This window comes from Platichthys flesus, chromosome 10 (genome assembly GCF_949316205.1).
Source record: "Platichthys flesus chromosome 10, fPlaFle2.1, whole genome shotgun sequence".
Classification (NCBI taxonomy): domain Eukaryota; kingdom Metazoa; phylum Chordata; class Actinopteri; order Pleuronectiformes; family Pleuronectidae; genus Platichthys; species Platichthys flesus.
The window spans coordinates 9,726,961-9,994,123 of NC_084954.1; the positions used below are offsets into that span (position 1 = coordinate 9,726,961).

The window sequence follows — 267,163 nt, forward strand, 5'->3', positions numbered from 1 at the left end:
TCTTTTCTTCTTTTTTTGATGATAAGGTTGTAACCACAGCCTGTAAATAAAGATGGATAGCACAAAACCACTGACTCTAATAATTATATAAGAATTAAGCTAAAATATCATGGATACAAGTGCCACCATCGTGTGCTCTGCGTCGGAGTGATCGTGGTGCGTAGCTTAATATCGAGGTCAAACTCAGCTGCCATTCATGCTGTTTAACCCTGTTATTATAGCATCAAACTAAACTGGGTTAAAACAACTTATTTGACAGAATTGACCAAAAGCTAAACTGGGTTTTACCGATACCACAAAGCTTCTATTTCATGTTTCTGTCCTAGAATCATTTGGTCTTTCCCCTTTTGGGCCCAAATCATGTTCCACTCTGAACAGTGACTTCTCCAGTCTTCTTCACCCATGTTATTATTCAGCATAAACTTGTGTCTCTTGACTGTTAGATGTGAACTCTCTTGCACTTCCTGTTGTGTTCATTTGAAAGTAGTTTGGTGTTTACTGTTGCTGTTTTCCTCCCTGACAGCTCCTGGAGATCATCATGTTCTCCCTGCTCCTTTACTTCTACAAACAGCGCAGCGCCAACTACGTCGTTGTTATCCTGCTGCTCGTCGCCTTACTGGGTGAGTCTGCTGCATTAAAGCCCGTCCATGTCAAGCCATTACCATATTTTACCGGAATACATTTGAGAATTTGAGGTTTGGGGAAACAAGTTCGAGTTGTTTGATCTGTATTTTTTTCCCAGGCTCCATCACGGTCATCACAGTGAAGGCGGTGTCGGGCATGTTGGTGCTCACGGCCGAGGGCACCATGCAGCTTGACAACCCGATCTTCAGTGTCATGTGTGTGTGCATGGTGGCTTCAGTGGTCTTCCAGGCCAGGTGAGAAACGAATTAAGAGGCCAGAGAGGGGTTAGAATGAATGTGTGGTGGCTGCAGTGTAGTCGTGTTCATAAAGAGTGAGAGCCTACTATATAATATTGGCTTAATATTCAAGTATAATTATTAAATTTGTTTTTATCAAGGTCTTTCACTAAGTTTTCTTTTTAATAGTCTTTTTTCTGTTGTTATCGTCCTCTTAGATTTCTCTCCCAGGCTTGTAGGCTGCACGACTCTTCTCTGATTGCCAGTGTCAACTACATCCTCTCAACTTCCTTTGCTATTACAGCAGGTGAGTTGTGCGGTTGTTTGTCCGGGTTTGTGTTTGCCCACAGTTCTGACTGTGTTGACAGTTTTCCATTGTAGCCTGAATGGCACTCGGGTGCGTTCGTACAAGGCTGAGCAATCCATGCGATTGTGAAGAAAGTGCCTGTTAATCTGCATCCAAAGACCCTTTTACTACTTAATGTGGCTCAGCAGGTTCTGAGTAGTAAAAGTAGTAATATATTAAAACTATGAAGGCTCCCTCGCAATACACAACACAGAAGTCACAAGTTGTTTTCCTCACTCCTGCTTTTAGGTGCTGTGTTCTACTTTGAATTTAAGAACGAAGACGTGCTGCACATCTGCATGTTTCTGTTGGGGTGAGTTGTTCACAGAAGATACTTTGACACGTCACTGTTGAAGAATGTTTGTGAAGAAATGCCCGACAGCTGAGTTCTGTTTGACTGCCTCTTTTTCAGGCTCCTGCTGTAACACATGCTGACTCAATGTCACGCTGTCATTGCTTCTTATAGGATGCACACATACCTTGAAATGTTATATTTAGACTAGGCGTGATGTCACTTTCTGACTTCTTCATGACTAATCATATGATGTCATTGACTCTCACCTGATTATATTTGGAGATATCCTTTTTTAAATCTTGTTGACCTTCAAGAGTTAATCATGTGGAGATAAGTGAAAACAATACCTTGCTTGAATAGCTATACTGCCGCACAGGGTGATTAACATAGTAAATGGACATTTGATGAGAATATGTAAATACATACTCCGACTTATTCAAAGCTGTCGAGCTTTGTCGTCGCTTCTTTTGCTTAAAAGCTGTAACTGATCATTTTGTTCTTTGTACAGAACGGTGTTTTGTTTCCTGGGGGTCTTCCTCATCACCAAAAATAGGAAAAGGCCCAAGACCTTTGAGCCGTACGTCACTATGGATATGACTAATGGTTTGTATTAACTTCTTATATACTAACGGTTGTACAGGGATCTGTTTAAATTTACAGCTACACAGCAAGATTTCTAATCGAGAAGAACCTTTGTCTTATTCATTCACATCACAAACTGGCTGCAAGACAACAATATTATTATATATATATGTATATGTTTGTGTGCATGTGTCTGACACCTTAAACAGGAAGCGATATTAACGACTTATCTAATATTTGAATGGGTTTCCTGTGACTAAACCTACCTAATATTAATGCACGTCTATTCTACAATGTTTGTTCTATAAAATAAAGTTCATTAATAAGATCAGGGCCTATTGGGAAACAAAGAAGCGGCTATTTCTGTGAAAGTCTTATATTGTTCGATATCATCAGCCAACCTATATATTAGTTGGATTATAATTGAGCAGTCGCTGAGAATATTACTTTTCTATCTTCAGGTGTCCCGACCATTCATGACAAAGGCCCCATTAATCAGCCCGAGTTCACTGGTTCTTTCACCTACGGGGCTCTGGTCAACAACGATGGCGTGCTTCCTTCGACTCTGCCGGTCGCCAACCTGGAGCAGCCGCCAGTCGACTTCGGATCCGCATCCATTTACCCGCCTGAACTGAAGAAAGACTAGGACCAATGTTTTCTTCTTTCCCTTCACTCCAAAACACCTTCAGGGACTTTGAAGACCACGCGGGTTACAGTCAGGTCTTTTCCCAAAAATCACGAGCCCAGCATCCATCCCAGTAGGAAGTGTCCACTGGGTGTTTTTAACGTCCCCTCACCACGGGGCACTCCTCTCCCCGATCTTTCCATTTTTAAATCATTAAACCAAAACGTGACCTTAAGAAGCCTTTCCTTTTTTTCCCAAGAAGAAGACGACTGTATTTATTCCAAAAATGAAGGGAAGAAACTCGACGCTCCTGGATGTTTTAGAAACATGATGGCAGAGAGAGGGTTTCACCTTGAAGTCTACTGCCTTTTATCGTGCATGACCATTGATATTTACTCAAAAGACTCACTTCCACAACTGTTTTCTTGCAGTTTTGTTCTCATGTACTTGTTAATGAGGACATACTGGGGACCATGCAGTAATCTGTTCTTCCATTGAGGACTGTGAGGTTCCTCCCTGATTTCCAGGCTCCTACTACCTTGTAATGTAGCTGCAGGCTTTCAGAATATTTGCCAATGAACATTTAGACTTTTAACGTCTGCCTCTGTCTGTCTGTCTTAACTGAGCGGTTTTCTCTCCTCACTTTTCCTCGTTTGAGGGATTTTAATTTTCTACTTTTCTTAATGTTACCAAACAACAGGTGCAATTCTTTTAACTTATTGTATTTATTATTTTTTTCTTTTAATGTGCCTTGAAAAGTAGCTTTACACTGGACATTACTGTAAGGTGGGTCTCAACATAAACCATGTAGGTGAGTGATTCTTCACTGTGGCTGATCAGTTATTCTAACGCAACTATAACCTGTCAGTGTCTGTCTGAATAAAAATAAACACCTGAAACCTTTTGAAAAAAACAGTGATGATGCTTTTGAGAACTGAAAAGAAAACAAATGTAAGAATATGAATAATGAAAATACTGATAGTGTACAAACAGTTAACTATGTTGGTATAATAAAGTAGTCTATCGACAATGAAACGTTTGAAATTGTTTTTTTGGAAGTTAAATATTGCTAATGACAAATTTATAAATAAAAGTAAGTTTCTAATGTTGCCAAGTTAATGTTTCTACCTGGTTTGCATTGTAAATGCAGTTTGTCGATTTCAGTGTAAGAAAAAAAACAACAAAGTATTAGTGTAATACGAAAACAACACAAAAAAATAAACTTATGCTCTATGATGAAAAATTACAACTGCCTGATTAATAGGAATAACACAACATAAATGCAGATGGCCCCCCTCCCTTTTTTATTTACTCCCTTTCACAAATTAATTATACATTAACAAGAAGCAAACATAACATAAATATTACTCAATCGATTCATACTGTTTCATAACTTTTTCTTAAATTGAATAATATTTGAGCAACATTGGAAATCATCTTGAGAAATCCAGTTTCACTCCATGAACAGAAACACATCTGTTTCAATGTACTCTTGTTTGTGTACTTTTGAACTTATACTTCCTGCTCTGATCCCTGTCTTTTGATATTAATGTAAATAGCTTTTGTTGGTTTTCACGTAGGAGCACATTTCTGGCTTTATACGTGACGCCAATAATAATTTTTTTATCTTAAAGTTTCAACGCATGTCACTTGATAAATAGTCTTTTTGTTATGTTTAAAACGGGGGAACTAAACGTTAAATTTAAACCATTGTACAAACCTGAAGGAGCATGTGTGAGTGTGTGTCCAACAGGTGGATGCAGGGAACCAAGCCATGTCTGCAGAGAGGAGATGTCTCCAACCGGTTGGGATGAGTCAGCTGGTTGATCCTCACACAAGCTGATCAAACGTCCACCATCACAATGTGTCAAACTCCGCTGCTGCTATATCGCCACCAAACTCCGAGCAGCAGCAGCATCCTCCCTCCTGCTGTTGCCTGATTGGTCGGTGGCGATCTCCGGCGGGTTGTTATTGGTCACAGCTGCCGGAGTAGGCTGCATCATCATCATCATCATCATCATCATCATCAGGACAACAGACACACTACACGCATCCCAACTGCTCCATCACAACTCGTCCAAAAACAAGTCCCCTGCAGGACACCCCGATTCCCACCCACGTGCAATGGGCTGCTCGTGCTGCGTTCACTGACACAAGTGAGGTGAGTGTTTTTACATATTTTCAATCTGAGGTGGCAGCAACTTCATCCCGAGCCGCGACTGTGTGGTAAAGTCCCCCCCCCCCCCCCCCTGTGAAAACATCTAGCGTCACGAACATCTGCTTTCACATCACCGATCTGTTGTTGTTGTTGTTGTTGTGGTTGATGGTGACACGCTCGTGCAGCTTTTGTTTTCTTTTGCACGAGCCTCAAACGTCACATCACGTGTTTTCCTCGGTGGCACATTTTGATGTCACGATCATCACCGGCCATTTATGTTGTGAACATGTGGTGTGATGCTGTCGTTGCCCTCCACAACCTCTGGCTCCCCGTCTCTTTCAAAGATGTATTTTTATCTATATTTAAAATCTAGAGTGAATTTCTTCTCTATATTTGAATTTCAGCTTATTTTTATTGGATGTTAGTGTTATTCAAATATTGAGGACGTGTCATTCGACCCTGTCTACCTCTAGATGGCGCTCTATCATCAGTACATGTTTCCCATATCAGGGTCAGACTTTGCTCCACCTGTCAATATTCTTTCATGTGAAATGATTTTATAGGATCTATGGGTTTTTCCAGTAAAGCTTATGAAATTATTTGAATTAAAATATTTATTTGGTTAACGAAAGTCGAAAATGAATCTTCTGTGATGGTAGAATTGGATTTTACCGATTGGCCAAACCAAGAAATTTAGATGTGTCACCATGGGCTCTAGGAAGTTTCTACATTTTAGACGATAAACAAGTAATCAAGCAATAAAAAGTAAGTAAATAAATCACGTTTAAAAATTCGTATTTTATGCAGTGAGTGTCGAGATTATACACACTTTACTTTGAGGCAGTATATTTACAGAGAGGCACCTGTGAACGCTGGTTGACTAAACATATAATAGAATCATAAAAAAAAGAAAAAGAGTTTATTTAGGGAAACTAAATTGAACTAAACTGAATTTTTTGCCTCTTTTTGCTCCTATTCAACTTTCTCTTGATCTTTAAAGTCTGAATCTCCATCCTACCATCCCTCCAGTTTAGTGTAAATATGTTCAGTAGTTCTTTCAATATCCGATGGTTGATTTGTTGCATTTCTGGGAACTCTGTTTATTCATTCAAATACCATAAAATATACATCTGGTAGCCTAAAGATGTGCTTTTATTTGATAGTGTCCTTATATATAATTATTATACCCATATAATATGTTATATGTATTTCTTTACTCTTCCTTCCACGCCTTGCTGGCACCTCATCCTAATGTAGCAGTGTTTCACGTCCTCCTCACTTGGCATCAAACATCCAGTCGTTCTATTCACTTCATCTCCAACCTCCAACCTTCTAATCTCACCATCTTCCAGTTCCCGTCTCCCTGATCCCTGCCCCCCCGTCAGCAGTCTTATTCAACAGGCTCCAACATGCTGCGAGAGAGCTCCAAGGCGTCGAGCAACGGCTCCGAGGCCTACAGCAGCGATCCCGAGGAAGACGAGGAGGAGGAAGAGGAGGAGGAGGACATGGTGGTCGGGGAGAACGATCAGGACGGCATGGCGGACGAGCTGATGGATCTGAGCGACCTGCCCACGTCGCTATTTGTCTGCAGTGTCCACGAGAGTGTGTTTGAGGACGACGTGCACAGGGTGAGACGGAGCAAACTCACTTTCTGGGTCATAGCCTAGCTGTGTGTGTGTGTGTGTGTGTGTGTGTGTGTGTGTGTGTGTCTGTCTGTGTGTATTTGCAGTGTGTTTTCATGTTTGACTCATCCAGCTGAATGTGTCAACGCATCAAAGATTCAAAGCCCAGCAGCACGTGCATGATGTCATCCGCTGCTTTTGCTCCAGTCCAGTCATGGTCTCAAGCTGCATTACTCAAGATCAACACACACACATGCACACACACAGACACACACACACACACACACACACACACACACACACACCTGATGCTGTAATTTATTTTCCAGGGAGCGTGAATGCAGGGCAGTGGATTACAATATGACAGAATCATGAGTCATACTCTGCCTTCATCCATGTGCCCATGCATATCATTGGATCATCATCGTACTCAGTGTGTTATTGTGCCCCAATGTAAAACAGAAGCACACAGACACACACATGTTAGTGATATGTCTGGGTAGTGCAGAGTCTCTCTGTTACAGTAGTTTCAATTTGTTTTCAGACATTTACTCCCAGAAAATGTCGGCAAAATCAGGAGCAGACATTTTCCAGAGATTGCTTTTTAAATATGCGTAACGCAGCAGGAGATTTCCAGGTCAAATGTGTTCACCGCAACAGGAATGTTCCCAGAACAGTCAGGAGAGAGGTGGCGTCTGGGTGGATCAGGCAGGAGGCAGGACATGATGTATCAATTCTGCTGTGGAAATCACATGTTTTTTATCAACAAAAGCTCTTGAATCCCGTTCTCTTCCCAAGTTGACGTCAGGGTCGTCTACGTGCGATGGCATCCGGAGACGTTTGTGTTCAGTTTTGCATCCATCACTTGTTAGAAACCTCAACAATCTGCTAAATCTTCGGACTAACCCAAATTTCCCAAAATGTCAAGAGCAACTTAGGAAAATGTGCAGACTTCAGTGCATGTCTGAAAGCAGCTTCAGACTCATTATAAGGCAGGGATACTCGGATCACAGCTCCAGTTTGCAGGAGGAGGATACAAAGAGAATACTTTTCCTCCATCCTTCCAGCTGGCATGCTCCACACCTCTCTCTCACTCTGTTAGTCGTTCATTCTCCAGCAAACCTAGCCATCCATTTCTCTCAACTGTACGTTTCTAAAATCTACCCTCCTCATCCTCTGCATTTCGTTTCCTCCCCTCTCTCTCTCTCTCTCTCTCTCTCTCTCTCTCTCTCTCTCTGATGAGTTTTAATATTCCCCTTCTGTCTCTCCCTCTCGCTCTGAAGCGTTCTTTATTTATCCTCTCCGTGTATGTAAATGCAAAGCGTTGAGGCTAAATCTGGCGCATGCACAAAATCCCTTTAAATGAATCACTCCTGCTTTGTGAGTTAGCTGTTTGTAAACCCATCGCTCCGAGTGCTGGAGTCCGCCCCCCTCCTCCCTTTCTTTCTTTTTTTTATTTTTTTTTACCTCCTCGCTTCATTATGATTCACATTCTGGCTTTTAAGTGGAAATGCCACCCACACACCCTTCAGTCACAGCGTGTCAATAGATTGTTCTCCATAGGGCTCAATTAAATGAGCACGGCTAAAAATACATATTTTTTTTTGTCATTTATTTAAACTTTGAAAACGAGGACACGAAGGGATGAGGTTTGAAATAAGAATAACAAATAATAAAGTTGTGATATTTTCAAAGCTTCAACAAGGACTTGATGAGGTTGTGATTGGCATGTAGCAGTGCCACAGAGTCTTCAAAGCTTTCGTGAGGGTACACACAAACACACACGCACAGTTGTGTCTCCATGACTTCAGAGTACATAAGTCTGACCTTAACTAGAGTTATTACTAGCCTCACTCTTACACTAACTTAGGCCTAAACTAAACTTAATTTAACTTAACTTAACTTAACTTAACTTAACTTAACTTATCCTAACCTATAACCTATGATTATCTCAACCTAACCTAACCTATGACCTATTATATCTTAAACCAACCTAACCTGGCCTAACTAATTATAGACTAGCCTAATTTATCCTAACCTAACATTATCTAATGTTAACCTTGGCTAAACCCTAACCCAAACTAAGCCAAACCTAAACTTTAACTGAGGTTTAAAACATGTCTTTACCCTAAAATGTAAAGATAATGTTATGGGGACCTAATGTATGTTCCCGTAAGGACATAAGTTCCCAAATTGTGACTTATTTAGGTCCCCACTACATGAGTATTACACACACACACACGCAAACACACACACAGACACACAAACTCATGCAGTGTGTAACTTGATTCTGAAATTGTAGAATTAAGGTTTCCCGCTGACGGCTATAAACCTGACATCTCCAAACTCTGTGTCTTCATTCCGGGTGAAGTACAGGGACATGGCAACCTACATTCTGTGTCTTTGGGCTCTTGGCTCCCTCCCAGCCCCGACATTACCTTCTGTTTCTGCTCTCAAAGAAAGGCCTGCATGCAGGAGTGCTGCTTAAAGGATGGGCTGTTTATGTAATCACCCTACGAGAGGGAGGGATGGAGGGAGACGTGTGCCCCCATGTTTTTAACAAGCTCTTAGCAGGCTATGAAAGCCTTTTCCTTTCTTCTACATTAGTCAATAGAGAGCAGAAAAAAAAAAAAACTGGTAGCAGACTCTTTTCTCTTTTCTCTGCAGTATTTTGTTTCCCTGAACAGCTTTTAGATTAACATGGAGAGACGCAGTAAAAAGTGCTCACTGTTCCCTCACAAAGTTGAGCTGAGGTCTGTTCAGATCGACACCTCTTTGTCCTGAAGTCATCTCATTTATGATTCATTCTGAAATTATAAGATTAAAAGGACTGCAGCACCACGCGTGACGATTTGAGTCAGTGATCTGAAATCATGAATATCTTTACTTTAATAATCATTTATCTCCGTTTATCATTCAGCATGTTTCATTATTGCAGAGAAATGCAGAATGCAAAGGTGAGGGTAGTGACACTTTACCAAACCTCAAATGTTTGGTGTTACCAAACATGTTTTTCCATTCGCAATTAATGCAAACCGGAACTTGCTTTAGATAAGGCTTTAGATGTGGTTAGAGAGGGTCGTCCACTGTTTGTATGAATGTGCTTGTGTGAAAGCTCTGTGTATAGAAATGTAGCATATGGATGAATAGGACCTGCACTAGACAAGTGGTAAACACAGTCAAGACGCAACATTGCATGAGAAAAGTCTTTCAAATGGAAAAGAAAAGCTCTACACTGAATAGACCTACATCTTTATATTTTACTGGTGGCAATTGCTTTTCTAAACTGGCCTGTTTTGAATGGGATCTTTGTTCGGCCTGTGGAAATGTTGGTCGCAGTTTTCTTTCTGACATAGAAAAAGTGACCTGCAGTGATTGAGCCGCGGAGCATGAGTGTCGACTGACTCCAGAACTCTGCAGAACCCTGAAGCTGTGTTTCACCGCTGCTGCACAAAGATCGGTTCACCTGTTTATTCAAAGTGCAGTGAAGCTCAGATCTGTACTCTGTTACTCTGAGCTGGAGAATCACTTGTTGTTGTTGTGATTGACAAGCTCACGAATGTGGCTGAGTCCCAGATCAGAGTTTATTAACATTGAATGTATCCTGGGTCCAAATCATTGCACACTGCACCTCAGCATCCTAACAACACGCCTGCAACATGTGAAGGCCATGGAATGATGGTTCTTGAATGATTGGATTTGTAGAAATGGTCCACTTTTCTAAACATCATGATTCTGGGCCCTGAAACTTTTGTATGGCCTTTTTAGTTTATTGACATTTTCCTTGTGTTTGGATTCGTGTTCTGTTTGGTTCTACACTAAGTTTTCCATTTCCTGTGATATTTGGAAATGTTACTCCTTACGTGCCTCTGGCTTTATTTCCTGCCTTTGTCTGCACATGTTCTTAATGTGTTTCAGCTGTGTTCAGTCATATGTCTCCTTGTGTAAAAAAACTTGTCTCGTTTCATTTCTCGAAAGTTTAGTTTTGTCTCTTTTCTTAAACTATCCTTCATCTACCAGCCTACCAAGCGGCAGTGCCTGCATTTGGCTTCTCTGTTGAAACTGTGACAGAAATAAGTCTATATTGATTCTTCTATTATTGCTGAAGTGGGATGTATTTTATGTATGGGTTTAAAATGTAAAGAATCGAATTAAAAAAACAATCACCCTCCGACTTGAGTCGCTGCCATCAACGAATGATCAGGAACAGTGTGGCCTCTGTATGATGTATTAGCTCCCTTAGAAATCACTCTGTACAAGGAGTGAAGGAGAAAGAGAGAGGTAAAGAGGTGTGTGCGTGTGTGCGTGCGTGTGTGTGTGTGTGTGTGTGTGTGTGTGTGTGTGTGTGTGTGTGTGTGTGTGTGTGTGAGCAGTCCAAGTAACGAGCAAGGTGGTTTATGTGCTTGTCAAGGGAAAGGTCAGAGAAGCCATTATAAACGGCCCCTCATAGTGGTGAGTGTATATCAGGTCTAATCAGCACAGAGAGAAGCTTTTATTGCTGCTGCTGCTGTCGGACTGAGAACATGAACCAAACATGCACCAGCTACAGGCTTAGCACTACCCCAGGTCCAATGTATGTATTGTTACAGGATTATACTAAATGACTTATGTCAGCCTCAGGTTAAAATAATCCTTATATTAAAAGTAGGTCAAATTATATATGATATAATTGTCAAATGTTAGTGGTTTGCTCACAGCGATGAGTCTGCAGGGAGTTATGAGAGGATTATGCAGCTCCGCTCAGCTTTAGTCTTTCAGTTTATTGTTTATTGTTCCACAACTTTGCTGTTTTACTATATTTGACGGGACCCAAACGTTCAAACTGATTTATCTCTTGATTTTTTGCAAACTAGCGATAAAGGATAACTCGCCGCCTACACCAATTGTCTTGTATTTGAACTTTCCGTACAGAATTTACATGTGTTCCTGCCCCTACAGCGGAGTCACGTGAAGTCTTTTCACGACGTTACACCTTGGAATCGGGTTGTAACATCTGTAATTATTTTGTTAGGTTTATCTTCCACCCTTTTCTGAAGAGAGAAAGATTTCCTCAGTCTGACGTGTCATGTTCATGCGTGAGGCCCATTGAGTCTAAAGTGGAAGGTGTCAGTTTGATGTGCTTTAGCTAATATGATGTGAAAATGACGATGTCAGCAGATCCTTCCCATGTCTATTTTTGGTGAGAACTGCTCGTGTCACATGTGAAACAAAAGTCCAGATGCTGAAACCTGTAAATATAACATGTTGAAACCAAGACGTTCAGTACAGTACATGCCACCCATTGTAGGCAGTGTGTCAGGTCTCAGTCCGGCTCCACTGTTTCTGTCTTCCTCTCACACACACTCCCTCAGTGGTGTCAGCACCATCCCCCTCTCCTCTGCTGTGCAGTAAATGAGCAGTCTTGTTGGCGGGCTACTATAACCAACCCTCTCGTTATTGACCCGCTCGCATGTGTCATACTACAGACTATTTTTGGGTGCGTGTCTCGGGGGGGTTGAACGTGAGGGAGCGGGTGCTTAGCGGGCTGAAGGTCAGACACGATGCAGTGCAGCCTGAGAAAAGCGCCGCCGGTCGGCCTCCTGCTCCTGCTGCAGCCCCGGTGTGTTTGTTTTGCAAGTTAAGAAAAGGAGACGGCAGCGGAAAAACACAGTTCGGATAAATCAAGCTGTTATTGCTCGATATTTTCTTCTGTGAAGACAGTTTTCCACTTTTGGTCTTTACAGACTCTTCTTGATTGACACATTTTACAATCTTCTGTTATTATTATTATCATTATTTTTTACTTTTGCATATTTATTTATTTGTATTGCAATATCCGCACTGACCGGAACAGAGACTATTAAATAACCGTTCCCAATGAGTAAAATCGTATTTCACAGTAGAGCAGTGCACAACAAAATTGCGCATCCTCTCTCTCTCTCTCTCTCTCTCTCTCTCTCTCTCTCTCTCTCTCTCGTTCACTTTATCTCTCTCTCACTCAAACACACACACACACACACACACATGGACTGGCTATAAACCAGAATGCATTTGGTCTTTAACAACAACATCTAAGTATGCATTTATATTTTCAGGAACGATTCAGTCATTACTTTCACTACATTTTGCAGCTGGAGTTTTCATGCAGGAGACTACTTGAGTATTTACAAGTCTAACAACTTTTGCAGCATCATCATCTAACTTTGGCTTTATAGAAAAGTATTGCTACACTTTCATATTAACAGACATGTTTATAAGACATGTTTCACTCTTTTTTTTAGTTTTGAGAACTCACACCAAATCCAGTTTCAAAAGTCAGTGATGTATTCCTGTATTTGTCACCTACACTAAAGTCAAACATCTTCTCGTTTTATTTCCGTCCCTTGTACCAAAGCTTCAGGGAAATAGATGTTTGTTCTCTGATCGGTGACGCTGATTGGTTCTGATTTGAATAAAACGACGGCTCCTCTTCTGCAGCCCCTCCCTCGCCCACCACTCAGGCCGATTATGAAACGACAAGAATTCAAACGTTGTGTAAGCTGGTGTGTTATTTGTTTATTTATTTAAGTCAAGATTATTTTCTGGTTAGGTCTAAAAAAAGAAGCTCTCTGTGGGCGTGCTTAAGAATAGCGGTTTACAAAACAACAAACGTATGAGCATGATGTGTCATTTAACCGATGCCAAGTCTAAACGGACTCCTTGAATCAATGCGTAGCTGCAATCACAAATTCCGTGAAATAGATGATGTTCTGCAGATGATCGCTTTCAGGCTTGGATGTGTGAAATTAAGGAGCTGAGATGAGTCCACAGGCGACAGAAAGTTAAGCTGATTGCAGGAAATAAATGAAACGGAGGCTATATTTATCTCTATTCTATTTAGACTTTGTTATTGAAAACAGGAAAAAGCTTGCACTCTGGACTTTGCTTCTTGTTTATCGCTGTTTCTCTCAGGAGTTCTTTTCTTCGTCTGCGTCTCCCTCTCTCTTCATCGTGTAGATCACTGGCGGTTTAAAGTTAACGAGACCGGCGGGTCCGTCTGTGTCTGCGTCTCGTACAGTTTGAGCACCTGTTGCTCTGGGGGATAATTCTATAGTGGAATCAATAGCATAACCCTTTTTAATGCCCGGCACCAGCGACAAACCACTGTTCTTGGGTTGTCCTTCTGTCTTGTGAACACAATATCTCAAGTGTGCTTTGGGGGAATTCATTCAAATTTGGTACAAACGTTCAGTTGGAATCGAAGATGAGCTGATTATATTTAGTAATCAGAGGTCAAGTCACCGTAATCAAGTGGTCTTGTGAACATGATATGTCAGGAAAACCGGTAAAGTATTTTATACGACTAGCACAAATAATCACTTTGGCTTAGGGTTAGGGTTATCTCAATTCAGGGGCTGCATCCGTCAGAAGCTGCATTTGAAGACTGATTGCATCACGACAGTACAAATAGGCTGTCTCATTTCGAAGGCTCCTTCAAATGTGGCCGACAGATGCTTCCTTTCATCCCCTAGAAAAAAAGGCTCCAACGGCTGGATCCCCCCCCAACCCCACGTATCCAAGGTTTCAACCTTACACACGTTAAAAAAGCCAAGAAGAATCAAAACTTCCTTTTGACAAGATGGTGACGCCGATCATGTAAATCCTCTGTAGAGCAGACTTCAATTACCTGACTAGAATTCAGAGGTCAAACGTCAAGGTCACAAAACCCTTTATAGCCTTGTTAATACATTAACTTAAGAATGCATTTGGAGAGCCCTCTTAGCACAAATGTTCACTTAGACTCAAAGATTAACAAATTCGATTTTAGAGGGGAAAGGTCAAAGTTCACAGAGATCTGATAGATATATATAGACTGAAACTGCATTGGTTTTGCTTTTGTGTGATTTGCTGATAGGTCGGCCACAAAGGTTTCTGTCTCAGCACCAGTTCACGGGCTGTGCTCATCAGTTGCTACAAGGATCCCATGTCTTTAGCTCAGACCTGATTAAAGTGAAAGAAAAGAAAGTTCTTCCTGTCCTCTGTCTTTGTTTACCTGCAGAAAGTGGCCCCCACTTCTCAGATCGCTGTTTTGTCTCCGCAGCTCTGAGAAACCATCGGCCTTCGCCTCCCTTTCTTAATTCCTTATTTGTTGTGTCTGGTTTTCTAGCCGCCGGGCTGAATGTGGGTCAGAGAGTCCACCTAAACCAACCAAAGATTTGACCTGATTTCAAGGCAAAGCAATCAGTGGAACCATCAGCACGTGTTGCTCTCTGTGCTTCCTCCTCCTTCTCTTCCTCCTCCTCCTCTTCACCCTCGGCCTCTGTCTCTGCTCACACACAGATATATGGCAGCTCAGCCTAAGCTGCTGCTGGACTGGGTTAAAATGCCGAACAGCTGCTGGTGGCCCACCAGATGTGGCCTGTGATGCAAAAACCTACTATTGCTGCTGTTTGGGCAGTTTGGACTGTTTGTAAAAGCTGTGCTCTGAACCCAGAGCAGCTTTTCTAATTTTATTTATTTAAGCATTTGTACATTCATATGATTAAAATGTTTTTCTCAAAGCATTGAAAAGCCATTACAACTAATCTCTGTTGTTGATCAATGTAAACTGCTGGACTGGATAGGTCTCCAAAAGTATTGAGATGAGGTTCATCCAAATTTCCTCAGATACCTTCACTCTACATATGCCTTTTTTTTTTTCTCGGAAAGATCTCTGCACTATTTCTGGAGAAATTCAGAAAATGTCATAAAAGTCCTCCCAACAAAGAAAGCGAAACAAATTCCTGGATCGGCCTCCTTTATCTAAATCCACTCCAAAAGATACCCCCACCCTTCCACCGAGTTTCAAGACGACCAGTTCAGTAGTTCTGGTGTAATCCTGCTGACAGACAGAAAAGCAGGAATGAAAACATCCTCCTAACTCTAAAATGATTCACCATCCATTTTGCAAGACACGATGGAGCAGCACTTGCTCTTCACAGCAAGACATTTCTATTGGCTCAAATCCCGATTCAGCCAAGGACTTTCTGAGTGGAATTTGCATTTTCTGCCCGTGTCTACATGGGTTTTTCTCTGGGTTCTTCCAACAGTCCAAAGACTTGGGGTCTGGAGACTTAAATTTTATTATGTTAAATATCAGACAAATTTTAGTTGGTTAGGAGAAAAAGAGATTCAGTCAGAAATGTCTTCTGGGAGTCGTGGGTCACTATTAATTAGAACGCCATTGCTAAAAGCATGTAAAACTATATCAGCATGTTTTTTACATCCAACAAGTAAAAACTGCAGCAGCCACTTTCCCTCCCTCACATTTCCTCCTGTTTATCTCGTCCGCAGAACTCAAACCACCGCGTGAAACATGTTTCAGCTTCGGTGTGGAGTGTTGATGGAGGTTGGTTGTGTTTGTCGTCACAGCAGATGGTGTGCGCTCAGGCTCAGGTATCCATGCCACTCTCTGCCCCTGACGTGACCTCTCACTCGCTCTCTGTCACTTGCTATTTTTAATCACTCGCTCCCTGCTTTTGTTACGTCGTCCGCGCGTGTTTCTCTCTCTCTCTCTCTCTCTCTCTCTCTCTCTCTCTCTCTCTCTCTCTCTCTCTCACCTACTCTCTGTGGGTCTGTCTCTCTGCCCTCTAGACACTCTTTCATCCTCCCATCTCTCTGTCTCCCCCTGGCTCCCTGCGCCTGTACTTGGCTGCTTGCTTTATAAATAGCTTGGCCTAGATTACAGCAGCTGCATTGGCTCGGGCACCACGGCTTGGTTTGGCTGCATGGGCCAAGTGAGGTAGCCTTGGTGTATGGAGAGGCTGGCATTGAAGTGATGTGTACGTGTTTGTGCGCTTGTGTAAAAAACTGACCACAGTACATCGGTGCCTCTCACAAAAACACAGAATCTTTGGCACGAAAAACGGATCAATATCCCAATGTGCACAGAAGAAAATGTGTTTTCTCTTTTACCATTGGGGTGCAGACCGACACACGGTACGTTTCTCACCTGTAATCTCCTGTTCCGAGGATTAACAGTTCACCTGTCACCTTCAAGCGATATCTCTCTCTCTCACAAGTGAAAAGCACGCTGACTGCTTCCATTGGAAATCACATTCGATTCAATGACCTGGTGGAGCTGAAAGGCCTCATCAGGAGAATGTGGTTTTAATGTGCTTCTGCCTCATGGATGCAGTGTGAGGTCCTGCTGAGGTTCAATAGGTTGTTGGAGACTAAGAATGAGAAAACACCAGAGAGTAACTGTGGCTGGAAGGAAGGGTGAAGGTTTGAGCATCACTAAGTCACCGCTCAGACCAGGTATCGACAGCCATCCTTAGTGATCCCAATCACAAGTGGTCGAGGCTACGATACACATCTGAATGCGCCTGAATGCATCTTGAGATCCCGTGGTACTGACTATGTTGTCAATGATACAACTTCTTACATGTGTAGGAGATGAGTCATTATTCAAGCAATCTGTGACAATTCCACCACTAACAACCAACGGCTTCTGTTTACACCTGCATGTGTAGTATAGAGCATGTTGGCTCTCTATCAGTTTTAATCCTCGTCCATAATAACGCTCACTCACGCCGGAATTCTTAGTTGACTTTGTAAAACAACGGTCGTCTGACTTTTATACTTTTATACCCTGACAACATGGTCATCTCTTTGTTGTATATGAACTCTCTGAAGTCCTGCATTTTAGAACATCAATTAAAAACATAAATGAGCATCATTTTTTTAATATATAGAATCAAATACCTCTCTCTCTCTCTCCCTCTAAGAACATACTTTCACATATTTCTACTTTTGTTTTATTTTGCTATTTCCGTTATGTATTCACTTCAAAGCTGAAATATATTTTTAATACAGTTGTATTTTTGTCGTGTACTGTACGGCTGCGTGTGGCACCGTTGTGCATTAACATTCAAGTGTGTGCGGTGAGCGTGTGTGTGTGTCTTCCCACCGTGATGATCCACTGCCCTGATTTCCTCCTTCTTGCTCCTCTGCAGAGCTCTTCTTCAGAATACAAATTCAGCTCGTCCGTGAGTCTGAGACATGCCAACCTTTTGAGCATCTCCGCTGCCGCTCGGCCTCCTCCCCTCCTCATCTCTTATAGAGCTCACCGTGCACCTGAGAGACCCTGGACTAACTATATTTCCACTATTCCATTAACCGTGTGCCTTTTCTGCTAATGCATATGCAGTATATGTATTTATTTTTGCAGGCACATGAAGAGGTGGCTTAGAAAAACATCAGACCAAAGATTTAGAAATAGATTTTAGGTTTTAACGAAATCTGATTTGCAAGTAATGATGCATTCACAGGTTTGACTGTCAAATCCCAAGGTGTTCTCAGACCCTAGGAACCTGTGGTATTTAATGTATAGAACTAATTTATACAATTTACTGCATTACATGTTCTAGGTGTATAAGTTTGATCTGGAAAATAGATATTCACCATTCGAATAGGAAATGGCATTATTATTATGGATGGATCTAGCTTTAGTTCGAAATGATCAGCCGCTCCTAGTCTCATTTCAAATGTATAAAAAAATGTGTTTGAGCTTCATATTTTCCTGCGAGGAGTTTGGTTCAAGGCGTGCCAACTGAGATCTGAGAGAAGGAATTGTGAATGGCGAGAAGAGAATTCAGAATGAAGAGGAGGAGGAGGAGGAACAGAGCTGCAGAATCAGGCCAGAGAGGAAGAAAAGTGCTTCATTATCCTCAGCCTTTCATCGTACTTCATCAGCAGTGACAAAATGGATCAGAGGAGCGCATCAGCACTGCTCCTTGAAATCCCGAAATACATTCAGACCACATGTAGGTCGTTTTGGTCAAGTTTACATTGAACTGCAATGGATTTATGCTATTTCAACCATGGATCCATAATTTTTTCCTCTATCAGTTGTTTATTCACATGAGAATACCATCAGTTTCACTTAGTTTATGTATGTGCAGCGGCCTATGTAGGGACGCTGGAATAAAAGTTGAATACTGCACCACTGGCATCAAACCCGATTTTCTTTGATCAAAAGCACAATGACTTTCTGCTGCCTCAGGTTAATGAGGCACCTGACCACACATCCTATTAAGACCAACAAACTAATGGACGCTCAGCTGGTAGCGAATGCTTTTGCTGTTGATTAATGGGGACGCTTGACAGGGAAATGACAACCGTGTCTGTCTGAAACTAGCAAAGACACGTTTTGTGCCAGGTGCAGCATAGGGCCATTGACCGTTTATAAAGATGGAAGAGGTGTCTGAAGGCTGGAGGTTAGTCCTGGCAATACATGCGTTTGACCAAATCACGAGTCAGTCTCAGCCGTTAATCATGATATGTCAGTTTATTGATCGGGCCTCAAAAGTGTGGTTGACTACAAATAGTGTGGCTTCAAGAAACCTGGTCCAAATCTCTGTATGTCAGTGAAGCATCTGTCAGCCTGAGCAAGACAGTGAGTCCCTGCATCGTCTGTTGATACAAGGCTTTGTAAATAGGGGCAAGTGGAAAGAGACAAGGCATAAATAAAAGATCACAACCTTTGGCAAGCTGAGATTACATTAGAGCTCGGAAAACAGAGCAGATTCAAAGAAAAAGTCAACACAGGCGCTCGGCTTCATCACTCCGCAGCTTGCGATTAATGAGCAGCGGGGCTGAGTTTGAAAATATATCAAAACCTGTCCAGTACCATCTTCTGCTCCTACTTCTGTGACTCGAAAGAATAAAGCGGATTCATTCCCGGCTGACAAGGCTGTTCAGGCTCAGACCAACATGTGACAGTGTCTGATTTGTGGCAGGGTTTTTTTTGGCATTTCGAGACAAATTGTTCCAGACTGGATGACTGACTGGGTACCGTCTGCTGGAAGAATGTCACAGTCATCCTCACACGTCTTTCTCATGTTCCCCGTCTGCACCTCGTGGACAATGCTTTACAAGCGGACATAAATAGCCCTCACCGCCTAGAGCCTTAATATTAATGGCTTATAGGGGACTTAGCTGTCTCGGCCGGCATGGCAATTATTATTATGAAACAGAGGGTGGAAGAGAAAGAGGGGGATGATCTCAGTGATGGAAAGAAGACTCTGTTTGGATACCATGCAATAGTTGATGTTGGTGGAGATTTAATTAAATGACTGAAGTACTTTGATAGTGTACGAGAAAAGGAGCAGTGGCAGCAGCAGTAGTTCCCAAACCGCAAAAGTTATTTTCAAGTTATGATATCCGACTCTTGCCGGTATCAGCGAGGCATCAGCCCCGAAGACTTTAATGTCCAAATGATAGTGTCTATTCATTCTCTGCCTCTGTTAACAGCAAGCAGGGAGTTGACGCATCAGTGTCATACTCTTAAGCCCACGACGCCACAGACCATCTCAAGCTAAGGCAGCGTTAACTCCAGAGCTTTCAGCTGACAAACTCGGTTATGCAATTATGACATGACAGGGAAAACAGTGTTGGAGTTGCTTTCAGTGAGCAGCGTAGTTTTGACGCACGGTGCAGTGATTCGAGTTCAAGCTCAACACAAAGCAGTATTTGATGGTATTTGGTCACAGCTCAGACATTTCGTAGCTCCTGTGATTTTATATCATTAGTAAACCAAAGCTCTTAACCTTACAGGCTGCTTGTGATGTTGGGGTTTAGACAGTATTCAGTCTAATTGTGTGTTAATATAAGGCATAATTTTACTGCCAAAGGAGATGATGCTTTTCATTATTTCAGGGGATAAAAGTCAAATTAAGACATGGCAAGAAATTAATCATAGAAAGATGTGTAATGATAATATAGATCACTGGCCTTGATGCAAACAAATGATGTTGCAGTTTCTGGTCGGTGTTGGATCTGTAGCCCACAGGCCTCTAACTGCAAAACAGAACAGTATTCACAGGAGCAAAAATCTAAGATTAAAGAAATATAGGACAGAAATTACTTTCCTTAGCAGTATTATAATGTGATTAATATCCCAGGAATCATCACTTGAACTGATTAGATTTAGGGGTCAAAGGTCAGGGTGGATATTTTGACCAGTGGTCACTTGAACTGATTAGATTTCAGTCCTCACAGGTTTCATTGCTCTCACATGAGAAAAAGGATTTATGTAGACTGAAAGTACGTTGGCAGAGTCATACAACCGCAGGGAGGCAGTTCTATGAAACTGTAACAAATGTTCATCAGGGTGTTTAAGATTCATTGTAATTGTTTCCACTTCATTCTATGTACCTTAAAATTGTCTCTGCATCACTGAAATCCAGCGCCCATTAAGAAAGACTATAAGCACATTTATTATAGAGCTTTTACATAGTATTTTAATTGAGCCCATATTATCTTAATACATTTACTTGTTATGATGTCCAACCCATGTTGTTGTGCTCAGTGTATAAGCACATCATCAGGCTCTCTGTTGGCACACAGGGGTTTCACTGAGGCAGATCTTACCTAGTGAACCGGGTTCATTTACGTCATTTGTCAAATTGCTTGTGCCACATCTTTAATTCCTGCCGCAGCAGCAGCAGCAGCAGCTCTGAGAAAAATAAAACATCACTACAATACAAGGGAAAGCGGAATAAACCGGACCGTGAATTCTGCAGTGCCCCCCCTGCATGGTTCGTCAACCGCTGTAGTGGCGTAAAAACCGACGAACGTGGGGATGGTGATGACGTCAATGTGGAGCCGGTGGAGGGAGGGAGGGAGAGGGAGGATGGGTGAGGGAGAGAGAGAGAGAGCGAGAGAGAGCGAGTTGGTGCTGCAGCATCACTGTGAGCAGCGCGTCAGTGCAGAGAGGAGTCCAGCAGCGAACTCTCACCGCTGAGTTTAACAACCACAGCTCAGCTCCGGACTTTACCTCCAGTTCCTTCAGCAAGAACAGAGACGCTCTCTCACTCTTTCTTTCTTTCCGAGGGAGAGAACGACTTTTTACTCGTTTTCCTCTCCTCCTTCAACCACGAAAGGGAATGCCATCGATAAATATGAAACTGGAGATGGTGACCATCATCGCCTGCGACGTGGACATCGAGGTGTTTACATCGGACAAAATGCAGGTACGGTTTTACGCACGTGGATTGTGCGCGCCCGTTGTGCAGCGGTTTTAGGCTCAGGACTCTCCGCATGCTGCCTTGTACATGTGCATATGTCCTGGTGACGTGAAATGCAGCTTTCTCTCTCTCTCTCTCTCTCTCTCTCTCTCTGGGGAGAGGATTTTTATCAATGGTAGCCGCGAATTGCACGTGAGTGCAGTGACAATGATTGACGTTGGATGCATTTTAGAAATGACTACACAATACGAGAATGGGGCACAAACACGCACACACACACACACACACACACACACACAGTCATATATACCCACGTGGAATGCGCTTAATGCACCAATTGTTGTATCACTATGTCAGTTGTTCTTTATATCGCGAGGTCTTGGAAATGACGCGCAGGTTGGATGGGGATGAGGGTGTGATGGGGTGAATTGTCCATTCAAGGCACATGCTGGGCAAAAGAGAAGCAGGGCAGTGTTTAGCCGCAGTGTTGGTCAGAGCCTCCCCTCCGTCCTCTGCTCTCCCCTCATCCTGTCCAAACCTTGAACATTAGATAAGATGAGAAGAAGAGACAAGGCAGGGCAAATTACTCAATCTAATTCATGCTCAGAAACAAACTAGGGCTCTGGGGTTTTGCTATGAAGCAGTGTGAGAGTAACTAACTATTGTGATTTTTAAAGGTTGCCATTACGCGAAAAAACACTTAGCCACACCCACTAGAGGGCAGAGCAGACTCCAAAGCTTCCGACAATAATAAACATGGCGACGTTGGACGAGGGAAGAAAGACACGCCAGAGTCGAGGCCTAGCCCACTGGCTTGAACTATTGGCTACACTGCCCCTCCAAGATTTCCTGTGGTACTGCTCGGTTTAGTCTGTTGAGTTCGTATCCGTAAGATTTCAGAAGACGTGCAAAGTTCTGTCCTTTTTTCCGTATCTAATGTCTTCGCCCTCTTTGATATTGACTTTTGGTACGTTTAGGTCATCACAAACTCCGCCTTAACTCTCCCTACGGTGATATTTTATCAATTTGTCCGGAGGACAGGTACGGGCACTTGATTTGCTGCCTATCAGTCACAGTGCAGGGAAGCAGCTGCACTTTGTATCCATTCAAAGTGAGCCGCGGGATCCCACCTTTGGCACCGGAACGTGCCAGTTTTGGGGCTTAAAAGGCCACACAGATGGTCTGCCAGCGCTCCGCTCCCCCTCTAAACCCTTTGGAAATTCCATGTCAGAATACGTTCCCTCACCTGCTGGCTGCTCGTCTGATTCGACTCATCACCAGAGAGACACTGGAGCTGCACTAAACTGGGCGAGAGTGCAGCTCAGGAGGCCGGAACAGTTTGTGCATTTGTATAAACGCACATCAGGTGCAGTCAGTGTACAGATGGCGGTACTCCTCTTCATCCGTGACACTTGATCTTCGGCATGGCTGTGCTCATGTGGAATGAAAGCTAATGTCCACATTCTGGATTCCAGGTTTCCTTTTCCAGTTTGACCAATCACATAGGAGCAAGCTCTGGTTGGCCGCAGGTAAACACGCCACGTGGAGAGCAAGAGAGGCGCAACACATCGACCGAAAATGCATATCTACTTTTGTATTCATATGCTGATTGCTGTTAAAAGAGATCAGCCAAAATATCATCCGGATCTAAAATGCCCACAAAAAGCATCACTCCACTTCTTGGGTCTGCCGTTGCTAGTGTGCGGGGAACGGAGGATGGAATCTTGGCCCCCTTATCCGCTGTTTGGATCAGAAGTATCAAAATATTGGCTGTGGCCCCCAGAGGCTTTGAGATTGGACAAAGGCTGAATTCTGCTTTCTCTTGAAAGCAAAAGAAGCAGTTGCAGGTTTTTCCCACCCAACCCTGTCCCCATCGTCCCCACGGCCACTTGGGTCAGCCTTACGTGATCATTTTTTTAGCAACTTCATGTTTGCACAAACCTTAGTCAAGCTGCCCGGGGGAATATGTGTGTGTGTGTGTGTGTGTGTGTATCTATCTTTTTTCCTGGATGGTGGGATTTAGCAATTCAAGAACTGCATTGTTACTGAAATATATCATCCACATGCGAACACACAATCAGTGTATTTAAGCCTCTGATCCACCCTGGGATGTGCCTACCTCCAGTGAGCCAGGCAGCTGCTCCTCTCAGTACAGTTTCTCGCCATTGCAGATCAGCCAAGGTGAAAGACGCTAATGTGTCACCCTGCAGTTGTCCTGTAATTATAGGATGGCGGTTTTCTAATTGAGTTGAGAGCCACGTTGATCATGCTGGGTTTCTGCAGAATAATTATCCTGATATTGACATGTTGTGACCGTCTTTTCATTGACCACCCGGGACATGTGCTAGTGCTTTCATGTTTTCTTAGATGTCATTGAATTCAAAGTGAACAACTTTTGTTAATGGAACCTGGCTGAGGCTGTTGGATTAGCTGCCCTCTCCAGACAGACTTGACAAAGCCACGGGCAGGACAGCCTGATCAGTCTTCACCTGAGCCTCCTGTCGAGGAGCTCTTATCTGTCCCCGGCTCCTACGCTCTCCCAAAGAAAAGGGGTTCCAAAATTAAAAGAAGCGACGGGGAAGGTGACTTTTGAATAGCACAAAGGAACACCAGTCATCCTGGTTTGTGGTTCCCTGAAAGCGACGGCGAGCACTGGGGGAGAAGAAGAAGAGAGGCAGATAAAAGCAAGGCATTGTGGGGGAGCAGCCTCTGGATTGAGCTCACCTCCCCGTCCACCTGCTTTTTTATTATCATTCATCAAGATCTGAGCTCGTCTGAGTCTCCTGTTTTTATTAATATCCCCAGATCTGAAGACGAGGAACAATAATCCCACTCCTGTTTTGCTGCAAAGCACTGAACTAATATGTGGATTGCTGCTATTAATAGACATTTCACAGAGAGATTGGGATGTGGCAGTGGTGTTTCGAATGGGCTGCATGAAGAAAATAGGCAAAAATGTGAGTTTCTTTTATTTAGAGGAGAGGCTTGGTGAAGTTTCGGAGGCATTGTTTTGACACGGTTGAGATGGCCGGCCCACGCCTTGGCTCAGTCCCCACTGGTTACATCATTAATGAGCCAAACACAGAGGCTGTGGACGGGGCAGATTGTTGTCGTAATAATGAAATTCTTTTTTTATTCCAAAGTGATCCAAAAACAAAAGCTACTTTTGTGGTCGTGAGGTTTGGCCGAAGCCCGAGATGTCGGTTGACGCTGTAGTACGTGCATATTCATCACAACACTGCCACTACCTGGAAAATCTACTGGCATCAGCAGATTACATCACAGGACACACGGTGAAGGTCACAGCACATTGGCAGGTGAACGTATTACCGAGCAGCGCTTGAGGCAAAGCATCACAGTTAACCTCACAGGCTGGAGTCCACGCCGGCATTTACATCTAATTTATATGTTCATTTGCATTATTTGCACCTTTAAATAGAGTAATGTATGAATAATTAATCATCATCCTGTTAACCTGCTCCTTCTCTTGATAAGTGCCTCCCTGGCTTCAGTCTGTCATTTTAACTACAGATGTTAGAATACCATTTTTCTCTTCCCACATATTTTAACAGCTCTATGCTACTAACCCTGAATGGAAGTGATCATTGGTATCATTGTTGTGTGGCCTTGCTCAGGTTTAACCCTACATACTGAGACCAAATGTCATAAATCTTCTTTTATTATCTTGCTTGACAGTCATGCCATGAAAGACATTTCAAATCAATAAATCAATAAATAAATAAAAGAAACACAACAGAGATACTTTCGCTGAATCTCTCCCAGTAAAGCAGGGGCACAGGGAAACCAACCGACCCAGGGACATGAGATGTTTCCTCTCCAATGATCCTAAAACTGCTGTTTTGGAACAACGAGGGAGGGATTTATGTGAAAAGAAAAAGTTCAGTTTTTACCAGGGTGAAACTACTATACATAAAGACGTTGCATCGTATCGGCATAAAAGATTTGTATACTCTCTGATGCCCGACCCGATATTGACAATACGTCAGTACTGGAGGCATTTCCGATGCTGGTCTCAGAATAAATAGGATTTTACAAAGCATCTACAGTGTTTCCCGCAGGATTTTTTTCAGCAGCGGTGGTGTGGTCCCCGAGCCCTCTAGGGGGGTCCGGGGGCATGAACATTTTTTGTACCCTTTACATTGGAATGCATGAATCTGATGCACTTTGAGAGGAGAATATGCACTTAAATCCTATTCAAACTGTCCTGTGTATTACTGTAGATGGGATTATTGGTGTTGTAACTTTGCCTTTTGTGTCTTCATTTACAGATTTTTATATTTTTGTATAGTAATATTTAAACAAAAAATGCCACAACGCAAATATAATCAGGTCCAAGAACTGGCTAAACAGCTGCCCTTCCTTATCAGTGTATCTGATAAAGACAGATGACAAAATCAATTCAAACGTGTCACCTTTTACATTTATTTAATTAAATAATTTGTACTTTTATCGAACAAACTTGCCTAACATGCAGATCAAGTTGACGATTTATGGCAACAGCAGAAGACAACAAAAGAGGACAACAGACGGAGAACTGTGTAGTTTTTGCTCATCCACAAAGGCTACATCCAGCCTGCGAGCATTTAATTCTCCTTGGCTTTTTAAAGAAGAGCTCCAGTGCTCTTCTGTAGGGGAATTTGGTGGTGGGTTAGGAAAATTGATTAAGCTTGTTATTGCTTAAAACACTTCTTCTTAGTCTTGGGCGTCAAAAAGTGATGAGAAAATTATAAAATAAATATAAGTTATACATAATAGAAACTATTCATGATCTTTTAAGAAGTCCTTAGGTTTTTTCCCTGCATTTATGCTAATGACCACATGCTTACAGGCGATTAGCATAAATCCCTAACTAAAATACGCGATGAAAACGTGTTTTATATGGCAATAAAGAACAACATCGGATCTAACAGTATGGATTCATTTTTCAAAGTTCCCGAAAATACCTAGGCTATAAATTCCTGACTGGATATAAGCTCCTGTAAAGGCTATGAGTGATCCCAAAAAGAGCGACAACACCCACACACACACACGGACGGAGCGGACGGACCCTTTTTGATTTATAGTTCTACGAGCCTTTTTGTTGTGAAAACAATTCACCGCCAGAACAGTAGATGGCGCAACTGAAGTCGAGCTTAGAGAAGCCTACCTCATGAGGTATATAGAAGAAGTCCACGCTGGTTTATTTACGTCCTCCCGGCTCCTCACACACAGTGAACGATGGCAGCTAACAGAAAAAGGATGTTGATGACGCGACAGTTTTTGCTGAATAAAGTGACACCCAGCGGGTCATAATGCTTATGTTATCGTGTCTTAACGCAGCGGTTCCCCGGTCTTGTTTCCGAACTGCGTTGCTAATTCAACAGCTGCAACAGCTTGAAGCTACACGGAGGCAGCTAGCTTCCCCCCAGCTTCCAAACACAGTCAGCAGGGACACCCGATACTAACTACTACCGTTAGTTAGTATCGATCTAAAGTGTTTGCTTCTAACCTGACGGTGTTTGAGAAACAGTGTCATGAGCCGTGGGATTAAAGTCAGCGGGTTTTTGCGCTGTTCCCACCGCAGTTAGCATGGTGGTTAGCCCGCTAGCCTCGTTATGAAAGTTCGTTATAACAGTATGTGACCGTACACACATGCCGTAAGTGCTCTAACCAGCCACCGTCAGCCGGACAACGCCGCTGGCTTAACACACTTGTCACATTAATCATAGTCGTAGTTGTGATTTTGGTTAATTGTGATGTAGGGAATGGAACAGGAAGTTTCCATTCCGAAATGCTGGCGTTAGCGGACCAATCACAGCCAAGGGCTATCCGTGGGCTCTCCGCCATTTCGACGTGTAGTTAGAAAAATGAGAGCCGCGGAGCCGCGGAGAGGCACGGAGAGGGCGTTCCACGTTGGAGAAGGCGGTCCTCTCTGTCCGTGTCCGTCAAAACGGAGAAGCATACATTGGCCTAACTTTGCATCCGTGTAGGGTAGCCTCTTCTTTGATGTTGGTTACGTGACGATGTGCTGCGTGCTGCGCAATTGACGTTACGCGCTGTATATTTTCTAAAAGGAGCTACGTAAAAAAAAAAAAAAATTAGGAGGAGGATTTTTATTGCAGCGGCGGAGAAAATTCAGCAGCGGCGGCGCGCCGCTGCTGTGTGAACGTGGGGGAAACACTGATCTACTTTGTGAAGATTTGGCGTGAAAACTTTGACATTAATATAAGGTCATTATGGATTTTTTACCACTTTCAAAATCAGAGGCATCATTACAAGCCATGAAGGACAGACTACAATCAGCTCAATCCTGCCCTCCCACACACAGACGAGCATAGTAACACACCGACACACACACACACACACAATAGTCGCACACTCCAACCCCAACAGTGAGTCAGCGGACCAATGAACACCTCAGTCAGCAAACACACAGACCGCTCCTCGCTGAGGGCGCCTGCAGAAGTTTCCATCCACCTGGGGTCTGTCCTCCTCTCTGCCTGCTTATCTCCCGCTCGTATCATGTGTCTGTTCTCAGGCTTTATCACAACAGAAACTACACATGTTTTGAGGAAGCAGCAGACCTTGATGAGTTATCTGCTATTTGTGGAGCTAATCTGGTCTGATTTGCTGACGTCGATGATGCTTTCATTCTTTCCCACAGTATTTTTTTTTGATATACGACCTTACATAACAAGTTGTCATTCCCTTTGTTTTGTGATGGTTATTTTGAGCATCTATTCTGCAAAGTGAGGTTTCGAAACAACTGTTCGTTGCTTCTCTTCTTTGGAGAAAGGACACAGCTTCATGCTCATCAAATTCAAAATCTGATCTTTACATTAATGTGAACCCAGACTTTTTTTAACGCTTCTGCACTGCACTCCGATCAGTTGTTGGTGTGAAGGCGAGAGGCAGAGGAGCAGAGGCCGGACAGACAGGATGGAGTGACTGTATCATGTTCTGTGCTGGTTGGAAACCAGATCTGCACCTTGGCAGGGTTGAGCGATCCTGGGCCGGAGCAGTGGGCTCAGGTGTGCCTGCTCCCCCAGCCCGGGCACTATAGGCAGGTGGAGATGGGCAGCTCACATTGGCCTGAAACCCTAGAGGAGGGCGGCGGCTCAGGTGTCAGCTAAAGGTTAACGCTGTGTCCGTTAGGGTGACGTAGAACAAAAGGACCGTCTCCTGGGCGCGGTGTCCGGTTACCATGTGGTGGACACGCCAAAAGTATGATGCGATAAGATTAGACGCAAAGAAAAAGGCCTCGGAGTGGAATGTAGAGGCCCACAATGAAAAAGACTGAGAAACTGTGTCACACAATGATTGACCTTTGTGGCTGTGATATTATTTTGAGGTCAGAATTTCCAATGGGATTTCCAGCCCAACACAAACGACTCTGGAAAGACAAGGTGCTCCTTAAAATAGCAACGTCTAACCTATTACCTAAAGATAGACAGTGTGTCTGCAGCTAAAGGTGAACTTTATTAATGTTTTGAACAAAGCCTTTCCTGAGAGCTGCTATAGTGCTCATACAATTATATGTACTGCCTATATATTATCTATGTAGGTCACATTTATATATTAATATTTCTCTATATACAGAAAATAAGCGACAATTTGATCGTTGAATAATCCATTTATCTTTGCCACTGGTTTCAACTAGATTTTCAGCTTTTACACATTTGTAAATCTCATGTGTCACAGATAGTAAAATTACTCTGTTACAAGTAGAAGAATTTGACTTAACCCACAAAAGTACTGATTTATAATGCAGGATGTCCAACTACAGAATAAAATGATATTGCTGTATAATTTGTTTTTGCATTAATGCAGTAATCAAGTATCCTCATCAATATGCAATTCTTTACTTTTGAGTATAGTAGGACTCGGTTGATAACTATTCACTATAGATGTCACATTCATATTTATTTTAAGTTTAAAGACAGATTTTTGCTCCTGGGAAAAGGTTGTGGTTTTTAACTCTTCTTTAGGGGCAGAGTATAACATTATATCAAGTTATATTGAACCTTTATTACATTGCTATTGAGACAATTTATATTACCATTATTATTGATATTGTTATATTCACCAATCCTACATTATAGTGCATGGTACTTTGATATACAGTGTAATTTTTTATCATCATCTGTTTGTTAAATATATTTAGTTTAATCTGAATATTTACTCTGAGTCTGAAAGGTAATGAAAGGTTTGAAATATATGTGGTGTAGTAGGATACATGCTAGAATGTTCTTTTCCAAAATGTAGAAGATAAGAAGTGCATAGTAATAGTATTACTCAAATATTTTACTTCAGAACTAAGTTAACGTACCCGGCTACTTTCTAACACAACCGTTCATGTTTCAATACTGAAGGACGACATGCGTCACATTTGCAAAGCTGTGCAGGCGTACTTTAGCATCTGCTCTACTTCATTATCATAATACCTGAGCTTTCTGCTGCATCATTACCAAGGTGAAGCAGCGAAGGAGGAGGCAGGATGATGGAGCGTAAAGAATAAGAGTTCATCTGTCCATATGCTGCAGTGGCATGAAGTGAGAGCTGCTTGTGTAGCATCTCTCAGCTGCCTTATGTAATGTGGACCTCTTTGGATTAGCAGCTTGTGTGGACATACTTGCTTGTCAGGAGTGTGTGTGTGTGTGGGTGTGTGTGTGTGTGTGTGTGTGTGTGTGTGTGTTTCTGTGTGTGAATCTGTGTGTGTGTGTGAGAGTGTGATAGTTCGAACCGGCCTTAAGTGCTGCTGACGAGGAAAAGCTTCTGCCTCAATAAAAAGCGTAATGACCACATTGGTGGTAATGGGATTAATGTGTCCTCACATACTGTAAACAGATTTCAGTCTCCCTTGCTGTGGACTCGCTGTCCCAGAGGCAGCGGCAGCGGTGCAGCCGGCCACCGTCAATACCGCTCCCCGCTCCAGGTATCGATCCCTCTGTAATAACACTACGCCCCATACACGTCCGTCCCCCGCCGGGGCCCATGCAGCCCGCACAGTGCAAACACAGCTATTTAATCATGAGTTGTTTTTGTTGTTTTGCAACACGGAGGATTTGCTGCTACGCTGACAGTAACTGCTGCTTCGACAGAGGCTGTGATTGCATATGTGTCAGTGTTGGGTCACCACACACACACACACACACACACACACACATACACACACACACACACAAACAGGCATACACACAACCTCAGAGTGTATCCAGTAATGTCTAGTCTCTGTTTTTCTTGTGGCCACACATCCCCTCATCCAAGGGAGCAAGTTAACTGCAGGTTGGAGTCTTTCCTGCTGCTGAACTTGCAGCCATAGTGTCAGGCCTGTGTGATTACACCCGTCCAAATGATTGTTGTATTAACTCATTGCCGATTAAGATACATTATAATACCAACTTGTGGCAATTTAAAACCTTGGGTGGTTCATTTGAGCTGAAATTCAAGATGGGAGATAGTTGTTGGGAACTTGTCACTAGTTGATGTTATAAAACGTGTATAATATGTTTATCTAATATATAAAACATTCCTGCTTCCTGTCCTGAATATCTTGCTAAGCAGATTATGTTTTCATCTCTGTTTTCTTTTGTTTTGGTTTTAAGCAGGATAACGTGTTCTTGGTCTGGTAGGACTAAGATAACAATGAAGGTCAATGCAAGGAACAACGATTCATGTCATTAGTTAGTTTCATTAGCTTGACCCTGTTGACTAGTGCCTTGTCTTAGCAGCAGCTGCTATTTTCTTGCATCTTTGTAATTCTTTACCATATGGTGCACCGGGGGCAAACGCTTCTTGCACGCTTTGAGTCTGGGACTTGTTTTGAGCACTCAACTGTTCTCTGGTGGCTCTCGTCCTTAGTCTCTCTCCATGCTATTTGGCATGTCTCCTGAATCGGTGGCAATAGAGGTCAGTTTGGGTTTGAGTCTGTTGTGGTGACCGATCTCCAGCTTATAATTATGAAGACAGTTTTCAGGTCCATGTCACTCAATCCTCAAGGTGCCTGCTCATTGTGTAGTTTCTTCTTGGCTGGTCGGAGTTCTTCTTCTGTTTGGAATGACCACGTCCCGCGTCACATTTCACTGTCCTCCGTAATTGTTTGTGTTGGCTTCAATGTTAGTTTCCTGCCTGCATCCATCACGTGGGGAAGAATGCAGAGTCCTGTCCCAAGGTACTGCTGTAAATAGTGGGAGGTATGGCACAACAAAATAAGGGCATGGTATTAAATGATACACGTTTTTCTTTTGGCCACATGGTATGTTTATTTGCTCATATTGCACAGCCCTAGTACCCGTCTAGGTCCAGTACTTTGCTCAGTCACAGCTCTGACTGAAACCTGAATATAACAATCTTAGTTAAAGTGCTATGAAGCTTCAGCAGCAGAGGCTATAACCACCGTGATGTGTGTTTGTGTAAAACGAGGCTGAAAACCTGAACGACGTAATGGAAACATCTTCATATTTGGAGATATTCTTGACTTCAGACATTGTTCTTGGTAACGTTTAGCAGCTTAAAAAAAGGTCTGCCGTGTTTTAAAGACATTACGTTTTTCATGTCACAAGTAATGTCCGTTACAGCTCAGGAAAGTTGGCTCTGGTTTATGGAGCAGTAATGGAAACAATATGGAATGTGATAAGCAAAAAGTGTGCTGGAACAGACAGTGCATGAAGGTATCTCTCACCCGGTTCTCATCTGTTATCGCCACAATCTGCCCGACGCGTTTCAACTCATTAGACTGCATCCAGTTTGACCCTTCAGGGAGGAACAGTAGTTACACACAATAAAATAAATGAATTTTCTTAATTATTCCAACAATGGTCTATTTTTAGTGTAAAACTGTCCCTGACTCACCCCGAGGCTCCGTGGCCCAGATTGTTGGTTTTCACCCAAATCCCATTCGAGCACGAGGGTTTGGATTAGACTGTGCTAAAGCCAAGCACGTGTCAAATAGACAGATGAGTGATTCAGCAGAGGAAAAAAAACTACAACAAAAAAAACACTGAATAACCTGTTTTAACATCCCAATTAGGTTCGGTTAATCTTTTCATTTTGTTCCTGAATACCAAATAGTGTCGTTCAACTTAGAACTGAACTAGATTGTGGATTACCAGCGTGGATTTTGTTGTCTGAAACAAACACGGTACAGGAATCAGAAACCAGATCAAAATAGAGAATTGTGGTTCCGTCAGTGAGTTGAAATGTTTCAGATGCAGTGTTTGTAGATATTTCATCAGAACTGAGACCAGTGGTGATTCTCATTAATCTCCTGGTCATTTTCTGGGTTAATCACTTAATCTTTCTTTACTTCACCAACAGATTTTCTGATGAAGTTTTAAAAATGTGTGTTTTGCACAAACGATGGCCAAAAAACCCAAAGATATTCAGTTTAATCTAAGAAAATAAGATCTACATATTTACCTACACGCCAAAACCTGTGAAATTTAGCTATTTTTTTCTTGAAATGAAAAAAAAGATATATATTATTAATTTGTTTATGAATTGTAAAACTTCTTGTTTCATCTCTATATAGAACTTTTTTTTATCTCTATGTGCAACTTTTTGACACATTTTGCAAATGCCTTTTATTCTATAATTAAAATTGGGTTTGTTGTTCTTTGCATTTTCCAGTCATGTGGACAATCAGAAGGAGGGAGCTTGTCAGCGAGTTCCACCAGTGACAGGGAGCAAACAGCTGAATATGTCCTGTGTGAGGCTGGGAGCCTAATTTAACTCCTCAAACTGCCCAACGAGCCGACAAAGACAACAATGAAAGTCGACAGCATGTAGGAGCTTATCGGGAACATCGCAGTTCGGACACGAGTTGCCGAGGATTTATTCAGAATCTGGTCCTCAAGGGAAAGCTTCAGCGCCCCTGAAGCTCGAGTCATGTTTATAAAGCTGCTCTCAGACATTCACTGAAGTTCGGACGTTCAGCTTGAAAAATGATCATGTTTTGGGGAAATTATCAAACAGGAGTCATATCTAAGAAAACAATGAAAATCTATAAACAACATATTGGCACACTGGTGTGGGATGTACGAGACAATGAGCTCCACCTCTCAATCGCTTCCTGTGATTGGCTGAACAGATGCCATTAGAAAATAGATGTGTAAAATACGTACGGTCCATATTCCTGTATATCAAGACACTGAACGGTGAAGATAAACCACATAATGGGAATTTTGTCATCATTTATTGTACATTGTACAGAGCGGGAAATTATTGTTCCTTTTGGCAACACGTGGCCTTGTGATCTCGCCTGAACCGGACAATCTCCTGCTGCGTTCCTCATATGGGAAAGGCATGGCGTCTGTAATATAGGACCGTGTGTACCGTCATTTGTCAGCAATGATCCCTGCACGCTGAAGAAACACAACCCAGCCTTTACATCAGGAAAAAAACGTCGAGTCACGGCCGTGTGTCACGCGGTTACACCTAATTCCGCCACTGGACTGATTCATTACCTGGAAGAGGCGTGAAGTAGACGCTCTGTATTTCCTCCCTCCTGTCCTGTGCCTCTGCAGCGCTCTGTCACTCACATGCTGTTTATTTGTCTGCCCCCTGACTTTGCTCCAGATGAGATCATGTCGACATCCCCCGCTAAAGCTCCCGCGCCTTCTCCCTAAGCCTGCTGATCTTTGGTCGGACGGCCGTGTCGTCTGGACCGCTCGCCGGCTCCGTGCACGCTGCCTCTCCGGGTCGCTCGATTGTGTCGTGCCCGCGGCCATGCCCCTGCTGTCTCTGTGATGACAGCCTTTCCATTACCGTCAGGAACATAACTGCCTCATTACCCAAGAGGCAATCTGCTAAAGGATAGCCCCGCAGCCACCAGTGGAGCGGCTGCGGCTCTACACATAGCAGTTTTTATTGTCTTTACTTTGTCTCTTGGTTTATTTCCACATGATCAGTATAGTTGTGCTCATATTATAATAAAGAGCATCGGTCTATTACTTTGATAATAAAAATACTATTTGCAGTTCAGCCACTGTAGTGTTCTCATGTACAGGCCCTGCGGCTCACTAGCAGCTGCTCATTAACGCGTTTTTTTCTGTCACATTTCCTTCTCAGATCCTGGCTACATCCACACTAGTATGTTTGAGTTTGAATCCAGCTCACTGATGCTGTGGTCAAAATTCCATCCAATCTACTCCGGAGTTTTTTAGCACCTGAAACGGAGAAGTTTAGAAACGCTGTCGGCCCCGTTTCAGGTTGAAAACTTCAGGGATCAATCAGGAAACAGGTCACCCGGATCCGCGACCTGATTGGGTGTTATCAGTCACATCTCTACCATCAGCGGGGGGATGATGCAAAACATTGCTAACACGTATAAGTAGCAGCTGCACCTCAGCACTGCTCATTTTAGTTTCCGCCACTGCTGTTTCTCGTTCATCTCATTTGCTGTAAGTATGTAACCAGCTGGCAGATAGACTAGCTGCATCCTGTTTACATCATCATGCACATGAACCTGGATGGTCAAGTGATGTCATGTTTTCAGGTGTGTTACATGGACGGGGATTATTAGTGATGTGGAGCTAAAAGGCTTGAGTGAAGAGACATTTTTATTAGTTTTAAAATTACATTTTGTTTTACTCCGGATGTAGACACTGTGACCATGGGTATTTTCTGAGCTACTGAAATTACTTTGTTTCCCGTTAAGTTTGGTGACTGCAGGAAAAGGTAAAAAGCTGAAAAAAAAATTGCTCCATTTAAAACTTGGTATTTTTGGGGTCAAAAGCTGTGGAAAACTGAAAACACAGCCTATTATTTCAGATATGTCAACCAGCTGTCACAAGTATTACAATTATTTGGATTTTTGGTCAACGAATGGACCATGTTGCCGATTTGGTTAAACAGGCCCCCAGCGAGCCGAGCTGTGCAACATCCGGACAGAGTAGAGCGACAGTCTGGGACGGCAGAGGAAGGGAATTCATCCTGTTGAGCTGCAGCCTGGACGTTACTTAAAGGTGAACCGGAGATACATGCAGTCAGCAATAATGACCGCACTCGCCGTTTCAATCAAGGCGAGTTGTCGGGCCACTTGAGAGCTGCGACTGAACACCTCCTCCTCTTCCCGGCCTCCGCCCTGAACACTTCAGATTTCTGTTGTTGAGAAAACAAAAGCTGTGAGTAAACTTTGACTTGCTGCGGGAACATGAGGGTTAATTTAGAGCTGTAGATTATTCGTCCCGCTTCTACAATAGATGTTGTCTGCCTTGTTGAGATTGAAAAACAAGGACATGCTGTTCCCCTCTCCTCTCTCCCCTGTTGTCCTACAGCCTCACTCACTCTGTGCTAAGGCAGGAGAAGCAGGTGCTGGATCAAGCTGTGTGCGTGTGTGTGTGTCTGTGCGTGCATCTGTGTTTGTGTCTGTGTGTGTGCGTGTGTGGTTGTGTAAGAGAGTGTGTGTGTGTGTGTGTGTGTGTGTGTGTGTGTTCCCAATAAACCCGTCTATATCTGCTGACAGTCAAACGGTCGTCCTTCAGCTGTGCTTGGATACTAATGGTGCTACCGGCCACATTATTTGTCCATGCACACACGCCCTCTGTGCATGTGTGTGTGTGTGTGAGAATGTGTTTGTGAACATGTCGTCCACATTGCACACATGCTCCCTCACAAGTTTCACAAACGCACAAAGAGAACAAAGGGAGTGGGTCACAGCAGGGACCGTCGCGAGAGCAGATGAGCAGGCCGCTTTTCAGCCGTGTGTAACTCAACCCCCCTCTCCTCTTCCTCGTCCCCCCCCTTCCTCCTCGTCCTCTCGTTCGTCCAGGATGTCCGCTCATAAAGACCACATCAATAAGTGATCAGCACGCTCACTTGTTACTCTCCGATCAGCTGCGGGTGTATCAGCGGCAGTGTGTGTGCGGGGGTTAAAACAAACAGCACATGCTATTATGGAACGTGATCCTGGCGCTTCCCCCACTTCTCTGCTCATGCTGAAACATCAATATAGGAGTGTGTGTGTGTGTGTGTGTGTGTGTGTGTGTGTGTGTGTGTGTGTGTGTGTCTGTGTGTGAGTGAAAGATTACCTAAACAGTTATCACACATGGAGTTTGATGACACATGAGTCACGGTACCGGACTCATGGAAAATTCCCGGATTGAGTGGGCTCTGCAGAAAGGCCAAACAAGTGCTTTGTTGTCGTACTCAAGCTAATCGCAATTATAGGGCCGATAAGAATTATCTTGTCGAAGACGCTGATTTGTCCATTCTGTGTGTGTCCCTACACACCCCCTGACTCGGTTAATGGGAAATTAACAAAGTAACGCATTATTCCCTTATTATATCATCATTCTTATAATACCATTATTGTTATCATCAACAGGGGGCGATGTTTCACTCCAGTTTCTTGGGGCACTTGTCCTGTGCACATGGACGCTGTACGTCATCATGCACACCCAATGCACAGCAACAATGCCCGACTGCTGAGAGCTGTTTGCTTGTTGCTTGTTGCAGCAACATAAGCTGCTTTCAGGCATGTCTGAACTCTGCAGTCCCTGTGTACTTTGCATGACTGGCCTCTTTATATAGAGTCCATAGAAATCCAGTAGAATACGATGTGAGAACACAGCTGGATTCACCCCGGGCGAAATGGGGGTGGGGTGGGTTGATGGCGCATCTACAAGCAACAGACGTAAAAAGAAAACAGAAACAAAAAAGAAAACAAATATCTCCCTGCAGTGAAAAAGCGAAGACACACACGTGAGAGACCCTGACGAGGATGTCTAGAGAGTGTCTGTGTGTTGTCAAGCAAAAATCACCTGAGGAGTTAATACGTCACTTCCTGTCTATGTCTGAATAATGTGGAGGAATCGTTGCTGTTGTGAAAGTGTCTTTGGCAGCGAACCTACTCTGTAGACACAGGGAAAGTGGGATCTATCTGAAGTGCAGGTCATAACTCCGCCTCCTCCATGTTAGTGGTTGGGACATGGGCCAAATTCAAAAGTCAAAAAGATGATTTCAGTGTTTGTATGTGGGAAATATAAGCTTCCTTTTCTGGATAGTGGGAGGAAGTGGAGACCTGTCAATGGGCCAATTGGCGACAGTGAGAGACAATGGGGGGTGTCTCGATCGTGCACGGGACAAGCAAAAGGGGAAATGAAGAGTGAGGGAAAGGGGGCAGGGAGAGTGAAAGATAGTAAATCGGGCGCATGCTAGTGAACTAAAAAATTACATGGAGAAGGAGGAGGCTAAAGCAGAACAAAACAGAGATTGAATATTGGCCTTAACATTACAACAGGAACACAACTTCAAATGACTGGTAGTGTTGCTCCGTGTCCAGGTCGAATCAGTTCACTGAAACATGTTGTTGTGCTCACCTGAAAGCCTCTTATCAACAGTTTTGACACAGGCTGTGTCCTGGTTTCTCTGGCGTTGACAGGGGCTCAAAAATATATCGAGACAAAAACAGGGCACTCACAAAAGAAGGATTAAAACATGGAACAGTGTCGCAGAGGACGACTCTTTGACCTGCTGAATAAAATATTTGACATGTTGGTCTTCCTACTGTTTATACCCAATTACAGGGAGGAATATATTTGGATAACTGCCGTTTTGCAGTCGGTTGTGCTTTCTGTGGGAATGACAGAATTAATTTTAAATGAGCACACTTAACACTTGGCTGTCCCTGTATTGTTGTGACTCGCACTCTTCCCTCTCCTCTGGTTTGGTGGAGGATTTTGTATTCTAATTGTTAAACCAGTCTTCTCCTGCATAAAAGGAGACAGTTACACATTCGTGCCTTGACCTCTCTCCCAAGCTTCTGCTGTAGAATGCACCTTGTATGGTGAACTACAAACGGACTTAAAATGGTCTGATGGAGCCCGAAGGTGATGTCAGCTCTGAATCGTAGCCAGCTACCTCGAGGCTTTTGGCGATGAAAGGCCAGATGTATTTCCATGAGGAGAATAACTGGAAATAAAGCATGGAGGGAACAAGATAGTGACATGAGTAAAGGTGTTTATCAGCAAATTCTTACATTGCAGTGTTTTTCCACAGCTTACAGAACAGGGCATCTGACCTGCGGTTCACAGCTTTCTGTCACAAATACTCAACTGTAGAGAAAAACACAGTATTACCTCGGCCAAGGAGGATATGTTTTGGTTTTTGAATATAATAATAAATATAATTTGATAATTCTTGGCTCTTGATTTAAAAGAAATGCATATTTAGGGAGCAGATATCTATGAGTGTGGGAATTTCTGTGCATTTTGATTGAATTTAATGAGACCGCATTACCTAGTGGAGGTATGAGTGCCATTCAAATTTATTACAGTTACTGTCAATGATTGTAAATCTTGTGTATAGCAGTGTTTTACAAATTATTTTACGAATAATGCTCAAGGCTTTTAAAAGATATTTTATATGACCGTCTGTTTGGATTTAATCTCCTAAACAGTGGAAAATTTGATTTGTTCAAATAAAAGTGATTTAGATCATTACACAGCTGTATTCTTCTACTTCTTTTTTTGTAAGGACATTTAGTGTATAGTTTAACATATCTCATGAGCACATCCACATTTTTTCCATAAAGTACAACACAAACCAAGTATTGAAGTGAACGCACAAATGTACTGTAGTGTTGAGACCCGATGTTAACATGTGGGAGTCATTGAGGGATTCATCAAAAGGACACAGGACTGACAGGACTCCCGCTGCAATGTGCTGAGTTTACAGTTTACCGGGTTTCTTCCATCACTTTGCTGTCACTAGTCTCACATCCGACGTGCTGCCTGTACCTTCAGGTATCAGGCAGCCTCCCTCTCCCGGCGAGAGGTGCTGTGTCAGCCGAACAAGGGACGTGTTGTGGGAGGATTTCACGTTTCTGTCTCCCGCTGCCTGTTCTAGAAATGAAAGTGTATTCAGAAATAGAAGGAGTCAGGCAGAAGTACAATGTGGGACTGATTTAAACATATTACATATTATGAAAATTCCACTTTTGTAGTGCTTCTACACGTTAATTTGGGTATCTGGCATGTCTACCATCCCAAAAACTCTGGAAAAGAACAAGTCCCGCGATTTGTTGTGGTTCCTCTATGTCAGAAACGATACGCTAGAGTTTGTCAAATGGGATTACGACCGAAATAAACGTCAAAGTCACACCATGCCCATGTAGGGCGTCTCGCTACATGGTCTTGGACGAGCAAGCTAACGCTATCCGGGCTCCACCGGCCCGGTTAGCTCGTAGCCTGGCTAGCGTTAGCTCGCTGCTGCTACCCATCAGTCATTTAAGTGGCAGCACTAACAAGGGACCCCCCGGATCACCTCTAAACCTTGACTCAAAATAGGTCAATCTGAGGAGGGCTGTTTTAGACAGGTTAAAAAGGGGCTGTTTTAAATTATCCTTGTGGTATTTTGACCAAAATATGTTACAGACATTTCATGAAGACCCCAAGGTACCATATCAACTGTGGTAAAATGGGTATAATATGTCCCCCTTAACATTGAGGAAACTGGCAGCATATACTTCTCTCAGGATATATGAATGACATAAACATATATATCGGGCGGTGTTGCCAAGGGGGTAGAGCAGGCGTTCTCCAACATGAAGGTTGCCGGTTCAAACCCCACTCTTCCCCATCTACATGCAGAAGTGTCCTTGGCAAGATACTGAACCACTAAGTGGCCCCTCATAAATGTTGAGTGTACTAAAAATGTAAGTCGCTTATGTATAATGTAATAATGTAATGTAATATATATATAATGATTATTGATCAAATGAAAAGAATGATATTTAGATAATAGGATGAGGGATTCTGTGTAAGTCTGGTAATGTTATAGTCGCTTGATGTTAACATTGATGCGTGGATCAATAACCGATGCATTATTTGACTGCACCCTTAGAAAGAACCTGTAAAACTTGCAGCAGTCAAATCAGGTCACGTCTTCCCTCTCTACTGCCACTTCCAGCCAATCATCCATCATGATTCTTGAAAGGCAGCTTCATACTCATGTGTTCCTGGCCGCGCTGGGAGATGGTCGGCAAGGAGACGAAGAATATAGCGCACCTGATTATTAAGAAAACATCTCTCCCGGCGGCCTGTTTCATTTTTCCATCCTCCCTCCTGCCGAGCCGCTTGATTGAGTTCACAGCTGAGGAGGCCAATTTGTTGCCCACAGAGAGGGCCGCCCGAAACACGTAGGAAACGTGGGGATGTGTCACACGGGTGCAGTTAAAAACAAAGTCTGATGCGTGCGGAGAAGAGAGGGCAGTGATCAGGGGCCGGGGAGAATTAGGTGAAGATTAAAAAAGAAGGAGGAGTGAGACGGACAGCATGAGAGGTGATTGCCAGGAAACGAGAGGAAGCTGTAAATCAAATTTCACCTCAATAGCTCTGTTGCAAAGGAATCGGTTGTTGAGCAGTTCGAGTCACGTCCGCTGCACAGACTTTAACTTTTGTTAGATGGTAAAATTGTTGTTCAATCAATCAATCAAATTTGATTTGTGTAACCCAAACTCACAAATCACAATTTGTCTCATAGGGTTTTAACAAGCTTTTGGATATTTAGAAAAATTGTACTTAGAAATTTAGAAAAAAGCAATTGAATGTTATGTTTATAAACAGTAACAAATCATTTAATAGAAGATTATTAACTAAGCTGCTCCAGTGGACATTTTACCAGAAGAAAGTTTCTTTTCCTTGGAGCTACTGTTGATCAGTTGATTATTTGATTAGGAGATTAATGTGAAGTAAATCCTCTTAAGTATTTATTAAGCAAAACTGCTATTGGCTTTTACTATTTTCTCACTGCATATTGAGCATGTTTGTGTTTTGAAAAGTTAGTCGGAGGTTGATTGGACACTCTTAGATTGACACTGGGTGTGAATGGTTGTCTCTGTCCCAATGTCACCGATTGGCTCCAGCTCCCCTTCGAGACCCTCAAAGTATTGATCGTGAATGGATAATTAATGGAAGCACGGCTGGGTTGCAAGAGGACATGTTTAGTCATAACACATAAGATATAAATAAAAAATGACATGTGTACATTTGTATGTCCTTGTCTCCTGCAGGAGAGGTTCGAGGCGTTGTTTAGGATCTACGACGAACAGACGACATTCCAGATGTTCAAAAGCTTCCGGAGAGTCCGGATCAACTTCGGCACCCCGGAGGTCGCCGCCCGCGCTCGCATTGAGCTGCACGAGACAGAATTCAACGGCCAGAAGCTGAAACTCTACTTTGCCCAAGTGAGTGTGAGCTAAGAGGTCTGGGAAAGGGCAGCCGGGGGGCCTGAGACTCGCACCACAAAGACACTTAAGGCCTTGTGCATCATTCTGCCCAGCATGCTCACACAGAACTAGGACAAAAACAGACGGCTTCCTTAATTCTCCTGTTACAAGCCATCACCCATAAGTGCTCACATGGATTCTTCATTAAAGGATGTTTCTATATACACTTCACAAACACCTACAAATAGCTCCTAAATAGAGGAGGCCTGGATTTTCTAACCTGTAGGTGAAAAGAGTCATTTTGGTTTAAATGAAAATATGAACTGGTTCCATATATCCAGTGATCCAACAGCATTTAAATGGCTGCAGTTTAATGCGTGAAGAAAAAAGAATTTGAAATAGTGTGACTGGAAATCACTTAAAAAAAGCTTATAACCAGGATGTGTTCTAACCCAATTGAACCTGGTGTTTGCCCAGACGGTAAATGTCAAATTGCCACGAGTCATCTATTAATTGATTCCACCTCTGTACTTTTTTCATATAAGAGGATTAAAGATTTTACAGCTCAGGCAGATAATTATGGCAATTGGCAGCTATCAAAAGCCCAAATCTCCTCAAAGGAAGGAGCGTACAATTGGAAACTAAAAGACAGAATCCATGACTACGAACCCAATGTGCTGTTCTGGCTCTAAGGTATCAGGATTACAGTTATAAAATAGATCCTCATCCAATCAGAGCCAATTTTCAAAGGTCTGCACTAGTGTTTTAAGAGCTGTTATCTTCTGGAACAGAGATCCAGGGTATTGTCCCTTTGCACAGGCATTATATCCATTATATTGAATGAGTGAAACTGACATTCAGAGGAAAGTTCAAATACAAGCAATATTCTTCCAGGTGAATTCATGGCTGCATTCACCCGATCACCAAATTATAGCACTTACAAACTGTCTGCTTCTCTCCAATAGGTCCAGAACGGCGACGAGAACATTGACAAGTCGTACCTGGCCCCCCCCCAGCCCGTCAAACAATTCCTGATCTCACCGCCTGCCTCGCCACCCGTGGGCTGGAGCCAGAGCGAGGACGCCACGCCCGGCATCAACTACGACCTGCTGTGTGCTGTGGCCAAGCTAGGACCCGGTCAGTGCTCGCTAATTTCAGCTCAATCAGCTCGTGCAGCATGTTCGCACATTTCATACGCAGCCGTGTGCACCAGCAGGTACAACGCTGAGGTAATGTGAGTGATTCATCTCAGGGCAGCGACCCAGATAGGAACAGGAAGTCCCTTCTCGCTCCTCAGCAGGGTGTTACAGGAAGACGATGCTTGTAGGAAGCAATTAGGACAAAGGAATTGGCGAGCGTCTTGTCCAATTGTCCCCCGATTCCTTCTTGACTTTTTTCAGCTTGTGAGTCAGCCTTGCTTCTAATTTACCTTTTTCTGCTACAGCACGCCTTTATCATTTAATCATGGGTATTTTGAAATCAATGTCTCTAAATGAAATGGGCTTTGATCATAGAATTGTCCTTCTCCGGTGTTACTGTGCATGAGATCCTGGTCAGACGAAAAGCAGCTTGAAGCCAAATAATTCCTCTCCACCGTGCTGGTCACCATACGTCAGTGTCCAGGGTGCCGAACCTGGCACCCTGTCTGACATCTGAAAGGAAATACGCATCGAAGCCACTTAGTGTGTCTGTGTAGGGGTCTGCAAAATAGAATTCACCATTCATTAAATCCCTCTGTTAAACAGCGGTTGATTAATCGTCAGCAAAATAGGTCATCGTTTTCTCGACACGCGAAAAATGTTTTGTAAGTTGTGAGTTTTTTTTTTTTATCCTTAATCCAGAACCACATGAGTCCAGTCCAGCTCATCCTAGGTTCAGAGTTTATGACTTTAACGGCATCGTCCTCGTCTTTCTTCATTTTGAGATGGTTTACACTCAGACAAAATTGTATATTTAAACTCAAAACAAAAAACAAGAGTTTAATCTTGTTATTGTTATACTTAAATATATAGATTTAGTACTGCTTTTGCCAGATAACTGCTTAAATATACTATTATTATTGTAAACAGTGAACAAGTAGGGGACTGCCATCTCTCCAAGAAACACGACACCACAAATAAATTCTTTCTCTGCACCACAGATGGATCTTTCAGCAGTTCATGCCCCGCTACAGTTTTAGCGAGTGTGTTAAATGTGTAGGCAGCTCGGCCCGACGCTGTTAGATTTGGAGAATTTCTACATCTTCCCCTTCTGCCTCGTTCTCCGGCAGCTTCTCCGCTCAGTAATGGCCGCCTTTTGTCCACGAGATTTTAGATTGCAGCAACCTTTATGAAATGTCACCCGGCCACACGTGGGAAAAGGAGTGTGTCCACATTGTCCTTCCCGTTCTGTGAATGAGGGCCAGCTCATGCTGATGAAATGGAAAACAGAACTGTTGAGTCTGTATTCACTTGGACACTATTAATCTGTTGTTGTTATCATCGAAAACACGATTTAACTCTCTGCACACACACACACACACACACACACACACTCACACACACAAACACAGTCTGGACCATGCTCCTTGGGGTTCTGTTGTCACCATGGCATCACAAGGCATCAGGAAATGGCTTTGTTGCTGGGCTCAAATGAAATCTGCAGCACGGCGCGCTGACTCCCTCTATCAACTCCCCGCGGTAACAGCAGGAGCCTGCTCACCGCCCGTCTCCCGGCTCGCCCGACCAGCTGTCTGATCTCAGCTCCATGGCAACTGAGATACAATCTCTCCATGGGTGTGTGTTTTCGGTCCAGGGCGGCCGAGTTTGGCGTCTGGACGAATGGCGGCAGTCTGCTGAGGAAGAGGCTGTTTTTTGTTTTCTCCTGGATCCGTGTCTTTCCACCCGAGACAGAAACGATACAGCAGATCAGTTTGACCTGTAGAAGTTCTCTGAATGAAATTCTCAGAAGTAAATACTAAAATGCATATTCATATGATTTCAAACACAGCAGGTGCAGCATGTTTTTTGAATACAATAGCAGGGTTTTTTTTTTTCACCTCAGCCAAGTAGGTCATGTTTTCGTCTGTTTGTTTGTTTGTTTGTTTGTTTGTTTGTTAGTCGGTCTCCCTGTTAGTTAGTAAGATTACTGGAACACCACACATTACCACCACACGTGGTGAGAGGATGCTGTATGGGTCAGAAAAAAAAATTGACATTACATTTTGGTGCAGATCAGAATTATGAATTTCCCTTTTACTTATATATTGGTGAGATTTTTCAAAATTTGTGTTGACATCTCAATGTCATGGATGTCAGTGGATCTTTTTCCCCTTAGTGTTTAGTGGACTGATATTTATGAGTTGGTGCATCCCAAATTTCAGTTGAGTGAATTTAAATGTGGTGTCACAAGGGGACAAAAACTTAACAAAGGTATTCAAACTACTGAGTGGTTACTCTCTAGTTACTGTATCTGTGTTAATTTAAAAATATTTCCTTGGTAACACTCGCTCTTCCTTTCACTCTTTCCATCCCTCCCCCCCCCCCCCCCCCCCCCCTCCCACACATAGGTGATAAGTATGAGCTTCACGCGGGGACCGAGTCCACCCCCAGCGTGGTCGTCCACGTGTGCGAGAGCGAGACAGAGGAGGACGAGGCGGCGCGGCCAAAGCAGCAGATCGTCCAGACCAGACGTCCGGACGGGCCGCCCAAGGTCTTCAACTAGAGAGGCCCCCCCCCCCCCATGACACCGGCGCGGCCCCCCTGACCGCACCCTTGAATTCCGCGACACACCTGCCCTCTCTCTCTTGTCTCTGCACTCACAGAGAGCGTCGATTGCCCCTCATTTCAGTTCAACTACAAGCAAAAACACAACCAACAAACATTGCTCAACAACGGTGTTTGTGGGGAGCGTGGCGATGGAATGAGGCGGCCTGAAGGGGATGGATGAGAACCACACACACACTCATCACATTCTGCGGACAGCGTGGGGAGTGGCGGGCACGCTTTGCCTCCACCCCACACAACCCTCCTCGTTTTCAGCATGAGGGGTCGGAATACCTGTCCCACTGTAGGCACCTGTCACTTATCACACCCACTCAGCTCTCATTGCTAGTCCTGCTCAGTAGCTTGCTGGTTAGTCAGCTGGCGAGCCGTACCTCTCCCTTAGTTTCACGGCCATTTTATTCGCTAACAAAGTTACTTTTCGATTTTTTTCCTCCTATTGTTTAAAAAAATTAATTGTGTCTTATATATATATGTGTTTGATATATATATAAAATGCATATATTCGGGTTTGTTATTTTTCTTTTTTATCCATTTTCATATCTGGTTTGTCTCTTCAGCTTACGTCTAGATTGAGTGTGTGATGTTCCCACTCGTCTGCATGTATATAATATATAAGAAAAAAATACGTACAGAAACTCAAGTACTACCAGATATATCGAGAAAAAGGAACCTATTTAACATCACACAGCACGAAGCGCCATCTGTGACTAACAAAGCTGTGGTGGTTGTTTGACTTTTTTTCTCTTGTCGCTCGTTTTTTCGCTTTTTGTCTTTTTTATTTTATTTGGAGAGGTGTTGTTCTTTGCTAAACTACTTGATGTGTATTCTTACTATGTATTTTATACCCCAACACTTTTTGCATGCTTACTAATTTCCGTAGATGAGGAGCTGAGGTGTTTTTTGTTTTTTTTTATCGCCGTTTGTGATGACAGGGAAATAAATGGTGTGACGCTTCTGACGCAAGTGCAAATCCCCACACAGAGTTTCCAAAGTGACGTCTATGGGGTGAAAAAAGCTTGGTGTGTTTTTGTAAGATTGACGGTTCAGTCTTTGGCATGGAGGCAAATTTGCATTTGTCGCTTTTTGGGGGGTTTGATGGATCAAAGACAGTTACCCCCCCCCCCCCCCCTCGTTTCCTTCAAGGGTTTTAGGGAGGTTGTTTGTTTGTTTTTCTCTCTGATTCCGTTTGTGGAATTTCATATCTTCAATGTTTTGGTTATGTCGTTCGATCAGACCCGCTCTCTATGTGTCAGGTTTTCTCTTCTGGAACCTACTGCTTTTTTTGCACTGAGTATCTCTCGATATCTCCAAAGCAATCGCGGGGCTCTCACGCGTCTACTGCTGCGGGCCTGATTACTACTGCGCTGCTTCTCTCTGTAAATAGCTGAGCGTGGTGTAGAGTTGTGGAAGTAGTCCTTTTTAGATTTTGTAGTTTTACCTGGAAGCATTTTGCTGAGAAAAGGGAATATTGGGGTAGCCTCATGAGATATCAACCAAAGCATTCACTCCCCTCTCATTGTCACCAGAAACATACGGTGATTCTTTTTCTTAAAGACACCCTAATGTATATTTGTTAATCTGAGAGAAATCACATTTTTTCCCCAACACATCTGCAATGACTTTATTGCATTGTTATTTTATATTTAAAAAAAACTCCTTGTCATCTTTTTATGTTTTTTGACACAAACTCCAACTAATTCCCCTAAAAAAAAAATCATAACTTTCTTACTTCCTTTCCTTCTTTTATCTCCCGTCAGTCCTTTATCAGATTAGCGTGCTTCAACTTCTCTTTTGATGAAAGCGTTCTGTGCTTTGGAAGCAGCAGGAACAGATGTTTCTAACAGGGATCTTTGGGTGTCAGCAGTGAGTCTAAACCTTGTTTGTCATTAGGGCAGCATGAAATCAAACTTTTTTGCTGTTTTATTTAGCAAAGGTCCATCTGCATGTGAGCACTTTATCGTCAGTGTTTCGTTTCCTCGACACATGACTTGTCTTTCTTGAGACAAGGTGGGAAGCACATTGAATTTCTTGTTTCTTTTGTGTTGTTTCTTTTTATCTCAAGCTGAACACCTGGTTAGCCTTTTCACCAGCATATTGCAGTGAGTGATACACTCCACTTCCTTTTTGCTCGCGTGAACCTTGGAGAATTTCAGGCCTTTTTGGATATATATATAAATATATATATATGAAAGTGTGCTACTGGAAAGCGTGCAGAGACGCACCACAGTAGGAGGCTGAAAAACGAGGCAGGATGACACTGCAGAACAAAATCAATGTCTTTGTTTTTTGTGTTTGTCCACAAGAAAAACATAATCTTATCTTCTGAGAGAGTTAAACAGTTCTTTGAGATTTGTCGTGTGGGCAGAGTGCAGTTTTATTGGCACTACAGTAAAGCTGTCGTGGTTATTGAAGCAGACGGCAGATCGGTGGAGCTGCTGAGGTGGATTATGAGGAAGAGGAAGCAGTGGGACACCTGTGGAGGTTTTTTTACTCTGGTCATGGTGTTTCAAACTGGGTGCATTTTGGTCACAGAGGAAATGAAAATGTATATTTGTGTACATATGCCAAGTTTTTTTTGTTGCTGCGGCCAGTCCCAGTGTGCGGTTTGTTACGGCTTCTCTTTGCAATGTTGTAACGGGAAAAAAATATGACATAAAAAAAGTGTAACAATAAGTCCTGCTCGATCAAAAGCAACTGTCATTGTGTTGTGTTCAACAGTTCGACATGGACTCAGTTTGAAGGTTTCTTTTACTTTTGGGGAACGTCTACTAAAAAGGTCAATAATACACTTCGTCACTGTTGTACTGTTTCTGTTGAAATATGAATATTGTATCTTGTATTGTAGAATTCCAGAAAACAAAGTAGCAAAACAAGCAATAATTTACAGTTCTATAATACCGGTATCTGTATTTTCATGGTCTGTACTTACTTCTCAGAGATGGTCTCTGTCTCTTACAGTATCTGCTTCTATTTGTGTAGTATAATAGTCCTTTGTTTCACATACAATATACATAAAGACTTATTCTTAAAAGCAATGTTTCGTGTTGTTTATTCTAGGGTTTCGAGAAGAAACACAATCTCGAGCAACAATGTCAACATTGGCTTTAAAAGAAGATTTATTCGCCTACAATTAATGTTCTGATTGCATAAAAATATATTTGCTAAGAAATGGATCTTTTTTTATATCAGAAGTTCTTTCAAACTCTTAAAGCTGTTTTGAAGCTTTTCCTTTTGTCATCTGAAGTAAAAAAAAAAAGAGTTTAAACTTGTTGCTGTCAACCTTTCCATCAGGTTGTATCTAAATCTGTTATGTATGTATGGTATTTTCCAATATTTAATATTTTCATACGACATAAAACCTTTTATACTTTGTATGTTGTTTTGTAAAAGCAGAGCTAATACTTCCAGCTGCCATCTTTGTTTGAGCTAGCAAATGAAGTCTCTTCGAAAAATGGGATAAGAAAAACAATGTGTATCATGGAACTGGAGGAGTTTTAATTTCAATCTCCCCGTTGATGGAAATTCAACCAAAACTGTAATCATTCAATCTTATGGGTTTAAAACTTTTAAATTCTATCTTCCTAAAAGGCAAATTCCTGTTTAGCTCTACTTAAATGTTGGCATGCTTGAGTAAAGTTTAACATCAGCCCGATCATAAAAATAACATGTGCTAAAGTAGGTAACCATCTCAGACACAGTGCATTTCCAGCCATTGATCATCCTCTTGTCCCTTCTAAAACAGGTGTTTGTATTCCTTAAAATTTGTTACTGATGTCCACACAATTGCTATAACAAATGTTAACCGCTGCAATGACATTAATTTGAGTATAGTTCTAAAATAGAGGAGTAGTACAGGCAACGGAAGCTGGCTCCTCATGTTAAGGTTAAAGTTCTGTCCGGTCGTGTTTCAATATTAAAGACAATAACATCAAGGTTATGTTAATGGTCTCTGTTAACCAGAGACGCTGCCCTTGTTACCAATTTCTGACTCGTTGAGTGAACCACACGCGACATCTATAACATGAAGACGTGGAGCCTGTGAGACAAAGCGACCCTCGCCTGCTTTTCAGCTGCCTTTTGAATTTCACGGCTGCAGTTCTGCTCGTGAATCCTGTAACAATAGATTTCTCTCATCCATTTCCCTCTGACAAGCTGCGTGTCATTACTGCGTGAGGAGGGAAAAACCAAAGGCGAAACAGTTGCACACTCTCGGCTCAGATTGCACAAAAAGATGTTTTGCAAGGCGCAGGTTTGCCCACAGAGGAAAAAGTTTCTATCTACGTGCTGACAGATATAAACAACCTTGGTTTCAACTTCAAGCATAACATAATGATTTTTGTCTGTGTCCAACATGATCCATGATCATACATGTTACCTGTGTCCCTGTTAAATGATCTACATAGGTCAAAACAATGGAGCACTGTCAGAGTACGTCAGGTACAGAGGACTGATTGATGGCTGTGAGATGAGGCCTGCTCTGGATCCCCCTGTGCCTTTTTCTCCTTGACACAAAAAGCCCTCTCTTCCTGGAGAGCAGATGGGGGAATTCCTCCTCACAATGCCCCTCGCTGTTGAACGTGATGATACTGTAGGTGTGCACCTCGGAGCAGCAGATCAGGTTCTCGTGGTCCTCCAAGGTGTTAATGGAGCCAGTGCCTCCAGATTCCTCTGAGACCGGTGCTCTCCAGGATCGCACAGCACCAACGTCTCTCTTGCAGGAATTTAAAGTGATGCATTAGTCTTGAGCGAACAATACAGCCAGGTCCTTAGTAAAGTGGACCCTTAAAAGCATACACATATAGTTAAGTTGAGTCAACATGTGCTGTACTTAGTTACAGGTTCTCACAGGTAATCTCAGAATCATTTGACCAGACAGGTAAAGAATAGAAGTTGTACATATAATTTGATTTGTGAAGACTCAAACTTGACACTTCATTGATTCAAAATACTAGAATATATGAATATTGACTCTTGTACTGTTGATTTCAAAATAAAACTTGACATGATCGTGAAACTGTTGGTAAAACGTACATAGGCAGATCAGACATAAGATCAGAAATGCTTTCTAAGGGAAACCTTTCACCCTTCACTGTGCAACCAGAGTTAAATTACCATGATTGCCAAAGAAAATTGATCTAGAAAATGACAGTAACTAATCGAAAAGCCAGACACTACTAGTGATAATAATAATAATGATAATAATTTGGCTTCGCTACAGCCCCCATGACCCTCAAAGGTTAAGCGGTATAGATACTGGATGGATTATATTATCGCTTTTAACAAAATGCTCAAAGACATTGAATATAAGTTAAAAAGCGATACACGAACACATGGAAAAAAAACTTCCTTAACCTCACATAACAAGAAAAGCCAATAAAAGTAAAAATACAGCACAAGTCATTAATCACACATTAAAAGCAGTCCTGAACAGGTGTTATGAGCCATGTTTTGAAGGCTACACCCACTGATTAATACAAAATGGTGTTTTCAGGGATAAATCAAGCTGATTTCATCCCCTCACATAAACTAGAAGGGCACTCAGAGTACATAGCTCCGCCAAGGACAAACAAATCCCTCATAAAACCACATGGGTTTTTATCTGGATCTGAACCAACAAACATAGAATAAATATCATAAATATCTTGTGACTGTCCTGCAAAGAGATTGTAAACAAAATTTGAATTGGTTCCCATACCCCATCCCTTCACCATGTTAAGTCTATAATCGATTCAGTACTTTTATAGATACAAATATAAGTAATCCTGTTGAATAACACAAACAGATAGACAAACAGACAAACCCAGATGCAAACATTAATTACTTGGTGGCTCACCCAAAAGGTAATTGGGTGAACCCCCTGTTGTTTAACCCTCCCTGGATATATTAGCACACGGGTTGTTTACTGAACCACATTCATAGTGGACTGAAACCAACACAATGCCAGGAGGCCATTATGAAAGATGTATTCTTCTTTATGAAACCTGACCCTTGGCATTCCGACTCAACCAATCATCTTCCACCGCAAGAAACCACAGGGACACGCATGGGGACACCTGTTCCTGTGCAAGTGCGAAGCCTTTCAGCCCACTGGGCCCAGCTGAGCACATGTGAAGTCTGGTTACACTTTCTCACAAAGCCACAACACTGACTTGCTTTGTGGTCGTGGGCACCACCCAGCCCCGGGAGGTAACATGAGGCCCGGTCCTGATGTCTTGTTCGCAGTGTGCAGGGAAAGACACCAAGTGTGTCACAGGAGCCTGGGTGCCACAGAAGAAGAGTGACACGGATACCAGGACAGTTGGAAAGATGAGCAAAAACAGTTGTGTTTATTCAGGAGAAAAACTTTCACACAAAAACGGTATCTTTTCTATAAACACACCCAGTGCGCTTTGAACGGGTGCATTGTAATTCACAGTTAATCATCGACCACAAGGATAAAAAACACAGTTTGAAATACCTGAAGGGATTTGTGATAACATTGAAACCACATGCTTTGTCCACAGAGCAACACAAAACAAGCACACACATTATTCATCTCCATCAAAAGGAGGTAATGATTGGATTGTTTTTCTATTTTAGTGACACACATGCACACACAAACCCAGAAGTGTAACATATCCACTGGATTATATTGTCTTTTGGAGTTAGTTCAGTCTCTTTTTGATTGAACGCACAGGGACACATCCTGAGAACTCCATGTGAGACATCCTATCAGATGCAGACGAGAGGATTTGGAGAGGCAGTAGTCATGGTGAGGGGCCGAGCGGCGCTGGCAGCTCTTTGATCGGCGGCGGTGTGCATGGCACGCCTCAGGGCCTGGTGGAAGGACCTGAAAAACCAGCTGCCTGAGATTATTACTCTCAGCGAGGAGCAGCGACTGAACGAGCGTGGAGCCTCCTCCTTTTCCTCCTCAACCTCCTCCTCCTCCTCCTCCTCCCCTTCACATGAACACTCTGATTCCCACAGACACCACACACACACACAGGTACAGAGGAATCCCTGCTTGTTTTTGGAACCCTTCTGTTTTTTTACCTGTGGGACTTTAGCAGCACCTGGGACTTTACATTCCTCCCCCGGAGCGGTTCACACACTCTCCTACCTGACCAGAACTGCTGTGATCTGTCGGGCCCTCCACCAGTGGACTATGCCCCCTTCTGTCAGCTGAGGGTGGGGGGGCGCCAAGCTGCTCAGGGTCCTGTCTGGAGAAGGCTTGGGCTGAAATCAAAGAGGAGACGGTTAGGTAAGTCACAAGGTTGATAACTCACACAGCCTATGTGAGTTTCCCTCCACACTTGAGTCACTTTTCAGTGGTGCCTATGAATGTGTGTCACTGCAATGTGGTTGTATCAGGGTGTGTGTGTTTATGTGAGAACGTATGCTCCTCCAGACAACATGGCAGGTGAGTTGCAGGTGAAAGGGAATAGTTCACATTCCAAAAAGCCCTCGGATTAATAAATCTCTTCTTACTGTGGGAACCATGTGGACCGACACCGATTTAAATCAATTCCAGATCGCCACAGTATCTGTGTGTGTGTGTGTGTGTGTGTGTGTGTGTGTGTGTGTGTGTCTCTTAATGATAACAGCCTATCTGATGGAGCGCTTGCTCTAATCACCCATGTCATCAGTAACCACGTAATAGGAAAATATGACTGCTGTTTGTACAATGTCACTGCTGTAATTCAAAGCTAAACAGTGTCAGGAGACAGAAAGATGATCGTTTTAGCCTTTTAACTGAGTTGAAGATGATTCCTGACAATTGGCAGATTTCTCTGTGTAAGAATAGAAAAATGACTTGTTCTTCTATGTGTTTTACTCATTAAATTAGGCTTCAGGGACTCACTGAGCTGCACAAACGCACCATCATTTGGTTAAAGATAAAGATTGGATCACTGTAAAATGTGTCAGTTTGAGTTAGATAAAGTAATAAGATGTTATTTAAATGCCTCTTTCATTTCATACCCCCTATGTGAAAGCTGGGGCCAGAGGCATTATGTTTTATGTCTTTCCCAGTATTGTGAGAATAACGTCTCAGGGACACTTTGAATGAACTTCTTGAAATTTGGCACAAACAAAAAAAAAAAAATTGTATATCGCTAAATCATATCATTATCTAAAGGCACTTTAAGGTTGAGACTTTAAAAATGATAGAGAAACCTTAAAGATTCCAGGATGAGCTGATTGGATTTCGGTCGTTTAAGAGTCACTCTGCCCTCACTGAATCCCCTCTTTGGCCATAACTCAAGAATTCATCAGCTAATTAGGATTAAAAAACTGTCATCACTACATATATTAAATGAGTCTGGAAAGACATGGTTGACAGGGACGTACAACCGCAAGGTGGTAATCCTAGTTTATCATCTAGTTATTAGCAGAGATGTATCAAGATGGACATGAGACAAAAGCTTTTTTTCAGACATGCACTTAAGTCCACACATTTTCCTTAAAATATTTGAGAACGAAAGTATCAGAGTCATTGCTCTGGAAATTTTCTTCTACTATTCCTGTCAACCCCATAGTCAAATTGATGTGCTGTAAAGAAACGTTACGTTCAACCTTGTGCATGCTCAACCCAGATGCCACCCCCTCACCTTGACATGTTCCCATTGTTGTAAATCTTGTGAATGTGTCTCAACCGGACAATCTCCTGCTCCGTTCTCAGACCTTAGGTAAGAGGCAAAGTCCAAGAAGGTCCGGACCCAATTTTCTGTGGTTCCTGTCTGAAAATGTCGAGATAGACAATTGTAAAAAAGCAGAAGAAAACCCTCCAAACGATAAAAACCTTAAACATTCTAAAAGAATACTGGTGGGGATAAGTTTAATAAACAAGCTGTTCCCTCTAGGCAGGTTTAATGATATGATAAGATCTCACTTTAATGAAAAAAGGATTCCCTTTAAAGATTTTGTAAGCCACCTTATACAGGGTTCATCAGAGCCCTACCCTGTCTGAGACGCCTGAATGAACTGCCCACTTTCGCATGAAAGAGAAAATAATCCTCCGTCTCTCTCAGTCGCTGGTAAACACGCAGCTTCTCATGTTATCGTTTTAACGCTGATAAGCATTGTTTGAAAATGTGAAAGCCTTGCAAAGCACATTGCACCATACATACCAGCATACCGACTGTTTCTTCTCTTGTAGAAACGCTTGTCACTCTGTTTTACACCCAACCAGTTACTGACATGAAGAATGGCACGTTTGTCCGTTCTCACCACAGCATTTTTATTTTCTTTTGTTTTCTATAAATATCCATTTGTCATCTGTAACCAGAGGAGGAACACGTATTTCCAACCTAAGCTGCTGTGCAAACACACTGTCTCGAAGCCTTAATGACAAAGTGGATTTCGTCAGTCCTTTTTCATTAAAAAAAATCAATTCTTTTAACTCCACCAGGGAAGGTATGTTTTTTTATCCAGGGGCAAATCCAGGGGTGGGACAAGGGGGCACTAGCTCCAGTTGAAATCTGATAGGCTGCTGAAGTACGCCTGTCCTGTCACTTTTGTCTCCAAATAAAAATCTAGTGAGTTCAAGTTGTGGATTCTTAAGGGTACTGTGAGGCCTGGGTTCGAGGTATGTGTCATTTTAGTTGGAATTGAGTTCGGTGCTTGATTATTGATGATAGTTGTGCATTAAAATCTTCATCGGGAGACTTGTAAATCTGTCAGGGGCAATGCAGGATTTACTTTTACGCTACATGTTGAGTTTAGTCCAAGAATCAACACTGCTCCTTCCAAAGGTCACTCTCACACGAGCTGAGACTCAGTTATGATGTATCACAGTTGTTCAGCAAATGCTTTATTAGTTAATCTCTGATGTCACTGCATCATTTTGGTCAAACCTTAGACTTACTTAGATGTCTCTCTAATGTGACATCTGGAAAACAAGTATTAGCGTATGGAATGTTTACATCTGACTTGATACAGACAACCTCTCTGCATGCGTGTTTATTCTAACAGGCAGAGCAAAAGTAATTGTCCCATCCGTGTCTTATTAACCCGTTTCAAATTGACTGCTCAAATATTGACTCCAAACGTCATTCGGCGAAGGTCACGCTTTGAACGTGTTTACGAACAGGAGACAGTGCTTTCTGATGTGTGGAGAGAAAAGGTGCGCGGTGGGGGGGAATAGTTGAGCCACTTAAAAGCTTTGTCTGGTGGTTCCTCATACAGAGAGGGGGGGAAAAGAGGAAACTAAATTGTTTCTGCTCTCTTGACTCTCTGAACAAACCAATAAATGATTTGTTTACTGAGGGTAGGAGAGAGGATATTGAATCTGCAATGCAGGTGAAGAGCTGCGTCTCGTAGAACAACAAACTGACGTTATTACAGTGAAGAAGAAACAGATATCAGAGAAACTGAATGAGGACACTTTGAGCTACAAATCCTTCGTTAAGCTAAATTAGACAATAATAATTTAATCAAATTATAACTAAACCAGAAGATCCAATAGAATATGTATAAATATGTATATTTATGTATAAATTTCAATATGTATATAATCTAAATAAACATACATGTGAACAAATGAATGATTCAAGAATTTTTAACAAATTAATTCGACTCTGCTGATTGATAGACACATAGCAACTACACATATATAAAATCTACAATATTCTTCATGTTTACAATACTGCCAATTAATAATCATTATGTCTGACGTCTTGGTCAGTGCACTTACATTACAACATCAATACTCTGCGTTTAAATCTGCATTTCCCATATCGATGTCGGCACTGGTTCTTTCTCACCTTTAGAACTTACTACCTGCCATTATCAACGAAGCCATCAGGCTTTAGTGTCATATTTCAATTTCCCTGGTACTTCTTTCTTCCCTCATTGTGACAACAAGGAACAGGATTCCACCGCTTCCTGTTCGTAAGTCAAATAAAGGTTAATGATGCTACGTTGCTTATTATGCAGATTAACGATTGAGTCTGTTGCCGCGCTACATTTTTAACAAACCACAGAGTGTGTCGTTCTTTTAGAGCAATTTGTGAAGACATTGATACACCGCCAGTCCCTCCATGGTGTGTTTTCTCAGAGGCTAGAGCTTCCTTGGAGAAGAGTGGTTGTTTCTTTTTGCTGGTTTAGACGTCAGACCTCATCTTGGACAGTCGTCTGTTACATGCTGAACTAGCTCTTTGTGTAGATTTGTGCAGGAAAGTATCGATGCCCACCTTTACTCACCAGCAGAAATATTTTGTTTGTAATAATGTAGTTTGCCAGCAAGGTGAGAAGATTCTCTGTATTTTAATCTGTGGCATTACAAAACACAAGTTGTGTTAAGTGTACTGGAGGTGGGGTAAGGTGACGGTTATCCGATCCTTAATTGACGTGTACCACACCAAAGCTACACAAGCCGTGGGAGTGGACACACCCACCCATCCCTAATATGACGTCTGCCTTTGCCAGGGCTACAGTTACATATGTCTCAAGCCTCTCTACCATTTTCCAACCAGAGCATTTCAGTCAAAGTATCTATTCAATATTTAATCTGACATTTTACCGCATGCCCCTGCAGCAGTTGGTTTTGTTTGAACCTGTGTAGGCTTTGAATCAAGTCCAGCTCCGATCATGCCCTCACCTGGCTGGCACACACACACATAATCCCCGTCCGATGACAGTGATTCAGAGGCATCAGTGCTGCATTGTTGTCATAGCACAATCTCAGTTTGTTGGATAGTTACAGTTTCCAGCTGACGTCATGTGATGTGTATTGAATCACAAAATGGTTCTTTCATCCATCTAGAGCGTACATAACCAAAAGGTTTTGCAGAAGGCTAATTCAAATATTAAAACATATTTTGAGTATTAAGATATCATCTTTGATCTGCCCCATCATTTTGAATACTGCCAAACACAGGTAGCCTACAGTACTGTCCACCATACATAATAGTAATATATATCTTGTGCACTTTAATGTTACAGCACAAAAGTGCAAAGTCCATCTCATCAGGTCTCTTTAATGTTGTTACTACACATTTCAACATGTGTATTTGTTTGGATTCAATCAATGTTCAAATTCTCCCCTTCTCCTGTTAAACCTCAAATCTCTACATAGTCATATTGACTGACTGTAACTTTGGTACGTTTAAGCTGATAACTGTATAGTCAATGAATACACATCACTTTCCACCGTATTGTGCACAGCCCTTTGAAGGTGCCATTGCCCAAGCACAGTAACCAAAGCAATGGTGATATCAACCTCGAACAGATCAGCTGGCCACTTATCAGGAGCTGTCACCTCTGCAAACAGCAAACCTGATATATGTCAGGGCTAATCTCTGTGCTTAATATTCTGTCAACACAGGGTGAGTTGGCTCTGCAATATTTGCTGTAGAGAAGGAAGCCGGATAAGATGTGCATGACACATGACGTGCAAGTACTGGCTTCGATTGTCCAGGTAAAATCCCTGGATGAGGTTGTAAAAAGGTCCGTTGACCACGAGAGTCTATAGGTGAAATGTACACATAACGCTCCGTTAATGGCCGAGTCCATTGCATGTTAAACACAATATCCTGGTTATCATTGAAAGAGGAGAGTCTAAAAAAAAAAAGGTAATCTGATAATATTCTAGTGGTGAGGATATTTAAAAGCATTTAACACAAAGGGAAGCATGATTTTAGAGGAATTATTCAACAGTCAAGCAGGTTAGCTAAGCTTAGCTTACATACTTGAAAAAGGGGAGAAACTGCTCAGTTTGAATGAAGCAAAGTCCACTTACTAGCAACAATTAAACTATAAGATGGCCGACATGTCTGCTCCCGCTGTGCATGAAAGAAGTCAAAATATCGCAAATATGGGGACTTCCATCTTGCGCTGTTAACGTTTGTTTGGAGCCAGAGTCAGAATCAGTGTATTATCTGAATAGGAGCACTTAAAAAATATATCAAAATTATTTGAAGTGTAGCCATATGCCAACATGGAGTTTTGGATTGGTGACATGTACTGAAACAAGCCACTAGATGTTCACTGTCCTGCATACATCTTAAAACTGAATGGATTACCATGAAAGTTAGTGGAAGGATGCCTTAGGGGTCAGGGAAGGGGACATTCAATCTTGGCACTGCAAGATCAGGTGTTTTCAATATTTTCACTGATTTCCCTTAACCATGCAGCTTGATTCATTTTAAGGGGACCGTTGGGCCTTGGCGGAGGAATACCCTATTCTATTTGTAATGTGTTTTAAAGCTTAATAACCAAATCAGATTGTCCACCATAAATGCAAAGCCTGTAATTTATCTGACAGCACCAAGTCTACACCCTGCATTATTCCAGGGTTAGTCACTGAAGCATTTAGATGAGTTACGAGCACGTAGAAGCAAAAAAATATCATTTCAGTAGCAGATTGTTATTATAAGCTGAGTAATCAGGTCATATAATTAAATATAATTATGTGTGCCTTCGTTTTAATTTGATGTTCCTAGTCTTTGTTTCACGTCATGCCGCGTGAAAAAAGAGGATGAGGACCTCTAATAAATACGCTCGTACAGTTCTGGCACATGAGAAATGTCCGGTGACCTTTCTAGACTCAATGGGAATCTAAACATAATCACATGTAGACATTGAACACAAAGTGACCGCCTGTGGATTCTTTTTATGGGAAGTTTGCATGACTTCCAGTCTATTTGCATGCAGAAGTACCAGTAGAGGGGAAGGGGAAGTATCAGTTACTGGGACAGCCCCTCCCCACAGCTCTGTACAGATCGTTTCCTGTTGAATATCAGGGATCCTCCATAACGTGACAGGATACCATCATTACTCATAACAATTGCAACACAGCAGATTAGATGTCTATCTTGTAGATTTGATGAGTCAACCATTAAACATGTTATCAGGCCTGTGACCTGCCCGAACCTGACGGGCTTACCCAGGCCTGGGGGGGGGGGGGGGGGGGGGGGAATCCTTCTCCAGGCTCACTCTGTCATGTTGAAAACAGCAGCCCACTTCTTCAAGCGGCTGTTAGAAGGAGCCATCATTGTGTTACCACCATGTTCTGGCGGACTCTCTGACACCGAGCGCTGACTAGAAATTTCCATCTGATCTACAAATACCACAAAAGCCACTTACTTCAAACTTTCTACATAATCAAAAGAGTTGAACTTCATGTGCAAGTAACACGAGCTGCATAATCTATCGCTTTCTACCTCAGACCACAAACCTATTAAAAACCCTACCCAGTGTACAGTATGAGCTGTGACGCCAGCTGCAGTTTGGCCTGCATCGACTTGATGGTGGTGATGTCAGTAATGATTATTGTTTCATACATGATCTACTGGTGAGGCTCCTCAGTCCTGTGGTTTCTATAGAACCTTAATGACCGGTGCCTCTCCCTCTGCTACGTGTCAGAGGGGTGTCGCACAGCTATGTTTGTCTTCAAATCAATTATTCTTGTTTCCTTATTACCTTCGCCAAGGAGGTTACGTTTTTGTCTGTGCTTGACTGATAATTGGCGGGATTACGCAAATACTACGATACAGACTGCCACGAAAACTTGGTGGAAAGTTGCACTATGGATCAGGGAAGAACCCTTCAAATCTTGGTTCAGATCTGTATCATATCTTTTCTTTCTTCTTTCTTACTTTGTTATTAAGAGATAGGACAAAAAAATCTGAAGGTTTTGTTTTCATTACTGTTTGCCTGTCTGTTAGCAGGATTATGAAAAAACGACTCAACCTAAACATTCAAAACATGATGGAAGGGTGGGGTTAACTTTGGAGCAGATATGATTTAGGGGGTGGACCAAGGATTTGTTTTTCACCTTCTTTAGGATTTATTTTGAGTTTTTCTATATTTTTGTGAATTTCTAATGTAACGATGCTGAAATCTTTATGGAAAAAAAAGACAATATCTAGAGGGCCGATATCCCTGAGTATTTACATTTTCCTACAGGTTGATTGAATCAAAGGGGACTGTTGGGCACTATTCTAGTGCTTGAGCCTCGTGTTTAACTTTCGTTGACTAAAGTGGCTTCTTTCTCTTTTGTCTTTGTAGGTTATTGCTGAAGATGCAAGCTTCAACTGTCTCGCCTGTGACCAACACTACTGCACTTCCAAACACCACCGTCACAAAGTCCCAAGAACAAATCCTCATCCAGAGTAAGGATACCCCACATTGCGTTCATGTTTGTGTTTTGTCTTCTTCAGTTTCATATTGATAAGACATCCATGTGAGGTGTTAGTTATATCAACCATCAGAGCTGCATCCTCTCCATGACCTTTAGTTTAAAAATTATTCTATGATAAGCCAAGCCTCTTAAATAACAACCTATTGCCTCATGCAGCCTTGCATGGGAGCGGCACTCGAGCATTAAATGAAACATTAAACATAATTTAATGTTCCGGTTGCCTGTGAGTAATCTCGTTGCTAAGCATTGCTTACTTCTTCAGGAGTGTACACAAAACAAGCTGCTTCACGTGGAGATTTTAGAAGAAAACTAAGGTTCAACTCTTAAATGACTCATTCCTCCTCCTTCTGTGTCTGTCAGGTTCTGGGGCTATGATCGCCATCATCGTCATAGGTATCATCATCATTCTCGCCATTCTTCTGATCATCCTGAAGACCTACAACAGGTAGAGCCGCATTCCTGCTTGACACCACAATTCCTGCCCTCTGAATGTCACAAGCAGTACAATTCCAGCCTGCTATTTTTATCGGAGGAACAATGAACAGCTTTTGTATTAATATCTTTTCATTAGGCTCCGTCCGTGAGATCCCAAAAAATGAAATAAACATCACCCATTTTGTTAAATCGGTATTAACTCTATTATGTTGATTCATACATGGTTTGATATGTAACCTTTTAAGAGTAAACAGTCCTCTTCACACCACTCACATGAAAACAGTACCGCCAAATAGGGCGGTTCCACCTTGAGACTGTTTAGTCTGAAAGTTCAGAGAAAAGTCATTGGCACATATGGGTCTTTATGTTTTGCTGTTTTTGAAATCATCCTCAAACCCCTCAGATTTATCTCATGACACCTTGGGTTGTATTATCCAGCAAGTCGGACACTTTGGACTCTACGGATCCTTGATGTGTCATCGCTCATGTCTCTGAATCTAAAGGCCAAATAAAGTCTGAGAGAAGAACATATGGCAGAAAAGTTTGGAAGCAGTAACATTCAATATAAAAAGATTTCCTGAGCAGATATGAGGGAATTGATTCTTAATTCAAATTAAAGTCCAATATTATACACAAAGTTTACTAACTCTATCAAATCAATAGGAGAATAAACCTTGTCAGTTCTTTTATGTCATGACTTTTATTTTTAATTCTAAATTCTTATTATTATTATGAAGCATCTTATTGTGCACTTCTCACAGTTTCAGCTGGTTATATCTACTTTCTATTATGTCTGTATGTGTGTAACTCAGTACAATTCCTCATATACGACAAGATCACAAGTGTGTTGTGTATAAAGTTTCAAAGTGAAAAGTAACTAGTAACTACAGCTGTCAATCATTATGTTCTGTAAAGTGGAAAAATGCTCGTAAAAAGTAACTCCTATCGTTTATTACCGTAGGTGTGACAAATGTAAGTAAATGTGCTCTGCAACTGTAAAGCTCAGGGTCGGGAACCCCCAAGGGATTGTATCACTAATCTTAGGGTTCACAAAATGATGAATGAGAATAGAACACAGTAACACATGTTAATTAAGATTCATATTAGGGCATCACATGCCAAAGTATATTAATATAGATGGATTATTTTATTCAGTTTTGATTTAACATTGTTTTATTTACTATTTTCATTTCATGTGTTCTTTTATAATTTTTCCACTGAAGTAAAAGGCCTACTAGCAACATCAGACTAGAAGTTACAAATATGTAAAAACCATGTCCCCGCTAGATATGAGCGATGTGAGATCTAGTCTAACATGGTCTCATGGTTTCCAGATGGACCCATGCATCCAGAGTCCTGGGAGGGAGCACCAAACCTCGTCCGAAGATGTCACAGTCCACGGTGCACAGCAGCATGCCGCTAAGCACCCTGGGAATCAGCTCCGTGTCGAGCAGCATCGCCAATTCCAACCCGGCCTCGGCGAACAGCTTCCATCTGCCCAGAGCGGAGCTGACCAGCGTGGAGGAGAACCACATAGAGCAGCTCAGCACCACCAGCAGCTCCACCGTGGTCACCATACATGAATCGCCGTCGCTGGGGAACACATAGCACCATGACTGCACTCTAGTCTCACAAGAGGCATTGACTGCTAGCCCCGTCCTCGTCCGTGACCATGCACGGCGCGTGTTGACTGAATCCTGTGGAAACTCAACCTGTGACGTCTGAGTTATCACTGTCAATCTTCACCAACTGAGCCACTGCTGGTCACTACTGGGATATACGTCATTTTGGTGTACACAAACACACAACATGAACAAAATGGTACCAGACACAAACGCAATGGATCATATGAAGGATGTTGCATGAAGAAAGCGTGTTTAGGGTATAGACACCATCAAGTTTCTTACTGTTTGTACTGTTTGTTGATACTTTGTCAGTACTAAAACCATGAAGAATATGTATAGTAAAGGCTGTAATGGCTCGACGATGCTGGTCATAAGTGTGTACATTTCTGCATAAAGAAGAAATCTATATGTTCATAAGTAAATGTAGAATTAGTATATAGAAAATAAAGACTGGATGATAATGGTTGCCAGCCTTTTTTCAGGTCATAACTTGATAGAGCAGATTTATATCTATAAACAATATTCTTTGATTTAACTGGTTCACCTGGCATCACACTGTCTTTGTCTTCTGCCCACAGATTCTCACAGATTAGTTTTACTATGTAGAATGAATCGACTACAGAGAAATCTGTTTTTCAAAGGTGGCACCAAAAGGACTTTGCACTTTATTTTCATTGTTGTCTGTGTTTGTATTGTTTGTGGCTCTTAAGTGAAAGAAAAGAGATGAAATAAAAAATGTCATGTTTCTAAATGTGGCTGCTTGTAATTTGTGCGGCAGAATGTGTGACGTAAAGCTGGGGGGGAGATTAAAAGGACGTAAGTAAGAACACCAGAGGAAAGGCAAGAAAAAAAGAGAGGAAAAGAAAAGAAAATTTGTAATTGAATAAGTTATTATAGTAATGGTTATTAGTATTATTGTTATTTTTGTATTATTATTATTATTATTATTATTATTATGTATTATCATTGTTTTTATAATTAAGGCCCGAGCACTGACAAGCACAGACAGATAGTGACCCCCCCCCCTTAATTATTTGTTTTTATTAGATTTACATAGTGTAAATTAATAGGTGGTTGAAGTCCTGCCAATTATAGGGGTCCAGTATCTTGCCATGGACATGCAGATGGGAAAGAGTGGGAATTGAACCCCCAACCTTCTGGTTGGAGAACGACCACTCTACCCCCTAGGCAAATCCTATATTAACATTAGGGATTGGATTACCTGTTTATTCACCTGAGAAACTAAAAACAGGAAGAAGATGGATAAATGATTGTGTGTGTGTGTGTGACTGTGTCATTCTATGCTGGTTTTGATGCACATTTCAGAGTGTATTTTCTACTTTAGTACATATATTTGACGGCCTTACTTAAAAGTAACTTTTTATTTTTAGACACTGGATGATTTGATTTATTCTCTATTGATAGAGAATAAATCAGTAGTTTCCAACCTTGGCTTCGGACGCCTTACAAGAATCACAGTGTGGAACACATTTAATTTAATATAATTCTGAAAATTCATGCAAAACCTTCTAGTTTATATTCGGTGATCAAATAAATAACATATTTAGTTAATATTGATTTTTCCTTGTACCTTCTCATCCTCGTACTTTGAAAAGTTGCGAGGCTGCATTCAAGACAACTGGACGTGTTGTAGAATGTTACATTTCTAGACGAATTCTTCAGTAAAACAATTTCTGTAGCTTAATTCAATTAAATGTATTATTTGTATAACGTCAGATATAATATAACATATATATTATATCATATGGATATAATTAAGGATGTTCGTTACTTTTACGAACGTTAAAGTTGACTCAGAAACACGGAGCGCTCCTGAACGCCACCTCACAGCGGCTGTTTACATCACGATGGTGACTATAGGTGAGTGGAGCTAACAAGCTAATTCATCCTCATATTCACTCTTATCTTTAAACCACGTGTGTGTTCTGGTTTACACCAGTTTCCTCTTCATTACCAGGCTTAGTGGTGCCAAACGAACCCAACAGGGGCGAATACTATGCTAAGGAAGTTAGCTTACTCTCGCGAACGCCTGTAGCCCAGATGCTAACCGCAATGTGTCTGATGTTAGCCCCACGGCTAAGCTAATGTTAAACCACAGTCTGTATAAAACCGATATGCTACATCACTAGCAGGTGATATTAATGGTGACTGGGGTCTGTTCCCTTTCAGTGGAGCTGCTCAGTCTCCTGCTGGTGTCGGTGCTGTGGGGCTGCACCAACCCCTTCCTGAAGAGAGGCTCCGCGGGGATAGAGGATGTGAGCGGCTCCAATAGAATGAGCCAGCTGCTGGCGGAGGTTAAGTTTCTGTTCCTCAACACAAAGGTACAAGCTGACCCCAGTTCAGTACTACACATGTCGACTCAGATTGATCTATATAGCAAAAGGGAAATCAGATAGATAGATACTTAATGGATCCAGAATCAACAGGTGCTTTACAATTATGACAGAGGAACGGCATGGAGAAAATATAAGATGTACATTGCTAGAAATAACAAATCTAAAAAGAGGCAGATACAGGAAAAGGCAGACAAGTTAAATGGTATGTGTTAATATAGTGCTTTTCTCAGATGGATGACCACTCAAAGCTCTTTACAGCACAGTTTAACGGTCACCTATTCCCACGCATATTCATACATCGCATCTATGTGCAGCAATTTGGGGTTCAGTATCTTGCCCAAGGACACTTCAGCATGTGGAAGACTGGGATCAAAGGGCTGACCTTCTGGTGAGAGGATGACCGCTCTGACCTCCGTAATAAGCGTGACCAGAATCATAAAACAAACTCAAGCTGGATCAAAAGCAAGTTTGAAAAGGTTGTAGTTGTTATGAGGATGACCTCAGTGAGCTGGAGGCAGGATGTGGAACCAGAGAGGACTAGCAGAGGACTGGGATGTCTTAATATCTATCTAGTGTGGTGATTTATTGCTATATTAATTTAAATATTCGATGTATGAATGTCTATCGATGTGAAGTTAACAACTGACTGACAAATCAAATAAAGTTAGTACAATAACAGAAAGCCTTTTATTATATGAATAAAGTGCATCTTAAAAAGTGAGCGATTTAAGAAATATTATTAAAAAAGGGTTAGGGTTCTCAGCTGGTAAAAGCTACGTGTCACACGTGTGATATCGATCCAAATCTATGATCCAAATCTATGCTTTTCCCTAGATTTGGATTAATTTCACTCTCTCTGCCGTCTCCATCAGTACCTGGTCCCTTTCCTCCTGAACCAGTGTGGCTCTTTGGTCTACTACTACACACTCTCCACCGCAGGTGAGCCAGACACTCAAGGTTTCCCTTCTTCACAGTCTTATGGTCTCCTCTGGTACAGGCCTTTCTCTCTAACTGAAGACGTCTTGACATGTCACAGTAGAAGAACAGTTGGAAATGACTAATACAACAATATTTGCACTGTTCCAGCCATGACACATAAATTAGTATGTTTACATGGAAAGCAATCTTCCGACATTAAACTGATTGAACCAAAGCCTGAATAAGACCCTGCAATGCAAACAGTGACTTCCGATTATATTAACCTGAGACTCAGAATAAGCAATAATCAAATTAAGACATGTGGAGAATTCGGACCTTTAAAACCTTACATTGACATGTTTATGTGTCAATCCCATCATAATGTCATACTGGAGTTTTCACAGTACTTTGCGACATCGAAATAGAAAAGTTACCAACTGCTTGATGACACGTGCGTGAGTTGTAGCAGAATATTATTTTAGCAATAAATGTAAACACCATAATTTGAGTATTGTCTTATTCAGAATAAGGCCAAATGTGTCCATGTAAATGCCTTCACTGTCACAAGGAATCGCTGCATTCAAGTTGTATGATACATGGTTAGTAGAGACGGAACAGATTCTCATGCTGATGTATCAGTATTTAATTACTGTGCATTGAAAGTATAACAGCATATCATTTAAACTACAGTTTAATTATGTTGTACTATAGTTGTTATGTGCATATATGTCTATTTTCATGCAGTTCCTTATTATTAAATTAAATATATTGTGAAAAAAATCAGTTTAACAGCACTATTGATCACTTTGAGTTGAAATACTTTTGTTAGCAAAATGTTGTATCTAATATTCCCTCACTCTTTATGCAGAGTTATCTTTTGTTGTCCCTGTGGCCAACTCGCTCACATTCCTTTGCACTCTGCTCACCGGCAAGTTACTGGGTGAAGAGTTTGGAGGCAAACGTAAGTCTGAAATGTCGCTGATACTCATACAGAAGCTTGCTTTCCTGTATCGGGCCAGTCACACAGATCTAGGAATTAAGACGCTCCAAGACACAAACTCTGGAAAATGTCTGGAGCAATCAGCGCAAACATTTGCATACAGCCCATTTGGAAAATATCAGGCAAATGTTAGTAGTTCAGAGCATCTGTGAAAGCAGCTTTGCTGTCCTGGTTTTGCTATAACTCTTCTTTTTTAACCTTTTATGTTTTGTCGATCCTCCCCCTCCCCTCACTCTGCAGAGGCTGTTGCCGGGATGTTTCTCACCATGGCTGGAATCACTCTGTGTGTGATAAGTTCCATCGAGGACAAAGACACAGGGCAGCAGAATATAAACCAGTCTGTGCACTAACAGAGATCGGAATTGGAGCAAATTCTAGAAGGCAAGAAGGCGTTAGCCGCTGGAGCCGGACTGAAGGGGCCAATTTAGATTCAGAAAACGTCTCCTCGGAGCGACAGTTGTGCTGAATTGTGCCTAAATGAAGCTTCAGAAGACCTGGTCAGAGACTCTCACTCTGAGTTGGAAGGGGAAGTGAGTTCATGTGGAGTTCACCCCCGAGCTAGGTTAGATTTATGGTGCTCACATAGAGATCGGTGGTTGGTGGTTGTTAACTTTTACTCGGAGGCACCCTGCTGCCCCGCCATGGGACTGGCATCTGCATAAAAATAGAGAACAAATTCAAATAAGGCTGGTGTTTAAAATAGACCAAAGAGATGTCACCTCCTGGTCTAACTGGGACTTTAACTGCTGGGCAGGAGGATAATACAGTTCTGTCATGTATATATGTTTAATACTGAGGTAAAGGTACCACTGTTACTGTCTCAAGTTCTTTGTGAAGCAGTAATAAAGCACAACTAAGTACTGTGAGGGTGAGTGACCTTGTTTTCTCTTTACACAGTATTCAGAAAGAATTCACATGTATCTTAATGTTTTTATTTCACAGTATTTTTAAATTGACACAGAGCACTGTACAGATGACTTTGTTTGCATCTATTCAGCTTGTCATGTAGTCGAAATAAAATAAAAAAAATGTTAGCAAAACATTTTCCATGTTTGTTCTTCACATATCAGACGTATCAAATGTCACAAATATGGTCTCTTATGTACACATTGTAAATTAATGCCATCTACTCACATCTAAATCAGAATATCCCCTGTAAAACAGTGTGGTCACAATATTATCTACACTTTACAATATAATGAAATCAAAAGCAAATCCTTGTAACAAATACAACCCACGTGAAGCTTATGGTGCTAAGTCTATTATTAGCCATGCTAGAAGTCGGGCTCTGGGGATGACAATTTAAAGTGTTGGATGAAGTGCTTTGTCAACTTTTATCCAAAACAGTTCACAAGTTTAAAATTTCAGTTTCAACACTGGTTTATGTGATATCTTCCTCAGCTGTTTACTGCTAGTCAGGAAATGTTAGCATGCTAACACACTAAACTAGGCCAGTGATAGTACTATCACGAGGATTATGCTAACATGCAGTATTTGGCATTTAACACCACTGCACCTGGGTAAGGCTTGAAAGAGGTGCTAGCATGGCTGTAGTTCTAAATAAATATATCTAAATACTCTTTTTCTCAAAGACAGTTTCTATTATTATAGGTTTGTTCGAGTGCTCGTTGTTTTTAATATTTATGTGATGCTTTCAAGATAAAATGACTGACAGCTGGTTGAGTTGGACCTTTGCCATCTTTATGCCTGAATGCACAAGATGGCAGCGTTGATATCCGGGATATTTTGGCTTCATTTGTGGATAGTGGGAGGAAATGGAGACGTGATATCCATCATTAATTATAGTTTATGATTTGTCTTTGATCATTTGTCTTTGCAAATGTATCGTACAACAGTTTCTGATATTGTCTCCACTTCCTGTTGTGTTTGTTCTAATGACGTCTGAGCAAAGTCACATTCTTGTCTCTTTCTAAAACAAAACAACATAAATTGATGTTACTCGTCTCATCACCACAGTTTAAGTTCTACTAACTATAACATTCATTCAGCTGCATAGGGTCTGCTGAAGCAGTAACGGCCTGGCCATCTGCTGTGGGTCAGGGCTTGTTATGCTTTATGCCGACGGGACCTTGGATCCTCCGTGCTCCTCATTCACTAGTTGTCCTCATGGTGGTTCTGTTCTGCTGTGTTCGATGGGATATCCTGTGGGTTAACCTGTTAGAACAATTCATTAAAACAGGGAAAGCACCTTCACTGGGCCTGGTCATGGTGGGTATGATGATAATGTCATGTGATTACATTGTGAGGTGGGTACACTTGCCTTTTCCTCCGTTTTCTTTCTCTGAAAATCCTGAGAAGTGGAGGATGATGGTCTTGGAGTTGTGTGCTTCAGCTCAGGTTCCTTTAGAAACGAGTTACAAAATGACAGCTGACTTCTCGTGTCCAAATAAATGTAAGAAGTTCCTTGTGCAAAAATTATTATTAGCCCTGTTCCTTTGTAAGTTAGTTAAATGGAAGGATGGAACATGTGCCAGGAAGCAATCCAATCAAATATGGGTTTGATCTGGACAAAGGGCCAGTTCCAAGGAGTGTTCTGAATTTCTTTAACATTGTGAGTAAATAATTCAAGGGTCCCGATGAACCAAATCAGGCATATTTAGGGGAATTACGAGTGTGTGCAATTTGGTGCAATTGATTTCAAGGGGACTATGCCCTCCACTTAGAGGCAAGATTGTTGCTTCAAGTTTGTGTTGCTTTGTGTACCTGTATTTCAGCAGACTTCTCCGTCAAGGTCTCTGTTGCTTCCACACCATTTTGTTGAGATGATTCTGCCTTCTGGAGTAAAATAAAAATATACAAACTCATTTACACAGAATAAATTAACTAAAACGTAACCACCCATTCACACATAAAGCACCTGTTTTTCATTCTATTTGTGTGGTTTGAAGTTGTTTGCTCTTTCCATTTTCAAATTTTCTGTCAAATATTGTTACTATCTAAAATCCCATTTTTTAAACTCATTTGTGCAAACTATAATCCAACAATAGCACCATTGCACAAATTCTCATCCAGACCATCATCACCATCATGAGTCCTATTGTGGAATTGATCATTTTCTACATGATAACCTCAATGTCCGGCCACTGTGTAAAAAAAAAAAAAAAGCCCCACACTGTAATTGAGAGCAACTGAATGTAAAAGACAGTGATTTGGAGCTAAATTAAAATGTATACTTGATGCTAACCTGTTCTGTGCTGTGCAGAGGATCGTTTCTGTGGTTCCCTTCTTCATCCTCCACTGTTTCTGCCACTCTCTTGGAAAAAGACACAAGGGACAGATTATTGTTTATATGTCTTTCAGTGTTACATTTTCCCCTAGTGCAATATTTTCTATCTTTAAACTGCAGCATTGTGCAAAAAACTGAGATGAACGTTAACCTGGTCAACAGGAATCTCTGTAGCTGTGTTCTCATCCTCCTCCACCTCCTCAGCTCCTCGCATCTCCTCTCTCCTCTTCCGTGCCGCTCTTTTAAAGATGCTGGGCTGGACTGTGATATACAGACATCAATATGACTGTTTTTTTTCTTTTACTTATTTTGAATATGAAGACATCAGACTATATATTAAGTTAAGATTTGATACAGCTCCTGACCAGATCCATTAGTCTTGTCTGACCTCTGTTCTTGCGGATCTTCACCGGCCTGGCAAAGAAAACAGACATCTCATCTGCTCCCTGTCTCCTGCTCCTCTGCTGGGAGGCTTGTGGAGGTCCAGCTTCGTCTCCTGTTGACTTCACCCTCCGACCATCTGACTGAGTATTACGCATAGAGGGGGAAAAAAAGCCTACTCACTTGTGTATTCATAGACACCAAACCAATTAACAGTCCCAATATAGATCCTGTAGTGTCAATATAATACAGAGGATTGAATTGCTTTTACCTCTGGGGAGTCGAGGAGAGCGGAGTCGCTGTACTGGTCTGCTGGACCACTTCCTGTTTTCCTGTTCTGATTGAAAAATGTAATATACAAACATATAAATAAAAAAGACGTGACAGATTCGTTTTTCAGATCTTTTTTGGAATGCCGTGGAATGGTGCTGCAGTAAAACAATGAAAAGAATAATAATCTTTATATATCACATTTCAAAATCCAGATACCAATGTGTTTAACAGTGCACAATTAAATAAATAAGAATAGACATTTGGAATGCTTTACATTTTTAATTGACTGTACCTCAGCTCTTCTCATCAGCCTTCTCTTTCCTGGGTAATATCTACATAATAAAGTATGAAAAAAGAGAGATAAGAGTACATATGATCTTTTTGTTCATATTCGTTTGCAAAGAAGCCCATAAACAAGGACTCGTATAGAGGACCCTGCATAACAATACCTGTCTGCAGCGTTTGAAACCAGCAGCTCCACATATGGAAGTTTCTTAAACCTCTCGGTTCCCACGGCAACGTAGCAGTGGCCGGTCTCCAGCTCCCCGGCCGAGGTCACAGTCACTCCCTCCATAGAACACAACCTGATCACGCAGTGTAGAGCTTTGATTTAGTGCATTTCTACAGACGTATATATCTATGAATCTGTCAGTGTCACAGACCTGCGCACGGCTCCTGTTCGCAGACAGACCTTCTCTGTGACCAGACTCAGGACCTGCTCCAGATCCTGCTGCGTGCTCCGAGGAATGATGAACCGAAATGGCGGACATAGGATATCGCCATTACGGAAAACACTGAACACAAGCATCGAAGCAGAAGTTTGCGTTTTGTCTTCGAAAACAGGACACAGGAAAAGTTTTTGGTCTGTCTGTTATTCTTCTTGTCTACATTGGCCACAATGAGATTGCAAAGACTCTTGTGAAGTCCAGCCAAACATGACCTGATGATGTCGCTAGAGGAAAGGTCTGATGGTCACCAATGTTATTACCAATGGGTCCCTACAGGCTCATGTTGGGTATCCACACTGCTTTTGATCCCCTGTCTTGTCGATCACCGGGTCAAAGTTATGTGAAAGAGCTACTACAAATGCAAAACTGACACATTCATGGTCCTCAGAGGATGTCAACTAATGACTTTGTTGGTCCATCCTCTGACTTGTCCTCTAGTTCCACAATGAGAAAAAAATGTATGGTTTTGAGAGAAATATCCAGGCAACTATTGTATGGATTGCCATGAAATCTAGTACCTAATATGTAGTTCCATTAAAGATTATCTGTAAAAACAATGGTGACCCTCAGACCTTTCCGCTAGCGGCCCTATCAGGTCATGTTTGGCTAAATGTTATGATGCAATTTTCCACTAAACTTGTCTTTGCAAATGTATCGTACAACAGTTTCTGATATTGTCTCCACTTCCTGTTGTGTTTGTTCTAATGACGTCTGAGCAAAGTCACATTCTTGTCTCTCTTTCTAAAACAAAACAACATAAATTGACACAACATGTGTGTGTTTGTCCAACTCACTGTATGATGCAGGGCAAAGGTATAAACTTCCGCCATTTAGCTGAGACATTTGGCCTCTGTGCTGCTTTAGCCTGGAGGAGACATTCAGAGAATCAGATGCGTTGTACGGCTCAACATCACAATGTCGTCATTTCCACAGCAATATTGAACATTCCCTCATTAGATTTACATCATCCATGTCCGGCACATCGATTACACCGAACGTCCATCGCTGCCCAAATCACTCTGCCCAAATGTGTAATGACTGACTGACTATTCAGCTCATGTCAGCACGAACGCTGCAGCTATGGAAACTGACGTCACGCTGCCACTTCTGAAATGACACTCTAACAAGGCGTATCTGATCCTCTCGGGCTCTTACGTTGTCTCACATCAATGAAATCTGCTGCCAATATCCGTGTCTGCTTAGCCAGAATAGCTGGAACAATTCAACTCAGAGCAAAGCTTGTCATTGATAATCTTCCCTTGTTGTTTTTTGCTTTGAAGGGGCAGCGGTTTTAATGCATTTACAGTGTCTCCGAGCAGAGAGGCCTGCCCAGACATGCACGCGGCCCGATAACATTACCCGGAAGCATTAACCCTTTGTTTCGCCGGCAGGATCAGATGCTCACTTATACGGACACACTTCCTGCATTGCTCCACAGCAACCGCAACGCAGGCATGTGAGACTTTAAAACCCCCGGACTCCAGATAAAACAAATCTGCTTTGCACATGGCCTACACCCAAGGCACACACAATTACTCTGTACTCTTTTATGTTCTGCAGAAAAGTAACACTGACGGTTTAAGACTGAGAACACAATCTGCGTCTGAAGAACCAGGCGGCCGTTGCTGCCAGCTGGTCAGAATACAAAGCGAGCACTTGTGGGCTTGAGTGGCTCTGAGTGTGTTGCTCTGGAATCAAATTTGAATTTGAGGAGAGCTTACGCCAACAGTAATGCTACATCTTCATCATTTCCTTTGGCAGGGAGATTATGTTTTCTGTCTTTGTCAAAGTGATTGTTTGTTGATTGGTTTGTTTGATTGCTAATAGGACAACTCTCAATCAATTTCTATGAAATGTTGTGGTGGCGTGAGGCATAACCCAAGGATCTGGATAGACTGCACTCCCAGAGACAAATCCGAATATAAATCTGGATTTAGGACATTTAATAGTGTTTCATAAGGTGGATGTATGCGCCATTTTAATTTATTGGTTGAGTTGTGTGTTTAACAGCAGGATTACACAAATAACCCAGAACGTAACGGAGGGACTTCATAGGGACGTAACAGGAAGAGCTAGAAAATGTGGCTTGTTAGGGTACTCTTCCTGGCCAGCTACCTCCGCAACCTGAGGGCTTGTTGAGGTATAAGGGGAAGACAATGGATGGATGGACTTTCTTTAAGATTGTGAGATGTGAAAAGCCATTTTCACCAGTTTCCCAGCAAATAATTATTGGATATTGAAGTAAGGCACATTCAGTGATCTGATCTATAAGTGGGTGCACTTCTTTGCACCTACATTGAATTCAAGGGGACTGTTATGCAGAGGTATTCAACTAATTAAGTTGAAACGAATAGCGACATGGGAAAAGAAAGAATACATTATGTTTTTTGGGGGGGGATCGAAAATTCATCACTTACTGTTACATTATGAGATTTTTGGACATTCTCACCATTTAATCAGGGAATAATTCATGGATATTAACGAAAGAAATCAGGCACATTTGTGGGACTAATATCTTTGAGTGTGTGTGTCAGTTGGTTTAATTTATCTCTGATAATCTCTGGGATCTCTGACGATAGCCGACTGTAATTACTGCCTCTAATGTCTCGTGAGAGGCTTGAAAGGCCACCATGGACAGAACAATCTTTAGCCTATTATTAACGCTAACTTACATGACAGCCTCTGACACCAGGAGGAAGTTACAATCAAAGAGTGACCTATGAACATTCACAAAGAACATGTAACACGTGTCGTCTCTATTACTGGCAATTGGAAACTTTTATCCGTAATGGAAAATCCTGCATACTAACTGGTGGTGCATTCCTCCTGGTTAGACTGGGATTAATGAATGATGGACAGTACTATTAAAAGGAAGTGGCCCATATGAGAAAATAAACATACCTGGGGTTCTTCACGGGTGGCAGGCTGCTTTTTTGCTCCCACGCTCAGGTAGCTGTTCACAAAGACAACAGATATGATAAAGAAAAGAACACAAGAATACCTCATTTTTTTTACAAATAACAAAACATCTGGTTTAAAGTCTGTAAGCCTTCTATTAGAGAAAAGTTTTGAGTACTCACTCCAGTTTCTTGAACCTCTCAAAGCCAGCAGCGACGTACTGGGATCCCGTCCTAAGGTCCTGGAGGTCTGCGACCCTGTGGCCCTGCCTCGGGGTGTACAGGGTCCTGATGGCGAGCTGGGCACCGATGTTGTGGGTCACCTCGTTCAGAAAAGCCTCCATGGTGCCCACTTGCCGCTGGTTGACCACAAACCTCCGTCCGCTGTAGAAGGGGTCACCATTCCTGTACACCACCACGTTCTTCACCGGAGGCAGGAGGGCGGTGGTGGCTGCAGTGCTACCAGCCATCTCTGAGCCAGCTGTGAGACACACACACACACACACACACACACACACACACACAGTTCAAAAAGGCTTTTTAGAATTTTTGAATCCACGCACACAATTCTCAAGTCGTTTCCAAAGTGCCATTCACAGACAATTTTCCACACAACAGACTAACTCACACTCTCACCTTTTGGGTCAAACTTGTGCAGAACAACTCATCAATACAAACACATGATCTCTGATCCGTACAGACGCAGCTCAGTCAGTCACCAGTCGGTGAGGTGGAAGAAGAAGCAGGGAGATCGCAGGATTGAAGGCAAAGGTGGAAATCTGTCCCCTCCTGTTGTTGTGGTGTGTCTGGACTCCCCCTCACCACGTTCTGCTCGTCGCTGTTCCCTCTAACACACTCTCACTCACTACTCCACTGATGGCGGTGAGTATTTCCTGGTTGCCATGGCAGCGTGGCCAGCAATGACTGGCTTTGCGGGTCAAACCATCGGCAGCAACCACAACAAAAGACACAGATAGAGGAGGGGAGAATGGGTGGGTGGCGGCGTTGTTAGCTCACTTCAATAGAAATATATCATGGACACAGACAAGAGCAGGAACTAGAAGGTGACAGAGTCATTACATTTATTTTGAAAAATCCTCACAAGTCTTTTTAACTACAACAATCAAAACAAGGCTTCTTTTGGAGGAAAGGGCATCTTGGGATATATTTTTAACCTTAAATGATACTTTTTAACCTTTAAGACACTAACAGCATATGACAACAGCAGTTTAATAGGAGCCTCTGGTGTGAATGAGCGCCCTGTGATGAGTGAGGCGCTCATTCATCGGAGTCCACCGTCTACATGGGAAATTTGAGCTTCTGTGAGATTAAACACAAACTTGTTTAGAGCCACGGATCCTCCCATGAGCTCCTTTCAATAGAGCTTCTTCCTCCACAATAGTTAACTACCTTGGCCTCTTGCAACTCATGCTACAAGGACAATATAAGTTAAACTTGTGCACTGACAACTGAAAAATATCACCAAAGAGAAAACTGTTTCAGAAAAATAACTTTTTTTTATTTTTTTATTTACACAAACAACAAACACATTTAATCAAACACATGACCAACTTTTTTATAAATAATTTCTTTAAATAATTGTAAAAACAGTTTAAACTGCTGATATCACAGTGACTTCTGGTGATGGACAGGTGTCCGGCTTATAGTCCCATATTATTAACTTCATACAGATGACTTGTGCTGTCAGGATATGGTCAGTCTGTCCTTCAGGGATAAGTACTGGAGGGGAAAAGAAAAAGGGAAAATGATCGTTGAACGGTAAAGTCCCCACCTTTCATTCTGTGCTGAGGACTGAAATGTACATTTCGATTAACTGACTTAAAAAATAATAATGTGATCATAAGGACAACAACTACGACTCATCTTGCTCTCGGGAAACAAATATTTTTAAGTTTCACTATTTGTATTTCTAGATTATTTTGTAATATGTTATTTATTAATTTTCCAATTACACTGATAAGGACCTATAAGTCTAAAATAGAGCTAAACAAACAAAAACAAATCTGTGTTGTTATAGTTATAGATGGGTGAACAAAACACTCAAAATACATGACCACAAATCTATATAGGGTTTGGGGTTTAAAGTTCAAATCATTACATACACAGACAAACATGTTTCGCTGTGATTTTCTGTGTACAGCTGCATAATCATTTTCTTTTAAAAAAACAAAATCCTGTTTTATCTGAATCCAAATTTAGTTTACAGTGAATGTTGTCCGTGTGCTTAAATAAGAGTTTCATAATCTCTAGAGTGAATCAGACAAACAGCTAAACTTGAAGTCCTATGTGGGTCCGAATAACTTCTGATTATTGATGGTATTTATTGTTAAAGTGTAAAGTTAGGGCAGGTCAGTGGGAGAGTGAGGAGAGAGAGGGCATGCGGCAACCCGACAGTTCGTGAACGCACGCACTGGGGAAAGTTTTAACAGAATGAATGCTACTTCTTCGACCTTTTGTACTGACTTCTCTTCTGGGGCCACTGAATAAATTCTGCCTTGCACAGTCGAGGCAATTTTCTTTCAGCAGGAGACTGCCACTGCTGAATGACCGTAAGGAAACACTACATCTCCCCCTTTCTCCGTCTCACCTTTTTCCTGCTTTCAATGGCCTGTTGAAGCCAGACCAGCTCCATGGTCAGCGTGTTTCTATGGAGACACAGGGCCTCCGGAGTGCGTGGCACCTCCTGAGCCAAGCAGTACTGCCGGGGACCTGAACAGGCGATGAGAACATTCAAAATGACTGGTAAGGTCTTCTCATTACACCAGATGTGAAACAATTATTATGGTTAAAATCTTTTTACTTCTCATCATGTTTTTTTGCTCCACTAAACAAGTGAAAAAAACATCACACTATGTTGAGAGATCCGAAATTGTCGAAAGTACTTTTTTGAGTGTTTGGTCAATTTTCTTGAGGCCATTTAAAAATGTAGACAGAGGTCACTGACTCATCTATAGCATAGTAAACTATTCAGGTATCTATTTTTCCAGTGCTTAGACACAATTTGTGTTAAAGCTTTATCAAATTATTTGTCAATAGACTTTATTTAAAAATGTTCTAGCTTCTAAAAAACTAAAAGTTCTATGCTTTTCACTTTTATACATCTGTTCATTGCACATCATTGGTTTCTGTTCATTTGGCATAATCAAGCAATCGCTAGACATCTCCTTGAGTTCTTGGAAACTGTGATGTGCTTTTTCTTCACACATTTTAATATGTTATAAGATTATGAAAATAATGAGGCCGACTCTCACCCTGGTGACAGTCACTGTGGTTCTCATCCAGCTCCAAACTGCTCCAGAGGGTGGTGGAGTCTCCTATGCTGTCCCCTGCCTCTTCATTTTGATCTCCCTCCTGCTCCCCCTGTCCAGGGCCCTCCACGTCTCCGTCACAGCCGCTGGAAAGATGGGTTGGGCCTTCTCTCTCCGCCTCTGTCTTCTTCAAAAGGAGAGTCTGGTCTTCCTCTCTGTCCCGCGATGGTGCTGTTCCCGATCTCTGAGGACAGGTGCCGACATCTAGTCCTGGATCTGAAGCCTTGCGGCTATGTCGTGGAAACGGGTCATCCTGATCAAACATGGACATTGAAAGTATGAGAAACTCATCAAAAAGCTGATGAACGCCCCTCTCGTCATAACAACTCCAGTTACTTACAGTGTCTGTGAAGTGAGGGATGGGGATAACCGTCCTCGTCCACTGCAGGTGCCTCAGACCTCCATCAATCTCTTTCACTATGTCCTCAAAGTCTTCACGTGCACGACCTACTTCCCGTCTCACCAGATATCCACGTGCACGAGCCTAATGAGAAGAGGAGGGGAGAGCACAACTTCAATTTAAAACTCACTTCAAGTAACTTTATTTAACCGTTTGCAACTTGCGTATCATGAGCCACACACAACATACAGGAATCAAATACAACACACAACATATGTACATAAATAACTACGATATGTGGATCGTGTTGGTGGTCGTTAGTCTCTCTGCGGTTGCTACGTTTTCCAAGTCAATAGTGTTTGTTTTGGTAGTTTTTCCTTGTTGAGGGTTAAGAACCGAGGATGTCGCTGCTCGTTCATCCCCATGAGACAAAGTGTGATCTGTGAATATGCGCTACACAAACAGAATTTGACTGATGGACGAGTGATAACTACAGACACTTGATGCTAAAGCAATAGCTAACACCAGCAGCTGATTTCGAAGGTTAGCTTAAGTAGCTAAGTACAGCCAGAAGTCCGTAGGTTTAAAGACGAAACTCGACTTTAGAAGCAGGTAAGTTATTTTACGTAGTTGACGTTGTTACCTGAAAGTGTGTGAGTGTCGTCTCCCACTTCCTCCTCTCCATTGCTATGGTAACGTGAAGGAGCGTGCTACGGAAAGCGGGAGAAGAAGTCAAACTGTTCATTTAGTTCCGGTGTCAAATTGAAAAAATAAAAGTACCTCGGTGCGGAATTTAACCGTCTGCGTAAACCGGTTGAGTATTTAGCAAATTGTATCACCGTAAACACACAGAAATTACCGATTTACTATAAAAAACTGTGTTCAACTGACCGAAATGACTCCAGAATAGGACCGTCGTCATGTACGTGGTGGTTTATTTTGGAAAAGCGATAGCGGAAGTGACCCCGGGTTTGTTGTATATTCGGTTTGTGATGTTCCTGCTCCTCAGGTGTCGCTGTAAGTTTAAGTTTTTCGCCTCAAGTTAGCGAACATGAGCGCCGGCTCCAACCAGAGGACTTTGTTCCAGACGTGGGGCTCCGCTGCGCCCCAAAACAAATCCGCTCAACCGAGGAAAGATGGCGTGAAAGCCGCTGGACGGCGCAGGACTACCCCGAGCAACTCATCTCAGGTCCCCGCAACACTTCCTCCTCCCAACCCCCTGTGGACTGAGATCGGTCAGGGGTCCTCACACCCAGCCCAGACCCCAGCTCGGACAGAGGAGCCCTGTGCAGATGAAGATGACGACGACGATCTCATGGTGGTGGCTGTCTACGAGGCTGAGAGGAGCCTGCGACTTGACAGTGCGAACCCTCCCCAAGATGACAACCCTGCAGGAGCAGAGGTCAGTGCCCGGTCTCCAGACCCCTCAGCTGGGCAGACATACCCAGAGCTCCCCGGCTTTGACAGCTCCTCAGCTAAAGTGTGGATCTACCCCACCAACTACCCCCTCAGGGAGTACCAGCTGAAGATCTCAGAGGCGGCTCTGTTCCACAACACACTGGTGTGTCTGCCCACTGGTCTGGGGAAAACCTTCATAGCCTCTGTGGTCATGTACAACTTCTACCGCTGGTATCCATCGGGGAAGATCGTGTTCATGGCCCCCACCAAACCCCTGGTGGCACAACAGATCGAAGCCTGCCATAAAGTGATGGGGACCCCACAGGCCCACATGGCTGAGCTGACAGGTATAATATGTATAAAATGCAAACATCTATATTATCCTTAAAGGGATACTTCACCCCAAAATGAAAACTCACTCATTAACTACTCATCACTACGTCGATTGAGGTGGTGGGTGAAGTGTTTGAGTCCATAAGACGCTTTTGGAGATTCAGGGGGTTAAACAGCGTTGCAGCCAATTTCAATACAATTGAAGTAAATGGTGACCACTTCTTCAAACAGAAAATCAACAGAAATAAAAGCACAACATTACTTCATACTGCTACTGGATTTGGCTGCAGCGCTGTTTCCCCCTGAAACTCCGAAAGTGTTTTGTGTACTCAAACACTTCAACCACCACCTCCATCGGCATAGTGCTTCATTTTTTGGTGAACCATCCCTTTAAGGTGTAACTAACAGGACAGGCTCTACCCACCCACAGGCAGCACAGCAGCCAAGCAGAGACAGGAGGTGTGGAGGTCCAAGCGCCTCTTCTTCCTCACCCCTCAGGTGATGGTGAACGATTTGTCCAGAGGCACGTGTCCAGCTCAGCAGGTGAAGTGTGTGGTGATCGATGAGGCCCACAAGGCTCTGGGCAACCACGCCTACTGCCAGGTACGCACGCTTCCCACTGATGAGCACAGCTTTCCTTTCTGTTCACTTTCATGTCAGTGCTGATAATATTATTGTTGTATTTTACTCTCAAAGTCAAATTTTCATAGTGAACCTGCAATAAACCCACATGGAAGTGATAGTCCTTCAAGAAAACTTCACTCTTGAAATGTACAGGTTGTCAACAATCTGTGGAAGCTGAAGTCAAACTTATGGAGCAGATTTTAACAATCCATCCTATATCTATTCTTCTTAATATCCAGATTTTCACAGTGCGAAAAGCATCTTGAACTCATTGTGAAACTTGTATTAATATATAATAGGATTGGGTGATGTTTGCCAGGGAAGCTTTCCATGTATCCCTCTAGCTGCTAGAATACTATTGACTGGCAATAATACTGTATATAGATTTCATCAATGTAATTACTTACTTTGATTTGTCCGATTTCTCTTTCAATTGTTATCAATTCCACCAGCTCAGGTTAACTTTACCACCTGGTTACTTTATCCATGAACAGATTATTAATTGGTTTTTGAGGAATGCACTGCAATGTTAGTTATTGTCATATTGGAATATAAAATGACACATACCATATTAGAGGACTTGAGCTACTTGCCAACTTGTGTTTTCTTTTGCAGCGATGCCTCCTCAGGTTTGCATCGGAACACTTAGTTTATTAAATCTTCTATCCATTTATAAATGATGCCGGTAATGTCCTCCACTTACTCTTCTCTCTGACACTCAGGTGATCAGACAGCTCGGCAGCCAGACTCTGCAATTCCGCATCCTGGCCCTGAGCGCAACACCAGGTGGGGATACAAAGGTAAAAACAATCTACAGTTATTTGATTGTTTTTTTTGTCTCTGTGGTCCTATGTGCTGTAAACAATAAGTTGCATGTCTTGCCTCCACCATTCCTCTTTTCTTCCATCCCTGCAGTCGGTGCAGTCGGTGATCTCTAATTTGCTCATCTCCCACATCGAGCTGCGTTCAGAGGAAAGCCCCGACATCCGGGCCCACTCCCACCAGCGCAGCGTGGAGAAAGTGGTGGTTCCGCTGGGAGAGGCCCTCTCTGCTCATCAGGCGCGCTACCTGCAGGTAGGCCCACGCCGTGAAGCTTCATATTGAGCAAAAGCAAAAGAAAACACCTGAATTGTCAGTCCAAGTAGAGAGAAAATAAATGGCAAGAATCAGCAAGAATTCAAAGTTGAACCTTGAGTATGGTCCATGATTCAAACGTTCCATTGTTGGATTTACCATTGTGACTTTGTTTTTTGGTGCTTTGCTGCCACCTTGTGGTAAGTGTTTGCTGGCTTCGGCTCTGAAAACAAATTTTCCCTGCTATACACTTCTGTCCCTCTCACTTATTTGGTTGTATACTGTGAACTGGTGCCAGATGAATTGATTTGTCTCGAAGCCGACTGTTACACTTGTTGTTGTGGCTCTCTGTCTTTATTAGACATTCTGGATTATTAATGCACCCTGCAGGCTCTCTCTCTCCCCTCTCCCCTCACCCGGGTCGGTGCACCGCCTGATGTAGACTGTAAACGTGCAGCTACACTTTTAATCTGTCTCATGGTTGGGCAGCTGGAATGTGACGCCTGCATTCGGGAGTTCAGACCTGCTTTACATTCTTCCCTCCTGTCTGATTCCTCTCGGATCATTTTGTAATAATAGTGGGAGCTCGTCCTTATCACTCCGCGTTCGCTCTGTCTTTTCATTATGTTTCACCTTCTCTTCATGTTACCTCCAGACTGGAAGCTGTCTGCGCCCTGCTCGTTAACCTTCATGTCTCTCTGCCCTCCCGTAATTTGACCAGACAGCTAACAACACAGATATAACGTGTGCTCAGGTGTAAAATGAGCATTACTGACGTTATTCAGGTGGAAATTAATGATTGTTGAGAAGATTGGAAAAATGAGCTATTCATGCAGAGGTACTGCATGGTAATCCATGGTAATATTGTGATTTTCTTTCCCCGGAGACAACTTCTTCACCTCTCTAAAACAGAAGTTGCTCTGCACTGCCACACACCTTTTTTCAGATTGGCAAAGAAGTAATTTCTTCCCAGTCATGAGGCTTAAAGGTTCAGGTGAAAGGATCTATTGGCAGAAATTCAATATAAAATAATCCTACTCATGTTTTCCAAGGGTGTTTCATTTAGATTTTTGTTTTGTTTACGTCCTTTTTTTAGTTTTAACCGTCACACTAGATCATAAAAGACCTTTTTCGTTTTTGTTTCGAAAGAGTTGAACCCGAGGCAGGCCATACAACAGTGCTAGCAATCCATACAGCATACCGCTGTTAAAATATACGTTTTATAAGTTCTCTTCATGAATGCACTGGTATCGGCCGAAGTCCAGTTATCGGAGCCGGTAACAGGAGGGAGAAAATGGTTTCTACCTGCAACTAGGTCAAATGTTTCCAACCATCTACTGAGGTATGGTTAATTTTACACCCTGTGTTGTGTTGTAATGGAAACAAATGTTGTAACTTAGAGCTTAAGTTGCAGCTGTATTCCATGGGTATTGAAAACACACACGTTCTAACACATACGTTCTATATTAATGCTGTTAAACATTTATTATTTATTCTTTTCCTGTTGTTGTCCTCTCGCCTCTTCATGAGATACTGTATACGGTGTCATGTACTGTACAATGAGCACCACTATAGAATGTGTGTCGATCGTGTGAGAGGTCGTCATGTTACTGTGCTCCGGTAACTTAGCCCTGGCTCTTCTTGTGACATGGGTAACACAACATGTCTCCAAACAAAGGAGGGTGTGGCCCCTTATGGTTTGACACATTTGATCCCGTCCCTACACACGGATCAGTCTGAACTACGCTCATCTCCGCTCTGGCAGTGTATTTCAGTCGCGCTTATGTTTGGCGGAAATAGAGTGACAGACTAAAAGGGTTTTATAAAATGTCATTTTTGGCTGTTATTTCATATTAATGTACTATTTTTTAGAGGGCCCGTAAAAGATTGAAATAATCATGGAACAAGTTATTGTACATGATTACAACCTTAAAAAAAATATATATATATATATATATATATTGTGTTTGTGGAGGTTCTTTCTTTTTACAGGTTTGTTCTTCATTTTCACAGTCAAACTGGCAGGCTGCTTTATGTACGTACTTCTTTGTTGCTCATTTTCGATGAAATAAACTATGATTCACACTTATCACCCAATCATCCAGGATTGCAGGGCCACCAGGGGTGCCCTCAGTTGGCTCACTGGGAGGGCCGGCTCTGTTTTCATTCATATTGCCCCCCCAGTTTTGTGAAGCTTTGACTTTTGATAACCAATATCCGATTGAGTAATGTGTATTTTCGCAAGCGGTATAATGAATTTAAAAAAAAAACATTTCAGCTTTAGGGCCAACTTTTCTTTTAAACCTAATTCTCAAAGTCAATTTATTATTATATCATGTTATAAAGTAGTGCCTGTTAAAGACAAATTTAAGAAGACATTTTTAATTAATGCTTTTCGACCCCAGAAGGTTAATAAAGAGTTTGAAGCTGAAACCCCCCCCCCCTTTTTTTTAGGAGCAATACCCCCAGCATTGTTTTGAGCATGTGTGTTGTGTGTAAAAGTCCAATAAAAACCAGGATCACAGTCGATTTTTCAAAAGACAGGAGACAAGCACATTTTTATTTAACAAAGAAAACCACAGTAGCTCTTGTTGCTCTTGAACGTTCACAGTACTGCACACGTTTGCAAAACACTAAAAAAATTAAGCAAAAGAAAAAAGGGAAAAACAAAGTCGATGCTCACACTTGATGTTCCCATATAACCAGGCTCTTAAAAGGGAAAATAAACCTATAAGTATCATGGCTTTGTCAGTGTTTGCACACTACGGTTGTCACAGAGCATTATGTTGACGCTTTAATCATTACATACAAAATAAATTCTGTTTTTTTTACTTTAAAAGGAACTTTCCCAACTCCAATATAAACTTTCTTCTCTGTCAATTTACACTTTCGTTGTTTAAATTAGATAAAACAAGATTTCTCTCAATTTAGCTGATTTTTTTTTTTTTATTCAACAAATTTAATGATATTTCATGTCGCGTTCTTTTCTTTCTTAAATGCTCACACATTAAGGATTTGGTTGACTTCCGGTTTAATTTCATTGGCACCCAAGCAGTAACTGAATTTCCAAAGCAGAAACACTCCTGTATTACTGGGAGCTCTCGGTGTAGCTGGTTTGATGCTTTGCGTTCTTGATTTTTTTTCTTTCTTTCTTTTTCTTTTTGCATGTTAATGGTATGTTTTATTTCAAAATATAGCAAAGATAAGCATACATCTTTCACTTTGTCTTCTTATATTGGTGATAGAACATTTAATACAGCTTGAACTAAAAACAGAATTCAATCGCTATTTAGTAAGAGTATAATCACAGTAGAGGTAATCTTTGTGCTCTAATTTTCTTGGTAACACTGTTCCTACTCAGAAGCAGTGGCATTTGCGATACAGTAGTGAATACATACTCACTAACATTGACACAGAGTAGCAATAAAAAGAGCATGATAAAGAGGTACATACTTATTCCTTTGTGTGAATGTGCCTTGAAGCATGAGGAATGCATTGGTTTTGTTAAATCGTTTTCTCTGAAGAAAAGAATGAACATATAATAAGTACTTTATGATTGTCATTCAGCAGTAGGATCAGTGAGTTTCTCAGCATTTGGTTTCTAGAAGTGTTCTGTTGTCCTCGCCTTCTCTCCCTGTAGCTATACATTCATGCACAAACACACATGACCACGTAACATTCACGTGTGCGTCGCCTACATTGTTGTCAACTTATTGTGTGCGAGTTTATTTCTGGTTTGAGGCACCGGTTCTGTTCCCAACCAACAACACCTGCCACTGAACACACCCTTAAGAAGGGCTAGGTCAGGGATCCAGGAACTGTTGTGACTGGTTTGTTGTAGCTGGTTGTCTTGTAAGTATTGCACTTATTGTTAAAGAAATAAAGTAGTGAGTTTATATCTGTAGTGGGTCAATAGTGTTGGAGTTGAAATCAATTCAGAAAGCTTGAGAACGACAGAGAAACAATTTTTTTTTGTGTGAATTGAATTTCACCAAACATGACAAGACATTGTAGCATTGCAACAAACGGAAAAAGGGGGTAATAATAAGGCTGCATATTCCACTGGGAGCCTGTTTCCACAGTGGGAGAAAACGAAGACATGCTGCTGTTACATCTTGCTCTCGATGGTGACTATGTTCAATGAGTGCTAAGAGTTGAAACTGGTAGAGCGACTTTAACGAGAGAGCACTGTCCTTAGGAAAGGTTCTAGTCATCTCTGTGAGAGCGGGAGATGAATGCTACACTATGTCCACGAGCGAGTGGCAGTGGTTCAGTTCAGAGGTGAGATGAGGACATAACTAAATGAACGTGACTGAAAATTCCCTGGGGTTTGAGATTTTCTTTTTTTTTTCCTTTTTAAATCAAGACTGAACTGCTGAGGAGTGGGATGGGCTGGTGGTGGTTTCACGTAGCAGTGGTGGGTTTTTGCACCTGAGGCTGTGGCTGGGTTGGGGCAGTGTTAAGGGAGTCTTTATTACGCTGGAGGTCACAGACACAAGGATGCTGCTGCGTCCTCCCGTTCCTCAGCGCTCCAGGAACCAGATCTCGTTGGAACGGTTGCTGTGGGCAGGGTTGGTGTAGCCGGCCACAATGAATGAGTCGTTGACACACAAGTTTGGAGAGTCGAGCACCTCTGCCATAGCGTTGATCTGGTCAATGATGGTCACTTCATTGGTGGGACCGGTGAATGGCCTGGGAGCAGAGAACACAAACTCACCGTTAATTCTCATTGCTGATTATTAACGTGAGGAGGGACTGAAAATAGTGGAACTGGCCATTTTTATTTCACTCTTTACTGACCTTGTATACACCACAGTGACGGGCCAGCTTTCTATGATGATCTGGCTGTCTTCAGGTTGTGGGGGCTGGGCCTGATGCTCAATAGGAAGGTAGTACGCCACGGTGACGTCATGGGAGATCTGTGAGTGGGTCTCATCTGTGCGCACGATCGTCACGATGGGGAGCGTCATGCCCAGGTAGATGCCTGCACGGAGAAGATAGAAGTTGTCATTAGTAATGGTTGGGGATGAGTTGAAAAAGTGTTGGTTTTGTAATGTTGTCCATAAATGAAAACACAGGAAGGTCGGGATTCCACAGGCCGGCGCTGCTTGCACGAGTTGAACGTGGACTTACCTACAGCATTCTGCTTGCAGATGTATCTCATTATCTTCATAAAACCATAACAGATGCTCTGCTCGTAAGTGTCCTCACGCATTGTTATACAAGCCCAGTGACCCTTTTCATAGTGGCGTTTCTCGTAGAGCAGTTTTCCGCACTGTAAAGGTAGAGATGAGAGACAGAACGTTAACACTTGATGAAAACTTGGGTTGAATTGAATTAAGTATCTTTATGAAACAGTTTTACTGTAATATTCTGCAAATTGTTCTGTTCTAAGTATGGTTGCAAAGGGGCGGAACATTTTCGGAATTGTCCATTGTTTTACAAACGTGTGTTTGTCGTGTGAATATGGAAGTTGGTAAATTGTGACTTTTGAACTAACTATATGGACAAACTAACTTTCAGAAGTGGTGCAACGTAATTGGTTACTGGTGTAATTCTGTAAAATGTATCCCGTTTAAAAAAAATCGACAAAACTAGCAAGTTTTACGTACTGACAATATTCTATATTTTTTTTGCTATATATATATATCTACGGTTTTAGTTGGTTGTTTCCCCCCTACATTGTGACGATTGCATCTCAGGTGTATGACCCACTGACTCTGTACCGTTTCCCAACCACGTGCTTTTCCTTTTACCAAGCACTGAGACCTGCTCCAAGAATAGAGTGCCATGATTGTCCTTTGTTTCACTGGGCTGTCCAGCCAACTTTTAAATGAACTAATTAACTCAGGTTAAACCAATTAGCCCTCTTTATTTATACAGTCCCCTAAGGAGTTTAAAAGGCTTTGTGTTGAGTCACAGGATCATCTTGTCAAAAATAAGTAGCTGCGCCATACGCATACAGACGACCTTTGTGTTGATCGTAGACAGAGATGCTGGTCGTGTCCTCGCTCTAATGTTAATCAAGAGGCCTGATCTATTTGATGTATGTGTGTGTGGGTGTGTGTGTGTGTGTGTATTAGAGGGTGTTAACAATCATGGAGATGCTGTTAAGTGCGTCACTGGTTTTGTAATCAACTTGTTGGGTTAGACTAATGTAATATAACATGTTCATGTACAGGTAATGTATGACATCAAACAAGCTCAATCTGAGTTCTGTGTGCGGTTTGACTTATGTAGCTCAAAGTTGATTTCTATGGGCTACTACATTTGGATATTGTGCATTGCTGAGATCTTCTTACAACCAGCGGTTCATTTTTCTAGTATTCCAGTCAGATAGATTAGATAGCTCTTCAAAGACTGGTTTTATATGCAAGGTCTTAATTTGCAGATCTAGCCCCAAGTGCAAGTACAGTTGTATAGTTGTTTGATCTTTTTCCTTTCCATATAAATGAAAATGTGCACAACAGTGCAGGGTAGACAATGATTGTGTCATGGGCGAAGCGGTAAAGGGTCAGATACCTTTTCTCTCTGAGCAAGCAGAGTGAATGGGATGTGTTCTCTGGTGCTGCGTCCTTCATTGTTGCTGGTCAGCTGCTGAATGGGTTCTGCCATATCTGTCAACAGAGAGACAAACAGTACGTGGTCAGTCTAAACTGGGGTCCAAAAATAATGGATTGCTGTCTTGAGCAAAAACACATATTTATTGTCTTGATGCGAAAAAAATACTTTTGCCTCTTTGTTTGTTTACTGACATCCTGGTGTGTTTGTGTTGGACAAAGGAAGCCAAAACCCTTTGTTAGGAATGAGAAGCCAACTTCGGCTGCTTGAGAGGGAAAGCAGATGTTTTCAGACATTAAGAAAATGCAATTATGATTATTTTATTTTCGTTATTTGTATCGCCTTTAATGGATAGGACAGAGTAAGCTTGTGAAAGGCAGATAGAGAGAGAGTAGGGGAGGACATGCGGTTCCCAAAGAATTATTCAACAATCTAGTTGATGCTGTGTTTTTTGGGTACTTAAGTAAAAAGCTAGGCCCCACCTCTCAGAGAGATGTCACAGGTTTTCAGAACATTGCACTTAGTCCCATGCAACTCAGTTCCAGTCACATCTTATGCACAGTACCCTTGGAGTTTCACGTCTCTAGTCTGTATAAACCAGCCTCACTTCCAGTAATCTGCTGGCAGGTGAGTCTGTCGTTTGAGTGAGAAAAGGCTGCCAGATGGTTAGGCACAGCGCTGTTCCAGGATGTCGCAGAGAGTAATTGTTATTAAAGCTGATGGAGTGGACAGTGGAAAAAGCTGCCCAAGGCCAGATATAGACTGGCATTAACAGAGTGGTACCACAGCAGCAGCCAGTCGTAGCTGTGCTGTACTTTATATTCCTGCTATGTAGCTTCTCCCTCATTCTCCAACCAGAAGGCACTCAAAAGGTGTTTCCGATTAAATAACAGAAAAACCACCAGCAATTTCATGGAGGACAACTGGCTCAGTGGAGTCTATGATGTTTGGGTTATCAATATTTTGATCAAGAACAAAGCTGAGAGTTGTGGTGCGAGTGTGTTTGTCTGAATTTGCTCAGCAACATCTCATTAAATCAAGGTGGCAATGCAATCTATTGATTGAGAAAGTTGCTCCGGTGGTTAATAGGCTCGTACAGTTGACAGTAAAACATGAGGTTCCTGTTAGCGTGCTGTCAGCTTCACTGAGAGTGAAAGTTGTCAGCACACACAGACACGTACTGCACGCACATGAGCTAGCAGCACCCCGACAGCAGCTTAGTGCTGACTCAGAGGTCACCAAGCCCAATTTGACACGTGCACCTGTTTTTGTGTGTTGTTTTGGCCTGAAGCCACTTACACTTACACTTTGGATCCTGTTCTACTAACCTGTCTTTTTTCTTTATTATAAGCAGCTTTCAACAACTAAAGCATCACTAACCACTGTCGAGGAAGATTGTTTAATGTACATACGTCATTTATCGCAAAAATGTGGTGATAAACAAGGTTTTGAATTCAGGGAAATATGGAGAGAATCCTTACATTTGTAAATTCCATCTGTTGTTTCAATAGGAAGATGTTTATCATTTAGAGATTTTGTGCAGAATATGAAAGACCCTAAATTGAAAATAATGATTCTAAAGTATATGCTAGAGTTGAAGTTTAGTCAAACAGCAGTAACCCTAGACGCAGAGTTCAACTCTCTACAATAAGTGATGAGTGTGTGTTCAATTTTTTATGTGTAACATTGTGTCTTGTCTTGCAGTGTTATGCAAAGTTAAATACGTGTGAGGAAGTAGGCTATTATGTAAGAGCTACTCCACTGCTGTCAATAAACCCATCCACTCACACATATACCAACTTTAAAAACATTGCTGTGTAGACGGGCTTCATGCAGGGACTCGTTTTGAATTAGTATGTCTTGCAAGGTGCAATGGAAAGTTGTCAAGAGGGTCAGCATGCAGCCGAGTTGTGTTTTTCATTTGGCATGAGGGAACTGCTCTTTAATTTGTCTGTACTATACTATGGTGTACTGAGGCACTTCTCACCTAGTCACAGTCAGTTTGGTGCATAGAGTGTTCATTTGGTGTTCGCGAATGCAATTTTAAAATAAACCATTTGCAAGCACCCTTGGCCAGAATTTTATGAGCGATGAATTCCTTCTTGTTTTCAAGCTACGAGGGCTTCATGCACCCACTTGACATCTGCTCCTTGACCTCCTTTGTCTTCACATAGAGCCCTTGTGGATATCCCTAGCAAATAATACCATCTTTGTTTCCAATGAACAGCTTTACTGAGAGGGAATGGAAATCGGAATCTGCTAAAGACTTTTCATACAGTATCAATAGATGGTACCTCAAGAGTCAATTACAGCAGAGATGGCTTTTAAGCGTCCTACATTTGCAGTCAAGAGAATTCTGATGCCATGGATACCGAGTGACGCAAGTTGGTGGAATAAAGTTATTTTCTGTAAAAAAAATTGTGGTTTTTAATGCAGCTAATACAGCACCATGCACTCAGCAGCTTGATTTGTGTATGACTGGCTGAACACGAACCCCGACCCCGCTCCACATGACTCCATTCCAATTAGCGAGTTTACCGTAGCCAAGACCCGCGTTCGGAGTTACTGTATTGAAGCACAGGACTTACGAGCAGCAACCTCAGTGCTAGTGCAGGCGAGGCAGCTAATCCCCCCACTGAGTGACAAAGCCCCAGTGAGTGATTTCATACTAAGTCATCAATTAGTGCTGTGGTCTGAGGACGGGGGGTGTGTCAGTGTGTGTTAGTGAGATCTCATTTGGCAGAGCTGGACTTCAGATACCGGATAGATTAACCAGCCTAAAATGGAGAGGGGAGAATAAAAAAATTAAAAAAACGAATTTTTATTTTATTCCCAGAATCTAAAAACAATTAAAACCAAACAATTTCAGGAACTACTGAAGCGATGGTTAATGTTTGTGTAGTCAATGACAGAGGCTACATGTAGATAGTGCTTCATGTTGAGGTGAGCCGAAAAAGGTTGAAGAACCATGGCTGTCACAATTAACATTTACCAATCAACATGTTGAAATAATAAAAAAGGCTTTAATATTTAGTTGTCTTTTCACTATTTCCTTCATTGCAAAGTAAGATACCTGCATGCGACCAATTTTGAAAACTGTATTTTATTGCTTTGTATTGGAAATTAAAATGTGGAGGCTTGGCTTATCACAATGGGTCCATTGTTCAGGTCTGTGTGCCGGAGATCTGTGATAAGCAGTAATTAATTAGATAAGGAAGGTTCCAGAGTCAAAACAACTGCTGATGCAGACTCCAGCTGTGCACAACCACTGGACTGGTGTGGAAAAGTTATACGTCAACAAAATTTGTTCTTTGAGCGAAAGCACAGAAACAAGTTCCACGTTTCGTGATTTCACATACTTAGGATGCAATTTTGGCAAAAAGTTTGCAGAGAAAGTGTTGGACTTGTTAGACTCTGGAGTCGACACCTGGAAATATCAGTGAATTGTTTTTTAGGTTTCAGGATGAACATTTATTGTTTATTACACTGCCAATAAAACTGTTGTCTGAAGTGGAAATAGAGAGGACAGACCACATAGACATATCTGTCATGCTCGGACATTGATGCCTGGGGCTCAACTGCATGCTGAAGTCAGACTCGGCGGCTAGACCGGACCAGTGGCCATCTTTTCTTTTTCCTTTCCGAGTTTCCAAAGCAGTTTAATGTTGTGCAACCCGAACCACATTCCACTCAGCTTGCAATTAATAGAATACACATGCACCCTGACACACACAGACACCATCTTCCCAGTGATAAGGATGTGTATGGAGCAAACATCAGGCAAAATATCGTTGCATTCCTTAGTGATCCCTGTGTCATCCACATGAACGAGTAGATCAAGCAAAGTCTGATCCACCTTCCAATTTTTTTATTTGACATAATGTATTAATTGGATCTGGGATTCTCTCTGATGTGCCCAGGGCAATAATTGAACCTTTAAAGTTACAAATCAAGTCAATTAAAAAAATAACAAAAACCTCATTCAATGCTGCCTGACTGAAATAAACAAACCAACATGATCCCAAAAGTAGTCCGCCATCACTGGAGGGGGGGTTTCAAACTTTCAGTCAATGTGACCTTACAAATTGTAGATCCGTGCTACCAGTGCTAGTCTTATTGTACCATAGTAGGCTTATGTTACTGTATAGGTTTAGTTTTTTTAGCCGTTTTTTTTCTGTGTTTTAGTATGTTTTGTTTGTGATGATGTGTTGTGTGTTTGTGTGTAATGGGGTGAGACTTGCCTTTTAATGATATTGTCTATACTCCAACATTAATAGCACTACCACTGTAATATTATAATGTCTATGATACTGTGCTGTTCTAGTGGAGTATTGTCATTTACTAGGCAAAATGAACAAATGCTTCAAGATTGGATCTTAGTGAAAGCTGCTCCTTAAAACCCTAAAATACGATCTCACGTGCAAACTCAACGCTTATTCCACGATCCACTTGTGATCTCATGCTTTCTGTGCAACCGTGTTTTTCCCACTTTTGCAGACTTATTGCATTGGTAATAATAGAGGTATTTAACCTTTACTCGTCTGTATGGAGCCAACCAGGAAATCCCTCAGATCGTTTAAGGGCCAAAACAGCGTGTGTTCCTCGTAGTTATAGTCTGACCCTTTTAATATTGCAGCCTGTTTTCCGGATCTGTTCCAAAGTTGTTTCGCCTCGTGTTCAATGCGTGAATATGGATGTGTTGACCTGACTGGAGCCCGTGCGCCTCCCTGGAAACTAGGTCAGTGTGTAGGGTGGTGTGCCGTGAGGAAGTTGATCTGTAAGTAGCTGTGTGCCCAGTAAGAAGCTCGTTGTTTTTCCTGTTCTACTCCGTTTATTCCGTGTGGGTGTGATAATAAGTAAGAGAAGAAAGCTGGGACTCGCATGTGTTTGTTCGCTCACTTAGCAGGCTAACTACCTGGTCCGTGTTTAGCTTCTTGTTTTTTTTTTTTGTTTGTTTTTGTTTGTTTACCTTGAGCAACATCCACCTGGTGTCCCCTGGCCACGTCCTGCCAGTAATGCAGCATCTGGTCCTCGTCCTCCTCCATGCCCTCCGCGTCCTCCTCCAGGCTGCGCGGGTCTGACAGCTGGTCCTCGGAGAAAGACTCCAGGTCCTCCAGCGTGATCATGCCGCCTCGGTCGGGACCGTCAACCACAACGCCGCCTCCTCCGCCGCCACTCATCTGGCAGCCACCTCGGTCCATTTTCGCCCGTGAGACGAGCACGACTCGAGGCTTCAACTTCGAAACACTTGGCTTAAAAACAAAACCGCGCACGAATCGGAGCTGGGTTTACGCTCCCGTTTTTGCGGACGTCGGTCGCGCCACCGTTACTTTCTGGTCAAGCGACGCTCCAGCCATGTTCCCCGTCGCCGTGTTGTGGTCAACGCAGACGCGCCATGCTGCTTCGCTCCGTGGACTCTGTGGTTGTTTGAAAAACAAACCGAAAGAGAAGAAGGCGACTCCCCTCGCTGCGCGGGGCAGCTCGTCGCTCGGGCGGCTGTAGCCGGAGGTGCCTGTGCTGTTTATAGGAGAGGAGGGCGGAGCACGTGACGCTGCGGCCCCACTCCTTCCCTCCCTCCTTCCTCCCCTGCTCCTCCAGACCTGACCTGACACCCCCACCACCTCCTCCAATTCCTCCACCATCACCTCCACCTCCGTTAATACCTCCCACCGCCTCCATCACTGTCCCAACCACCCTCATTAATACCTCCCACCACCTCCACCTCCACCACTTTTACCTCCACCTGCAATAATATCTCCCACCACCTCCGTCGATACCTCAACTACCTCCACCAAACCCCCCACCAGCTCCATCACCATCACCTCCACCTCCATTAATACTTCCCACCACCTCAATCAATACCCCCACCATCACCTCCACCTCCATTAACGCCTCCACTATGAACACCCTCCAGGCTGAGCCCAGATGGCAGCAGTAACAATACTACTAATGAGCAACATATGTTTTTTGTAAATCACCCTTTGTGTGTGAGCACCGACGCCTGTAGTTATTGTGATGATGCAGCTATAATTATATTTTCATGATCTTTTTTTTCTCCTGTCTTTAATTCAGAAATCGTTTCGGGAACAATCTTCCCGAGGAGGTCTGTTTTCTAAACGCCTTATCATCTTTCAAATCTCTCCTGTCAACAGCAGATCTTACCTAATATTGTAATGATTTTGTAATTTCCTCCTGCATTGAACCTTTTCTCACCATTACCATTAGTGAGTTTAGTGCACTCACAGTGTTGTAATTTTATTCCCTTCCACAGTTGCATTTAAAGCTGATTTCCACCAATATTTGGCTATTAAAACACCACTAGTTTTCCCCAAGGGTGTGTGTTAATTTTTTTTTTTATTATATAGCCCCCTACGCTCAGAGTTGCTTCAACTTGTGAATCTTTTAAGAACCAATTTACTGTTCCACAAGATGGATGCCCCATAAGGACACTTTATTGCGTCACAGTATACATCACAGAATCAGAATCAAGCTTTATACAGATAGATTTTCACATACAAGGAATTAGCGGCGATGTGTTTTTATTAGCATAAATATCAAAAATAGGAAACAGCAAACAAATTTATAAACCGGAAAAAAATATTAGGCAATATGAACAATAGATATTTAACGTAGACCTTAATGCAGTGCGCTGATGGGGGTATGGGGCCCTGTTGATGAGGCCAGCAGCAGTTGGGTAAATAAATGTTTTTGTGGCGAGGGAAGTGACCAAACCCCCTTACCTAGAGGCAGTTCTTTATCTGTTGAAACAGAAAGAAGTGGTTTGAGATAACGCACTGGCTCCGACCCAGCCCTTGAACCATCTCCGTGGAAGACGGGTAGACTTTGATCTAGACCGCTTGAGTGTCTTTGTCCGCACAATTAATAATACCAATTAACTGACTGTCATTGTCAAATTAGAGATTAATAAAATACTTTTTTTGTTTATTTGTCTGCAAGGCTTTGTTGCATGGAACAATTTCCCTTGAAGACAGTTGTAGAGGGTGGTGAAGAATGAGTCAGGGGTGTATGTGCATGTACTATAGACTGTATGCATGGACACATGTCTGCCTTTGTATGTACAACATGAGAGAATAGAACAACAGCAAAATACTGTAAAATGCAAAATTTCTTTTTTTCTTTGCTATTTTTATTATCTTTCATAGATAGTATCCTAATGTGAATGAAGATAAATAAATATTTTCCAGACAGATAATAATGAAACAAATCTGAACTTTTCCTCTAGGGGACAGACTGATCAGATCTGGGTCACTGCAACAGCCAACCACCATGTTGCACCCTTCAACATGCACGTAGAGGGAGGCTGTTATATAATACTGTGTGTGGGTTTGTGTTTGTGTTTGTGTTTTTGTTTGTGTGGGTGTATGTATGAATGTGTGTGTATGTTTGTGTGTATGTGTGGGAGTCTCCAATGTATGCCCACAATATATGTATATAAACATATACTCTTCAATGCTCTCCAGGGAGGTGGACCTAATGGCCCCCTGCATGGATGTATCCATCCACCTACATCACCGGGGGGTCGTCTTTGTCCTCATGTCTATTCCCTGTAAATCAACACAGGGACAGACAGTGGTTCCATTTTCATTCACTGCATTATTCTTGCAGCAGCAAAAGTTATCACATGATTTAACGTGATAAGATTTGAGATTCGAAATGAGACCCTTCATTTGAGCAAAGCAACCTGCTTTTCTGTCTATACCTGTATCCTTATACTGATAGCCAGGCAAGCTTGACCCCCCACCACAGACACATGCACACATGCACCATTTAGTCCTCCTGTGTTGTTTATACAGGAGGGAGAGTTCAGCTTAGTGTACTTTCAGTTATTAATAGCTGCCTACAAGCTTTTTCACTGATTCGCCACGTCACTTAGCTCCATGCCCCTCAACCAATCAGCTGCTGGCCCCTGCTGAGCATGCTCAAGTCGACGATGTTGTCATCTCCTCTCTCCTCTCCTCTCCTCTCCTCTCCTCTCCTCTCCTCTCCTCTCGATCATTCCGAACCCACATCATACCTCACCTTATTTGTGCAACAGTCTATTATCATAATTTTTACATTACCATTATTAGTGTTGACAAATACAAATTATAGCCTCATTCCCTGTAGTATTTGAAAGTGTTTCCCCCACCCACATAAGAAAACCAGATTAGCTGTACCACTTAGACACAGGCTTCTGTAATTCTTTACTGTGAAGGAGAAGCCATCAGTCCCTCTTCTGCAGCAAAAGGGCGTTCTTTACAGGGGGACGTTTTTTTTAATCCCATTCAAGAATAATTTAGTATTATCTTAAATTATGAATTATAAATAGTGATTATTACTAAGGTTTATAATGCGATTATTCACTTGTGAGAAATACTAATTTAAAAAGTATTGGTAGATGATGGGCAATGATTTACAAGCAAGACGAAGTACAAAAGCTCCCCAGGACGCGATCAATGCATTCCACAGGTGTCAATCAAAGTGTCAAAAACAAGTTAATACCAGTACAGAAAGAAATTGTAGTTGTAGCAGTGCACTGCACATTTTGTCATTTCATTCCAATTAGGCAAAAACCGCGACCTCACTAATCTGGCTGTGTATAATCTTATGATCTGGCCCTGAGCGGAGTGCTGTACACACTTTCCCGTATTGTGCACCACCTGTCAATTAACTAGCGAAAGAGGGATGAGGGTTACTTTGTTTTTGTTGAATTTCTTCGGACCCGCTTTGCACTTTGTAATGTTTCTTTTTTTTCTTCTCTCACTATGGAAATATTAATCACAACCATGAAGTTCATGTTTGCTGCGAACGGCACATTCAAGAAGATGCGCGCTTGAAGTCGTTGGGAAAGAATCCTTCACAATAATTTATTGGATCTGATACCTTCGCCATTTTGTTGTCTCTCTAATACTTTGCCTCAGATCAAATGCTTAATGGTCACAATTAATCTCCTAGCTGTTTCCAGGCTTTAAATGCTTATTTTTAGTTTTTCTGAAATGTCAAAGGAAAAAATAAATGGGAAATTTAAAGAGGCTGGTCGCTGTTCCGCTCTTTTTCATCTTCAGATTTCATTGCAATTCATCAAGTAGTTCAGTCTGAACCAGAGTTTTGGACGATGGAAAAATTACCCACATTACATTGGTGTCTCTAGTACCAGTCTGCCTCTGTGGCTCGAATGAAACCAGTTCAAGTATTTAAGAGAAATAGGATGAACACATAGTTTAAGACATTAAACCTGCTATGGTCATGTGTGAAATCGTCATTGTTTCAGTCCATGCTAATTTCGATTCAGCTCATCATTTTGCAGAGGAGGTAATTTATCACGTTGATTGCGTGATGAAGAGGCCGTGAGATAAACGTTTCCTTTCAGCAGCAGGGACTGTGGAACAGGTTTGAGGTGCATATGCTTGTTGCGTCACAGCTTTAAATTTACACTTCATTCTCCCATTTCAGCCATCCCCCTCAAACGTAACCACTATCAAACGTAACAGAACGTAAACGTATACAGTCATCCTCCTTTTTCCGATCGTTGTCTGTAGCCATTTTCTTTACAGAAGCCGTCAGTATTTCCCGGCAAAACACAAAAGACACAAAACCTGCACTTTGCCTGTCACAACCTATATTTGCTATTAGACACTGAAGTCCGGACATTTTCCCAAGATTTTCCAGAGGGGCAGTTTGTGAGAATACAAATTACAAGTCAGTCAGAGCTTTTCCCACCAGCCCCGTGGTCAAATGTGCAAGTGGGCGTGTTGAAGTCGTTTCTTAACAAACACGGATGCAAAACGGCAAAGATATTTTGGCGATAAGATTCGACGCCAGTGTTGTTGTAAACAACAAGTTCTTTCCTCAGGGGAATTATAACATCGTGTTCTGCCTCCTGCATGCTCAACCCAGATGACACTCCTTCCTGTGGTTGTGAATACGTCTCATGCTGCACCTTTTTAGAGTTCATGTCTGAAAAAAGCTTACGACTAAAACGTCACGTAATTGGCTTAGAGAGAGCACATCAATTGAAAAAGTAAGGAATAGAATAGAGGTCATATACGCAGCTTACATATCTATTGAAAGTGCTACTCGTTATAGCTCTTGGTTTTCCAATATCCATTTTGTTAAATAACTATTGCAGGTTCTTTACAAGGTCTCAATATCTCTGTCAGGAACATATTGATTCATATTAGAAATTTAATTAAAAAAACTAAATTTTTCTGTTTATATTCTAAAGCTTTGCTGTGCTATTTAAGTTAGTGAAGGTTCTCCATTGAAAACTGTTTAAATAAAGAAAAAACTTGAAATATTTAGAATAAAAACATTGCTCCTGTAGACTTGCTCCTGTAGAATTAGACTAAGCTCTAGTCAGTTCGTCACTCCTCACAATATATCTCATCTGGCAATCGCCTCAAGCGTTTTGTCTTCAGGCTTAAACCATATCATGTGTAATGAAAGGCTGAGCTAGGCAGACCATTTAGGGCTAGGTGATATAGCTGTTTATGTTTTCTGAAAGGTCAGTGGAATTAAACGTTGTTATGTAACTCCTGGCTTTTGACTTCATAAGCTCAGCGAGGTAAACTCCCATTTCACCTTGGAGAAACACACTCCGCAGATTCTACTTTTGATTATTGTCATTTGCTGTTCCACTGGTGATTGTGAAGGCGTTAGTGACAAATAGGATAACAACAGCTCCTTATCGACAACTCTTCACTCAAATTACCCATTTCTATTTACAATATATGTTTTATAGACAATTTCTAACTTTTATGAGATCTTAGTCTTGTTCCGCTTCTCCCCCTTCTTCTCCTTCTTCTCATTCTTCTCTCATTTCTTCTTCTTCTTCTTTCCTTCTTCTTCTTCGTTCTTCTTCTTCCTTCTTTTTCCATTTCTGCCTCATTTTCTTCCTCTTCTTCCTTTTTCCTCTTCTTCTGCTAATTAAGTTTTGAGTCCATTTCATAACACGATCACCATTGACAAATCAAAACAGCCAAATAGCCTCCTTCTTTTTTCAGAGCAGCCTTTTATTCTCTCTACTTATAGAGCAGCACTTCCACACAGCCCCAAATTGAAATTGTAATGACCCGTCCTCCCATTATCTGTGGTGCTGAGGATGAATAGATATTGCCATAATTGCCTGTTTGATAAACTGCTTCCATCTCTCCTGCCATTGTTAGGAAACAAGGACAGGGAAAGGAAAAGCAAAAAAGAAGAATCCAAAACATAATACTATTATGTGTTGGATAATAGCGTTATTCTGTTCCATCTGGCTGAAGTAAGACGTCTATTCAAGTCTGCCCTGGTCTCTTTACTAAGAAAGGAACACCTGGGAGTGTGTGTTTGTGTGCGCACTGTTTCAGTCTTATGTATTAAGGTGCTAGCTGCTCCGTATGATGCATTACCCCTAAACACAGGAAATGGCCAATTACTTACCTGTGATTGTGTGTGTGTGTGTGTCTCTGTGTGTGTTTGTCTATGTGTGTGTGTGTGTCTCTGTGTGTGTTTGTCTGTGTGTATGTGTGTGGCTCTTCCTGACAGGTGCTGGAGAAATTCATGTCTCGCCTGGTGCAGAACCGGGTGATGGCTCACAAGGACCTGAGGACTCTCAGCAAATACCAGCTCATCCTCGCCAGAGACCAGTTCCGCAAAAACCCACCCCCGCAAGTCAAGGCACGGACCTGTGGCTGCTTTATGATTGGCCAGTGTTAATATGACAAAATTTGTATTAAGTACCACTGGTTGGCTGTTTTAAATATGAATGACAGATTTTACTTAACTTACATCAGATGATACCATCATTTCAATATTATATATCATCTTAATTGCAAATGGAAATTTCAATTTGACTGCATTTTTAAATAGAGATGAAGGATAAAGGATGTTATTGTTACAGCTGGTACATGTACAGCTCCTATAACTTGAATAGTTTATTACTCCAGCTTGTTTGGCACATTTTTGACCTCGGCCTCACAGCGGTGACATGGACTCCCCTGACCTCTTGCTCTCCACAGGGTCCACAGCAGGGGATGCTGGAGGGCGACTTTGCCCTCTGCATCAGCTTGTACCACGGATACGAGCTGCTGATGCAGATGGGCCTGCGATCGCTCTTCTTCTACATCCAGGGAATCATAGACGGATCCAGAGGTCGGTGAATTAACCCCTGGGGTCATATTTGTGCTGTAATAGAAAACCCAGTTTCTTTTACCCTTGCCATTAGTGGCATTCATACACAATAATATACAGTGTATGATTTGTAACTCATGTTTGCGATGTTTGTTTTCAGAGATGTCCAGGGCGAGGAATGAGCTGCAGAGGACCCCCGCCTTCATGGACCTCTACCATGAGATGAAAGAGATGTTTGTGAAGCCGTCTGCTGGTACCTGAGCACTTATTCATATCCTATCTTTCCTATTTTGGAACTTTCCTTAATGGATGAGCCTGTGTTGTTGTTGCTTTAATCATAATGCCACGTTTCTCCCAATTTGAAAAGAAGAAAATGCTTCAATGTAGAAGTTGCTCTAGAGTTTATCTTTGAAGACACTTCCTCTTTTTGATTGACATCCTCTATGATTCATATGTCTAGGTCCAGATGAGCCGTTCATTTATAGTCACCCCAAACTGGAGAAACTGGAAGGGGTGGTGCTGCAGCATTTCAGACAGTGGGCTGAGAACTCAGCACACAATGATGGTAATTTACACGTTATAGGAGTAGTATGCCGTGACTCATCTACGGAATGATTGTTCTGAATGAGGTCTGAATTTGTAATTCTATTCATCCTCTGAATACAGCAAAGAAAAAGCATATAGCTTTGCACTGAAGTAGTTTAATCCTGTTCTTATGAATTATAGATGGAAAGTTGGGGTTTTATGTTTTTTTGTTCCTGGTAAATATACAGCACTGTGTTGTCCATACAATTTCTCACACTCAGATATGTGCAAACCCCTTGTCCAGAGTCCCTCTACACAAGCAAAAGCAGTGAAAATTAGATTAGATTTCTTTATTTATCCACACAATGGGGAAATTCACTTGTTACAGCAGTAATAGAAAAAACAGAATTAAAGTAACAGTGTCGAAGCACTGTAAAAAAAAAAGAAAGAGATCACAATATGTACACTTCTAAAACTACACATAATAAGAGTATGAAACAAACAACCTGCAAAAACAGACACTGTACAAAAGCAGGTGCTGGGGATAAAGTGGAATGATGTTAAGTGTTATTGTAATGAAAATAGAAAATATGAAACAGTAGTGACCATGATACAGAAAATAATTAAAAATAATTAGAAAGTAAGTGACCATAATATAAATAATACTACAAGATAGCATACAGGAAATATGAATATTGCAATGTAACCATTTTAAGTGACCATGATATAAATATAGATGTTAAGTGTTGAATATTATGATGTGAGAGGTTTAGTGGAGAAAAAGATAATAGACAGGGACTACAACATTATCAGGTGGTGTTGGTGTTGTAGAGCCTGACTGCAGCCGGGATGAAGGACCTGCGGAACCTCTCCTTCTTACACCGTGGGTGTAACAGTCTGCTGCTGAAGGAGCTGCTCTGGGACCCCACAATGATCCACAATATCCACAATAGAGTAATTTTTGTGCTGATATTCAACCTCATTTGGATCCTAAGCAAAAACCAAAACAAATTGATAAAAGTGTGTTCACCTCTTCTTTTAGAAATCTGTAGAGATTCACATATCAATAATTCCAGCCTCTGAATCAAACTGGCATATTGTGAATTCAAGCACCGTAACAAATCAGCCGTTTTCTGTTCCTGTGTCATTATTGTCCCGGTTCAGCTCTTGGGGCAGAGAGCACGCGGGTGATGATCTTCTCATCTTTCCGGGAAAGCGTGCAGGAGATCGCCGACATGTTGAACCGCCAGGCTCCGATGATCAAGGTCATGACCTTTATGGGCCAGGCCTCGGCTGGGAAGGGCGTCAAAGGCTTCACCCAGAAGGAGCAGTTGGAGGTACGGGATTCTGTGGCCCAAAACTGCAAAGTGATGTGTCACTGAGGTTACATCCATACAACTACATTTTCATAAAAGTGAATAAAGAATGGAAATACTTGAGGCTTCTTCTAGTTTAAATTATATATATATAATATATATTACAGTAGAAATTATTAATCATGATTTGTAATTTTAGCCAGCTCAGTTGGTTATGAAACTGTAAAATATATATATATATAGATTCTCTGTACACATGGTATGTACAACCTTCTCTGACTAAATAATGCAGGAATGGTGTTCATAATGTAAATGTGTGTCCTGCTGACTGCTGCACACACTTTAAAGTAGACCAGAAACTAAATGCGTCATTAAAAGGGCCTCTGTATTAATACTTTTGCATATATTGTCACGTGTTTTAGGTGGTGCACAGGTTCCGTCAGGGAGGCTTCAACACGCTGGTGTCGACCTGCGTGGGGGAAGAGGGGCTGGACATCGGAGAGGTGGACCTCATCGTTTGCTTCGATGCGCAGAAGAGTCCCATTCGCCTTGTGCAGCGAATGGGACGTACCGGCCGTAAGCGGCAGGGACGCATTGTTGTCATCCTGGCTGAAGGACGCGAGGAGAGAGTGAGTGTGATCCTGGATTGAATGGAATTTGCCCCGTCTCACAAACAATTCCACAAAACGACCGCTATTTGAACTTTTCTTTCCCTCAGACGTACAACCAGAGCCAGAGCAACAAGCGCAGTGTGCACAAGTCCATCACTGGCAACCACAGTGGGTTTCACATGTATCCCAACAGTCCCCGCATGCTGCCAGACGGAGTGCACCCCACCCTGCACAAGATGCACATCACCTGTGGCCAGTTTGACCCCAAGGAGAGCAGCAGGGCGTCTGTCGGGGGTCGACGGTCCCACTGTGAGAGACAGACCTCCCTCATACACCCTCGGAACTTATGTAAGCAGCAAGGCAGGGGTGCATACTATTTAGATTATTCGGAATGGAAAAAGAGAAAAACTGATGTCTGAGATTATGTGTGTCCAATATTCTAGTTCGACAGAGCAGGGCACCATCTGACGGGTTTCTGAGCAGTTCGGAATATTCCCTGTGGGCGTCCACCATGAGGCTGCAGGATGATGAAGCTCATCCAACCCTGAAGCAGTCGCACTTCCTGTCCATACCCAGTGATCTACCCCCTCAGGTTTTCTTTCTTTTTGAATTTCTGTTTGTTTCTGTCTTAGAGGTAGGGAAGACAATGTAGATTAAGATAACTTTAGATAAGATCAGAATTACTTTTTACTTAAACAGTGCCTGTTCCAAACCGGCCGGTCTTGATATATGTGAGCCACAGACAGAAATTTCTGGAAGAAGGATTAGGCGTTTGTTTGCACCCTTCGTATGAAGCATCCCTAAATCAATCATACTGTGGTTCCAGTTTTCAGCAGTATGTGGAGGCTGCCCCTGAATTTGCCATTACATCAGTGAGAAAAAATCTTCATCCCTAATTGGAAAATGACATATGGAAATGTCAGTAGTTTAAAAGTATCTGCAGGAACCCTGCCATCCTCCCGTCTGTGTGTCATCCATTAGTGGCTTGAGAATAACACTGCTATTTCTCTAACATCTCCTATTTTTTTGCAATTTTATTTCCCGCAGGAGGAACGTGACAAAAGTGGCGCCCCGTCCAGAGAGCTGTCTTTGTGGGAATGGAGACACTGGCAGCACAAAGTCTTGCCCACCCATGTGGTCGATCACTCCCTCCGCTGCCGCCACTTCATCCAGGTGATGGAGCTCGTGGACGGCATGAAGGAGGAGAACGAGGTGAGCAGAGGAGACGCTAGTTGAGGCAGAAGTGAATGACAAAAATATATCCGAAGTTAAGCCCGGAGTGCGTCATCAGGTTAATAAGTTAACCAGATGACAGTGTAACCAGTTCTTAAGGCTGTAGACCAGTTCACCAAAGTTCCCTGGTGTTCGCCAAATGGTTTGAAAAAGAAAAGGCTTCAAACATCTCTCGCTTGGGTTTGCAAAAGAAAGAAAGTACTTGTGTTGGGCAAGGGAGAACCAAACCTAATAAAGTCACTCGGCTAAAAGGAGTCAGCTGAGGTGCATGTGAAAATATGATTGTGGTTTGTGTTTAGTTATTACATTCATCATTTTGACCTGGAAGGCAAATTCCTCACATGAAAAACAGGCTCCATGGCGGAATTGTGGTTTTGGTAAAAATATAAAAAAATACTACTTGTATTCAGTAGTGTGCTTCCAGGAGGATCCTCCTTCAGTTTCCTTCTAAACTCGATTTAAAAAATAACTCTTTATCTTTTGAATCCTATCAATGATCATTTTCGTGGCAAACTTTACTTTTGTATAGACGCTAACTAGTTTTTCTTCTTTCGTCTCTTTTTTCATCTCGTGATTCATCAGTTCTTTTTTCTTCTGTCTGCTTACCTAGCTCGGTTCATGGTCTTAGCCATCTTGTTTTCTGTAGTTGTTTGTGTGGATTTGTTATAATAGCAAGGTTATCAGATCTATAGATCAGCAGTGCAACAACGCTGTTGCTATGGTGCGGTTTAGTAATATCTAACCACAAGGCCCCCTTGTCTCACCATCTGCTCCTTAACGAGATTGCTATCAGTAAGACCCTTGAATTCGTCTAAATCCTCGAAATTGGGTCTGAGATTATGGTAAAACTGCCGATTGGCTGAACTTTCGAGAGAGTTCTTATTACAATTTTTTTTCCCACTGTGAGTCTTACCATGCAAGGGAAAGAAGTGAATTAGCCCACCTTAAAAAAAAAAACAGGATTACAAGGCGAGATGACAGCCAACGTCTCACATGCCTCTGTGGATTAATTCAGGTCATGAATATACCAGTGAACCAAACCGTGCTAAGTTTGAAAAACAACAACATTACTCCGTGTTCCGAAAGAATCATGTAACACCCCTGGTCCAGGATCAGACAGACGCACATTAAAGGACCGGTCGGTGTCAGAGTCTCTGTCGGAGTCTGTATCCTCCTCACTGCTCCTCTGACCTGTGATCACTTTAGCCTTGAACAATAAACACTGATCACAAGTTATTAGGACACGTTCAGGACTGACATTTACTTTGTGTTTGTTTGATTCGCTCCAGAGTTTACGAGACACATGTTTAAACCTGCCACACGACACAAGATGTGACGAGCACATTCAGGAAATCCGGGGTTAAAGTGACAAAACGATCCAGAGACATGATCGGACATCAGCAATGAATAACTAAATACATGCGATTATCTGTTGTGTGTAAAGAGTGAGCACAGATGGCATAAGTAAACAAAACCATTGCAGTTTATTAAATATTTTTGCAGAGTTTTAATATAATAATTAGTCATCTAGTTAAAAGGATGTGTGTGTTTACCTTTTCCAGGACAGACAGTCCTTCATCATTTGTTCGTACGCATGATAGGTAAGAAGAAATGAATGTATCCGAGATTTGTGCGTCAAACTTTTGTACGCAAAGTTTAAGCTAAGTACAGAGCAGCACTTTCCATACAACCAATGTCAAATTAAAGCACTTTCCAGAATAAAAGCAATAAAAACAATATATATCTTGTCCGCACCCCTCCACCCACCCTCATGGCAGCACGGAGCAAAACAATAACAACAGGAACTGAGGAAATGCTATTGTAAGTCTCATAAAATTGCAAAGAGGAAATACCGAAGGCAGGTAAACAAAGAGACCAGAAGGAATGGAGATGAAATACTAAGAGAGAAAAGAAAATTATAAAGATGAAATAATACACATTACCAAAACATACTTTTGAACACAGGGTAAATGGTTTAAAATGATCATGTTTATTATTCAACATTTCCAGGCAAAAGCCCTTGTTTCATTTTTTTTATAGATAACCAAGTCTGCTTTGGTCTTTGTCTTTTCTTTATTTCAGTATTTTTTTTAGAGCCTGTTGATTTTTATCTGAAAAGTTAAAAAATAAGCTCACTAAACAAATTTGTCGGCTCCTTCGTTGTCTTTTCCCTGAATTTGACAAACCCACAATCCTGCAAAAAAACTAGTATAATTTAAAGTCCTGGTTTTATGAACATTAATTTTCCATCCAGTGCCAGTTTGGAGCCGTTTATGCCCCCATGTCCCACATTCATCTGCGCCATATCAGGCCCAGCTCATAGTTGCTCGACCTGTATTCGCCAACAGACGTTCTGACCTTTTCCTCCAAAAACCTCAGTGGGAAAAAAGAAACAAAAAAATCAAGTTGCTAAATTAAAGCCGCAATTTTTTTATTTCTTTTTATCTTACACACACCACCGCACGCATCCTCATTTTAGGGTCGTTTTGTGTGTCGAGGAGGGTTCAAAACCGTGCCGTGTTCTTCACTATGCCGCCGCTCGGCCGGTCTGATGAGGAGACACATGGCGGGCACCTCCTCCTGCGATTATGTAACGTTTCTCTGAACTGTTACATAAATCCAGGAAGCTGGAAGTAGGTCAGGCTGTAATGACCTAGATGTAAACTGTGCGAGGCTGACGTGTGGTGGGCCGCAGATCAGGAGCTGCTGTAAAACAAATAAAACAAATAGTAGAGGAAGACAAATACAAAGTAGCTTGTTAGGAATGAATGAAGCCCAGCTGTAGGGTTTTTCATTTTCAAATGGATGTTTCACATATTTTCATGTTAGAAAAGGAATAAGATTGTGCTCGAGTTGTTTAAAGTGCCAAATAAAGAAAGCACTTTACTGCTTATATTTGACGCTAGATTCACTGTTGGAATATCAACATTAAACAAAGAAAGAAACTTCCGCTGAGTTATGATTCATTTATTTTACTCTGGAAAAATAAAACAAATATCATAGAAAGTTGCGTCATTGTGGATTCTCCTTTCATCCTAGAATTGTTTAGTTATACTCAGATTCAAGGGAATCCTTCTGATTGATAAAGCCAAAATTCAGATGTGATTTCACACTGTTGGCAGACAGTAAACGATTCCACCGTGTAACGTCTTCATAGCAACTGTTATCAAAATGCCTCAGTGACTGGTAGGGGAGCATCGTTCGAAATTTGTGCGGCTGTCGCTGCCGGTCGATCCGTGCACAGAGAACACGCCGGTAATTTTCGACCTGTGCCGGAGCATGTTTTGAAACAAACTCAAGCAGACTGATTAATAAAGATGAGCTCTTCTTTGTACGTGTGCATGAGCATCAAATCCGTGTAATTGTTTTGATGCAGTGAGATAATCAGCGAAGAGAAGTGTTCACTTTGCTGCCTCCTTCTCAGGCAGACTGAACAACATGAAATCACCTGTCTCTCCAGGCATCCTGCCCCCGTCATTGAGTTTATTTCGGTCTGCCCCATCTCTAGATCTACAGACTCAATCTGATCATTAATGAATTATGTGTGGTAAAGATTAGAGTGAATTTACTTTATTTTTCAGCAATAAAAAATAAAATGTCTTTCAGGAAAGGACGATGGTGATGGATTCACTCCAAAGCTCAATGTCTCTGAATCCGTAAATTCCTAAAAGCCTGTGTTCCATTTTCCATTTGGATTTTGACATTTAAAGTACGTGCAGAGCAACTTGGTCTTTGTGGAGAGCGGACGGCTATGAGCAAAGCTGTGTCTGAGGGTCACAGGAGTTTTCAGGATTGGTTTTAAGATGGATTACCAAAAAAAAAACAGTGATTTATTTCTCAGCTGTAGGGTAAACACAATATTTTACAAGTGCAGTCAAGATGCATCAGAGAGAGCATGAGACATTTTGTGAGAGCTGTGAATGAAGTACCCGACCTACCTACTTCTTTGTCTTTAAACCATGAGAAACACCCGGTTATGACGGCAACACTGCAACACAAACTTTTTACGTGCACTAAACATTTTTTTGCTCCATCATTCAAACCTCGCCTCACCTCAGTTGAGTATGTGTTCCGCGGCCTGTATTGACTGACTGCAGCGAGTTGCAGCCCAGCAATTATCCAATATTTTCCTAGTAATTAAGGCCAATTTTCTTGATTGACATTGGAACTTGTCACGCAGGTAAAACAACATGTTCCTGGAAACATTGAGAGGGCTCTGCATAATTTAAGTAACCCAGAAAGCAAGCGTACAGTGAGTGATTTAAACAGACGGTGTAAACGGTGTCAAAATTCAGAACCTAGGTCTGGAAGATAGACGTTGAAATAAATAAACAATATAGGTATAATAATTATGGGTTTATTTACGGATGCTTCTTTTGATTAAAATAATAATTAAAGACACAGTGCTGTAATTAAATAAATAAAGTGTAATGATCTTCCAAAGAAAATACAATTTCTGTGTGAACATTTTTGTAATTTACGTGATCAATGAATACAGTTTGGGACTTGGAAAGTGCAAACACTCCTGTCAACAGATCAATATCTTTCAAATGAAAAGCTAAGAAAAATACAAATTAAAATATTGTATATAACAAAAAAGTGGGAGTAATGAATGTTTTTCCTCAGAAATTGATAAAATAGAGATTCTTAATGTAAACTATTCTAACTTATTTTTTATCCTGCTTAATAATTATCAGATTATGTTTCATACACACATACATTTGGAAACAAGACGACAAACCTCTCCTTTAATCTCCCTGTACTTATTAGCTGTTGTATGAGAATTTTTGAATTGATATGATTTCTGAAGATGACTGCAGGTGTGTTTGCTTTCTTATATTTTCTAGCATATTTCGGTGTAATATGAACTAAAGCCACAGACCAATTAAAACCCCCCTGCGGAATATTTTCAAATAGGAACCCAGAATTTTGAAATGTAAACAGCCATATTTCAGAGGAAAGTATTCAGTCCCTTGCTGGAGCTGCTGAGTGTCTGCAGCTCTCGTGCTTTGGCTGCAGCTGCGACGCCTTCAGGGTTTTAATGATCTCCTGCAGGCGGGTTTGTCTCAAGAAAAATAATTCAATTAAAGGATTAAAGGAAGACGCCCGGCAGACAAATATAATAATTGCTTTCACTTCTGACTGTTGATGTGTGTGTGTGTAACCCTGATTACACAGAAACTACCAAACTAAATGCCAAGAAACTTGGTGGAGGGAGGGAGCCTTGGTATGAGGAGAATATTACACAGGTCTTTTTTTTTATTTTTTACACTACGACTAAGTTTTATGACAAATAAATGATTTATGTTATGAGAACACTTTCTTTATATTTGTTCTACATACTGGGCAATTTTTTGTCCTTGGCAGATCCATCTTTTAAATGGTGAACAATTTAAAGCGGTTTCTGGTATTTTGGCAAATACTACCTGGATCACAACAGAGTGCTAATTCTAACAATTAGGTTTGTAATTTAGGGAACTTAGGGAACCTCATCTCAAGCGGACGAAAATGAGATGAGGTTGTAATTTAAGAAAAATCCCTATTCCCTGGTGTGGTCCTTAAGTAAAAGTTGTAGGGGTTGTGTGTTCGCGATGACAACAGCTGTTGTTAGTTGTGTTGAACCTTTAGGTGCCCGTGTGTTTCTTTCTGGGTCAAAGTGCACCACACTGCTCAGTGTGTTTAGTGGATGAGAATGTGAGTATTGCAAAATGAGGTTTGCAAAATATGACTGTTATTTGCTAAGTGTCTCTAACCAGATCAGCCGTGTTTAGAGTTGAACAACTTTGTGATGATTCGATAAAGTCGTTTCGGCAGTTGACAGTTTTTGCTCAGACAACGGGGTGTAGTGTTTTGGCGATTCAGAAAAACTGAAACACAGATCAACGATCAATCTGTTGTGTAAAGACACAGCGAGGGCCTTACCAGCTCCATCTGGATCAAATGGCACGGATGGCCTGTCGTCAGTTTTATAATAGTGTTACAAGGAAAAGGGGAAACCTTTAACTCTCTTGTGTGACCTAGGACAAATCTCCTCACTGCAAGATGGTCTTTTACGCACAGTTTCTCATTTTTAGCAACTCCAGGGGCCATTTGTTCACATTTAAACCATGCCCGCTCAAGTATGAAGCTTTATGTAATACCGTGAAATAAGGGCTTGTCTCAGTCCTGGTTATCACCCTCTGCTGAGACAAAACCACTATTTTGCTCTCCAATGCACACTCTAATTCTACCCCAGGTCTTTTATTTGCTCATGGAGCGTCTTCCACCTGCTGCTCACAGGTTCGATGACACCCTGCTGGCCCAAGAAGGACACCACTTTCAATCATTTCCAGGTCAAATGTTCTGTTGGCTGGTTGCGATGTGTATCCGCTCGAGACAAAGCTAGAGAGATTACATGATTTTTTTTTTCTAGTTTGTTTTCCCATAGTTTTAATGTCTAATAAAGCTGTGTTCCTGGGGAACTTTGAACAACATCTAATTGTAACAGGACAAAGTCTGTTTTCTTCCATGCTTTACCAAAACTAATTCGGGCAATCAGACTGGTACGTGCCCCACGTGTGGCTGCCATGTGACGTCTCTTCATTGGACACTTCTGATTATATTACAGTTTGATTGGGGAATTGGCCGGACTGATCATCACAGCTGACCGAACAGGCTGGCATGGATGATTGCAGCTCCTCGACCTTGGTTCTCCTTCTGTTAGATCTTTCCTTGTATAACTCCATCTGTGTTTGTGTGTGTGTGTCTGTGTGTTTGTGTGTGTGTGTGTGTGTGTGTGTGTTTGTATTCAGGGGGAGTGCCATTACGAACAGGAGCTTCTTCCTTACCTCCACGATGCCAACACAGGTGGTGACATTAGAAAAGGACAGAAGAAGCAGAAGAGTGTAAAGACCAGCGTTAAAAAACTCAAACCGCCTCAATCGACATCACCTGATCTGGAATGTATCGAGGAAGTCGAGAGCGACTTCACAGATCACCCCGGGCCTGACGCTGTTTGTCCTCTCCCTTCGATGAATGACTGTCCAGAAGCTGACCTGGACCAAGACTGTGTCATCATTAAAGAAGGTGTCGTAAATTCAGACACTAGTTCCCAGCTGAGTACAAACATTGATGAGGAAGATGTTGAGCTTGAGGCCATGTTCTACCTTCCGAAGTGGGATTCAGCTCCTCCTCCCTCCTCGGCTGAGCTCCGGCCGGGGCCATGTGAGAGTCTGAAGGTCATCCTGGCCAACGTAGCAGAGCTCCTCTCTCGACCCCCTTTATGGCCGCCTGCGGGGTTAGAGGCCGATGTGTTAGCTCCGTCACCTCCTCCCTCTCATCAGCAGCTTCATCAGCCATTTCATGTCAGCTTTACTCTGGATATAGACGACGACGAAGACGATGAAATGATGATGAGCGATGAGGACGGTGCCGACAATGCCTCTCCGAGGACGGTCTCATTCCAGCATCCAGCAGGTGAGGAGGACAGTAAAAGGCGCAGTGATCCGCCTCATCAGGAGCAGCCGCCTGTTCGTGAAGCCGCCAGCAGTCCCACCTGGGATGAGGTGTTTGGGGAGGAAGAAGAGAACATGGAGGCAGACGATGAAATGAACAATAACTTCAAGAAGCACCAGATTGGCGAGGAAGCTGAGAAGAGCAGGGACATAGCGAATAACTCTGGCGACACGGGCGAGGAAAAGGTCAGCTGTGAAAATGAGAGGACTGAGGAAACGCCACGCTCGACGGCTGGAGGTGTGAGCGTCGACGGGGCCCCTCGGTGCAGCCCTCACATGGACGACAGCATGGATCTGTTTGGGGACGACGAAGCCTTCCTGCAAATGACCATCCCCGACATCCCCACTCCTGGCGTCACACCCAGGAGGTCCACCTGTGCCGGAGACTTTGCCGACGGCATAGGAAGGAAGTCTGACGCGTCACAAATGCAGAACACAACAGACCTGTTTAGCACGGTGCCAGCAGCAGACGGCAGACAAAGATCACACACAATGCAAACGGATGATTTAGAATGCAATAAGCACTTTACGCATACTCTGCATGCCAAGCTAAAAAGTCATGATGCAGCCGCTTGTAGCAAAAGAGATAAGATCATTTCAGATCACTGCACATCTCCCACAGTGCAGCAAAACGCTGAGTCATGCGATGGGTCCCATGACTACTTTTCTGTCAACTTTGACCTTGGTTATTCCATGGAGGACTCGGAAGACGAAGCAGACGTAGAGGCCGTCCCTGCCTCGTGTACGCTGTCCTCTCCAGAGCCCAGAAAGCAGGCAGCTGACTCCCCAGCGCCGTTGTCGGCCGCTTCGAACTCCTCCACTCCCTATAACAGCTTCAGGGCACAGAGAATCCCCGCACAGTGCCGTGAATCTAAACTCTCCACGCCCCGAAGGTTCTCAATGCAGAGGGACAGAGAAATGTCGCCGCTTCTGACGTTTAGGAGTGGCGCACTCCCCTCTCCCATCGCATCACTGGGAGCGAGGAGGACGCTCGTGCCCGGTCCATTCAGGCCTCAGGCGCCCTCTTTGCTCTCCAGCTCCAGACATGGACGACCGGCGGGTTGCACCGCCGAGGTCCAAGGAGGGTCAGGCACGGAGAACAAGTCACTTCACGAATCGATTTTGGTGTCTGACTCACCCCCTCATCCAGGTTGGTTTATCCTCCAAAACCATGATTCACGAACATTGATTTATTTGTATTTAATCTTTTAGTTTTGTAAGCCTGGTGTCAATGTCCCTGCATTTCCCTGTGTCTCACTTTTCTCAGAGGGATCCAACAGTGACAGTGAAGAGGAAGTTGTGGTTCTTAAAAGAAGACATCAGAATGTATTCAACAACTTGTCGTCCCCAGAAGTGGTTAGCAAGGCCTCATAATTTCTATTTTATTTGATCTTATTTTGAATGATGTAGGTAGGTCAGTTCATGTGTTTGCTATTATTCAGTCTATAACCATTTTGTTATTGTAAAAAAAAGAATTCAAATCAGTTTCTTGTATCCTGCATTGTGTGACCTTTTTCTAAATACCTGTCTGACCGACCTTGTCTAAAATCCAAAGATAGCCAGTTTTCTAATAAATTTAGAAGATCACACATTTAATTTGCCAAAATAATTACATTTTTTATCAGTTCCGATTAAACTGTGGCTCTTTTTGATTTTTGCTCGGCCTTTAATGTCAACAACACACGATCACACGTTGGTAATCATTAGCTCGACTCATCCGTGTGATGCCACAAAAAAACCGCAGCCTAGACAGGAGGTATCTGATTCAGACGGCCCAGGCTGCCGCTGTCCATCATTTCAAAAGGTACATGCAGTTGTCATGGCAACCAGTCTGCAAGAAGTAATGTGACTGAAATGTCACAGCAAAAAAAAATGATCCTCATTAAAGTAGAAAGAGAAGCATTCTTATGATCAACAGTGATAAACGTGCTTTGTTCGAGATGTAAGAAAATGTATGTATGTATGTGATAAAGTTTTTTCTCTCTTAGTCCAAGATCAGTGACGTGGACTCTCCGGTGGTCGTGAACAGGAAACGTGCAGCTCCCCTTAACACTGTGAGAGTTTCTTAATTAGTATGAAAAATGTTCCACGCTGTTCCACGTATCCGACTCAGCTGATTTGATCAATTCCTTTCAATCCACGTATTACCTCCTCAATATTTTCTGCACGTCCTCATATGCAGCATCACAAAGCATTCACCGTGCCCAGTACTGGACTAATTGGCTCCGCTCCTTGTCCTCCAGTCGAGTGAAGCAGAGGGCGAAGCTGCGTCTGATGATGACTTCCAGAGCGAGAACGTGTTTGCACGCAGAACCCCAGCGCAGGGAGGCGAGAGGAAACGAGTCAGACGGGCTGAAGCCAAGGTCCGTGCAGCCACAGGTGGCTCGGTGTGAAGCTATGATCAGAATCTGAAGCTCCTCATTTCCCCTCAGCTCCATGCAGCGAGTGACACGTTTTCTGGCTCCATTATTAAGCCCAGACCTTGTGTCTTTTTCAAAATACAGTCACAGCAAAGTTTCTGACGTTATTTGTATATCTGTTGACACCTCCAGCATTCACATTTTCCCTTGTTTCTTTTTTCAGCAGGCCGCGTGTCGAAAAGGGCGTCAGTTCCTGCAGGAAGAAGCGGAGCTGTCGGGGGATGAGGAGGGGGCGGACGTGTCGTCTGATGAAGAGGATGGAGAGGACCAGAACCAGTCTCTTGATGGATTTGTGGTCGACAACACACACTTCTCCCAGGGACTGAATGGTACTGCACCAATGAATGGGCCTTCGCTGTAACTGTAGTGGATTATTCAAATCAGATTCCCTGAGCCGTGTCTGAGGGCTTAAGGAAGCTGTTGGAGTCCTGCTGTGACATTTTACACTTCCTGTCTATCCTCCTTTAATATCAGACTCAGAGATGCATGGGGTTTACCTGAAGTCAGTGAGAAGCCCTGCAGTCCACGGCAAGTTCAAAATGTCTTACAGAACCCATCGCACTGACATCTTCTCCCAGGTATACCTCATATTTTATACCCAGCTTCTCTTTACTCAATGCAGTTACAAATCTCCAAACAAACAATCTATGTCCCTGACCTCTTCTGCCCAGGTGCCTGAGTTGGATGAAACGTATGCCGAGGACAGCTTCGTGGTCGGCAGTGAGGTGGAGGAGGTGGAGAGCAGCGAGGAAGAGGAAGAGGCCGAGGACGTCCAGCTCATGCCTGAGGACTCGTACGTGGACGGCAGGAGGCAGTACGCCACCAGGCGGCGTGTTCTACTGCACAACGTCAGAGCGAGAGCCAGACCCGGCGGAAAGACCGCGGCCGAAGCTTCTTCAGAGCAGACAGCTGAGGAGAAAACCAAGCGTTCCCGGATCATACGCGTGAATGATTCCAGTGACGAGGAGACGGGTGAAGTTAGCGGAGAGAGTCGTACAGCAGGGGGCAGTGTTGCTGTCACCTCGCGGCAAAAAGCCGCACAGCCGGAGGCCAGCAGGCATCACCATCGGCAGCAGAAAGCCCCCCCCTCCTCGTCGTCAACCATAGCATCCAAGGTCTCACTGTTGAGTAAAGGACGAAGGAGCACCGAGAGTGAACAACAGCTTAATGAGAGGTATGGAAACCGTTTGATAGCTGCAAAGATCAGTTAGCAGCCATTAGAGAATTGCTTGTGCTTTCCTGCAGGTGTCGCCAGAGGTTAGAGAACCAGCATCTCCTCTCTGATGAGCTCGACTTTGAGAAGTCAGTGTTAACCTCCAAGAATACACCCAAGGTAAAAGCAGACAAAATTAAACGTTTACCACAGATTGTAAATAAAGATGGACGACACGTTTCCACTTCCTCCCATTATCCATAAATTAAGCCAAAATATCCTGACTGAGGACGCTGCCATCTTGCGCACTTTGAGCCAGAATAGGCGAGGGAGCGATCGGGCTATGGAGCCGCGGTAGTGAGCTCCTGTAAGTAGACGCGCTCCATAAATCATGAGACTGTCTCAGTTGTCAATCATGATGTTTCATCTCGCTTTTATAGCATCAAATAAATAATTCAAACCAAAATTACTGGAAAAATGAAAACTTGAAGATCAGTGTGATATGAACCACTTGAATTGAAGGAACGAAACTTTGAGAAAAACTGATTTGACTTATACTTTTTAGTTTCATCCATGTCCCATCCAAAACAGATGGTGAGCGCCTTTGGCTTTGCTTTGGGGCAGCTGTCATGTCGTCAATCTCTATATGCAGTCTATGATAAACACACCTGTCCTTAGGGTCACACATGTGGGAAAGATGTAAATATCTACATTTGATTTCCTTATCCAGGCCCCATCCAGCACCTCCTCAGCGCCTCAGTCCCGGGGGGGTGCATCTATCAGCCAGGCCCCTGCTCCTCCCGGGTCTGTTTGCATTCTGGTGGACAGTCGCTGCCTCAGTACCGGAGTGGAGTTGATGACCAGCCTGCGTCAGCGCCACGCGGCCACCGTCCACGTCTGCTCACTGGATGGCAGCTACTTCATCGTCAGCAACCGCACGGCGGTGGAGAGGCACAGCCAGTCGGATCTGGCAGCCATGCAGAACCGGAAGCGATTGGTCGAAAGAGTGAACGGCTTACTGGGATTGTTTGAGCGTGTTTGTCTGATTGTGGAGAAGGACCGAAGTAAGCCAGGTCAGTTTGTGTTTTAATACTATATAATATAATATATTCCTTTTAAAAAATCTGCCCCGTACTGTGTATTTTCAGGCTTTCTTCATGGTTTTTTTGAGATAGTATATGAAAGCATGTACGCCTACACTTGATTCTATCCACTCCAGAAATCAAGGAATGCCAGCTGAGGCTCCCTCAGACGTATTACTCACTTCCCTTCTTCTTGAGGAATAAAGGGCCTTAGTCAAAAACGTTTTCCGAGCGTCTCAACTGCTGTGTGGACATTTGATATCTTCTTTTATTAATGGCCAACTAAATGTTTAAAACACAAGTTGATATGCTTTTCTATCAAGAGTTAGTTGAAAAGATTTACACAACTCTCGTTTACTTTTACGAAATATGAAGCTCAGCTCTTGTTTGTTTCGTCTGTTTAAATACGCAGGTGTAGCTGTGACGGTTTGTGGTGTTATGGGATTTTTAATCCTGTTTTCTTAGCCAATGGTCTCCTTCAAAGCCTCACAGTCCGGGACATGACTCGCCATAGAACCACAACATTAAGTTTACATTTTTGTACAAATAGAAGAAAAACGAAATTGAATACGCGAAACAGTGAGTTGATGAGGTACCGATGGGCAGATGCTGTTACAATCAGACGGAGCCAGACTAGCTGTTATCCCCCGTTTCCGGGCCTGATGCTATGCTAAGCTAACTAGCATCGGGCTCAAGCTTCGTATCAAACACACACATATATGAGTGAGGTATCAATCATCTCATCTAAATGTCAACAAGACCAAAAACTGTTCGAGCTATTAAATAAAGTAGCTTATTCCACAAATTTACACAAACGCAGTACTGAGAAAGTACATGTTTGATACCCACGCGTGGAAAGATGAATAAATGAATTAGTACGTGGTAAAATGATTGTTTCTCATCTGTATGATACCTGTCGCTGTCCCAGGTGAAGCGTCACGTCCGTTTCAGCGTACACGTTTCTATGACGGCACGTTAGCGGGGCTGGTGCGCACCGGCGTTCGCCTGCTGTGGAGCGCCGGCGCCGAGGAGAGCGCCGGCCTGCTGGCGGACCTGGCTCGGCTGGAGCAGCGTAAAGGTCAGGGCATCAGTGTACCGCTGGAGGTCAGAGGGCAGCACAAGCAGCAAGCCCTGCAACTGTACCTGAGCCTGCCCTCCGTCAGCTTCGTCCACGCTCTGAACATGAGCCACAACTTCAGCTCCGTCGCACAGCTGATGAACAGGTAAATGAAGAGCGTGTTTATCCATCGTGATGCCCTCTTGTCCTTCTGGTTTACTCATCAGAACATCTCCTCTTATTGCAGCTCCGTGGAAGCCATACAGAAAGGAGGCTGTATGAGCACGTCCAGAGCTGAGGAGATCTACCGCTTCCTGCGCTACCCTTGTGACACCTTCCTCATGAACGCATCAAAAGCAGGAAAAACAAGTTAGCGGCCTGGGGGGAGGGAGACTGTGGGAAAACCTTGACTGAAAACCATCTCCATCATTAATCACCATCAAGCTCCTTCCTGCTTCTCCACCTCGTACATCAGCTTCCCTTTCGACCGTAGTAGCTCAGTACTCACCAGGGACCGGAGGACACCAGTAACTCGGCTGCGTACAGTAGCTGCTTTATCTGTGGTTGGGTCTGAGTGAGAGATGAGCCTCAGGGAAATGACTCAACATTTTTGCACATGAACTTGAAGGGGAACCCCGCTCCACTTTATATATATTTATAACTTTGTATAACACAAAGGGACATACATAAAGCACACTGTCTCTTTTATGTTGTCGTACTGGCAGTCCTCCTGTCAGGCGGTTTGAGGAACCACTGTGATCATAGGAAAAAAAAGTCTGCATCTGACACTTGAATAACTTATTGTTTTTGTCAAAATAATGGACACGTACAGATATTATGTTGAATTTGTTAAATAAACAGTGATATTTTTGTATGCGATTGTGTTGTTATTCTTGAAATATGAATGAAAGAACAAAACTGAGTCAAACCTGTGATATAACCACTACTACAGTCCAGCCCTTTGTTACCTCATTCAAGAACGTTGTGGTTTAAGGGGTGTTTGTTACATTTCTTTGCAGGATTACGCACAAACTACTGAACTGATGGGCAAGAACAAAAGTAAAACCCATCTAATTTTGGAGGGAATCCGCATCAGAGGGGAAATCCAGTAATCTTTTTTCTCATTTCTTTTCCATGTGGTAAGATGTTCTTCTTGTCGTATTCACTCTCTGGGCACCAATCTAGTTAGTTTGTCTGGTAGTTAGCTGGATTGCTTAAAAAATATTGGATGGAAGGATGTGGAGTCAGGAAAGAACCCAATACATTTTGATTGGGATTGGATTCAGGGGGCAAATCCATTTCTTTAACATTGCAATGTTGAGTTCTCAGAGAAAAATGCATTTTGCATTTGGTGCAGATCCAAATAAGAACTCATTCAAATATAGGGACTGGGTGGAAGTATACGCTTTGAGTGCCCTTCACTGTCAATCGGAGCATGTTGCAAACGTCCATTAATTCTCGTTTCCTGAGATCTACAAACTTCCAAGGGTTAACATTGAATTGTATAGCTGCACTAAGAACAATGTGTTTCAGAATGTGAGTGGGAAAGTGGCTTTTATTTCAACATTCAACGGAGAGAACATGCTGCTTTGTTACAAGACGAGCATATTTAAAGCAGCCTTTTCACAAAAATATCAGCAATCATATCATCCACCGGTAAAGTCAGGCAAACCCAGAATATATACACATTAAGAGTCTTAAAACAGAAATACAGAAAAGTAAATAAAATCAAACCTAAAGTTGAACACAAAGAGATGAGAACAGAAACAAGCCAAATTCACGTATGTACATTATTTTAACCCAACTGGACCAGTGAAACCATGAAGATGTGCAGGAAGAGTAAGAGCTGCTACAGTTATAACGTCTGTGTGGCGCCACCTGCAGGCAGGTTGAAGTTCGCCTGTGTTTAACTTGTGTCTCAATTTACACTTTAAACCTGCAAAGACGTTGTCAGTATTGCAACTGTTAACCGAGAAGTTGACAGAGTTCACACTGCACTGAGGGACACTGTGTGTGCCCTTTGCCCTGTAGGTTAACATGGAGAGGAGAGCAGTGGGGTCTCAGACAGATTTAGGTTGAAGAAGCCAACAGAAAACTGAACCATTAGAAGAGTTTGATTCCGTCCTTGGTGCTGAAGCTTTGGACTTCAGTTGTGTTGGTTTTGTGGCAGATGATTAAAAGGCAAGTGGCCGAGTCACTGAGGGTTTAATGTTATAATAATGTTACAGGTTCATCAATTTACATACAGAGGTCAAAGATTAAAATCAGGTTCATGAGATGAATTGTACCAATACTTGACCTTTTCATATCCTCTGGAGGTGTTGGATCAGTATAATTTAGCTGACAGGTGGTAAAACTGTACTTTCATACACAAAGAAAAAATAGGCAGAAGATCTGCAGCTCAGTCTTACAGGGGCCATTCCTCTGCCTCAGGTTAGTGTGTAGACACCACCCCCTTGTGGACAACAGGGCGACTGACAAACAACACAACTTCCAATCACAGGGAACTTAAAACCTTAAACGAGTGTACTTTAAAAAAACTGTTTTGCTCCACACAGGTTCTTGCAAATGTGACAAATGTAACCGTATCATACCATAAGGTGCTTTCTTTGGACTCAATACAATCTCCGAAGTAACAATATTAAAAAACTGCAGATCGTTTCCAATAATTAACCATTTTAAAGACATTATTACACATTTATTCTGTATCCGACTTCTACTTGGTTTGTGTTTTACTGCAGTGAGTCATTGTCAGAGCCTTTAATATTTTCTCTATAAAACGTCAGAATCTAAAAGGTAGATTATTAACGTAGACAAAGACTCGATGTAAAAAGATGGCTGCTGATTTCATAGCAAAGTTTAACCAAATACGCAGTTGTAACTTCAGAAAATGAATATCTACATAAATGTACATGTATAAGCTGTCTATGTACGTGTAACCACTACAAAACAGTGTACAAATGCGTAAAGAGTAAAAGGGACTAATTGACCTGGACGAAATAGATGAGGAATATTACACCACTTGTTGAATTAAGTTCTAGGTATAATTCATTTTGACCTGAACACCGCATCAATGACAAAGTGTTTCCTTGACTCAAAGCATTCGGGACATCTGTAAGCACAACTCTGTAACTGTCCAGTTTCCTGACTCTCAAGACTTAACAAAAACCAGGGATGTTTTAAAAAGAGGCCTTATTTACAAGTGCAGATTTTATCTTAAAATACACTATATATTATTAAATACTAGGTGGACACTTTGCAGGAGCTCGGTGCACAGATGTGTACTTAGGACCAGTTCATGTTTGTTACAATGGAAAACCAGCTGAGGGATCAGACAGTTCCATCTCTATCTGACAGATGAAACGCGGCTCACAGGCTGGTCGGCTGGGTCTGTGGCTGCAGCTGGACGGACTGTGGCTCAGGGTCCTCAATACGACACTCTCCTCCCTCGCGCATGTATATTAAAAATAGAGTCACGGTGGCAAACGTGGTGGCATTCACCGGAAACGCCCGGAGCAAAGTGGACGTGAGCCCGCGTGTGAACACCCTCCACCCCTCCTTCTTCAAGCTCTGCCTCACACAGTCCATGATGCCGCTGTACTGGTAGACTCCGCCGACCCCGTCCGCCTGGAGGCGTGACTTAATCACGTCCACGGGATAGGTGGAGATCCAGGAAGCGATGCCCGACATTCCTCCGGCGAACAGCAGCTTGGGGATCATGTACGGTTGTTCTGGCTCGCAGTCCAGGGCGCGGGTCAACACGTCGTACGTGAGAAAGTACACGCCGAAACCAGGTGTCTCGCGCATCAGGGTGGTCACCATGCCGCGGTTGATGCCTCGGATTCCCTCCCTCCTGTAGATTCTCACCAGGCAGTCCAGGGAGTTCTTGTACAGCTTCGTCTTGGACTTCTTCTCTCCGGTCCCCTGCAGTTGCATGCGTGTCTTGGCCAGCTCCATCGGGCAGCAGATGACACACTGGATGGTTCCTGCTGAGGCTCCCGCCAGGAACTGGTTGAGCGGCGTGTCGCGGCCCAGCTTGCGCATGGCGTTGCCCTGGACACCAAACACTATGGCGTTGATGAAGGCCAAGCCCATCATTGGTGAGCCGATGCCTTTGTACAGGCCGAGCGTCTGCAGACACAAAGACACGTTACTGGGAACAGCCACATTATAGAGACACCTCTGCAGAACCACGAAAGAAAATCAGAAGTTCTGTTTGTGATCATTTAAGTACACAATTAGTAACATATACTTTTGAGCACATACAGTAGGCAAAGCCCCTTTTCCACTGGTCAAAAAACCCTCTACCCCCTAACATCTGGCTTTTGTCAGCAATGGGAATGGAAATAATCGGCATCAGAGTTAAAACAGCAAGGTGAGAGAGCGCCCCAGTTTTCACTGCATTTGTGCTGTTGAATTAAGCTGAACGTGTTGGTGTCTGATTCATGTATCCACAGTGAATGGGTTTGTTGCAGTCACAGGAACAGGATGCTAGAAATGTATGATTAAATCAGTTTTCAAAGCCCTGACCCCTCTATCATCAAACCTTCAAGTTAACAGAGGAAATCATTAAAGAATTTAACAATGTTTTATTGTCTTGGGGGAGGAAGACAACATGACACCTCCCTGACAAATCCACCACGACCAAGCGTACACCACTGAGCTCAAATGGCAGGAAGACCTAATCTTAAATTAGCCCACGCAGGAATATGGTTATTGCTGACCCTGGATAACAGACACACCGCCTCCTCCTTTCACCCCTGACTTCCCATGTTAGGAACGCTGGCTGGTGCCGGGGCTGATGGGACAGTAACTGGACACTTGTTCAAGGGCAGCCACCCCGTGAGCATAGTACAGTGCTCGGTGGAAACTGCACAACGGTCTAAACGCAATCCAGGAATCACGCAGGAGAGTACGAGAGCTTACCGACTCCTGGCGTATGATGGACTGGAAGCAGTGAATTGTTCCACGGTACAGAGGTTTGTCCACATTTTGAACTTGAAGCCGCACCTGTGGATGACAGCGCTAGAATTAGAGTCGTGCGACGGAGCAAAGAAGCCTAAGAGAACGACAACACAGCACATACTGTCATATACGTTACTAACAAAGGAAACAAACGGGCAACAGAGTTTTGAAATGGTTTCAATTCAGGGTTTAGGAAATAGGATGCTGAAGGGGGGGTTGGGGGGGGATGCAACATGAGGACCAATAAAGTCAAAATGTTCTGTTCTTTACAGTTCTATAGCTCAAGACAGGACATAGGGGGAGAAGAAGAAAGACCTGGACCATACTTACTAGGTCACATTTCCGTGGAGAGGTTGTTTATTTCTCTCTCTCATCTACAACACAGTGACACTGTTGCTGTTAAAGACAGCCGCCCCCGGCCCCCCCCCCCAAACCACACACACACCAGCTCAGGCAGAAATGACATTTAAAGCAAGGCATAAAAGAGCTACGACCATTCACCGTTTTTGGGCTTCTAGAAAGTGAAAGCTGCAGATTGGTACAATCCTATGCTGTAATTAAACAGTTAAATCGTCCCGTCCCTATTAAAACTAATCACTAAAATCTTTCTATAATGTTTATTTTTGACTTTTACAAAAGGATTTAATGCCTATGATGCTTTCTTTGAGCTGCAGTTAGTTGAAAGTGATGTCAGCATCTCTCTAAACAATATAAATAGAGGATTTGATCTGTTTAGTCGTAAAGAAACAGAAAATATAAACAGGCTGCCAACAGAGTGGGGCCGACTTACAACATTTTAACAGCGAGGCACCGGATCATGTCGTTGCCGAATAGAAGGAAATAATTGGTACCCACCTTCACAGTGTCAAATGGATGCCCCACCAAAACACCAGCAGCACCTGAAGAAGAGGAGACTCGATTTAAAAAACATATTCAGACAGGAATGGCGCCCATTCACTTCAATCACGCTGCACTAAATAAATACAGTCATAGAAGTCAGTTCCCTAAATTAAGCTCCATTCATTGTTCTCTGGGGAAATAGGGAAAATGTTGAACAATGCCTTAAATTGTTGAGAAACGCCTGAATCTGGTAAAGTGAAAGAACGTGGAGAAGAAAAAAAAACTTTCAGGATCCCATTACGCATCGTTCTACCAAGTTCCATGGAAATCAGTACGGGTGTTATGGGTTAATTTTCCTAACAAAGATGAAAACATAACCTGCTTGGTGGAAAATAAAAAAAATAAAATCATATCTAATCTGTCACCATCTTCTTGACCTGGTTATAGCACTACTACAATGCCGTGCATATCTAACGCCACATAGTGCGAATGCATTGTGGCTCGATTAGCAAGCCATTGGCCCTCACATTGCAGAACACAGTGTGGCTTGGTTTTAGGGAAGGATCACATCTTATGATCGAGTGGAGGAAATCATCTCGCAACGGCCGACAGCCCGCCCATCATGAGACTAATCAGCTGGTCACTGTGCGCGGTGAAGGAAACCGTCCTTGACTTTTTTCCAGGAATTCAAAACTCCACTACACGGCAGCACAGTGTCCCGATAAATCCTAGAGAGATAGTGTCTTATTAGGTCACATTAGCCCAGAATCGTCAGAGGCCTCTCTCCACATGTAAAGCTGGTATTCTTCACAGTTTAATGACGTGTGTGTTAGTATCATTATGGCAGATTTCAGCCGTGTGATCCATCTCGTTCACTATCTCGTGACCGGACATCTTGAGCACACATACCTCTGCAGGCCTGTGTGGTTAATCATACTGACTACACCAACCAGTGCACCTGCAGGTTTGGAATGGTATATTTTAGTTTTAGTTTGTGGCAGCGGTCTGTCGAATCCAGAGAACTTGTAGAATAAATATACTTGTGACGATGATGAGCACAAATCAGGCCGTGCTGCACATTTAATAGCCTGATATTTAGTTATAAGCACCATGGAGCTCCAGAACTGAGATCTGGAGGGTCTTCACCTCGTTGAAGAAGACCATGCAAACTTTTTAAAAAAAGAATGGAGATACAATGACTCATCTCTCTGGACTTTAATCACACACCAGGAGTAAGTGACTCTCAGCTGTGGCTCCATGGCGTGTTCGGGTTTTGGAAGATGTGGCCTTGAGCAAAGACAAAACAGCTGACAAGTTTCCCAAAGGGTCTGTGATTAGGTTTTTACTGGAAACCCCTGTGGGCTCCATTCAAACTCAGTCCTACTTTAAGTCCTTTCCTTTCCTTTAGCAGCACATGTAATAACTAGGAGGAAAAGATGATGCGCTAGTCTGGTCTAGTTTTAAGTTTTAACACCAGACATGGTCCTGCAGGTTTCATTCATGCAGATCCAACCACTCCCTGTGTGTGAGGTGAGGAATGTAACTCCACTAACTTCACCTTACATCCGGGATTCCACACATTAATACCTGCTGCTGGAGCTCAGAGTTTGACCTTCTGACCTGACACGTTTCATCCGTTTCTGATGCTTCACCACGGGGCGATCGACCACTCATACCTCAGCTCGTGGACTTGGGTGGAAAAGTACAGGAGGCGGCTAATGCTAATGCTACCACCAACTCGTTAACCCGTGGGCTGCTGCTAACGTGGCTAACGACTTACCTCCCACGCAGCCCGCGGCGAAGTCCAATGCCATTCCCCCCCAAGAGACACCCTCACGGCCGGTACGGGTCGAGCTAGCTCGGCGGTGAACAAGCTGTGGCTCGGTTCACCCGCAGAGGGAAGTGAGGATTTCAGACTAGCGGGGCTTTTGACAGACAGAGCCCCGGCTTGGTGCTCGAGCTGGTACCCTCCCTCTCTTTTTTTCTCTGTGAGCTACGGACGTTGCTGGTGCCGGGCAGGCGGAAGGTAGAGGGTCACCGGCGGCTGCGGGTTGTCACCGGGGCTCGGAGCTTGGGAGCAGGCTGACAGGTTTATAACTCTCCGCTGATGTGTGGCGCTCTTTCTCCCGCAGCCCGAGCTCTTTTTCTATTTCTGTACCCGCGGCGGTGGAGGCGGGGGCTCCGGTGAAAAAGAAGGAGCGTGCTCGGCCTTTTTAAAGAAGCCCAATCGGGACACTGGGTGGAAGACAACTCCCAGCGGCGGCTATCCGCCCCCCGCGCCCATTGGCTGCCACCGCCGGGCCGGGCCGCGGAGGACGCGGCCGCTGCCGATCGTCAAAATCAACAATGTTATCACGGTGGTCGTCATCCGCATGTGTTACCGTCCCACTGTCCAACTGGGAGACTGGCTTCACTTTCCACGGCCCAGTGCGGTGCCAAGTTCAGGACACAGCACGCGGGACCCCTGTGCAGAGTGGGGCAACTCACTGAACACCGTTTATTATCAAGTTGGATTAGAGATGACTTATTGAAGTGGTTGGTCAAAGCTGGATCTCCACCTGAGTGAAGGGAGAGACCAGCCAGGGGCCCCTGAAGCTTCAGATTGCTCCACATCATTTAGGTCTATATGATTTATTTATTTATTTAATTTCTTCACTTCGCACAACTTCAGTGTAAAATACACAAATGAAACGTAAAGGTATCTGTGGTCAAACAGTAACAACTGCACCAATCAGTGATAAAGAAACATTATTTTGTATCACATTAACTTTTCTACTTGAGTAAAAGTAACTACTTGAAATTTTAAAATGTACTTCAACTTTTAAAAGTAGAAGTACTTGCAGATGGTAGCCTATTCCCTACTGCAAAAGATTACTGCATCCTTAACTGGGCCTATGGTCTGTTTAATACATGCATAATACAGATTCATATAAATAAAGAAGGCTGATGCTACCAGTTACTTGCCCGCTCTGATTGATTTGGGCAAATTCCACTCTTGTTATTGATTATCTATATTAAACACAATGCATTGGAGTAGAACGTACATATATTTGCTGATAAAGGTAGCGGAGTAAAAAGTACCTGACAATAAATTAACTCAAGTGAAGCACAGATAAGTGTCAACTACCACTGGTCCCTCCTCCTCCACATTGAGTCCTTGAGTAGGAAGTCTGTGTTTATTTTAGTTCACATTCCGTTGTTATTAAGAGTGTAACGTTCATCTTTGTGTGGAAACTGGTTAAGAGTGAATCAGAGGCAGTTAAACGAAAACAGGTTTTATAAAGCAAACACAATAGATTCTTGGAAGAGGCTTTAATATGTGTCTGCTTAAAACGTCTGGAGGATCATTTCCAGCAATCAAGTGGGCACTAAAAACCTGTTCAGTGTCATTTGTGGTATTCCAGTTTTTTTTTTATTGCAAATTTATCCTGACTTGTCTAGTAATCCAATCTAACCTAATGTCTAGTTTTATACGAAAAAGAGACCTGTAGTGCAGCTATTGTATCACTAGATGCTTGTTTAATACTTGATGTTTGGGATAAAGTGGGGAAAATTGGTATTTTTTATGTTTGATCATAGAAATATAAAGAAAATAGAATCACCACCTTGTGTTCGTCCACCTCACAATATCCCCTTCTGCTCCTGAGTTTTGATGTTAAATATTGGCCATGAAAATTGATTTTGTAGAACATTGATGATATCACAGCGACTATTTAATCGCTAACCTTCTGGACCTTTGAACACCACCTCTCATCAAGTGGACATTGGTGCCACATGTAATGAAATTCCCTCTGAGTATTACTGTAACATTCCTCTCATGTGATTGTTGAGGCGAAATCCTGAATGTCGACTAGCCTTCAAAAGAGAGAGGAGTTTTGGGTGTTGAAGTGCAGGTTAATGTTTAGCCTTAGACAAAGTTTAATGAAAAGATTTGACTCAAGTCACTTTTGCTTTACTCTCTGTGAGGAGAGATGAAGACTTAATGGTATGTGCTCAAAAGTGGGTGTGTAGATGTGTTATTGTTGATCACAATGCAGATTTAGCAACAACGCAACATTTGTAATGCACTTTAATCTTCTTCCATTCCTGAACAGGTTTCAACGCGAGGAGCAGGACTCGCGTGATGTTACAGCAGCACCGAAAATACAAACACTTCATGATACATTTAACAGGTGGCATGACGATTAGCATGAGGCTGCAGACAACGCCATGCTTAGTTTTAACACAGAGGAGCACATCATCTCCATTCATTTACATTTGCACTTTTCTCCAGCTGTGATGCAAACCATGAGCAAATGTCCACCTTCCATTTCAAAAAGATGTGGGTTTTAATGGGAAACAGATGGATGCAATATTTGTTCTTGTCTTGAGATTCACAAGATGAAGACCCCCGACACTTCGGAAGCTCAAACAGGCTAGATGTTAAAATTTAAAGGTCTCGGAGTCATGAACTGCTTGACAGTCTCATCTGTGACTTGTTTGCGTCTCTCTTGGTGCTGGGTGATCATGGGCTGCAGGGTCTCAATCAAGAGCTTCTTCAGTTCTCCTGTGAGAAGGTTTCCACTTGTGTAGTCCTGCAGCGAGAGAGGGGTGAGTGTCGGAAAAGAAGTAGAGGAGGGGGGATGGGTGAGCGGAGGGTAATGATTAACAAGACAAAGAGGTAAATGAAAGACAGAGAGAGCTTGTTGTACAAAGAACAGGGAAAGCAAAACAAGGAAAAGAGTGTAGTTAGCAAAGGAAGCAAAGCCCTCACCTGTCTGATCTTCTCCAGCTGCTCGTCATCCTCCAGGAAGAAGGTCAAGTACATGAAGGAGACGTCTACATCTGCGTTTCCACCGTGCTTCCTGTGCTCTTCCACTGTGTCTTTCCCTCCAGAAAATGCATGTTTGTTGATCTGTAAGTAAAACGTACACAGGTCAGATCAGCCATTCATCAAATATTGGCCATAATCACCTAACTGGTAACAATTGCATGTTATAACCACTAAAAGCAGCACCTTGTTTTTGATCTGCTTGGGTGTGTCTGTGAGGAAAATGGAGGTGTTGGCATCACTGGCGCTCATCTTGGTCTGCGCCCCCTGCAGGGCGGGGAAGAAGGTGGAGTGCAGCAGAGCGGGTTTGGGATAGCCGATCCTTGGCGCTACGTCACGGGTCATCCTGAAGTAAGGGTCCTGCGTGAGACGGAGGACGGGTCCAAACACATTGTAAACTATGAATATCAGTAAAGCTGCTTTCAGACCTGCCCCTAACTCTGTATAATCTACAGGCATTCTCCGGATGAGCTGTATGTAGGAACACTAGTGTCCATGTGAGATGCTCTATACCTTCTCTGGACTTTCTCAGGCCTGCTCCTTATTAAAAACTCTGGATAGTGTCAGAATGAGTTTTGAGATATTGAGAATTGTTGCAACCACATCTGAGCAACGAATCTCTTGCTGGGTTCTTCATGTGGAAAAGGCAAACTCCAGACAAATGTCCAGATCGAACTGTGCGTACATTCTCCCTGGTTCATGTCTGAAAATGGCCTAAGTAGTACTTTCATGTATTAGTGCAACGCTGTCCTGACCTGGTCGATGGCACACGGGATGAGACACTGAACGTCCTTTCTGCCTCCAAAGATCTGTGGGAATGAGTTACTGAACGACGGGGCTGCCTGGATGGCTGGGAAGCTGATCTTTCCTGGATGGATACAAAATAATAAACATCATTAAAAAGAAACGAAAATAATTCATACAACCACACTTCAGAATCAGGACATAATGAAGTTAAAACCTAAAATACAACATTATAACGAAACATTGTAGCCAAGTATAGGTAATAATCATGTACTGGTACTTTGTTACAAATATAAAAAAATCTGCACTTTGTAATTTGTCCGACACTAACCTGACAAAGAGAATAATCTGAGATCATCTCTATAACAACTGGCAACTAGTTATGATTAAATCCTAAATTAAAATATAATGAATCTATCTTTAACAAACAAAATGATCATTTGCACTACATTTCCCTTCAGTATGGGAACATGATGCTAAAAGACGCAATGGAAACTGTTATCCCTGCATCATACCGTTTATTACATGTGACTTCCTCTTTCCAAAGCGATGAATATTTGAATGACTGTTCAAAGTCATATGGTTTGTATACTTTAAGTCACTTTTCACTTGTCTTACCGATGCAGTCACTGTCTGTAAAGCCAAAGATGCCTTTGACCTGGTTGAATGTCACATGCTTCTGGATCTTAACCACGTTCCTGTAGAAATCGGGCGAGGCACTGTGGAAAATAAATGGAAATGAACAGATTTAAAAACAAAAAACACTCCAATAAGATATTGTATGCTCACTCAGGTTACATGAACAAATATGGGGATCTTTCAAGGCTAAACGTTCATACTATGAAGCCTCAGCAGCAAAGGCGCCCAGAGAGGAATGTGAGATTGTATTCTGTCACATTTTACCCCATGTATTCGAGGTCAGAGAAGATGAATGTCTTGTTCACATCAAAGCCACAGGCGATGATGTCCTTAGCGTTCTCCACAGCGAAGCGGTGGCAGTCCTCCAGTGAGAGATCCTTCCACAGATACTTTTCATCATCAGTCAGCTGGATCACCAGCGGGATGTCAAATACATCCTGAAGCCACCTGGAACAAGGAAGAAAGAATCAGTAAAAAACCTACAAGTGATATCAGGTGCAAAACAGTGAAGGACTAAAATTAGGATTTGGGAGAACTCACTTCGTGAAGATGAAGGGGATAAGATGACCGACGTGCATGGCTTCAGAGGACGGACCTCTGCCCGTGTAAAGGTAGAAGGACTTTTGTTTCTCATAAGCATCCAGCACCTGATTCATGTCTCTGCCAAAAGACAACAATAAGAAAGGGATTTATTGATGAGTCATTCTCCCACAAACTCTCTCCTTTCTGTCACTGGATGAGGCAATGTTTCCAGTTCTTAAAATACTGACCTGTGTGAGAAGAAGATTCCTCTTCTTAGAAAGCGATGAGGTTTCTGTCCAGAGACTTTCTCTACTCTGTCCACCAGCTCCTTTTCAATTTTACTGCTGCCAAACCTCACTGAAGAAACACATGGGAAAGATAATGATTCAGAATTATTCATATCAACTTCAGCTTTTAAATGAGAGCCAAACACTGTTTTTTATGTACGAGAGTTTTTAATTCTCACCTATGAGTTTGTCGTAGTCGACCCCCTTGGCGTTGGTGGTGGAGACGTTCCACGGGTCAACTGTGTCGTCGCCGCCGCCATCCCCATCTGCTGCTGGCCCGTTGTCAGTGACGGCAGCGTTTTCTGAGGGCGGACATCCTGCTTTGTAATCCTGACCCGTCGTCTGTTTGTAGTCCACTTTCAACTTTAGCAGCATCTGGACAGCAGCATCGACTTCAGCCTGGGGAGCACAAACACACTGCAGTCAGAAGAACCCAAAGAATATAAAGCAGCAAAGCCCCACCAGAATCACATATCACTTAAAACGGATCAGTTCACCGTCCCCTTCTTCCTACCCTATTGCAGTGGTATTCACTGAACCATAATGGAGAAGTGGAAGAAAAATCCCAACAGATGCTTATCTCATAACTCAAACTGGCTAATTACTAAAATTGCAAGTAATAGATGCATTTTTCTACTTTGTTTTCATTTCATGTCAAATCTTCACATATCTTCATGAAATGTAGCAAGCTGATTTTGGTCATTTGAGAAACCTATGGTCCCTATGGACTGGTCATATCTGCCTTAATATACGTTAGAAATAAATGATCGTCATATCATTTAAAGTTATTTTCCACCTCCATATTTATAAACTAAATTTGAAAAAATAATGTAATTATAACCGATTATAACAGTTGAACAAAAGCCTATATTTTACAATACTTTTTGAGTCGTTACTGAGATACCAAGACTTGAAGAGGCATCACATCACTAACTCCTAAAAATATTGTTGAACTTGTGATCAGTGATGTTCAGACACATGCAAATCACCATCACACTAGAAATACAACATGGGTAGAATCCTCATTAATTTAAGGTTAATGTTAAAATCAGTTTATTTCACTTACTTTCTCAGCTTTGGCTGTTTTCAAGCCTCGGACTTCTTCTCCTTGAGCTGTCAGTTTCTCGTACAGCTCCATCGGACTGGTCGCTGCTTCTCCCTGACTGTCCGTCATCTTCTTCACACTGTGCGAGGACACGAAATACAAATGATTAAAAAGCGACACAGTTTGAAATAACAAACAGATCCAGGTGTCACGTTATCAGTGAGACCGGGCTGTGACTCCTTCCCCTGCAGTGTGAGAAGAATCACACATGTGAACACAAAGCTGCTAACTTTAGCTACTGAGCAACTAAGCGCCGGATATCTACATTTATCTTTATCTCAATAGTTACCAGACATGACACGGATAGAGAAACTATAACAAATTAACTAGCGGCTGCCATAACAGGAAATAAAATACCGTAAAATCCTCTCCACACAGACAGACTGACAGCTTGCATCAGCCTGAATGAAATAGTGCTCGGATCAAATTGGTCCCCCAAGAAACCCGGCTCCCTCAATAGTTCCGCTATGGATTTGATATTCATAAAAAAAAAATACCACTTTAAAAGCTTCATTAATTACAAATAGAAATTCTTGTATTTTATCATATTCACTTCAAGTGGAACCACACGGTGGAATCCCACGTAAATAAAGCTAACGCCGCATGTCGGAAGTGAGGGACAGCTATTGTGTTCCTACCGGCTGCTTTCAAAATAAAGGTATTTACGCGTCAAATAACTGGCATAAGTGGACAAAACAGAGACATTGCTTTATTTTGACACGTTGACTGTACTCAGGTGGCTCTGGGGGTTGTTGTTAGCAGCGTGTTACTGAAGGAATCAGAAGTTGGACAAATGGTCGGTGGTATTCCGGGCTGCAGGTGTAACAGGTACAAACACACTCACCGGGTAACTGTTCTCTGCTTTTAGCATTAAATAAAACTTGGAGGCAGAGAAGCTAAAGACCAACGTTAGCTTCATTTGCTACACTGGTAGCACTTGCAAGACTAATAGTAAACGTATCGTTAAAGTCAAGGTTTGAAGTGACAGTGTCCGGTCTTGACGTTTAAATGTGAATTAAGTTTTAAAAAACTGTATAAAACAAAACAAAGATAGCTGCAGCTGTTTGTTTGGTTTGTATGAAGCTAATAAATTGGCCTAGCTGGCTTATCTGCACCCTTTCCGTTGTTGGCAGGACAACTACGCATGTAGCGTTACAGCATGTATTGCTCTAAGCTCTAAATTCTGCTCTCTCACAACAATGATGTTGTCCTTATTGTTATTACGTTGATCACAATCAGCACATAGTGGGGTTTCCTCCTTATATTTCAATCATCGGAAGTTTGACACTTCCCCTCATAAGTGACACTAAATCCCCAAAGAAAACATTCACACGTTAGTGGTTAAACCTCCAGATCAGATAATGTGTATGACAACAAATCTACTCTAAAGTGAATAGTGTGTCTGCTGCTTGTAGGTGCATGAGTCCAAGCCACCACTAGATGTCACCTTCGGGTATCTAATGGAATAAGTGCCTCTCACCTGTTGTCTCTGTGTGTTTGACAGGGTCACGAGAAGATGTCTTCATTAGTGGCCTACGAGGACTCAGGGTCGGAGGATGAATCCTCAGCTTCTGGTCAAACTGGATCTTGTGAACCAAGCCAGGACGTTGTGTTGTATAGTAACTCAAAGGTGACACCCAGCGCTCAGGGGTTTCACCCAGCCCCTGACTTTACATTGTTGGAACATCATGGAAATATCTCAGAAAGAAGCAGCTCCTCATTACATCCCCATCCACACCCCCATTTTGATCAGAGGATGACATATTGCAGCAGCAGGGCAGCACAATATAAGCATTTTGGAGATACCGCAGCTCCTTTGAGTTTACCTGCAACTCAGGAGAAGATCTCTCTGCTCCAGTCTCCTCCTCACCTGCCAAAAAGCTTTGGTGATGGTTTGAACCAGGCAAAAAGACACCACAGTGTCCCGTCTGGTATCAGACCGTACCTCCCCAAGAGACAGAGACTCGCCACTTCAGCAGACACTCGTGACCCAAAGTTATCAGCAGAGCAAGTCCCAGGGAATCGGGCCGGGGAAAGCCAAGTTCTCTTAGATGTGTCGGCAAGAGTGAAGCCGTATCTCACTCAGAAGCCCGACGCGGCGGGGATCCCGAGGAGGCTTCTGATGCGACTGGGAGGCCACCAGGGCCCAGTCAACACTGTGCAGTGGTGTCCTGTGCCTCATCTCAGTCATCTGCTGCTGTCTGCCTCCATGGACAGGACTTTCAAGGTAATGACAGCTCCAGCAAGGGCATCACTGTCTTTCATAAATGTCGTGCATTGATACTTAAGATTGCTTAGACTAATGCAAGTCCGGAAATGGTGTTTTCTGTAGTGCTGTTATGTCTGCACACTCAATTCTAATTTCATTCGAACTGGCTTATCCAATTCAAGTTTAAGTTATCCCTCTGATGTCTTTTTTCTTTGAGATAAAATCCTTGCTCATGCTGCCTGCTGCATAATAGTTGGCCGGGTGGTCTGGAACAAGAAAATCCATCTATCAGTACAGTTCCAGGCAGGTGCAAAGTGCATCGGGGGAGGTCTAAGGGGATAATCACTTTACCTGACAATCATTGTAATTGACATGCTGTTACAAGCAGGAGGATAATATCTGCCCGGGCGCCTCCATTTATAAGTGCAACATAAACCACTTTTTTAAAGAATCATATCTATCACTGTCAGTTGAATGTATGTCAAGACCCCTGGGACTTCCTGTTTCCCTCTCTCTCATCCATTCGGATTCCCTCTCCCCCCACTTTTCTCCTCCTCGTCTTTTTTTGTATTTCACACCAGGAAGCAATCCATCACTTCCCTACTGCAAAGGTCAAGCAGTGCAGGTGTCTGCCTGTGACTTCATTTTTCATTTTTTCTTCTTCTCAGACATCCTTCAGGCTTCGTAGTCCTCTTCTTCCGTCCTGTCAGTCAGTCCCTCATAGGCGGAGGCACACCATCATTATTCCAGCCTGTGTGCAGCCTCATGTCGCCATGGCTACGGCAGGTGTAAGGCAGCGGGTTTAGGTTGATAACACAAATACCAATTTAGTTTTAATTACCGACAGTCATTTAGGAAACAGATTTACCCCGATGAGTCGGCGTTGAGGATCCGCTCTGCGTGTCTGTTAAGTGGCCGGTGAAATGAAGGGGGGGTGCAAATAAACAAGCGCTCATTCACACCCATACACAGGTCTCACGTCGTACGGAATTAACACGATTGTGTGTGCATTGAGTGGTGTTGTTCATGGTGTGTGTCGTTTATGTCGTCATTCCCAGCAGCCTGGAGACTGTGCAGGCAAAACAACAAAGTCTGTGTGAAGTTTAATGTTTGTTTTTTTGTGAGGCTAGATCTGAGCCTCAGTTGCTGTTGAACAGATTTCGATGTTACCTTGAGGTGGCAGCGTTTCCCCTAGATCATACAATGGAGAGTCCAATGTTCCATGATGAATGGAAATAGTTTTAACAGATGAATCTCCCTGATATTGATCTTTTTGGAAATCTAAAGTTTTTACTCTCGGTCTCTGTTACTTCTCTTTTCACCACGGGGGCATCTCTAGCATTCTGTTTGTTAAACCGCTGCCTGCTGGATTGATACGTCACTGTCCCCTCCGTCTATCTCTCTTCCCCGTCGGCCCCAGTGGGAGCCTCAGCACTTCTCTGTGTATTTCATATGCTGTATGGAGGAGTCGTCTTTAATAATGAAACACAGAAAAAGGCAGAGAGGGATCTGCTGCAAAAATCTTCAAAGATCCTCTGTGGCCGTTGAAGCAAAAAAGAAAAAGAAACGTCTTCATTAGTGTGACATCTCCCATCTCACCACAGTGGGTACCGGACCAGACCACCCACTGAATTTCAGGAAGAATCTTTTGTGCTTTAACATGTCTTGACAGAAAATCATTTATCTATATCAGATCAAGGTCCAAACAAGTCACAATATTGACCAGCTTGTTTGCCGAATAATATATATTTTTTTAAACATTTTGGGGAAAAAACTGCCACATCAATGATTTTAAATCTGAATCAAGCAGAATGACCCTCAGTAGAGCACATATCTAAGTTGGCCTGATTTGTTTTCCTCCAGATCCTAGAATGAATCCCATCTCATTATTGAAAACATTTCTTGAATCTTCCCCCTGATTTCGATCTGCACTAAAAATATAATGGAGTCTTCCTTGGGTAATGCCCCACACCTCCTAAAACTGTCATGAAAAGCAGTCCAGCAAATTTTCTTAACAATGGAACAATGTGGCTGATTAACATTTATATGATGTAAATCAAATGTGATAAATCACATATCACATTTTCCACCAGCATGACGGTGCAGTTATGGATGTCACAACGACAGAAGGCAGCTGGCTGCTTTTCTCCTCTGCTCTCTATGTTAAACCGTTAAAGCCAAAACACTCCACGCAAAGGGGATTTAAAGTGACATTCAAATGAAATTAGTTAAATACTTAATTACGAGCGTTTCTTTTGCATTCAAATCCTTTTAAATATGTCTGATATGTATAATAACATAACATTTTATTATAACCTTAAAATACATCATATAGAATAATCCAGAGGCTTCAGAATCTACAAGATAGATCTTGGATAATGCTAAGAGTATGAAAAACTGGCTGTGAGGCACAAGTTCCCAATTTCCGTCAGCAACAGTTATATTTTTTTTTAGAGGAAGAGAGTCGGTCAAAAGCAATGGCCATGAACCAGAAAACCTTGGTAATCGCAGTTATTATCAATTGTTTCGTTTTTATCCAGCAGCACTTTTGCTCAATATTTTCATTTTCCTTCATTGCAGTGGACTTCAGGAGAGGAAGACTCATATTGAAACTTCCTCAGCTTTCAAAACCAGACGACCTCTATTCACTAGTTTTTGTTCTCACAGGAATGATTTTTAAGAGCTGGAGGACACCTTGTATGCATCATTTGTGACGGCTCGATAGAAAGTATTTATTTAAGTATTCCTTTTTGTCTCTGTTCCCGATCGGAGAGCAGTGGCCGCCAAGTCTGACCCCCGCGTGTAAACCGCCTTGAAACCTCGACCAGAGCACAACAGTCCTTTCCTGTTTATGAGAAGGCGGCGCAGCATGTCAGTGCTTTCTCTGCTCTTTTCCACTGCTTTCATGTCAGACTGCACGTTGTTACATCAGGTGTTGTCATCGTCGTTTCAGAAATCTTAAAGCACATTTTCTCTCACATGAGCTTTGCAAACGGTATCTTACAAGGGCTAAGAACAAATTACTTTAATAATCCTTTGAATTATCTGATTGCTGATTTAGCAGCGGCAGCTCCTTTCAGTTGAAGCACACGCTGTGACTCCAGGCAGTGGAAGCAGAACAACAAAATCTTTCTTCCAGGACTACTCCAGCTTGTGCACCGTCAGTACAAAAAATGACTTTGTTGCCTCTGTCGATGTTTGTTTATGAATCTGGCTCGATGTGTCTGTGCCTGGCAGGTGTGGGATGGAGCGGAGAGCGGACGGTGCCTCAGGGTTTACACCTGCCATTCGGGAGCCGTGCGCGACGCCTGCTGGACCCCCTGCGGGCGACACCTCCTCACCGGGTCATTCGACAACACGACTGTGATCACAGACGTGGAGACGGGTGAGCGGCATCACTCTTCTTTCTGCAGGTTTCGAGAACACAACGTAGCGAAGCACTAGGTTTACTTTTGGGAGTGTGTCACTGTGACTTAGTCTTAAACTGAACTGGACATCGGACCCAACAATTTATGTGTCCACAGTCCACAGCTTCTCACCTGTGCGTATAGGTACAGGAAACCAGAACAGCTGCGATGGGCCTTTATTCTTCAAATAATGAAAGTTCAAGTTTTACATATATTTAATTTAAACTCAGTTTGAACAAACAGTCTCCGAGCAGATTGCCTTTGTCGTGGGAAAGCAGAGCTCCTTGGCAACTTTACTTCTTGCAAGTTTTAAGTTTAGTAATTTATGTGTGGAGTGTCTTTAAATTGCCTTGGGTCACAAAACTTGTTTAAACCTATTTTATAAATTGCAAAGCTCTCTCTCTCTGTAGCCATGACCCATTTCAGGCACCAGCACTTTCTAAATCCACATTTCTTAAGTGAATACATCACAAAGACTCAGCTAAGAAATGACAAATGCTTTTCTCTAAGTTCAACATTTCTGAGATTGCAGCTATAGTTATGTTGTCATAATGCATGTAAACGGTTTAGGGTATACATGAAGACGTTCATTTTATTTTTTAAATACATATATAATATTGGCATTTAGAATTGTTATTTGCTCCATTTATGGTAAGATAAGATGAGCTATATATTTTCCACGATGGGGAAGTTCACTTGACAAGAGAATCCGTGCAAGTACAAAATGGAAATGAAATAAAATATAAAAAAGACAGAGATATGTAGATAATGTACACCTTTTAGTACAGACAGAATATTATGGGAAGACAAAGTACAATATCAATGTATTTTGTGCATATGTATAAGTAAATATACAGATTGACATAATTATACAGGTATAGTATACGATAAGATATGAAAATAAAGATGGTTGTATATATATAAATTGGTTTTTACACTTTGCAATTGTATTTTAATTTCTTCATTTCATTGTGTGCTGGAACGACCTGAAAACAATCCAGTGACACTATAGGGAATTCTCTGTCTCATGTAGGGAGGGGCCTCTAAATGAGGTTGGATGGAAGCAACATGTCTGCCTCAGTGGAGATGGACCCTAAATGGGCCACATGTCTCTCTCTTTCTCTGTCTTCTTCGGTCTCCCACACTTTGCTTTCTGAAAACATTAATTTCGTGACATTTTTGTCAACACACATTCCCCCTCGGAGTCAAATCCACAGGCTCCATTATGTTTGCTCGTGTTTCTGTGTGACCGTAACAAGCTTTTTCAAGGTGACATATAGAAGAGATCAATACTTTGCTTTGTTTTTTTTCCTGTGGTAAAGCATACAATAGTCAAGGATGCGATCATTTCATACGGACAATCTAAAATGTTAATCCTGAAATTCAAAATATTTGTAAGAATGAATTGCAAAATTGATCAGGTTGAAGGTTCACCGAGAATAATTTGCAGCCTCGTATTTTTGCAGCATGTTACGGTGACAGTGGATTCACACATAGAAAAACCACCACAGAGAAGCTCGACAAAATGAGCCCGGCAGCACAGAACAGACCTTGTTTTGAAGCCCTGTGGCATCTACATCTCCAGGGTCAACACGATGCTGTGATGACTTGCTGCCGTTTGCACTTCCCCTCTCAGCACGTCTGTCAATACTGCCAATAAAGCCTACGGATAATAGCTTGGCCAGCCCATTAAACACACAGGCAGCTCCAGGAAGGAGATCAATAATGGATACATCACCACGGGAGCAGCCACTATGACCTTATACCGCAACGTCACCTACTACCACCATAAACACACAAAGTGTTTATTTTGGGCTTACACTTCGGTAGCTGCAAGTGCTTTGCTCAGCGCAGTAGGACATCCAACTAGGTTCAGAGGTACAGCTTTGAAGTAAAGTCACATGTCTAGAAAGCCCTCACAAGTAAAATCACGCAACAGTCTTTTTATTATAATAGCATTTTATTATTCAGATTCATATTCTCTCTCTTGTTATGTCATGTTGTGACACTTTAAAAACCCAATCATACTGGATGAGTTAAAAGAACGCAGGGGCCCGGCTAGATGCATAATTAGTCCCATCATAATTGGAATACAGACTAGATGTGCTCCTCATCCCATCATGGTGAAGCTACGAATCCCTTATTTCTAGAGCTATTACAGTCATTACAAAAACGACCAGGCTACTCTAAGGTGTTTGCGTAATCATGGCTATTTGAACATAATGGAATATATATAATGAAGCGCCTGACATTAATGCAGCACATTTGTTGTCACTCAGAGTTAATGGGGTCTTTACACTCTTCGCAGTAATGCAGAGTCTCTCAGGTCTAACAAGGAACGCAGCTTGGCTCCCGTTCTGTTCACGAGAGGCAGCAGGCCCTTTAATGATCCGCAGGAGTCTTGGTAGGACACCTGACGCCTTATTTCACCACAGAATACCCAACTAAATGCTGCGTCACTCAGTGTGTTGAGACATGATTGGAATTATTTGAGAGCTAATGCCTTCAGAATAGTGTGTGCATCTCTGCAGTTGTCCCCTTGTCCACTTTAGTTTGTAGAGTCTTATTTCCATTGCCCGAGGGCCACAGGTAAACTGTCAAAGCTAAAAAAGCAATTGTCGAGGGAGAGGACGATATAGAGAGGGAGTGCAGGTTAAAAGGAATAAGGCAGAGAGAGAGGAAGAGGAGAGCAAGGATGCAGGAGGAAGAAATCAAAAGAGGCAGAAGAAATCCAGAGAATGGGAGACGCGGAGAGTAGGAGGTGGGGAGTGGAATAAATGAATTTCATCTGTAGGGCATTAGTGTGAAGTGGCAGCTGTTGTCCGATGCTTTCCCTGCTGTCCTTGGAAAAACTGATTGGTGGAGGTTGGCGTAGGAAATATGCCCATATACCCCCCCACAGGCTCCCGCAGTTTGGCGTGTCAGATCATGCATGTGTATGCAGGACCCGAGTCATCTATCCAGATCCCTCCAGGACCTGGCAGAAAGAAAACTGTCCTTGTTCTTCCAAAAAAATACCAACCAAACAATAATACACAAAGATGGTGGCAGTGCTGGAGTGTGCATTAGCCTTCCACCTCACTTTGCCCCTGCTGAATCATATTTGATGAATGTTGCAAAAGGCTTTAACAATAGTTTGGTTTTTAAGATAGAGCTTGCAGTGCAGTGCTTTGAAAGATGAGCCACGAGCTGCACATGGCAGCTGTACAAGGGCAAAACAACAAATAGCAGTGTGGTGTGAGTCTGGGGTCATTTCAAACAGAAAGGTTTGTTTAAAACACATGTCGGAGCCGGCTGTGCAATGCATGAGATGCTCCTTGCTTTTCCCAATAAAACTCATTGTTTGCACCGTATTTTCTATTATAGACACCGGCGGCCTCTCAAGTCTTCATCAAAATACATTCCAAATGTGGTGTCGATACTATGAACAGTTCTCAAGACATGTGTTCCACATATGGACTGACAGCGATTAGATTGATAGATTGCTGAAATATAATCATTTTAACTTGCACATACTAACGTAAGATATTAGTGTGATATAATTATCTTAAGAGGGACATAAGTTTAGTCATTTACTGTACGATATTTATCAAGTTAACAGGAAAATGTCAATCTTGGGATTTTGTTGTCTCTTCAACTTGCCACCTGTGTTCACAAGAATGATTCAACGGTTAAAGTTTTTTCATCCACTTTTTTCCACATCCAATATAGTTTAAACAATACTTTTCATAAACACTGCAACAATAGAGTGTGCACAATGAATGCATTTTCAATCCCATTTTTTCATTTAGCCTTATCCCCACCTTCTGGCTGTAAACACACAGGAGAATTAAGCGTAGCTCACCAGGAGACGATGCAGCAGCAGCTCACACACAGAAGCTTTTACTCCAAATGCCACCGGCAAAGCAGATCTGCATTGTGACAGAGTTCGAATGCTTCGTTTTGCAATGGTTACCTGCTCGGTTGAAACAGCTCTTACCCTGTTATGTGACAGAAAATAGAAGCAGGCCCTTGTTTAGAAATGATGATAGGTTCGTTTACTAGTTACATTACTGCCAATCATCGACAACAGAGAAAACATGTGATCTAAGAAGCAGCCAACATAACTCAGAAGAGGTTCTCAGAGGTTTATGTATGCAATGTTTTTTTTATGTAATTTTACCTTTCACCTGCCCTGCCTACCCACTGCCTCCAGGGGTTTTCATGTATTTAGCACAGAAGTCTGTCAGTAGTCATGCCTGTCGAGTGACGATTCCTCTTGTATACACTTTTAGACTTGGTTTGCTTGTTTTAAAATTGAAGGACACAAATTAAGCTCATGATATTTGAAAACTATTCAAGCTCAAATAATCTAGGAAAATATGCCTGCATCTTTTGGGGTGATTAAGATGCTTTGGACTCACTTTTGGTGAGAAACCATCTCGGCCCTCTTTACATGCGGCCTATGGTCGTGATCATTAGCCATAAAAAGACTCAATGTTGCCACGTGTCATGAAGTTTCCTTGGTTTATAAAACCTCCCGTAACCTTCTCTAACAAAAACACGTAATTAGAAATATTTCTTGCCCTCTTGTTTTACCAGGCACATACTTATTGTGGAAAACAAACAACAAATTACTTACAAACATGCCTCATTAAACCAATTTCCAAAAATGTTTGGATGTGGCTTTTCAAAAAATACCAAGTTTTATGCTCCTAACCGTTCCTCTTGTTCTGTGACAGCACAGTGCTTTGGTGGATCTGGTAATGAGGCCGAATATCATTTGATCTGCTTCCCTCTGCTCTGAGACGCTCATCCCTGCTGTCCCAATCACCCTTAATGTCCTCGTCTCTGTCCTCCTCCGCTGTGTGTCAACGCTGCAGTGTGATCACAGCTCTTTCACCACTACAAAGTCAACTAGAGCGAGGGGGGGACAGATCACTGCAGTCTTCCCTTATCACCCCTCTCAAGCAAACCAATTAATCTCACTTAATTAAAACATGACAAGGCCCCAGTTATTATGGGGGGGACGGGGACTGTTGGCTTCTCGTCATCTTGCCAAACAGGAGTTTAAAAACTTGATGACAGATCTTCCCCGCCATCACTAGGGGTAAGCCAATTAAGCAGAAGCCTGATGAAATTACACATTATAACTTTGGATCAACGCAGTTGAAACTAGGAGCGAGCTGCTCCGCCATTAAGCGAAATAATGTCCATTTCGGCCGTATCTTATAAACAGTGATTCGTTTTGTCGTCTTAACCAGACTTTGATGGTAAATCCTGGAACAAGTGTGTAATAAAGTGCATTTTAGTCGCGGCCTCAGACAGTTTTGGAGGTTGTTTCGTCGAAGAATTAATGAGGAGTCGTGGAGCCCCGAGGGTTGCTGCTTTGCATAGCCTTCGACAGATCTGCCGGCTCAGCGTCTGGTTCCTCGTGTAGCCGTCTTTCCGGCTTCCCACAAAACAACATTTTTTGGTCGCACCCTGTCAGGCCTAATTATATTGAATCCCCTTACTCTTTTTGTTTTGTTTTTAAGTGTGGCATCCTTTAATTGATTTAGATAAAGCCGCCTGTAGCCAAAACAGTGGTTTGTTCTTTTCGTCGTCACACTGTCAGTTTACGTTATCATTTTGTACCTGAGTGGAGTTTAAGTCAAGTTGCTTTTCAGATGCCGCTGTCACCCACAACTCCTCGCAGGAAAGAAAGAGTGAGGATTCTTGTCGCTTACACTTTTTGGTTTTAATAATAATCAACCTCATGATAGTTCAAACCTATTCAAGCTCAGATAATCAAGGAAAGGATGGATATACATAGGTTGATTTTACTTTGTTTGAGAGGTAAGTGTGTGTGTGCAAACCACAGACCATAAAGGTGCAAACATACATCCCAACTGATTGGGGCAGATACATATACTGGAAAAAAAGTCATTTTCAAATACTTGTGACACAGAAATGTGATTGAGGCTAGATATTTTAGTGTTTTTGTTTGTGTGGCATCCTTCGATTGATTTAAATAAAGCAGCCTGTTGCTCAAACAGTGGTTTCTCTCATTGACGTCACCGCGTCAGTTTAGATTATCTTTTGTCCTGGTGTTAGAGTGTTGGAGAGGTGTTAAAGTCAAGTAGCCTTTCAGACACTGATGTCTATGAAGTGCTGCTGTCTGGAAAACACAGACAGGCTCTGGCACATATCATGCAACCTGCACACTAAGTACCAACAGCCATGCAGTCCTTTTGGTCAGTCCTATTACCTCCCATCATTACAGAGAGTTAGACTCACAGTTCAGCCGCTGCACTGACCTCGGACATGGAATGATAGAGAATAAAAGCGGTGTTTTATTACAAGAAACTCTCCAGGGGCTTGTGTGAATGTCTCTTCTAGTGACGGGAGCACGTTTGATCAGACAGAGCCGATCCTTCCTCTGACCTGACATGATCACAGAAAAAGCTTCTCCTCTTTCATTTCCACGTCACACATTCATGTCTTTCATGCATCGCTCTGAGTTGAGAACACAATCTTCAGCGGCACATTTTCTGTTTCTTTTTTTTATTGGCTTGTTTTTGAATCGCTCTCTTTATCAGCAAAGGCAGCGGCACAATTTAATTACACACACTGTTTACTGCTCAGGAATGTAATGGGTGCTCTCACAGGCAGGAGTGTATCCTCACACCGAGCTCATTAACTACACAAAGAGAAGATTCAGAAGAATCTGCATCACTGAGGGAATGGAGTTGAAACATATTTTGTGTAGAGTTCAGTCTGGAGACCTGAGAAACACATTAAATCAAACTTTTCATGATGCAAACTGTTCTAGTTTTTCCTAATTTGTTAATTTAAGAGTCTGAAGATTTCGTATTCTTTTTGAGTGTGCAGATGATGATGAAAGAAGTCTTACTTCATGTGGAGTGTAATGGTTTGTGCAGACAGATGTGTAAACCAGCAGCAGTAAGGGGATGCCTGGCGTCTCAGAGGACCAGAAACCAGCCAGGGGTCAGAGTGGAGCTAAAAATATGTTCCTTACAGCTTGGTAGGCAACACACTCAGGTGAAATCCCTGCTAAGGCATCCCGCCATGTACAAGGTGTCCCAGGTTTTTTTAATATATAACGCCAAAGCTGGTTGGATAAACATTAAATCCAAAATGTTTGTCTACAGGAGCCTCAAAATCTCGTAGTGGAGACAAAAAACTGTTCAGATCTTTACATGTTATACAGTATATGAATAATTTACATTGGATCTTTACATCTCCTGCAAAGGATGTGGTCATCAGTTATAAATATCAATGGTAGAGTGATCTGGATTGTTCCTTTGGATTTAACATTGATGTACAAACAATGGAAACGTGACACCAATGCATGACAGAGGCCACAGTTAGAAACAGGTCAACCCACCATGGCTAATGCTGTATTCTTGCCATGTTAAAGAAACGAACGGAGAGAAAACTCCTGGATCTTCCTGTTTATGTGGATCTGCTCTGAAATGAGTATAATGGATTTGATCCCTCCACAAAATTTCATGGAATTGATTCATTCGTTTTTTATAAATCCTGCAGAAAGACAAACAAACACACAAATGGAAACAACCTCCTCGGTGGAAGAAACGAGAGATTTGTGGTAATTGGCACTATATATTTAATATTTTCACCTTGTCATCATGGGTTATTTAGAGTTGATGGAAACATTATCCATTTAAAAATTAAATCACACAAATGTGGAAAATTGATAGGATCTGACTTTTTTCTGAATCCTCTGTATTGTTTATGAGGGGTGAATGTAGTGAGTGCAGTATGGTGTTAACTACTCTTATCCTAAGAATGTTTGCTGTTATCGCAAGATATATGAGATATACATATATCTTCTTCCAACCCTCCTTCAGTTCGTAGTACATCATCGAAAAGTTCAGTGCTGATGAAAGGTGTATTGTTTCACAGAAGCATCGATCTTATTCTCCTGTCTTGTTTCTTCATGTTTGCAGGGCAGCAGAAAGTGAAATTTGACAACCAGTTCAAGGTGATGTGTGTGGTCCTGCATCCCAGCAGCCCAGACGTGTTCCTGTGCGGAGGTCACAGTTCAGTGGTCAACGCCTGGGACTCTCGCAGCAGCAAGGTCAAACTTATTAATCCTGCTCTCAGTTTATCAGTTTTATTGACTCTGGTTTGACCTTTTTAAAACTACTGGTTCACGGCTCCCTCCTGCACACACTCCCAGTTACACACCAGTATGAACAAGGTAGTCCACATTGGCCCTGTGCAATGACCTGTGCTATATTCCACTTTGTGGATCAATCTGCCCCATATAGAGGAGGAACACTGCAGGTTATCGCACCAATTATTGAAAGCAAATTTCTAATTTCCTTCTGGACTTAAATTGTTCCTATAAAGCTGCGACATAATATACCTATTAAGTCTAATGGACTGTTTGATATGGTAATCATATTCACTTGCTCATAATCTGAACACCCGCGTGTGATTTTTGACTCTGTGGCAAACTGTACCGTCTCCCAGCAGGGTTTTAGATTTAATACAGCAGGGAAGGCCTCTGCCTGTATGTGTCAGTGTGAATTGCATTGAGTGTGCACAGACCAGTGCTCGGCAAATAGGTTGTTAATGTTGGAGCGTCTGGGCAACCTGTCAGTCTTAGCTCTAGCTTGTGTGTGTGTGTGTGTGTGTTTTTGCAGAATGATAAAATTACCCCCACTAAATAAACCAAGGGCCTTAAATTCAATCAAGCAGCACCAAATACACTCTTTTTTATTTCTCCATCAAGTCCATGATTTATTTCCTGCAGGTTTTCCATGGGGTCTTAAAAAGTTTAAATCCAATCATCTGAATTTTAGGTATTTAATCTTGCATATGTTATGATATTATTACTAGTAGGTCTTAACTATGTTAATTTATTTAACACTACTTCCGTTGTGCTATAAAAATATTAAGCTCCCCCCCTCACAGACACAACTTTAAACAGTCAGGGTACAACTGGAGGCATGAGATTACTCTTCCATGTTAATGTTGAAAGTCTTTGTAAAGAGCAAAGATTTTAAAAGTTCAGGTTACAAAGCAGAACAAGTCAGTTTGGGCTAAAGAGTCAAACGGTCTAATGAACCATGCAGCTCCTTGTTGCTCGCTGTGTAGCTCTGAAACTAGACCTAATCCGATCAAACACCCTGAGTTAATCTGTTCTGATAAGACGGGGAGAGCAGTGACGGGTGTAAATAAACCATTCTCTCCATCACCACTGACTCCCACTCAATGTCCTCTCTCATTTACTACGGTTGAACACAGCAGGTTTTAAGATTCAAGTCGTTTGGTGAAGTCCATGTTGGTCAACACTACATTGTTTTTCCTGCTGCTATTTTGGTTTTAATGTCTTTTTAAGCTTTTTTTGTTCATTCTAAACATTTCATTTCAAGATGGTCAAGACATCAAGTCATATATATGAGTTAACTGCTTTAATGATATTTTTAACTAACTTACCTGTACAGTAGCAACTCATCTAGTTGACCATTAGTTCTGGCTGTGAATCAGACTCTTTATGACGCACTGTGATTAACTGTACTGCTGACTGATTGTTTTAAAGTGACATCAGGTCAAGCTATTATGAGTCTTTAAAAGCAAGAAGTACCAATAGTTGGTTGTCGTTAGGTCCAAATGTTTCTCTTCTTTCTGTAAACTGCTTTTCTGAGCTGACACTCATGAATATTGTGCATTAAAACAAAGAAGATCCTGTGTCATTAAATTATCATGGATGGCATCAACACATATTCTGATTAAATTGAATTGGACTAGCTACACTGAGAGTGGTACAGTAGGTTTTTAACACTTCCTACTGCAGAGAATGCTGATTTCTCCTGTGTGTGCCCGTGTGTTTCCAGATGGTTAAAACATACAAAGCAGGGATCCAGCAGACATTGGACATCCTGTTTCTCAGAGGCGGTTTGGACTTCATAACAACTTCCGACTGTGTGAGCAGAGACTCTGCGGATCGGACCCTGATCGCCTGGGACTACCAGACAGCAGCCAAGCTCTCCAATCAGATCTACCATGTAAGGAAACAAGAAGATAAAACATTCAGCGCTGATTGGCACTAGACGTTACAATGATCTGGTTAAAGACTTAAGAAGCTGTTCGAAGTTTAACAAGTGATTCACATTTTCCTTATAAGGTGGATACCTGAAAATGTGTGGACCAAGTTAGTAATGAGGCGTGAGGAGCTGGCAGACTTTGACAGTTACAGCAGTGGTGAAGGACACGACTCCCTCCTGTTTTAAATATACGTTTTTAATAACCTCTCTTGCTTTTTTTGGTTTGAATAAATTCTCATTCCTAAATAAGTGTTACTGCAGATGAGCAAAGGTTTTATTGCAGTCTGAGAACAGCTGCAAATTCTTCAAACTAGTCTGGATCATAGACTCTACTTCCTCCTGTGGTAAAACATTTAAGCTGAAACATTCTGCACATTTGTGCTGCTGCCATCTTGTTCATATAGTAACAACAATGACAAGAACAACAAAAATGATAATAACGCTAATGATAATGATTATGCATTTTATGTGTATGGTAACTTTTTAAATTCCTCGAAGGCACTTAAGCACAGAAAGCACTGAAAAGCAAATTAGCAGAAATATTACATACAAATCATGAATAAGTTATGTTGCACTTTGGAGTTTGCGCAGTAGCGGCGTGTAGCTGTGGTATCGCGGTCCCACCAATCAAGATGTCTCACCCTGGTTTCATAGCATCAAATTAAAAACAAACATCAGAAAAATGTATTCTCATCAGTTAGAATTCAAGCATATCAACTACATAAAGTGACTTAACATTCCTCCTTACATGGGGGATAAGGTGTAAACGATCAGCCACCAGGGGGCGAACAAGATGCTTTGGCTTCACTTTTGAGGAGCTGTGATGTCGTCCATCTTTATTTTCAGAAGTAACGGAAACGTAATATAATACAATCTATTACAGTCTCCTCACTGAATTACACGATTGTGTTTATTCCACTGCTCCTCAGAACATAAGGCTTCTGCAGATAAATTAACTAGTTAACATGTGACTGACCTGATGGTTAGTATTAGCGAGAAAAGGTCAAACAGTGAATAAAATCACCCATTGGATGTTTCCCTTCCTCTCATTTGGCCACCAGGAGCGGTACACGTGCCCCAGCCTGGCTCTCCATCCGCTGGAGGACTCCTTTGTGGCCCAGACCAATGGGAACTACATGGCGGCGTTCTCCTCCCAGCAGCCGTACAGAATGAACAAGAGGCGACGATACGAAGGACACAAGGTCAGTAACGACTGTTGCCTCTGGGATGAGGATTCACGCAGGGGCCTGATCAATAAAGCACCATCGGATGTAAACACACAACTTGGGCACAGAACTGTAGAGGCAGAACAAACACACAGAATCACTCATCATCATCTGAACAGCTCATGTAGATCCACAGTCTGCAGTGTTTCCTCTTTAGTCCCCTCGCCCCAAATGAAACACACTAACATCGAAGGGCAAACGGAGAATTTATATGTAGATTATAAACATCACTGACAACATGTGGAGTATGGATCGTTACTGGTTTGTTAGAAACCAGTTATAGCTTCTATGAAACCACACACAAGTATAAAGAAAATGGTCAAAATCTTCAATACATATATTAAAGATACTTGTGTATATATACTACAAGGACTCAAAATACCTTTAGCAGTATACAAATGTTTGTGTCACAGAGTGTATATAAAGACAGACAACACGTCTCCATTTCCTCCCAATATCCACAATGAAGCCAAAGTATCATTGATGTGAAGCTGCCATGTTGAGCTGACGGTGTGGTTTGGATCCAGAGCCTTCGCTGTAGCAATCCAAGGAATTGGCCAATCAGCCGTCAATCATGATGTTTTACCCCGTTTTTAGCATCAGATAACAAATTAAAATCAAACTTCTCAGAAAAAGAATCACTTGTGTGATTAAAAAAATACCTAAAATGACCAAAACCGTCTTTAAGAAAAATGTATCAAACGTCTATTTTTGGGTGGGATTTATGACCAATACTGCGGCCAGCCACCAGGTGGCGAACAAAACTCTTTGGCTCCTCCTTTAGTGAGCAGTCATGTTGTCCAACTTTATGTACAATCAATGGCTTGTAACCAGGCAGAGTATCACACAAACTCACTGTGACTGCAGCTGTAACACAACTATCTTTTCATGGAGACAAACATTTGACGTTTAAGTGCTCATGAAAGAGTCTTTGTTCCATGTTACAACTTCTCTCCTCCACACTGCAGAGATCGGTTCTTTCTACCAATACAGTGGAACAGATCAGGAGCGCTATCTTCAACGAATAAAGTTTATATTTTCACAAAAGTAGTCGTCACATGATCAAATTTCCTCTTCAGCCTGTTTTTAATTCACTGAAGAGGAAGCGACACCATCCAGCTCCTCAGCTCCATTAAGCTGCTGCGTAGATCCACTTTGGATTCACTCACTAAGCACATGTGCTTTTTGCCAGGAACACCGCGCTCCCGGTACATTCACACCTAGAATCTGAACTTCACAGTCCTGACACAACCCACTGAAGTAGTTGGGGCTTAAGAACCTTGCTCAAGGGCACGCCAGAGGTGATAATTAGGGATGTGGAAGTCAATCTCTTTTTATTCTCGAGATTCAAGCATCAGCTGACAATCGCATTTCGCATTTTTAGCTGTAATCCAATGGATCAAGATTCACTTCTTTTACTGAGATTTCATTTCACTGCTGAAGGTTGATGAATTATAACTAATACTAAATAGTGTATATTTGTGTTTCCCAGGTGGAGGGGTACGCGGTGCAGTGTGGGTTTTCTCAGGATGGAACTATCCTCGCCTCGGGGAGCGCCACCGGCAGCGCTCACTTCTACGACCACCACACCGCTCGGGCGCTGCACACTCTGCGCGCCCACAGCCAGCCCTGTCTGTGCGTGGCGCAGCATCCCGTCCTGCCCGCGACTGCCGCCACCTGCGACTGGGCCGGGGAGATCAAGGTCTGGCACTGACGACGGTGAACGCACACGAGAATATGAAGCGCGGGGAAAAAAATTGAGACAGGTTTGCCAAGATGAAGATTGTATTAAACTCGTGTGCACATCCATCCTCGAGGCTTGATCCTCCCTTAATCCCCTGGTATAAGATGATAAGAACTTTATCCACTGCCTTTGGAAAACAGTTTTTTAACACCGTGTATTTTTAAAACCTCCCACACTCTCATTCCCATTGATATGAACTGATCCTATTCTGTTTACATGTTTTTTCTATATTTGGTCCAACTTGTATTGTTTTAAAATCAGGAGGAGTCGCACTGGGAGAGATCAAATGAAGTTTCTTTACAGTTCAAAGGGTGAAGTGCTTTTATGAGTTTTATCTAAAGTGGTGGGCGGTGGCAAAGCGGTCTCGCCACACACACACACACACACACACACACACACACACACACACACACACGCAAACACAAACCCAGTGCTTTTACTCTCAGCTTTCCACTCCAAACACAGCCAGGGGACATCATCATCATCGTTGTTATGTTATTCTAGTTTTTGTCAAAACAGAAAGAAAAACATGTCTTTGGGCATTTTTCTAATCACAAGTGTTTTTCACTGTGCATTCTGCGTACAAATCACTTTCCCTCTGTTTGTTCTCTTCTGCTCTGGCACCATATTTTCCTGTCGTTCTGACAGCTCAGAGGATCACTGAGAACGACCACAGATCTTCAAACTTTTGCAATAAAAATAAGCTGATGTCTGTCAAAGCTCCGCCAGGTGCTTCCACAATCCTGCCAGTCGACAACAGAGCGGTGCTGTGCAGACAGAAGCTCATGATTCACCATCAAGTGGAACAGGCCTTAAAATGCACATAGCTGTTTATCGGAAGGCAACTTCTAATGGCTCAATACGTGTTTCCCTTTCCCAGCCCCTGCAGTTGTAAATAGTCAATAAGAGTTAAATTAACTCTGTAAAGAACGACTTGGCAAATTTCACACTGTGAAAACTGATGCCTTTATGTCGATTTATTTGGTTTGCAAATGTAGAAGAAGATCCTTGTTTAATTATCAGACATATCAGGAGAGAATTAAGAAAAGGCCTTGAAACCTCCGCCAAGCCCACGTTAATTGTAAAATCTTGTAATGTTAAAGGAAGCAAATGTTGCGATGAAGGAAAAAATTGTTCTGCCTCTTTGTCAAGATTCACACCAACGTTTTATGGATTCTGTGTCTCGGCCCGTGTCTAGTTCTATGACCAGATTTGTTGAATTCTGTTTCTTTGTTTTTTTTGTTATCATGCTAACAAACAAACAAACGGAAAGGGGTGAAAACATAAACTCTTGAAGTGGAGATAATAAACTTAAACGCCATCAGCAGCAGAAAGAGAGAGGAACTTTGGAGAACCTCCTCAGGTAAGAAATGGAGGATGGACTTTTTGCGCGGTGAGTATCTAGATGTAAAAAAATGTTGGGGTCATTCCATTAATTGATAAGAGGATAAGTGGAAGTTAAAGACAAAAACACTGTTATGTTTAAGAGAGTGAGGAAGAAGTTTTAGGGGAAATCCCTTGAGTCAACTGATGCCTTTGGCAGTTTAGGAGAAATCTTCTCTGTCAATGTATTCAATATTTCTATCTCTATATTGTCCCTTTTAAATTCAGTAGAAATGAGTTCTAAAAGGAACAGACTGAGCATCAGCTTCAAATCGTCATCATGGCTCAGTGGAGAAGGCTGGGAGGAGAAAATCAAACTGAATATCGTATTGAGTTAAGACACAAGAATACAAATAAGGGTTAGATTGTGGCTCAAATATCATGCCATATTCTGAAAGTAAAACAATGATTTTAAAGGTTAAAGATTTGAATGATTGACATTACGTTCCGAAGCTTGACATGTTTGTTGGTGGAGCATTCGGTCAATCCCAAATCACCCAGTATGCAACCTTTGATAGGTCGATGCTACAGCAGAGAGCAGAGAATAAGTCAGGAGCAAATCAGTCCGGCTTCAGGAGTCCTTCTTTTTTCAGAGTATCACATCAGATAGATGCCGGACAGCACTGCTAAATATCACATGATTCACAAGCTCGTAAATGAGGCGGACAATCTCTGAAAACTCAAGGTCCGAAATAACAGACTGCAATAGGAGAGAAGTAGAAGGTCCAAACAAATTCTCAATAAAGATTAACCCTTTCAAAACTCCTTAACGTACGTGAAGCATTTTTATCATCAGACTTTACAAGGTTTCAAACCTGGGAAACAAACGGATGCACTGGGAGAACAGTGACAAATGTGACTCTCTGAAAATGTGTAAAAAGAAGAAAACCCTTTTGATTAGATCTAAAACTGCCAATGTTTTTTTTGTTACTTTAGGAATATAATACATGAATAAAGCCAAAGTGACATCAGTCCATATAATTATTACATCTTGTAAAAACTCTTGTAACAATCATGAATTTTAAGAGTTGCTTTGGACAGAAGTTTCAATAAAAATAATTTATTTAAAATTTTGGCTCAATTTGGTTTAAAGTCCTAAAGATAAGTTGGTAAAATACCCAAGTAAAATAATATTTGGAGGTGTGCACTGTATTTCCCAACACCCGTCTTTATTAAGTAAATAAACATACAACAAAAATATATAACCATGCATCAGACAGACACACATGTTGACATTCGGACAGCTGGCCTGTTGTCATGGAACAGTGCTGGAGGTAGGACGGGACAGAAAAACACTTCAGCCTCTTCATTCAGGGTCCAAACATACGATAAATAGAACATCAACTGAAAACTGCATAAAAAATAGTCATAGTGTAATAACTGTGTATGCAGAATCTACATCTCTTTTTATACATTATGTCCACAACAAAAATACCATATATCCTCCCCCCCCCTTTTCTGTACAGTGCTTCAATTCAACTTCAAAACCTTTACAGCAAACCAAGTATTATCTGAGACCGTTAGTGGCCTGTGTGGAGCGGTTTTACCCTCATACAAAAGGTCAATGAGAAGAGTTGCAGTATTGAAATCTGAATAAATTACCTCAAGCCAGTTTCCAGATCTGCAGGAACAGGAGAGGAAGGAGCACGGCGGCGTTCAGAGAGAAAACACTCGAGGGCAAAGCCGAGTTCCTTCCTGTCCCCGTTCCTCTCAGATCTGTGGAGCTGCACATCCATCACACTGAAAGAGGCAGCACAGACATATTGTATTTAATATTGTACTTCTGTCTCCATCTGTACTGGTGACGTCAGGTAGTGGGGTTGCAGGGCAACCTGTCTTTACATTAAGATCAGGCGACAAAGACAAGTGAGTCTTCGCCACTTTCCATGTAGATATACACACGCTTTGTCTATTGTCACAGTGTTTTCTCTAAAGTAGCCTAACTGAGCATGCTGGTGTAACATCAACACACTGACTGTACAGTTTGTCTTTAGTAAGCTTTGTTTTCGTGTTTTTTTTTAACTATCTGTTCAGTTTCCTCTGCTCCTTTTTGTGCAGATCAGCTAGTTTGCCTGGTGAGTTTTCCCTATTATTAATGATTCTGCTCAAAACAAGAGGCAGCACTTTAGCTTGAGTTTGTGTAGACGGTGCCAATGGTGATGAGGAGTCTGCAGAAATTCGGCCGAATGATTTTTATACAGGAATTAATCCTCGTCATTTTCAAGCTAAAACAGATTCCAGTGGAGATCTCCGCTGACAAATACCCTCAGTCGACGAACAAGACTTAATCCTCCTCCAAGAAACTGGTCGGTCTGTGTGTGTGTTATCTGACAGGAAGAACGTACGCTGTATGTAGTAACAGTAGTAACAGAAGTAACAGTAGCAGTAATTGTACACGTACATTAACAATACAGCAGATATAGACCATATGTGCACAGTTGTTAGATGCTGTAAAGGAGACCAGTCAGTCCACTGAACAGGATTAAGGCAATTTCACAAGTGTCCTGGTTTATTTGTATGTTAGTAACTACTGTGCAATTTTAGTCCCACATTTCATCTTGCTCTGATATAAAAATAAGAAAAAGAATTACAGCTGAGTCATGATTAAAAACGTGACAGCTCATTTCTGGATCTATTACTCTTTAATTTATGTGTTATCATTTCTACTGAATGTACATTGTTTTGTTTGTGCATTTCTGGCAACACTATAATTAATATATACTTATTCAGAACTTATAACCTGTGAAATCTAACACTAGTAAAACTTGTGTGTCATTTTCTGTCATTAGTGATATCTTTTAAGCAGCCAATTAAAAAAATATTCATAAACATACCTATAAAGAAACATTTCAGCTAAAAACATGTGTGTTTTCAGCTCACTAATATGCATTGTTCAGCATCTTTAAGAGAAATTAGGATAAATCTTTGTAACGGCTTGTTTGCTGGGTATATTTGGATAAACTCTCCAAAACGTGAGTAATTAATGTTTGTCTCTTCTCTGTTCCGTGTATATTAGAGCAAGACTAAATGGTCTTTTGCTGATTTTACTAACAGTACTTTACACCAAAATAAGAGTAAATTGTCGACGGACCTGTGTTGAATGTGTCAGTGAACTTTATCCTCAGATAAAAACATAGTGAATAGCTGGTCTCAGGGAGCAACGATGTGTGACACTCAATAGAAAACTTGTTGCAGGCTGTATGAAACGTGCCTTGGCTAAGAGATACATAAAACAGCAACATCTCAATATCCCGTCACATCAAGTATGTTTGCTGCAGGGAGACGTACAGTAGAGTACAGTAAGTTATGAGTCATGGTCATGCATAAAATGGAAAGCTCTCCTCCGTGGTTCAGTTCAGCAGTGTGCCGTACAGCTGGGCCTTGGTCAAACTGTCCTTCCTCGTTAGTCCCGTGCTGCCAAATTTTTGGTATCTGAGAGAGGTCTTCTTTGGGAGTGCGGGGCCGACGCTGAGGGCGGAGCTGGAGCTCGGGCGGGGCCGGACGCTGGGTCGGGGGCTCGGGTAGTGTTGAAGACTCGAGGCCTCGAGGGAGCTGTGATGTAAGGACTCGGCCGAGCTGTCTGCGCTCAGATTCTGGTAGTCCTTCTTGGCGCTGCTGGCCCCCATGCTGCTCTCCTTGTCTTTGGAGCTCCCTGAGAGGAACAGGCTGCACTCTGAGTCCTGACTGTCGTCCTTGGCTCTGTACAGCATAGAAGTTTTCTCCGGCTTGTGGTGCTCCATCTGTTTGGGACTGCGGCTGGGCGAAGGGGGGCCCACAGCAAAACACTGGTCCAGCATGCGGCTATGGAAGACGTCATCTCCATCTTGGAAGCTGCTGTAGAGAGATCCCTTGACCTTACTGGAGGGGCCCACGGCAAATTGGCGTTCAGAGAAGCTGTACGGGGAGACCCGCCCCGTGAGGTTACGATAGGAAGAGGAGAAACTGTTGATGTCTTCCACACTGAGCTGTCTCCAGCGGCTGCTCAGGTCGTCCTCCGGGACCAGGATGTCACCCCGACTGTCCATAGCTCGGTCACGAACTGGGCCCAGTCCGGTTGTGGAGCCCATACTCTGGGAAGAGGCCAGTCGAAGGGAGCTGGATTGGTATGGTTCACTGAAGCAAGAGGCCGTTCTTGTGTACGCTGGGGACGTGCCCTTCGGTGGGCTCCTGGGGGCCGCCATGTGCTGGATGCTGTGGGACTTTGGGAAACTTGAGCTGTCTTTATCATAGGAAGACATGCTTTTGCGCTCATAGTCGCCACTGCCACCATCTCGCCAGTCCATGTAGAGCCCCTGGTGAGAGGAGGACAAAGTGCTGCTGGCAGTGCGCCCGCACCCAACGCTAACTCCACCCTTCTCGTCCGATGCCAGGCTGAAGCTGGAGTAAGAACTGGAAGCAGGGAGGCTACCAGCCCCAAACTCGTTGTGGTGTTGGAAGGAGGCTGGAGGTTCATGGTGGGAGAAACCTTCAGAGTTGTACGCCTCTTCTTCCGGGTTGCTGTCAGTGGAGTTCTGGGCGTGGAGTTGAAGCAGGGCGGTGCCATGAAGGTCGACGCTCTGCCTGCGCTCCGTCTCCTGCCATCGCTCAGGGCAGTAGAGGGCAGTGTCGCTGCAGTACAAGTCCGAGGATTTATATGCAACGCGACGGTTCAGGTGCTCAGTGCTTCCCGACCCCGTGAGAAAGACTCCATCGGGCGGCAGCGGACTTGGCGAGCGCGTAACAGGGCAACTGCTTCCTGGCTCTGGCTTCTCCAGGACCTTGGCAATTACAGCCGTGGGCACGGCGTCATTGTAATTGGAGTGGCACATTGCCATGGTGGAGCCGCTGCCCCGATTATGTTTCTCCATGTGGGAACTGATGCGTTCCTGAAAATCAACTGGCAGCTGGAAGACAGAAGACAGAAGGAGCTTGATGAAAAGGGAAATTAAAGAATGTCTACACAGATTTAGCCAATTCTGTTGCGGATCTGGATTAGGGGCTGGATCCAGGGGTTTAAACTTTCTTTAACATTGTGAGATTCAACAATTTCATTCAATTCATGGATCTTGATGAAAGAAATCAGGAATGTTTAAGCGACTGATAATAATGATTGTGTGCAATTTCCTTCAGAACCTCATAAAATGTTTAATGTGGTTCCCTGAGGGGAATGTTGGGTCTTGGCCGAGGTTTATGCTCTGAGCCCCATTCTAGTTATTTATACAATCATCTGTTACTCAAACTTATTCCATGACCTGTTCCTCAAGGATTTCAATCTGTAGTCCTGGTTTAGAAAATAATGAATTTTTTCTATTACGCCCACAGAGTCCAGACAGGTCATGTATCTTCAGGGGAAAAGCACAACTCAGCCCCTCTAACAAACTTTCCAGCAAATTGCCCGTTCATTTATTTATTTGCTTTATTCCCAATACTATCGCATTTTACAGTTTTTTCTCTTGTTTACTTCACTGAGATTTGTCATTCCATGAAAACAGAACAAAAGGAGGTTGATTAATAATAAAAACAAAATGCTCACATCTCTACTTGACTTAAACATTTCCTCTTTTCAACTGTTCCCTCTCTTGTTTCTCTTTCATGGTCTCTCGCTCTCTCTTTCTCACACACAGACACATAATCTGGTTTGATTGGCTCATGTTTGAGAAAACTGCTCCCTTCAATTACAGGCCACTTCTTTTCTGCCTATTAAAGCTGGTCAGGGTCAGTGGGAGCTTTTCTCTCCTCCCCTTCTTTATCTTTCATCTCTCTCTCTTCTTGCCTTCTCAACCAAAGAGCCCTCATTTCCTCTCTCTTCCTGTCTTTTTCCCAGTGCCTCCGTCTTCTTTTACCATCAAACACGTATCAGTTCCACAGGGAACGGCTTAGATTTAAATTAAACCAGTGCTCTGGGTCCCCAGCAGGGAATAGGAAAAAAATACATAAAATACTGACTTGGCTTTGTTAAGAAATAGAAGCTCCCTTCAACATAAAATAACCTGTATCTTTTAAGTCCGGGCTATTTTTAGCAGCCGCTGCCTCCTCCAGGGAATAGAGATGGAAAGTAGGTGAGGCTGTGGGGGGAGACAAGTCAAGTCAGCTAGCTCAGCGTTAGCAGCTATATGAGGCAAATCTTAATTAACAGTCACATAGTTCTGCATAGTTAATCCATGTGTCCACAGGTCTTATTGAAGGAAGTGGGTTAATAGTGTCTAATGGAACTGGCGTTTGCTATTTTAGGTGTTACAGTATAGTTCAATGTAAAAGGTTTAAAAATACTCCACATTCGTCTGTCGTGTGTCAGAAGCGTCAACAACCCAGACCCTCACTCACTGGAAATGTCCTGCTGTTTTCTCACAAGGAGTCAGACATTTTGTGGACATTTTACTTGGGAAAGATGTCAGGAAAGGCCACAGAGAATATCCACATTCTCACATAGAGCCCCTCCACAAATCTTCAGGAACATATCCAGTGCATGACAGCAGCAGTAACAGCAGTATTTCATGATAACGTGCTAGATTTAGCGCAGTGCCAGTTATAATTCCACATAATAAAGCTTTGAGTCATCAATTTTACATATAAAAAAAGACATAATATATTTTCTACTGAATGGTTTAATCAGTTGAAAAGACAAATGTTGCTTCCAGTTTCTATTTGAGGCCAAGCTGTAAGTGCAAGATAAATCTATAGCAAAAATTTCCACGAGTTGATAGAACCTCTAGCTCCAGTGTTCCACTTGTTAGCTCTAGTTCAGTTTACTTCAGTTTCTTTTCTCACGTTCATCATCGTGTTTGTTTGCATAGATCGGAATTATTAGAAAAGCTTCAAACATGATGTCTTCATACGTCCAACAAGTCGAGCTGATTCATCTCATGCCGGTTGATAACTCCTGGATATTTAACGATGCAGATTGATAAATATGTCTGTGCTCAAGACTTCAATTATCAGCCCTGTTTCATAACATAACTTTTCTTCTTTTGTGCATCAGGTGTCACTTCAGTTCAGCCTCCATTCATCCGCTCTCTCATTATATGTGCAGCCAGGATGCAGACAGATGGCTCTTCAGACAGCAGACCTTCATCAGTCTGACTGAGGAGGCATGAACACTGTGTCTTATTGAGAAAACCACTCGCCCAGGCTTTAAATGGTACAGCGACACGACGCAGGGAACATCTCTCCATTACAGGGATGATACATTATTATAAGCAGCATAAGGTTGGTGATGGATGATGTGGTTTTATCGATTCTGGTCTTCAGCCAGCGTTTGAGAAATCATTAGTTCTTGAATCCAACTTTTGCAGGGAACCCCCCCCACCCTATTAAACTTTATACTCTTTGGATAGGTTTCATAAAACAGGGAATTTTAATACATTATATTTACAAACGTAACAGTTTTAAAAGCCAAACGGTCAGAAATAAAATTCTTTAGAGATGCGGAACCTTTGATATTGAAACCTGGTCATTGAATCTATTATATCAACTATTTATTATTTAACACTGATGCATTGAGGAATTTGATATATTTTTCCTATATTAAAAATGTGTATTACCCAAGGAAAGGTTTCTTATATACACCAATTTGTTGTGTGAGTAGATTGAGTCTATCATACTGGAAAAACTCTGTTTTACAAGAAAAAAACGGCGAATGGTGAATTTTGTGTTTTAATCCCAATTCAAAGCTTTGTTGCTGCAGCACAGATGTGACCTGACACATGAATGCAGCAGCAGTGCAGGGGAGCTCACCTCAGACATCTTGTGTCCCCTGTAGTGAGACTTGGAGCACTGCAGCAGCTGGGCGGCCAGGTTGCAGTCTTTCCTATACAGGTCCTGCAAAAAAAAAAGGTAAATCACTAAAACTGCGCTTCCCAAACTCGTTTACTTTGGCAGCCTGATAGTTGAAGTAAGCTTTTGACCGAGGGGATTATGTCGGCGCGGCCCCTGGGAAAAATCTGTAACACTTTATAGCACAGCCCTTCTAATTATGGTTTAATTATAGCGTAATAATCCGGAACTTGTGGGGGAAACTATTTCAGGAACGAGCACTGTAGTGCTACAACTGAGCAGTAGCAACAATAGGTCTAAAAATAAATCGCATCAATTCACTATTTATGAGGTTCTTATAAATTAATTATGGGTAAAAAAAAAGGAATCTGCCCTGACTGGGGTAGCAATTATTTGAGATTTATAAATGTATGAGGAGTTATATGGGTTTGTTAACCAACTAGAAAATGAAAATCATTGATTTAGTGGCCCGTCGAATCCACGGCGCACAGTCATCCATTGAAGCAGGTCGAGATTAATTAGTCAACGTGTATTTTTCACTTGACATCAAGCGTTTGCATCTTAATAACCAAACTTTCTCATTTGTGATATATCTTCTGTCTACACAGTAAGTGCTTATTTTAACAGAGGCGTCTGAAACAGTGCTCTCGCTTATCTCCGCCCTCCAGTCTACGAAGCAGCTGTAGCGTCGTTTATGTCTTTCTCTCTGCGCCCGTTTACCATAACGGGTGATTTTGATATTTTTTTTATAAATTTCATTCGGCCGAGGGGATACTGGGTTTGGTAGTTTTCGGTGGTCCTGTGCATGCACGTGTTTGCGTGGGTGTTTCGTCGGTTTAGCTGGTTTCTTTTCCTTCTTTCCCCTTTGTTCAATCCGTGCACATATAAAGGTCAGTGCCAGCCGCCTCCCGACAATACCTCCAATCACATCAAAGCCTTCTCTTTGACAGTCTCAGCTCCCCCACCAGTGCTTTTTGAATCACTTTATTTCTTTTCACTCTGTAGCCAGGGGACAATCGTGCTCCCTGCAGTTTCTGTGGAAGGTTCAAAAAGACTTGTGAGACCTCAGCGATGTCTGAGTTAACTGTGTTGGTGCAGTTCTCCAGGGAGACACATCAGCCTTGTGGTGAGCTGGTTATTTCGACGTCTGTGTTTAACTAAATGTAGTTTTCTGTAATGCAGTCTATTAGGTAGTAATGAGCGTGGATGGATATCGAGACAATGGGCACCTGAGCACACAAGTCAAGGCCCCCCCACTCCTCCTCCTCCTCCTCCTCCTCATCATCATCATCACGACTGAAGCCATCTTCAGGCATGAGCTCCACAGATTGACTTTCACATATGAAGAACGCAGCAGGAGATTTTCCGGGTCAAATGCGTTCACACGGATAGGAACACAACGTTCAAGTGAGGGGGGGTGTCTCTTGGTAGAGCGGGCAGGACGCAGGACACAACGTGATCTCATGGTTTTGTTAATAGCTCATGCACACCATCATTAGCCCCTTACCACCAAAAGCTCTCGAATCCTGTGGTGTTTTCAAGTTGACACATTCTTCTATGTATGTGGCATATTCTTGTTTTCCCAGTTTGTTTTGGGCTCAGCTGGACATTTAACTCGGGGGGCTGGCAGGAAATGTTTTCGGAAAACATCTGCAGCAACAGACTCGGATGTTTGTGTTCTTATGTACAACCCCTCCGGTAACTTTCAGGAAGATGTTTGCATGTCTGCACTCAGCTTAGAAGAGACATACAATTACTATTAATAAAATCTTTTTCCTTTTGGACATTTTGAATCTGTTTGATGTCTATGATTGACTTTCGTAACACAAATGTCCGACATTAAATGTGTAATGATGTGCTGACTTCTCATGGATCTCAGGCATGACACAACGGAAAGGTTACTGGATTTCTTCATGTTATAAGCTTGCCTATCAAAGCTTGCTCTCTTGAGAACGTGCCTTTTCCGCTGCTGCTCCCTCTGATGGAACCAATTCTCCACCCACTCAAAATGAACCTTGACTCCAATCAGCCTGGACGGATCTGTGGGGATTGTCAAAATACTCAATAGCTCAGATGGGCTAAAAACCACCGTAGCCTTAGGAGACAAGAATCTAACCTAACCCGGAGCCCTCAGTAGAAATATCAGTAAAATCGCTCGAAAGAAATTGAGGCACCAGATTGCCACATGGCCCCTGAGCGGAGAGACACACGGCCCCGGCTCTAACTGGTGGCAACCCTGAGGATGCCCATAGATTTCTGGATAATCACGATAAAACACCCAGTGGCTTAGAGCTAATTCCTCTATCTGCTGTGGCTCCTTGATGCACAACTATCCAGGATGTGGCAGAAACACGGTCGATATCAGACTTTTGGCAAGATTTGGTTCACACAGGCTGCTGCCAATGTGGCAGGAGAATGTGTTTCTATCAGGACAAACAGCTTTTTGAAGAGCTGTCACTTCAGACTTGCGAGCCAAGTGTTTGTTTGTGCTGATGGAGCCGGGTAACTGACCAGGCAAGGAAAGCAACTTCCCATGGCCCCAGATTTCTGTGTCCCTTAAAGGAAGGTTTGGTTGTTTCTTATTTCCTGCAATAAACTCAGCCTCTAGCAGTTGTCAGTCGGTGCACGTTCATGTGTTTCGGGGTTGTAGCTTAGAAGAAACGTTCAATGGGAGGAGATGGGATGTATCGGTTGTATATTTTCAAGGTCTAGGAAACCTGCTAGCTTTTTACCCTAGCTTTACTCCCTCATGCTGCTGCTTAAACGTAAAATATGTAACTTCGGCCACTAAGAGGTCTCTAACAAAAGACCTTTTTCGATGATGGGCGTGACGCAGCGTGGGATCATGGGAGTTGTTGCATTGATGACCTTTACCGCTTGTGCCTTACTGGGAGAGCTTCATCAATGCGCAGCAATGACAATGACTAATCATGATCCATTACCACTGACCAATACAAACGGGAAGGGAAAAGGAAGCTAACTGGTAAAAGACGAAAAATATGACACATTCTGCTCCCTTGAATAAAATTGATTTCTCTGAGTTTGACTGTTATTGGAAAAAGTTAGGCTTATGCACATACACAAGTCCAAAATATTTATAAATAGGTATAGTTGTTTTTAGACACTTAAATGAAGAATGGTATCATATAATATCTGTTGGCAGTATGAGTAATGCCTCATGTGAATCTGACTTACTACAAACTTATTGCGCACTTGTCAGTTGGAGCAATTATTACACAATGCAGCACTGAGAACTCACATTGTCCTCTCTGAGTTTATTAATGGTGAGCTTCGCCTCCATGAGGTGGTTGTTGAGGACGATGATCTCCCGGCTGAGGGCTCTCTTCTCCTCCTCATGGTGCTGGGACTGCAGCGAAAAGAAAAAGAAAGAAAGAATCAGCAAGGGAGAGGAGACATCACAGAAATAAAAACAAAGGATGACAAGAGGTAGACAGAATAGACGATAAGAGGAAAGGAACGGTGTTAGAGGAAAGAGTTGAGTGCTGAGATAACAAGCGGAGGAAGAGGGAGCCAGAGTTGGAGGAGCGACAGAGGAAAAAAAAGATAATATAGAGGGGGAAGAAAAATGAGAGGAAGAGAGCTGTAAGTTACTATCAGTCTGAAGCCAGTGCCAGCAGCAGGTCTTAATTAAAAGAAGATTACACTTGCCCGAGTTCATATCATATCAATTACTCTGGGAGTAAGAGGAAGAAAAGTGGAGGGGGGGAGAGAGGAAAGAGGGAGAAAAATGAGGAGGAGAGAAAAGACAAATGAAGAAGTACTCGCTCCATTTTCAGTGATTACTGTCAAAGGAATGTAAAATGACTGTGCTGTAGTGACATTCCAGATCCGGGCCTGGTGATGTTGACGTCTGGTAGTCTGTCCTTCTGGGCGTCCACATTTATCTCATTTATCTCAGCAGCTTCTGCTCAGACGTCCCGGTAATGATTCGGATGGCCCTGACCTTTCATCCACTACAATCAGCCCAAATGTGGAGGAGAACCCACACCATAAATTACACATGAACACGGACGAAGAGCGGTTCCTCCAAAGTGAGGCCAAAGCTTCTCCATTGCCTCCTGCTGGCTGGCTGCAGCGTAGCTCCTAAATCCCGCCTCCTCCATGTTAGAGAATTGGACATGGACCAAACATAAAAGTCGAAGTACACGGCAATTAACATTTTCTTAAATTCCGGTTACTGTAATATATTGAAGCTTCAAAGCTGCGATAGATTTTCTCGAGACGTCATTATTTTGTTTATAATTTGTTTCCCGTCAGATTCATATTGCGCTCTGCAGTTAACATTGCAGCCTGTAATGCTCTCTCTCTCTCTCTCTCTCTCTCTCTCTCTCTCTCTCTCTCTCTCTCACACACGCAAACACACACGCACACGCACGACAGTAATTGTGAAACCTGCCACACAGCAGCAGCTGACAAATGATACAGCTCTGAGCACACGGCTGGGCCTCCCACTCCTCTCTCTGCTCAATGGCGGTGATTGTTTTGAAATACAGGGGTACATAGCCAGTATGATAGGTGGCAATTAATGTCACTTTAAGCCATAGGCCCACTTTGATATTTAAATCTAATTCTGTTATAGTCTCATTAATCAGCCGTCAAGACAGGCGGCTCTGTGGCGCTCCTTCTCCAGCTCATTACACCGGATTTCTATTTGTATTTTCTTGATGCTGACTGTGCAGACGTCCACATCAGGATGTTGTAATTTTAAATATGTGATTGTTCCCTGATCCGTCTTTAGAGTCAGTTTTGCTTGGAAGCTTTTTTAGGTGTTTTAACCTCCGCCCATTATCTGTTACGCTTGTCCTTTGAGGGTCATCGGGGGAGGTGGAGCCAATCCGACCTGACATTAGCCAGGAGGCGGGTACATCCTGAACTGGTCACCAGATTATCACACAAGCGAGGCACACAAGACAACTGGCAAAGCTGGCAAAGCTGCTAACCGCAACAGCATTCTACTGGTTTCTTATTTTACGTAAATTAGCAGATTAACTAAGTGGGGAGGAGGGATTCAACTCTGATTATTCTATCATCTAACATGTCTCTTGTGATAAAAGTCTTTCAAATGTGAAGGGATTTGTGGGAACTGACGGTGACCACGCATGAAAAAGCGTGAAACCAGTATAGTACATCTTTTAAATGAATCTACCACTTTGAAGTCAAGTGTAAGAATCTTTTTTTCCTCCTTCCACCTTCTGACTCTGATAACTTTGAAATATCAAGTAATTGCTCGGATTCTCTAACACGCTGATTTCTCCTTTTGCACTTGATTAGAGGCAAAACTGTCGACCTATAAATTTAAAATGAACAGAGGGAAATTTAAATGGGCTTGATGAGATGAACACGACCATGCGCTGGATCGTGGAGCGAGGGAGGAAGTGTAATTTTAATTACAGCGTTATATGGACAGAGGAGGAATCAGAGAGCACACAGGGTTTTTTTTCTCCGTCATTCACATTGTGTTGGATACACAGGCTGTCATCAAGACGTTCTTATCAGCTGGTGAACAGAACAGCATCAAGGAAAATGAATATGCAAATTACAACTATCATATCTTAAGGAGATCGACCCAGGGGAGGAGGATATTGTTCATCAGCGACTCGCTGCTGCCTCTGTGACCGTCTGCACGTCCACGTGTATTATTAAAGGTAAACATGAAGAGTGAACACACCTTTAAATTGGACTCAGAAAACACAGTTTACTACTCAGTAACACAAATATGTGATGAATTGAAACACTAACATCGAAAAACGAAAACCCGTAGAGCTTGTTTCAATCACATATTTGTTGTACGAGTGTACAAAAACTGAAAAGCGTGTCCGTTTCTCCGAGACGCCCTGGTTTTCATTTAGGTATTTTCTGCAGGAGATTCTGCTTCTTCACTGGACAAATGAAGCCTGAATCCCATGAGATGCAATTACTGCAAACGTGGGTTTAGAGCAGAGAACAGAAACGCTTCACTCCAGCTAAATACTGGAGTCCTATTTTTGGGGGGGGGGGCAAGAAAAAGAATAAAGAGAAATAACAAATCAGATTTTCTCAACCTAATTAAAAAATATTTTCCAATCAAAACACTGAAGATAATGATCCCCCCCCCCCCCCCCCCCTGAACAAAGCAGATTTTGAGTCTAGAGAACAGCAGTTTTCAGTTGGACAGCAGACACAGTATTGTATTGTTTCATCCATATATAACTTCCCATGTGATGCTAACAACGTCAGTTTGTGATGAATCAGCCAGGACTCTTCTGACAGTTTATAAATCACATGCACTGTGACTCATTAAAAGTGGTGATAATTTTTCCAAACAGAGTAAGTTGATTTCTACCTTTCAGAGCCAATAGGATCAGTGGGATTATCAACTGGACAAACCTCGCTGCACAATATGTAATCGATCATGATCAATATGTGCTCCACCTAATGAGGCTTTTTCTTGAGGTCCATGATATTGTTGGAAATATCACAGATAATAGTATTTGTATATTCTGTTTTAAATGATGTATCTTCAAAAGGCTTTGGATGCAAACATGGACATGGACTGGCTCTGTCCAGCATTCACTGACCCCTACTTCACTACATATGGACTTGAATGTAGAATGTAGAGGCCTGTGTGGTGGGGTCATCGGCAAAACAAAATGAAAAGCTTAGAGAAAATACTCAGTGGATTTTCTCTGCGTCAGTAATTAGGTCTCTGTTGCAGGATTGTGAATAAACTTGTTGCTGCTCTGCTCTTATTACATAATTTAACACAACAACTCAGGCTTGTTTTGTGCTGCTCATAAAATAACTAACTACCCCATAGGAAATATTAAATGTGATTAAAATCGGTCTTCGTGATAATTTAGATAGATTAGATGAGAATAAGGAGGAGTAGAATCGCCAGAGAGAGAAAGCTGAGACGTGCTGAGACGTGCTGCCCTTTCTCCTTCTGTCTCTGCCATCTTTCCTCCTTTCTAAGCCATGAGAACACTGCACGATGGTACATATTGCTCGGTTATTGACAATTGGTTGATCACTGCTTTTACGATGCATTGTGGCAAACAATGAGCGCATTGCATAGGGTCCACGGAATTTGTACAGCGCTTCCAAATGTTACAGTGAATTGAAGATGGATTAGTGAGGGGATTTCAGAAGCAGCCTATGTTTCTTAATTTTTCCTCATTGTCAAAAATATCATAGAAATACCGAAAAACAGAAGTGTGTTATCTTTATTAGTGATACCATGTTTTATACATTTTCTGAATTCTCTACCCTGCTTGCAACAGTTTGCCAATTGGGTCATCCCAAGGATGTGAAAGTAAAAAAAAATAGGCTTGATAGTTATTGAAAACATCGGGTCATTGCTAACATTACTCAAACTTCTGTTGGGGACTAGTTATTGCTGTGGATTAACACATATTTGTCTCTCTGTTGAGTAGGATCATGAAGGAACCTTGTGCAACAGTGTGGACCATTAATGTGTTTATAATAGTTTTTTGAGTATCTGACACAGAGCAGTACATTTATACTTTTACAATGACATTAACTGTTAGTAGATTATTTTTTTTATCTTTGTTTGTCGGTATATTAGCAGAATTCCAAAAAAACTACTGGAAAAGTATGGATAAACTTTCAGGAATGATATAGTAAGAGGCATTTTGTTGCAGATCCAGATCAGGGAGGTATGCGCTCTTCTTACTGCCACAACAGCTAAAGCATATACTAAAATGAAAGGATAAATGTCTGGTTAGATATGGAATTTGTGAGAAAAATACTATATTATACAACATTAACACGGGGAGTTAATAATAAGAGGTACTTGCATCTGCCTGGTTTCACATTGCTGCTTCTGTCCATTCTGTAGTTTTCACACACAGTTATGATTTACGACCGTGGTGTGAATGGGAGTCATTAGTGCGCTGCGGACAGGCCTCGCTGCTGCTCACTGAACAGCAGTGAACCACACGTACAGGTACGATCACAGAGCGACACATTAACACAGACGGAACCTCTGACACGTTTCTCATTCCCCACGGAGGTTGTTCTTCCCCTCACACATCTCACACATCTCACACATCTCAAACTGGTAAACGAAGACGAGCAGAGACGGAGAAGCGATCATTTGCTATCTGGTCTGTCCCTCTTTGTCCCTCTTTGGGGAATCTGTGACTTCAAAACAACAACAAATGCCTCCCTGCCTCAGGTTTCCATGACTACTCTGTTCCCCCGACCACATATTTCAGAACGACACATACAGTATTTATGAGCGTAAACCTCCACATTCTGTTTATTTCTCCTCTGTTTTTCTCACCAGCGTATTCACTTCTCTGTGTTTCAGATTTAGATGACAGCCTTACAAACGCTTACTGGACTGATATTACCCTCCATGAAACCGTGCAGCTCAAATGCATTGATCCTGGATTGAACAATATTGATAGTTTAATGCTTTTCTTTATAAAAACAACAGATCAGAGACTGAGCCACTGTGCTTTACAAATAAATTGTTCAGTATTGGTTATGACAGACAATAGACTCATGTAACAGGATCATATAATTCACTCCAGGATGCTTAGAGGAGGGATTGCCACTAGCAGTCATATATCATTATTGATTTCACTATTGATCAGTCTTTCAAAGGAGAAATAACTTAGTCTGTACAATATAGAAAAATAACGACAGATACCCATTATCACAAGTTAGAATCGAGAGTGGCGTCTTAAAATAGCTTCTTTATTCAGACTTATAGTCAGTTCAGTAACAGTTTCCACTTTCCAGCCCCCGAGGGACAGGAACAAGTCATAATCTCAATGTTTGAAAATAGGCTGATTTACCAGACTGATTACTATTTTGTTATTCATATTGATCATCGTGTTGTTTTTGATTATCTTTCCTTCTATTATGTCACAGTGAATCGGTTTTGTTATAATTAGGACATGATGTAGTTATATCAATCTGAATTCACCAGATAAAAAAAGTGGTGAAATAAAAAAAAGGATGAAACTGAAATCCATTCATCAACATCCTCAAGAAACACCAACCAAGTCCAGCTGCGTAGGTTCATGAGAACAACTCCAGATAAGTAACGACAGGCCTGTGGTTAGTGGTGGACGGCTGCTGCTGAACGGGACCTTATCCCTGTTAAGAGGGCAGTCACTGGGTAAGACTTTGATTTCCTGCCTGTTCCGAGCCGGCTGTTGGTTCACTGACCCTGCACCAGACGGATCGTAACGATGCTTCAGAAAAACAAAGGTTTTCAGCACCACGGACAGCTCCTTCACCGCTATAAGAACCACCCTATCACGTCTTGTTAAAAGACAGATGAAGATAATATCAAACACAATTGAGTCATTAAATGAATACAATCACATTTGTAGTTGACATTTTTAGCAGATAATTATGCTCTCTTTGCTGTCAGTGTTGGGTGTGAATCCTTGATGTTTCCTCTATTCTGATTCCGTCTGTTTGGAACAAAAAGGCTACAAGCTCAAGTCAGATAACGTTTTATTCTGTGTGTACCACTACCAACTGCTTCATCTGCTGCACAGTTTATCTGCAGATCAGATCCATGCTGACTGCGAGTACTTCAATGTCATCACAACACGCATCTTGTCAGCTCTTCCCGTTGTTAATCCCTGGCTGTGCTCTTTATGAAACAGGTTTTATTCTTCCCTGTTTTCCCGTTGACCTTGGCGGTCCAGGCCCCTCAGAACCTTTAATTACACGTCGGACTTGATTGAAGCTGCCTTTGTCACTGTCTGACTGCCTGTACTGTCTTCTACAAAGGAGCATACCCCCCACACCCCCGTCCTCCGCTTGAAATGCCATTGCATGACATGACATCAAAAGAAATGGCAATCCCAATGAGGCCTGCTTCCAAAAAGTACAAAAAAAAGCATACTTTCTGAAGCCACGAAGACCGATTTGCTTCACAGAGACTCTGCTAGACAGACAATCCCTTTTGAAAAGCTACCAGTTTTCACATTGATGCATGCGTGTAGCATATAAGAGGAATGAGCCGTGGGGGGAGATATTCCAGGCTCTCTGTCTGCTCAGGATATGACAAAGCAAGAGGCATTACATCGGAACATCACAAATAATAAGCGGCAAATACCGTAAGACAGATGGTGTTGTGAGTGGCTGTCGTCTGGATGTACAATCCTGTATTCCACGTCCGGGTTGATTTATTACAATTTCCACACATGACTGGTTCACATGCACGAGTTCACTCACTGGGGACTCACGGCAGCTTCTGCATACAAACTACTCACAGTGATGTCTTAGGGATCACTTTCGGAATTCTAAAAATATCTGGATTTCTAAAAATAAAGTCCTGACCTGAAAATAAGAGTTTTTCTGCATAAAGAGCCAAACAGCAGCACAAGCAGACAATGTTGGGGTATAGATGTGTTTTAAAGTCATTGTAGATTGTAGACTTGTAACTTAGTTTATATCACTGTTCACAGCACTAAGAGTATTTAGGAAACCCAGTTTAACCTACAGATGTTTCCTGTGATGTGTATTGCTGCCATGTAGGAAATAAACACCTGATGATTCAAAAAGACTGAAGTCTGAAAAATGTCCGTCCATCAACCTTCCGGCTTTATGAAATTATATTACATAGAAAAATATTCGAGTAAAATAATTGGAGGTTTCATGTGGAGTAAGTTGTTGTGTTTCTTGGTCAGGAATCTGGTGTTGGTTGCTTAGACACGTGATCTATTCAGTCTGAATAAACCTGGAATAAACAGGCGGTCGGTGTTCTGCAGCAATGGCAGCACAAGTGACGTCATTGCTCATGACAACGGCAACAACAGCTAATTCTCCGCTCGGGGTTCTGTGTACTGAGTCAAGCTTCACAGCACTTTGAATAAACAGGTGAACGGCCCTTTGTGCAGCGGCAGTGGTGCTGCTTCATGATTCAGTGGACTGAGTCCTGAAGCCGGTCTTTACTTGCTGGGACTCAATTACTGCAGGTTACTTAGACAGTTTCAGAGAGAGAGAGAGAGAGCTGCAACCAGCATCACCACAGCCAAGCAAACAGCCCATTCATGACAGACTGGTTTTGAACGGGCACTGTACTCGTCACTGTCAGGTCACAATGCGACCAGCACACATCCCTGCTTAACATACACATATGCAAGTATCTTAAAATGTGAAACGACTCCTGCCGCTTTAAATAGAAACAGACAAGAAAGCAATAAGCACCATGAAAATCAGCTGAATACAGAAATGCATTCATGGCACAACGAGTCAATACCCGAGCAAGTGACAGCTTGTTCTCTGTTATCTTCACACACTCTTCTACCATCAGTGTGTGTGCTCAGAGGACAAGCCCACGTGGATCAGACTTTTGATGAGATTAAGATCCACTTTAATCAAGATAGTGTAAGTCGGAAGGTTGGCCGTCGCTGTACAGCCGGCACATCTTCACAGATTCTGGCTGATGAGTCCTCAACCCGAGGCTGTGGGGGGGGGGGACTCTCAGGGAACCTCTCAACCTGATGTGATTGGACAGCCGCTGCTGAGGTGATCAGAACAGCAGTTAGTTGTAATAGTTTTCTAACAGGGCTGCATGGCAGAAAAGACCAATTACTTTGGACATTGATTGTGCTCCCTGACTGTGATCATGTAATTGCTCTGAGAGAGATGAGAGAGTGGTTCTGCTGCTAAACAGGTGTGTTCAGGTCGATCAGTGCGTTTCTCATCTCTCAGACAAGAGATGGAGAGAGAGAGAGAGAGAGAGAGAGACAGTAAACTTCATCTTGTTTCCTGGTATGTGTGAGACCATAGCTCATCCTCATATTATGATTATTATATAATGAACACTGTATTTGAGTTATGAAGCTTGTGTGTTTATCCATATTTTGTCTCCAGCTTTAAACTCCAGTTTGGCCCCAGCATCTTCCCTCTCAGCACGGCTCCTAGTATTTAATGCAATACAGTAATTAAATCACATTATATTACACTACTTATCTTTTGGCTGAATCATCAGTGCCAAAGATGAGCATCATTGTCAGAAGTCTTGTATCCTAGGTATATATTCATGTATGAGGTCATAATTTCTCCTTTGCTCTCAAGCGACAGTTAAGTTGATCTTTGACTCTGGATGTAAAATGTCATCACTTTTATCCTGCTAGATGTTTGTTTCAAATTTTGAGGCATGGTGAAAAAGGGTGTGTGTTAAGTTGTTGCAGTGAAACTACTCACAGTATCTACAGGCTTTGTAATGATCTTCAGTCAAACATTATTTATATATGTCTAAAATCATGTCTCTTCAATCTTTTCTTTGTTTTGCCAGAAAAAAATAACACCTGACAAATTCAAAGTAGTTTTAAGGGTTTCCCTTCACCATCATATTACAAATCAAGACATACGTTTGGTTGAGTTTGTGCCAGGCAACATGTTGACACTGATTTGTAATGATGTGTATTTGAAACACTTCAGCGAGACTCTCTTACCGTCCTGTGCATCTTGTCCTCCAAATCCTGGTTGATCCTCTGCAGAGCTGCATAACTACTCTGGATCCTAGAAGAACAAAAAAAAGGAAGAAAGTCTTAAAAATGCCAATGACAACATATGTTTTAGTTCAAGTAGAAACAAGCACCAGAGAAGCAGCACTTCAGTCGAACAACATGCATCATTCAGAGGGTTAAAATTAGGCAGAGAGCAGGGGTTAGGCTCAGCCAATGAAAACAACGAGAGGGAGGGGATTAGAGAACAGCTTGAGGATCCATCGCAGGGTGAGAGAGTCTCCTAGGCACATCTAAAAAAGGCTCCAAACTTCTGCTCTCTAACTTTCAAAGTTTTTGTCCAAAGATTCAAAGAAGAGTTTCAAGTTTATTTAACCATTAGAATTATCACATTTATTTATAACATGACCAGGGAGAGAACACGGCTCTGTCTCACCAGAGGGCTTGAAGCATTTGCCGTTAGTTTATCATCACACTAAATTAAAACTGATATCTGGAGGCCACTCAATTATTGCTATAATAAATTAAGAATTATATCAAAGTTATGAAAGATAATAAAATGCTAAAATGAGTTTTTCTTTAAAAACATATTTTCCAAGTTTCATTGGCAAGAGGCCACATTTCACCCATTGCCCATTGATTTTTGTATATGTCGGCAAATCCTAGTGCCGGGGCTGCCCTTTAGGGGACGCTAGTCAGTTATGTTGCCACACCCATTACCTAAAACCATATGAACGTCTGGGGGGGGGGCTGATGCTATGCAAATGTAGTTTGAACCTCGTTCAACGATGTTATAGCAATTTCGTGTCACGGCGAGTTGATGTGCTTTGACGGCACGTCACTATGATGGCGTTTTGTCTCCAATAAACACTTTAGCTTTTAAATGTGGTTGAAAATAAAACGATTTAACTTAAAGATTACAAAAGCATTTATGTTGCCGTTGAGCTGTCGCAGCTTTTAAATGTCAAAGCATTTGAAACCACTATTTATCTTTCACTTAATCCAAACTTCTTCAGCATCCCGGCATAACTTTGTTGGGTTCCCTCTTATTAATGGGAGATTTGCACATGCAAACAAAACCAGCCCACTGAGTCATGTGCAAACACACACACACACACACCTGCGTAATTTCTCTGTAAACTTCTCCAGCTCCTCCTGGGCCCGGCGCAGCTCCGTCTCCAGGTACTGCCGTGTTGAGTCGAACTCCGATTCCACCATTTCTAGTTTGTGGGTTGTGAACGACAGGCGTTTACGGAGGTCGTCCTTGTGGTCGTGTAATGAGCTGAACAGAGAGAAGAGACAGAGTTTAGGACACAGGATTTGATACGACACAACAACATCGGTGATGTTACCAAAGTTTGTCAGACTCAAAGAGCCGAGCAGAGAGAGGGAGGGAGAAAACAAATAGGCAATAGAGTGAAAATTGAAGTGTGCATGTGTTTGTGAGGGAGGGATGGAAAGGGAGGAAGTAGCTGGAGTGTAATTCAGTTTGGAGCGAGAGAGGTCCCAGGCAGGGGGAAGGCTGTGGGGCCGATGGGGAGGAGGAGATGGATGGAGGAGGAATACAAATCATGTCCAATTCACAGGGAGGGAGCCGAGCTGGGAGAGGAGCTCCCAGCGGTGTAATGGTGAATTGGTTTATACAGCCCTCCCCACCAAAATCTCTGAAAGAAAAGGAAAGGGTTCTTTTGCCCCCAGATGCAGACTGAGGGAGATTCATTGACGAATAGGTGGAAATATGAGAATGAGAGAACGATAATGGACCACATCTTTGTGTATGAGCGAGCTTTAGAAGACAGAGAAGAACAAAGAGGATGAAACAGTGAGAGCAGAGATTCAACACCATCACCAATGAAAACTTACCACACAGGCAGCAATATATTGGTTGTGCAGTTGAAGCATGTTCGAGCGTGGGGGATGAACACACACTGACAGGCTTCAATGAAGGAAGGGATGAGGTAATGAAAGGTGAGAGACGACGAGCAGGGGTATTGTGCGCTCTGGGATATTTAGCATTTTGCCAGACTGATGGATGCGTTGATGGTTCAGTGCTGCTGTCTAACAGGCACAGCAAGAGCACCTCCATGTTCACGTCAGCCCAGAGCCTCAATTAGGAAGCTGGCACCAAAGAAGGAGGACATGTTTTCCACAGTCATTGTCAATACATGGGGGCCACATCAGGCAGCTTAAGCACAGTAAGCCTTAAAGGTGTTGGTATGCCGAGTTTGGCCGTTGTGTTGAGAGTAAGGAGGAACCCACTGGTTTGTGGTCTGCCGTTTAGAGGCCACAAGTTTGGCTTTGTGTCCAGAACCATCTTGGTTTTTGAAAACCAAAAGTTGCAAACATTTGGAGGAGCGGAGGATAGGCCCGACTGGGACCTCAATGACACTGCACACCCACTTACACCTGCAACCTGCAGCCATTGGGCTGCACAAGCTATCAATCACATGGTATCCGTGCCCCAATGTAAATATTCTATTTGACCCAATACAAGATGGCGCCATGAACGGCTGCCTCAGCGTGTTGGTGCGCACTTCTGTGTTTGTTTTTAGTATTTAATTATTGTTGTTTTTATATTGTTGTTTTATGTACAGTGCACCAACCACACCAAAGCAATTTCCTGTATGTGCAAATATACATGGCAATAAAAATAATTCTGATTCTGATTCTGAAAACCTTAAGTAGAAACACACTCAAAGACTTCTGTAGAAGTTGAATTATTTTTGCAACCAGTTGAGTTGTCCTCGAGAGAATTTTCACACTCTCCTGCATTGGCTTCACTTTTCAGAACAGGAGTCTACGATCAACACTGTAGTACTCATAGCCTACAACTGCCAATTTCTTTCATAGTCTGCTCATCCTGCCCAGTCATACAAGAATCTGGTCAATTTCTCAATTTCTTGATAGGTTTCTCAATTTCCAGACAGATTTCTAGATAGATAAAGTTTCAGCACACTCCGCTCGCCTGACATTACAACTCAACAAAATCTTTACAACCTCTCTGTTGTCTAACAGCCCACAAATGATGTTGTAAAGTCACATGGCCGAGGTCCAGAGAGCGATTGTACGTGTAAAATTGCCCTGGGCTGTTATCGCTAAGTAAAGCCAGTTTAATTAGGTCTGAGAACACAGCGATTGATTTTTTTTTTAGGGTATCCAAAATTCAGTGCCGAGTTAACTCCGATGTAGATGTCAGCTGATACATGACGAGAGAGATACGGAGATGAATGATGGTAATGAATACATGCCACATTATGTTTTAAATAGCTTTTTAATGGCCATGATCTCCCAATGAGAATCCATTGTCATTAGTCACTCTGAATCTGATGAATTCACCAATAATGAGGCTGATGTTTGAAATGAAATCCCCAGATTGACTCACCTTCTTTTCTGATGTTTGCAACCATTTCTCTGGGCTTTGAGGGCAGTTTTGCCAATATATATCTTTTTCATATTTTTCTCTCTGCTCCAGCTCTCATGTGTGTATCGTTGTTGCCTCTGCTGCTGCTGCTGCTGATGCTGCTGCTGATGCCGACACTGACGCTGGCCGGCTGAACGTTGCAGCCAAGTTTGAACACTAACCACAAACCAACAGTCAAAGCTCTAAGTCTTGCCTGGGGAGGCAGATAGGAGTTGGCTATCTGTGTTGACCCTGGCAAGAGAGCAGAGAAAAACAGCTTTGAAGTCCCACAGCTTTAGCAGCACATTTAGTTCTGTGGACTCCCAGCAAAAAGAAAAAGGAGAAAAAAACACAGCGATTATGTATGCATTCAGAAAGTAAGCCGGTTTGGAGCAGAGCTGGGGGATCAATTAGATCAGTTCAGTAAACAAACTTTAATAGTAGTTTGAATTATTGAATCTCCGGTTGAACTTTGCCCTTTCTATTCAATCAATCATCCCAAAATAGAAGCTCATTTGAATTCTAAAAACGTCCCCGCGTTAAGAAACACGGACTGTAAAGAAAAACATAAATTTTCCTATCGCTTGATCCTCCTTTTCGTTCGGAGCAATCAAATGTGGTCACCACAAACTGCAGCACCTAATGGGATCGTGAGTTATTTACCAGCTGACCACAGAGGTGACTGCTCAATAAATCAGTCCTATGATGAATAGGCTTGCGTTTCCATTTTCAATCCTTCATCATTGCTTGGAGGAGCTGTGGCTTGAACTCGGGTCTCGCCTGCATCGTAACAACTTAATAACCTGCCACAGGCAATCATAAAGTGCCAAAATAAAACCTGTCTAGGTGCATGTCTCTTTTCACACGGCTGCATTTGACAAGCCTTGTTGATATAATTGCCACACATATTCTCTAAGCCCCTCCTCAAGCAATGATTGTGCAATACAGGCACCATTAAAAAAAGCCCTTTGGCATCTAACCATGCTATCAGAGTTTCGGGCTTGTGTCTCTGTCCTGCGCCTCTTTGGATTTGGGGACGTTTTCGCTCCTGTACCAGCAGCGTATCTCTTCTTTTCTTGACAATAAAACATCATTCAGACCTCACCTTCTCTCTTGTACTGTTGACAAATGTGTTTAAAATACGAACAATCTGCTAATTTCCCGCCTTTCTAGTTCAAGCTAAACAGTGTCAAGTCAAAATACCAATCTGATCTTACATCTTTCCCTTTTTCCTGCTATTTGAGCCATCATCTTTTACATTTGCTACCTTTTGCTAGCTTCCCTTTTGGGAGCTATCATATCGTCCATCTTTATCTACAGTCTGTGGTTGGGGCATTAGCTTATGTTAGCTAGCGACAGGTGATATAATCGAGTACTAGCAGATGTGTTGTATGTGTAAAATATTTAAGCTGCGTTTTTTAACTACAGAGTGAAGTCAATGACCCATAACGCCCTAGAGTTGCTAGATACAGGGTTTGTATCTAAGTTGGTACATAAAATATTACCATACGCACCATCTATCTTCCCCGAATATCACCAACTTTAACTGGCCACAAACATTTCAGTGAGTCGACATGTTTGGCTTAACAAACCCACCACATCCCGTGCTTAAGAGCTAAGTAAGCACAAATGCATGAGTACAGACGGGTTGCCTGCGGCGTCACTTTTATCAGTCCCTGCAGAGTGGCAGGGTAACAGTTCAACAACAAACTGGAATGAATGTTTTGTCGCCTGCTGCAATTTCTAATGGCACCGGTGCTTATTATATTTAATCTCCCTTCAACACTAGCTCAAGAAACAATGGTGGTGTCTGAAAAACACAGTTACGGTTGCTACAGCCATTTTCTTATCAGCAAGTCACAGAGAGAGAGAGAGAGGGTGAAAACGAGGGACAGAAATAGTTGTTGAATTGGGGAGGAAGTGCGGCTGTATTGAATCCATCCCCACATGCACACACGCACAAACACACGCCCTGCAGTGGATATGAAATACTGTACTGAAATACCCTCACTGTATCACAACACCTATCCAGGGGGATAAACAGCAGATCTCAGTGCCTCTGGTGTTGTTGGGCAAGGTAAACACAATCCACCTGAAGGGAAAAAATCTGAAATCCTCAGAGAACCCCGTGATACGCTGTAGCTGCAGTTTCTCCATCGCAGAGATAAACTCCAGACAGTAAAAGATATGCAAATCACACACACGTTCCTCTCTTCAGAGTTCCCTCATAAGAATTAAGAGGAGTCTAAAGATGAAAACACATAAACCCTCTTTACCTGAAACACTTTCCCCAAGAGTTACAACCTGCCATAATAACAGGCGATGCTCACCACAGGGAGTACAACAAACAGACTACATTCTTCAAGCAAAGCTTCATCATACTTTTTCTCTTCTCATGAGACTGGCAAGTGACTCAGTTTATATTAAGAAAACGACATAAATGTAAAACCCATTAAAGGTCAGCATCCATCTTGGATTTACAACAAGGAGCCTGTGTGGTGGTTGCAGGTTGATTTACGAGTAAGGAGCCATGGGAGGTGAACAGGGAAGAGCTACAGCCTGCCACATATACTATTCACAGGAAAGCATAGTCTGCCACATATACTATTCACAGGAAGCATAGTCTGCCAAATTTACTATTCACCGAAAAGTATAGTGTGCCAAATATACTACTCACAGTGATAAAACAAGGGCATTATACTTTAACGGCCAGGGTGCCATCCTTCACAAACTCTTCCACTAAGTGAACGACACACGGAGACCCAGGCAACCTATCTACTGTAAACAACAAGCACTTAATGTTGCAGTTTGGAAGATGTTATTATTAAGCTTTAGGCACTTATCTCTATGGATCATGATGACACTGTATTAACCAAAGTACTGCTGAGCTCGAGGAAAATAGGGACATCGCTGCAGAGAAATGTGCTGGGACAAAAAGACCAGTGACATGACAACAGTCCGATTGTCAACAAGTCCTCCATGTCGCTTCTACACTTCTTCTCTTTCCGGTTCAGGACAAAAATGTTTATTCTCATGTCTACTGTAAACTAACTGTCAGGCTACACCCAACAGCCAAGTGGCCTCACTGAGCACAGAGACTGGAGACTAAATCTGCCTTTGTATATGTTTAAAGATCCATGATTAACATGGTAGAAGTAATTATTCGCATTAATGCCGAAGAAGGTCTACCAATGGAAAGTATCAACGCATTCAGCAAAACATGGGGACTATTGTGTGATTACAAAGGAAACCCAAGTTGAACCAGGATGTCATAAGCTGTGACAGCTTTGGTTAGATTTTATATTTATGTTGTCTTTTAAATAACTGACTCACCCTGTTTCTTGCCCTGCTTCACTTATTTTTAGCAACGTGAATTTGCAGATCCTGGCAATTAAAACACTGAATACAGTGCTAGTATTACTGGTGGCCAAATTAAGATCCGCGTTTTAATGAAGGAGAGTTGTCCCTCAGCTCTGTTGCATGACTCAGAATGAGGAACACAAGCCAAAAGTGACCGAAACATAAGCAAAGATAGTTGGTAACATTCTTTTTAAGTTTTTAATGTTTTCCCTTTAGGCCGTACCATAGTGGATGAAGCTTTGCATAGGAGCCATGTGTACGGGTATCTCCTCTGATGCAACACTCCAGAAATACAACGGTCTCCTGAGCATGCTTCACTACCAGTGGCCAGAAGCACAGCTCTGTGGATTAAGTCACCAGAGCAATGATGATGACAAGTCAACACATTCTTCTGCCTGAAGACAAGAACGCGTGATTGCAGCACTGTTTATCCCTCCTTTTAATTTCTATCTGCATATAAAAAGAGACTCCAGCTTAAGTGGTTAAAAGGAAGTACTGACTTGCCTTGAAACTAATAGAACTTATACAGTACCTCAACTTGTTTAACATAAATGAAGAAATCCCCTGTCCCTCTATATTTCAGCCAACGAGTCAACGAGTCCATTTTTGGGAGTCAGAAGTTAGCGAGCTTGTGGTCTAATGCTCCGTTGAGACTATTGGTCAGTAAATCAAAGCTCGAGACCCAAAGTTACGATTCTCCCACTGCTGTCATATGCCGTGGATCGTCAGCAACTCCTGTCAAATGGAGCTATGACCACTGTTTAATTCATTCCCTAATGCTGCCCCTGACCCATGATGCAGGCTTCTTCTCTGTGAGATACCCCTGTCTGTGACGCTGCTCTCAGATGCTCTGTTCCATTCACTGCCCTCCTCTGCAGCTCTGGTTGCCTTTGTGTAACATGCACATGCCAGGGTTTTGAGAAACGTAGTACTCAACTGTGGGCTGTATTGTGTTGCGCACTTAGACGTCTCACCTCTTTCACTGTGTTACGTTGTATTGTCACGTGCTTTTCAAATGCAAACTCAGTCATTCGGAGCAGATGGATTTGCAGGCGGCGATCACAAAGCTGAGGGCATGGACGGTGAATCCAAGAGCCCGGCTTGCAAACACACAGATTTCTGCCTAGGCTCAATGCCAGGAGTTAGAGAGAGTCGTGCATTAACCAGAAGGTCTGCGGTTCGATCCCTGGCACCTGCAGTTTGCAATCCTGAAGTGTCCTTTGGAGAGAAACCGAAACCCAAATTGCCCCAGACGGCTGTGCCAACAGTGTATGAGTGAGGCATGATAGAAAAAACGATCTGAAAACGCTGTATGAATGTGCGGGTGAATGTGACATGTATTGTTAAGCGCTCCGATTGGTTGATGAGACTTGAACAACACTATAGAGATATGTCATTCCAATTACCATTTACATATTTTGTTCCCCCGCCAGCCCCAGGGGGGTTCTCCATACCCCCATGCATTCTGTCATGGGAAATATTCCATATACCAACACTCCTGAGAGGCACATTGTGAGTGGGCACTGCAATCGTATAATAAACACCTGAAGTGTCAGTTTTACAACTAAAGCCCAAGAGGTTGGATTGAAATACTCAAACTAACACAGGTTTCATTTGCATTGATTGACAGTCTGCGCTCGGGAACTCAAAGTACAGTATAAGACAGAGGTATCCAACCTGACCATGTTGTTGTACGTCACGTCAGACCCAGGCTTTTGAGACATGTTCCAGCACAAAAAGCTCATGGGGATAAATTAACTGATAATGAATAGTTTCCCCTGCTGCACCATGACTCATCAAACTCCCTCCAGCTCCTCGATGTATCCTTGGCCCTTAAAGGCTACGTCAGTCAAAGCCAGGAAGTTTAATCTGTGCGAGTAGAAGCTCGTGTGTGTAACAACCTTCAGAGGAAACAGAGTCTGTCAATCAATTATGACAATTTGTAGGCAGCTTTCACACTACTCCTGATCAGATCAGATGACAGCAGGGGGCCACAGCAGGAGTCACTACAGGGGATCTCCCTCACATCACGCTGTGGAGAGTGTGTGCAGTGAATCGAATCGAATGGAACCCCATCTGTCACAGAACAACTTTCTGATCAACAATTGGGATTTGTAGACTACACTTTTTTTAAGGAGGAAAAATCAAGGGCAGAATGTTCGGGAGACATGGATGGTCTTACGACAGTAGGTGCATTGTGGGTACTCCTTTGTTTGTTTAGAGCTCGCCCAATACCAGGAATGAAAAAATCTGACTTTCTATTCTGTCGCTTGCAAGTCCCCCAACCTTTCGACCATGAAATACCAAATTGTTGGAGCAACTTTCTTCAGTATTTCAGTTTTCCAAACCTGAGTTTCTTCTTCTAAAGGGAAAAGGATTGAAATAAAAACTGTTTTACTCAAAAGTTGTCTGTTCGCCAAACCTTGAGTGGAAGCTTGTGGAGAGTTGATTTTCACATTGATCAGATCTGAGGTCTGTAACCTCAGGGTTTGGGTTCGACTATTTTCATTTATTTAAAAAATGTGTCTTTGTCTTTTTGCATCTGCCAATATCCAAAAGGAAATGATTGTGTGGGTAGATAAAAAGAGACACTGCAGTGAATGAAACAAATAAAAGAATGTCTCGGGATTGCAGGGTTTCTTTCGGTCTCGACCTTGGCAGCACCTGACTGGTGTAGCCAGGTTTTGGCGAGGTTCTCGACACAGTTCTGTTGAGTCTATTCAAAGTCAGTAGGAAATTGGCCTTTACCGGAAACACCAACTCTTTTGGAGAGACTGTATGCCCTATTTAAAAAATAACTTCCCCTTCAGTTCAGTGTACTTTAAATGATTCCTCTGAGTTTTATATATTTCTCTATTTATTCTGAAGGATACAAAAAGGACTGTGAAAAAGAATGATTGCACAACAAACAACAAACATGGACAATGACGGTTCAGCTGAACCACCTGCTTGTCCTGATTTTACCTTTTGTCAGTAGCATAAAGGAATAACCCTGTGAATAACATTGTGTTGTGAAAATAATTATTTTGGCATGGAGTAGGTTTCTTTAAGGATGAAAAGCTTTTCAGAGTATGCTGAGGATGACAAAACAAAACAAAGCAAATAAATGCATATTTCCAGGAAAACCTTCTCTGCAGTAACTTGGCCAAGTGTAGCCTTCAGATTTATCAGCCCACATGGAGTTAAAGTCAGCTAAGATGTTTACTCTTTCATCAAGGAGTTTAGCCTACCTCAATTCAATTTGTTTTAAAAGCCAAGGACACAATTGTGAGATCTCTTTCAATTATGACCCTGATTTTTTTTTTAATCTTCCCGGTAGTATAAACAAAGGATTCATTTAAAAAAGCTGATAGAGTTTGCGTTTTGTAGCTGTATGTATATTTATCTGTGTATATTTATTCTCCGTCTGCTAACTGATTCAAGACATGAATCAAGAATATTATGTCTTCTACACAGTGGCACAGTTCATTGTGCCCGTCACCTGTTCATGAACTGTCTAACAAGTGACAATAATCAGACCTCGAGAGAAAGACGGAGTGAGGCAGTGCACTCGGAGCATGATTCACACAACTTATGCGTTTGTGTGTCAAGAGCACTGCCTGAGTTATGATTTCTCAATTTCTCCATTGTTGAAATTCTGTGAAAGAGAATGGGTTCAGTCCTCTGTGAGGTTGCCACGACAACACAGTCGTGACATACCTGTGTACCCGGCCTGGCAGAGGAACAGAGGTGCTCGCCTCGCAGACTGTTAAGATACAACACTGCAGAGAGAGAGAGAGAGAGAGAGAGAGAGAGAGAGAGAGAGAGAGAGAGAGAGAGAGAGAGAGAGAGAGAGAGAGAGAGAGAGAGAGAAGAAGAGCGCTGTAAAGAAATGGCTCTTTCTGCCAGAGTGGTAACTCTTATTCAGTAAAATGAATTAGATTCAGAATAAAGTTAATGGATTAGTACATATTTAGCACAGTGATATGTTGCCGTTTATAGTAAAGGGTTAATACCTGGCCTTTGTCTTGCTAACACATGGCTATCCCTAAGGATGGCAAACCCAGCGTTCCCATATAAATAATTCAATCTATGGGATTGCACCAGCACAAATGTCACTCTCAAAAGAAACAGATTCCAAGTGACAGGTACACACTTGCAGGTCCGGTTATGTGCACAACTGCAGGTCTGACTCTCTGTGTGGACGGTAACAACTTTGTGAACAATATCTTGCTGGCACAGCAAATACGATTTCAACTAGCACTTCAGCTAAATACAATGCAGCAATGAAGCAGACACAGAGTTGGTGATCTCTTATGGAGGTTAGACACAAATTCAGTTTCTTTGCGAGGGATCAATACAATTAATCTTTTTTTTATGTTTGCAGTGAGGTTGACTTTAGTGCTTCACACCTGGCCTAACTGACCTTTCGGCCACATGGGGGCAGTTGAGACGAGCTGTGAACCCTGATGTATGATCACCTTTAAGGTTTTATGGCCAGCATATCAGTCACCAGTAGCCTGTGTACACTTTCAGCCGATACTGAATAACACAAGCCTTCATTTGGAGTTGCTGCTGTGTTTGGTGGCATAATGAATGCGAGGCTCAATATGCTCCTCCTCTAACCCTCTCCATTTAGCTTGGCACAACCGCCTGAGGAAAATATCTGGCTGTTTAACAACCACATGCTTCACTATGTTTACAAGTTAATGCCAAACAAGTAGTGAACAGGTGATTTTTACAGCTGTTTGGCTGCAAACAGCTGCAGGCAAATATGAGGCTCCACCAAAATAATTTGTGAAGTTCCAGACTGCAGTTCCAGGAGGATTCAGACACCCGGCCGTCTTTGCTGACATTGAAAGTGTCCACACAGTTAATATGATACCTTTCCCCCTGTAGAGCACATTACATGTTGGACAGCAGTGCCGAGCAAAAGAGGTACAAAAGGCCGTGAAGACCAAATTTAGAATAAAGATTCCTCTACTTTTTTCTCTTCATCATCTCGGCCCAGATTGGACAACCGGAAATCCACCAAGCATTGCTCTGCGGTGGGGGACCAGGGGTTAATGAGACTGTGCATGTAGGCTGAACATACGGCGGCATGCACGGCCCTCCAGGGTGCAATAAAGTATTTATTGAGGTGTAATGGGTGCAATAGCTGAACAGTTTGTTCAACATGTAGCTCGTAACAGCTCTGTTTGCTTGTTTGTAAGTGTTTCACGAAAAAGGCTGTTGCCTGTTGAAACAGCATGTTTTCTTCTGCCCAACACAACCGAGGCTGTATCAACAAATTATTTTTGCTATAATAGGAACAGTCTCTGAACCATGACACTGAACAACAGAGATCAGGACTGAAGCTAATGAGCTGCATTAACAAAGCAAAAAAAAAAAAAAAAAAACGATTCAGGGCTAAAATGGTCTTCGTGGATAAAACAAAATCATGTTGAAGCTGTTATTTTGAAGACCTTTGCTTTCACTATTTTATATGTGACATTAGAAGGCCACACACATTCTTCTCTTCTGACAATCAGAACATGGCCTTTGTGTTTCTATGACTCTTGAGGTCTCCAGTATGTGGGCTCCAGAGGCTTAAGCTGCTCAGCTGACCCTGTCCTGTTGGCTTTGACAGAGTCGTAGAAATGCTCTGTGGCAGAGTGATGTATCTCCAATGGGAAGTCAAGGAGACACAGAATCGTAGGACTTAGACATGTGAATCACAGGGGTCTAAATAAGAGCGTACAGACACTTGTACACACTCAAAGACAGAGCCAACCCCTGGAGTAAGCTGCGAGGCCGATCCCTCAACAGCAACATCCAGATGCTACAGTAGTCCACCCTCACAAATGGCTTCTGCATAAATCTCTGATTTCACTGTCTTGGAAATAATTAGACGAGCGGGGAGGTGGTAAAGTGCTCCCGGCTAACCTGAAGGGAGCCTTCGTATAGCATCTGCTTCTGGATGCTACATGCCTAGCTGAGGGAAAGACGAGAGATGAACAAACAAAGCCTCTTTATGCACATTCCTCAAACTCTGACTGAAGCAGAGTGGGCTACTGATGTCTCCCAGCGGCTGGTGCCTGAGGCAAAGGGGATCATTGGAAGATGCAGCTGATGAAGGTGGGATGAAACGTTTTTATAGACCTAATTAAAAGTGGCAGGAAGTCAAGTAAAGCCTGAGCAACTTTCTTTTGTAAATTCATATTCACTGTTTGTGCTGTTTTAATCACTTTCCTGTCCTTGGTTTTTCCACGGACTCATCTCAGCAACTACGACTGTTCCTTTGTTCACTCAGATGTACCCACACACACTTTCACTAGACTTGGACCACATGACTATATGTGGATGCACTACTTGTCTCCACTTCCTCCGTTTATCCAGAAATGAAACCAAAACTTTGTGGATAAGAATCCTGGAATCTTGTACATTGGAAGCCAGAGTCTGAGCAGTAGCAATCAGGGGATGGAGCCACAGTAGTCTTTTCACCAAATTATTTAACCAATAAATTACTAATTAAACTCAAACTTTTTTGGTCCATTTCCCATCTGCTAACATGGAGGAGGCCTATACTGCAGCCAGGGTTAAGTAATGAACAGTAATGTTGTCCGTCTTTACAATCTGTCAATGAGAGATCCACAAATTTATTTTTAAGACAAGGGTTCATGTTGACGGAAACTGTTGACATTTTTTAGATGTAACTTCTTCATCTGTCATTACAGAGTTGTTATTATTTGCTTAGTTTTTTACTTGGAGGGCACTATGTCCCTGTACATAATGTGCTTCACTGGGTGTGTCACAGATTTAAATTTTAGTTTGACAGTGATGGTTACATTGCAGTCTTTGCAAAGTTTATAAATTCTTTTGTCTGACTGCATCGTTGAACACTCCCAGCAAAACACTTCATAATGAGGATATTAATCATTAAGAAATAAATGAAGAATGGCAATTAGAGAAATCTGCCGTACATGGAACTTTGGAGCAGAAAATTAGCACGAAGTAGAAAATATGATACTAAGTGAGAAGTTTCAATTATCTACGTTTCTCAAAAACACATAAATCTGACTTTTATGTGGCCGATATTACCTTACTGGCACGTGTGTGCACTGCGTGTGAGGACAGTGCATGTGAAATGTTTTGCAGGCGTGCGCTAATTTCCATTTTGCTGCATCGATCAACTAAACAGCCTTCACTGATAAGCTCTGGCTTATTGTCTATGACAAGAAGCATGTCAGAGAAGAGAGCCTGAGCAGTGCTGTGCTGCTGGGGGTTGAAGGAGCTAACGATTTGTTTGGACAGCCTTCAGCACTTATTATATCACATCTTTGGATCCATTTTAAGTATTTTGCCATTGAATTCGTCACATATGTCAGTGGAGCATTCGATTGAATCACTAACTAAACCCCCTAATGAATTATTCATATAACTACTTTTATAGTGGGTTTGATTGACACCTGATATTTAGAAAACAGTAAATTATCATAGCTTGTTATTTTAAGCACAGCGGGACTCAATGGAGATAATGTTTGTGCCATTTTCAACTCAAAATACCTGAAATCATCTTTGCGTCAAATACTTAGATCTGTATAGGAGATCATCTTACATTTATAAGTTCACCTTCCGAAGATTAAAACTCATCACTCTTAAATCAGAAGGAAAAGGAGTGGGTGGAAATACCAAACCCTTGTAAAATTACAAGCCAACATAACTCAAAGTGCTGAAAGGGTTAGCACCCATTGTTCACTTTTTATCTAACCATATTACCCAAAGCTCTTTCAGCCCTGCAGTAAGTTTGAAACTCCAAGTTTCCCTCTGGACAGCTCCTTATCCGAAGTGCTGTTTGCTTTAATTATCTAACAAGACGCTGGGATCATCTCCAGAAATCAATGTTTCCTTACTTGCTGGGGGTTAAGACCGGAGGTGGAAGCAATTAACTTCAGATGTTCTGATCATGTAATGCTGACATGCAGATTAAAGAGCCACCTCAAGGCATCACATGCAAGAATACTTCAGGATTTAACCGCTGAATTATGAAGCAATCACTTTTCTCAAATCATCAAGTAATAGACAACACATTGAACATTTGGTTGACCATTATTCCTACGCCACGGACATCCAAACGACAGTTTGATTAACTGAGTATAAAGAAAACCACAGATTTACTTAAACTCAATCCGATAGTCCTGAGCACATCCTTGCTGCTAACACTGACAAAAAGCTTCAGTTTACACGCAGCACAACATGCACTCACATTTCCTTGACACACTGTACTGTTGAATGCACAACTGTCTGCCCACCCCTTTTGTGTCAAGCATCTCAGACTACGCAACATATGGACACAACGGCACAACAGCCACAAAAGAGAACTCACAACAGTCATTTTTTTCACAAGTGCGGCAAAGCCACTACACACACTTATCACAGAGCCGCTAACAGGACCAGGCATGCACTTCTCAATCTCTCTCGCCTTACCGTTTATATGCTTTACGCCTCATTTTCAGCAGATAAGATCACAATATTCATGTGTCTGTGCATCCCCTCAGAGCGGCATGCATTTAGAAAGAGCCTCCTCTAATTCTGACTGGAGACAAGCTGTTAGGCAGAGAGAGAGAGAGCGAGAGAGAGAGAGACAGAGAGAGAGAGAGAGCGAAGGGGAGAGAGAGTGAGAGAGAGAGCAAGAGAGAGTGAGAGAGCGCAAGTGAGGGAGGGAGCTGAGGATTGAATGAAGCAGGAGGAGGTGTATGGGAAGAGGAGGGGTTACGGGAGTGATGGAGTGAAAAAGAAGAAGAAGATGAGGTAAAAAGTGAAAGTGGCAAACCTCGTGTCATGCTGCATCTCTCCGTCGGAGTCCTGGTGGGAAGAGAAGGAGGGGAGGAAGAGAGGGCGAAATGATTAGATTTATTCATCAAGCAGTTTTATCTGGCGCCGCCGCTGCCACTGCACGCTGCGGAGTGCCTCTTATCTGCTGTTTAACGAGCTCTCAGAGTGACTATGTCTCGGCAAACAAATATATCCATTATTTCTCACCCTCAACACACATACTATATCAGTATTGAGAGCATTAAGGGAGAGAGGGAGGAGGGAGACGGAGGAAGAAATGACAGATTAGCGGCGGTAAAGAAAAAATGCTGCGTACTGCAGAAATGGAGAGAAACCGCCCGAGGGTGATAGAGGCAGACTTGCATAGTTGTTCAAATGTTGAGGAGAGAAATGGCAAAAGTTAAATGATAGAACTTGAACAATGTAGGAAAGTACAAATGTGGGAAAAACCAATTTGAAAGAATTGTTTCACTTAATGGCAAATATGAAGCTAGCAAAGGAGGATAGGGACTACGTTTCTATTTGAAGACGCATCAACCCTTTGATGGATACACCTGGCATCCACATTACTGCAGAATTTAGAGCCGCTGAATTGAGAAGTTTGTAAACGCTGCTTGCCCGGTTTTAGTTTGAAAACTCGGGGGTCTGCCTTTTACAACGTAGCTGGTTTTCAAACCCAAACGTAGCAGATGTAGTCTAGTGTGTAGCATGAAGGATGGAAACAAGGGGAAGCAGCTAGCTTGGCCCTGTCCATAGATAACGTGCATTCGCCTAGCAGCGTCCGCAAGAACTCACAAATGATCATGTTGCATCTCCTAAATTTAATCCTTGCAAAGTTTGAAGTGTGAAAATGACAAGCCGAGTGTTACAGGGGGTTTCTGTGTAGACGCTAATCGTATCCCCATGTTTCCCACTCTTTATGCTAATCTTAGCTCTGTGGCTTCAGGTGTTAGATTCAAATTTATCGTACAGACACGAGAGTGGTGTCAAACCTCTCTTCTAAGTAGTGCCAGAAACCTGTTTCCCACTATGTCGACATTCAACATGGTTTAAAAACATCAGGTAAATGGAGGCGACCTCCCACTTCATCTTGTCTTCATTGCATCTTCCCATTAATCCTCACAAAGTGTGAAGTTTAAAATTTAGAATCCGATTTTAACGGGGAAACTGAGTAGCACCTATCTGTGTCCAGTCTTTAAGAAAATCTAAGCTGAGTGGCTCCTGATGTTGGCTTCATGTTTATGCTACGGACATGAGAGTTTTGTCGAACCAGAAACATGTTTCCCACAATGTCGACACAGAATACGATTTAAAATTCAGGTAGAATGGAGGTGACCCCCGCACATCACATCCTTCTCATGTGCAAACTCAAACGTAGAAAAATGCGAGAACGGGTCCCTGTTGCATTTGTTAGCTACATATGCATAATGCATGACTCCAATTTCTCAGGAGAACTTACCATTTACATTTACATTTTCACTTAAGCTTAATTCTTTGGTGCAGAACCAATCGCTCAGTGCCGTCTCTGGAGTTCAGACTATACGTGGAAGAGCGAGCGAATATGTGCGGTCAAAGTCTGCCACACAAACTAACAAACAAAAAATGTAAACAAGTTTGAGTTCACTGACACTGCAGTGGTCAAATCTGAACATGAACTACAGAGATGTGAGATGTTGTTTCAGTGTGTGGTTTCTATCTAGCCTCAGGATTTATAGTTGTGGGTTCGATTTCAACATGCTGTTTGTGGGAGAGCATTTTGTGTTTGTTGTGAGCACGTGCGTGCTGCGCTTTGTGCTGTTGTCATGTTGTGTGGGTGTTACAAACAGTGCAAGTGATACAGCAGGATGACTCATACAGCTACTGAATGAGACAACGCTCAGTAATCCCCTCTGTCCATCCCTCCATCCCTCTGTGTGTGGAGGGCAAGCCTAGAGAGAAGGAGGAGGCGAATTGGCATTCCTGGAAGGAATCACTGAATGACAATCAGCAGCCACAGCTACTACACATGTACATTCATTCACTGAGAGGTGTCGGCCTTTATATTGCTGAATTAAACAGAAAGGTAACGCACCACCATCAAACAACTGCCGGTTCCTGTTGGTTTATGTCAGTAAAACAAAACTTGTTCATGATGAGCTGAGAAATGTGAAATAAAGGTGTTGTTTGATGATTGAAGAGGAAACTCAGTCTTGTTTGTGCTGACCTCCGGTGTTTGAATAGCTCATCTCACCACACCCGTCGTTGACGTTGGACATGTTCCGAGCTGCAAGATTGTGAAACCTTAACAGTGGTTCTCAACCCGGGGGGCAGGTTAGGATGAGACACACAACTCTCCCTTCTCCCCTCCTCCCCCCTAACTCTCTCTCTTTTCCATCCACATCTCCTTTAGTCCCAATTTTCCTCTCGCTCACCCCAACCGGTCGAGGCAGATGGCCGCCCACACTGAGCCTGGATCTGCTTGAGGTTTTGTACGGTTAATGAGGGAATTTTATCTCTCTGCTCATTGTGGAAATTGCAGTGTTCCTCTATACCTTTAAAATTGAAAATGTAAATTTAGGTGCTGCATGGGCATGGTTGACCTGGTGAAAAATGTTGTAACTAGTGAATGGATATGATTTATGGCCAGAAAATAAACCTATGTTTCATTCTTGTCTTCTACTTTGACCTTCACACACCCGTACTGCACAGGGCAATGTTCTTTCTTTCCCTCCTTCCTTACCTGAACGAATCACACTCCTTGGCTTTTGAATGACCCGCTCTCAAGTTACTAAATGTGTGAATAGCTGCCATATGCAATTTTCTCTCTCGATATCAAATACATTCCTCTCACTGCACACACTCAGGTGAACAGTTGCTAGGTAGCTGACGACCAAGGAGTATATTCTGATCAGGAAGCTTCCTCCAAGACACCTCTCTGTTTCCTTACCGTTGGACACTGGTCAAGGTCCATCCATTTATCACAGTATTAGTAAAATAGTGCAGCATGGTGGGAGAGGATGGCGCCTGGAGCTCTTGAATACAGTAGAAATATAAAAAAGGTGGAAAACAGAGTTTAAATTATTAATGTATTATCCACCTTTACACAGGCAGCCAGGCAGCATTTGAGATTTGTTTGAAACCCTAGCCATCTTCCGTTTTTCCTCTCAGCTCTGAGTAAATAAAAATAAGGGTGGATGTTTTCTAAATATATCACATGCCAAAGGGATCAATACTTTCTCTTTGGTATCTCGATCTTGGCTGGTTGGAGGGCAGAAAGATGCTAATGCATTCAAATGAGAGGTAAATAGACCTGTACAGGGGCCCCTCAGGTTGGAGTGAGGATATGTTCTGCCCTGAAACTCTTCATTTAGATGTTTGTGTCACTGCTCATTTCAAACAAAGAGAACGTGGATCCATCTTCATCCTCAAAATTACAGCCCCACCTCCAAACTACACTCTCTCTCCAAAATTGTGGAAAAAGGTGTTTGCTAAGCAGCGCAGAGGTGCCATAAATTTTTTTTCATGAATCGTTGTTGACAAGCTTCACCCTCGCTCTTGCAGTTTGCACTCATCAGAAACAGCAGTTCTCGGATGATATTTTTATGCTGGTGACGCAGGAGAAAGTTTATTGTCGGTGCTGTTGTTGATTCTGTGGAGCGTCATGGTTGATAGGCCTCAGTATTGTGTGAGTCTCACCTCCGTCCTCTCTGATTGCTGTTTTTGCAGTTTCGCGACTTCATCTGAAACTCTGTATTGTAGTATCCTCGGTCCTATTCTGTTTGGATTGTATATGCTTCCCCTTGAACAGTTAATAGGACAATTATCCATTTCCACTGTTACGTAGATGATACCCAATTATACATCTCAGTCAGACATGTTTTAAATTACTGCCTAAAACATTTAAGGCTGGATGGCCACTTACAGCACGGCTAAATGCTTTGAATACAGAAAGCTTAACTTCTGCACCCCTTAGTGATGAATAGTCTTTTTTCTCTCAGCTTGTTGGGAAAATGATCCATAAGAAATCTAGATGTTTCTATGAACCAGACTTTGACTCTGCACTTTCAGAGGTCCATTGTGTCTCCAGCAGAGATGGAAATGTGAATCCATGCTTTTATATCATCCAGTCTTGAGTAGCAGCTCCCTGTTATCCACCTGGGCAACACAAGTTGTCCAAAAGGTCTCCTGTGACCCTGATTCTATTTGCTTTTCACTGACTCCAAATAAAATTCTGAATTGCGTTCAAAGTCCTTGTGATCACGTTTAGATCTATATATAGTCAAGGTCCTGCTGAACTTGCGCATAAACTTTTTTAATTCAATTGGCTGTAAATGTTGTAGCAGACACAGCGGATTCCCTCATAAACAGAGCTACACGTTGAGGCTTTATTTGCATTTTATAAAAAAAATCTATATCTGAATATATTTATTTTCTCCTTTATCTCTGTTGTTACATCCCTGCTTCTGAATGGTGCTATGTAAATTAAGGACTTTTCCCTCCATTTATGTGCTTGTAAAGCGCACAATAACTTCTCATTCCCCATTCACAGCACGTTAATGAATAATCATGTTTGCAGATTTGATTTTGTATGGCAAGTGGGTGATGTGACAGATGCAATTAAGCAAAACACCAAACAAAAATGATTCACGTCTAATAAATCTGAGAAGAGCAATATTCAGCTAACAAGGAGAAATGTGTGGCAATAGACGAATTCAAAGCCTTGAATAAAGATTGAGTGAAATCATCAGAGGCTTGTGTAATCTTATTCATTTAGATCCTAATTTCCAGCAATTTACATCTGCTCTTCCTGAATTACCGGGAAACATGACAAACAGCTGCACAGTGTATGTTTCTCTCGGAAATAATTTCTTAGAATTGCACTCACAATCAGACATAATGAGGCAACCGTGCATGATGTAATAACTGCATATGATCTCGTAAAGCTACGTGTCGTGCGTACATGCTGTGGTAAGTTTGAATATGGATCGGCACGATTTAAAGTCGAACGGCAGTAACCAGCCTGCAGCTTTTTAAAGTGTGGTTAAAAATGTAAATGTAGATTGAAACCTTGTACAAGAAACTACTAAGTCTGTAAATATCATAGTATCTGGCTTCGAGGAAAGAGTTTACACTTTTGTGTGCATACATTCCTGTTTACAGCACAGCCATTTAACTGTAGCATATGTGCCACACAGATACAAGTCTATAAATGAAACGTGTCTTTGTGAATGGTAGTAACGGTAACATGAGAGGAGTGCTGATCATGTCATTACATTGATAATGTAATTAGGACTCAAATATGTTTCTACTCTTATTTGTTGACCTGCATTGTTACTGGTGTTATTTGCCCTCAATATTTCCACTATGTTAATTAAATACGTAATCAAACTGTGCAACGTTGTGCGTAACTGGTGAAGGTCTCTTTTGGAGACAAGCGATTTAAATAAATGAGGGGCAATAATAAGTCTGCTTTTGAAATAACGTTTTAAATCACTTAAAAAGCAGCTTTCCTTGATTTATCTATTAACAGCAAAGTGCACTCTGAAAGGATTTTTAATATTGATTTGACAAATTCCCATTTTAACAAACTATCTTTTTGTTTTGTGTCATTCAGTTTGTGTAAGAGAGTCCACCCATGTGATGATGCAGGTTTGGATTTTAGAACTCATTGCCACCAGTACAACAGTTTGACACTTTGTCAAAAGAAATGTTGCTGTCAATCTTCTACATTCACTTTTCTATTGCTCTGAGGAAATTGAATTACATTATAACTGTACTGGCGAGTCACCAAAATACAACCAATCACCACGTTAAGTTATGGAGAAAATATGAATTTGATACATTTAGGTTAACCAGCACTTCAGGATACTCACAGGGATATTGACAGGTCTGGGCAGTGAGGTAGACCTGTACGACATTCTGGGAAATCCATCCGGCCAGCTGAAGACAGGGCAGGGGTCACTCCATCGACTGGAAGGTGATTGAGGAACAGTCTGGTCATAACTCGTAGGTACCGCTTTCTTCTCCTTCTCCCTCCCTCTTTCGCCTCTGCTGTTATCCTCCCACCAAGGCTTTTCTCTCGCTTTATCCTTTTCTTTTGGTTTCTCACATCCTCTGTCTCTCTCCCAGGGACTCTCTTTTCTCTTCTCCCTCTCCTTCCCTATCTCCATACCCAAGCCTCCATTTCTCTCCCATGCATTCCTGCTTTCCCTCTCCATGCCCTTCTCTAGTCCTTTCTCATTCCTTTCTTTCCCCAGAGTGCCATTAGCTACCATTTCATCAAGTTGCCTCACTCTGTCAATGTCTGTCTCTAAATAAAGTCTCCCAGTGGAGGGCAGTGCCTGGACCTTTGTACATAGCTCCAGGTCGTGCTCTTGGTACGAGTGACTGTCCCCTTTCCCTTTCCTCAATGCATCCCCAGGTTCCAAGATTTTACAGCTCGGTAATGTCTTGCTCCACTGGTGGATGGAAGTCGTAACGTCCTTTGAATCATACTCCTTGATGGTGTGGAGGTTTGAGCTTGTCGGGCTGTACCATAGGTTTGTTGCTGAGGCAGATGGATGTAGCTCTCGGTTTATTGGGGTTGATGGTGGTGGTGGTGGAGGAGATGGGTAGCGATGCCGGAGGGTAGATTTCTGTTGCTGAGGACCCCCGTTAGATTTTAGCACCCTGACGGTAACCTCATTCAGAAACTGTGTGAACTTGTGTTTGTCGTCAGTCTTCTCTTCTCGCTGATGAACTGTAGCGATATTCCTACTCAGGCAAGAGGAGGAAGGACTCTGAGTACCCGCGTCTTTACGTTGTACCGTGGAAGCCCTCTCCAGAACAGCTTCTTCTTTGCTTTTAACTTTAGGAACCGGACGTGAGAAGATAAGATTTTGGTAAATTATTTCAGGCTCAGGAATCACACTATTGGACTCCTGGTTAGTGGTGCAAGACTTTTCATCGAATTCCCCTGATGACTCAGTGCTGTCTAGCTGAACAGGAGTCCTTAGCAGGCAGGTGGCTCCTGAGCTCCAGCTGTTTGTGTCCCAACTTCCATCATCATCACTGGAGCTGCCATTGCCGCCCTGTAGGCTTGGGCTGGGAACCCACTCAGTTGGGCTGGTGGTTGAGTTGTCAAAGCTGCCAAGAGATCGCCTCTTCATTCGAGACACGGATCCCCTCAGGTTGGGTGTGCCCTGGAAACTGGGCAAAGATCCTTGGAGACTTGGTAATGATCCTTGGAGTTGATCCTGTAAGCTTGACAGGGAACCTATGGAGCTTGGACTGGTAGACTTGTGGAGACCGGAAAAAGAACTCTTAAGTAGAGGAGAGGATTGGCGACGCAGTGGTGGGTCTTCTTCATGGTCACTGTACGGTCCAGAGAAAACAGGGCAAGACGCAGTGGAAGAACAGGAGCCACGATCCTGCCGAGTTGAGGATGTTCTAGATTTTGGTTGGCGCCGCAGAGTTGCCATGTCAATTGCCTTCCTCCCCCTACTTTGCTCTGTCTTCGGTGATCCTCTCTGTACCGACTCAAGCCTAAGACCATTGTATGAAATGGACACACACAAGTGGACCATGTCCGGCTCAGGAAAACTGATTTCTCTTTGTCCTCTAGCTTTGCCCAATTTCAATTGTCTGCCCCAGTTGTCTGGGCCACCGACAGTGCGCCCTAGCTGCCAGAGTGTGACATACTTTCACTGTGCCGGCAAAACACACAATGAGATCCTAAAAGGATTCGGCTCCGATGGTCATTTAGATGTCAGCTAACCTACATTCATTACCATTCATATGCTGATACTGTCAATTCAATTTTTTTTAAGATAGCATTATAGATTAACAGCTGCATCACCAGTGCTTTGTCTGTGGGCATCATCTGTAATGAATTAGTGTATTGACACGAATAGTGTTGGAAAGCAGCTGCATCCAGGTCAGAGATATTGACCACAGCTACCACGTGAAATCTGCTTTGTTGGTAGCAGGCAAGCAAAGTGGTTACATATTGATCGGTCACACATGGTACTCTCGGTAGTTGGCTTGTATTTGTAATGCTGGGGTGCATAGTTAAGCATACTAAATACCATGCTCATTAACTTTATTTTTTAACTTGTCCCTGAAAGGCCTTCTATTAATTTGCCACTTCTACGTGTGCTTTCATCTTAAGGTGGTACATCTCTACGTTGGTGGTGCAGGAGCAGCATCTGTTGCCTCTTACTGGATGAAAAGGAGCCGCCCAAGCAGATGTTTCCTTGTGCGAACACCTGGCCTGTAAAGATACAACTATCAAAGGTGTCAGCTCTCCAGCTGAAAGGGTCGTTCAGGTCGGCTGTACTTTGAAGTATGAACTCATCATGCCCCGAGGTCTCGTTCAACAACACTTGAGTCTCTTATGATGCATTATTCCAAAACAATTATTATTAAAATCTGAATTAATTTTGCACAAATAGCATAAATAATAAATTGACATAGAATAAAATGTAGAAAAAAAAAAAAGGATAGGACAAAGGTCTCTGTTGTAAGTGTAGTTTGAAACATCAGTAAGACCATAAGTGTATGATTTCTCACAAACTGTGTGGGACTGATTACACTACAAGAGGAGGGTACTCAACCGAAGCAAGAATAGCAGTGGCTCGCTGTGAGGGAACAGTGTGAAGCTACTCAACATGGCAGAGGGAGGAACCATTAAAGAAATCACCACTCTAAACAGCTGTACCCTATTTAATAAAATGTAGAAAAGTGAAAGAGGAGTCATGCTGAGTGATGATGCAGAGACAGAGCCTGGGGTGGATTAAATTAAACCTCGGTGCGTGTTAACATGTAGGAATAACGTGTTCTCTATTTCCACTGGACAAATCCATTATATAAAGTGAAGCTTCTGTAGGGTTCTACTTGTGTCTTCAATCAATCAAATGTAAAAATCCCTCTGGTTTGACGTTTGATCGCAATTTGCTTATAAACCAAGAAGTTATCACCTAATCAATACACAGAGCATTGAACATTTACGCTTTTTTGTAACATAAGATAATCCTGAGGATGTTTTTTTTTAAAGATTCAATTTAAAAATCATGTCTGCTTTAAGAAATGCTAGGAATGGCAATAGCCTGTTGATCTCCCTCTTTGGTCAAGGATGAACTATGTCAGTAACAGTAACTTCTGAATATTGTTAATGTCATTTGGTAAAGATAGTATTGTTCCTAAGAGGATAAATCAAACTTAATTTGCTTTGGCCAATGCTTTTAAGAAAAAAAAGAAATGCAGACTCACATTCTCAGCTGTAGGATACTACTGTATAAAGTTATTAAAGGGTAAGCATATTAAGATTGTAAACATGGCAAAACGTCAGCATGTTACCTCTGTCACTCGTTAGTATGTAAGCTGTTAGCCTTTAGCTTAATAGGATAACTGCTAACAGATCTGCTAACATAGCTATGAATTCATTTATTTTTAGTGCATCCCACGATTTTTAGGAATTTAAGAATATAATGTTTGCTAGGATTACATTTAGAAATTCATTATTCCTTTTCCTCAAGAATTTTAACTGGATTGAATTGAAAAACTTGACTCCGATAAGTGTATGATTGTGTCCTAAGTTTCAAATCGGTGTTGTTTCTGCAGGTGTTTTTTCCCATTGTGAAACTACAAAGGAGCATTACTTTGCTTCTGCTGGCACAAGGAAGTGTGAGACAGCTTTTCCCTCCATGAAGGATGGTTCTGTGTGTGATAATAAAGCAGGTAAGAAAGGAACAATATGAACAATTAGCATTTAGAGAAATCAACCAGCTCTTATCGCAGCTGGCACTTAAATACAACTGGGTCATTTCACTCAGTCAAAAACCTTTTTATTTAATTTTTTCTTCCACCATTGTAAAAAGAAACAATTATTTTCAGCCTATTGGAATTTTATGACCAATTGAAACACCTCCATCACTTTTGAGCGCAGGTGAAGTATTTCTGTTCCTCCGCTGTGTCTTGACATTTAACACCTGCCATAAGCTGTCAAAACTCAAATTAAGTTCAACAGGATGGTAATACCTAAATTAGATGCGGCAACGCAAGCATCCCCCAGCACTTTGAATAATAGACCCTGGTGGCTAATAACATCTCTGCCGACTTCCCATATCCCCTGAGTACGCTCCGATTCCCCAAAGCCTTTAATACTGAAACAAAAATATATGATTCTTCATTTCATCCTTTCAAGCGGCTGCCTTATATGCTTCTCCATCTTAGTAACTCTTTAGATTCCCTCTTCACCCGGAATACGTATGTGGTGTTTCATGTGAAATTTGTTTATTACAATAAGTCAAACCTGCCTTTAGGGTGATTAATAGTTAATTTAGTTTCTGAGCATGAAAACGGTTTTGTGTTATCTCCCTGTATTATGTGTCAGGGAGTATTTAATCCTCTGGAACTGTTGGCTGTTATAGCTCAAACAAGGCAGTTTGAGTTTCGGCTATAATCAAGAGCCGGCTATTTGCTTTGGGTTTATGACGTCTTTACAGAGGCCTGCAGGAATCTGCATTAGGACCCAATGCGATTCCACTCCAGGCCTGTGTGCATTTATACTTTCAAGACCGTCTGCTCAACCCAGCAGGAGACGATTGTCCCCAAAATGCTTGCCGAGGACAAACAGCAGATTGTGAGCGTGGCGACAATCACCCATTCATGTGTAACCCTGTTTGAGCCACTTCCAGTCGGTACCCACACGTTGTTTTCTTCTCCTCTCATTAATGAGAACTCCGACGAATGGCCGACCCCCTTCGTTTCCCCCTGGTGTCAACATCGATGTTGTCATGGAAACAGTGGTTGTGATCCAGTTGCATCTTTGCCACGTCTCGCTATGAGCCGGAGAGATCTGTACAGCTCTCCCTCTCAAATGCCAAGGCAATAAAACAGACACCTATAGGAAATGTCAGCGGGGCTGTCTGACGGAGGATCCGGAGCCTGACAGGCCTGCCGAGCTGTACTTTTCATTTCCATGTCAAGGCGAACCCTGCGGTGATGCATCCTTTCCATTTAAGAGAGACACACGACAATTGATATGAATGACACTGCGCTGAAAGCATCTGATATGATATTAATTTAAATGACTATGCCCCATAGTTGTGTATGCACATGCTCACTCAACACACTTATTCTCTGTGTGCATGTGCAGAGCACCCTCCTTTATCTATTTAGACATGGCCATTGTTTATGTATGCAACAGCGCTCTCTAGTGACCAGAGAGGGGAAAGCAGAATAATTTTTGTTCAGCTTCTCTGGATCGGCACTTCACTCACCTACTACTACTACTACAGTACTACTGCTCATTGACAGAGACACAGTCAGATATGAGCAAAACTGCGGAAAGATTATTAATGTCACAACTTTGAAGTTAGTCATAGGGAAGTCAAATTGAAATCGTCAATGATTAAAATATCTTATCATGTTTCTTTAAATTTGTTTAAATATTTTCTATTAGATTTTTGTGGCCGTGCCCTAAGGCATGCTGTCAAATTGAACATAAAATTATATTTAAAAGGTCTATGAATAGCATATTGCCACAAGGCTGGTGCTTATATTATAGGCTGACTTTTCATTTGTTTTGCATCAGAGGTTATGTAAGAATGAAATAGGAAGTTCAAGCAGTACTTAATTCTAAGGGGAACCAACTTCTTGATGGATAGCACAATAAACAGTGTGCGAGTGAAAGTTATGAACTCCCAGATGCTCTACGGAGCAATTTACATTTGAAAATTGCCGAACTTTTGAAGCACATCAATTATATAATGCTTGCTTGTTTTCTGAAATGACAGTTGTATATTAATCTTTAATTGATCTGTTTACTCATTCTACACCTCTGATTCATGTTATTATCCCTCCTTTTATAATTTGCCACTGATTTCTAATAATAAAAGATAAATACCATAAAATAGTCTGTGTCTGTTTATGTATTTCTGTCACTACCATTGTCTGTCATGTGATGTACTGGAATTGCCATTTGACTGCAGGTATTTGCATACAGGTAGCATTTGTGTTTAAATCTGTGCATTTTTAAACAATTTAAATTACTGTAGGATAAATGTGCAGCACAACAGCATGGGGAGCTCTAGCCCATTGCATTCTCACTTGTCATTCTTACTTCTCCTTCTCCATCATGTTGCTTTAATTAGTAGTTTGCAGGATGCATATTCTACAAGATCGGTTGTTATTTTATGTGAACATGCATATTTGTCTATTAAGAAATGAAAAAAATACCTTTCTGTTAATTATCAACGGAAAATAGAAAGCTTCCAAACCTGCAGAAGATGGAGACACGAATGCTGAAAAGTAATAGTGTTCAGTTGTGTCTCTCACAGGTGTTAATGGTCAATTTATATGTCTGAGCAGGATTCATGAATATCATCAAGGGACCCACACGCGCCTCAGCAACACCACACAGGAGAAATCAGAGCGGCTGAGATGGAAAAGGATAACGCTGGGAAGAGGACAGATTGTTTCTTTATGCACGGAAACAGCATTAAGCCTGAATGCTCGTTGGGATGATTTCATAGTCTGTCTGGCACTGGGCCCTCATTTATAAAAGAATCAGGTTCCCTGTTCAATTCTGTGTATAAGGAAAGAATTCAAGTTTTGATTTGTGAAAATATATATGATTGATTTTCTCCCCTATATAACCTCCACCACAACAATGAGCTGGAAAGGAAAGGAGGTACTGCTCCTTCTCAGTTACCTACTTTCACGGTGTTTCATGCTTTCTCCAGGAACTCAGGCAATCAGACAATACTAATTAGAAAATTCATTCGGAGAGAGTGACGCTGAGCAATTTGAATATAAAGATATTTCAGTGTTAAGATTCTAAACATGTTTCCGGCTAAGATTCCAAGATGTTAAAAGGCCACAAGGTTATTTGAGTTATTATAAACTCCCTGATTAGACTGGAGACATGTTATCCTCTAATTTCACGGTTAGATATGACAGATCATTGGATTAGAACATTACGGCAAATTCTATTTTGTAAACGAGTCCTGGGGGCATCTGGTATCATCTGGCACACCTACAAAGAGTGATTCGCACACTGGGGGCAGGAGATGCGAGAGTATGTTTATCCCTAATTAACTAATAACCGCCTCTGAGGGGCTCAGCTTCACAATCATTATCTACATTAAAGAGACAAAACGACCGAATGAAATTAAAGCAGCCCCTGATGTGAAACTGCACGACGACTCTCCACGTGCCTTGTTGTCATGGGACTCCACCATGAATGAGGAAGAGCTCACACACCACCTTCAGTTTTATTTACAAGTTGTTATTGATCAGATTTGTACTGATCTCAACTCATATAATGATAGTAAAAATAATATTGTTCCCTTTAAATTATAAGTATAAGTTATTTAGATTTGGAGTTTCTCATCAGAGGATGACTAAGAATGTAGACTTTTTAGAAGTCTACATTCTTATAAACATTTTAACCGAAAACTGACTTTAACAGAATATTACATTTTTTAGTTTAATTAAATATATTCTGACAGCAAAAATCCATCCATCCATTCAATAGCTACACAGTTTTCTCCTTTACGGGTCGCGGGGTAGACTGGAACCAATCCCAGCCTACTTCAAGGTCGCCAGCTGACATCTAAAGACAAACTGTGATTCACTTTAAAATACGGTCAATATCCCTCCATTCATCCATCCATCATCTATAACATTGGTTCTTTCAAAGTCACAAATGGCCTGTCCATCACAGGCCTGACAAACAGAGACAAACAACCATTCACGCTCACATTAACACCTACAGTCAATTTACAGGCTCCAACCAACCTAATCCCCAATCTGCATGTCGTTTACATTTACATGTTCAGTGGGGGGGCTAATGAGTTTGCGTATGACAAAGGTAGATTGACACCTTTTGAAATATTGAGCCTGCACATGTTTGGGACATCAAACCCTCCACTCACTGTTTCAGAATGATATGCAGTATATTCCACAAGCAGTCAGTAATTTATTCTGGACGTGTTCCTCATTAAACACGATGATGGTGTGTCTGGTCAAGTTTTCAATGATATCCCTCGTAACTGAATTTTTTATTATACTGTCATTACTCAGAGCGCCCACAAATTAATAACCAGACGAGCCGGCAGCGTTTTGTTGTGCGGGGTGGTTATGAATACCGGTTGTGTGTGATAATGTCGAAGGATCTGAATCAAACGTGAATCAAACTTATCCCTAAGTTCTTGATTTCTAGAGTGAAGAGTATGCAGCAAGTTTTTATTGCCACAACAAAACACATTGATATTCTTACCACAAATAAGTGTGGTCAATTTAATGACCTGGTTCAGCTGGAATAAACCAGGCTGTAACTGAGCTCTCTCTCTCTCTCTCTCTCTCTCTCTCTCTCTCTCTCTCTCTCTCTCTCTCTCTCTCTCTCTCTCTCTCTCTCTCTCTCTCTCTCTCTCTATCTCTCTCTCTCTCTCTCTCTCTCTCTCTCTCTCTCTCTCTCTTTAGAGGAATTTTCTCAGTAGTGATCTTCACCTCCACAGTTGGTGCAACCTGCATCGTCAGTAATATCCAGATCTAACCTCAAATCTCAACAGTGTGTATGTGTGGGTGTTTTGTTTCTCTTTTGTTGGACAAACATTTTATAAACAGCAGTCTCTACCAGAGACGAAAATCAGAAGGACGGACAGAGTGTGTGGGCGAGCTGTAAGGAAAGATACGCAGACACACACAGATGGCTCCGGCAGCTTCATGATCTTATTGATGTATGTTTGCTCAAATAAATTTGGAGCATCAATGCATCTCCCGGTTGCCATGGCTACAGCCGATCCTCTCTGTGCCGACTGGTGCACGGTCACAGAGGGACCAATTAGCTCTTTCTGAATAAATGTGGTGTACGCCATATTCCTCGGGCACGTACACAGATACATGTAAAGTGAAGGTCATTAGTAGTAATTGTGCATATTGTAAGGACGTTAGTGGAATGAGAATGATGCAGAGAACACATGGAGGAGGACAGTTTAGAAGGAAAAGGTTTCAGGACTGAATGAACAGAGATTTAAAAGTGGTTTTGTCAAATTGGTTCAGTTCTTTAAATAAAATCTTTAAACATGTGCTATTACTGGAGCTAGTGTTACAGACAATGAGGTACGCATTTATGTTCCATGTGTTTTGCATTATTATTTTCAAAATGTTCAACCGCAAGTGTGAGAGGTAGCAGGTCTGTAATTTTCTCAGGTTGGTGCATATTATGAACATTCAGATAATCATTCCCCATTCTTTCCTTCATTTCCTCTACCAGTCATGATCATTACCATGACGGAAGCAATGGTGCGATTGAATCACTGCCTTTGTCACCGAGAGCATTGAAGTCGGTTGTGATTGAAACAAGTGGTTCATTAGGTTTCTGTATATGACCTGGTTGAAATAATCGTATTCAAAATGTTCCCTGTTCTTAAATAGGATTTATTCTTGGTTTCTTTAGAAAGTGCTAATAACTGCTCGAATAAAGTAAAATAAATTAGTGAAGCAAAAAGATACTTCTCAACCCTCATTGAACACTGGGCGGTGCAACATGATCTAATGGAAACACTCAGGATGAGGCGTCGGTGTAATTATCTCGATGGGCATTTTGAGGAGAGTTACTTGACACATGTTGACAGCCGCTCAATAAAAAACCTGCCGGAGACATGAGACTAATTTAAAATGGAAGTAAATGTTGTCCTGGCGGGTCCTTGTCCCGACAAAGTGAATAGGCAACCACTTAAAGTTCCCAATGCACAGCTCCAATGTCTGCTGGACTGCAAATGCATCAAATACAGCTCAGGGTTCTGCCGAGTCAGTCCTTTCAAACTGGGGAGTCTCTTTCCCCACATACTGGTGAATAGAAATATGTGGAATAATCCAAACTTACACTGTCACTGCCATTTTCATGTAACTGTGAACCCATGGTATAACATATATTCATTCCACTGAATTGATCAATCAGGACATTTTACCGTCAGCCAACCTCACTGTCCATGCTGTACATAGGGCCCCTGATAATTCACATTTATGTCCTCAGCAAATCAGCATGAACCCATCTAATGAGAGATGTTGTGATACTGATAAAGGTTTATGAGATCACTTGTGTAATTGGCAACACTGGTCCATGCCGTGTAACTGAAGATTTGCATACGGTACACCACACAAGACTTTCTAGCATTAAATGTTGCCATATAGCTGACATTTTAGCATCTCTAGCTAATGCTATGCTACCAGGAAACAGCCCTGCCAGTGGCAGAACAGCCCAACTGCAGCAAAGAAGAAGTGGTTTCCGGGATTTCAGAGTCAAACTAGCATACTATTAAGATGAGGTATTGGATGGGCAGTTTTGCATAATCGCTGATGCTGGACTCAGCATTTTTGCCAGTGTCGGAGGCATTTGTATTTGTATTATAATATCTCTACATTAAATCCACTGGGACCAGATTCACATTATAATGGCCAAATTGAAATGTGAAGTCATGGGGACTCACCAAAGTTAATGTAATTCAAACGAAGAGGGACCTGAATGTTTCAAGCAAATTCCACGGCATCTCATCCAATTGTTGGATTGATTGATTGATTGCCTCCACAGCCATTGGCTGACCGGGCTGCAGCTGAGATCTGGAGGAAATTAGAGGAAGGGGCTTCCATCCTTCCATCCTGTATCCACCTCCTTGCATTTACTACCAAAGCAAGGCCCCAGTGTGAGAAATAAAGGACAGCTTCTTTCTCAGCTTTGAATAAGCTGGAGATTAGCACACACTCTCACCAGAGTTAATGGAACACCTAGAGACAACCTCCTAGCTGTTATCCTAGAGGGCATCTGGAGGGCTCATTGAGGCACACAAAAGACTGGAGCCAGAGTGATGACATAACTGACTGCAGTGGTGAAAATCCTCTGCTTCTGCTGAGGAAAGCTTTTTTTCCTCAGAGACAACAGGGACACAGCGTTTTGTGAGTTGTTGACAGCCGTCAGTGATGGGCCTGCTCAAGTTTCCTCTTCAGCTGCTTTCAGACATGCACCGAACTATTTTCCTGAAATTTTACTTAGCCGGCAAATGTTAGTCAGGTGCTCCAAACATTTTCTGAAAGTTTACCTCCCATTACAGCAACTAAAACTTTGGAAAGGTTCAGAGTGAGCCCACAAAAAAACAGCAATTTCCTGCCGTGTTCTTCATATGCGAAACCCAATTTTCTGGTGTTCATGTCTCCAAGCAGCTTTCCACTCGACCTGCAGGGCGTCTCCGACTTCCTGACTATTTTGAGGATGCAGGAATGAACTGCATGAGAATCGTGTTTGCTGCTCCTCGGATGAAATCAAAGCCGCCACAAAGAATTCTCTTTTCATGAGAGGCCTGTGGACACTCCACCACTGCACACACAGCTTGACTTTGATGGATCTGAGAATGAACAACTTTGACTCCCCTGGGCTTTCAGGTCCTTTGTAGAGGCAACTGACCCAGCACACAGCGCCAGGAGGAGGCAGGATTCTCTGTAGCCAACTTTATTGCTGCTGGTAAGTCTTGGCTTACTGACTGATCGGGAGGCTCATGCTGCCCTGGTGAAGAAATCTCTGAAAGGGCGAGCAGGGGCATTCAGTCTATTAGAGGGACAGACAGGCAGGACTCAGGAGAGCTGCCCCCAAACTGGACCTCAATTCTCTGGAGAACCACAGAGGAAGATCACTGGATGCTTTCCCACTGTTGCTGGTATTACACTCCACCCACTGAATGTCAACTGCACGACCAAGACGTCACAATCTTCTGAAATCCTCATCCCTCCATGTCCTCTGCTGGTACCGATGAAAAGCAAAGATCAATTTATGTTATTTATGAGGAGGATGTAGCCTTTTTAAACAGGCGAGCCTCCCCGCATGGGACTGAATACCCTGACTCTGTGTGCATGCAAATTCAGATACAAGTGGATAGCCCTGCTTCTCTCTACTGGAGGCTGATGCCTGAGTGATACAGCTTTAAAAAATAACAATATTGTGACATGCAGATCCTCAGCACAGAAAAAAGGAGGAACTTTCATGAAGGAATCCAGATACTTATTCCACATCACTCGCCTTGGATTAGAATTCTGAAGAGGTGCAGAGCAACAGCTGCAAAGCAGTGATGCTGTGACACTCAATCGCACAAACACAAGAGCAGCAGTGAAGCCGAGAGCCGGCGAGGAGCTGCATTAAGGTACAATCTGATACACGTGTTTCTAAGCAACCTTTTCTTCGCACCACTTACTTTTATGTCGTGACAGTGGGATCTATTTGCAATGTGTTGTCTCAGCAGTGAGAGTGAACCTGCTTTGAATCCTTGAATCTTTGAAGCAGGTTTCTCACACATTTATCCTTGTGGAAAATTGACAACTTTTAAAAAGGCCATAACTTCCTGTGACAATCTTCCGACTAATTTCAAATGATTTTCTCACCTTTTTCTTGTGAAATGAAACGCTCACAGGAAAATCACCAGGGACCGCTCACATGAATAACGACGGATTTATTTTGTGCTCCATGACGGAGGAGACGGCAAGGGGCTCACTAATCAGGTGCATGAACACATCAGTGTGTACAGGGCAAGTAAAGACACAGAGACAATACATATGCTAAAATATTCTCTGGTTGAGTTGATGGCTGAATCTATTTGTATTATATCAGCATACGTCATGCCCAGTTCAAAGTAAGATTAAAGTGGGAGAGGATGACAAGAAATAGGCTGCATAACATGGCTCAGAAGGAATAGACAAATAATAATAATAAAACATTTTATTTAAAGGCGCTGTTCAAGGTTACCTTACAAGTCAGAGATAAAAACAAAACAAGGAACAATGTATCAAAAAGATCAATAATATGAACAGAGAACAGGTTCTGTAAATGATGCGATCAGGAGAGTTCTTGACTAGAAGAATTGTGTATTGCAAGGTAACGCAAACATATTGTCGGGTATTATGAGGTAATGTAAACTTTTGCAAGGTACAGCAATATACGTTGTGAGGTAACGTGAAGGTATTGCAAAGTAACGTAAAAACTATTGCGAGGTGACACAAACGTTTTTGCGAGACAATGCAACAGTGATCCAAAAAGTTCTCGAGGTGACCGTTAGGGGCTCCGTACTTCATGGCCTAATTTGGGAGTCAAATTTTTGGGGTATTTTGTTCGTGGGCATCGGGCGACATTGAGAAATAAAAATGAAATCCTCTTAGCCTCAGGAAAATACAGGTCATGCCATCACGAGCTAAGGTCAGATTTGACTTCATAAGCATTTTATTTAAAAAAAATATTTCCCATTTTATTGAGCGTGTTGTAGATATCACTTTTATTCTATTTATGCAGAGTCCAACTCCCACCTTCACAGTATATTCATGAGATGGAGCGCAGCTGCCAATATGACAGCTTCTATTTCCACACAGGTGTAATTTAAAGCCTTCACTATTATCTCTGTCACTGTCTACAGTTTTTAGAGCTGAGAAGGAATTCTTGGCTTCCAGAGCTGCCTGTTTCCAAGCAACAAAGTGAAACAGCTTCAACTTTACAGGAATTATAATTAGGTCATATGTCAATCATACCGGTCTTTTTATTCCGCTCGAGGCAATGGACTTGACAAAAGGAAATGACACGCTGACTCAAGATCCGCCATCATTTCTTAGTTTGGCCTTGAACTCTATGTTTCATCTTCAATTGTGATTAATGGAAAGACAATCTTCGAATCAGGCCAATGTCGTGTCGTGTGTGATTATAAGCTGAGTGCAGAATTTCCAATGAAGGAATAGTGGTGGGTGCAGTGGTTAACGAGAAGGATCCTGACCGAGTTACTGCTGCAATGGACTTTGTTTTTCTACTTTCATGCTGAGACAAAAAGCAGCTTTCAATAAGAAAAGGGTTCACAAATAGTTCCATATCAACAGCAACTACTGCTGTAAAAAGAAGGTGTTTTCTCTGCTGATTATCAATTAAGTCTACAGGGAAGATATAAACAATGCAATGTGTTTTCCACGTATTGAACAGGGACACGAATTCATTAAAAATACAGCAGTGTCTGTGATCCTTCAACATTTCTGTGCCGGCACTGAGGAACCACTGAAAGGTCACCCAGCGGGGCGCGCTGCCAGAGCTTTGAGCCGCTCGCTGTGAGGAAAACATGACTGCAGAGACAAAACCCCAAACCAACAAGCTCAGCGAGCACCTGATGGATGTGTGTGTGTGAACACGTTCCTTCATTACCAATAAGGCCTCGCTGGAGTTTCGGAGATAATGAGGGAGACAGGAGCTGAAAATTAGGAGGTTTGCAAAACTCCAAATGCATTCGGAAAAGATTCTTCTCCACTGGAAAGATGCCTGCTGGCATGAACATAAAACCCAGCATGAGTCATCTCTGATTAGATTTTTCTCTCCCCTGTGTTCAAGTGAAAAAAGCTCAGCCAGAAAATACGATTTTTCAAACTCTAAAAGCCCAGAAGACTGTGAGTTATTATTAGTATAAAGAGCAGGATAAAATAAAGATGCCATCACCAGTTATTTTTTTTTCTCTGCAGAGGTAGACATTTTTTTTTTTTTTACATTTCCCAAGGTTTCATGGTGTTTTTCTTATTGTGCGTCCTTAATTTCATCAGATTCCTTATCATTTAGCAGTTATTATGGGCATTAGGAGAGACACTGATTAACTAATCTCTGGTTATTGATCAGTGTAGGAAAGTATAGAAATCAGCTCACAGCAGGTCAGCCGGAGAAATGTTAATAACAGTCTACATGCAAACTGTCATGCAACTGGTAAAATGGTAAATAGACTGTTTATTTAGCGCTTTTCTAATCTTATCTATCACTCAAAGTGCTGTACAGTGCACACTTACAGCATTATTATAGGCTGCACTTGTTCTATTACACATCCACTCCAGCACAGGGAATTCAGTGTCTTTCACAAGGTAAATACATAATAAATATTGGAGGAGTCGGAGATTGAACCAACGGCCTTCTGTAAGGCCTGAGAGCTCAAAGAACAGCAACTTAAGAAAACGAATGCAAGTGGAAAACATCTCCAGCAATTTCACAACACAACACAACACATTAGCGCGTTTGTCTAATTGCAGCGTGTTTGTCTATTTGCAGCGCGTTTGTCTATTTGCAGCGCGTTTCTGTATTGTGTTGTGAAATTGATGAAGATGTTTTGTTACTTTGCTTGTGTTTTGTCAACTTTCATGTGTTTTCTTAAGTCTGAATGCTCTACATCTTGGGATAGATGCCAAACTGAAAAGTATGTGTTAATACATTTTTGTCAAAGATGATTTTTAAGTGCCTGAAGTGCCTATTTTTATGGAAAAGTTTGTTTGTAAATCTAACATATATGGGTTTTGAACTGTTACTTGTACATAACTTGTACTTATGGGCGTCTGTGATTAAGGTTAGGGTTCTGTTAGTTTCACTTAATCTAACGTCAATTAAAGCTGCATAGTATTATTATTCTGTGAATATTACAGCTTTTATCGAAGGTGATACTGTTACATGAGGCTCAGCTTTGTTTTGCAGGTCTCTCCGAGGTTTCAATGCAAAGTCTTTATCCCGGAGCGAACATAATCAGCTTAAACACTCACGAGACGGGAGAGTTTGGAGGTGTGTTTGTTTATTCTGTTCAAATCTTGTTTACCTCTCTCACAGTATGGCCAAGTGAACCCCCTCCCCCTCCCTCTGTGTTCTTGCTCCTGATAGTGTAGCGATAGGGAATTTTCTCACACCAGGGGATTTGTGGTTGTACTTCATTCATCTTCTTCTTTTCATCGTCTTCATTTCCTCATTAACATCCCTACCCTCCGTTGGTAGAGAATGAGCAATTCCTCCTGTACCTTTTCATCAAATTTTTCCAGGTTCATTCCATTCACCGGAGTCCATTTTCAGTCTTCCTTCGCTTCCTCTCTTTTCAACAGAGGTGAAAGAAATTGTTAGTGAAAAGAAAAATGCCAGAGAGAGAGAGAGAGAGAGAGAGAGAGACGTCAAGTGAGAAAATCTGAATAAATAGAGCAGGGTCAAACTTTACCTTGGCTATTAAGCACATCTGTCGGCCTCTCTTTGCGTGATCCTGTCAATTAAGTGCAGTTTTCTCCTTGGATTTGCAATTTATGTTTAATGTCTTGTTTTACATTATGTCCCTGAGACACTGAATAAACCTGATCCAGTGTGTGGATGCTTCTTCTTCTCCAACACGATGGTAGTTCCACTGTAATCTTTATATTCATTGTATTTTTTCTCATTTGTTTACGGCGAGTGTCCTCCATGCAGGGGTGATGTTGTAAAAAATGAATTCAGGGGTTTGTATCATTTTCGCTGAAATGATAACTGACAGCACAGCTGCCCCGCTGCAACGTGGGAGATGGGAAATGACAGAGGGAATTGGGTCCATCACGTCGGTCATAGTTGGAGGAGCGCGGACACTTTCATTATCCAGGTCCGGTCTCTGTGAGGCAGAAAGTGATGGAAAGTTTCAGGAAGGTCATGGCTATGATCTCTAAATGTCAGTGAACTGGAGTGGATCACGTGTAAAACGCTCGTCTCATTCATAAGTACAGTATGAAGTGGAGCTGGTGGAGAAGCCTCATAAAGCACAGGACGCACGTCGAGCGCTACAGGCGTATGTGCTCTTCTTAGAAAGGTTTTATATATAGTCGTTTCATCTAAGAGGCTGAGTCGATCTTGCCTGGCGTTGGCCTCTTTTCAGCTGTGACTGTCGGTGTGAATAATTCATAACTGGGTTAGTGAGTGAGAGCGAGCAGAGAAGAGGCAATATCAACGCGGTCTTAACCTTGCGGCTGGCAGCCACAGGTTTCCGTTGAAAAGTGAAATTCAATTAGAAAAAGGAGAGGAATATCTTGTCCTCCGCATGATTCCTCCCCCGCCGTGGATCAGAGAACCACAGGAGGCCATCGTGAGGGGTTTACAACGGCAGCAGATAATCGATGATAAATAATGAGCATGTTCTGAAGTGCATCGCAACGAGAAGCGCAACAGCAACATGGGAATGTGGAATCTGGTCGATATTATTCGGTGTGATTGATTAAACAGCAGAGAGGCTTAAATACATTTTAAAACTCAATGTGATTTTCGTCTGAAAAAAACTTTAGAGCGGTGCTGACAATTAAAAAGCAAAGATTTGTATGATCCCATTAAATATTTAACCCGCTACTTAAAAATTTGTGATTTGTTTTATGTGGCAGCTTAATGACTCAACACTTCCATTTTCTCGATGACATTTCTTATTCAGGCCGTCGCTAAACTGGAAGAGCACATATATTTCAGGATGAAAAAGAGGTGTCATACACGTAGAAGGGGCCGATGAAGACGTCAGCTGAGAAAAAGAATGAGATTGTCTTTTGGTGATAAGGGCCGATGCAGGTGTCGATTCGCTGTAAACAGAAACATCTGATGTCTGCAGCAGAATTGATTTGTCATCCTGCCTGCTGCTTTAATCAGGCAGCACCGCCTGTCTGAATGCACATTTTCCTGTTTCTGGGTCTGTGAAAGGCAAACTCACTTCTTATGTCTGGAAATGTCTTAAGTCAGACTGTTCATCAGGGCTTTTAGCATTATTTTCAGTGTATGATTTACTTTGGCTTACTCAGGCTTTGTTAACCCTAGCTGATTGATTAGTGAAGAAAGCCCAAGTAATGCATTAGTGATCATTGATTAAGATGAAAATGGCCTAAAAGGCTTGTTGAAGAGACATCCCAGACCTGCTGTGGAGAAGAAAGCAAGATATTTCTATGGTTATTTTGATAACAGCTCAACTATTCATATCTATATTAGCTCACTAAGGAGGTTGTGTTTTTGCCACCCTCTGTTTCTTGGTTGTTTTGTTTCCTCGTCAGGATTAAGGAAAGACCTCTGAACGGATTTAATGAAACTTGATGGGAGAATGCAACATGGACCAAGAAAGGACCAATTTTGGTGCAGATCTGGACAAAGGCAGAATCCGGGATCACGTTTTTTGACATTAACATTTTTCCCAGGGAAGAGTTCATGGGTCGTGATGAAAAAAATATTTAGGGGACCATTATCTCTGATTGTATGTAATTTGGTGAGGCTTGATAAAGGGGACCACCTTGGCTGAGGTATACTCATACCCAATCTAGCTTCCTCTCAGGTTATTAGAGTCTACAATATTTTTCTGCGAGGGAATATTTCAGATTGACACTTTGAGCTGTTGCTGATCAGCTTCACAGGCCGAACAACTGCTGCTCTTGAAGTCGTCACTAACCCAGATTGCACAGTTTATCCCTGATTGCTCACATTTACTGCCTCCTTCACCACTTGCACGTGGCCTTAGGAGCGCTGTCAAGGACTTTCATTATGATGAGTGACGGCTGCTGCATGGTCCCCCACAATAAGGTGCAGAGAGGAGGGCAGCACGCACGTGACATGTTGCTTTTCTGAAGATGAACAGACTTGAATCTGGCTTCGGATGCCCGAGGATGCGTTGAAGTGAATAATAGATTTTGCAGGGTTGAACAATAACTCCAATGATTTGTGTGTGAGGAAAGATGTCGGATTATTTGAGATGAGTCATGAAGTAAACAGGTGAGAAGGTTGGACAAATAAATGCGGGCTCCCTGCGGTTGTCGACCTCTGCCCCCCTCCCCCTCAGTCTGGCTGCTCTCCTCCCACTCTGCTGGGTCTTTTAATACTCTGTGTACATATGGCACAGTAGGATGCAGGTTTGTAATGAGGTTGATGACAAAGGGGGGGGGGGGAGAGACAAAGAGAAGGCTAAAACAACACCATTAATCTCGATTATATTCCGAGGCGAACATACAGACACAGCAGCGGCAGCCAAGCAGCTCGGAGACACATAAACAGGATTCCCTTTAATAAAATAAAAATAGGGGTGCCAGCTCAATAGACAGAGCGAGAGCTGTGTTATTGCACTAAGAGTCATAAAAAGTTTTAATGCATTCACCAACAAATTAACTGACCTCGACAAATCAACTACATAAATCACAGAGTGTACCGCCGGTGGTTGTGTTTAAGGGCTGCGTCTAATCTGTGCGTGGGGAAAACCAGGTTCCAGCAGGCGCCCTCCGTCAGCAAGTGCTGTGGACTACTTAGCTATTCTACCTGTCAGTCCTGGTATTTGTTTACTTCAGGGCCCGGCTATCAGCTCTCTACAGCGCCTGGGCAATTTTGGCTGTCGGCTTTGGGTTTTTAGATTGGTCGGCAAGAAAGGGCTTCAGGGACCAGTTGAAGAGGTACACGCTTTAACGTACATCCACCTTTGCAAGGAACGCTCACATGTGGGCTGCTCACAGAAATGCAGGCATACAGAGACGTACTCGAGCACAATCGATGAACCTGTCTGTGAATGAGGCTTTCAAGAGAGAGCGCAAAGCTTTTGAGAACACGTGACCATAGTCAGGTTCTGACTTTCGTTTGAAACTTTGAATTAACAGGCGACTAGCGTTCCATAGCAGTGGGAAGTGAGCCTTCAGGCTGTGGACTGTGTTGAGCGTGTCATCTTCAAAGTTCTCTGACAAACCACACGTCATTGTGAGTGTTTGATTATTTTCAATTCACCATATCTCCATGATTCCCCGATCTCTGTCATGGCGGCAACAGTCATAGAGTAATTTTAACATTTACCAAATTGTCTCCAAAGTGAAAGCACAAGTTTTGATTTGTTGCTGCAATGCTTTTTATCGAGCTGAATTGAAGAGCTTTTATTAAAAAAATATTTGGAACTTGGTGCTGAAGCTTGTGTCAAATGCTTCACAGATTTCTGAAATAGCCCACCTGCAATATATGAAAAAATAACAGCAGTTAAGTAAATAACTCAATAGCAATACCTAACTTATTAATTATAATTTTATGAAAACATTGACTAAGTCTCTATTGCAAATAAACCAGGTAGGATGAACGCAAACCTCTCTAACTTCAATCTGCACCACGGTCTGTTTATTAAAAGCTCTGCACCCAACTTCCACAACACAAACAATGTAAAGTAACAGTACAAGGTGGACCAGTTGGTGGAGGACTCACTAATGTCAAGCAATAACTCTGAAGTAGAAAACGCAGCATTAACACAGGCCAAGAGAACAGCCTGAATTAAATACATACTTTCTTAAGTCAGTGGGGGTTAAAATCAGATGGAGCCGTTAAGTGACATAGAGAAGGTGAAACCAACTCTCTGTGCTCCAGCTCACCATGGGATTCAGTGTCTTAACTTGGAGCCAGTGAAGCATTAAATCACCGCTAACAGGCCATCAATCTGCACCGTGACTAAAACCCACACCGAGCGGCTCAGCGGCGGTGTGGATTTTATTTGATTCAGTATTAATTCACACATCCATGGCATTCTGTGTCTGGATCATTTGTTTACACTTTCAGGGTGACAACGTGATCTTCCTGTTATATTTCGATGATGCAAGTCCAGATCGAGGCGCACCACAAAGACAGCGTCATCCTCCCGATTCCCATGGTAACAGGACAGGAATATCTTTCATCAGGTGAAGTCATTCCTGTACACTTGCCATCTCCCTCCTCCTCCTCCTCCTCCTCCTCCTCCTCCTCCTACCTCTCCCTCCCTCCTTGATCTCTCCCCTCATCCCCCGCCTCGCTCTTGTAAACTATCGGCCTCGTCCATCTGCCTCCTCCTCGACCTCAGAGCTCTCCTGACAATGAGAGGTTACAGTTGCCATGGAGATAACAAGCACACTAGATCCATTAATGAATTAAGTCAACATCTCTATACGCTATATCTCTATATCAAAACCAGCAGACGGCAAATTCCACAAATATGATTTCTAGGTTTCTGCCTCTGCACGTCTGCAGTGTTAATTCTCAGCGGCTACATAACATATGAAGAGGCCGGGGCATCGAAAAGCTGCAGGTACCAATACTACATGTGATTGCCGGACTGAAACATTGGTCATGTTGTATGTTTACATATTTGTTATTTTTAAATCAATAAATTGGTCTGTTTAATGTCTAAACTCCTCCTGATATGTACAGGATGGAACACTTGACTGCTCTACTACAACTGAAAACAGAGGTATTCATAAACCACTGGTCTCCCCAAGCTCTACACTTCCATTTGATATGATAAGCAGAATATAAAGATATATTTCTTTTCTTTTCTCTTTGTTTTTCCTTTTCAGCAGTGGAGATTTGCAGGTCATTGTCTTTCTCTTTCGGAAGACTGTCTTAATGTATTGTCATGTGTGATGAACTGTGTTTGTGTACAATGTTAATGTGTAACTCGATCCTGATGGCTTGGGCCAAATACATTCATGGACAGCTAACCCCACTAGCCTAAGACTTGTACCCGTGGCTCCTAATATCATGTTAAAAATGATTGGATTTGATGTACCGTATGACTGCATTTAAGGAAATTAAAAGAAGTTAAAAAAACTCCTCCTGAATAAAATACTAATATACTAATATTAGAGATCAGCATTCTGTCTGAGGTTAAATAGTCTTTTCCAAATACAGCAGTGTTGTCCGCTACATCATGTTGATGTGTTCAATGTTAACAGAATAGATTAAAGGACTCACCACCAATCGATGGAACACTCTCATTCACTTCCTTAACATTTTGAAAGGGCTTTTTAAAGCCAGAACTTCGTCCGCTCTACGTGAGGGTTGCAGGAAAAAATCTTGGACACTCTATTTTCCAGAGTTTCCTGAGTTTGGATCTGTGTGAACAGTTTGCTCCGAGGGAGACTGAAAAAAGAACATTGGGAGGGGGGAAAACTAATCACACCTCTCTGTGCAGAGTTGATGTAACACCAGTGTAAAAAAGAAGCATGGGCCATGCGTAATATGCCCTGCAGGAATGGTAAGGAGAGGAAGTATAAGCTGGAGTCCAGTACAAAGAGGTTACTCTAGCCATTAACAAGACAGTCTGACCTGTAAGTCACGAGGCAAAGGACGTGACGGCTGATATGAATCATCCTGTATGTAACAATTAAACAGCTCATTGGCTGCTGATGAGACGCCAATACCAACAACTGCACCAGTCGTCATTCAGGAGCTGATGTGTTTCCCTCCTCGCGAGTCTCTGTTCTCATTTGAGGATTTTCTGGAGCACATGTTGCACGATGTCCTGCAGCTGAAGGTGCTTGAAGTTCTGCCAACACGTAGGTCGAGGCAGAGCTGTTTTCCCTCAGCACAAGGCTTGGTGTGCCGCCATTCAGCAGGAGACAGATCGTCTCCACTTCACCTTTAACTGATTGGTACACAAGAGAAATGTGCTCTAAGTTTCCAGCCACTGTCCCAGATCCATGCAGGAGTGCTGGGCAGCATAGTGAGAATGAAGAGACTTATGTATTGTCTGGATGCTCCTGGACTGCAGCTGGAAGCATCTTTCACGTAGAGCTGAGGGCGTTTTGTGCTCGTGAGAACCACAGAGTTTCCTGAGCGTCTCATTGACAGAGACTCCTGCGTCCTCCCTGCTAACCACAGGTATCCCAGCTGTTGAAATCAATGTAATAAGACAAAGAGAGCAGAGAGGAAAGAGGTGAGGAGCCAAATCACTGAGGAAATTACGCCATTTTATCTTTCACCTTTCACCGATTAAATAAGCCACTCGTCCCGAGTCAGACGCCGGTCTCTCCTTTGTGACTAATTATGGCTTGCATTTGGAAGTTGAAAAACAATTAAAATAGAATAAGGACCCGGTTTTGACACATAGAAGTCAGCTCTCCACCTCTTCCTGTCACCCACAGGGGCAGAAGGAGTGAAGCTAATGACACTGTGCCACAGAGAGGGTTTTTTATGAGATCCTCATGACAACGACAGTGTCTGTCAAGAGACTAAAATGACAGCGAAAATTTCCTCTGTGGAAGACAAATGATATGTTTCTTTTTAAGTGATGAGGCGTCACATCAGTGTTAATTACCAGTAGAGCTGCGACCAACATTTATTCATTATTATTCATTGTACAATTTCTTCTTGACTAATCGCTTTTTGATTTTCATGAAATGTCCCACTTTCTCAGAGACTTGATGAAGTTGAATTGTTTTTTTCAAACAGTTCAATATTCAGTTTAATTTCACATGAAATAGACAAGAGAAGGAAGATTTCATATTTGAAAGACTTAAAACTGTATTTTTGCCATTTGAGCTTTGATTTAAAAAATCAGTTGATCATCAGAGCAGCTGCTGATTGACTCATCAGCTGATTGTTAAAGATGTCCAGTGTACGGTTACATCGTTGTTGGGCTTCAAGAACCGGGAATAAAGTCCTAGTACTGCAATGAAATCAGATATGGTAGGATTTAAACAAAAAAATATAAATACTTCAAAAGATAATTATTTACATGGAATACGCTATTGTAATGGAAAAAAAGACAGACCACCATAGCAAATGTAATATATAGGTTGGGTGAATGATTCAAAATGATAAAATACTGCAGTGATATAGGTTTTAAGTATCTCATAGTAAAAACTGATAGAAAGGCAGAAATTCTTTACCGGTATAAATCATGAAACCTTAATATGCATCGGGTAGTTAAAGTCAGACCTGAAACTACATGTGATTACAAACGTCTTCCATTCACACATGTAGGTGAACCGCGAGTATTCCATTGGAACCGTTATCCGAAATATAACCACATATTGTGACCATTGACTGTTTATAAGATTGTGACCACTGTCGAGATAGAGCCATTAAACCATTTGCATGCAAGTGTGTGTCTGTATTGGTTGTGTAATGGCAGATGTACTGTTGTGTACCATGTCAGTAAGTGAACTGCATCACGCTCCACCTGGCATGATCTCCTGTCTAATGATCCACCATAGAGCCGCCCGGGCAGCCGCACCACGCGTTATTATCCATCTAATTGTGTTTAGAATTCAATACTCGAGATTAATTTCCTGCGAGCCACAGTTCGCCAGCTGAGAGTTGAAATGAAATGATCTGTATCAAAACCCTCAGCGTGGCGGCTGCGTATCGACAGAATGGGGGATTTCTTTAATCAGATTCCAGAGTGCGCTGATAGACTTCGCTGAGGATTCAGATGAAATTATTTCAAAGCTCTAGTGGACGTGAAATCAAATAATCGGTGGGGGGGGGGGGGGGGGGGGGGGCCTAATGTACAGATCCAACGCTCTGCAACACGTGACGTCTCCTAACCTGTGTGCCTCCTCTGCTCAGCGTGAGAAACCTTCACGGAGATTAGAGGTAAGACTTATGTGGGTTATTGAGATCAATCCCTGCAGATGCATAATTACTGGAAATGAGGTCTGATTGCACTGTACACACAGGTATCCACATGTACACACACAATCACATGCACTCAGACTGGAGCTCATTACTGACTTAAGGGAGTTATACCTTTCTGATTCTGATACATCGGCTGATATGTAGTTTTAAAAATATTGGCAGTGATTCCTAAACTCTCTTAGTCGAATCGTAATGATTTCTAAGCCACAGTGACTTAAAGGCTTGATATTTGACAGCTTAACTATAAACTGTATTATTAATGACAATAAATAAATGATAAACAAATTCAAGGAAATATATTGAACTAGAATCAATACTTTTTTTTCAACATTTTTATCACGTAAAATTTAATATAATGAATTATAAATTAATTTAATATGAATGCTCACATCTTCTTCTTTGTTTATTCTGTAAAATGAAAGTTTTCATAATATTGCCAAACATGAACGCAGATACTAATTTGTCTGTGGGGGGGTCCAGTACACAAAATGAACCGAAAACCTATTTATTCGTAATGGTCTTTCTCTCATCGTGTGTATTGTGATTTTTGAAAGTTAAATTGTCTTTTACTGCATATATTACGTTTTTGTTGTTATTTGATTCATTCTAAGCCCTTTGTGATTTGGCTCTGGGAAAGGTGCTATAAATAAACTGATATATTACTTTTCTGCTTCAGTTTATCACTGAATCCTTTCAAAACCAATGACGTTCATGACGATCAGCTTCAGTGAGCTGTACTCTCCGTTCATCTCTTCAGCTCCAACAGCTCAAAGCTAAACCCAGCATCCATACAACATACGGGAAGCAACCTGGACCAGAGCAGGTAAAAAAAAAAAAATCCATCCAATCAAAGACCAGATGAGATCAATGCGGCGGGAGGAAAAAGAAATGAAATCGATGAATGACTCCTTCACTTTAATCCTTAGGCTCAAACCAGAGACACTTCATTAAAGAGGACGGAGTGATGTGGATCTTCGGCGAGAGATGTGACGCTCGGACTCCGAGCTCGGTCTCAGGAGGCTCCAAAACAAACACAAACGAAAAAGCCGAGCCAGGGACATATGAGACTGGAGGCCTCTCAAAAGATTATATCACATCAGAGAAGGCAGTTCTACTCTGCGCCCATCTGCTCGGGCCTGTCTGTTTATAATGCGTTCTGGAACGACAGTGGAGGAACAAAAGGGAGCTTCTCTGGCCTCCTTCGACTGGGAGAAGAGAGCAATAGACTTGAGGCTCATTTGCATATGTTTCCCTCTCGCTCCTGCTCTCCTGACTGTGAACCCCGCACACCTCTTCTATCCATCAACATCTCCCCTAGACAATATGACTGTGTTTATCTGCGTTCATCTGTCGTTTGTCATTGAGGCAACATATTCAGCCAGTTTTTCTCTCTGGATAAGACACAGGCTGCATCTTGCAATTGTGCACGAGAAGAGATAAACACTGAAGGAGATAAATAGGACGGAGGAGTACATTTCCCCTGATGGTTGCTTCGCCACCATTTTCAACATCTTTATTTCTGATCTAATGTTGCCTGAGGGGAGTGCAACTCGAGATTAGGATACGAGACTATAGGTTGTATAGTTAGGGGGAAAAATTCCATTGGCTGCACTTAGAGGGGAATAAGAGGAGAGTGGAGATGGCAATAAGTGCACCAAGAGGAGAGAAGGGCATTATGATGGATGACATGTAGACAGTGTGTGTGTGGGAAATCACTTTCTTTAAAGATGAAGGGGAGAGAGTTACTCAGTTCGATCTGGTTTAAGTTCGGATTCAGGATTACACAAAATCTACTGAACTGTTTTTCTTCAAACTTGGTGGAAGGGTGCGGTATGGACCAAGGAGCAAATTGGATGAAGGGGGCGGATCTAGGAATAGTTTTTCACTTTCTGTAACATTGTGAGATAGAACGTTTCAAAACATGGATGGTGAATAATGCAGAATAACGGGGGAACTTTGGTGCAGATCCAGATAATGGTCCAGATGCATTGTAATATCAATTTCAGCCATATGAATCTAATAATGGTTAGATTCATATTGTGATGTATTACTCATGTATTGTGAAAGCACAGTGAGGACGGGGTTTAAGACATTGATCGACCTCAAATCTATGAAATGTTTAAAGAAATGATAATATAACATCAATATCTACATTATTTATTTTCAGTTCATCATCATTTTTTGCCATATTGCCAAGCCCTACCTTTTACATGTGTTAGTTTCCTTAAGTCCACCTCCACGGGTACTGTGGTTATATGCAGTATTGAAGTGCACTTAAAAGTAATTGTGCTTTCCAGCTACTATATATTTCTGCTTCAGGACATTGCTAAGATAAATACTCTACTTTTTACTCCACTACATTTACCTTAAAACAACAGTTACTATTTACTGATACATCCAAACACATGATCTCACTGGATGAGAGGAATGAGAGGAATGGGCAATCGAAATACCCCACAGTATATAAAGTAACTACCTCTACTCGAAACAGCATATAATTATGACTCATTATACCATAATGATGTAATGGTGAACGGTACAATTCTGATGAATAACAAATACTTAATACTTTGAGTACCTTAGATGACTTGGTCTTTACTTAATTAAATTTGGAATGCAGGACTCCTTCCCATTCCTGTGTTGCCACGTTTACTCATGCACAGGAAACGTATTCCACTCAGTGGCAGAGAGTCAGACAAGAGCAAGTTAATTGGATTATGCATGAATACAGAATTAAAAGCGAAAGAAAGAGAGGAGGAGACGCAGACATGAGGGTGAATAGGCAGAAACAAGTTGTTTGGGGCGGGGGAGTATTAACAACCTGCTGGGACCTGCTGTAGCTTGTTAATGTATAGTACCACTCCAGCACCCCCCCGTCCCCCCCTCTCTCCCTCCCGGGGGGTCATTCAGTTTGGTGCTCACTCTCTCCCTCTGTCTCTCAGGTGGGAGGAGCGTGTTGCACTGGGACGATGCACGGTGCTGCAGTTCCGTCCAAAGCTCCAGGTCCACCTTCAGCAGCAGCCGGACCGCGGGTGCACGTGGTCGAGTCCCTTTCCAATGGCACGTCGCTCGGATTAAACACAACCATCCCAATGCGTCGAGTATGAGCGCAGAGGCTCGGACACAAAGCACCGGTGCCACATAAGGTAATGTTTGTGTCTTTTTTTTCCCCCCAGAAGAAGCCTCGAGATAATTTAAGTTAATGATGTCTCTGATAAGAAATTCGGTTTATTTTGAGAATACGGATTTAGTCTTTTACTCAATGTCCGTGCGTAACGGGAGCAGACGCATGTGGCTCAGGCGCGCCAATTCTATATATTCCCAAAGAGAATACTATGACAGTGTGAATGTATCTTGCAGGGTGATTCTCATTCTGATAACGTTATCATGTCACAGCTAGGTTTGATCTCCTGGTGTTTGTCCTCATCCTCACGCGCCATATCTGTGAAGCGCCTTTCTCGTTTCTCATTTTAACGCTGTTTTCGTCAAATCAACTTTAGAGTTCCACATGTGACAGAAGCTCGCGGCCACTGAGCGCTCCTTTTCGACGACTTCACTCGCTTTGTGTGTTGCAGGATACAACAAAAAGGTACTCGCTGGGAAATACGATGCATCTCACAGCGGTGGTCTTGATTCTGGTCGTGGCAGGCATCGCCAAAGGTAATCAGAGATTTTAGTTTTGATCAATGTACGGACGAAAAGATATGGAAACACTAACTCTCCTTTTGAGTCGATTTACTCTCTGCCCGGAAAGAAAGTATAACACATAAAAATGTTACTGCGCAGTGTTTGGTGTTGATTATTGTCTCTGATGTCTCTCCGTCTCTCTCATAGGTTGGGATTGCAGAGGGTGCAACACAGAAAATGGGTTTTGTGAGAAGCCAGGGAAGTGCAGGTAACCTCCTCCTCAGATTCCTGTGTGGATGATGGGTCGCATCATGTGGGCTTAAGCAGCCTCATGTCCATACACTGCTGGAGCTGTGAATGTCCCTCTCAGAGAAATGCAGTGGCAATCCAACCAGCTGGATCCCCCCTGCTTGTTCTAGATCTGTTTGGCCCTTGTATTGTGCAAAGAGCCAAATCAGACATTTGTTTGAACAGTAAAAAAGCATTGTTATCCTAACACACAGCTCAACTGCTTCTGGTTACACATCCTGCCCAGTTCTAAGTGTTTTTCTGGCAGTGACTCCTGCTATGCACTCCTGAGCCAAAATGATTAGATAAGAATTCAACCAATTACTGTTTAAACAAGAGACAATCTTCGATTCCACCTTTGCTGTGAGGATGCAGCCACAAGCAAAGGGACAGTCACAAGCCCGAGAGGAGCTGGGCGTTGTGTATTAATAGGTTGGGATTGTTCCCGTTTCCTCTCCTTCAGGTGCAAACCGGGCTGGCAAGGAGACAACTGTGACCGGTGCCTGCTGTTCCCCGGCTGTCTGCACGGCACATGCGAGAGGGCGTGGCAGTGCGTGTGCGCGGAGGGCTGGGTGGGCAGCCTGTGTGACCAAGGTGAGTGTCATTAAGCTCCCCAGACGCACCACTGTCTGTGTCCGCCTCTAAACGCTCGCCTGCAACACCGGTGGCGAGGGTGAGTCACAGAGAATAACACACACAACGCACCCAAATGAAGTCTGGGTAATACAGTTTAAGTTTCTATTTTTAGATGGTAGAAAGTTAAGAGTGGAGGGGGAAAAGAAAGGATGGAGGAATCTGGAACACTGAAAGCTGAGGCCGCAAAAATAATCCTCATTATAAAATGCCATCCTCTGCTTTCCAATTAAGGAAGGCACATTTAATGAAGTCCACAAGACCTCTTACGTTTTGGGTTGTGGCAGTGAGAATGTAAATGTTAAAACCTTCCAAAAGTCACATTTCCATTTCTGTAGACGCCTCAATTTAAATTTAGCACTTGAGTAATAAGTCATTTAATATCGAGTTAATATTATTGCATGGAAGTGATTTGCTGGCGCTTGATCAAAGGAGGAAAGAGGAAACTTTTTGGGCTCCTGGCTCCGATTCACCTACTTATCGTCTCTGTTGGTGAATCTCTTTTTCTGTAGGAGCACGTGAGCTGCTCACGATGTGCAAAAGTGGACCGTTATGTTCTCGCTTGTGCTGCTGGTGACAACATGCTGCGGTGGGGGGGGGGGGGGGGGGGGGGGGGGGGCGTGAGAGTGAGAAAGTGCAAACAAAGGAGGGGGAGGAAAAAACAGGCAGAGAGACACAGAAACCCCACATCAAGAGAGAGACACAAAAGATCTAAAAACAGCATGCTTCCTTTTTTTCCACAGATACCCGCCTTTGCTCGTCCAGGCCTTGTGTCGGCAACGCCACCTGCATAGAGACGGGAGAGGGGGGGTACCTGTGCATCTGTCCCCCCGGCTACGCTGGAGAAAGCTGCCACCTGAAGACAGGAGCCTGCCTCACAAACGGGTACCAGCGTCTCTAATCTGCATTTTCATTGAAAGCTTAGAAAAATTAATCAATGGCTTTACGGCCTAAATTCCTTTGGTTCATCATTAGGAGCAATAATCAATACACGGTAGGATTTATGTCACCTCTCGCTGTATCATCCGGGCAGCCAATCGAAACCGCCCGTGTGTTGCTGGTTGAGGTTAGCCATTAGAGGGGTAAAATAATGGTTGCTCTTTTTCACATCTGCACAAATGAGACCGTCTGTGTGTTGTGACTTGTTATGGGCAGTGTGGTATTTGTGTATTTGTTAGACAAAGAGAAACACTGGCATTGATACAGTTCCCCAACAAACATGTGCAAGCTAACAATGAAGAACTGGCAAGTTTCCAGGTCTGTGAACGAAAGCTTGAATGGAGCTCCGGCTCGTTAATCCTGGTCAGAAAGTCAACTTTCATTTTACGACCGATGTCTCTATGAAATCCAATAAGGCAAAGAAGAACATCGTGTATGCAGTGAAGAAGAGCAATAAAGTCCTCACCTACAAGTGAATAAATCAGATCCAAGCAACTGATGCAACTTGGAATTAGCGATGCACAAACTTTAAGTTATAGAATGCAACAATTCTTATTTAAAAATTTACTGGAGCTAAGTTAAATAAGTTGTTCACTTGCATACGTATATCATCCATAATGTTTCCAACAACGTTCAAACAGAAAAATTCGAACAAATCTTATTCAAGGCAGCGCGCCGTTTCATTTTGGTTTGTAACTTCCAGGCTAAAGGATGTTTAACGCAGGAAAAACACACTTCTAACATTTTAGCCAGTTGCCTGTTATTTCCTCCGCTGTTCTTACTGGCCGGTTTGTATCTGAGTCACGTCAGGTAGATCGTCATCGGCAATGGTGGTAACGACTTCAACTCCCATAATCCCTGTTGATTCAAGGAGTCATCAAACTAGGTCTTTTATTACTGCTTCGATTGAGAGATCACAGCTGAGACAAATTGTGAACTGACGCATAATATTATCATCATTTAATTTAATATGGCAAAGAGTTGCATATTAATCTTATTCTGGAGAATCTGTAGGTGAGAGAAAGGATTTTGGGGCTGGAACATTCTGCTTTCTGTTTCTAGTACTTTGACCAATAACATTTGAGCAAAAAGAGGCAGAACACATTAAATGAAATGAATCAGCTATCTTTTAACCAAATTATCTTCATTCGTGTGCAGATAGCTATTAATAGAGATTATCATGAATGTTGTTTGGACCTAAAACACCTTCAAAATGTGTTGTTGCTTGTGTTTCGTGTAGAGAAACATTTCACTCGTTGGACTGTAGACAGTGAGACTGTAGACGTTTGACTTTTTGGCCCGTATGTCCACCTTCTACACTGGAAGCACCTGAACATTTGCCATTACCCATCATCATCTGATGATAATAAATGGACTCTGATAGTGATTGCATATTAAAACAGCAGTTAAGAAAACAACATTGGCACTTATTAGGAGTCCTGATTCTGTCCACCTGGAAAATGAAAATCTAATATTCACTCTCCTACGTACTCCAGAGGGAAATAACTTCCTCTTCAGCTGCTCAATGCTCCAGTAACGCTCACCAATGAATTATTAACCGTGCGTCCGCTGAGCTGCTAGTGTGCACTGAGCTTTAGCGATTTTTGTGCTGACAATAGAGCATTTAGAGGGAATCCAAGCAGTGGAGTAATAGTTATAAGTGATAGTGAACTGCATGTTGTTAACCATTTAATGTGGTTTGAATAGGTATTTGTAATGTGGGAACATACAATACAATGTAGAATACCTTCCTACATGTTTAGGCCAATATTTTCTATATAGCAGTACAACACATACCAAAGTAAACTATGCTGAAGCAGAGAGGGACATAACCGTGCTTATGTCCCCAAAACAAACACAAGCTTACATTTTGTTTGCTTTCACATCAAGCACATGACTCCTCTGATGTGGAAAAAAATTAATTTCAGAAAATTCATTCGCCAGCTTCCTCTTGTCTCACATACAGCAGGAGCCGAGTTGCTTGTGTTGACAAGCCGACACCTTCACACGGCTGCCGGCACCGTGTACCTGGGCAGCATTGTAAGCTGCGTGTCGGTTCAGAGGCTGCATCCTCCGAACGTCAACATATCAAAACCCAATACCTCAGAATCACTCAACAGGGCTGACACATTTTTATAGTCTCCTCTATAAAGTGCATGACAAGAAAATCAAACATCCTTTGCCGACATTTGTAGGACACTTCTGATGTGTGCTTCACATATCCCACAATCCACTGCTCCCAAGGCAGTAGTTTAATCATACATCCAGATAGTCCGTGAGAATTTGCCTCCAGGTGCTCATCACTCGCTGACAAATATATCAAGTGAACAGAACCAATTACTGCAAAGTGTCAGAGGAGGATGGAAACGATTGAAGGTATAAATATCACTGTTGATATGTGTTAAGAGCCTGGATCTGTTACCAGCGTCAGAGCTCAACAGAAGTCCCTATTACCCGGTAATCATCATGTGCCGTTTATCCACTGTGGGGTTGTATTGAAGGGTTGAAGCATATGATGTAAAACCTGTAATCAGGAGATGGCACTTTTATTTTTCCCAAGGGGAACCACGTTTGTCTATTGGCCTTTACCGCCCTGTTCGACTTCACGAGATGATGATGGAAAGCTGATCGCACTAGTTGCTCTGTCCTCATTTGGAGGGACGAGGCTCAGTAAGGAATTCAGGTCGTCTGAAAGGACCCACCTTCACGGGGCCGCCTCCTTCAAAGGGTCTCGCCAGAATTAGCATAAAGCTCATGCGTGAAAATACAGTCAAAAAAGTGTACGATGAAAAGAGATGTTTTCCGATGGCATTTTGTCCCTTCCCGAAACCGATACCTGGACTTTGCGTATATTAAACAGGGGATTTGAAATAAGCACTTCTAACCCTGTATTGAAGTGATGACTGCTATTATTGTTGTATAACCTATTGCTAGTTTTGTAACTGGAAACACTAGCGACAGCCCTTGAAACTTAAGTCTTGCATACGGCACACTCCGCTATTTTACTTGTTGGACTCTCCGGCGGGAAGTATTGCAGAATCGCAGACATTTTAACGAGCTCTGGAAAATCCTACACTACTGGAAATCACTTCTTGTTTGCCAAACAGCACTCGACAGGTGGCTGCTGCTTCTGGTTTGGAGCGGCGAGGAACAAGTGATTTCTGGGAAAAGAAAATTGCAGTTTCACCTGGATGAAACTAATATACTCTAAAGTCTTGGAATCATTTTGGTACATTCACCCGGCATGTCCGATGCTAGTGTCGGCATTGGAAGCTCTCTAAAGCTGGAAATTTAAAAAAAGGAGCAATAAATCATCTGGATTTTATTATTTTTGCTTTTAGATAAGATTCACTATTGACTTAATGTCCACAACAAATCGAGAGGTGCGTTCCAGTAGGCTGCCCTCATGTTTCCCTCCCCACCAGTGGGTTACAGACAGGGCTGATCCATGAAGCCGTCCTCCTTCCGCCCATCAGTTGAATATGAACGACTCTCCGGAGACGCAGCGAGCTGACACAGCCCCTCCAGACGCCGCACCCCCACCATGTTCCTTCTGTCAGACAGCCTTGTTATTGGCTTGAACGACACACCTAAAATCCAATAGCCTTCAGCTCAGTGTCAGTGAACTGACAGATCTCCTCTTGAACAGAAAAAAAACATCATCTTTTGAGTCTTATTATTTTAACAATGAGACGACTGGAGCTTCACTTGTACGCCAGTAGAATTCATTCAAAAAAGGGCCTGCTCGAGGTTTCATTATTCAGCTCCTCAATCAGCCAACAGTGAGGCCTACAATATATACCAGCGCTATAATTATTCAGACTTGTGCTCAGACACACAAAGTTACAGAGTTGAATAATTACATCAGCTACTATTAGAGTTATGGATTGTTTTTTATCAGTGCACTCACTCCGTGTAGCTTTACCGTGTCACTCACCAGCTCCACATGCAGGTGCAGGAGGATTATAACAGAGATAAAGCTCAGAATAATTTATGTCTTATTACTGGGAGAGTGTTTTAGAATGCAGAAAATGAGCTATAGTGTTTTTTGATTAGATCTTGGTTGTTTCCTAAAACATCAGTATACCGGCCTGAGTGTGAACCTTTACCTGTGACGCTCAGCAAACAATACTAAAAAAGTACCCAGGACCTGCAATATTTACACAGCAGATTTATTTTGTGGGAGGTCATTTTAGTGCAAGACTTATAAACTCATTTTAAATATACTGACTTCTGATGTTGATAAGTTTTGGACTGTGTAAGCAGATTGTGGCACCGCAGTCAGTGTGATTGAACTTGGTCCCAGACAAAAATTAATGTTGCACTATCTACAGTAGCAGGGCGGCCTTCCTGGGCATGAATCTAGTCCTGACAAATTAAGTGCTGTGTGTGCTATGGCCAACAGTGACCGCTGAGATCTCAAATTTAATCTGAATAATTAACAGGAGCTTTTTGTGCAATAAAAGTCTGACCGGCCATATTTAAAAACTGAATATCTTCTGAGCTTGGTTAGTAATCCATACATTTTGGCCTCAGTTTCTCCTAAATGAGGGGAAAGTTTATTGTCAGAGTCATGTTGAAATATTTTTGCAGCTCAGTCCTTTAGTCTTTCAATTGAAAGACAATCTAATGGATTCTTAACTGTTTTCTAAAGTTATTAATGAGCACATCACCCCTAAAGATCCAACCCACCATAGTTAGAGATTCATGATTCTCACTGGAGGGCCACATTATTGATTGCTATTATCGATTGGGCACATTAAAAGAAGATAACTTTAAATAATAATGGCCCAAGGAAACTCCCCTGAGGGACTCCATAAATCACAAATTGAAAAACCTCCGTACATACCATCTGCTTTTTAGAATTCTCAGTATTAAAGCTGTATTTAAAACTGCTAAAACTCGATTTTCCCTGTTTAATACTCATAGTGTGCTGCTCTGTCCTTCAGCTCTCCTTGTCAGAACGGAGGCACATGTACAGACACCGGAGGCTCAGCAGCCTCCTCCTCCTGCTCATGTCCCCCTGGATTTTCCGGAGACTTCTGCGAGATAAGCGTTGACAGCTGCCAGCCTAACCCCTGCGTCAATGGTGGCAACTGTACAAATCACGGCCTGGCCTTCACCTGTCTCTGTCCGCACAGCTTCACTGGTTTTACTTGTAACGACTCCAGCAGCCTGTCGCCCTGCGGCGGCCGGCCCTGTGCCAATGGCAGCACATGTGTTGGTCAGCCTGATGGAACTTTCAGGTGTGTATGCCAGAAATGGTTTACAGGTCCCACATGTTCCCTGCAGCACAGGCCGAAGGCCAGGCCTAAACCTGCCAGTTCCAGGCCTGCGGAACACAAGGTGTTTGCACTGACCCCGCAGCATTACTCCCTTCCTGCTCACGCCTTCCACAGGCTCCTCAGACCGCCGGAGAGAGACCTGCTGAAGATCACCCTGAAGGAGACTGTCCACTCCCCCGGTGTCCTCGTCACCCAGGGTCAGCTCATCTGCTTCGGCATACTGGCCCTGCTCACCTGCCTGGTCATACTGGGCACCACAGGCATCGTATTTTTCGGCCGCTGCGAGACGTGGCTGGCTAACGCCAAGTACAACCAGCTTGTTCGGCAGCAAAGGGAACACCTGCTGAGGGAGAACGGCTGTAACCAGGAAGAGCCGGAGCACTCAGTGAACATCATCCTGCCGGAGAAGATTAGACTCACCAGCTTTGGGAGACACTACACATCCATTTGAATAGATCGTCTCTTCCTCTTCCCGACTTCCTGACTGCTACCCTGTCTTGTTCGTGAAGTTAGAGATTCTGGACGCGATGGAATATAACTAAATGTACAGTCGACCTGACTGGATTGGACAAACATAACACTGGATTATAAATGTGCTTTTAATCCAAAAAGATATACATTTTACACAGGTATAACATTATAAACCATGTTGCAACAAATATCACCTTGATGGTTGGTTTAAACAAAAAATTGCACATTGTTGTATTTCTTAGAAAACAAAAATTCTAACAAAAAAAGGGATTGTGGTGATTCTGCTCTTTTACTGGTGGATAAGGAAACAATAATGGCATTGAAAGAATAATAGTGAGTATTCAAAAGGGATATAAACTGGATGACACTTCTTTCAGTATCTGTAATCAAACTAAATAATGATACCACTGACATTTCATTTGGTAACAAATGAAATATCAGATTTTATAACCATTACTGGAGCCACAATGATTAATCAGAGTCGACCTCTGGAAAATTAACTGGCAACTATTTTGATTATGATCGTTTTTTTTTTGTGTATAAATGTCAAAGATTTGCTGCTATGATGATAATCTGAATGTCTTCTGGTTTTGGACTGGAAATTACACAACAATGGGCTGCAGGATATTTTACTGAACTTATTATGTTGATTTTTTTCTGTTGTTTCTGAGATAAAATCACAAATCAAGAAAACGATTATTAATTAAGATAATAGGTTCCTGCAGCCCTAACAAATCTCCATACCACATACTGTGAATTATCCATTTCCTTAATACACATTGTGAGTTTGTACATATGTGTAGTAAAAAACGTGTATTGCTACATTCCACCAAAACCACTGGACTTTAAAATGCTGCAAGTATTAATTTCCCAGAATGTGACAGTTGAACTGTATTAATGTTACTGGAAAAATGAGATTCCCTACATACCATTGAAGTTGCTTAGTAGAAATGGAATGAGCAATATGGCCAAAAATGATACAAAGAGGGAAATTTGATATAGATAATTCTCACGAATATATATTTTAGGTTTAAAGACAGACTTTTTCCGCTGATTAAAGGTTTTGGTCTCATACTCTTCTTTATGAGCAGAGAACGACAAACACTGTAAAAGAAAATTCAAATCTGAGGTAAATAAATTTTGTGTTACACCTCCTCATTGTGCTGACGCAAAGCAATATATCCATAAATATACTGACTGTTTGTTATATTGCTACTGATGTAAATTATATTGCAAGAATTGGTTTTGTATTGTTTTATTTATTATTTCACAGCTCCTGGAGAAATGCCACCTCCTGTCTTTATTTGAATCTGTTAATATTCGCACCTCCATCTTCATCAGCTCTAGTTTCACAGATAACCCACCATGCATCTGTGAAGAAAAACACGTCTGTTACCCAGCAAATATATCGTTAAACAAGTGCCAGACGTTTCAAACTGTCAAATATTCAGAGCTGATATATGAGGATTTGTGATGCATACGTTCAGCTGTTATTAATGTGATGATCTTTGTTTATCTTGTGCTGTTGACATCGGATCGACATTCCAGGTTGTGTTTTTTTATTATGCTCATCAACCTGTAGACTGTATATAAAAACGTCAAAAACTAATGATCACATGTACAGGTGGCTTTTCTACACAGGACGGAGAATGTGCAGAACTTTTCAGTATTTTTTTCTCAGTCTTTGATTCTTGTTGTGCCAGATAATGTTTTGTTGTTTATTCTACGCTTTTTAATAAATATATATATATATATATATATATATATATGTATAACAAAACTATCCACCTGACAATAATGATTTTGGGAAGGTAACTCATTAACTTCTCACAAAAGTCAAGATCAGGTAATTGACACTGCTAACACACCTGAGGTTTTCACAGTGTGACATCCTATACACACCGCCACCGACCTGCTCTGGAATCAGTGGAACATCTGCTCATATCATGCTCATAAATTCCTACTAGAGCCAACTCACTGATTTATGACCTGAATGAAATCACTTCACATCTACTGCCCCCAAGTGGAAGCTACAGATTCAGACCGCAGTCTCTGTCTCCACCTTGTGGTGCGAGTTATCTACTGAAAGAACTGCAGCACTCAAACATCTCTAGAAAGATAGCTGATTTGTATATTGATGTCAGGTCAGGTCATTAGAAGTTTGCCTTTCTGAGATGATAAAATATGGAGGGATATAATAAAATCCCGACCGGTACGGATTTGTCGGGATGATACTGATGTTAGGGAGTAAAAGTTCCCGAAACCGATGAATATGTTGAGAAAAAAATTCCTAGGATGACGTTTTTAAGCCCTTCTGACGAAAGAACTGTAATTGAGGCTTGATATTTTACAGCTTAATCTTTAACTTTACTGAAATAACTATTGATTAAAAGGGAAAACTAATACAGAACTTAAATTAATGAAATAAGAATTTGTATTACATGAATGCAAATCTTTTATGCATTGTGTTTATTCAGTGGAATAAAGGTTTTCATAATCATCGTTCATATCAGCAAAAATAAACTCAGATAAAGGCTCATATTGGCCGGTTTTATCAGCCAACCGATAAATCAGTCAGGATCCAGAATATAAAATTATGGTAGGGTACAAACCCAGGACAACAAGAAGCAAGAAGGCACTATTTCCTCAAAAATGAAGTAAAACTACAAAGTTCTATAAGTAAGATCCATTTAAGGGATATTAATTGTTAAAATGTTTTTTTTATCAATTTATTTGATAATATTTGAAACAAGGTCGGCGGGCCGTTCTTTGCCCATGTCTGATATAGAATGACACGGACACACACACGCATACTCGAATCTGTCCATCGACTTAATGTGCTTAGTTCCTCAGCAAAATCAGCAGGCAGTGTGGCCTAGTTGGTAAAGAGATCGTTCTTTGATACAGAGGCCCGGGTTTGAACCGCATCATGTCTCATCTTCAAGCTGGCAGTAATCTAAATTCTTAAACTTGGCAGAAAATCTTTCACCTATTGTTTGCTAAAAATCTTACACAATTTAAATTAAATAAATATAAAAACAGAAAAAAATGTACTTTAATTAAATTTTTTAAAAAAAGGGTTAGGGTGAGGGTTAACCCTTCTGCGCAGGATGTGCGTATTGGACTTCTGCAGGATGTGCGCACCTGCCGCAGTGGGCTTCTGCGCAGGATGTGCGTGCGCAGTTTGTTTTTTTCCATTTAATTTTTTTTTTTCTGTTTTTATATTTATTTAATTTAAATTGTATAAGATATTTTGCAATTCTTTTTAAATATATATATATATATATATTGTAAACTATAAACTGAACTACTTTATAAGACTTCTATCATTTGAAAATATGCACCGTTATCCCGAGGAAGAGAGACATCGCGACTGAATACAGTCAGTTGGCGAATCTCACTTTTGAAATGTAAGGGACACAACTGGTGCAACAGTTGTTTCGCCCTGATCAAAAGCCCACTCATCCTCACCCATGAGTTCGGACCCAGCACTGTGATGTGACGGTACCTTTAACTTAACTTGTCCTGCGTGCAACAAAGCCAAGAGAATGCTGAGGAGGATGTCAATCAAGTTTGCTCCGTATGCTGCCACACTGTCCTGAGAAGAAACTCCATGAGGCAACGTCAGTGAGAGCATCTGAGTGGTTGGATAACGGGAACACACAGGCTTTAAAACATGGATATTTGTGTCCTCTGGCTGCTCTTGTAGGATATACGTACCACACTAAAGCACATATAATGCATTTACTATTATGTGTTTGTGCAAATAACCTTTAGGACTGATTAAAATGTATAGTTCTGTTGATCGAGCATATATTGAAATAACTAGTTTTGGTTGTTTTGTGTGTGTGTGTGTGTTTGCTTTAACTGCTTGGATAGAGATATTAAACTGGATTTAATCTGAAACCTTTACATTTAAACACAGTTTGCCGTTAACTGCATTTCCACAATAAATTCCAAGAGGAAGCGAGTGAGACCGCTCTTCTGCTTTCCTGTCACTCTCCGAAGGGGCCAATAGAGAGCAGTGCTGCAGTACGTTGAATCACGATGCAATTCAGTCTCAACTTAAAGTGTCTAGAAAATGCATGTAATAGCTTACTTTGACCACACGGTGTCATCCATCTAAAAGAGGACGGGGGAAATGCTGTGGTGTGATTATGTCACTGCTGCGGAAACACTGGATTTTGGGGTTAATTGTGACTAAGTTAGTGTTTTCACAGACAATTGGAGCAACGCCGTGGTTTCTAGATTCTCGATTCAAAATTCCAAATAAATATTTTCTACCAATATCATTATCAAGTTTGCTGCTTTCTTTCCGTCCAATGATAAAACTGTTGCAGGAGACGAGGCACAGCCCACGTTTCATCTCCCCGTTAGTTGCTGGGCCATTTCAGTTCAGCGTTCGAGGGACATTAATGTGATGATTGTCTGTTTTCTGCCACACTACATAAACCCGTTTCTCACTCCAGACTGAACGTTACTGGAAAAAGTCTCCGGGACTCCTGCTGCGTTACTGCACGTGACTGACCTGCAGCCTTAACATTCTCCGGTGGTGGAGGAGCTCTGCACGACGGGGATCAGTTACCTGGGTAAAAGGAGTTAAAATGTTAGACTGCGTATTAGTCACTCAATCAGCATGGGTTGTGCATGTATCAGTCCTCCGTAGATGCTGTAACTGGGCATCAAGGTCGAAAACAGTACTTCAAATAAAGGTCGTTATGTCAGATAAACACACACATACAGTTGTCTCTATTCCAGGACAAAATGTCCATGGTTTTAAACATGTCTCTGTGTGTCTGTTTACACCAGTAAAAGACGATTGTTGCACAGTTCTTAAAGTTAACATGCAGAAACTCAATGTGCTTTCACTAAAAACCTGTTTTTGTGTGCTGAGGCCCCCGGGTTCCCATCACCGGTTACATGTTCATTTGTTGAGTTATGGGCCAGAGGGGGGAAGGGGCCCTCAAAGCGGACTAGAGAAGCTACAAATAAAAACACTTCAGCAGAACAAGTTAAATCTCCTCAGCCGGAGACCCTTTAACCCTTAGTCCCTGTGTGCCTCGCACTGACAGATGAGACCTTACATCCATGGAAAATCCCAAATGGAAAGAATCCAGATCCAGACGGTTCCAGTAGGGGTTTGTTTTCACGGGTGCAGACTGGACAAACTGGAGGTTACACAACATTTCACTGAGGCAGGTACCACTCTGTCAACCTGTCAGCTCCGCACACAGCAAACACTTGATGTGTTCCAGATGAGCTGTAAAGTAAAGTCACTGTAAAAACCTACACAGCTCTGAGGACACTGGACTTCCACACTCTTCTACTGGTTCCTCCGTCTGTTTAGCTTGTGACCAATCACACTCTGCAGATCTGTTGTTTATGATCAGGTCAATCGAAGTGAATCCTTTTCCTGTTTATATGAATAAACTATTTATTCATTTGGAAAATATCTCAAAATTGGTATACATTTGTGTAGCATCATCACTTTCTGCTTTCAAATCTTAAATTGACTCACTTGGGGCTGCAACTAACTATCAAATGATGTTAAAAATAATGAGAAACAAAGTGAGGTGGTCTTACCTGAGCAACAGTGAAATATCAAAATACAGTGTGTCAAATGTATGAATATAACAAAAGAGAATAATCACATTGGAGAAGATAAATCTGATGTTTTGTGAAGGCTGAATGGTTAATTGATATTTAAAAGACCTTTTATAGACTGACTAAGTGATTAATGACTATTCAACAACATTATTCTACAGCATGTTTCCTCAATGAACACCCAGGTTGAGTGTGAACCTGAAGCAGAAGATGACATTTCCAGACAATCAGGGACTGGAAGGATGTGGGACCTTCCACCCCCCCAATCTGAGAAGCTTTTCCATTCGAACATCACAATCCTCACGTGACGTCCAGTTTGCTGCAGACGAAGCTGTGATTCATACCCAGCGTTTTCCTGGTAAAAAAACTAAAGTAACACACTTTACCGACAGCGGGCATCCTTTGAGGGTCTTAAAACCCTCTTGTGTTTTTTTTCTACACAGATTTATGCCCCATTTGTGGATGTACCTTCCTTGCTGGGATAAACGGCTCCAGTCTCCAGGGTCGACCATCAATAATGTCACATGGGGAGGCAAGGGAGGGGGGCAGCACAGGGAACCAAAACCAGTCAGTGTTTGTGTCAGATATCTGGTTTCTGTTGTGTCTTCACTGTGTCACGACTCCTATATCCACGGTGTGACTCATGGTATCGATTGTATGATTATCAGATATAATGAAGCCTCATGGGACAGATCAGTCAGCGTTAAATCACTGAGGAGTTGAGTGTTATTTCAGTATGTGCTTTAGGTTGCACCGGAGTTCTGAACAAAGTTAAATGCCTCCACTCGTAACACTTGGAGAGCTAAGCCGTGAAAACATTTGTGTGTTTAGACCCTTATAGGTGGATATATCACTCAGCATAATAGGATCAAGTGTGATTATCCTCGCTTAATTGTAGGAGGTCAAAGGCTTAGGAAGGGGCTGTGGAGAACAAAGCGCGGCTTCTTCGCTGCAGCATTAACCGAAGACCTATAATCACCATCTATACAGTTTAAAAAGAGGCTGACCACTAATTAGATACGACACACTTCAGCCTGATTGAAGAGACCAGGACGGATTTTTGCTTTCAGAATAACCTGAGTGAATGAAAAAGACTCGGAAAGAAATTGGGCAGGATAAAGAGTGTCACATGAAAAGAAAATCCGGATGAAAAAAAGATTTCTCTTGTTTTTTTTTTCACTTTGAGAAAACATCATCATTTAGCCACAGATCCGCCTTAGAATATTGCTATAATTTGTATATGTTTTTAAGGGTCAATGAGGATTTTTCATTGTAAAGTTATTTCATTTTTTCTGCTTCATGCACAAATTGCATCTGAAAAGGGAATTTTTTCAGGAGGAATCCAGGGGAGGTCGGTTGTTCTTTACTGGTCAGGAAATTACACATTCATCCTGTTTGTCTGCTCCATGTATGAGACTGTGGAATCTATACACTGCACTGCTGTTGTTACAACAAGAAAAAGAACACAACAGCTCCCTTGCACGCAAACAATAATGATAATACAAAAAAATGCAACTTACACAGTGGAAATATTTTATATAAAATAAAAAAAAGCTGGAGTAGATCAAAACATTTTATTGTATGAAAAATATATCCATAAAACGTGACAATATTTACAAAACAGTTGAGAGCAGCAGCCTCACTGTGATCTGCAGTATGACAAACATCAGTATCGGTTCTCTGGACTCAGCCCGTTTAAAAACCGAACTTCACAACAGTACTGAGGAGCACAGTGATGCGCAAAACTCACCATCCTCCTGACGGATTCAATGAAGGCGCATTTACACACGGAGAGGAAATAAAAACCGAACTTTTGACACACAAATACTTTTCTTCATAGACAAACAATATGCCCAAACAAACCTTTTTTTTCTGAATGGATCCTAACAGGATGCATATTTCCAATAGGAAATGCAGGAGCCTACCTTAGCACATCCGACAATGTTGAACAAATCACTTTGATCCAGTCATATAAAAAATAAATACACATAATAAACCATTAATGAGGGACACAATCTATCTATCTGGAGTTATAATACCGACAAATCTGCAGCAGTGTTTCTAGCTGTTTTCGCCACAGCATCTGTGGAAAGATGGAAATAAATCTACACATGGATAACTAGATTATTGGATTTCACCAGCCTCCCTCTGTATTGATCCAGCCAGTCTCGGAGCTCTGAGATCCGGTAGCCCTCGGGTCCTCTGCCGCCCTGGTAAACTATCTTTCCCTCCTGTAGAATATAAAGTCTGTCGAAATAAGCCCCGTACGCGGCGTTGGAAGAGTTCTCCATGCTGTCGACGACCAGCAGGCAGCCGGGCACCTCCAGGCGCATCAGCTGCGCCGCGTTCAGCCGGTCCTCCAGACACCGGTGCTTGGGGATCTGGTAGGGCGCGTCTGTGCTCATCCAGCCGTCGGAGGGGTGCGCTTCCTCAATGTACACAACCACAGAGTCTGCGATGTCTGCGTTCTGCTGCACAACTCCTTGGAAAGCCTTGAGCCGCGCCATGAACGGTGGTCAGGTGCAGCTGCCAAAGTTGAGGATGAGCGGTCTCTTGTCCTTCACGTAGTCGAGGATCCGGCTGCGCCGCTGGTCCTGCAGCTGAACAACTTCGGTGTTGGGCGCTCCGTGTCCGAGGTGCGCCGCCTTCAGAAAGTCCAGCTTGTGGCCATGCCACACCGCTTTGAGGGACTCCAGGCTGAACAGGCGATTGGAGTCGGATATGCAGAGAGGAGGATCGATGGCATCGCCCTCCTGCTCCCTCATCCTGAATAAGACCCTTTTCCTAATGCAGATAAAGTCAAGCAGCCAGAACATGACCGCTGCCACCAGGAACCGGGGCAGCAGCACCAGGCAGACTATGGCATTTTTAATAGCTTTGATAGTATTCATCATCAGCACAGTGACAACCCGAGTGGTCTTGCGCTGAGCACGATCTTGTGGGTTTAAGTTGGGATACTTGCAACTTCCCCTCTTTTTATAGCACCGGCAGATTTGAATGAATCACACCCCGCCTCCAAACTGGGGCCGAGGCCTCACATGGTGGGGATTACCTTCTGTCAACTCCACAGCTTTGAGTCCCAGCCAAAAGCCCAGGGTGCGCCACAGCAGTGCGTCGTTTGGACAGCGACGGGTAGGAGTTTTTTTTTTTATAAACAAGCACCCTGTTAAGTTGTGTACTTTTAAAACAATTTTCTCATGATGGAGGTGTGATCAGGGAAAGCATAAGTTGTCTACCATTGTGCTTCGTGTGTGAGAGGAGTCTGAAGTTGGTGCTGGTGCAACAACAATGATCACAGGGCATCTGAGCAGATGCTGCCAGGCTACACTTGTAATCTACTCCAATTAAAGAACTGTCCTGTGTCAATGTCCTCAACTCATCCAGTCACCAACACACGTGGACTGTTTGTCCTGATGCCACTTCACATTAGTTAATAGCAATGTGCCAGATAAAACACACATTTTATTACATCCTCACAAGCCTAAACTCGTGTTTAAATCCCTGTGATGATTTACGTTAACGCATTTATAATTAATACTACATCACAGTGTGGTCTGCTCAGGAACGCCACATTTAATTAAACTTAAAAAGGAGGAGATCTGTGACAAGGATGAATTCTGATGACGTCAGAAAATTTTATTTCTTAGAATCGGGAGTTCTCAGATTACAAATTAATCTCAGCCTTTAAACTATTTATTTTCCCCACGTGACCGTAATCCTCTTCCTCAGGTGCTCTGATGTAAGTAACCTTACAAAAAAATCCCCAAAACCCGCACACACACAGACACACTAAGCTTCCTGTTGGGGTAATGGAATACCGGTCCTTTGCTGCGGCTCATGTAGCAGTCGAGCACCTCAGGATATGAATCTCTACGAAAAACTTTTTGTGCCAGAAAGAAATAGAAATCTCCCAGGTTTCGCCGTAATATCTATAAAACTGTGTGTTGATTTCGCTACAGGAACATAGTACATGTACACGAGTACTTCAGCAGTACAGTAGGTATGCAGGGAAGGTACACTGGCACTGGCTGAATCGCTAGACACCTCATAAAATCGCATGACACCTCATACATTCAATGCTAACTCCCAGTTGACTCAAACTGTAAGGCGAAGTATGTTGATGTGGTACATGTGTGTAGATTACATGTACATGTGTGCGTTTGTTCCATTAAACTCATGTGTAGCATACTTTACAACACGCGGGCAATTCATGTGAACGCCACATGTGTGATAAACGAACCGCGGCCAGCGTGACATGTACGTCATGTGTGCAACATGTGTGTCTCCATTGTGAGTCTATGCTGTTAGCATGTGTAAGATCTAAGGTCAGATCATAGGTCAGATCTTGGACAACCTACAAAGGTGCTGAACGTCACTGAGGTGTTGAACGTTACTTGGTTGAAAGGTATGACACGTCATTCTTCACCCAAACAGCAATTTTTGAAAATCATTTCAAGGTTATATTGTTGCCTAGTATTGTGATCGGAGGCGACTTTAAGATTCAGATATTGACAATGTTTCTTATACATTTGTTCTGCTATGAAAGTGAATCCGGCACTAAATACATTATTGGGCGTTGTTTTTAAATCTCGGTAGAAATATTGAGACTGTCTGAGGGTCTTCTTTTCATATCTGATCCTAATTTTATATTTGACTTCTCTTTTGATTATTGTTCCTCGTAACTGTGAGATCAACTCTCGTATCCTGAACCACCTCTCTCCAGTTAAACCTTCTGCCGACTTTTATGACAAAACAGAGATCTTGATTCTGAAGTACAATCTTTTAATGAGCGCTGCCCTTCAGTCCTGGATAAAGTGGCTCCTTCAAAGACAAGATTGTCCTCCGATAAATTCCTCTCCTTGGATGAAAGATGCCATTTCAATCAACCCTCCATAAAGTGTAGCCTTTGAGGAAATCCACCCATCTACAAGATCATTATCAGTATTTAAAATGAGAGCGACATATTTCTCTAATCTTCGAATTATCCCCAAATCCAGTTGGATACCATCAGCAACATCGTCTCTTCAGCTTTTTCAGGTCTTGATAACAACATTCTCTTCTTCATTGGTGAGATAAATTACACACAGGCAAACACCATTGCACCATTTTCACCATGCAGACTGGTCAAATCCTCTTCTTGTTTCTTTGACATGTTTAAAAATGTTATTTATTCAGTTGGCCCCTGTGCTCTATAATCAATGGCTGGTTGACATCTGATCATGTAACAGCTCATCTTGCCTGATCTTCACCTGAGAACTACAAGAAAATGGTGAAGACATCTTTAAAGAGCCTTCCTCATGTGCGACATGAGACATTGTATTGGGACGAGTAGATAATTATGGCATGACAGAAATTATGCATTAAACTGGTATACGCAAGGCTGCTATACAGTCAACAGTATAACATTACTCAGCATTTAACGCAGACAATGCCGACCACATTGGTAACTTGTCCATTTGGATCACGTCCAGCACCAATGCAACACCACATCAATCTAATGATATCAGTGAAGCTGCTTTCAGACATGCAATGAACTCAGGAGACCCTGTGCGGTTGTTCCGGAGGAGGTGTATGTGTGAACCCAAATGACTGAGCGAGAGACTCATGGCGTTTGTGCAGACTTTCTCCGCCTGGCCCCCTATTATGAAGTCTGCAGATTCCGATGGGAGCACACAGGGGGGGGGGGGGCTCCCTGCAGAATCACCTTGAGTGAGGGGGCGGTTGGTGATTTTTTTGCTCAACCATCTCTCACCTGAATCCTCTGGAGGATTGGTCGCTGTTGTGAATGCTTCTGAGCAGAGAATCTTTGTGTGGGTAGAGCAAGACCAGACGCAAATCTCTGGAGGTCCTCCGCAGGACATGTCTGGAAATGGCTATTCAGTCAGTAAGGCCAGCGACATCCACTATCACTGCACAAATATATGACATAATCGAACAATTGTAGGAATAACACTGACAAGGTGATTTTAGGTAAAGATAATAACATACCCCCCTTTTTTTTGTGTAACGTTAACTGCCTTGTTGCAGCAAAACCCCTTTATCAAGTTCCCAAGCAAAACTGCAATCAGGAAGACGTTCCTCTCCTCCCATGTTTTTAACAATCCCTCTCTTCTGAACAGTCAGTTTCTCTCCCCTGACTCTCAGCTGTTAGTTCAGTGCTACGATCAATGAGTGACCCACCTCCTCCCTATCACCACCTCAACTCTGGATACCTGGTTATCTCCCTCCAAACCGTCCAATCAGAAGATCTTCATGATACGACCCAAATTCTTGCTCCATTCCTCATCACCATCATCGGGGAGGTCTCTGAGGGGCTTAGTTCATAGGACTGCTTCTCTGGTGTTCTACTTCCTGCTGGGGTCCAAGCGTCAAAGTCTATTACTCTCAATAACTTTGAGTCTGAGCGTTCTAAACAATTCTCTGGAGAGATCAGACGTGTTTAGGGTTAAAAGGAGTTTCGGGGGATCTTCATTGTCACGGTTGCGATAATAGTAAACATTTGTCATCATGGTTAACAGAAACAGATGTCAGAAGCAAAAAAACAAATGCTATCTGATTGTTGAAGCCAAATGTCTTTATATCATAACAACACTTCTGTAATTTTTTGCTGGGGGGCGAGTCATAATTACTACGGGGCTGATGGAAGTGACTAACACTCTTGTTTGTCTGGGGAGGAAAACCTCAATTCATCAGCTGTAGTAAATTTACTGTCTAAACTAACTTTATAGTTTATAAACCATACTTTCCCCGACAGACCAGCAAGATAGACCGCTAACAGTAACGACAAGCTGAACCAAACTAACTAGCTGTTAAACTGAACAAATCCCCATTACTACACAATTGACCTGGTGAGGTATTTGCTTAAAGAGTGTTTATAAATTGAGTAAAGGATTTTGGAAAACTGTAAACGTTGCCAAATATCTGTCTATACTGAGAGAACTACAAGGTGTAACTGATACTGACACACTATACATTCAGTCATAATTACTACGGGGCTGATGGAAGTGACTAACGCTCTTGTTTGTCTGGGCAGGAAAACCTCAATTTGTCAGCTGCATTAAATTTACTGTATAAACTAACTTTATAGATATATATATATATATTTATATCTATAAAGATATATTAAAAATAACTCACTGAGCTGCTGGCCTCCTGAGATCGGTGATCAAACCAGTTTTTTTTATTGTTGTGTGAGCTGTCTGAAAAGACAGACTTTAGTACCTAAATTATGGATTACTGTCATAATCATTTTGTCGCCCAAGGACTTGAACGTCAAAAGATAAAGTCTTGCCACATCTCTCTCAAAGTAAATTCATATTTCTTGCCTCGCCACAGTCATTAAATCTCGACTTTAGTCAGATCCGTCACGCACTATGTATTAATTGTATTTATCATGGCTCTGTTCCATGTTAAATTCTTCTAATCTCCAACTGATTCCTTTACGGTTTCCTGAGGCCAGTTCTGTGGCAGCGGCTAGCGTATTGTTGACTGTATTGGGTATTTTCACGCATCTCTGATTATAATTACAAAGTCAACACTTTTGACTGTGTCATTCTTCAGATTGAGTGTGAAGGTTTATAGTCTCAAGATAATTGGGAATATAAAACACATTAAAGCTTTTCAAGGGTAATTTAAGAAGGTCTAAGCTTAGTTTGATTTATACAGCTCAATATCACAAACTTGCTTCAGGGGGATTTAGGATCTGAATTGGATAAAGCATGGAATCGAATCAGAGCAGAGCAGGAAAAAATAAACTTTAAAAAGTTGGGAGAAAATTGAAGAATCCTCAGGAAGAGAAAAGTGAGAGTATCAATCCAAAGAGAAAGAATCAAACTGAATCACGTCCGCAAATTGAAATGATAATAATCAAATCAGAGTACAATTCCAAAGCTGAAAATGATAGTCATTACTTCAATTCCTGCTGAAGAGGGCTAAGCTACACATAAGATGATGATGTTGCTGCCTGTAGTGCACACACAGTACATCGTCATCACACACATGTGCACACACAGACTGATGTTACATACATACATACGTGCACATACATCCTTGGTGGTGGTCTAGTCAGTGTATTGCACAGTGTTCTGATCAGCGACTGTGTCTGTGCTCTGCAGGCATACTACATCTGGCCACACATTACTGGCTAAATGCCATTCACTGGTCTGCCGAGCTTATTCAACAAAAGCATTCCAGGTTTAGTGTGCATACACTGTAGTTTATTGGTTAAGCCCTAATCTCCTGTTACAGTAAATCCTTGTCATGTTTGACTGCAGGGTGGCCGCAAGACATGTAGGGGAGATGTCACTCGTCTGCAGCCCACAATGCAATGAGTCAGAGAGCAGACGACTGGAGGATATGCACAGTAAATTGATATCTCAGTCAAAGGTTTGTCTCGGTTGTCTTCGGCCTGCAGATGAAGTTATGGATAGATTACCCAGAGCGCCACAGTAATACAATACTGTCAAACAAGCATGTATGTTTAAGTCAACAATGGTCAAACAATTTGACGAAGATTATAGTCATACTTTTAGGTTCTATTTTAAGTTTAATATCTTAAAAAAAACTTTGGTGTTATTTTATAGTTCTCATAATGGTCTGTTTTTTGATTTCCGTTTGAATTAGACAATTATGCATTTTTATCCACTGGTTATTAAACACAAACATTTTTAAATAAACTTAAAATGAGGCAAAAAAGTGATTGAACTTTGAACTGCTATCGCTAAATTGATTAAAATTACACTTGTCAGAATCCCTTACTGTAGCATTAGTCTCATTAGTAATTATTACTGAAACTATTAGTCAGTTAATCAACTAGTCAACGGAGAGACAGAAATTCTGGAAACAGCAAATTGGCTAATCTATTAAGTCATTAATCAAACTAAAATGTCAAACCTTCCCATGATTTAGCTTCTAATCTAATCATCTAATTAAGCATCAAACGTGAGAAATTGAACAACACTGTTATCACTCATAGCAATTTCAAGATGTCAGCTCAGGCGAAAAAATAAAGACATAAGTTATGGATTTTTTTTCATATCTGCTTATGTTTATTTAACCATTTCTGTAATGTTAATATTATGTTTACCTAACAACCAAATACTGTCTTTACACAACATTAAATGAGGATGCTTGGTAATAGTGAGTCTGCTTCGTTATGACCATTAGTGCATGTGATGACAGGCTGTGTCTTAATGAGGGCAGCTCATTTAGATTGGGAGGCAGAGAGATGGACGTCGTGGCTGTAATGAGTCCAACAGCTGACTCATCACTCCTTGCTCTGCCATTTTCTTTTTTCGGGAGTCATTTTAACATGTGCGTTATCTTTTTTCTTTTGTGTGTGTGTGTGTCCTGCAGTTCTTTTACTTTGTGGCAGTTTCTCCCTCCTCCAATCTGTACCCCTCCTTTTTCCTTTTTCTTTTTTTCTCCGCCGCGCAGAAACAGTATTAACACTCTATTATCTGAACCCTCTTTACTTTCTCACAGCAAGAAAACAGAAGTGCTTTGATGGGAAAAAGGCTCACCTGCTGTGCCTAAATTTGCTTCGAGGAATTACTCTTTTGTTGTCGCGGCTGAAAAACCAGGGTTGCATTCTAACCTGCTTACTTCTTACCTCCTATAAACGTTGCTGGATTCTTGGCAGCAGCGCCAGGTTCATCTGAGGACAATGCAGAACTGGGAAAACAGCCCTTTTTCGGCTGCTTACTTATTGAGATGGCGGGGTTCCAGAGACCACAACTGATGGAATATCATAAACACTAACCCAGAAAACAGATTTATGATAAGTTTCAATGCTGGCTCCTTCTCTTTCAAGTCACTGATATCTCACTCCTTTCCGCGGAATAGAATAGAGGATAAAAATCAACCTCTTCCCCATCCTCCGCTTCACCTTCCACGACCCCATCTAAATCAAAGAGCACTAGTGTTCATGCTCAACTTGAATGAACTGCTTTTGCCTGCCCTGTGGGCTGTTTGTATCTCATCAACTGGTGGGCCAATGAGGGGTGGACTAACATGTTATAACAATCCGTATCATCTTGCCAGTCACATCACTCAAGGAATTACGACTTTTCCTTTCCCGACAGACCAGCAAGAACGGCCGCTAACGGTTACGACAAGCTGAACCGAACTAACTAGCTGTTAAACTGAACAAATCCCGATTACTACACAATTTTTCTGGTGAGGCGTTTGCTTAAAAGAGAATTTATAAATCGCGTAAAGGATTTTGGAATCTGTTGCCAAATATCTGTCTATACTGAGAGAACTACAAGGTGTAACTGATACTGACACACTATAACTTCAGTCAGTGTGTTGGCATTGCGATGTCTGTACTGTAGCTGTAGGGTTCATGATAGGGTTACAAATATAAACATTGGAGGAGTTAAGATCTGTCTGTCAGCGAAAAATAACACCAGTCTGAGCCAAAACTTAAAAAACACTGACTCCTGATCCGTTGTTGGTAAACACATCTCATCTTCTACATAATTTGAACGCAACAAAAACAACTTGTTTAGTAAATGGCCACAAAGGATGCTGAGAATACGTCGAAAGAATTCCTCTTACAAAAACTATATTTCACAAAGCTCAAGATGTTGGGTGTTTACAGACAGGGATAGTCACAAGTGGGCACTAATAGAAGCAAGTTTGCACTAAGAGGTGTGCATAGAGGCTGAAACGGTTTCGTAACTTGGTTCTCCTCTTGGATCTTCATACATTTATTCCGTAAACATAGAGAGGCAGAGGAAAGAAGACGACTCTGGAGGGAAATAACAGATCGAAATTTAGTTAGTAGTTGAGATCAGTCTGTCTGAGCTGAGCACAAACACACACACAGTTGGTGCACACATGGCTAGTTAGCTGGGGCTAATGTCTGCACAGCCGGCACGCTGGCTTTTTTTTTTGGGGGGGGGGGGTGAATAAACCCCGACTGCACAAAAGACTCCATGCTCGAATAGCACAAGATAAAAATCAGCTTCCTGGTCCGTCTGCGCAGCACAAATGTCAAAACTGTAGGATTGTTATAATTTCTACTTTATGGTCACACAACATCTGCGTCCACATCTGAAGTTACCTTGTGACATATCACTGTAGAGAAGCCACAGGTGTAAATTCTACATGAGTGCTGGCAGGATTCTATGTGGCTAGTTCAGTTTCAGGGTCCCACTGGGACACTTGAGGCGAACAGGGCCATGTTCTTAGTGACACCTTTCCTGTCATGACGGGTCAAAATGTATGCTGTGAAGACGGCCTATAGGTGGCGCTGGTTGGATAATAGCGCCGGCTGCTGGGGGATGTCTTTGGTTTGGCCTAGTTTCTGGTGGTTTGCATCAGTGTAATTTATCAATTTGTGTGGACGTTACTTCATAACATTACTGCATTTCTCTTCTTTTCTTAGGATGTTAGGATTCTTTTCTTCTTTTTTGTTCTTTAGATTCATGTCTGTGGAGAAACTGTATCAAAGACAGTGAGCATGAATTACTGATTTGTTGTTTAATTTCTTTCGAAAATTCTCTCTGGATCGACAAGTCTCTTTTGACCGGTAGTTCATTTTTAAATATTATGGATAGACAGTGCAAAATAATTCACAAAGAAAACCTCACAAAAACAACGTTTCATGTCCATTTCGCAGACATCTACACCGTCTGTGGTTTGTGAGGTTCCTGGCAAGTCTTCACACAACTTAGCGTCTCCAATTGTCGCTGCCCTTATTTGCACTCGCCGAGTAATGATGATGGCGAGCATGTCAGAGGATGTCCTCATGTGGCTTCTCCCACTGCTGCCTGTTTGAGCTTATTAGTCAGTGCCCGTCTGTACAGTCATTGATGCCAGTCCCCAGGACAGATGGTGGCAAGACAGGGTGAGTGAGAAAACCTGTGGCGCGCATGCACTCACACACGTACCCAAATACACAAACTTGTTTCACTGTGCATGAAAAGAAAAACATACACCTTATTTCTGTTAAAAAAAATATCATACCGTGTCTATTGTGCTGTAATTTTGATAAATTAAATAAAACTGACTTTGGCCTTTATGAGTTTTGTTTGCATCACAGGACATCATCAAATGTAATGGAGATAATGTTAAGCCTTAAGTATTAGAGGGATGTTCTGCTATAGATCTGTTCCTATAGGAGAAACTGACTCCAGTTTGTGATGTAATGTATTCCCGTTAGAAGTGAGGGAGAGGGAGTCAGTTTTATTTATTAAATTATTCAGATTTTGTTGGGTTTTTGTTGTGTCCACGTGCTTAAAAGAACACAAAAGGTTAATATGAGGTTTGTGTGCCGACCAAAAAACTAAATCCCTCAGCAGTGCTGTCCTCATGAGGTCATTGTGCACTCAACAGTGTTTAATAGGATGTGTTTTCTGCCCTGAGTTGTCTCTGCGGGACACTGCTAAAGCAGTGGGACAAACATCAACTGGCAGCATTTGTGATGCTGGACAGGAAGGTGAAGCAGAACATTAAAGGCTGAGATCTTTTGGGGCAAGCGGAGTAGGTTAACAAACTGAGAGACAACATTACTAAGATGTAAAACGTGATGAGCATGGATGGTTGTTTTTTTAATGAGGGGTTTGAGGATCCTGGTGATGTCTGGATCAGCAGAGTGAATGATTTTGTTCTCACATTGTGCTTCATTTGACAGATTGAACACCAACCATCTGGATAATTTGAAGAATGGCACTCAGAGCTTACATCTCCACCAAGGCCCAACAATCCTACCCATGATTGTCTAAATTTAACGGTAGAAATATAATAGAAAAAAGTGGTCTGTCAGCTAGTATATTTTATCTGATAATTAAATAAAGTGGAAAAAGTTATATCTGGATTTTGTTTTTGCTTTATGTAATTGGTTCCTCCCCAGCCCAGGCCCTGATTCCTCAACCAAAATTGGTGAAGGCCAGCTGCACTAGAGGATTTTCAACTCTTAACTGATTTAAAAAAAAAATAAGAGACCACATACATAATGACAGATTTAACCGATCTTTAATAACAGAATTGTCAGAACACACATTAGATGATTTGGCAGGAACACAAGACCACACACTTTGTGGGAAACAATTTCACAGTGACCATCGCAGAGTCTTGGGATCTCACAGAAACTCTGACTCCATTAGTGGCATTAAGATTATTTTGTAAACCCTTCACACTTAATCTCCTGCGACTAGCCTCACAAATTGTCATCTTTCAAGGAAACTGAACTGAATTACATTTCTAATTATTTCCAGAAACTATTTATTTTTATCCTGACTTGGCTTCCGTAGAATTTGAGTAATGTTAATCAGATTTTCTACAGTACATAAAAAAAACAAAAACAGAAAAGCACAAATTCCACATAAGTGATGACTTAAATTGAGGTTCATGAGATTCTAAACTCTGGGCATATTATTTCCAATGTAAGATGATGGATGTTTTTTTTGTGCGCTATAATTGCGATACATTTTTGGGCGCATTTATTAAAAAAACGTCATTATGAAAAATATGCCCCCAAATTATTATTAACTTTTGGGCCTTATTTTAACATTTCTGAAATGTGCAATTATGTAACCAGACTTCTTTAGATGTCCTTGGTGACATATCTGAGATGGACTCAGTTCTCATAGAGGCATGAACACATGACTGTAGTGGAATCATTATCAAGCAGGAGATCATTTGTTTTAAAGAAATAAGATATGTGGGTGTGTGTGTGTGTGTGTCCAGAGTTAAATTTAAAAGGACATCAAAATAGTAATTAAAAGGCAACATGGACTGAGATGATTAACTGTGACTCCACTTGCTTTTGAATTGTCTGAATCGTTTAACCAATACATTTAACCTGAAAGTAGATGGGGGAGGTTGTTTCCTCCAGAGTTACTTCAAACGATTTAAAATTTCTTTTAAAGGGTAAAAAAAAAAGAAAAAGAAAAAGAAGCCAGGACTTACAAGGACTTTCACATTACTGGCTGTTATTGCACTTTATTTCATTTACAGTCATCTGTGGCTCAGAGTGATTCCTTTCATTTTCTTCTCCATCTCCCTCCCCATTCGTTTCGTTTTCCTTATTTCCCCCTCTCTCTCTCACCAATCTGCATCTACACACCTCCTCCCTCCCCATAACTCTCCTCTTCATTATTGCCTTGGCTTTGTAGGACCCCCTGGTGAATCCTGGCAACACACTATACTCCCATTTCAAAGGAATGAAAATGCAGCACTGGTCTGTGCCATCAGTTTGCTCTGTTCCCCCTTTCATCTGCCTGGACATATTAAGACAAGAAATGCGAAGCTCTGCAGCAGCTCCCACATGAATCAGTCCAAGACCCCCAGTGGGAACGTGTGCTGGTCATTTCAGGTCCCGATTCAGACGAGGGAGGGAGGGAGAGAGAGAGAGATTAAGTTAGAGCAAGTATGAGTGACAGTGAAACAACTTAAAAAGAAACCGAAGGGGAGAGATGGACCATGTGGCACGTTTTTTTGAGGACACTGCGTTTGTTACTTTGGTGTCCTTGTTTTCTAAGGACACTGTTTTATAATCAGGTGTCTGTGTGTGATCCACTGACCACCCAGCTGAAGTGGGGGCATCCAAACACAAGATAAAGCTACAGTGTAACAATATTAAGGTTAATACAGAACTAATTTGTTTTTCCCAATTACGTTGTGACGACAATCGTAATCCCTGCCTGGATAATGTTCACATAAAACCTTCTTTTTTTTTTAGCAAAGTGCTACATTGGCAATTCCCTACAGAACTCTTGGAAAAGCAAGTATAATTCCCCTGAAATTCGGGTTTAAGTCAAAAAGAAAAAAAAGAGTTCAGAATCTTTTTAACAACCTTTTCTTTGAATCCACTCATATTTCAAGTGAGCAAAGATGTTATTGTCTAACAGGTTATTTTGTTTAAATATCAAATTGTTCTGATTGTTTACTCTTGGTTGTAATCTATGGATACACCTGTGAGGACTGTAATTGTTGGAAAAACCAACATGAAGGGCAAAGAGCTTTGTAGGGGAGAAAAGACAATCTGAATTCAAGAAAAGAGGGAAACTTGCTCAGAGCTAGCACAAAATTATTGGACAGAGCCATAACAAAAATTGGTAATATCCTGAAAAAGAACACGATGCTACCACAAGGGACAAAGGCAGTAGACGTCAGACACATTGTAATGGTGTGAAGAGAAACCCCAAAAAACAACAGTCAGTTTCGGCAACACCTATCTCCACTGGGAAGCAGTGCAGGCTTCACAATCCACCTTTAAAAAAAAACAAGAATTTAGAGGCCTTACCACTGATTTTAACTCATAAAGTTACAGTCCAGAGATGAGCCAGAAATGTGTTGTCAGGATGAGACCAACATCAACCTTGAACTTGAAAAAATGATAGAATGGCAAAGTCTGAAAAAAAAAAAAAGCAGGTGAAATCCCCTAGGCCCCGTTTCAGCATGGAGCCCTGAACAAGTTAATCAGCTAAGCTTAGACAGATCTCCTCATCCAAAATGCAGGTGACCAGAGTTGGAGTCTTCCAAAATTAAAACAGATAAAATAAAACAACAACCCAGAACACTGTGTTTTAAGACACTGGGCTCCAGAAGAACATACTTAGTTTTTATAGTACTCTACCATTAAGGCAAAGGGCAAGGTGTTTTGGAGAAGGGTTTTGTAGCTGTAAAACGAAGGTTAAGAGGAGCCAAGTCTAGCTGAGGCTTTTAAAGTAGAGATAACTGGGGAAGAACACAGGCAAGGAGTCTACAAAAAGATGCTTGTATGGGCAGGAGGGAAGGATGCCAACGTCGCTCACAGCATCCAAAGAAAATTAGCAAGCCGCTCTTAACAAGATAGTATCACTGGACACAGTTATGTAAGGCAGTCTTTTGAAGTATTGTAAACATGAGGAAGGATTAAAGAAAGGCACATTAAGTATTGACAATTCATACTGGATTTTTTGATGAAAGATCAGGATTAGAGGGGAAGTTGTAAAACTATATGCTATGAACCATTGTACAAGCCACTCCCACCTTACACAAATAAAAAGTAAAGAAAAAATCTAAAGTACGAGTTTGTCTCTTTGATTTTAAATGTATGTCCCTTTCTCTCTCTCCGCATTAGAGTTTGATTTAAATTCAACTACCTTTCCAACCTAAAGCAACCTAAAGTTGTTTTTCTAGAGTACCCATGAGGCATTTGTTGATTGGTCATCCAAATATTTAAATTGATATAATATCTCAGAACCTTCCCAATTAATGATAAAATTATGTATTGGAGCATTTTCAGTCTCCCTCCATTTAGGGTTAAGGCTTGATTAAGTTTAGGCTTCAAAAAACAACTTAATTCAATTTCATTTCAGTGAAAGGCGACCACATGGTTGAAACTGTTACTGCTGGGAGTAGTCTGGTACTGGAATAGTGGCAACAGTGAGCATCAAAGTCAGATGCTTGAGATTTTGCAGCACAATAAAACAACGCTACTTGATCTTCTGAGAGAAAAGATTATTAACACACATAGGTCATAATAAAAAGGGGTTTTCATCGGGGTTATACAGCTGGAGTGTTTTCAGTCAAAATATCATGCAAACGAATTATGGAATTTGGAGACAGGGTCGGTGGTGCTCCACTGAATCAAAGTATAGCTCTCAGCTGCCAATCCTGATGTTTTATCCCGTTATTATACCATGAAATTACTAGTTTAACCAAATATACCAGAACAAATGAACTCTAATTAGGTGTCTTGACTGTTTACTCTTGGCCCATGTCCCATCCACTAACATGGAGGAGGCAGGGTTTATGACCTATACTGCAGTCAATCACTAGGGGGCAAGACGTTTTTGGCCTGACTTTTGGGAAGCTGTCACGTCGTCCATCATTATGTACGGTCTATGGCTTAGACTGTAAATGGTAAATATGCAACTGACTCAAGGAACAACAGTATTTTAGGAGCACAAATTATGAAGCATCTCTCTGACAAGACTTCCCTTCACAGTATGTCTCACAAAAGAGAGAGAGAAAACAAACTTCTCCAAACATGAGCTTCAGTCTGGCAAAAGATGTTGTCGATGTCCTCTGCCTCCTACACAGTCTACACAGAAACTTTTTGTTCGAACCGTCACATCCTGACAGTCTGGTTGCATAAGGAGTCAAGTCCACTTTCAATTTGTGATTCCATATTAAATGTGTTTGTGGGGGAGGTGAGAGGTTTTTTTAAGGAGTAAACACCCACCTACATACCAGCCAATGTGTTAGAGTTGTCTGGGAGGAAGAGAGCGCCGTAACAAAACATGCAAACTAAGAAGTTTGAACTGCAGACGATTGATCAACTGAGACTTGTGAATTCACAGTAAAGGGACGATGATCAAACAAGTTTTTACAGCCCTCATCGAGGCAATTAAGTTTAAAGCAGCAACCCAACTATCAAAACTTGATTACCTCCGTCAAGGAGCTAGTAGTTTTTCAGCAGGATTATGTTAATTTTATAAAACAGTTTTCCATGAGAAAAAAAAGATTTAGAGTACTGATATCTAATAACATGCACAATTTGGTGCAGCTTTATTGAATTCATTTGCCTTGGCTCACTGTCACAGCTAAACATGGTAACAATTTGAATGTGGTTACCGGTATACACGTCTATTGTGTCAGAAAGTTGTAAGGTCAGTGGTGGGAAGGGTATTAAGTTTCTTTGTGTGTACTTATACATTTCATACTCATGCATATTGTACATCTCCACAGTGGACTGTGTGTTGTTATTGTGCGTCAATGGACTGATAATGTATCACATTTCAACATCTGAATAAAAAAATACATATATCCACCGTTTTGCCCCAAGCACATTGACAATGTATTGTATGTTTCTTCTGAAACATAAAAACCAAAACAGATTTTACTCTAATCTAATCTTCAAAAGACAAGACAAAACAAAGCAAAGAGTAAGCAACATATGGTCTTACCACAATCTAACCCTTACATGATAAATCAAACGACGGAAGAGAAGAAGGAAAATGAAAATCAAAACCACTACACCTGGTATTAAAGTGTTGTTTTCAAGACAGATTAAAAGTGTGATTCGAGTGTGATCAGACCTGCCAGACCTCCAGAGGTGGTCTGGCTCACACTGACCAGATCTCACCCAGAGTCTGCCAGGTGTAATTTAATGCAATCCATTCAATGTGTTTCTCAGATTTGTAACAAAGCAAGGAGATAGGTCTTACAGTAACTCATTTTGAAGCTTTTGTAATCCCCTCAGACTTTGCATTTCTTGTAGGAGCTGCAGGTACAAACACTGCTGTGTCACCAAATTATTTTTCATCACTTCTGTTGCCTCATGAGAGAGTCAACCTCCATTCCTCTCATGGAGAGCAAATAAATGCAAATACAAGCTATACAATAAAAGGTCCAATCTCTTCCTGGGGTCACCGAGGCTGCCAGAGAAGATGTTGGATGGTGGCAGTGTAGAGTCGGTGGATTGGCAACCAAATGTGAGATGGCTCATTATGGCTCCAATATTTGGCAAATTCTGAGGTTGCAGCAAATGTTTATATATAACACAACATTCTTAACAAGTTCTGATGCATAGGAACTGATGGATGTACGTACTGGGTTATATTTTCAAGCATGTCTAAGTGTTGGTTCATTTGCAGGATTAATCAAAAACTAATCTTCATCAAACTTCCTTTATGGATTTGGCCTGGATCCGTGAAAAAGCATTTTTACATTTTGGTGCGGATTTAGATCAAGGGAAGGATCAAGGCAATTTTTCCCCCTCTAGATATTTTTTAGGGACATATAACTCATTTAGGTTTTCCGCCCACTTCCTTTTGGTTCTTTTATATTTCTTCTCTAAGAAAAAGGCAATGTGTAGGATTGTTCAGCCTTGGCAGAGATATGCGTTCTGCTGAGCCCCGTTCTAAGTCACTATAACTACAAGCAACTAATTTGCTAGTTACTTTAGGGGATCACTGGTGTCATCAGCATCCTGGCTTTACACTTCCTTCAGAAGCATTGTGAAGAACGACTGTGGCCATACTAACACAAGTCACTGGGATTTAACGCTATGACGCAATGCAGTATTTTTGGTTTTTCCGGCTCCTTCTGTTGCACCGGTTGCCACGGAAATAAAGCCCCCTTTTTACATCCATGTCATCAGTGCACTTTTCATTAGGAGTGAGATGACCGGATAACTTGCGACTGCCTGCTGTTTATACAACATGGGTGTGCGTCAGTGTTTGTGTGTGTATGCATCCGCATGCATGTATGTCTCTTGATTAGCCGTGTCCCTGTGCATCTCTGTCTGCAGCCCGGCCTCTCTCCGTCCTCCTCCTGTGAATTCCAAATAGCATTTCTCTCACATATTTAGACCTGATACGAGTCCAACTTGACTCAGCCGCATCTCAGATCTTATTTGTTGACATGCTGTGAGCAGGCGGGAGGCAGCGGAGCAGAGCAAGCTAATGCTGAGCAGAGAGATACAGGGGGAGAGAAGGAGACGGGGAGAGAGGGAGGCTACGCAGCAGCAGGACTCAGCTGTGTGATTTGCCATTTCATCCACCCAAAGTTCAGCCCAGGACAGACTCGTGCACTCGCTGCCTTGAGATTAGCCACAGTTTTTTAGGAGGCAGCAGACAGGAGAGGAGGGTGAATTTTCACCGGACAAAATGTCTCCCCTTTTCAATATGAAATGAAATTTGCTTGATTAAAAAAAACAAAAAAACTATAGCTTAAGAACTTGCTCACAAGTCTGTCCTGTAATTTAGTTAAGACTCACAATTAATAGGTAAGCACCACAAGGGAGACCTTCAGGGCTGTCCAAGGATCACATATAGATCCATACAAATCAGAGCAGAAGAAAGGGCTACAGAGGGAGTATACGTTCACCGGAGACAGAGACGCTTCTCCGTGGTAATTCTGTTGACACATAAATGGCTAAAAGGCTATAGGACTGGGGGAAGGATGGCCTGGACATAGTGAAAAGCATGTAAGGGAGCATAATGAGAAGCAGAATGTATGTGGAGGGTACCTACGTGCTCTGCATGTGTGAGGCCCAGCATATTTGTTAAGTTGCTTATGTAGACCCCGCTCTCCTCCTACTGATTGTGTTTGCTCATATTTGCTCACTAAATGTGGCTCATCCTCCCAAATGGTGAAATTTAATACATATTGACTGAAAAGTTTTCCATCTTTGCGCCAGCCAATGTCCTCTCTCATGTCCTTTACATTTACCATGAACTGTTCCCTGAGGTTTCCATAAAGTATGCAGTGAGGCCCTCTTTCTATAGCCTACAGTATGGACCCCTCCAAGAATCCCGCAGGGGGTGCATGTGTGTGTGTGTGTGCGGGGGGGATGTTAACCTAAAACAGCTTTCGTTTGCCAAAAGAGAACTTTTGAATGTCAGCCCAGCGGAGCCGGAGTGAATGAGAGTCCACGGTTGATTTCCACATTAGCCTTTCGCCCAAAAAAATGTCCAGGTTTTCATTTGTTGAGTTTAGAAAACGACAACAGTGTCGAATGGTCGCCGCTGCAGAATCACTTGTGTGAATGTGTTTTGATGGCTCTCCAGAAGGAGTTAGATGCTGTCAAATAAGAGGAAGTACAAACTAAGAACGATACTAATCATATTGCAACAGTCAGTGTGAGCCAAGAATACACTGACCTACTTAATGTACAGAGACATTAACCATTTGTTAGTAAAAAAGCTGAATGGACATCTTTCTTTCATATCAACAGTTCACTTGAGTGTCATAGGTCTATTTCATCTGGCTTTGTGAAGCACTTACAGTAATATTCAAATACAAGGCAAACTCATGACTAATCGTTTTAACCGTTTAGAGGAAATTGTCTGGATTTGCAAGAAGACAAGTTTTTTTTGAAAATGGGCATGCTTTTGTGATTTGCTATTGCATCGGCCATGTCTCAGCTTACAATGTAGAAGAAGTGATGCATTTCCAGTAGAGGCTTGGGACCAGTCAAGATTCTTTTACTGGAAGAATCAAAGAATGGTTGACAACACAATGACTCACAAAAGTTCAGCTGAAGTAACACTGGGTCTGGTATAATACAGCGTGTGTTTCACAGCCAAGTCTCCTCTGAAGAGGTATGTTACAGCTCAGTCTAACATTTTTACTTCCTTTGCTTTGGGATTTTTCAATTTACATTAATCCTTCTTAATTTCCATGGTGTGCGACTATCTGACAACTGATTCGGCTCTTACCATTGAACGTTTTAACAAAATATAACCTTATTGAAATAAAATATGAAAGCCCTTTTATTTTCATGCCAAAAGGAAAATTGGCAACATGCTATTCATTAAATTGACATTTCTTTGCTGAAAAGCAATTAGTTATGTCACTGAAAACGGACGTCGGTTCATGTAACATGCTCGTCAGTCAATCGCTGTCTGGGTGCAGGATTAACACGGACAAAAAGGAGCGGAATTGTGGTATTTTTCTCTTCCAGTGATGGTATTTCAATTTCTATCAACCACACGTTTCTTCTTCTCCACTTTGATGAAGGAGGACAGGCAGAAAACTTCGAGAACGCAGCTCTGTCAGTAACAATCTATTTGAGGAGCATGGGTAAAGTCAGAGTTGAGATTGAATAATCTGAGGGGAGATTCACCAAATAAATCAAATGCTGATTATCATCTCTTGATAGTCAGCTCCTTAAATTGGCTCCAGTATGGGAGTGCAAGATCTTATTGATCACAGTTAGTACTGTAGCCTATAGCTCCGTTCTGTATATATGAACCGTTATAGTTCTATATGAGCTGAATGACTTGCCTGAGGAAACAAGGCTGGAGATCTGTATTTCACTTATACTCTGGAATTGACTTTACTTATTCTTTATGGTCCCATTAATCTTTGGTGAGGTATCCATTTCTATTCATAGCCACTAATAGATAAATTACACCAGTGTGGGAGTAGATTTGTCAATTTACATTTATTAATTCTGCCCATTTGAAAAGTTAAATGCAAATATTCAAGACACAAGATCAGCTCTACTGAAAAGTCCACTCTCAATGATTGTGCACTGGAGGCTTCAGGTTTAACTAGTTGTGATTTCACAAAATCATGCTTACACTTACATGTCTTTACTGATTCAAAGTAACTACAAAGAAACGTTTCCCCTGTCGCACAAGTCCAAATTTTTCAAATAAGAATCAAATTGCTTTCAAAAATTATCGGGGGCCATGTCTGTCTATAGTTGTGGGACAAATGTACCTTCAGATGAGAGCTGTCAAATGGTTCTGTAATTTCCCCCTTTTTACTGCCAGTCAAACCCAAGCCAAGAAGGCATTAAGGCCTTTAATTGAAAGTGATATTTTAAATTTGTAAGGGGTAAAGCAAAATACTGAATTTGTAGGAAATCCTAAAGCTGTGAAAAATGATATAAATGTGTCACATTAAAAGTAAAATAAACTGTTGCGTTTGATATTTGAAACTTATCCAGTATCATGTTGGGATTTTTCCCCTACAAACCAACATGAGCTCCAGATAATTTTTGATACAAGCCAAAGAAGGGAAAAGAAAATCCAAACAAATTAAAAGAAACAAAAGAGGTCCAGCACCTGCAGAGGCACTAGAATGATGAGCACAACTTATTTTACTCTCGTCTTATTTGTTTCCGCTGGAGTTAGAATTTCATTGATTGAACACTGGCAATAAATGTTGACCCGAAAAGCTTAATCAAAATGAATACATTAAAAAACACAATTGTAATGTCTAGCGCATCGTCCCCAATTAATCCCAAGCAAGCCCCAGCAGCACATATGGCATCAGGGTGTGATTTAGTGACTGGTAGCTCAACTACCAAGTTAGGGAGCTGAAAAATCTACCGTAAATGCTGCGTACCATGTGCTCAGTGGGGCCTGAGTTCAGAGGGCTTACAGCTTAATGTAATTCTCTAGCACAACAGGATCTGTATTAGTTCCAAATGGGTCAGTGGGGTTAAGAGCCGCTAAGTAGTAGTGTTTAAACCCCTCCTAAGCTCTGCTATGACAATGCAGGGCCCCCCACACCCCTCTGGACTCATTTCACCTCAGGGTGTGATTTGATGAAGGGATGGTTTTATGGCAAATGCAAGCGGTGGAAGCCCATATTTCCATTAGGATTTCCTGTACCCATTACACAACATATCACCCACATCCACCATTGAGGATGGTTGGTTTGGCATTGGTGCTTTGGTGGACAATATTTGGCAACATTTCTGATTCAACCAAAATGCCAAACTGGGAACACAGTGAGCCTATATGTGAATTTTGTGGGATTAAGGCGGCATCCAAAAGTAACACTTCGGACATGCAAAGGAACCTTCGAGTGCACCACAAGAATAAAGGTGCCCGCAGCAAAATCTAACAATACAGATCAAAGTGAGTGCGCTTCAGAAATTGACCAGACATATCTTTTCTTCTTTTCTTGTAAAAAGTCCAGTGTAATCGGTAACCGCTGCTGTCATCACCTGGTGGGAAACCACACCGTGTCATCCTGAGTGCTTTGGTTTATGGCTTTGTTGTGTAGCCAAGCTTGTTTATAAGAGCTGGTTTCCAAGAGTCATCTGGATTTAAGGTGCCTGACACACTGTCAGATATCTCGTAAGTACGGGATCTAATAAACTTGAGTATGAGAATGAATATGCAAAAGACAATATGCAAGAAGATATCGTCATCAGCTTGTGTAATCAGTTTAGTGCAGCTGCAGTGGTAAACAATGAAGCTAATCGAGAATGGAATCCTTGCAATAATGGTAGAAGGTTTTAGACCTGGTTGTGGCTACAATCCAACTGTTCGGCATCAATAGCTGAACTATTGTTGCCATTATTCCAGATCTAGAATAGCCTGACGTTGTCAGACTCACAATTCTAGTCAGAATGTGAATCTGAGACCGCTCCATTGGGCTGTGATTATGGGGCGTGTTTCAACTGATCAGGAAACAAAATTCCTCTTCGCTCAATTGGATAGACCTACAACCAATCAGAGCAACGTAGTATGTGACGTATGTTAAGCAACGCATTGTGAGTTATTTACTAACGCCGGGTTCACACCGGACGCTGAAGCGATGCCGAAGCGACGCTTCAGCGCAGCGCAAAGCCTTAAATAACAGCTGGCTCCCATCCACTCCCATGTTAAAACTTTGTGCGGGTCACACCGGAGGCTGAAGCACCACGCTGCGCCAAGGCTGCCTCGCGCTGTGCAGCGATCGTTTCGGCGTCGAGTCTATTTTTTGCGCTTGACGCGAGCATATCGCACCAGGAAACACACTGAAAAAGTTCTTCAACATGGAGGACATTAAATTAATAATTGAAGTGGAGAAGTACAGTGAGTTGTATGATCCTCGGAAAATGTTGTATAAAGACAACACCAAGAAAGACAAATGTTGGGACGCTGTTGCTTAATGTTGGAGCAACAAGTAAGTAAATGCTTTTAATCTACTGGATCAACGGGTGATATTATTAGCGCTGCCCGGCGGTTCAGCGTCGCTTCAGTGTCCGGTGTAAAACAGCCATGCGCCGGCGCGATAGGGGTTAGCGCAGTGCTTTGGCGTCGCCTCCACGTTCTCTGTTCCTCTTTCAAAATGAATGCGCTGTCAATGTCTTCTAAAACAGACTCAATGGCAGCATCTACACATCTCAGCTCGCCAGCGGCAGGCATGTTTGTTGAAAACGAATTCAACCCAAGGGCACTTTGATGACGTGGTTGATTCTGTTACCGTTGATCATCTGTCCATCATTGTATAAAGCCCGCCCTGACAATCTGATTGGCCTGGTCGGGCATAATTTCTCCCCAACGGAGCGTCTCCACACTGAACTTCCCGACCTCAAATGTTGTGGGCGGGGCTAAGTTCGTCTGGCATCCAGGCTAGATCTAGAACATTGCCAGTCCTAAAATAACAAGCTAACTAATGTCTGTTTGTTATTCAGAATTAGAACGGGGTGCCACATAACACAACAGATGTTTGTCGTAATTGTGGGCAGATTCACTAGAGATGCAAATCTCATCAGACATTTGGCACCGGCCAAATGGGCATGATCACAAAGGTAGTGAGGATAGTGACCTGGTCATGGATCTATGCCTTCAGGTCTGAGGACACAGTGTCACAGTGCATTAGTGAATCACTTGGGGATGTGAAATAGTGCCCTGTTAATACTATCACAGCTGCAGGAGATGAGTCAGTAGTAAAGCTCTGCAAATACATACTATGATAAATGTAATCAATAGAATAAGAGGCATACCAGCATGCATTATTCTATGACACACAATGTTTTGTGCAATTTTTTTTAAAGCTAGCAGCAGTCTAACCAATGCCAGCCACTTGCTTGTTTGGTCCAACAATCTGTTCCAGACTGAAATATTTGTATTATTAGATGGATAACTGTGAAATTTGGTGCAGACATAATCTCAAAGACACAAATCTCTAAAGGATCAAGCCCTCAAGATGTATCCAGCATCACCAACAGGTCAAAAATGTTAGGTAAGCAACAAAAAGGGTTCAGGAAACTAAAATTAATATTTAAATTCCAGTACCTTGAACTTAGACACTAGAATAGTATATTAAATTGACAGAGTGAGTTCTGAATACCACATAAATTGGGCATTCAAACATTTCTCCTGAATAACATAAACAGATTTGAATAACATAAACAGGCAGTTTAAAGTACTTCCTGCTCAGGTTAAATGAGTACAACTTGAAACCAACTCCATAATGTTTGGTGTCAACATCTTTTGTAATACATGGACTGACAGGGAGTCGCCTTAATAAACATAGACAGCTGTATTTTACCTTAAAGGTTACATATATTAAATATTTGATATCATATCCATATTTGATAGGATGACAATTGTTCAGTCTGAAATACTTTTTAGAATATTGGTCTAAAATGTATCCCCTATGATGGTGATTGTTTATCCAGTGCAGATTTACCTTGGATGAACCAAAGCCTATTTGGCTGCGGGTAGATGTGGGCGAGTGAGCGAGCGAGCGAGACAGAGAGAGAGGGAGAGACCGGAGCAGGCTGAGCAGCAAGAGGTTGATTTATAATTAGAGTGAATGTCTGTTCAATACCCCTGCTGTTCTGGTGATGGCTCCATTGCATAGAGAGGCCGCTTTGCTGCTGTGAAATTAATTTGAATTCTGAAGCACCACGCATCTTTCAGAATTTACAGATACATTTGCATGCCGGGGATGAAGACTTTAAAAAATAAATGTGACTGATCCAGTCAAAAAAAAAAGTCATTGCATAGTACTATGCGGTTATCATCTGTGTGGTGGACTTTCGCGGTTATGGTCAGACATGCTCTGCTGTAGAGAAATGTAAGACAGGTCTCACCTGTTTGGAATGCTGATGTCATCTTTATATTTGCCTGTGTGTTTATTATGCCTTTATGGTCTATGGAAGACATTTTCACTGTAGAGCTACAAAAATAAGGTTAAATGAGACCTAGATATCTGAGTTAATAACCCTGTGCACAAATAGAAACATACTCATGTCACCAAAGACAATGTTTTAGTATGGTTGGAACATGTTAGAATAATAGCAATATATACAAACATTACAATTAAGCAAACCAGATCTACAACATTTAAGATCTTATGCTTGATGATGCTTTTTTTTCAATTGCATTCAACTTGCACATTCATACGGTTTCAATGACTACACCAGATGATGGTGTGACCTTAAACATCCTCATCTGTGAGTCTGCGAGTATTTGATTGAAGCATCATGTTCAACAGCTGTCCAAGAACGTGCTGGACTTTTTATAAGGAGATTACTGCCATTCGTTCTCATTACCCTGAAATCGATATACGAAACACCAATAACAACGTGCTGCAGAGCGGAGTCATTAATACTACCAGTACCAGCCATGATGTTTGTTTGTCTATTACCTGCAGTCATACATAAGTACTCCTTATACCTTTCTGCATGTCCCTCTTGGTACTTGAACACACTGCAGATAAACTGTACATTCTCTGTTATTATGGATATGAAAGTTCATTGCCAAAGTTGCAGCAGTCACAGTAAAGACTGTGTGTATGTTAACTTTGGAATTCTTTTAAAAGATTCATAAACATCTAATAACTTCACCGAGCACTAAAGACGGTTGGTGAAGTCGGATATTTCCGTCCTTCTCATAATTAGCTCCCTCAAATGTGATTCAAATCTCCAGGATATTTGGCTCATAAAGGAAAATGGTACCTTATTACACCTAATAAAAAGGCCCAAATTCACCCACATTCTCATATTCCAGGAGAAAGTGAAGCTTTCACACTCAATCAGAAATTGTAAGGAAGCCAAACCATGCAGGAAGTGTATGGTTATAATTATATCAACATAGTTATAATTGAGCAGTAAGAGCATCATGCCTTGTCATTAAAATGAAAAATTAAGCTTGCGCCATGAGGCTTCCATATTTAAACAATATTCAGTAACATTACACACCTTCAGATGTGTCACATTGATGTCTTGTAAAATGTACAGGCCTCTGTGTGATTACCGATTTGAGCATTGTTGAACAGGGGGGTCAGTCACTGTCTCTTCTTAAAGCTTCTGTTTTATCTCTTACTGGAAATTGATGGAGATGGAGATGTGTGAGATATTTGACGGGCTGAGTAACATAACATGTGCAGGTACTCACATAAACCATATATGAACCATATGGAGAGATCGGCGGGAGACATACAGGCTATAAAAGAGGAAATGTCTGGAGAAAGAAAAGCAGCTTGCATTGGGTAGGTTAGCAAACCAGACATTCATTAGTCAGCATGTTGGACATTTTCTCAATCCCTGCTTCTTCAGCTAAAGAAACAGCTCACAAATAGGTTTCTAATCTCTGCCAATGTTGATCAAAACTACGATGAGCTTTTGTCGTGCAGTTGATCAAACTCATTCAAAAACTTCATCAGCATCATAATAGATTAAACACTGTTGACATGGCTGAATAGAATGTGGTCTGCAAACAATTTGCAACAAGCTCCTTATCTCTAGCCTTTTCCAGTTACATTTTAATGATAAAAGTATTTGAACTGACTACAAAGTTAAAGAAAGTGCCATTTCCTATTAGGCTTTGCCTCAATCACTTTAAATCAATCGCCTGAATGGTTGTTAGGGCCTCTCAACAAGAAGCAGTCTCTGCCCTGAGTATTCATTTAAATCGTGTTGCATAATATGTTAAAGATGTCGGTGCATCGTCAGTAAGAGCCATTTAAACTCATAATCAAAAGGAATGTCCATACAATGGCATATATGTTAAAGTATACCATCACAGCACCCCACACCTAATGATTCAGCCGAATGGTTACACACAGCATCCATTAAAAGAAAAAAACAGCATTGAAATAATCTAAAGACAGCTCATGTGCACTTCATGAGGTCCACCTCCTCCTTCGTCCAATCAGTTTACTCTTCCAGTTTGTAAATCAAGAATAATTGAAAGACTGCAAAAGGCACAAAGAGGTTAAGTTCCATTAAGGCAGGGTTTTCCTGACCATTATAAGTCGGAGGCACAGTGCCAGAGCATTTTTGCGTGGAACCTAAGCTGAATGAAAAGTGTGTGTATGTGGGTGTGTGTGTGTGTGTGTGTGTGTGTGTGTGTGTGTGAACTACATCAAGAGTTCTATACCACTCTGGAGAAAGGACAACTTATTTGCCCCAAGAACAATTCGATGAAGATATTATTATGCCTATTAGGCCTGTATTGTTTTTATAAATTTCATAATGATAGTGGTCCAAATAATTATTGTTTTACCAAAAGATGAACAACTGTACAAGCACAGAGTACAGGTGCATTCAATATTAGATTCTGGGTGAGTTATGGATGAACTTTCGTTCTAAACTGCAACAGCAAAGACTTTTGAATTCACTTTGATTGGCACCTCTGACCTGCTTTTTCCCCCCAATAACAGTGGACAAGACTCAAAACATACCAACTTCAAAACTGTTGATTCCCAAGAGAATGTTGTGAACATCAAACATACTGTGTATCCGGTACGTTAGAATTATGTCATGAGAACACACGGTTTTATAACCATAACACCAACAACAAAAGACTCCTACACTTTGTGGTCATTACTACCAGCTAAGGCACAGCAGCTTAACGTTACTGTCAGTTTAGTAAGTAAACAAGAGGTTAACATAATAAAGGAGCTACAAGGCTGAGGGGGAAATGAGGACAGAAGGAATGTCATGTAATTTAAAATTGCCAGACAAATCTACATGACCACAAATTCAAAGAACTTATCTTCAAATGAAGAACTTCTTTTATAGGACTCTGCCATTCGTAGAAATGTCAGAGAACATGTTACAGCTCGTGGACTCAACGCTTCCTAAATTCCAAGGCTGTGAATAATACAAGAGGGGAGAGTTCAGTCTCTTTTCAAAGATGGATCCAAAAAGAAAACACTGATATAGGTTCAGTTCAAACCTAATTCGGGAGGCAGCTGAGTGCAAGACAATGACTGATTCCAGCATCTAATCAAAACGTCAGTAAAAGGTCCATTCTTTAACTCTCACTAACAAGATGTAACGCGAATTGTAGATTGCTGAGGTCTCCTCCTGACATTGGGTGAAACATCTCGGCCGAACTTGATTTACTTGATTACTCTTGACTGCTTCTGTTGAGGATTTCATGGTGTGTGTCACATTCTAGTGAGGTAAAACAAATGTACACTCTACAAGCTTTTAAACACAATACGAAGACATTGTCAAATATGCTTCTTATTTGTTCTGCATAGAATTGAATGCTGGAAATCCTGCTTTGCTGCTGCAGTACATTAACCGATGAAGCAGACTATAAAGCAAATGTTCATTGAGGATCTAGTTTTGCTAAACCTTTTTCATCACAGAGTTAATTTCATGCTGCCCTGTTGAGTTCATCAATTCTGTGTAAACTGAAAAAAGGTTGTTTAAAACACATCTCATCTCATTTATTTTTTACTTATTTTCGGGGCCGTCACTTCTAACCCTCTGGTTATGAGGGCTTTTCAGAGCACTTGCCTCAGGTTGCGGTGGCACACATGCACTGCTCGGCGTCCACAACAGAGTGAAACATCCTTGGAAACATCTGTGACTGATCAGGGCCTGGTTTGTCACTATTTGGATAAAATCCCAAATAACACTTTAACACAAAAGTGGCAAAGTGCAGCAGATGGATCAGGACCAAAACGTTCCAGGAAGAACCCTATACACTAATACTACTAATTGTTCAATACAAATCATTAATTTCTCAGATTTATAGTGGAAGCATATAGAAATAAGTTCGACTTTTAGATGAGAATAGCCTGAATATTTTTATAAAATAACCATGATCAATCGGCATCATAATTAAATTGTCATTGCAAAGAGAAAGTCCAATTAAAATCACTAAGAAGAACCCACTGTGGTTTAAGAGACGGAGAATAAAGACAAACTTAAACGACTACAAATTCAAAGATTGACTGCAGACTTGACATGTCTGAAGATAGTTGATGCAATGAAAATATGCTTTTAGAAAGATTTATTGACCTTGTGGTGTAAGACATGTCCTAACATCAAAGTCTCATCGCACTCTGAGAGGTTTCCCAATACACCTGCATGTTTTGCACCTATCACGGTTTTAACATTATGATCAGCTAGCCTATAATTCAAAATAAGAGCATGCGATTTTAATAACATTTTCCAAAACAAAATAATATATATCCTCAAGCTGCTTTCAAAGAATCACATTGGCTGGATGAGAACACACAGGCTAATATCAGCTTAGTAACAACACAAAGAAATGTCAATTTCTACGGTGGCCAAGAGAGCTCAACGCACTGTAAACGATAACAACACCAGAACGGTTTCCAGGGGGACCCAACAAGGTGATGAACCTCGCTGTAGTTCTATGCTTAGTGAAGTTCAAGCATAGAACTACAGTTAGGTTCATTGCATTTCTTGGGTACTCTGGAAACATTTCTGATGCCCATTCCGCTATTTGCAGTGCGTTGTGGGTTTTTGCAGAGAGGAGTTCACTGTCCACTGGTCAGTTTAGAGGCTGCAGTTTGTGCTGGCTCCACATATTCAGAGGTTTTTGCTCAATGCCTCATAAATAGAGTTTGTACAGAACAATAAAAAATAAATTATAACCAAAGCCCGACCACTATGGATTATTGTGGGCCAATGCCGGTGATAGGATGTTGTTATCAGCCATTATGACACAAACATGCATTTGAGGATTTTACATTTTAATTATAAACTTTATTATAAAAACGAGAAAACACAAACAACCATATATGTAGAACTTAATATGAGGAAAACTACTTTATTTTTGCGTTGAATTTAAGGATAAACACATACTCTACTCCGCATTGTTTATTCTGTAAAATAAAAGTTTTTATATTGACGCATATCAGCAAATTGTGATACTGATATGTCTGTAAAAGGCTCAAATTGGCCGGTTGGCATTGTCAACCAACTCCTGGATGGTGACCTCTGACCCACTTCCGGTCCAGAGGTTCAAGTTCAGGTCCAGTTTCTTGCCTTTTTATCGACTCCCCCTTCTTTTTAGTTATTGCTTCTGATTCCAGGTATCTCAAAGTTTTTGTGTCACTTCATAACTCATGCAAGATTTTCCTCTGACACGTTTACCAGTGTCCATTCTGCCTCAACGTTAGCTGAAGCAGGAAGTCGATCCTTTCTTGAAATATTTCACCCTTTACGTGTCAAATAAAATCTTCCATGTGTAGATAATTTAACAGATTGTGTGTTGTTTGCTGAACACAAATCCCAATCCTTTCCAGTGTGAAGCAGTTGTCAAGTGACTCGTTTGGAGAGTTGCATGACCAGAGGACATAAGCTGTCTTTTTGTTGCCATGCAGATTAGTCAGTACAGATGCTTCTAAAATGAACTGAGACATTTGTGGTAAATATTTGAGATTTTGCTATTTAATTGCCTCATTGTTGGAAAGTCAAAGCTGCTTATAAAAAAACCCCATCTTTTATCCACTCTTAAGCTTGCTTCGCTGGCTGCATTATTGTTCATCTATAGTGGATTTCCGGCGGCTCTGCAACGTTTTTCCTCTGGTTTACTCTACTCTTTTGATGAGAGGATGATATAATGTCACCCGTAAGTGCCGGCCAGTTGTGTAACTGACATTTCTGAAAGTATCGAGGATTTAACCTTGTGTGTGTGTTTAAATCTTTTCATAATGTAGCCCCCGCTGTGCATCATAACTGAAAGACTGGAGCCAAAGATATTGCCTGAAAATCAAGTAAGGTGCAAAAGAGAATGCATTCAAAGTAAATCTTGTAAGAAAGAAGTGCAACTTCAAAACGAAATTCACATGAACACTAAAGTCATTCACTTTGCTCTAAAGTGGTTCATAAGAAAGAGGAGTCCTTTTATTAGAAAACAGCTGTGTGATAAGAACATCTGAAGGAGCCAGAATGCCCACAAGGCAAACAAAGATTGAATTCAACCACAAACTAAATGCAACAAAACCACATCAACGCGCAGGGAAAAAACCCACCTGTGTTCATCAGTTGTTTTCAGACTTCTTCATACCTGATTGAAGATAATGAGACGAGGCACATAACTCCAAAATGAGGCATGAGCTTCCTCTCCATTCCCAGAAAATGAGCCAGAGAGAGATGCAGGACCCAGAAACAGCTGATTAGATTACCCTGCTGGGGCTGTGGTGAGGCTTTACTCTGCGGCTGCCACCCAGTCACTCACCTCAGCTGCCCTCTTCCCTCAGCTCTCATCCTCCCTCTGGCCCAGGCTCGAGCCATAGAGTCAGCAGAGTAACACCTCCCCCTGTAGGAGCAAGCAAGGATTTCCGAAGCCTCAAATATCTGGAGTGAAGATGTAACCAGGAGAGAAATCGCGAGTGAGATGTATATTTGTTTGAGGCAGGATTGTATAAAAACTACTCGATGGATTACCATAAAGCGTGGTTGAATGATGTGTTATGCTTCAGGGAAGAACCCTGTTGAAATGTTGGTACATATCTTAGCTCGACTTTTTGTATTGCTTTTTATTTTTCTTTACATTTGAGCAGTTTTAAATCTTGAAATCCAGCTGATTTAGGGGCCAGATGTCTAATTTGGTGCAGCTCTATTGAAGATGAAGTCTGTCTGGCCTTGGTGGAGACATACACTCTACTGATTGCCAAATTTCATATGTGGTACAAGCACCTCGTTGACAATATTGTCCCGTTTGAGAGTTTATCCAATTCTACTCCGTAATTCAGAATAAGTTTGACAGTGGGTTCCAAAAGTCTGCCTGTCAATTGCTGTCAGGACAAGAAATTTGAAAAGATTGAATGACAAGGAGTATGTGAGTGTGTGTGTGTGTGTGTGTGTGTGTGTGTGTCTGTGTGTGTGTGTGTCTGCCTGATCAGGTTAAAGTTACTTTAGAGTTATGCCACGATCTCAAAAAGTCCTCCAGACAGACTCGCGGTCTAATTAGATATGTCAGAACACAGCCCAGATATGTCAGTGGAATCCAGAGATGGTTACTTT

The 267,163-nt window shown here is 42.1% G+C and overlaps 15 protein-coding genes across 17 annotated transcripts in view; 8 read left to right on the forward strand and 7 right to left on the reverse strand.

The window, feature by feature from the left end:
• Positions 1–3,607, forward strand: part of nipal3 (NIPA like domain containing 3) — a 6,188-nt gene extending 2,581 nt beyond the window's left edge. Inside the window, exons 6-11 of the mRNA XM_062397944.1 lie at positions 524–620; positions 743–878; positions 1,079–1,167; positions 1,456–1,519; positions 2,010–2,104; positions 2,545–3,607. Coding sequence (XP_062253928.1) covers positions 524–620; positions 743–878; positions 1,079–1,167; positions 1,456–1,519; positions 2,010–2,104; positions 2,545–2,729 — 666 coding nt within the window. The 3' untranslated portion in view covers positions 2,730–3,607. The remainder of the gene's footprint in view (positions 1–523; positions 621–742; positions 879–1,078; positions 1,168–1,455; positions 1,520–2,009; positions 2,105–2,544) is intronic.
• A 1,130-nt stretch (positions 3,608–4,737) lies between these two features.
• Positions 4,738–6,533, forward strand: rcan3 (regulator of calcineurin 3). The gene is made up of 2 exons (XM_062397483.1): positions 4,738–4,869; positions 6,219–6,533. The coding sequence occupies exon 2, from the start codon at positions 6,276–6,278 to the stop codon at positions 6,531–6,533; it is 258 nt and encodes an 85-aa protein (XP_062253467.1). The 5' UTR covers positions 4,738–4,869; positions 6,219–6,275.
• A 14,665-nt stretch (positions 6,534–21,198) lies between these two features.
• LOC133962455 (calcipressin-3-like) lies at positions 21,199–48,419 on the forward strand. Its single transcript, XM_062398065.1, has 4 exons — positions 21,199–21,463; positions 41,469–41,642; positions 42,590–42,761; positions 45,172–48,419. The coding sequence occupies exons 1-4, from the start codon at positions 21,377–21,379 to the stop codon at positions 45,324–45,326; spliced, it is 588 nt and encodes a 195-aa protein (XP_062254049.1). The 5' UTR covers positions 21,199–21,376; the 3' UTR covers positions 45,327–48,419.
• Positions 48,420–52,287: 3,868 nt separating this feature from the next.
• ncmap (non-compact myelin associated protein) lies at positions 52,288–63,314 on the forward strand. Its single transcript, XM_062396515.1, has 4 exons — positions 52,288–52,628; positions 60,377–60,480; positions 60,870–60,954; positions 62,279–63,314. The coding sequence occupies exons 2-4, from the start codon at positions 60,390–60,392 to the stop codon at positions 62,550–62,552; spliced, it is 450 nt and encodes a 149-aa protein (XP_062252499.1). The 5' UTR covers positions 52,288–52,628; positions 60,377–60,389; the 3' UTR covers positions 62,553–63,314.
• A 1,088-nt stretch (positions 63,315–64,402) lies between these two features.
• tmem234 (transmembrane protein 234) lies at positions 64,403–67,886 on the forward strand. Its single transcript, XM_062396833.1, has 5 exons — positions 64,403–64,450; positions 64,760–64,911; positions 65,799–65,865; positions 66,713–66,805; positions 67,085–67,886. The coding sequence occupies exons 1-5, from the start codon at positions 64,438–64,440 to the stop codon at positions 67,192–67,194; spliced, it is 435 nt and encodes a 144-aa protein (XP_062252817.1). The 5' UTR covers positions 64,403–64,437; the 3' UTR covers positions 67,195–67,886.
• Positions 67,887–67,925: 39 nt separating this feature from the next.
• dcdc2b (doublecortin domain containing 2B) lies at positions 67,926–75,204 on the reverse strand. The gene is made up of 14 exons (XM_062396839.1): positions 75,007–75,204; positions 74,554–74,851; positions 74,375–74,426; positions 72,268–72,338; positions 71,408–71,539; positions 71,195–71,329; positions 71,038–71,077; positions 70,744–70,809; positions 70,480–70,615; positions 70,243–70,352; positions 70,050–70,118; positions 69,569–69,640; positions 69,126–69,206; positions 67,926–69,019 (listed from the first exon to the last, which is right to left on the reverse strand). Exons 2-14 carry the CDS (start codon positions 74,838–74,840, stop codon positions 68,960–68,962), a joined length of 1,311 nt encoding a protein of 436 aa, XP_062252823.1. The 5' UTR covers positions 74,841–74,851; positions 75,007–75,204; the 3' UTR covers positions 67,926–68,959.
• A 677-nt stretch (positions 75,205–75,881) lies between these two features.
• iqcc (IQ motif containing C) lies at positions 75,882–78,813 on the reverse strand. Its single transcript, XM_062396842.1, has 5 exons — positions 78,683–78,813; positions 78,040–78,183; positions 77,643–77,952; positions 76,979–77,100; positions 75,882–76,110 (listed from the first exon to the last, which is right to left on the reverse strand). Exons 1-5 carry the CDS (start codon positions 78,782–78,784, stop codon positions 76,075–76,077), a joined length of 714 nt encoding a protein of 237 aa, XP_062252826.1. The 5' UTR covers positions 78,785–78,813; the 3' UTR covers positions 75,882–76,074.
• Positions 78,814–78,904: 91 nt separating this feature from the next.
• On the forward strand, positions 78,905–117,904 carry fancm (FA complementation group M). Of its 3 annotated transcripts, none has more exons than XM_062396834.1 (24): positions 78,921–79,784; positions 80,201–80,373; positions 81,117–81,194; positions 81,310–81,468; positions 99,556–99,687; positions 100,029–100,161; positions 100,301–100,393; positions 100,601–100,705; positions 101,830–102,002; positions 102,404–102,610; positions 102,700–102,940; positions 103,036–103,184; positions 103,640–103,804; positions 110,617–112,468; positions 112,586–112,674; positions 113,307–113,372; positions 113,562–113,681; positions 113,902–114,067; positions 114,213–114,316; positions 114,410–114,912; positions 114,984–115,071; positions 115,622–115,964; positions 116,902–117,196; positions 117,278–117,904. In XM_062396834.1, the coding sequence occupies exons 1-24, from the start codon at positions 79,091–79,093 to the stop codon at positions 117,402–117,404; spliced, it is 6,255 nt and encodes a 2,084-aa protein (XP_062252818.1). In that variant the 5' UTR covers positions 78,921–79,090; the 3' UTR covers positions 117,405–117,904. The 3 variants fall into 3 exon arrangements, with proteins under 3 accessions (XP_062252821.1, XP_062252818.1, XP_062252819.1); XM_062396835.1 differs by having other exon boundaries at positions 113,905–114,067; XM_062396837.1 differs by lacking the exons at positions 113,902–114,067; positions 114,213–114,316; positions 114,410–114,912; ... (2 more) ...; positions 116,902–117,196; positions 117,278–117,904 and having other exon boundaries at positions 78,905–79,784; positions 113,501–113,627.
• Positions 83,996–93,544, reverse strand: soul3 (heme-binding protein soul3). The gene is made up of 5 exons (XM_062396841.1): positions 92,999–93,544; positions 87,991–88,085; positions 86,602–86,743; positions 86,269–86,452; positions 83,996–86,160 (listed from the first exon to the last, which is right to left on the reverse strand). The coding sequence occupies exons 1-5, from the start codon at positions 93,228–93,230 to the stop codon at positions 85,992–85,994; spliced, it is 822 nt and encodes a 273-aa protein (XP_062252825.1). The 5' UTR covers positions 93,231–93,544; the 3' UTR covers positions 83,996–85,991.
• Positions 117,905–118,565: 661 nt separating the features above from the next.
• Positions 118,566–125,026, reverse strand: LOC133961615 (mitochondrial basic amino acids transporter). The gene is made up of 4 exons (XM_062396840.1): positions 124,616–125,026; positions 122,851–122,894; positions 121,957–122,040; positions 118,566–121,161 (listed from the first exon to the last, which is right to left on the reverse strand). Exons 1-4 carry the CDS (start codon positions 124,647–124,649, stop codon positions 120,400–120,402), a joined length of 924 nt encoding a protein of 307 aa, XP_062252824.1. The 5' UTR covers positions 124,650–125,026; the 3' UTR covers positions 118,566–120,399.
• A 1,863-nt stretch (positions 125,027–126,889) lies between these two features.
• Positions 126,890–131,441, reverse strand: LOC133961613 (tryptophan--tRNA ligase, cytoplasmic). The gene is made up of 11 exons (XM_062396838.1): positions 131,300–131,441; positions 130,904–131,021; positions 130,017–130,236; positions 129,799–129,907; positions 129,569–129,688; positions 129,293–129,475; positions 129,008–129,108; positions 128,401–128,513; positions 127,832–128,005; positions 127,589–127,729; positions 126,890–127,409 (listed from the first exon to the last, which is right to left on the reverse strand). Exons 2-11 carry the CDS (start codon positions 131,009–131,011, stop codon positions 127,251–127,253), a joined length of 1,428 nt encoding a protein of 475 aa, XP_062252822.1. The 5' UTR covers positions 131,012–131,021; positions 131,300–131,441; the 3' UTR covers positions 126,890–127,250.
• A 207-nt stretch (positions 131,442–131,648) lies between these two features.
• Positions 131,649–154,404, forward strand: wdr25 (WD repeat domain 25). The gene is made up of 7 exons (XM_062397805.1): positions 131,649–131,770; positions 132,447–133,169; positions 136,389–136,536; positions 144,511–144,641; positions 146,407–146,577; positions 147,678–147,818; positions 149,335–154,404. The coding sequence occupies exons 2-7, from the start codon at positions 132,459–132,461 to the stop codon at positions 149,554–149,556; spliced, it is 1,524 nt and encodes a 507-aa protein (XP_062253789.1). The 5' UTR covers positions 131,649–131,770; positions 132,447–132,458; the 3' UTR covers positions 149,557–154,404.
• On the reverse strand, positions 154,276–174,732 carry LOC133962273 (brain-enriched guanylate kinase-associated protein). Its single transcript, XM_062397806.1, has 6 exons — positions 174,568–174,732; positions 172,306–172,467; positions 171,174–171,240; positions 161,981–162,088; positions 158,683–158,766; positions 154,276–155,852 (listed from the first exon to the last, which is right to left on the reverse strand). Exons 1-6 carry the CDS (start codon positions 174,636–174,638, stop codon positions 154,320–154,322), a joined length of 2,025 nt encoding a protein of 674 aa, XP_062253790.1. The 5' UTR covers positions 174,639–174,732; the 3' UTR covers positions 154,276–154,319.
• Positions 174,733–220,022: 45,290 nt separating this feature from the next.
• Positions 220,023–229,797, forward strand: LOC133961451 (protein delta homolog 1). The gene is made up of 6 exons (XM_062396561.1): positions 220,023–220,041; positions 220,471–220,555; positions 220,730–220,790; positions 221,274–221,404; positions 222,187–222,328; positions 227,332–229,797. Exons 2-6 carry the CDS (start codon positions 220,504–220,506, stop codon positions 228,116–228,118), a joined length of 1,173 nt encoding a protein of 390 aa, XP_062252545.1. The 5' UTR covers positions 220,023–220,041; positions 220,471–220,503; the 3' UTR covers positions 228,119–229,797.
• A 5,451-nt stretch (positions 229,798–235,248) lies between these two features.
• dio3a (iodothyronine deiodinase 3a) lies at positions 235,249–236,675 on the reverse strand. Its single transcript, XM_062397522.1, has one exon. The coding sequence runs from the start codon at positions 236,634–236,636 to the stop codon at positions 235,848–235,850; it is 789 nt and encodes a 262-aa protein (XP_062253506.1). The 5' UTR covers positions 236,637–236,675; the 3' UTR covers positions 235,249–235,847.
• Between the last annotated feature and the right edge of the window lie 30,488 nt (positions 236,676–267,163).

Bases quoted from the DNA above. Each gene is read 5' to 3' on its own strand.
- tmem234 (XM_062396833.1), top strand. The intron at 65,866-66,712 runs GTGAGCCAGACA...CTCTTTATGCAG, and splicing joins CTACACACTCTCCACCGCAG to AGTTATCTTTTGTTGTCCCT. The intron at 66,806-67,084 runs GTAAGTCTGAAA...CTCACTCTGCAG, and splicing joins TGAAGAGTTTGGAGGCAAAC to AGGCTGTTGCCGGGATGTTT.
- LOC133962455 (XM_062398065.1), top strand. From the start codon at position 21,377: ATGCCATCGATAAATATGAAACTGGAGATGGTGACCATCATCGCCTGC. The intron at 41,643-42,589 runs GTGAGTGTGAGC...TCTCTCCAATAG, and splicing joins TGAAACTCTACTTTGCCCAA to GTCCAGAACGGCGACGAGAA. The intron at 42,762-45,171 runs GTCAGTGCTCGC...TCCCACACATAG, and splicing joins TGTGGCCAAGCTAGGACCCG to GTGATAAGTATGAGCTTCAC.
- soul3 (XM_062396841.1), bottom strand. From the start codon at position 93,230: ATGGACCGAGGTGGCTGCCAGATGAGTGGCGGCGGAGGAGGCGGCGTT. The intron at 88,086-92,998 runs GTAAACAAACAA...CTCTGTTGACAG, and splicing joins CCAGGTGGATGTTGCTCAAG to ATATGGCAGAACCCATTCAG. The intron at 86,744-87,990 runs GTATCTGACCCT...CTACCTTTACAG, and splicing joins TGCTTGCTCAGAGAGAAAAG to TGCGGAAAACTGCTCTACGA.
- iqcc (XM_062396842.1), bottom strand. From the start codon at position 78,784: ATGAACAGTTTGACTTCTTCTCCCGCTTTCCGTAGCACGCTCCTTCAC. The intron at 78,184-78,682 runs GTAACAACGTCA...TCTTCTCATTAG, and splicing joins CGACACTCACACACTTTCAG to GCTCGTGCACGTGGATATCT. The intron at 77,953-78,039 runs GTAAGTAACTGG...ATGTTTGATCAG, and splicing joins TCCCTCACTTCACAGACACT to GATGACCCGTTTCCACGACA.
- dcdc2b (XM_062396839.1), bottom strand. From the start codon at position 74,840: ATGGCTGGTAGCACTGCAGCCACCACCGCCCTCCTGCCTCCGGTGAAG. The intron at 70,119-70,242 runs GTTAACGTTCAT...TCTTTTTCCAAG, and splicing joins CAGAGATTCCTGTTGACCAG to AGAGTGGCAGAAACAGTGGA. The intron at 69,641-70,049 runs GTTAGCATCAAG...ATTTTACTCCAG, and splicing joins CTCTGCACAGCACAGAACAG to AAGGCAGAATCATCTCAACA.
- LOC133961613 (XM_062396838.1), bottom strand. From the start codon at position 131,011: ATGACGGACAGTCAGGGAGAAGCAGCGACCAGTCCGATGGAGCTGTAC. The intron at 129,908-130,016 runs GTGAGAATTAAA...GTGTTTCTTCAG, and splicing joins CGACTACGACAAACTCATAG to TGAGGTTTGGCAGCAGTAAA. The intron at 129,689-129,798 runs GTCAGTATTTTA...GTCTTTTGGCAG, and splicing joins GGAATCTTCTTCTCACACAG to AGACATGAATCAGGTGCTGG.
- LOC133961615 (XM_062396840.1), bottom strand. From the start codon at position 124,649: ATGGCATTGGACTTCGCCGCGGGCTGCGTGGGAG. The intron at 122,895-124,615 runs GTAAGTCGTTAG...CCTCTTCTTCAG, and splicing joins CGCCGCGGGCTGCGTGGGAG to GTGCTGCTGGTGTTTTGGTG. The intron at 121,162-121,956 runs GTAAGCTCTCGT...TTGTGTCTGCAG, and splicing joins CCATCATACGCCAGGAGTCG to ACGCTCGGCCTGTACAAAGG.
- ncmap (XM_062396515.1), top strand. From the start codon at position 60,390: ATGCAAGCTTCAACTGTCTCGCCTGTGACCAACACTACTGCACTTCCA. The intron at 60,481-60,869 runs GTAAGGATACCC...TGTGTCTGTCAG, and splicing joins AGAACAAATCCTCATCCAGA to GTTCTGGGGCTATGATCGCC. The intron at 60,955-62,278 runs GTAGAGCCGCAT...CATGGTTTCCAG, and splicing joins ATCCTGAAGACCTACAACAG to ATGGACCCATGCATCCAGAG.
- rcan3 (XM_062397483.1), top strand. From the start codon at position 6,276: ATGCTGCGAGAGAGCTCCAAGGCGTCGAGCAACGGCTCCGAGGCCTAC.
- wdr25 (XM_062397805.1), top strand. From the start codon at position 132,459: ATGTCTTCATTAGTGGCCTACGAGGACTCAGGGTCGGAGGATGAATCC. The intron at 136,537-144,510 runs GTGAGCGGCATC...TCATGTTTGCAG, and splicing joins GATCACAGACGTGGAGACGG to GGCAGCAGAAAGTGAAATTT. The intron at 146,578-147,677 runs GTAAGGAAACAA...TTTGGCCACCAG, and splicing joins TCTCCAATCAGATCTACCAT to GAGCGGTACACGTGCCCCAG.
- LOC133961451 (XM_062396561.1), top strand. From the start codon at position 220,504: ATGCATCTCACAGCGGTGGTCTTGATTCTGGTCGTGGCAGGCATCGCC. The intron at 220,556-220,729 runs GTAATCAGAGAT...TCTCTCTCATAG, and splicing joins CGTGGCAGGCATCGCCAAAG to GTTGGGATTGCAGAGGGTGC. The intron at 222,329-227,331 runs GTACCAGCGTCT...TCTGTCCTTCAG, and splicing joins GGAGCCTGCCTCACAAACGG to CTCTCCTTGTCAGAACGGAG.
- LOC133962273 (XM_062397806.1), bottom strand. From the start codon at position 174,638: ATGAAAAAGATATATATTGGCAAAACTGCCCTCAAAGCCCAGAGAAAT. The intron at 171,241-172,305 runs GTGTGTGTGTGT...TTGTTCTTCTAG, and splicing joins TTTACAGAGAAATTACGCAG to GATCCAGAGTAGTTATGCAG. The intron at 155,853-158,682 runs GTGAGCTCCCCT...TCTGTCTTCCAG, and splicing joins GGGGACACAAGATGTCTGAG to CTGCCAGTTGATTTTCAGGA.
- fancm (XM_062396834.1), top strand. From the start codon at position 79,091: ATGAGCGCCGGCTCCAACCAGAGGACTTTGTTCCAGACGTGGGGCTCC. The intron at 103,185-103,639 runs GTTTTCTTTCTT...TATTTCCCGCAG, and splicing joins CCAGTGATCTACCCCCTCAG to GAGGAACGTGACAAAAGTGG. The intron at 112,469-112,585 runs GTTGGTTTATCC...CACTTTTCTCAG, and splicing joins TGACTCACCCCCTCATCCAG to AGGGATCCAACAGTGACAGT.